General features: G+C 43.0%; 11 protein-coding genes and 3 long non-coding RNA genes across 23 annotated transcripts; 9 read left to right on the top strand and 5 right to left on the bottom strand.

Annotated features, from left to right (window-relative positions):
* Positions 1 to 4,293: 4,293 nt before the first annotated feature.
* On the top strand, positions 4,294 to 5,753 carry LOC139561783 (E3 ubiquitin-protein ligase RNF186-like). The gene has a single exon (XM_071379064.1). The coding sequence runs from the start codon at positions 4,420 to 4,422 to the stop codon at positions 5,059 to 5,061; it is 642 nt and encodes a 213-aa protein (XP_071235165.1). The 5' UTR covers positions 4,294 to 4,419; the 3' UTR covers positions 5,062 to 5,753.
* Positions 5,754 to 6,064: 311 nt separating this feature from the next.
* LOC139561148 (segment polarity protein dishevelled homolog DVL-2-like) lies at positions 6,065 to 32,190 on the top strand. Its single transcript, XM_071378043.1, has 15 exons — positions 6,065 to 6,509; positions 23,079 to 23,148; positions 24,674 to 24,837; positions 26,252 to 26,361; positions 26,639 to 26,859; positions 26,974 to 27,043; positions 27,468 to 27,607; positions 27,728 to 27,804; positions 27,929 to 27,996; positions 28,149 to 28,283; positions 28,784 to 28,915; positions 29,037 to 29,213; positions 29,876 to 30,109; positions 30,360 to 30,934; positions 31,202 to 32,190. The coding sequence occupies exons 1-14, from the start codon at positions 6,349 to 6,351 to the stop codon at positions 30,902 to 30,904; spliced, it is 2,304 nt and encodes a 767-aa protein (XP_071234144.1). The 5' UTR covers positions 6,065 to 6,348; the 3' UTR covers positions 30,905 to 30,934; positions 31,202 to 32,190.
* Positions 32,191 to 44,983: 12,793 nt separating this feature from the next.
* On the top strand, positions 44,984 to 47,813 carry LOC139561319 (uncharacterized). The gene is made up of 4 exons (XR_011672105.1): positions 44,984 to 45,964; positions 46,054 to 46,114; positions 46,219 to 46,289; positions 46,434 to 47,813. It is a non-coding gene; the product is annotated as an uncharacterized lncRNA (long non-coding RNA).
* An 8,652-nt stretch (positions 47,814 to 56,465) lies between these two features.
* On the bottom strand, positions 56,466 to 58,969 carry LOC139561318 (odorant receptor 131-2-like). Its single transcript, XM_071378332.1, has 2 exons — positions 57,621 to 58,969; positions 56,466 to 57,194 (listed from the first exon to the last, which is right to left on the bottom strand). The coding sequence occupies exons 1-2, from the start codon at positions 58,661 to 58,663 to the stop codon at positions 57,134 to 57,136; spliced, it is 1,104 nt and encodes a 367-aa protein (XP_071234433.1). The 5' UTR covers positions 58,664 to 58,969; the 3' UTR covers positions 56,466 to 57,133.
* Positions 58,970 to 68,149: 9,180 nt separating this feature from the next.
* Positions 68,150 to 69,094, bottom strand: LOC139561026 (thioredoxin domain-containing protein 2-like). Its single transcript, XM_071377827.1, has 2 exons — positions 69,070 to 69,094; positions 68,150 to 68,847 (listed from the first exon to the last, which is right to left on the bottom strand). The coding sequence occupies exons 1-2, from the start codon at positions 69,092 to 69,094 to the stop codon at positions 68,150 to 68,152; spliced, it is 723 nt and encodes a 240-aa protein (XP_071233928.1).
* A 329-nt stretch (positions 69,095 to 69,423) lies between these two features.
* On the top strand, positions 69,424 to 70,157 carry LOC139561286 (uncharacterized). The gene is made up of 3 exons (XR_011672099.1): positions 69,424 to 69,562; positions 69,755 to 69,835; positions 70,017 to 70,157. It is a non-coding gene; the product is annotated as an uncharacterized lncRNA (long non-coding RNA).
* Positions 70,158 to 80,637: 10,480 nt separating this feature from the next.
* LOC139561285 (placenta-specific gene 8 protein-like) lies at positions 80,638 to 97,750 on the top strand. 3 transcript variants are annotated; one of them, XM_071378275.1, is made up of 5 exons: positions 80,638 to 80,922; positions 82,100 to 82,220; positions 92,887 to 92,988; positions 95,556 to 95,707; positions 96,323 to 97,750. In XM_071378275.1, exons 3-5 carry the CDS (start codon positions 92,889 to 92,891, stop codon positions 96,461 to 96,463), a joined length of 393 nt encoding a protein of 130 aa, XP_071234376.1. In that variant the 5' UTR covers positions 80,638 to 80,922; positions 82,100 to 82,220; positions 92,887 to 92,888; the 3' UTR covers positions 96,464 to 97,750. The 3 variants fall into 3 exon arrangements, with proteins under 3 accessions (XP_071234376.1, XP_071234375.1, XP_071234377.1); XM_071378274.1 differs by lacking the exons at positions 80,638 to 80,922; positions 82,100 to 82,220 and adding an exon at positions 90,645 to 90,791; XM_071378276.1 differs by lacking the exons at positions 80,638 to 80,922; positions 82,100 to 82,220 and adding an exon at positions 91,256 to 91,320.
* LOC139561287 (uncharacterized) lies at positions 88,249 to 101,204 on the bottom strand. Its single transcript, XR_011672100.1, has 3 exons — positions 100,962 to 101,204; positions 98,025 to 98,228; positions 88,249 to 88,814 (listed from the first exon to the last, which is right to left on the bottom strand). It is a non-coding gene; the product is annotated as an uncharacterized lncRNA (long non-coding RNA).
* Positions 101,205 to 101,948: 744 nt separating this feature from the next.
* On the top strand, positions 101,949 to 110,743 carry LOC139561284 (placenta-specific gene 8 protein-like). Of its 2 annotated transcripts, none has more exons than XM_071378272.1 (4): positions 101,949 to 102,086; positions 104,294 to 104,395; positions 107,010 to 107,161; positions 107,811 to 110,743. In XM_071378272.1, exons 2-4 carry the CDS (start codon positions 104,296 to 104,298, stop codon positions 107,949 to 107,951), a joined length of 393 nt encoding a protein of 130 aa, XP_071234373.1. In that variant the 5' UTR covers positions 101,949 to 102,086; positions 104,294 to 104,295; the 3' UTR covers positions 107,952 to 110,743. The 2 variants fall into 2 exon arrangements, with proteins under 2 accessions (XP_071234373.1, XP_071234374.1); XM_071378273.1 differs by having other exon boundaries at positions 101,963 to 102,086; positions 104,222 to 104,395; positions 107,811 to 109,967.
* Positions 110,744 to 111,100: 357 nt separating this feature from the next.
* Positions 111,101 to 128,940, bottom strand: LOC139561027 (uncharacterized). Its single transcript, XM_071377828.1, has 7 exons — positions 128,716 to 128,940; positions 128,350 to 128,495; positions 114,098 to 114,450; positions 113,650 to 113,715; positions 112,222 to 112,305; positions 111,541 to 111,956; positions 111,101 to 111,308 (listed from the first exon to the last, which is right to left on the bottom strand). The coding sequence occupies exons 1-7, from the start codon at positions 128,841 to 128,843 to the stop codon at positions 111,101 to 111,103; spliced, it is 1,401 nt and encodes a 466-aa protein (XP_071233929.1). The 5' UTR covers positions 128,844 to 128,940.
* Positions 128,941 to 129,902: 962 nt separating this feature from the next.
* On the top strand, positions 129,903 to 155,422 carry LOC139561302 (active breakpoint cluster region-related protein-like). Of its 2 annotated transcripts, XM_071378312.1 has the most exons (22): positions 129,903 to 130,039; positions 130,448 to 130,557; positions 130,686 to 130,790; positions 138,211 to 138,477; positions 138,665 to 138,772; positions 138,908 to 138,962; positions 139,073 to 139,125; positions 139,251 to 139,388; positions 139,483 to 139,604; positions 139,841 to 139,997; positions 140,163 to 140,297; positions 140,556 to 140,631; positions 150,159 to 150,254; positions 150,387 to 150,458; positions 150,623 to 150,720; positions 151,144 to 151,254; positions 151,402 to 151,568; positions 153,149 to 153,288; positions 153,865 to 153,999; positions 154,111 to 154,216; positions 154,504 to 154,645; positions 155,197 to 155,422. In XM_071378312.1, exons 1-22 carry the CDS (start codon positions 129,988 to 129,990, stop codon positions 155,302 to 155,304), a joined length of 2,553 nt encoding a protein of 850 aa, XP_071234413.1. In that variant the 5' UTR covers positions 129,903 to 129,987; the 3' UTR covers positions 155,305 to 155,422. The 2 variants fall into 2 exon arrangements, with proteins under 2 accessions (XP_071234413.1, XP_071234412.1); XM_071378311.1 differs by having other exon boundaries at positions 140,163 to 140,631.
* A 9,041-nt stretch (positions 155,423 to 164,463) lies between these two features.
* Positions 164,464 to 187,059, bottom strand: LOC139561376 (netrin-1-like). The gene is made up of 7 exons (XM_071378415.1): positions 186,592 to 187,059; positions 175,772 to 177,249; positions 175,450 to 175,638; positions 172,641 to 172,790; positions 166,230 to 166,283; positions 165,567 to 165,647; positions 164,464 to 165,435 (listed from the first exon to the last, which is right to left on the bottom strand). Exons 2-7 carry the CDS (start codon positions 177,237 to 177,239, stop codon positions 164,774 to 164,776), a joined length of 2,604 nt encoding a protein of 867 aa, XP_071234516.1. The 5' UTR covers positions 177,240 to 177,249; positions 186,592 to 187,059; the 3' UTR covers positions 164,464 to 164,773.
* A 19,677-nt stretch (positions 187,060 to 206,736) lies between these two features.
* Positions 206,737 to 220,008, top strand: LOC139561377 (calpain-5-like). Of its 6 annotated transcripts, none has more exons than XM_071378418.1 (13): positions 211,524 to 212,737; positions 213,210 to 213,415; positions 213,878 to 214,009; positions 214,258 to 214,469; positions 215,045 to 215,237; positions 215,961 to 216,154; positions 216,344 to 216,421; positions 216,557 to 217,019; positions 217,637 to 217,759; positions 217,910 to 218,106; positions 218,517 to 218,635; positions 219,179 to 219,315; positions 219,599 to 220,008. In XM_071378418.1, exons 2-13 carry the CDS (start codon positions 213,272 to 213,274, stop codon positions 219,773 to 219,775), a joined length of 2,169 nt encoding a protein of 722 aa, XP_071234519.1. In that variant the 5' UTR covers positions 211,524 to 212,737; positions 213,210 to 213,271; the 3' UTR covers positions 219,776 to 220,008. The 6 variants fall into 6 exon arrangements, with proteins under 6 accessions (XP_071234522.1, XP_071234519.1, XP_071234520.1 ...); XM_071378419.1 differs by having other exon boundaries at positions 213,352 to 213,415; XM_071378417.1 differs by having other exon boundaries at positions 211,524 to 211,822; positions 212,231 to 213,415.
* A 13,208-nt stretch (positions 220,009 to 233,216) lies between these two features.
* Positions 233,217 to 235,889, top strand: fis1 (fission, mitochondrial 1). Its single transcript, XM_071378033.1, has 5 exons — positions 233,217 to 233,346; positions 233,971 to 234,103; positions 234,305 to 234,381; positions 234,595 to 234,700; positions 234,869 to 235,889. The coding sequence occupies exons 1-5, from the start codon at positions 233,302 to 233,304 to the stop codon at positions 234,973 to 234,975; spliced, it is 468 nt and encodes a 155-aa protein (XP_071234134.1). The 5' UTR covers positions 233,217 to 233,301; the 3' UTR covers positions 234,976 to 235,889.
* The last annotated feature ends 31,315 nt before the right edge of the window (positions 235,890 to 267,204 follow it).

The following is a 267,204-nucleotide window of genomic DNA, read 5'->3' on the forward strand; positions in this document are numbered from 1 at the left end:
ACTGTAAAGTTTGGAGGAGACAAAGACAATGTACATACAAAACACTGTACTATGAGGACTGTGAGAAGTGTCAGGGTTATAGGAGGTGGCTTCTACCTCTATTCCATGTCCCTGGTTACCAGTTACCACCACAACCTAGAGATGACTTAATATCAGGGCAACCAGGAGATAACCCTGGCTGCAGTAGGAGAGAGGAGAGGATGTCAAGGCATGGGTAAAGCAAGAGAGGAGAGGAGATATGGAGTGAAAGAAAACAGAGAGAGGGAGAGCGAGCCAGTATAAATAAGAGGTAGAGAGGTAGATTAATGAAGTGTGTTGTTAATTTTTACTGTAAATGAGAACCATGATGTGTCCGGTGAGAATTTTGGTAGTGGAGAGGAACGTCAAAGCTCACCGTTATCTGAGGGGTGTGTGACAGCGAGTGTATGAGGCGGTAAGTGTTTGTTATCTTCCCACACACTACATGGTTATGAATTCTCGGTGACTTTAACTCCCATGGTGGTTTCATATCAACTGAACTACATACAGTAGATCAAGTATGGCAATATATTAATATACAGGCTATCATAGCAGTTGTGACATCATGCAGTATGTATTTTTGCCATTCTGTTGTAATGCTGCACTGTATACCATTTCTGACTGTGGATGTCAAGGAGTTGGAGAAAGTCATTCATTATTGTCAAGCAAATTACACAGGGTATATGTTGACCAAATTTGTCTGGAATGTGTATTGAGATTATTGAACCAAATACAAGTGTGACATGTACAGATAGACCAATCCCATGGAAACATGTTTCTTACAATCTCTGCTCCTGGGGCCCAATACAAAATAGACCACTATTGCTAGGCAACTGCCCTGTTGAGTACGGCTTGCCTTGCTCTATCCCATGTGAATGGAGAGGCTGCTGTTTATGAAAGTACAGTTTGATCTTTATGAGGTAAACACATGGACACCTAAGGGAATATCAGATGAGTACAGCACACCCCTTTTCCATCATGTACTGTATATTACAATTGATTTTCATATTGTGGTTCATTGGTCCTATTGTGCAGCAGTGGAACAACACTTTGGGAGGAGATCCTTGGCAGTTTACTTGATTCAAATCTCTATTTCACTAGTCAACTATCAGTGGAATTTTAAACAAACCCAGTAGTGCTGAGGGCATTCTTATTCCTTGTATGATCGTTGCGTTGGTGTTGTTGGTGCATCAGCATTCTAACTAGCCCACAGTGAGAAATACCTGAAACGCAACCAAACACAACAACACACAGAGGGACAGAGAGAGAGTGTCGGGCCCGGTAATCACTTCTATCCACAGCTCCTGTCCTACTTTGTTTTTCCACCTCCACTTCTCTACCTTTTACTTATTATACTGCTTTCATATAGAGAAGAAAAGGGACATGTTTATCTGACCCCTCTTACAAACAGACCCATTTCTACCACCTTTTTGCCTGCATAACCCTTTTATAATTACCATGTGCAGGCTGAAATGCCAGGGACAAGTGGCAGTAGTGGTGTGCAGATGTTGGGGGGCATCTATTTTAATAAATCTATTGAATATACACCATCAAAAATCAACATTATTAATTTGTTTTGGCAGGTGCTAAGAAACTATAAAATGTATTTTCAAAACCATAGAATGGCATATTTTTTGTTGAATTATGTTACCTTATGTTAGTCTGAAGCCATTCGGCTATGGGTTTCACAGCCCTGTAATAATATATATATTTTTAAACTGACAAATACAGATTTTTACTCTAATCTGGCAACCCTCATAAAATCTGACATATTACCAGTATCCCAAAGTATTAAGCGAAAACAAGCATAGAAAACAGTATTGGCATTAATAAAAATTTAAAAAACGTAAGACTACTATTATATTATAACTATTTCGGTGACAACCTGGTTGATTAACAATATTGGGTTGTTGTTTTCTATATAAAAAAATGTGGGACACAAAAAATAAAAAATAAATTGCAATCCTATCTTCAAAAGCGTGCGAGTATCCTGTTCATATTTCACAACCACGGGCTTTTGTAGCTGCCTTTACTCGATTGAGCAAAAATAATAGCTTACACTTGATTTGGGCTAAATTATTGCATGCTAAATGATCCTGATCAGTGATAGTTGAGCAAACGAATAGATGAGCTATACCACCTCCACTTATTTGCCCATCCAGAAACCAATTAACCAAGTAGCGTATACAGAAGGAGATCAGTGAAACAAAATCACATTGATTGAAGTCACGGGCTTTTGGTTGGGAGTAGTTCTAGGCTACTAAACGACTGTGAGTGAAGAGCAAAATAATCCACTAGCTAAACTAAACTACATAACATGCAGGCAAAATGTTCTAATAAATGAGCCAACTAGACAAGATGATCATGAGCAGCACTCGCCTCAATTTAGCTAACATTTTCCCAGCCTAATTGTAGCCTAACCAATATCCAAACAGAGATTCAGTGAAAACAAATCGGACATTGATTTATCAAGAGCCCCCATGCTTGTCTCAAAACAGAGCGATGGCGCTGTCCCAATCTGAAAACTGCGCACAAACTGAAATTATAATCTAGTTGACCGTAGGCGGGTAGGCTATTGCTTGAAATGTATTACAATGATTGGATGACTTTGGGCGTTTCAGTAAGCAACAATTTGATAGTATGCCTTCAATTGCATTAGCCTACTTTATGCCAATATTTTCATCGTTCAGTGATAGTTATTCCCACAGTAATTCATATTGGATCCATCCAGTTGTGGTTAAGAAAACAGTGCATGCTTAGTGGTGGGTTATGGGAGAAGTGGCAGGACGATGGTTAACTGGCGTTGCCTCGCAACCATCAAGAGTTTAAAGCCTCTTAAATTGTAAAGTCCCCTGTTTAGGGCACCTACATTTTGTTTTATAAATCGATTTGTGCACATGCCTGCAATCGTTACATCATAGCGCAGTAGGAGAGAGTGGTTTCATCACAGTAGCACATTCAGAGATCGATTTATAGCGATTCATCTCAAATAGTTTATAGATAAAAAAAAAAAAAATGTCATAGATAGACAAGATTAATATGAGATGAAAGGGAAGTTCCTAATGGGTTCAGGAAGCTAAGATAGAGCTCAGTGAGACCTTCACAGTGATGGGGGCTGATGTTCTGATCAAATCACATTTTATTTGTCACATGCACCAAATACAACAGGTGTAAGACCTTACAGTGAAATGCTTACTTACAAGCCCTTAAGCAACAATGAAGTTTTAAGAAAAATACAACAAAAAAAGAAATAAAAGTAACAAATAATTAAAGAGCACCATTAAAATAACAATAGCGAGGCTATATACAGGGTGTTCTGGTACAGATCAAGAGAGACCTTTAGAAAATATGCACATTTTCTCTAACACTAAACATACAAATCTGTATTTTATAGTTATAAGGAAGGTGAAATGTTATAATCTGATTATACTATATTTAGGAAGTATATACATAATTTCAAGCGGTATTTATACAGTTCTGTTGAATAGGAAATACGTCATATAAAATATTTCATATTTTTATCATATTTGTACTGTGTATTTGAGCTGTCCTCAAGTGAATACACCTCAGCAATAAAAAAAATTAAATTACAAAAAAAGTGAGACTTTCTTGGAGTATGCAACATTACTAGTTATTGTTTATGGCCCTCTCGTAATAAATAATTACTTTGGGGAATTACATTTAGTTACATTTAACTGGTTTAAATAGCATAGTGCGTGCCAATGCCGCCTCAGCATTACGGCTAAGTTTCATACTAAGCCGTAGGCAGAAGTTTACCGAAATGATTACTAGATCATTAGGCGGCAATAAAAGTTTTGGCTTTGATACCGGCAATAGCTTTCAGATATATGGAAAAGGCGGAAAAAAGTTGGCAGTATGGGAAAGTTGGCGGAAGAACGTCTTAGTATGAAAGGGATATCAGTTTGAGTGTGGATCCTGCAGTCAGGCTTTCCATTTCCTCTGCTCCCCACTGCTAGGGGCTAGGGGGCAGGCTTTACATCTCTTCTTCATTTGGTAATTAACTGAAGCCAGTGATTCAAGGGCTTAGGAATCTCGTCATAAACCAAGCTGAAACAGAACAGAAAACCCCAAGGACCAGGTTTAAGATGAACTATTTGTACCCCATATAGGCCTAGGCCCATTTTATTTTCCCTCTGTTACACACATACTGAAAGGTTAGGTTATGATAGCCAAAAACACTTGAACTGTAATACTGTATCAGAATATAATCAATATGTATTATATCATATCTTCCTCCATGTTCTGCAGACATAGAACATCTGCAGCAAAGAACATCTGCAGCAAAGAACATCTGACCACCCCAAACGCAGTCTGACCCTGAACCCCACCCCCCTCCCCCCCAACTCCCATCCCCACTTCCATCTCTCCCTTTCGCTCACGATGGCTGAGCCTCCAGAACCAGTGCACTTCCAGGGGGACCAAGCATCAGCAGAAGCAGCGGCACTCGGCTCTGAGCCGGGTGAGTCCACAGAGGTGGAGTGTCCCATCTGCTACCACGAGTACAACCAGTGTGGCAAGTGTCCTCGCATGCTGGAATGCCTCCACGTCTTCTGCACCGAGTGCCTCCAGAGAATCCAGCTGTTCCCGTATCCAGCTGAACCCGCGGACCCCCAGAGCCCTCGCAGCACTGCCATTTTCTGCCCCCTCTGCCGCCACCCCACCCTGCTGGAGACCGGCGACCCCCTCACCCTGCCCTGCAACTCCCGCATCCTGGCTCAACTGCCCCCCATGGCTTTCTGCACACCCGTGTCGATGGCTGCCCACTTGGCCACCGTCACCCAGAGGGTGGTCCTCTCCCTGGATACCAGCAGGGACGCCCGCTTCATCATCCTGCCCACAGTGAGCCTAAGGGTGGAGCAGATGCACCCAAGCGATAGGCCCCATGGTGGAGGTGTGGGCCTGGTGGGTGAGGTGGAGGTGCTGCAGCACCACAGGAGGACCCTGGCCGTGGTGTTCTGGGTGTTGTTTGTGATGACCTGCGTGGTGGGACTGGTGTTTGGGCCCAGGTTTTTCCGCAACTGAGGGGAGAAGGAACCGGGGGGCCTGTTCCAATACTTTTACATGCTGCCTTCCTTCCTTTTGTCTTTCCTTGTTAGTTCCCCCTTGCTCAAGGAAGGAAGGAAGGAAGGGTGTATTGTCAAAATATTTGAATATGGCCTAAGATCTAGACTGAACTACGGGCCTACATCAAACGTAGCCTTGAAACGTCCTGTTAACTTCAATTCAACTGTAAATGACATATCTTTAAAATATATAAAAGGTTGATGCATACAGTCTCATAATCACATGTCTAGTTCCGATTGTTGAGAAAATTATATATAGACAGTTCTGAGTTGTTTGGCTATGCACTGATTTAGAGTTCCCTCTAGTGGTCTAATCTAGGAGCGCCTATTACATTGGGGCGCCAGGTAGCCTAGTGGTTAGAGTGTTGGGCCAGTCAACAGCTTGCTTGTTTCGAATCCCTGATCCGAATAGGAGATAAATCTGCCGATCTGCCCTTGAGCAAGGCACTTAACCCTAATTGCTCCAGGGTTGCGCAATAATGCCTGATCCCTGGCCTTGACCCCACTCTCTGAGAGTGTCTCAGGGGGAGTGGAATTTCACACCAAGCACTTGTACAGGTTAACCATTAGTACATGTGTAAGTCGCTCTGGATAAGAGCGTCTGCTAAATGACTTAAATGTAAATGTAAATGTGTGAAACAGGACAAATATAAGCACCCCCTATTTGACCTTTGATTGTATTGGGTATTTATTAAAATCTTTTCATATGTTTCACATTTTGACTCTCTCTCCCTGTGCATGTGTGTGTGTGTAAAATCATTTAGGCTACATAATGAAGATGAATTATGACTAATGTGAATGTGGAAAATGTATTGTGGAATAAAATCTCCGGAATATTTCTACAGGGGGACGAGGGCACGTTTAGCAAAAACGTAAAGGGAGCATACACGACGTCATACGCCGCGTTGGCTTGTAACAGTCGAGAGAAACGGTTTTAGAGTCCCCCTTCCCTCCGTATGTTTTTGGTGGGGGAAAAGTTGTGGGTGGCCGATAGTGTGAAGGTAGGGTGTGCTTGGTTTTTAACCCTTTGGCCGTAGGAGAATGATATATTGTATCTTTGGGAGATAGAAACTAAGGGGATATGCACGTGGTATAAGTATACTTTTTAACTTTTTTGTTAGTTCTGGCCAGTGCAAATGTACTGGCTAGCGTTGTAAGAGCATTTCACCTCACCCCCTTTTCCCGTTAGCCTGTTAGCTTTCTCTTCCATAGTTTTTGTGGGACAGCTGAAAAAGGGTTTAGAGAAATGGCGGAAACCAAAATAATATACCACATCGACGAGGAGGAGACGCCGTATTTGGTGAAGATTCCGATTCCTGCCGAAAATATCACTTTGTTGGATTTTAAACAGGTCTTGAACAAGCCAAACTACAAATTCTTCTTCAAGTCTATGGACCAGGACTTTGGGTGAGTGAGAGCTAACGTTAGTGATTCATGATTGTGCGAGAGTCGGGTTGTGGGTTTCAGGCAAATTATGATAAAGGGGAAAATCAACCAACCCAGAATGAGTTCTATAAGCGCAATAGGAGCCAATGAATGTCTCCAAATGTGCCTTAATGTTACGAACGTTTGTGAGTGACTTTCGCCTATCTAAAGGGATGGGATGTGGGGGATGACTGACTGCGCGCAGAATGCGAACCATTCAATTAGGCCTCTCTCGCCATACATCACACCCTTCCCTTTCTCATAGCTAAGAGCGCCTTCACTCTTAGAGATTGATAGAAATGTACATAATTGATACCTGGAGGAAAATGGAGGAGGGTCATGCTTTTTCAGTCAAGGGGAGGCTTTAGTATTTTTTTAAAATTCTTGTCCAGGGGAGGGTCATGTAATTTGTAATGGCAATATTTCTCAGTGTTTGCGTTGCTTATTAGGCTATACATCGATGTGTGCTATAGGCTACAAAGTGCATACTCAGAAACCCAGAGCAGAGTTACATTTCTAAGATAGCTGCTGGGATGGTGTAAATAAAACGAGGCTACATTACACACTGCAATTCCACCCCTGAGCCCCTGCCAGCTCTGCTCTTGGGCCCCTATTCCAACCCAAGTTAAGCGACTGTAAATGGAACGTAATTCCATTTTAATGTGCTTTTTTCTCTATGTATTGAGACTTTGAACTTAAGTATGAGAATAACATGCTATTCACCTACTTTGTTTGAGGTGTCGCTCGACTAAAGGTGTGTTTACAGATTACATATTCTGACCTTGACTTAATTTCCTTATAATTCCACCAATTTTACGCTTGAGGAAACCATAAGATCAGCAAACCTGTCAGTTCCAAGTGGGAAAAGCGTCTGCTTTTTTCCAATAAAAAAATAGCAGCATTCTCCATGCGCTGTAATTTATAAATTGGTAAGAGCTATTGATAAGAGCAAGTTAAATTAGTATTGTAAATGCACATAGCAATTGTTTTACATGGTTTTTCCTTATGATCCCAGGAGATGAATGTGAAACCAGCCATATGGAAGCAAACTGAAAATCATATCGACATGTATTGCGGCCCCTTTTTCCACAGTGAAATAGGATATTAATTAGGGCCGATTTCAAGTTTTCATAACAATCGGAAATCGGTATTTTTGGGCGCTGATTTGCCGATTTTTTTAATAGATTTTTTTAAATATTCTTAAATTTTTTAAATTATTATATATTTTTTAATATATATATTTTTCAAATTATTTTTACACCTTTATTTAATCTTTATTTAACTAGGCAAGTCAGTTAAGAACACATTCTTATTTTCAATGACGGCCTAGGAACGTTCTGCCTCTGTCATCTGCCTTGTTCAAGGGCAGAACGACAGATTTTTAACCTTGTCAGCTCGGGGGATTCAATCTTGCAACCTTACAGTTAACTAGTCCAATGCTCTAACACTTGATTACATTGCACTCCACGAGGAGCCTGCCTGTTACGCAAATGCAGTAAGCTAAGGTAAGTTGCTAGCTAGCATTAAACTTATCTTATAAAAAACAATCAATCAATGACTGTCATTGCTCCAATGTGTACTTAACCATAAACATCAATGCCTTTCTTAAAATCAATACACAAGTATATATTTTTAAACCTGCATATTTAGCTAAAAGAAATCCAGGTTAGCAGGCAATATTAACCAGGTGAAATTGTGTCATTTCTCTTGCGTTCATTGCACGCAGAGTCAGGGTATATGCAACAGTTTGGGCCGCCTGGCTCTTTGCGAACTAATTTGCCAGAATTTTACGTAATTATGACATAACATTGTAGGTTGTGCAATGTAACAGGAATATTTAGACTCATGGATGCCACCCGTTAGATAAAATACGGAATGGAATAAACGTTTTGTTTTCGAGGTGATAGTTTCCGGATTAGTCAAAGGTATATGGTTTAGAGAGAAATAGTCGACGCGTTATAATTCCTGTAATAACTTGCGGCTGAACTTGAAAGGTGTTCCTTCGTTATTTTACCGTTCATGTCTTCCATAGAGAATGTCTTGATCTACTTCAAATAAGGTCTGTGTTTCGCGGAGGAGCAGACTGACAGGGGACCATGCAGACAAGCTCTGCTTTCTGCACTACAACCTAAAACTTCGTAACTGGGAATATTGAAGACCCATGAAAGCTGGTGGTTCGTTTTAACATATGTTCTCATGTTATTTGAGACTAAATTGATTTTATTTATGTATTATATTAAGTTAAAATAAAAGCGTTCATTGTTCATTCAGTATTATTGCAATAGTCATTATTACAAAAATGTGTGTGTGTATGATATATATATATATCTTTTTTTTTTAATCGGCCGATTAATCGGTATCGGCTTTTTTTGTCCTCCAATAATCGGTATCGTTATCGGCGTTGAAAAATCATAATCGGTCGACCTCTAATAGGAACGGTGGGTTAACTGCCTTGTTCAGGGGCAGAACGACAGTTTTTTACCTTGTCAGCTCGGGGATTCGATCTTGCAACCTTCCGGTTACTAGTCCAACGCTCTAACCACCTGCCTTACATTGCACTCCACGAGGAGCCTGCATGGCAGGCTGACTACCTGTTACGCGAGTGCAGCAAGAAGCCAAGGTAAGTTGCTAGCTAGCATTAAAGTTATCTTGTAAAAAACAATCAACCTTAACATAATCACTAGTTAACTACACATGGTTGATGATATTGTCCTGCGTTGCATATAATCGATACGGTGTCTGTTAATTTCTCATCGAATCACAGCCTACTTCTCCAAACGGGTGATGATTTAACTAGCGCGTTCGCGAAAAAAGCACTGTCGTTGCACCAATGTGTACCTAAACATCAATGCCTTTCTTTAAAATCAATACACAAGTATATTTTTTTAAACCTGCATATTTAGTTAATATTGCCTGCTAACATGACTTTCTTTTAACTAGTGAAATTATGTCACTTCTCTTGCTTTTTGTGCAAGCAGTCAGGGTATATGCAGCAGTTTGGGCCACCTGGCTTGTTGCGAACTGTGTGAAGACCATTTATTCCTAACAAAGACAGTAATTAATTTGCCCGAATTTTACACAATTATGACATAACATTGAAGGTTGTACAATGTAACAGCAATATTTAGACTTAGGGTTGCCACCTGTTTGATAAAATACAGAACAGTTCCATATTTCACTGAAAGAATAAACGTTTTGTTTTCGAAATGATAGTTTCCGGATTTGACCATATTAATGACCTAAGGCTCGTATTTCTGTGTGTTATTATGTTATAATTAAGTCTATGATTTGATATTTGATAGAGCAGTCTGACTGAGCGATGGTAGGCAGCAGCAGGCTCGTAAGCGTTCATTCAAACTTTACTGTGTTTGCCAGCAGCTCTTAGCAGTGCTTGAAGCACAGCGCTGTTTATGACTTCAAGCCTATCAACTCCTGAGATTAGGCTGGCAATACTAAAGTGCCTATTAGAACATCCAATAGTCAAACGTTTATGAAATACAAATGGTAAAGAGAGAGTCGACGCGTCATAATTCCTATAATAACTACAACCTAAAACTTCTTAACTGGGAATATTGAAGAACTGGGAATGAACCACCAGCTTTCATATGTTCTGAGCAAGGAACTTAAACGTTAGCTTTTTACATGGCACATATTGCACTTTTACTTTCTTCTCCAACACTGTTTTTGCATTATTTAAACCAAATTGAACATGTTTCATTATTTATTTGAGACTAAATGGATTTTATTTATGTATTATATTCAGTTAAAATAAAAGTGTTCATTCAGTATTGTTGTAATTGTCATTATTTTATATATATATATTATATATAAATCGTCCGAGTAATCGGTATCGGCTTTTTTGGTCCTCCAATAATCGGTATCGGCGTTGAAAAATCATAATCTGTCGACCTCTACTCTGGAGTGACCTGAAAATAGCTGTGCAACGACGCTCCCGATCCAACCTGACAGAGCTTGAGAGGATTTGCAGAGAAGAATCTGAGAAACTCCCCAAATACAGGTGTGCCAAGCTTGTAGAGTTATACCCAAGAAGACTTTGTTTTTTAAATATTTTTTTTTATACATTTGTCAACATTTCTAAAATGATGTTTTTGCTTTGTCATTATGTGGTATTGTGTGTAGATTGAGGGGGGAAAAAACAATTTAATCGATTTTAGAATAAGGCTGTAACATAACAAAATGTGTGACAAGTCAAGGAGTCTGAATTCTTTCAGAATGCTATGTATGCATAGTCACTTTACCCTACATGTACAAATGACCTCGACTAACCAGTACCCCCGCACATTGACTCGGTACCGGTACCCCCTGTATATAGCTTCATTATTGTTATTTTATTGTTACTTTAAAATATATATATTTTAGTTCATTTACGCAATATTTTCTTAACAGCATTGTTGATTAAGGGCTTGTAGGTAAGCATTTCACGATTAGGTTGTATTCGGCGCATGTGACAAATTAGATTCTTAGGGCTGAAGCTGCCGAGTTGTCGTATGCACTTTAGAATGTTTTGATTATATGCCCAGGCTTTTCTCCATTTTATTTTACAATTTGTATCATTTTAAACATTTGCCACTATCGGGAGCCATCGTCAGTAATACCCACATACATGTATTTTTGCATCATTGCATTTGGTTTACCTTTCTTTCCCCTGTCACATCTTTGTAAGTTGTTCCTGAGGATCGCTAGCATTAGTGGATCATGCATCTGTGAGAATGCTGCTCATCGACTACAGCTCGGCCTTCAATACCATAGTGCCCAATAAGCTCATTACAAAGCTCGTAGCCCTGGGACTGAACTCCTCCCTATACAACTAGGTCCTGGACTTCCTGATAGTCCACCCCAAGTGGTGAAGGTAGGCAACATGACCTCCTTGACACTGATTCTCAACACGGGGGCCCCGCAAGGGTGCGTCCTCATTCCCCTCCTGTATTCCCTGCGTGGCCATATACAGTTCCAACTCCATCAAATTCGCTGACGACATGACCGTAGTAGGCCTAAATAACTATGCAACAGCCTACAGGGAGGAGGTAGGCACTCTGACGGTGTGCTGCCAGGTAAACAACCTCTCCCTCAACGTTAGCAAAACAAAGGAGCTGATTGTGGACTTTAGGAGGAACCAAGCCGGACATGCCCCCATCCTCATCAATGGGAGACGGCCAATAACTTCAAATTCCTCGACGTACACGTCTCTGAGAAGCTGAAATGGTCAAACCATACGGACACCGTAGTGAAGAAGGTGCAACAGCGACTCTTCAACCTCTGGAAATTCGGCCTGTCCCTGAGCACCATCGAGAGCATACTGTCGGGCTGCATCACAGCATGGTACGGCATCTCCATTGCCGCGGACAGCAAAGCTCTTCAGAGGGTGATACGTGCAGTCGAATGCACCATTGAGTGCACACTGCCTGCACTACACTTTTCGTAAAAATACCATCGGCTACACATATTACTCAAAATGTAAACTTGCCTAGCCTACATCTCGACCGCTACCTCCGGAGGTAGTGCACTACACTTGCCCGACAGTTGCCATCCTTGAATCAGGGCAGTGTTGAGCCAACACTCATACAGTATAAATGGTAATAGCGGAACAAAGTTTTTGAAACAGCTGAAATATTTCCTAATATTTGAGACATGTTTTATTGAGTTTTTACTTGAAATTGCACTACCAGCCTGTTGCATCCTGAAACTGCCGGCTGCACTGAGCCACCTAAAACTTTGGAAGGTCATCTCCAAGCAGGCTGTTGTGCCTTTGGCCAGACGGAAGACACTCCTCAGTAAGTCTGCCATAAAGGCCTGATTGGTGGAGTGCTGCAGAGATGGTTGTCCTTGAAGGTTCTCCCATCTCCACAGAGGAACTCTGGAGCTCTCTGAGTGACCATCAGGTTCTTGGTCACCTCCCTGACCAAGGCCCTTCTACCCTGTTTGGTCGAGCAGCCAGCTCCAGCAAGAGTCTTGGTGGTTCCAAACTTAAGCATGATGGAGGCCACTTTGTTCTTGGGGACCTTCAATGCTGCAGATTTTCTTTGGTACCCTTCTCCAGATCTGTGCCTCGACACAATCATGTCTCTGAGCTCTACGGACAAGTCCTTTGACCTCATGGCTTGGTTTTTGCTCTGACATGCACTGTCAACTGTGCAACCTTATATAGACAGGTGTGTGCCTTTTCCAAATCATGTCCAGTCAATTGAATGTACCGCAGGTGGACTCCAATCAAGTTGTAGAAACTTCTCAGGGAGGATCAATGGAAACAGGATGTGCCTGAGCTCAAATTTGAGTGTCATAGCAAAGGGTCTGAATACTTACACTACCGTTCAAAAGTTTGGGTCACTTAGAAATGTCCTTGTTTTTGAAAGAAAATCAATTTTTTTGTACATTTAAAATAAATGTTATGTTATCAGAAATACAGCCTAGACATTGTTAATGTTGTAAATGACTATTGTAGCTGGAAACGGCTGAATTTTAATGGAATATCTACATAGGTGTACAGAGGCCCATTATCAACAACCATCACTCCTGTGTTCCAATGGCACGTTGTGTTAGCTAATCCAAGTTTATCATTTTAAAAGGCTAATTGATCATTAGAAAACCCTTTTGCAATTATGTTAGCACAGCTGAAAACTGTTGTTCTAATTTAAAGAAGCAATACAACTGGCCTTTAGACTAGTTGAGTATCTGGAGCATCAGCATTTGTGGGTTCGTTTACATGCTCAAAATGGCCTGAAACAATTAACTTCCTTCTGAAGCTCGTCAGTCTATTCTTGTTCTGAGAAATGAAGGCTATTCCATGATAAGATATTTCAGATTTTTTACTGAATACATTTAGAAAATTGTCTAAACATGTTTTTACTTTGTCATGCATGGGTTATTGTGTGGAGATTGAGGGTATTTTTTAAAACACATTTAGGAATAAAGTTATAATGTAACAAAATGGAAAAAGTGAAGGGGTCTGAATACTTCCCGAAGGCGCTGTAAATACATAGCTGAGCCTTTAAAAACATGTTTCCCCTGGCCCAGATGGGATCGCTGCAGAAAGACTTCTCTAGGCTACCTGCAGCTGTTATCAGTAGGCTACAGTTGATCAGACTGAGGAGGACTAATTGTGCACTTTGAAAAACCATGATGTATTTCATTTTTGGGTGGCGGCTATGTGCTTCCCATATAAAACAGCTCATCGTGGTAATGAAATTTTACCACATGTAAGGGTTATGCATGAAGCCTGGTTAGTTGTAAGGTAGGCCTACTGTACTTTTTATATATGTATGCGAGGGTTAATCGCTCATTTTGATAGGCTAATATTACTTGATGAAGACATGCTGTTATAGCAACTGTGCTTTTCTCTTGAAGCTAAAATGTAATGATTGTAGACTACAGATGAGAAAATAAACCCTTTAATTTTCTGCAAATACAAGCTTGTGATTCACAAGTTGTGAATTGTTGAAATATTCAAGAGTGTAATATGGTTTGGTTGCATTATTCAGTATTGTAATATGTTTTAGAAGAAAAGTTTGTCATTGTTGAATATTTTGTGCTAGTGTATCTACTGTGATATTTACGATCAATTTGAGCTGTAGACCAAGAATGTTGTTAGCCACAACGAAAGATAAGGTAAGACAAGAATGTAATGTGAATTGAAAAGTAGAATTCCCTTTTCCCTTCCCCGCCCCTCACTCTTCTTCATATCACATAGTGGGAATAGGGCCTTGGAGCATATGGGTCAAAGCATAACTTCCGCCATGAATACTACCTTCTACAATGAATGGACACCAAAAGAAAAAACTCGCCCTGGCTGTTCTCATCACTTATCCCCATCTTGTTAAATCCTAAGCATCTCTTACTTTTGGAATATATATTTGTAATGACAATTACAACAATACTGAATGAACACTTTTTTATTTTAACTTAATATGATACATAAATAAAATCAATTTAGTCTCAAATAAATAATGAAACATGTTCGATTTGGTTTAAATAATTCAAAAACAGTGTTGGAGAAGAAAGTAGAAGTGCAATATGTACCATGTAAAAAAGCTAACGTAAGTTCCTTGCTCAGAACATGAGAACGTATGAAAGCTGGTGGTTCCTTTTTAACATCTGTCTTCAATATTCCCAGTTCTTCAGTATTCCCAGTTAAGAAGTTTTAGGTTGTAGTTATTATAGGATTATTTCTCTATACCATTTGTATTTCATATACCTTTTGACTATTGGATGTTTTTATTGGAACTTTATTGCCAGCCTAATCTCAGGAGTTAATAGACTTGAAGTCAAACAGCGCTGTGCTTCAAGCATTGTGAAGAGCTGCTGGCAAATGCAGGAAAGTGCTGTTTGAATGAATGCTTACGAGCCTGCTGCTGCCTACCACCGCTCAGTCAGACTGCTCTATCAAATCATAGACTTAATTATAACATAATAACACACAGAAATACGAGCCTTAGGTCATTAATATGGTCGAATCCGGAAACTATCATTTCGAAAATGTTTATTCTTTCAGTAAAATATGGAACCGTTCAGTAAAATATGGAACCGTTCCGTATTTTATCGAACAGGTGGCAACCCTAAGTCTAAATATTGCTGTTACATTGTACAACCTTCAATGTTATGTCATAATTATGTAAAATTCTGGCAAATTAATTACGGTCTTTGTTAGGAGAAGTGGTCTTCACACAGTTCGCAACGAGCCAGGTGGCCCAAACTGTTGCATATACCCTGACTCTGCGTGCAATGAACGCAAGAGAAGTGACACAATTTCCCTAGTTATTATTGCCTGCTAACATGAATTTCTTTGAACTAAATATGCAGGTTTAAAAAAAAAATATATATATATATACTTCTGTGTATTGATTTTAAGAAAGGCATTGATGTTTATGGTTAGGTTCATTGGTGCAACGATTGTGCTTTTTTTCGCGAATGCACTTTTGTTAAATCATCACCCGTTTGGCAAAGTAAGCTGTGATTTGAAGATAAATTAACAGGCACCGCATTGATTATATGCAACGCAGGACAAGCTAGTTAAACTAGTAATATCATCAACCATGTGTAGTTAACTAGTGATTTATGTTAAGATTGATTGTTTTTTATAAGTTTTATGCTATGTAGCAACTTACCTTGGCCCCTTGCTGCACTCGTGTAACAGGTGGTCAGCCTGCCACGCAGTCTCCTCGTGGTTTGCAATGTAATCGGCGCCCAAAAAATGCAGATTACCGATTGTTATGAAATCGGCCCTATTTAATCGGTCGACCTCTACTTTAGACATACTTTTTTCCTCCCCTTATTGTCACTGTCAATGAATCTTTCTTTGGTAGCTGTTTGTCAGTTGTGCCCTACCCTAGGGTAGGATGGAATGCATGTTTGTGGTGGAGTTTGCCTGATGAGACCTAGGGCTTCTGTTAAACACATTAATTGCAGTAAAACTGCTTGCGTTTTGTAAGCTACTCTGAAATGTAAACTTACTCAAACAAAGAACACCACAAAATTCCAACTTATATTATAAAAACAGTCGCTAAAACAATCAAGTGCTCCTGCGTCTACTGAGTTGTCTGACCATACTTCTACCGTAACATTTTGAAACGAACCTCAAAGTCAGTTACAAGTAGGTTACATTTAAACTCTGCTCAGAAGTCAGCTACCCAATCAAAACCGAGCTACTTTTCTCAGGGTCTGTTCCTTCAGCCTGTGGCCTCGGCAAAGTAACTAAAGCATCAGGGTATGTTCTGCCTGTTCCTTGTGTGTTTTCATTTCCGGGAGTGCGAGCCAGCTGTCAGACAGGCTGTGTCAGTCAGGGCAGAGCCAGCAGCATGGAGTGGAGCAGACCAGGAGACCCTAGGGTTGGAGAGATGCCATTTGCTGGGGGTCTGGCTGCGGCAGAGTCAACATGAAGAGAGGCGCGTGAGATGGACAGGAGGGGTGGGGGAAGTGGATTGTCGTTTTGGGTGTGTTGTGTGAAAGATTAATAGATGGGAGAAAAAAGTTTGTTTGGGATGTGTGGCCAAGGAGTAATGGTTGAGGGAATATTCGAGATGTTTGTGTTTTGAGGCTTTTTTTGTGCGTTGGTGAAATAGCTTGAGGGGAGGTAATTTGTTTGTTTGTAATGGTGAGGTATGTGGACAATTACTCTGTTGTGTAGAATGTTGCATTTGTCTGTCCCTTTCTGGATGCAATTTGAGTCCGTCCTCACTAGGGTTGGAAACTTTCCAGAAATTTTCCATGGGACGTTAAGCCCGGGAATTTTGTTTAAATTCATCAAAGTTAGCTTATAACAGTGAACCTCTTTTGTGCGAAACACATAAGGCAATTCTAGGTCTTGTGGCATATTTTGGTTAAACTATCCCCAATTCAATGGAATTACAACCCTCTGCATGCACAGTGCATTCTTCCATCACATGTACAGTACAGCTGATTCTCAAGATCTTGCACACTAATGAGATGCTATTGAGCCCACACTACTACACTGTCTGAGCAAAGGACTACATGCTATCTGGTAAGTTTTGAATACAATACTGGGTGGGGTGAATATATTTTATGACATACATTATTTTTTAACTAGTAAATAGTTGGCTACAGCAAAGTGTTTTATATAATTTCTAACAATTTCTGCTAGTTAGTTATTGCTACCATGTGGGTTTTAGTTTGCTTGAGCCTGCTAACAGTGTTAATTCACCTGTTTCCATACATGTTTCATTTTAAAACATTTATCTTACAAATGAGTTGTTTAATCTAACTGTTTAACTATTTATCTGTACATGGAATTGTATTTGGGTTTTTTAAACTTTTTTTTCTAATCTTTACAGGAGAATGCCACGGGCACTATCTGATGTGTGGATACATTTCACTGCAGCTAATGTAGAAGGAAAAGCTGTGTACATTTGCAAATACTGTGCCAAATTAAATGTGAAGAATGTAACAAAGATGCAGAATCATCTGGCCAAGTGCATAAAGTTCCCTCGGTGCTCACAACAAGCAACCTCTGATGAAAGTCCCTCTACTACTATTTGAGGTGAAAATGACGAATCAGACACCTTATCGATAGCAGCAGCTCATGGTCCTCCTGGGATCAGAAGTTGGAGGAACGTAGTCAGAGAAATGCTGATGAATGTCTTGCTCGAGCTGTGTATGCACCTGGTTCACCTCTGATGCTCACAGGCAATGTGTATTGGAAGAGATTTCTGAATGTTCTTCGCCCAGCATACACCCCTCCAACCAGACATGCTTTATCTTCTCATTTGCTGGATGCGGAGTTCAAGTGAAGGTCAAGCAAATCATAGAGAAAGCAGACTGTATTGTGGATTCTTTTTGTTGTTAGTCTGTCTCTCACTGTTCAAATAAACCTACCATTAAAACTATAGACTGATAATTTCTTTGTCAGTGGGCAAACGTACAAATTCAGCAGGGGATCAAATACTTTTTTCCCTCACTGTATGATAAGGTGAAAGGTTTGTTTCTGTCTCCATATGATATTGTAAATACACTGCTCAAAAAAATAAAGGGAACACTTAAACAACACAATGTAACTCCAAGTCAATCACACTTCTGTGAAATCAAACTGTCCACTTAGGAAGCAACATTGATTGACAATACATTTCACATGCTGTTGTGCAAATGGACTAGACAAAAGGTGGAAATTATAGGCAATTAGCAAGACACCCCCAATAAAGGAGTGATTCTGCAGGTGGTGACCACAGACCACTTCTCAGTTCCTATGCTTCCTGGCTGATGTTTTGGTCACTTTGAATGCTGGCGGTGCTTTCACTCTAGTGGTAGCATGAGACGGAGTCTACAACCCACACAAGTGGCTCAGGTAGTGCAGCTCATCCAGGATGGCACATCAATGCGAGCTGTGGCAAGAAGGTTTGCTGTGTCTGTCAGCGTAGTGTCCAGAGCATGGAGGCGCTACCAGGAGACAGGCCAGTACATCAGGAGACGTGGAGGAGGCCGTAGGAGGGCAACAACCCAGCAGCAGGACCGCTACCTCCGCCTTTGTGCAAGGAGGAGCACTGCCAGAGCCCTGCAAAATGACCTCCAGCAGGCCACAAATGTGCATGTGAGTTACCTGCCTCAGAAATTGCAGCCAAATAAGTGCTTCACAGAGTTCAAGTAACAGACACATCTCAACATCAACTGTTCAGAGGAGACTGCGTGAATCAGGCCTTCATGGTCGAATTGCTTCAAAGAAACCACTAGTAAAACAAACCAATAAGAAGAATAGATTTGCTTGGGCCAAGAAACACGAGAAATGGACATTAGACCGGTATAAATCTGTCCTTTGGTCTGATGAGTCCAAATTTGAGATTTTTGGTTCCAATCGCCATGTCTTTGTGAGACGCTGAGTAGGAGAACGAATGATCTCCACGTGTGGTTCCCACCGTGAAGCATGGAGGAGGTGGTGTGATGGTGACACTCAATTTTATTTTGAATTCAAGGCACGCTTAACCTGTTTGGGATAGGGGGCAGCATTTTCACGTTCGGATGAAAAGCCTGCCCAGTTAAAACTTCCTGCTACTCAGGCCCAGAAGCTAATATATGCATATTATTAGTAGATTTGGAAAGAAAACACTCTGAAGTTTCTAAAACTGTTTGAATGATGTCTGTGAGTAGAACAGAACTCATATGGCAGGCGAAAACCTGAGAGAAATCCAACCAGAAAGTTGGAATCTGAGGTTTGTAGTTTTTCAACTCATTGCCTTTCTAATATACAGTGTCTATGGGGTCATATTGCATTTCCTAAGGCTTCCACTAGATGTCAACAGTCTTTAGAACCTTGTTTGAGGCTTCTACTGTGAAGGAGGAGAGGAGAGCTGTTTCAACCAGATGTCTGTCAGAGTGCCATGAGCTGGTCACATGCATGGCTGTGAGAGCGACCTGCGTTCCATTGCATTTCTAAAGACAAAGGAATTCTCCGGTTGAAACATTATTGAAGATTTATGTTAAACATCCTAAAGATTGATTCTATACATTGTTTGACATGTTTCTACGAACTGTTATATAACTTTTGGGACTTTGTCTTAACTTTCGCCTGGACTTGCCCGCGCCTCGTGAGTTTGGATTGTGAACTAAACGCGCTAACAAAAAGGAGTTATTTGGACATAAATTATGGACTTTATCGAACAAAACAAACATTTATTGTGGAACTGAGATTCCTGGGAGTGCATTCTGATGAAGATCATCAAAGGTAAGTGAATATTTATAATGCTATTTCTGACTTCTGTTGACTCCACAACATGGCGGGTACCTGTATGGCTTGTTTTTGTGTCTGAGCTCCGTACTCAGATTATTGCATGGTGTGCTTTTTCTGTAAAGTTTTTTTGAAATCTGACACAGCGGTTGCATTAAGGAGAAGTATATCTTTAATTCTGTGCATAACACTTGTATTTGTTATCAAAGTTTATGATGAGTATTTCTGTAAATTGATGTGGCTCTCTGAAAATTCGCCGGATGTTTGAGGCACAACATTACTGACCATAACGCGCCAATGTAAGCTGAGATTTTTTGATATAAATATGAACTTTATCGAACAAAACAAATGTATTGTGTAACATGAAGTCCTGTGAGTGCCATCTGATGAAGATCATCAAAGGTTAGTGATTTAATTTTTATCTCTTTCTGCTTTTTGTGACACCTCTCTTTGGCTGGAAAATGGCTGTATGTATTTTGGCTAGGCTCTGACCTAACAAAATCATATGGTGTGCTTTCGCTGTAAAGCCTTTTTGAAATCGGACACGATGGGTAGATTAACAAGAAGTTAAGATTTAATTTGGTGTATTGCACTTGTGAATGTATGAAAGTTAAATATTTCTAAAAAATATTTTTGAATTCCGTGTTATGCCTTTCAGCGGAATGTTGTCGAGGGGTTCTGCTAGCCCTAGCCGTAATTAACCAACATGGCTACCACAGCATTCTGCATTGATACACCCTCCCACCTGGTTTGCGCTTAGTGGGACTATCATTTGTTTTTCAACAGCACAATGACACAAAACACACCTCTAGCTGTGTAAAGGCTATTTGACCAAGGAGAGTGATGGAGTGCTGCATTAGATGCTCCTCCATATATTTATATGTACATATTCTTAATCATTCCTTTACACTTGTGTGTGTGTATAAGGTAGTTGTTGTGAAATTGTTAGATATCACTGCACGGTCGGAACTAGAAGCACAAGCATTTCGCTACACTCGCATTAACATCTGCTAACCATGTGTATGTGACCAATAAAGTTTGATTTGATTTGGCCTCCAATCACATGACCTCAACCCAATTGAGATGGTTTGGGATGACTTGGACCACAGAGTGAAGGAAAAGCAGCCAATAAGTGTTCAGCCTACGTAGAAACTCTTTCAAGACTGTTGGAAACGCATTCCAGGTGAAGCTGGTCGAGAGAGTGCAAAGCTGTTGTCTTGGCAAAGTGTCTACTTTGAAGAATCTTAAGTATAAAATTATATTTTGATCTAACACTTTTGATGTCTTTACTATTATTCTACAGTGTAGTAAATACTACAAATAAAGAAAAACCCTGGAATGAGTAGGTGTTTCCAAACTTTTGACTGGTAGTGTCTCATCACACGCGTACAACAAACATACAGAGCCTTTGAGTGGAAAATTTGTCAAAGGCTGTTGCTGCTGCAGCATCTCAAAAGCAACGGACGGCAGGCTTCATCAGCGCATCACACTACTTTGCAATGAGTTGGAGGCAGTATGCATTTTGAAAACATACTTCATTGTTTGAAACCTGAATGCTTGAATACATATTATGAGGCATGTGTTAGCTTCCTTCAAAGTAGCCTATTAGATCTCCTCTCTTTCTAAATATCGAATGTCTATTTTCATCTGTCACATCAAACCGCTAGCATGTGTGGTGGCCTTTTGATAACGTTTTACCGCTAATTGCATTATGGAACGAACATTTGCGCGTAGCCTACTGCCTGGTGCGCATTGCTGCGCTTATACTGTGAAGAAGTAATAGTTTATCAACATTTTTAAGCAAAATGTTCTGATCTGTTGCACGAGACTCATTGCTTTTGAAAGTTTTTATTTTTATGTAGCCTAGGCCTACTGGTTGTATGAATTTGGTCGATTGTCCCAGAGTCTGTTTTGGAATAGCTATTTCTTTCTCGACAAGCTGACCGTAGAAAAGTTCACCTATTCTATTGATGTGGATAGTAGATTTACATGGGCTATTGCAGGGGTCTCCAACCTTTTTGAGCATGAGAGCTGCTTTTTAAAAAAAATGAAACGTCGCGAGCTACAATTTTTATTTATAGCTTTCAAGTACGCACCTTTTCTTCTCTCCTCTGGAACTCTTCCCCGGGTCCTTAGTGCACTGTTTTCTGTCAATATACTGTACCTGGTAAAATAATGGTTAATAAACTCTAGAGGTCCCTATAAAATCAGACCCCCCCCCCCCCCCCCCAATGTTTCATTTTTCCTGTTTTCAGATTTGTTTTGGTTTTCACTCGCAAAATTACAATAGTTCATAGAGAAACAAGGACATTGGATGTTGTGAGTCCATGTCAATGCTTAAATCCTATCTGAAGACACTTTTAAAAATTAAAACGAACAAATGTAGATTGTGTGTAATTCCCCTTTAATTGCACATCTGGCCCTTTTTAATTGCACATCTAGCAGGTGAGGAATGTGCCCTTCTAGCGATGGTTCTGTACTGACTAATGCTCATTTCATGTAAAAGTTAGCAAATAATATACATATGATATACTTCTGCCAGGTAAGCCTGCTTTGCAGTTAACATTTAATTGAGAAGGCTTTGGGGAAAGTATTTCTGTCAACCCACAAGATGGCTAGGCTTATCGCATCAACTGGCTACAGACTGAGTGATAGACAAACCTGTGCACCACACAGACAGGCGGGGGAAATATTGCTGGAAATTAATTGGCAGATATTGTTAGATTTTAGCTTTTTTTTGCCAATAGTGGCTAACCAGGGGTGAGATAATGATATGGTGCGTTGATTAGCTGGGAGCTTGCGTGTGTCTGATACTGCTGAGATTTGTTTGACAGTTTGCGGTGGAAATTGCATGTAGGCTACTTTCAGAATTGTTTAGCGAGCTACTCATAGATGGGGTGCCCAGTAGTTCACGATGGACCTGATCCTAGTCTGGGCAGTCAGTTAAGTGTCTCCTCGACACAGTACTCGTGTCCAGCCCAGGTCCAAAGTACTGCTGTAATAACATGGTAGCCGGACAGACGGAGAGAAATTATACAGCAGATGCTACCTGTCCACTAAGAGTGAAGAGGTAGATGCAGAGGGAAAGAAGGGTCTGAAGTTATAGAAGTCTTGAGAAACAATGGCTGGTTCATGAGTTTGTTTAGTTGTTTGGTGTGTGTGTGTTTATCTATCTCCATTGTGGTTTGGGTAATGATGGTGAGTCATTGGAAAACAAGCAATAACACAGCAGTGTCCTCATGTTGCTCTTTGCGTCTGTCTCCTGTGTATGAGTTTACAGTGTGTATTTGTCTCTGTGTTTGTTACTCTTTGCCTAATCACAGCCGCATCAAACTCCTCTCTGTTCTTTTTCTTCTGTCTGTCTTCAGGGTGGTGAAGGAAGAGATCTCGGATGAAAGTGCTAAGCTCCCCTGCTTCAACGGACGTGTGGTGTCATGGGTAAGAACAGAGTTGGGAGAGGTAGACTGTACACCATTATCTTGGACCCGTAAAAGACCAGCAGGAGAAGGGGAGCCAGAGGGGGGGAATTCCTGAATCGCTTGAAACTATTTTTCCAGGACTGAGTTGTAAAAGTCCCGTTCCCAAGTCGAAGCAATATAGCTGAAATGGTCCTAGCAGCTCAAATATATTATACGTAATTGAGCTTTGAACCTGAAGCGGAGCCAGAGATGTAGCCTACAAACTCTGGCAAACTCATTCTGGGATTGAGAGCTTAAACGGGCACCGTGTTGGCGTCAAAAGTTCCAAACCATTACATTATCTTCGAAGAATGCCAATTAGAATGTTATTGTCATGGAACTCTTGGTGCCAACATAGCCGACTTTTCTTTAACGACCTCTGTAGCCTAGGCCTTGCTTTAACTAGTAGAACCGTTACAAGAACCCACTATCTGTGATCGTAACACTGAAGAAACAAAGGATTTCTTACATCCTCAAATTTCCCCGCTTATGATTACCCTACCCTAAAGAAGGTTATTACTTTGAGTCCTCCAGACAAAACATTGGGACTTGTCCCGGATAAGGGGGGTTGGGAGGAATGCATCTGCTAAGTGCATAAGGAGGAGGAGGACAAGAAGGAAGGGAAAGGGATTGAAAGGGTTGGCCAAATAGAGGAGACCATAAGGATGGATACATGATAGGATGGTAGAGGGATGATCCCAGAGGGATGAGTGCTCTATAGTCAAACAGCCATTAGAGGAGAGGGAGGAAAGTTTTTAAAGAAAGGGGGGCAAATTGTTCTCTGTCACTCGGGGCAGGGATATTAAATCAAAAACCACAAACCAGTTCTCAAGGTTAAGTTCAAGACAGAACATTTGAATGCATGTAGTTTGTTCAAGTCCCTCCTTTTCATACAACAGAAATGTATAGAAAACCAGAGTCTGTGGTGATAGTTAAGGTAGTTGGTATGTTTGTTAGCATTGTTAACCCCCCCCCCCCAGGCATACGTGTGTGTGTATAGGTGTATGCTAGGTCTGTAGAGAGTAGGTAATAGAACACCAGTGCTATTGATAGGGCCAAATTGCATGGGTGTTTCCTTTTTACCTTGCAACCATCCATGGAGGAGTGTGTGTGTGTGTGACTGTGATGTTTGTGTGTGTGTCTGTTTTCGTTCTCTCAAGCACTCTGGGTATATAATGGAGGGAGACAGGCTAAGTGTCGGGTTAGTGTCTGTTAGACCCCTGAGATTTTCCTCTGAATGGAGTAAAGATGTGTTTGTCAAAGCAATTGACATCTCTTACCCCCATATTGTTTTTTTCTCCCTACCTATCCCTTTTAACCCCATATTTATTTTCTCTCCCCCTCAACCTTTTTCCCCCCGTCTCGTATGCTCTCCTCTGCTTCTTACTTAATTCCTCCTCTTTCGCCCTCATCCTCCTTTTTTCCCCTCCTCCATCCTCACTATCATCCACTTTCAACTCCTTGTCCGTCTATCCATCTCTCCACTATTCTCCTTTCCTCCTCAGTTGGTATCATCAGACACCCCAGCAGCAGCAGAGCTGGTATCACCAGTCCTTCCTCCGCCCCCAGCAGAAGTCCGGCCCCTGCCCTCACCCCCTCCTCCTCCCCTCCCACCCCCACCTGTCGAGAGGACCGGGGGCATCGGTGACTCCAGACCCCCATCATTCCAGTACTTACACACAGACACCCTCTTCCACAATCACATGAATCACAGTGTCCTAGTCTCACTGTGCTGCATCTCTTACACTGTATCTAGTGTATTCTACTCCAGCCATCATGTTACCTACTGTTAAATACAACTGCCCATTTCAACATGATCATAGCCTGTGCCGCCCATTGACTCTTAAGCACCTGTCTAGAATATCATAATACACTGCAAACCTGGGTTCAAATAGTGTTTAATATCATTAGCTGCACTAGATTCAGTATGCCTGGCACAATGGGACCAATTGAATGGCCCCAAAAGTACAAACCCGCCCATCTAGCACTGTTATTGAAAATGTAAATTTCAAATACTGTTTGAACCCAGTTGTGATATACAGTACCAGTCTACTAGGCTTGATCCATTGTTTCCTAATCATACACATTGTAGGGTGTCCAATCAGAAATGCATCTTTTAATCAATTGGTAAAATAATATGTTAATTGTGTAGATACTCCTCTAAGGAAACCAATGGTCAAAACTCATGTCTATCATAATCTCTTCAAAATCTATTGGAGTTTTAACCCATGTAGAATGTTTAAGGTGAATAATTCAATGGCCAGAGAAAAAAATGTGGAAAATAGCATAGCGTCAGCTAGGCTGGATGCTGTGCGAGAACTGACAGTCTCACCTTTTGAACTCATTTTTCTTGTCGAATCCGGAGGACATAAAACATTATCGAGGTAAGCTGGATATCGATTTTGAGACATGACATGTAGTATTTTCATATTTCAGTATACGCATTTCAAATGAATGAGGTGCGCTTGTTTATGTGAAAAATCTTGTCAGTGAAATGTCAACGGAGCACTGAGCGTTTTATTTACAAAGCATTTTACATTTAATTCAGCTCGTGTGAATTTAGCTTTTTGCGACCTGCTGAAACAACTTTGCAGACGACCACAACAAAATGTAAAGTCCTCAAAAGTCACTGAGAAAGCAGCGCTTCTGTCAACAGAGCTCGGTGCGTATTATCGGATGTATTAGGTTACGAAATCCGACTTTTTGGATATCATTGTTATATGTTAGGAAGACCCCCACTGAACGATTCAGAACATAAAGAATCATATTTGTCTTGGTCAAATCTGTTTTATAACGCAAGGAAGTGACTTTTCATCACCAAAGCGCATTTTCTCCCACCCTGGGCTGAATGGGTGTACACCCTACACCATTGTATGCTAGCTATCTGTCCTCCGGTCCTAATATGATCTGGCTTGTAGCCTATTTAATTAGAGGTTATGTGTGCTGCTATTTGTGGTTTATTAGGTAATGTATGTAACAGAGCCGACATACAATACCATCTCTCATTCACCCATAGAATTAGAATGAGTAGAATGGACAAAGTATTTCTATGTTTTCCCTACTTTTACCCTCTCCCTATCCAGTCCCAATGCAGCAGACAGTGTGGAGAACCTGGATGACCAGTCGGAAACAGAGTCTGTGGTGTCTTTTAGGAGAGAGCGACCCAGACACAGGGAGGCCATGGAGCAGCGTGGTGAGCACTCTGCACATGATGAAACAGCACTGGGTTGTGTTCAGTAGGGCACGCGTAGGAAAAAATGGACAATGACAATGAGCGTTTCTAATTGGCCAATGTCAGGCTTCCCGTTTTCAAAATGTTTTCTCCCATTTCGGGCCTAATGAACACAACTCTTGTTCTAGAGGTAAAAACAATTGACATTGACAACATTACTAAGCATGAAAGCTATAGTAAAGCCTCTCTTTCTCTCGCCCTCTCTTCACTCTGTCTCTCTCTCTCTGCGGTGCCTCAGGGCCGAGGATGAACGGCCAGAGCGGCATGGAGCGCCACCTAGCGGGCTATGAGAGCGCTACCACTGTGATGAGCAGCGAGCTGGACACCACCAGCTTCTGTGACTCCGAGGAGGATGACACCATCAGCCGATTCAGCGGCTCCACGGAGCAGAGCACGGCATCCAGGCTGCTCAAACGACACCGCAGACGCAGGAAACAGCGCCCCCCGAGGCTAGAAAGGGTAATGCACATATACTTTTTTTTAAAACTTGAAACATTGCAAGTCAGAAATGGCCCATTTTCTGTGTTGGTAAGTATTGTAGTTATACTGTGTTTTTCCCATGTCTTGTCCCAGGCGTCGTCGTTCAGCAGTGTGACAGACTCCACCATGTCTCTGAACATCATTACCGTCACGCTCAACATGGGTCAGTAACATCACTGTTCCCTTCTAATGTCTCTCTCAGGTGTTTTTACCTCTTCCATCTGTTTCTCTGACCTTCTCTTTGACTGTCATGCTTCTTCATGTTATTTTATACCTCGAACCTAACGTCTACCTAACCAGTACTCTGCCCCGTCCGTTTTGTTAAAAAAAATCTTTCTTGAAATGGCCCAGAAATCCAAGCCTGGTGAAACCAGCCTGGCATTGCAATAGCTCACATTCTGTGACGTGAAATGAAACGCGAGTTCAGCGATCAGGCTATAGAAATCCACTCCTCTCACACATTTCTGCCCTATTGACCTCCCTATGGGGCCTGGTCCAAAATAGTGCACCATTTAAGGAATAGGGTGCCTTTTGGGACAAAGCCTAATCTCCCAATCTCTTTGTCTCCTTTGCCTCACCCCCTGTAGAGAAGTACAACTTCCTGGGTATCAGCATCGTGGGGCAGAGCAACGAGAGGGGCGACGGGGGCATCTACATCGGCTCCATCATGAAGGGAGGGGCGGTGGCAGCAGACGGACGCATCGAACCCGGGGACATGCTGCTACAGGTGCGGGGTCGCCCAGGGGACTACAGGACGACACTAGATAGCCATGATACTACTGGTGCCATTTGTTTCTGACTTAAGATTGAACCATTAATGTTTACTGACTCTGGCTTTCTCATCAAGGTGAACGACATCAACTTTGAGAACATGAGCAACGATGACGCCGTGCGTGTGCTGAGGGAGATCGTACACAAACCGGGGTCAGTGGCTGACATAAATACGTTCTCATTGGCATTCCCAACCAGTTGTTCTCAGTGTGAAATGTCTGGTCAGTTGACATGTGATGACGATGATGATGGTGGTGATGACCTGTCTCTCTCTCAGACCCATCATCCTGACAGTGGCTAAGTGCTGGGACCCATCACCTCAGGGCTACTTCACACTCCCTCGCAGTGAGTAGTAAGCTGGACGCCTCGTCTCTACCGTAGAGATAGATGGAAGACACATTTATATAGTGGTGCCATCAATACATTATCCTCTGAAATGTCAAATAAATTATGTTTCAAATGAATAAATTAGACATTCCCCCCCCCCCTCTCTGTAGATGAGCCAATCCGGCCAATAGACCCAGCAGTGTGGGTGAACCACTCGGTGGCCCTGACGGGGGCCTACCCCCCCTACACCGCCAGCTCCGCTCTCAGCACCATCACCTCTTCCTCCTCCGTCACTGAGACAGAACGTCAGTACCCTTTTTCTCTTTTTCAGTCTCTCTATTTTAGCATTCTCTCTTTTCAACTTTACCTACTCTCACGCTCCGTTCAACTCCTCCATTCACTCTTTCCCTCTCTCTCCTTGACCCCCGTCTGCTGTCTCTTACTTCATCTGTTTGTCTTCTGTTTCTTTCGTCTCTGCCCTCCTCCCTCTCTCTGCCATCTTTTTTTTATTGTGGTCTATCCATCCCTTTTTCGTGTGCCAGGCGTTTTAAACTCGGCCATGGCACAGGAAGCACCAGCCACATCTGTCTTTCTCTTCTGGTCTTCATTGTTTTATGTGGTCAATGATGGCTGTCTACCTCCCTCTGTTGTCCCCCCTCCCTTTCTCTCTCCTCCTCTATCCCCCTACCTCTTTCCCTCCCTACAACCCCCCACCCTTTTTTTAAATCTCCATGTCTTTATTTCTCTCTCCTCGTCTCTCTCTCTCCCTCCTTTTCTTTCTCTTACCCCTTCTCTGTCTCTCCAGGTTTTGATGACTTTAACCTGTCCCTCCACTCTGACATGGCGTCGGTGGCTAAGGCCATGGCGTCCCCGGAGTCTGGCCTGGAGGTCAGAGACAGGATGTGGCTCAAGATCACCATCCCCAACGCCTTCCTGGGTGAGAGAGGGTGTGAACACTGAGGGACAATAGTGACGCTGTGGATGGGGGGGGGGGTTCGAACTGATGGAACACATCTCCTGTTTTTCTCCCTTTTTTTCATCCCTGTGTGTGTGTCCAGGTTCTGACGTGGTGGAGTGGCTTTACCACCACATCGAGGGCTTCCAGGACCGCCGCGAGGCCCGGAAGTATGCCAGTAACCTGCTGAAGGCCGGCTTCATCCGCCACACAGTCAACAAGATCACCTTCTCAGAGCAGTGTTACTACATCTTCGGAGACTTCAGCGACTGCGAGAACTGTGAGTACTTATGGGGGGAGGACTTTTGTACAGGGAAAAACCTGAACAGTTTTAATTCCTTCGATTTTATTTAGAAAAAGGTATTTGTGGAAAGGTTGATGCTTATACACTCCCATCTGTATGTATTTGGGCAGTGCAGCTAAAATGTAACATTATGAGAGAGAGTACAGAATGTCACTTTTTATTTGAGGGTGTTTTCATACCAGTTTTACAGTTTTAGAAGTAAAAGCATTTTATATATCTATTCGTCCCGTCCCCCTCAAGTCGAGAATCCATTAATCTACTCACTTCGAAAGAAAATGACTCCAGTTACCATTCAGTAACTATAGGGCAAAACACAACCAAAACCAACTGCAAATGCATCCAACGTTTTTAGTCACAAGCTTGATGTAGTCATTGCGGGCTAAGAATATGGGACCAAATACTGTTTGACTACTTTAATACACTACAAGTGAATTTGTCCAAACACTTCTTAAAACGGGGGGACTAGATACTTAAAGTGCTTTCATTTCTAAACGGTTAAAGATGTGTACGAAAATCCCCTCAAAATAAAAGGTGGCTTCATATGAAACATTTTGATTTCAAATCAAAATATAACCAGTTTAACTTGACCTCTCCTTTTCTCCCCTCCCTCTCTCCCCCACCCCCTCTTTCCCCCCAAGACATGGCCAACCTGTCCCTGAACGACAACGACGGCTCCAGTGGGGCCTCTGACCAAGACACCCTGGCCCCCCTGCCCCTCCCGGGGGTCACGCCCTGGCCCCTGCTACACTCCTTCCCCTCCTTCCAGTACCCCCACCCTCACCCCTACTCCAGTCAACCCCCACCCTACCACGAGCTGTCCAGCTACAGCTTCGCCCCAGGCAGCACGGGCACAGCCAGCCAGCACAGCGAAGGTAAGCCCAAAGGGGAGGGAGGGATCGACAGAGTGAGGGGAGGTAAAGAGAAAGAGAGACAGAGTGAGAGGGGAAGTAGGGAAAGAGGGTCGGGGAGGGTGTCACATTTGGTGGCTAATTTCCAAATTGTGACTGCATTGAGAGCTGGCAGTGACATGTATGAGAGCTGGCAGTTTTTTAAGCTGTTTGAACTTGTTCTATACTCTCCTGACCCGTTCTAACCAGTTCCGACCTGTTTTTGTCCCCCTAGGGAGTCGGAGCAGTGGATCTACAAAGAGTGAGGGTGGCGAGAGGCGGCGGGGAATTAAGGGAGGTCCTGGCAGCACGGTGGTGGTGGGGGGAGGAGGAGGAGAGAAGTCCCCCTCTGGAGGGGAAGGGGAGGGCTCGGGCAGCGGCAGCGAATCGGAATACTCTGTCCGCAGCAGCCTGAGGCGTGGCCACGGCTCGGCCACGCCCAGCGAACACAGCCACACATCACAGCGCTCGCATCATCACCGCATGCCCCCCCACATGTCGCCCTACCCCCCCGGGATGCCCATGCCCTACAACCCTATGATGGTGATGATGGTGCCCCAACATCCACACATGGGACACCCAAACATGGGACACCTCCACCAGCACCATCCCTCGGTCCCCATGCACCCAGGCTTGGGCCCCTCCGCTGTCCCTGGAGGACCACCCGGGGCCCCCCCAACCCGTGACCTGGGCTCTGTGCCCCCTGAGCTGACCGCCTCGCGCCAGTCCTTCCACCTAGCAATGGGCAACCCCAGCGAGTTCTTTGTGGATGTCATGTAGTCTGATGACGTGTGTGTGTGTGCTTGTGAGGTGAGTGACCATTTGTGTGAGGTCTAGGAGTATTCCACTCTCTGGATGACTGACTGTTCTAGTCTGGTGGTAATTAACTTGTGGTCTGATTAGGCCCTAGTAGATTGGTGTCGCTCATTTCTAGTCTGGTAAAAACTGGGTTCAACAGTGAGTCAGAGGAATTTTGGCACAGTATCGTAAAAGACGTGAAATGCATAACGTCTGGTTTCCCTCTTAAATATACTGGCATATTTTCAAGTCTGGTTGTTTTCCCTCCTAACCGTTTAGCTAGACAGACCTACAATCAAGAGGTCAGATCTAGGAGCAGCAACTCCCCCCACAACGTTCCACATATCTTATGACTCCAAAACATGTTGCTGGACTCCATATCAGATAAGCCGCAACTCTTGTTTGATTTCAAGCATGTATATTGGTTTAGTTCTGCCTCTCACACACCGTCTGTGAAGCTGTTGTGTGTTTTCTAACTGATTTACCTTTTAGCATCGTGTTTGTTTTTCCTACCTGGGACTGACTGGCTGGGTATGAGGAACAGTAGTGGTCTTTCATTGAATTGACCGAAGTAACATATTAACGGGCCAAATGAAGAGTCGTCGCCAAGTGTCCTGAGGACTAGAACAGTAGAGGGCGCCACTTGCTCTTATTTTCTATAGGGAAGAAGACATTTGAAAAGGTGAAATGTGTCATGTTTTCATTGATTTATGAACATGGTGGGACGTTAAGTAAAGTATCCTATTTTGTATGAATTTGTGTGCCAACTAGTTTTAAATGCAATCGTACAGAATGGTTCATGTTAAGGTACAGGCCAACTTCTGTCTAGTATTCAGAGGATAGATACCTCAAATGACAAGAATGGGTGCCATGTATTGTAACACTGTCTAGGACTATGTGGTATAGGAAATGGTACTGGGAGGAAGAAGAGGGCACACCAAAAATGGTACTTTTGGGATTGAATCATGAGTTTTCGCTTTAAATAACTGTGATCCCCTCTCCTCATACTTTGTATGTTACTGACGCACGTAAGCGTCCATTTTGTACGAGTGAAAATATATATATATATTGAAGATAATCTTGTTTAACCCAGAACAAAATGCAGATATCTGTCCACAAGAGATGAGGATGTATAACCGAACCATAAAGGTGCTAAATGAAGTCAATAGTTTCAAAGTATAGCAGTGTCACATTGGGGTGTCATTTTTGTTTGATTTCATTGTCACTTTTGTTTCTGTATTTGAGAATAAATGTGTAATAGACTGAAATCCAAAGACAATTGTTTTTTCTCTTGTATATGTAAATGGTTTTTATAGAGAATTATTAACACACTTTCCAGCACAGTAGATGGAAAAATATCATGCATTTTCTTTGAATAAGTTATATTTTGTTGACTTCCATGTTTCTCATGCTGCAGAAGTCTGTTGACAGGTGGAGAATGGCGTGCAATTGCGGCCTGAATTCGGGGCTTTCCTGCATCATCTCTTTATACTTCTATTGGTACACATGCAGGAATGCCCTGAATTGTGGGCAGCGATCTCTGGCCCCTGCCCTACGGAGGGGGCGGCTCAGGGCGAGACGTCTCACTGGTTCATTCTTTTCAGGGCGGGGCGGGTAGGGTGAGCTGAGGGAACAATAAGTAGACCAGAGCTGAGCATAATATTATGGAGGAACCGTGTGCTCGTGGGAAAAGCATGCTTACGCGAGAGGAAACACCCACTTACATAGACAGGAACCTTGATATTTTAGTAAAAATGTCTGTCATTTAGCAGATGCTCTTTTCAAGAGTGATTTACAGGAGCAATTAAGTGCCTTGCTCAAGTGCACATTGACAGATTTTTCACGAAGTCAGCTCAGGGATTCGAATCGGAGACCTTTCGGTTAGTGGCTCAATGCTCTTAACCACTAGGCTACATTTCATGCAATTCTACATAGTTTACATGATAGAAGACATTAGCTGATAGAAGACATTAGCTGATAGAAGACATTAGCTGATAGAAGACATTAGCTGATAGAAGACATTAGCTGATAGAAGACATTAGCTGAATCTTTTTTTAATGCCACACAAATGACCGGAATGAGTGACACTGACAAACTGAGATCAATCTGGTCTTGAGTTCAAACAAACAATAGCCCAGGCCAATGAAGCAACACACAGATAGTACAATATTAGGAGGCTATATACTGTATGTGTATATACAGTGCCTTCGGAAAGTATTCAGACCCCTTCCCTTTTCCCACATTTTGTTACGTTACAGCCTTATTCTAAAATGGATTTTTTTTTTTTATCAATCTACACACAATAACCCATAATGACAAAGTGAAAACAGGTTTTCAGAATTTTGCTAAAAAGCAAAACCCAAGCCATGAGGTTGAAGGAATTGTCCGTAGATCTCCAAGACAGGATTGTGTTGAGGCACAGACCTGGGGAAAGGTACCGAAGAAAATCTGCAGCATTGAAGGTCCCCAAGAACACCGTGGCCTCCATCATTCTTAAATGGAAGAAGTTTAGAGCTGGCCACCTGGCCAAACAGCAATCAGGGGAGAAGGGCTTTGGTCAGTGAGATGAACAAGAACCCAATGGTCACTCTGACAGAGCACCAGAGTTCCTCGGTGGAGATGGGAGAACCTTCCAGAAGGACAACCATATCTGCAGCACTCCACCAATCAGGCCTTAGTGGAAGAGTGGCTAGACGGAAGCCACTCCTCAGTAAAATGCACATGACAGCCCACTTGGAGTTTGCCAAAAGGCACCTAAAGGACTCTCAGACCATGAGAAACAAGATGTTCTGGTCTGATGAAACCAAGATTGAACTCTGGCCTGAATGCCAAGTGTCACGTCTGGAGGAAACCTGGCACCATCCCTACAGTGACGCATGGTAGTGGCAGCATCATGCTGTGGGGATGTTTTTCAGTGGCAGGGACTGGAAGACTAGTCAGGATCGAGGGAAAGATGAACGGAGCAAAGTACAGAGAGATCCTTGATGAAAACCTGCTCCAGAGCGCTCAGGACCTCAGACTGGGGCGAAGGTTCACCTTCCCACAGGACAACGACCCTAAGCACACAGCCAAGACAACGCAGGAGTGGCTTCGGGACAAGTCTGAATATCCTTGAGTGGCCCAGCCAGAGTCCGGACTTGAACATGATCAAACATCTTTGGAGAGACCTGAAAATAGTTGTGCAGAGACGCTCCCCATCCAACCTGACAGAGCTTGCGAGGATCTGCAGAGAAGAATGGGAGAAACTCATGACGCTTGTAGCTTCATAGCCAAGAAGTCTTGAGGCTGTAATCGCTGCCAAAGGTGCTTCAACAAAGTACTGAGTAAATTACCTTTATTTAACTAGGAAAGTCAGATAAGATCAAATTCTTATTAACAATGACGGCCTACACCGGCCGAACCCGGACTAATTGTGCACTGCCCTATGGGACTCCCAATCACGGCCAGTTGTGATACAGCCTGGATTCAAACCAGGGTGTCTGTAGTGACGCCTCTAGCACTGAGATGCAGTGGCTTAGACCACTACACCACCCAGGAGCCCAAAGGGTCAGAATACTTATGTAAATGTGATATTTCAGTATTATTTTGATCAATTAGCAAAAATTTCTACAAACCTGTTTTTGCTTCATAATTATGGGATATTGTGTGTAAATTGATGAAGAAAAAACACTATTTAAATCAATTTTAGAATAAGTGGTCAAGTGGTCTGAATGCACTGTGTGTGTGTGACACACAGTTGAAGTCGGAAGTTTACATACACTTAGGTTGGATTCATTAAAACTTGTTTTTCAACCACTCCACAAATTTCTTGTTGACAAACTGTAGTTTTTGAAGTTGCTTAGGACATCTACTTTGTGCATGACACAAGTAATTTTTTCAACAATTGTTTACAGACAGATTATTTCACTTATAATTCACTGTTTCACAATTCCAGTGGGTCAGAACTTTACATACAGTAAGTTGACTGTGCCTTTAAACAGCTTGGAAAATTCCAGAAAATTATGTAATGGCTTTAGAAGCTTCTATAGGCTAATTGACATAGTTTGAGTCAATTGGAGGTGTACCTGTGGATGTATTTCAAGGCCTACCTTCAAAACTCAGTGCCTCTTTGCTTGACATCATGGGAAAAAAAAGAAATCAGCCAAGACCTCAGAAAATACATTTTGGACCTCCACAAGTCTGGTTCATCCAAGGGAGCAATTTCCAAACGCCTGAAGATACCACGTTCATCTGTACAAACAATAGTACGCAAGTATAAACACCATGGGATCATGCAGCCATCATACTGCTCAGGGAGGAGACACGTTCTGTCTCCTAGAGATGAACGTACTTTGGTGCAAAAAGTGCAATTCAATCCCAGAACAACTGCAAAGGACCTTGTGAAGATGCTGGAGGAAACGGGTACAAAGGTATCTATATCCACAGTAAAACGAGTCCTATATTGACAACCTGAAAGGCCGCTCAGCAAGGAAGAAGCCACTGCTCCAAAACCTCCATAAAAAAGCCAGACTACGGTTTGCAACTGCACATGGGAACAACGATCGCACTTTTTGGAGAAATGTCCTCTAGTCTGATGAAACAAAATGACCATAAAGATCATTTATGTTTGGAGGAAAAAGGGGGACGTTTGCAAGCCGAAGAACACCATCCCAAACATGAAGCACGGGGGTGGCAGCACCGTTGTGGGGGTGCTTTGCTGCAGGAGGGTCTGGTGCACTTCACAAAATAGATGGCGTCATGAGGAAGGAAAATGATGTGGATATATTGAAGCAATATCTGAAGACATCAGTCAGGAAGTTAAAGCTTGTCCTCCATGCAGATGATTCTGCGCTGTTGGTTTCACACTAAGACAAAAATGTGGTTGAGAAAGTCCTCCGTGCTGAACTTCTGATTGTCAGTAAATGGCTATATGACAATAACTGTCACTTTACCTTGGAAAAACAGTCCCATCTTGTATGTGTACAAAGAGAAACTGAGGAAATCCCCTGAATGTAAGTTGTTAGTAGGTGACATAGTGGTCACAGCAAAAGACACATTTAATTATCTTGGATGTGTGCTAGATAACCATCTGACAGGGGAGAACATAGTTCAAAGCGTTCTCTCCAAAGTGAACCATACAACTTGGTTTCTGGCACAAACCTCAACATTTCTGTTTAAGAATGCAATGGTGGCATTGGCAGGGGCTCTTGTTCAGTGCCACTTCGACTATGCGTTCTCTTCCTGGTATAATAGTGCACCTAAGATAATTAAAAACCAACTGCAGACATCTCAGGATTATTTATACAAACTTTTAGCAGGTACTCATCTTGATCGTTCCCACTTTGAAAGCCATAGATGGCTCAAAGTGGAGGAGAGAGTCTCACAGATGAAATTGTGTCTTGTACATCAGATTGTCCACAGTATGGTCCCAGGTACCTATGTAACTACTTTAACTTGGTCCGGGATACCCATAACTATTCCACTAGAAGGAGTGAAAAATCGAATTCCTTTAGATTTAATATTGGTATGAGGGAAAGAAACCTTTTTGTACTCAGCTGGCATTCTTTGGAATAGTCTTCCAAAGATTTTGAAATGTATAACCTCCATAGGCAGTTTCAAGTTCTCATTGAAAAAATGCAAAATGGTGGCATGTCTCAAAAGTCGTAAGACTACAGTACGTGGGTGAGAAGAAAATGCCCGGGATAGATACGGTCTGCCTTTTGTTGTCTATTATGTATCATATTGTGATTGTCTTGTATATATTAGGCATTGCTTGTTCTATATATGTATTAGGGGTATGTAAGACAAGGAAGATGTACCTGTCCAGAGTTGTTTATCCAATTCCGAGGCGCATGTTGAAGATATTGGAAGAACTGTCCACATTTACTTTTCATCAGCCAACAAGATGAGTAGACCTAACGAACAGCAAAAGCACTAGCTTATGTCAATCTACTATCCCCCATAGTACAAAAGTTGACCTATTCTGTGTGAGAAATAAATATTCCAAACATAGTCTGGGACAGTTGTGGGATGCGATACATCTCAAATTAATACAACCACTAGCATAAAAAAAAACGTTTTTATATAACGAAGCTGATGCAACAGATCAGAACGTTTAGCTTAAAATGTTGCAATGCACACACGGCAGTAGGCCATAAGCGCGAATGTTCCATTTGCGGGGAAACACCATTCTCAAAGCAAATTTGATTAATGTGAGTAATGCTTTTATTATAAAGGTACATTTTTATGGTGAAATTGATCTTCCCCAAACTTAAAACTCACTCGCTGCGTTTGTATTCCAGTTAGGCTCTACCTGGATTAATGTGCTTCATTTCAAGAAGTTATTTGGCCACTTTAGTTGTCATACAAACCTTATCAAAACATATAGGCTAGGCTACATGAGGTGTTCGACTATGATTTGAAAAAGTCACAAAAAAGGCACTGTTTCATGCCTTAAATTGGGCATCATTCACAAGTGATAGGCTAATATTGTCACCCATCAGACTATTCTTGATTTAATCTTGTCTTAACATATACTAAATAATATATGTGTGAAATTTGTTTTGATTTAGAATGGACCATTATCATGCACCTGTCTGGAAACAGGGGCAGCGGAAAAAAGACATTTCATCTATGCACTTAAATAGCAAATGGAGGACGCTTTTCCCCGTGGTTCATTGTTGTGAAGAGAAGCAATGTGCTTAATATTAGGAAGTTGAGAAATAAATATAGTAGGCCTAGCCTATAGAAAGCTGATGGGATCTTTGTATTTTTATTAGCTCCATCACTGTTTTCTCCCGAAATTACATATCCTATAGAAATGTTGCGCAACATGAGGTCATGGACTCTCATGAAGTGTTTGATTAGATTTTTGATCACATTTGCATTGATGTCAGAGTGATTAGGGGGACAATAGATTGCTGACTACCAGGCAGTTAGCACGTGTGGTAGACTACTAATGACCATCAGCAGCATCAGAGCTTGGAGAAGCCTAATAACCATGACTAAACCGTCATGTGGAATTTGACTGCTGTCATGACTAGTGACCACTGGTGTGGCGGTAATATGGTCACCTTAACAGCCCTACGACCAACCGGCCTCACAACTCAACCGGCCTCAACTGCAGACCACGTGTAACCACGCCAGCCCACGATCATCACATCCAGCATCTTCACCTGTGGGATTGTCTGAGACCAGCCCCCCAGACAGCTGATGAAACAGTGGGTTTTCATAACTGAAGAATTTCTGCACAAACTATCAGAAACCGTCTCCGCGAAGCTCATCTGCATGCTCATTGTCCTCACCAGGTTCTTGACCTGACCGCAGGTTGGCGTCGTATCCGACTTCAGTGGGCAAATGCTCACCTTCGATGGCCACTGGCATGCTGGAGAAGTGTGCTCTTGACGGATTAATCCCCGTTTCAGTTGTACAAGGCAGAGCGATTTGCTGATGGCTCATCTTAACTCATGAACCTTAACTCACTAAAATCTTTGAAGTTGTTGCATGTTGTGATTTTATATTTTTGTACAGGGTAGTTTGGGATTGGAGCCCACCCATGTTGGCCCCGCCCCCCCCGCTGCTACTCGCCCAAGCCTCCCCAGCTTCTCCTTTACCCAAATCCAGATAGCAGATGTTCTGAAAGAGCTGGAAAACCTGGACCCATACAAATCAGCTGGGCTTGACAATCTGGACCCCCTATTTCTGAAACTGTCCGCCGCCATTGTCGCACCCCCTATTACCAGCCTGTTCAACCTCTCCTTCGTATCATCTGAGATCCCCAAGGATTGGAAAGCTGCCGCGGTCATCCCCCTCTTCAAAGGGGGAGACACCCTGGACCCAAACTGTTACAGACCTATATCCATCCTGCCCTGCCTATCTAAGGTCTTCGAAAGCCAAGTCAACAAACAGATCACTGACCATCTCGAATCCCACCGTACCTTCTCCGCTGTGCAATCCGGTTTCCGAGCCGGTCACGGGTGCACCTCAGCCACGCTCAAGGTACTAAACGATATCATAACCGCCATCGATAAAAGACATTACTGTGCAGCCGTCTTCATCGACCTGGCCAAGGCTTTCGACTCTGTCAATCACCATATTCTTATCGGCAGACTCAGTAGCCTCGGTTTTTCTAATGACTGCCTTGCCTGGTTCACCAACTACTTTGCAGACAGAGTTCAGTGTGTCAAATCGGAGGGCATGTTGTCCGGTCCTCTGGCAGTCTCTATGGGGGTACCACAGGGTTCAATTCTCGGGCCGACTCTTTTCTCTGTATACATCAATGATGTTGCTCTTGCTGCGGGCGATTCCCTGATCCACCTCTACGCAGACGACACCATTCTATATACTTCCGGCCCTTCCTTGGACACTGTGCTATCTAACCTCCAAACGAGCTTCAATGCCATACAACACTCCTTCCGTGGCCTCCAACTGCTCTTAAACGCTAGTAAAACCAAATGCATGCTTTTCAACCGTTCGCTGCCTGCACCCGCACGCCCGACTAGCATCACCACCCTGGACGGTTCCGACCTAGAATATGTGGACATCTATAAGTACCTAGGTGTCTGGCTAGACTGCAAACTCTCCTTCCAGACTCATATCAAACATCTCCAATCCAAAATCAAATCAAGAATCGGCTTTCTATTCCGCAACAAAGCCTCCTTCACTCACGCCGCCAAACTTACCCTAGTAAAACTGACTATCCTACCGATCCTCGACTTCGGCGATGTCATCTACAAAATAGCTTCCAATACTCTACTCAGCAAACTGGATGCAGTTTATCACAGTGCCATTCGTTTTGTTACTAAAGGACCTTATACGACCCACCACTGCGACCTGTATGCCCTAGTCGGCTGGCCCTCGCTACATGTTCGTCGTCAGACCCACTGGCTCCAGGTCATCTACAAGGCTATGCTAGGTAAAGTGCCGCCTTATCTCAGTTCACTGGTCACGATGGCTACACCCACCCGCAGCACGCGCTCCAGCAGGTGTATCTCACTGATCATCCCTAAAGCCAAAACCTCATTTGGACGCCTTTCCTTCCAGTTCTCTGCTGCCTGCGACTGGAACGAATTGCAAAAATCTCTGAAGTTGGAGACTTTTATCTCCCTCAACAACTTTAAAAATCTGCTATCCGAGCAGCTAACCGATCGCTGCAGCTGTACATAGTCCATCTGTAAACTACCCACCCAATTTACCTACCTCACCCCCCATACTGCTTTTATTTATTTACTTTTCTGCTCTTTTGCACACCAGTATCTCTTCTTGCACATGATCATCTGATTTATCACTCCAGTGTTAATCTGCTAAATTGTAATTATTCGATTTATTGCCTACCTCATGCCTTTTGCACACATTGTATATAGATTCTCTTTTTTTTTTCTACCATGTTATTGACTTGTTTATTGTTTACTCCATGTGTAACTCTGTGTTGTCTGTTCACACTGCTATGCTTTATCTTGGCCAGGTCGCAGTTGCAAATGAGAACTTGTTCTCAACTAGCCTACCTGGTTAAATAAAGGTGAAAAAAAAAAAAAAAAAAAAAATGACAATAGGTAACCCACACTGGGCATGACGCCACGCGTGTTGAGTGGTGAGATGGGCTTCTCTCTAGGTGCCTAGTATTTTATATTTGCTTCACTCTACTGCTGCCTTTTATTTTGCCACACGTGTTTCCCCTGGTAGTGGGTGGGGGGAATTTCCCTGTCATGCATTGTACTGGCACCTGTTTTTGCAGTGCCATATCCTGTGAAAGCTTCAGGGTGCAGCACGATCAACTTGTCTTTTTAGATATTGCTCTATACACATTTCTGCCAAATCTTACAGATTCACAATAAAGAATAATAAAGTCATCTGATTTAAAAGGAGGACATGGAATATACAAATAAATATCATAGAATAATTGCTAGATAATGTTGTAGCTAACTAACAATACACAGTATAGCCTAACAGATTATTTAAAAAATGTATGCACATACTATTTCATAGCTATCACCACAGTCACCACAAATGTAGACCTAGTGGAGTCTGTGGTTGGTATTTCTCAGTAGTTTAGTTATTTTGCTCCTTCTAACCCCCGTCTCAGCTCTCCTATTGTGGTTGGTTGTATTTTTGCAAGGCAAGCCTTCAGCTCACAGCTCGTGGGTTGTAGTTGCAGCTCTCCGTGAGACCTAGAATCTTTGGTTAAGGCCTCGCATCTGCCTTTTGCTTCCTCCATTGCTAAATGCCCTGCCCCGAAAACATGTGAACAAGTCCCAGTATTGAGGTAATTTGAAGCTGGTGTCTCAAGATGTGATGTTTCTTATTGTTTATATTCCTCTCTCTCTGACAAAGCTAGACTGAGTATGAGCTTCCTCCATTTATGACAACTAACTATTTGTGCCTTCACTCAAAATCTATCTTTTTAAAATGTGCATTTCCTTATGGGCACCAAAACATGTAAGTCTGAGAAGAATGATGACAAGGAAAAACTACTAGCTTACTGTATGTTGAGGTTATGATACTTTACATTATTATACTTTGAGTATTTATTGAGGTTTTAAAAGCCAGATCCCTCTGCTCATATGGACCTGTATGTCTCCCTCAGGTGGACCACACAGCCAGCAGGAACCAGTTTGGCAACTAAATCCACAACTACGGAACCGTCCAAGAGAAGGTGGTCATAGAGGTCAGAGGAACCACGCACACACACAGACACACACATTATGTGCTTCCTTTAATTTTGTAGGTCTCTTTTTACAGTCCCATGGCCTACACGATTTGTGGGAACATGGTCAGTTGGTTCCTTGGAAGTTGTGGGAACGTACATTTTTGGTTTCCCAATGGTTCTGGGAACAAAGTTTCCTCACCGGTAAAACAGTGTTTTTTAAATGTTCTGAGAATGGCAGTGAAACTTTTGCCTGTTCTCAGAACTTACATTTTTAGGTTGCAGGGAGGTTCTAGGAACGTTTTACTGTGGTTCCCTGAAAGTTTTCCTGGGAGGTTTTATTAATGTTATGAGAACGGAAATTATAGGTTATTTGAAGGTAATTAAATAATGTTCTGAGAACATGTTTCAATAACACTACTAGCTTAGTTTGGGTTAACTGTTGAACTCCAAGCACAGAGAAGACACTTGGAAATTAATTTGCTTAGGCATTAATTATGCAAACATTATTGTGGCACGGCGTCAGTAAGATTTGAACCTCTGATCTTCTGTTCTCTGGAATTAGTCCACTGCACCACCAGGATGGAGCTAGCATGCCAGTTTTTTTTTTTTAAATCATACAAACCTTATGTTCTCCAGCAAGAAAATTAAATAATGTCGCTCAAACAGAAGGGGGAACTAACCACAACCAAAACTAAACAGTTGGAGTTTTAGGAGGGGTTCTGTAAGACACTCATGTGGGTGTCCACTGAAAGTTGACTAGCAACAACAATTTAGCAACAACAACTTGGACCTAAAAGACACCAGCCATAAGCGCCCACTACATTTGCCCAAGAACAGGCTAACTTAATTAAAACCCACACCAAACGTAAAGACAGAAAGCAAATCAAAAAGTGGAGCACAACAAAAACAGGGAAGCTCAGATAAAGGAGGGTTTGTCTAGAAATTAAATGGGGAGCTCCAACTAAAGGTGTTAACTCTCCACCTCGCTCAAGATAACCAGAGCACTGGACCAGCCACTCTTAAATATCACCTGGGCCAGCACAGGTGAAACACCTTCCCACTAACACAATGACAAACCAGCACACGTGTAACATATACTGACTAACGAGGTTTCACCAAATTGGTGCGCCCCACGTGCTAACAGTTCAGCCTCGAAATAGAAATGGAAAAACCAAAGCCTGTAACAATTTTATTCAAACAGACCCCATTTCAAAGGAAACAAGCATTCGTTAAGATTAGTGTGCGCTGCCCCACACACCTCAACACATTTAACAAGTTAGATGATCGATTTTTGTTGATGCTGAGAACGGGGGAATGGATATGTTTTCTGAACGTTACTAAAGTTTTCTTGTGGTTATTATGGAAAGTATTCTTAAAATCCTTGGAACATGAGGAAACCTATATGCTGAAGTCCTGAAATTCCCACAGGAGAACGTTGTTTCTTAACGTTCTCTGAACTATTTGAGAACATTCCCAATGTCCAACCTGTTAGAGAACGTTCCTAGAACATTACCAACATTTAAATTAAATGTAACCATGTTTCAACTTTTAAGAAACGTTCTGTTAATGTAATGAAATATCAAGAAAATTATGTGTTTTTGTCAAGTTTCTTTAATGTGCTGAGAATGTTCCAAAGCCAAGCAACTATCCTTCACCACTCCCAGAAAGTTGTGGGAAGGTTGTATGAAAAATAACCATAGGATAACCACACTCTCCAAGCTCTAAGAAACTATGGTTCTCCGAACAGTATGTGCTAGCTGGGTTGTCTCTAAGTATTCACACCCATCCATTGGACACCATTACAAAGTCTGACATTTTGTTTCACTATGTTTATGTGTGGTCTTCCTTATTCTGTGGAAGCCTTGCTGTCGGGACATGATCGTAAACAAGGGAAGTGGAAATGCTGTGTCAGAGTTGTGCTTTTTGAAATGTAGGGGGGAACCTGCTTAGTTTGCGTGTTTGCTCTGTCTCTGTTGACAGGAAGCAGCGTGGACAGTAACTTCCGAGTGCATTCAGATCATGGGAGGCATGGGCTTCATGAAGGTGAGATGTCTCAGAATGCAGTCTATTTGTTATTCAGTTCTGAGAACACTCATAGGTTCTTGGTGTGGTTGAGCGCTGCATGTCATGTTACAGAACAACCACCAGGCCCCATAGGCTGCATTTAGACAAGCAGCCCAATTCTGATATTATTTTCACTAATTGGTCTTTTTACCAATCAGATTGGCTTTAAAAAAAAGATTGGATGTGAAAAGATCGGATGTGCTTGGCCAATTAGTGGAAAAAATATCAGAATTCGGCTGCCTCTGTGAACGCAGCCTTTGACACACATAGACACACACGCACAGCAACCACACAGCTCAGAAACCTCATTCGTGTTGAAACGGCAGGCTGTTGTAAGGGGGTGGTGGAAACATTGTAGGGGTGTTAAGGAAAAGATAGCTGGAGGTGAGGGTAGAAACAAGACGACTCGCTGTGCTATAAATACACCAGACACAATGTAGGTCACTGTTTGTAAAGGTCCTGACTAAGATGTTTGTGGATCTTAACATTGTCAACAAAGGTGGTAATTTTGAGCATATTCCGTGTGCAGGTGGAATAGCCAATAAAATCTATGCACAAGACGTAAAAGATTACAATTGTACTCACTAACCCTGGTCCAGGAGAGCCCCAGGGTGGGCAGACTTTTGTTCCAGCCCAGCACTAATTCACACGATTCGACCAGGCCTAATCGATCATGTGTGTTAGTGCTGTGATGGAGCAAAAGCCTGCACACCATGTAGTTCCCCTGTACCACCGCAACTGGCAACTGCTGCAATTCGTCATTTATTACTTGTTGAGTTGTACTGTTACCACTAGTCTATGGAATACAGCATGTCAGGTAAGTATTACTGGAAGATATCGCTACCACACCATGGCCACTCTAACTTACATCTGGCCAATGTGTATGTGAGGGCGGTGGACTCTACAGTAGCTAGTCTCAACTGGTGGGTGGTCGCGGGAAGTTTTGAATGGGTTGGTTTGCGACCTAAGACGACCTGCTTTAATTTGGGTCACGATTGAAACCAGTTGAGAACCACTGCTTTACAGTATGTATAACCCAGTCTATTTTTAGAACAGAGATCATAGTTCTTCCACTGTGCACACTGTCTTCTCAGAGCGATACTGTCACATAACCTCCTCAATGCAAGCTGAGGCTCTGTTGCGTCATATAGCTAAGACTGACTACCAATACTATTCATGCGTGAAGCATCCAACTGGCCAAATGGTTCACTGTTCAATGGATAGTTTAGAAAGTAAAATGTCTAAATTGTTCAATTGAGCTTCACGCATGAATAGTATTGGTAGTCAGTCTTAGCTACATTTTCAGAGCCAACCTCCTCCTTAACTTGACATTTTGACATGTTCTGTTTGTGTGTGTGTTTGCTTGGATACAGGATTCCAGAGTCGAGCAAGTTCTAACGTCTAAGAATCTTCCGGATCTTCGAAGGGACCAATGTCATCATCTGGCTATTCGTGGCACGTATCGGTTTCCAAGTAACAGAGGTTCAATGGTTAATATGTAGAATACTAGGAAGCAAAGATTTGATAAGACATACGAGGCTACAATTCTCTGTTACTAATAATAATTCTGTGTAAGTGCTGATAATTACTCAGCAGTCTTTTATCAGAATGTAAAGTCACTAACTGTACTATTGTGAACAGGACGTGTTTTCTGTTTGATAGTGAGTGCACTGTTGTATTAACATTTCCTGTGCTGTGTAATAACATTTCCTGTGCTGTGTAATAGCACTTCCTGTATGGACTCTATTAAGTACAATAACTTCCTGTATGGACTGTATTAGCTGCAATAACTATTATAGCATTACTCCACCATTACAGAATTACACCACTATAGCATTAAGACGTGAATCTAGCTATACAAAAAAACAAAGTGTGTGTGTACAGAATGCTGGTAACCAGCTGAGGAGCCTATAGATGGCTCTGAAGAAACCACTGGGCAACACTGGGGCGCTGGCTGGAGAACTCACCAAGAGCTTGGTGACGCCTTCAGAATACGCAGTACACACACACACTTTATGAACACATCTCTCCTCTCTCTCTGTGTGTAGGAAGGCCGGTTTGGACACAGGGCTGACACTGCATGGAACTGTTCACCCAGAACTGGCCACCAGTGGAGAACTGGTGAATGTAATAGAGAGAGACATACTGGTCTGTCTGTCAGTATGGATGTAATGGATGTTTGTTTATATACCTGTATACTTGGTTGGTCTTTTATATCTGTTATATATCTTGCTCATTCTGCCTCCTTTATGGTTTCTCTCAGTCTGTATTCTGTAACAATTCCATCCATTGAGCAGTTTGGAGCCCTTGTTGAAGAGCTGCTCCTCAAACACAGGAAGAGGATCCTACTTTAGGTGAGTGAATGGTGGTGAATATGGTAGTTGTGTGATTGTATCAATTAAAACGATGTTTGATGGTATGACTAAGTTTGTCGTTGTTACAGATGAGCAGTTTGCGCTGAAGACTGTCGCTGACCTGTACGCCATGGTGGTCTTCCTGTCTAGGTATAAAGTAGTTCACTGATAAACACAATCTCTCTCTCTCACCCACCTACACCTACACGCTCACACAGACACATTCATCTTCACACTGTGTGTTTGGTTCCCAGGGCGTCCCGCTCCCTGAGTCAGGGTCATCTGTCGGCCCAGCATCAGAATTGTGAGACCTGGTGTAATGGAGGTGTGCAGGTGCAAGGTTCTGTCTGATTATAGATGAAGACAAGTATTCCAACTGCCTTTCTCCCCCATTATACTCATTTAACCTTTTCTCCCCCTTCTCTTCTCCTTCCCTATTTCTCTCATTTCTCTCCTCTCCTTCTGTCAGGCCGATGAGAGGATCATGCAAGTGTCTGCGCCCCAGCAACTCCAAGCAGATCTTCAAGAACCTGAGGGCCGTTTCTACAGCTGTGGTGGAGAATGGCAGGGTGGTCTCCCCTCCAGCTCAATGGGCTTCTAAATGCCCTCTCTCCTCCCTCCCTCTTCATTTATTTCTCTCCTCTCCTTCTATTTTTCTCCTTCTTTCCTCTTTATCAACTCTGCTCTTACCCGCTCTCTCCTCCTCCTCCTCTTTCCCTACCATTCTGAACTCTACCTCTCTGACCTATTTCTCCCACCTCTGCTCTTTGTCTTTTTAGTCAGTTATATTATCCTCCATATAGCGCCAACTCCTGAACATAACACCTGACTCCATCCTGAGAAATACACTGCTCAAAAAAATAAAGGGAACACTAAAATAACACATCCTAGATCTGAATGAATGAAATATTCTTATTAAATACTTTTTTCTTTACATAGTTGAATGTGCTGACAACAAAATCACACAAAAATTATCAATGGAAATCAAATTTATCAACCCATGGAGGTCTGGATTTGGAGTCACACTCAAAATTAAAGTGGAAAACCACACTACAGGCTGATCCAACTTTGATGTAATGTCCTTAAAACAAGTCAAAAGGAGGCTCAGTAGTGTGTGTGGCCTCCACGTGCCTGTATGACCTCCCTACAACGCCTGGGCATGCTCCTGATGAGGTGGCGGATGGTCTCCTGAGGGATCTCCTCCCAGACCTGGACTAAAGCATCAGCCAACTCCTGGACAGTGTGGTGCAACGTGGCGTTGGTGGATGGAGCGAGACATGATGTCCCAGATGTGCTCAATTGGATTCAGGTCTGGGGAACGGGCGGGCCAGTCCATAGCATCAATGCCTTCCTCTTGCAGGAACTGCTGACACACTCCAGCCACATGAGGTCTAGCATTGTCTTGCATAAGGAGGAACCCAGGGCCAACTGCACCAGCATTTGGTTTCACAAGGGGTCTGAGGATCTCATCTCGGTACCTAATGGCAGTCAGGCTACCTCTGGCGAGCACATGGAGGGCTGTGCGGCCCCCCAAAGAAATGCCACCCCACACCATGACTGACCCACCGCCAAACCGGTCATGCTGGAGGATGTTGCAGGCAGCAGAACGTTCTCCACGGCGTCTCCAGACTGTCACGTCTGTCACGTGCTCAGTGTGAACCTGCTTTCATCTGTGAAGAGCACAGGGCGCCAGTGGCGAATTTGCCAATCTTGGTGTTCTCTGGCAAATGCCAAACGTCCTGCACGGTGTTGGGCTGTAAGCACAACCCCCACCTGTGGACGTCGGGCCCTCATACCACCCTCATGGAGTCTGTTTCTGACCGTTTGAGCAGACACATGCACATTTGTGGCCTGCTGGAGGTCATTTTGCAGGGCTCTGGCAGTGCTCCTCCTGCTCCTCCTTGCACAAAGGCGGAGGTAGCGGTCCTGCTGCTGGGTTGTTGCCCTCCTACGGCCTCCTCCACGTCTCCTGATGTACTGGCCTGTCTCCTGGTAGCGCCTCCATGCTCTGGACACTACACTGACAGACACAGCAAACCTTCTTGCCACAGCTCGCATTGATGTGCCATCCTGGATGAGCTGCACTACCTGAGCCACTTGTGTGGGTTGTAGACTCCGTCTCATGCTACCACTAGAGTGAAAGCACCGCCAGCATTCAAAGTGACCAAAACATCAGCCAGGAAGCATAGGAACTGAGAAGTGGTCTGTGGTCACCACCTGCAGAACCACTCCTTTATTGGGGGTGTCTTGCTAATTGCCTATAATTTCCACCTGTTGTCTATACCATTTGCACAACAGCATGTGAAATTTATTGTCAATCAGTGTTGCTTCCTAAGTGGACAGTTTGATTTCACAGAAGTGTGATTGACTTGGAGTTACATTGTGTTGTTTAAGTGTTCCCTTTATTTTTTTTGAGCAGTGTATATACTTCTATTATTAACTGGTCGATGCAAAGACGGTACTGAATGTGTGTCTCGAATCGGAAATCCAATGCTGGAACTTGACCGCACTGAATGGTATGGGATTGAGGTTGGAGTTCTCAAATGCACTATGAATGTTAAAGCGCTTATGTACAGCGGCTTTGGAAAGCATTCAGACCCCTTGACTTTTTCCACATTTTGTTACGTTACAGCCTTATTCTAAAATGGATTAAATAAAACATTTGTCAGAGCAAAAGCCAAGCCATGCGGTCGAAGGAATTGTCCGTAGAGCACCGAGACAGGATTGTGTCGAGGCACAGATCTGGGGAAGGGTACCAAAAAAATGTATGCAGCATTGAAGGTCCCCAAATACACAGTGGCCTCCATCATTCTTAAATGGAATAAGTTTGGAACCACCAAGACTCTTCCTAGAGCTGGCCGCCCGGCCAAACTGAGCAATTGGGGGAGAAGGGTCTTGGTCACGGAGGTGAACAAGAACCCGATGGTCACTCTGACAGAGCTCTAGAGTTCCTCTATGGAGATGGGAGAACCTTCCAGAAGGACAACCATATCTGCAGCACCCCACCAATCAGGCCTTTATGGTAGAGTAACCAGACGGAAGCCACTCCACAGTAAAAGACACATGGCAGCCCGCTTGGAGTTTGCCAAAAGAGATCTAACAACTCTCAGACCATGAGAAACAAGATTCTCTGGTCTGATAAAACCAAGATTGAACACTTTGGCCTGAATACCAAGTGTCATGTCTGGAGGAATCATGGTGGTGGCAGCATCATGCTGTCGGGATGTTTTTCAGTGGCAGGGGCTGGGAGACTAGTCAGGATCGAGGCAAAGATGAACGGAGCAAAGTACAGAGAGATCCTTGATGAAAACCTGCTCCAGAGCCCTCAGGACCTCAGACTGGGGCGAAGGTACACCTTCCAACAGGAGAACGACCCTAAGCAAACAGCCAAGACAACGCAGGAGTGGCTTCGGAACAAGTCTCTGAATGTCCTTGAGTGGCCCAGCCAGAGCCCCGATTGAACATCTCTGGAGAGACCTGAAAATAGCTGTACAGCGACGCTCCCCATCCAACCTGACAGAGCTTGAGAGGATCTGCAGAGAAGAATGGGAGAAACTTTCCAAATACAGGTGTGCCAAGCTTGTAGCGTCATTCCCAAGGCTGTAATCGCTACCAAAGGTGCTTCAACAAAGTACTGAGTAAAGGGTCTGAATGTAAATGTAATATTTTTTTTACTTTAAAAAAATTATTATTAGCAAAAAATTCTGAAACCTGTTTTTTATGACAATTTTTTTTTTAAATCTAGAATTGGGCTGTAACCTAACAGAATGTAGAAAAAGTCAAGGGGTCTTAATACTTTCCGAATGCACTTTATGTAATGTCTTCAGGATTGTTCTATAGTATATCTGAATGTTCATTCTAGTATAACACTGCAAGCTAGTATGATCAGTTCTCCTCTTTTAATTTGATTTGTACCATGAATGCAACATAAATGCAATGTTGATAACATTTTGCATTCAGTTAGCTGAATGAGAGAATTTAACTAACTAGGAAGTCTGAGCGTTGGGCTAGTAACCGAAAGGTTGCTGGAACGAATCCCCGAGCTGACAAGGTAAAAATCTGTCGTCCTGCCCCTGACCAAGGCAGTTAACTCACTGTTCCGGGGCGCCGAAGACGTGGATGTCGATTATGGCAGCCCCCCGCAGCTCTCCGATTCAGAGGGGTTGGGTTAAATGCAGGAGACACATCTCAGTTGAATGCATTCAGATGTACAACTGACTAGGTATCCCCTTTTCCCTAACCCTTCAAACATTCATGCCCTTCCATGTCAATCTGTGGATTTTGTTTAGAATATATTAATGCATTGCTGGGCTTCTGGAGTGCCTTAAGAAAGTGGATGTGTTATCCCTCACCCATCTACACACAATAAGCCATAATGACAAAGTGAAAACATGTTTTAAGATATGTTTGCAAATTTATTGAAAATTAAATGCAAAAATATTGAATTTACATTTACATTTAAGTCATTTAGCAGACGCTCTTATCCAGAGCGACTTACAAATTGGTGCATTCACCTTATGATATCCAGTGGAACAACCACTTTACAATAGTGCATCTAACTCTTTTAAGGGGGAGGGGGGGGTTAGGAGGATTACTTTATCCTATCCTAGGTATTCCTTAAAGAGGTGGGGTTTCAGGTGTCTCCGGAAGGTGGTGATTGACTCCGCTGACCTGGCGTCGTGAGGGAGTTTGTTCCACCATTGGGGTGCCAGAGCAGCGAACAGTTTTGACTGGGCTGAGCGGGAACTGTACTTCCTCAGAGGTAGGGAGGCGAGCAGGCCAGAGGTGGATGAACGCAGTGCCCTTGTTTGGGTGTAGGGCCTGATCAGAGCCTGAAGGTACGGAGGTGCCGTTCCCCTCACAGCTCCGTAGGCAAGCACCATGGTCTTGTAGCGGATGCGAGCTTCAACTGGAAGCCAGTGGAGAGAGCGGAGGAGCGGGGTGACGTGAGAGAACTTGGGAAGGTTGAACACCAGACGGGCTGCGGCGTTCTGGATGAGTTGTAGGGGTTTAATGGCACAGGCAGGGAGCCCAGCCAACAGCGAGTTGCAGTAATCCAGACGGGAGATGACAAGTGCCTGGATTAGGACCTGCGCCGCTTCCTGTGTGAGGCAGGGTCGTACTCTGCGAATGTTGTAGAGCATGAACCTACAGGAACGGGTCACCGCCTTGATGTTAGTTGAGAACGACAGGGTGTTGTCCAGGATCATGCCAAGGTTCTTAGCGCTCTGGGAGGAGGACACAATGGAGTTGTCAACCGTGATGGCGAGATCATGGAACGGGCAGTCCTTCCCCGGGAGGAAGAGCAGCTCCGTCTTGCCGAGGTTCAGCTTGAGGTGGTGATCCGTCATCCACACTGATATGTCTGCCAGACATGCAGAGATGCGATTCGCCACCTGGTTATCAGAGGGGGGAAAGGAGAAGATTAATTGTGTGTCGTCTGCATAGCAATGATAGGAGAGGCCATGTGAGGATATGACAGAGCCAAGTGACTTGGTATATAGCGAGAATAGGAGAGGGCCTAGAACAGAGCCCTGGGGGACACCAGTGGTGAGAGCACGTGGTGCGGAGACAGATTCTCGCCACGCCACCTGGTAGGAGCGACCTGTCAGGTAGGACGCAATCCAAGCGTGGGCCGCGCCGGAGATGCCCAGCTCGGAGAGGGTGGAGAGGAGGATCTGATGGTTCACAGTATCAAAGGCAGCCGATAGGTCTAGAAGGATGAGAGCAGAGGAGAGAGAGTTAGCTTTAGCAGTGCGGAGCGCCTCCGTGACACAGAGAAGAGCAGTCTCAGTTGAATGACTAGTCTTGAAACCTGACTGATTTGGATCAAGAAGGTCATTCTGAGAGAGATAGCAGGAGAGCTGGCCAAGGACGGCACGTTCAAGAGTTTTGGAGAGAAAAGAAAGAAGGGATACTGGTCTGTAGTTGTTGACATCGGAGGGATCGAGTGTAGGTTTTTTCAGAAGGGGTGCAACTCTCGCTCTCTTGAAGACGGAAGGGACGTAGCCAGCGGTCAAGGATGAGTTGATGAGCGAGGTGAGGTAAGGGAGAAGGTCTCCGGAAATGGTCTGGAGAAGAGAGGAGGGGATAGGGTCAAGCGGGCAGGTTGTTGGGCGGCCGGCCGTCACAAGACGCGAGATTTCATCTGGAGAGAGAGGGGAGAAAGAGGTCAAAGCACAGGGTAGGGCAGTGTGAGCAGAACCAGCGGTGTCGTTTGACTTAGCAAACGAGGATCGGATGTCGTCGACCTTCTTTTCAAAATGGTTGACGAAGTCATCCGCAGAGAGGGAGGAGGGGGGAGGAGGGGGAGGAGGATTCAGGAGGGAGGAGAAGGTGGCAAAGAGCTTCCTAGGGTTAGAGGCAGATGCTTGGAATTTAGAGTGGTAGAAAGTGGCTTTAGCAGCAGAGACAGAAGAGGAGAATGTAGAGAGGAGGGAGTGAAAGGATGCCAGGTCCGCAGGGAGGCGAGTTTTCCTCCTTTTCCGCTCGGCTGCCCGGAGCCCTGTTCTGTTTACATAAGTATTCACACCCCTGAGACAATACATGTTAGAATAATCTTTGGCAGAGATTACAGCTGTGAGTCTTTCTGGCTAAGTCTCTAAAAGCTTTGCACACCTGGATTGTACAATATTTGCACATTATTAAAATTCTTAAATCTCTGTCATGTTGGTTGTTGATCATTGCTAGACAGCCATTTTCAAGTCTTGCCATAGATTTTAAAGCCGATTTAAGTCATGCTGTAGGCCACAGGAACATTCAATGTCGTCTTGGTAAGAAACTCCAGTGTATATTTGGCCTTGGGTTTTAGGTTATTGTTCTGCTGAAAGGTGAATTTGTCTCCCAGTGTCTGCTGGAAAGCAGACTGAACTAGGTTTTCCTCCAGGATTTTGCATATGATTAGCTCTATTCTGTTTGTTTTTTTCATCCTAAAAACTCCCTAGTCCTTGCAGATGACCCATAACATGACGCAGCCACCACCATGCTTGAAAATATGAAGTGGTGTTCAGTGATGTTGGATTTGCCCCAAACATGACATTTTGTATCAAGGACATAAAGTTCATTTCTTTGCCATATTTCTTGCAGTTTTACTTTAGTGCCTTATTGCAAACATGTCCTGGAATATTTGTTGTTCTTTACAGGCTTCCTTCTTTTCACTCTGTCATTTAGGTTAGTATTATGGAGTAACTACAATGTTGTTGATCCATTCTCAGTTTTCTCCAATCACATCCATTAAAATCTGTAACTGTTTGAAAGTCACCACTGGCCTCATGGTGAAATGCCTAAGCGGTTTCCTTCCTCTCCGGCAGCTAAGTTAGGAAGGACACCTGTATCTTTGTAGCGACTGGGTATATTGATACACCATCCAAAGTGTAATTAATAACTTCACCATGCTCAAAGGGATATTCAATGTCTGCTTTTTTATTTTTACCCATCTACCAATAGGTGCCCTACTTTGCGAGGCATTGGAAACCTCCCTGGTCTTTGAGGTTGAATCTGTGTTTGAAATTCACTGCTCGACTGAGGGACCTTACAGATAATTGTATGTGTGGGGTACAGAGATGAGGTAGTCATTAACAAATCATGTTAAACACCATTATTGCACACAGAGCGCGTCCATGCAACTTAGTATCTGACTTGTTAAGCACATTTTTACTCCTGAACTTATTTAGGCTTGCCATAACAGTGGTTGAATACTTGTTGACTTGAGCCATTTCAGTTTTTAATTATAATATGTGTAAAAATGTCTAAAAACATAATTCCACTCTGACATTATGGGGTATTGTGTGTATGCCAGTGACACAAAGTTTAATTTTAATCAATTTTAAATTCAGGCTGTAAAACAACAAAATGTGGAAAAGTCAAGGAATGTGAATACATTCTGAAGGGACTATGCATGCACCTTCATAATATTTTGTATGATTGGTTAGGCCTGCTTAGTTTCAGTCCATATTAATTCATACAGTACATACAACAAACTTTTAATATTAGGTGTCGAAATATTTGGCTTAGAAACGTATTAACAAAATGCTGTTCAGCAGCACTTCGTGACTTGATTTAGAAAAATGTGGTGTTACTATAATTATTTTACAACTACTGTGACTAACAATTTTCTCAGCTAAAAGTAATAGCAGGTTCATTAACTGTACTAGGGTCAACATAGTTTCTGCTGCCCTAGCAGGATTGTGAACACATGGTTCTTATTTGCTATGTTCTGAATGTCTGCTAGCCTTACAGTGCTCCTTTCAATGTTGTTTTTAAAGATTGCTAGCCATAAGCAATATTTAGTTATGCTACCAGGGGCATTATTAAGTGAAGATAATAGTTTTAATTGACTCTCATTGGAGAATTGTCAGGTAATAGTGAGTGTTCTTTAAACCACACCCACCCCACGCACATATTTGGCCAGTGCCTGTTCTCACAGGACTGTAGATGCCTCTAATGTTCAAGGATTTTTGAAGTAAATGTCTTGTCTTGTCTGTCTGTCTGCACCAGAATGTTGCAGACATTGTCCCGCTGGCTTATTGTCTCGAAGCTTGGCCAGTGCAGCGTACCATAGGGTTTAGAGGAGAATAGTGTGATGTGTTGAGAAAATAAATAAAATGTCTAACTGAAAAACATCAATTTTGTCACTTGAACTTCCCTTATTAAGGTCGATGTCCGCGCCGCTGCATAAATCGAATTACCATAATAAAAAATCCCCATAATCTAAGATAGAGAGATTGGATGCGTCTCAATCCACCACAACCGCCTATGTAACACTTCTGTTTCTGTGGTGGAAGGTGACAGAGCTAGAGCTGTGTTTGTCAGACCATGAGACATCTGAAAATCGGCTGATCTGACAACTTCTTTCTGTAGCGTAGGAACAGTTTGGGCTACACACTAATCTGATTGTGTAAAGGTGAGACTCTCACTAACACGTACATGGTTGTTTTGCTCTAGGATACCCAAAGGCCTCACAAGACTTGTGTGAAAGTCCCCCGGTATGTTGAATTTTTTTTGGGAAGTATATGGAGTGGTGTTTAGTGGCAAACATAAGGGGTTTTAAATACTTGAAAAAAAAAGCTTCCTGGTCTTATATCTCTCAGATATAGGAAAGACACTTCAGAACAAACTTCCTTTAGATTTATTTTTGGGACTATCTGTTGTTCCATGTTGTGAATCTGTTTTTGAATGCATTTGTATGGGCTAATAGCAGTAAGGCCCAAAAATATTTTTTATCAAAAGATTATGTATAGATTTTTTTGATACTTCAAAGTGTCTTAAAATTCAAAATCCAATAGCAAAACAATCCCATATAGCCTAGTAGTACCCCCCCCCATCACTCATAAAAGTCTAATTCTGTTTATTTGAGAGGCAGGCCAGGTACACAAACCTATATTAATCCTTTTAGTTTTACTTTATAACATCCTCCTTTACCGAACATAACCAGGCATTTACAGGAATGAGTTAAGGTGATGTGTGAACACTGATTGTGTGTAGATAACAAACATTAACCCCTTCCTTATTAACGGATGTGCACTGCAAACCACAATGGATTGTATGAGAGAACCGTTAGCGCCAAGTCTGTCAGACACAAACTGAAGTGAAGCGAGTTTGACCACAGAGCTGCTACTCTTGTAATAAATAATGTGGAAATTGAGCAAGTTGAGATGACTAAACTGCTTGGAGTAACCCTAGAGTGAAAACTGTCATGGTCAAAACATATTGATGCAGTAGTAGCTAAGACAGAGAGAAATCTGTCTATAATAAAGCGATGCTCTGCCTTCTTAACATTATCAACAAGGCAGGTCCTACAGGCCCTAGTTTTGTCGCACCTTGACTACTGTTCAGTCGTGTGGTCAGGTGCCACAAAAAAGGACTTAGGAAAATTGCAATTGGCTCAGAACAGGGCAGCACGGCTGGCCCTTGGATGTACACAGAGAGCTAATATTAATAATATGCATGTCAATCTCTCCTGGCTGAAAGTAGAGGAGAGATTGACTTCATCACTACTTTTATTTATGAGAGGTATTGACATGTTGAATACACCAAGCTGTCTGACTAAACTACTCGCACACAGCTCGGACACCCATGCATACCCCACAAGACATGCCACAAGAGGCACACAGTTCTACATAGAGCCATGACTACATGGAACTCTATTCCACATCAAGTAACTGACACAAGCAGTAAAATTTGATTTAAAAAAACACCTTATGGAACAGCGAGGACTGTGAAGCAACACAAACATTGGCACAGACACATGCATACACACACACATGATAACATACGCACTATACATACACATGGATTTAGTACTGTAGATATGTGGTAGTGGTGGAGTAGGGGCCTGAGGGCACACAGTGTGTTGTGAAATCTGTGAATGTATTGTAATGCTTTTAAAATTGTATAAACTTCCTTAATTTTGCTGGACCCCAGGAAGAGTAGCTGCTGCTGCTTTGGCAGCAGCTAATGGGGATTCATAATAAATACAAATACTGCTCCAGATCACATGCTGTTCACAGTTTCAGTTCTTTTATTACAGAGAATCTGCCACTGAGGTTCACATGGCGATGAAGATGGGCAATAATGTTCAATCTGGCTCTTGTTTGAATGAATCGGGATCTTTTCATCTCAAATAAAAGATATTGTCTTGACTTTATCTCACACAAAAAAGAAGACATTGCTGCTTCAGTTATCATTAATGAATCAACTCTTTCATAGTAGGTTATATTGCACAATGCACATGCAGTCAATCCTGATGCTCAGGTGGTCTTGTACTGTAATACAAGGCAAATCCCTGCTGGAATCCTCTCTGACACTGTACAGTCAACACATTACAGGTTGTCTGAGGCTGGTCTGTCCATAGTGATGCCCAAGCCTATAAAGTCACTACACCCTGGGTAGAACAGAAGCACTTTCACAGCTTTGTACAGATGCTGGATAACCAAGTACTGTATGAATGTTCATCAGCAAAAAAATGGATACTCGTCTCAAATGTTTATAGTGAGAGTGACACCTTTCGTCTGGTTGCTATGTCCCCCATCCACCGCTGTCTCCATGACATCTGAAAGGCAGTATCAGTCCGGTACAACATGTCTTCAGCCCAGTCTATGGAGCACAGGAAAAGTACTCGTGGGTAGTGAAGTTACGGGAGCGGTGGCTACTTAGCTCTCATCATTCCCCTCAAACGGGGGTCTGTGGGGGCTCCAGTGAGATGAGTGTCTGGAACGTCAGTCTTCTTTCACTGGGGAAATAAGAAAAATATTCAAAGTCTGAGTAAATAAAAGGTGTCCGAAGCCATGTGATGTTTGTTACAAAACATTGTTTCATTTCCAATGTGGTAAGAATAGCTTGTCTGTAGTCTCACATCCCACATGATCTAAAACTGATGTCCAAAAAAGGAAGAAGGCAAAACAGCGAATGACAACTATCAACTTTCTTAACTTTGTCAGAGAATATACAGTATAAAATAATAGATATGGTTTTGGTAATAATCCCTGCTATTTCTGGCTGGTCTACATCCGTGAGTATTTACTCATCACATATTGTCTTTCAGTATGTATCCATTCATCATTCTCCATGCCACTGGGGTCACCTAATGAGTGTGCATAAAGTATATAACACTTGTTGGCATGTACAGTATCTTAGCCACAAATATTTGATCACATACCTTGGCTGGGAATGCAGACAAGGCGTTATGGCACGCCAGGTCCACTCCAGGGCCCGGTTGCTCAAAAGCATCTTAAGGCTAAATTCATCGTTAGAACCTAGGCTTTTGGGCTCTATTATGAAATTAGCCTTAAGATTCTTTTGGGAAACCGGGCCCAGGACGCTCTTCAGGTGGCGGGAACAACAAGGGAATCGGCGTTGCACCTGCTCCAAGAGTTCCTCTTTGCGCAAACCGTAGACGATTGGTGCGACGCACTGCGCCAAGCTAAAGAAGGCGAAACTAACCACCGCAGACAGTTCTTTGGTCCCCGGCTGAATGTGTCCTTGTTTCTGGAGAACTGTTAGCACAAAGTTCATGAAGTTGGGGAGGATGTATACGGCGAGTTGAGTACCGTGCAGGGCGAGGGTCTTGCATCCGACCATGTTGCGTCGATTCATCACTCCCAACCGTCGCCCCTCAAACAGTATCCTTACATAACTGTACAGAATGAGCGCCGTGCACACAGATATCAACAATATTTTTTCCAGGCCACCTTTCTTCAGCTGTTCCCTTCCACATTCCACATTTGTATCACTGCCGAGCATCTCTGTCTTGGAGAGCAGAGTTAGGGGGATAACCAGTGCGAGTCCCCATGTCAGTAGCCCAACTAGCCAAGGCCATTGCCAGACAGAACTGTACCACAGAGGATGACAGACAGCAAAATAACGGTCCAGCGACATAGCAGTGAGAGTCAGAAGGATATTGGACGCGCTGGTGATTAGGACGGTTATCATGGCCACACATATGGATGCCACTGGCTTGGCGTCGAAGTAGATCTGGAGGTAGAAAACAGAACACATTCCGAAGTACACCAGAGCGGACACCAACAGGTGAAAAACCAACACAAAGCGCGCATGGCCCCGAAGTCGATCCTCGCGCACTATAGTCCAGTTAATGATGATGTTGAAGAATGCCAATGTTATGAAGGCGATGGTCGACGCACAAACCCGTACATAGGTGTAGTCCTTTCCACCCGTTTCTCCAGTCCCGTTATACATCGACATTATTCCTTGATGCTGTATTTAGGGTATTTGAGTTGTTTCTTCATTGCTTCTGCCTTCTTATAGTATCCCCAGACGCTTAACAATTGAGTGGTCATCTAGGCTACTCAATCAGAGTACATCGAAGACATTCACTGCAATGCAATGTCTGTGTATGAGAAACCCCTCTCTTCTTTTCTATCCCTCTCTCTTTCTATCTCTCTCGCTGTCTCTGGCTGCCTGTCTGTCTTCCAACCCCAAAAGCGCACCAGTATGCACAGTGCGCAATCGCCACATTCACAAAGGGAAGTACGTTTCCATTTTCAACTGAATACTATAGGCTGCTTTTGAGATATATACTGTATCTAAAATAATCAAACATCATGCTAAACAATAACATTTTCCATCAACACGCGCTGCTCTGATACAGGACAGGCATATTACTCTGAGAAGTATAGCCTCATTTATGTAACCACATCCAGTAAATCATTTACTTGATTAATAAACGTCAAAATATCCTAATATAATAAAATCGATATAATCACTTTGTAATCTAATTTAGAATTAGAACCACCAGGGGTCACATTTATAAATGTCACGTATGCACAAAATATGCCCCAAAACATGGGTGCGCCAGTTTTCATTCAAAAGTTGGTATTTATAAAAACTTTACTTGAGAATGTGCTTATCCTCCCGTAAACTTTAGACCATCCACGCCTACTGCTCCTCCCCCTCAGGAATCACTTGATTCATTCTCCAGGATCATCTTGTACTGGACAGACGCCTGGCGATACTTCTCTCTCTCTCCCTCTTCCCTCCCTCTCCATCGCTCTCCCCCTCTCACTCTCTCTTTCTCCCACTCCCACACACACAAAATCCTGTTATACTGCACCGCTACTTGAAGCTACTTCCCTTCACACAAAGACACACACACACACCTTGAAGTACTGCGTTCCCTTCTCCGTGATGATGATGCCCTGGTCTAGTTTTTCTGCAGATTTCGTCTCCCATGATTACGGGGCATGGGGAAGAACAAAAAACAGTAAAACAGCAAATCACCTCTCAGAACACCAGACGCATCTAGGGAACGTTCAGTAGGCAAACAGGAAATGTAATGAACAAAAGGCCTAAAGCATGTTTCTGGACATGACACTGGTACATATGGCTAAACGCTGAGGGGTCAGAGGTGGGGGGTTATACCTTCTGGAAGGTATACATTTGTGCTGCAAAGTAGCTCCAGTAGGAATACTGTACTTGAAACTGCCTGTGTTTCCATAGCCATACCTATACACATCACAGTTAGATATCTATACCTATACACATCACAGTTAGATATCTATACCTATTCACACCCCAATTAGATATCTATACCTATTCACACAACAATTAGATATCTATACCTACACACACCACAATTAGATATCTATACCTATTCACACCACAATTAGATATCTATACCTATTCACACACCCCAATTCGATATCTATGCCTATTTACACAACAATTAGATATCCATACCTATTCACACCATAATTAGATATATATACCTATTCACACAACAATTAGATATCTATACCTATACCCATCACAATTAGATATCCATACCTATTCACACCACAATTACATATCCATACTTATTCACACACAAATTAGATATCCATACCTATTCACACATCACAATTATGGATATTTAATTGTGATGTGAATAGGTATGGGTATCTAATTGTGATGTGTGAATATACTGATATAAGTAGAATCCCGGCAGCTTTGAGAGAAAAAAAAAACTTTATATCGGAGCTGTCTCGAGATGGCTATGCATATTCATGTCATGGCGTCTCCCTCCATTGTGTTACAGGCGTTGCTGTCAACAACCCTCATCGAATATTCAAAAAAAGATTACAATAATGAGATGTATCCACCAATCCAAAGAGGGGATAGAGGGGAGCTAGACAACCCACCGTGCCGCTTTGTGGACAACGACTCCCATTGTTAGGGCAGAGAGACATGTATCTTGTCAGTATATTCATAATGTTTGGTGGCATCGATCACCCCTCTTAGAGAGGTATGTGTCATTTTGTGGATGCAAGGAAGTCTCCAGTCAGGGAAAGCCACTGCATAGAGAGAACAAGGAGCAGAAGAATAACCAGCTGGACGGATTCCGTAGTAATTAGCATTTTGCCTGTATATTTCATAATAATAGTTAAAAAAAAAAAATCTAACAGGCTTATATGTTGTTTTGGACTGTTGTTTAAGACATTTGCTACGATTAAACTCAGCTGTTATTGTTGTAAACAATTATTTCTGATGTAGCAGTCGAGCTAGCTAACCATCATAATGGGTTTGGTTAGCTAGCCAATGTAGCTAGCTAGTGTCGTCATCCAGATAAGCATCTGAATTACAACTATTTTGAGTGTAATTCAGTTGATTGGTGACAATGGTATGAACATATATTCAGTATTATACGAGCATTACAGCATGATTGTAATCCAAAATAAATGTGGAATGGCATGTCTATTTAGACTTCGTCTGGGCTTGCTAATTGCTATCGTTAGCCAGTGGATGCTGGGAGTTGCAATGCAGTCTGGGAGTTGTAGTATAACCGGTTACTCTCTCTCTGGCTTTTTCTCCGTCTTTCTCTTTTGCTCTCAATTTCAATTTAAGGGACTTTATTGGCATGGGAAACATGTTTACATTGCCAATGCAAGTGAAATGAACAATACAAATGAACAGTAAATATTACTACAAAAGTTCCAAAGGAATAGAGATATTTCAAATGTCATATTATGTCTATATACAGTGTTGTAACGATGTGCAAATAGTAGAAAAGGGAAAATAAACAAACAAAAATATGGATTGTATTTACAATGGTGTTTGTTCTTCACTGGTTGCCCTTTTTTTGTGGCAACAGGTCACAAGTCTTGCTGCTGTGATATTTACATTGTGGTATTTCACCCAATAGATATGGGAGTTTATTAAAATTGGATTTGTTGGATTTGTTTTTTAATTCTTTGTGGGCCTGTGTAATCTGAGGGAAGTATGTGTCTATAATATGGTCATACAATTGGCAGGAGATTAGGAAGTGCAGCTCAGGTTCCACATTAATTTTGTGGGCAGAGTGCACATAGCCTGTCTTCTCTTGAGAGATGGGTCTGCCTCCTGCGGCCTTTCTCAATAGCAAGGCTATTGGTTGGGTCTAACTGTATTGCTGTCGTGGGGCTCTGTGGGGTCTGTTTGTGTTTGTGAATAGTGTCCCAGGACTAGCTTGCTTAGGGGACTCTTCTCCAGGTTCATCTCTCTGTAGGTGATGGCTTTGTTATGGAAGGTTTGGGAATCACTTCCTTTTAGGTAGTTGTAGAATTTTACGGCTCTTTTCTGGATTTTGATCATTAGTGGATATCGGCCTAATTCTGCTCCGCATGCATTATTTGGTATTTTATGTTGTACACTGAGAATATTTTTGTTGAATTCTGCATGCAGAGTCTCAATTTGGTGTTTGTCCCACTTTGTGAATTCTTGGTTGGTGAGTGGACCCCAGACCTCACAATCGTAAAGGACAATGTGTTCTATAACTGATTCAAGTATTTTTAGCTGGATCCTAATTGGTATGTAGAATTTTATGTTCCTTTTGATGGCATAGAAGGCCCTTCTTGTCTGTCGTTCTGCCCCTGAACAAGGCAGTTAACCCACTGTTCCTAGGCCGTCATTGTAAATAAGGATTTGTTCTTAACTGACTTGCGTAGTCAAATAAAGGTTAAATTAAAAAAAAATTGTGCCTTGTCTCTCAGATTGTTCACAGCTTTGTGGAAGGTACCTGTGGCGCTGATGTTGAGGCCGAGGTGCTCAAGGGCAACGGTGTCTAGATGGAATTGGTATTTGTGGTCCTGGCAATTGGACCATTTTTGGAACACCATTATTTTTGTCTTACTGAGATTTACTGTCAGGGCCCAGGTCTGACAGAATCTGTGCAGAAGATCTCTCTCTCTCTCTCTCTGTTCCGCTCTCTGGCTGTCTGTCTCTCTGGATGTCTGTCTCTCCCTCTCTCTGGCTGTCTGTCTCTCTGGATGTCTGTCTCTCTCTCTCTGGATGTCTGTCTCTCTGGATGTCTCTCTCTCTCTCTCTCTGTCTCTCTCTCGCTCTCAATTCAATTCAATTTTCTTTATTGGCATGACGTAGCAATGTACATATTGCCAAAGCTTACTTTGGAGATTAAGTGATACATTTACAATATGAACATAATTAAAATAATACCAATCAAGATTGTCAACGGGACAGTCAGTAACAACAATAATCAAGGCTAAAAAATAACCATACAATAACAATGGCATAGAGGACACAGGTTGGTTGGTCTGTCAGACACTGTCCCTCATTTTATGGCAGGCAGCAATGTAGTGCGCTGCCAACCCACAGCTCTCTGCGTCCTCCCCAAACAGGACGGGTAGCCTATTCTCATCAGGGAGGCATTTGAAACCCTGAATAACTGTTTCAAATTTGGGGAAATGGTACTCTCTAATTGTTTTATATTTTTTACATTTTGTCAGGAAATGCAGCTCTGTCTCAGATTCTACTGTGGTGCAGTGGTTGCACAGCCTTTCCTCTACAGGGAGCCAGGTTTTCCTGTGTCTACCCTTCTCAATGACAAGGCTGTGCTCACTAAGCCTGTACTTTGACAATATTTTTCTAAAGGTTTGATCAGTAAGCATGGTCAAATAGTTAGCCACGGTGTACTGTCGATTTAGGGCCAGATAGTACTGCATTTTGTTTTGTGCTTGTGTTTCCCAATAGGTAATGTAGTTTTGTTTTGACTGTGTTGTGATTTGGGTTATTCTGATTGATTGGATGTTCTGTTCCTGAGGCTTCAGTGTGTTAGTAGAACAGGTTTGCAAATTCAGCCCCAGGACCAGCTGGATGAGGGGACTCTTATTTTTGCTTAGCTCTTGGCATTGCAGGGCTTGGTAAGGATATGAGGGCTCACTGTATTTTAGATGTTTCCAAAACTTAATTGCTATTTTTTTTAGTTATTATTATGAGTGGATATTGGCTTAATTCTGCCCTGCATGCATTGTTTGTAGTTTTTCTCTGGACATATAGGAGAATCTTACAGAACTCTGCATGCAGGGTTTCAATGGGGGGTTTGTTCCATTGGGTGAAATCTTGTTTTGCAAGTGGACCCCACACCTCACTGCCAGGAAATGCAATTGGTTCAATGACACATTCAATTAGTTTTAGCCACATGTCAATAGGCATTTCATTTTGAATTCATTTTTTTAATGGCGTAGAATGCCCTGCGTGCTTTCCCTCTCAGTTCCTTCACTGCCTCATATACTGTAGGTGTCCAGTTGAGCTTGTTTTTAAACGTAAGTAATTGTAGTGTGTGCAGTACTCTATATATTTTGTACCAACTGAGAACTTTGGTTTAACTCCCTGAGATCTGGATCTTCTCTAGAAAATCATAATTTTTTATATTTTTGGTCTTTACTGCCAGGGACCAGGTCTGGCAGTACTGCTCTAGCAGGTACAGGCTCTGCTGTAGGCCATGTGCTGTGGGTGACAACAGGTACAAGTCATCTGTGAAGAGCAGGCATTAAACCTCTGAATTGTGGAGACTAACACCAGGAGCTGAGGATTTTTCTAGAATAGTGCCCAATTTGTTGATATAAATACACCCCTTCAAATGAGTGGATTTGGATATTTCAGCCACACCCGTTGCTGACCTGTGTATAAAATCCAGCACACAGCCATGCAATCTCCATACACAAACATTAGCTGTAGAATGGCCTTACTGAAAAGCTCAGTGACTTTCAACGTGGCACCGTCATAGGATGCCACCTTTCAAACAAGTCAGTTCGTCAGATTTCTGCCCTGCTAAAGCTACCCAGGTCAACTGTAAGTGCTGTTATTGTGATGTGGAAACGTCTAGGAGTAACAACAGCTCCGCCACCACAAGCTCACAGAATGGGACTGCCGAGTGCTGAAGCGTGTAGCGCATAATAATCGCTTGTCATTGGTTGCAATAATCACTACCGAGTTCCAAACTGCCTCTGGAAGCAACGTCAGCACAAGAACTGTGTCGTGGAAATTCAGTACTAAGAGAGACTTGGTCATTTCTTCAAACAATCATCTTTATTTAATATCAATTAATTATTGCAATAATGAAACCGTCAACCCACCAGTCTTGACTGACTGTTAGGCTGAGAGTCTTCCCTTTACAGACAATGCACAGTTTATATAGCTAATACCCAGAATGCTTGTTTCCACCCCTCCTTAGTTTCCCAGATGCCAGGATAATTAGGAATACCCGAGGCCTTTGTTCTGCTCCTCCAGGCCATCTCTATCCCGGCTAAACATACACCATATCTTGTCTATGGAATGCAGGCTCAATCAGACCTTGAGACATACGTCTCACATGCACCACTAATAGTATGGAATGTGTCTGTTGGTTTTCATCACTAAGATATCCATCTCAAGTGATCTCTAGTAAAACCATGTGTCCTCGACGCCCAGACTAGCTGCAGGAAGCTAAAGTGGACACCATAAAACTCAGCATTAGCAGGACAGAAATATCTTACTGTTTGTTAAGTAAATAATTGTTACATATCCAACAAATAAGGTGAATACATAATTTTTCCCTCACAACTGTTCTTCGTGAGCTTCATGAAATGGGTTCCCATGGCCGAGCAGCCGCACACAAGCCTAAGATCACTATGCGCAATGCCAAGTGTCAGCTGGGGTTGTGTAAAGCTCACCGCTATTGGACTCTGGAGCAGTGGAAACGCGTTCTCTGGAGTGATGAATTACACTTCACCATCTGGCAGTCCGACGAACGTATCTAGGATTGGCGGATGCCAGGAGAACGCTACCTGACTGAATGCATAGTGCCAACTGTAAAGTTTGGTGAAGGAGGAATAATTGTCTGGGCTTTTTTTCATGGTTTGGGCTTGGCCTCTTAGTTCCAGTGAAGGGGAATCTTAAGACTACAGCATGCAATGACATTCTAGTCGATTCTGTGCTTCCAACTTTGTGGCAACAATTTGGGGAAAGTCCTTTCCTGTTTCAGCATGACAATGCCCCGTGCACAAAACAAGGTCCATACAGAAATGGTTTGTCGAGATTGGTGTGGAAGAACTTGACTGGCTTGCACAGTTCCCTGACCTCAACCCCATCGAACACCTTTGGGATGAATTGGAATGCCGACTGCGAGCCAGGCCTAATCGCCCAACATCAGTGCCCAACCTCACTAATGCTCTTGTGGCTGAATGGAAGCAAATCCCTGCTGCAATTTTCCAACTTCTAGTGGAAAGCCTTCCCAGAAGAGTGGAGGCTGTTATAGCAGCAAAGGGGGGACCAACTCCATATTAATGCCCCTTATTTTGGAATGAGATGTTCGACGAGCAGGTGTCCACATATTTTGATCATGTAGTGTATTTCTGTTTCTCTCTGGCTGTCTGTCTTTGTCTGTCTCTCTGGCTGTCTGTCTCTCTGGTTGTCTCTGTCTGCCTCTCTGGCTGTATATCTCTCTGGCTGTCTGTCTGTCTGTCTCTAGCTGTCTTTCTGTCTGGCTGTCTCGGTCTGTCTCTCGGGCTGTCTGTCTTTCTCTGTCTGTCAGTCTCTATGGCTATCACTGTCTGTCTGTCTCTGGCTGTCTCTCTGGCTATCCCTGTCTGTCTCTCTGGCTGTCTCTGTCTCTCTGGATGTCTGTCTCTGGCTGTCTCACTGTATGTCTCTGTCTCTCTGGCTGTGTCTGTCTGTCTGTCTGTCTCTCCATCTCTCTTTGCTCTATTTGTGTCTGTTTCTCTTTGTCTACCCCTCTCTCTCTCTGTCTCTCTGTCTCTCTGTCTCTCTGTCTGTCTGTCTGTCTGTCTGTCTCGTGTGAAACTGAAAGTAAATCAACCATTGTCCTCCTTGGCCTTGGGTCCTAAGTGATTCTTCTTTGTAATTGCTCCTAACTTTTCCTTTTCTTTATTCTTTCTATGGTTGATATCGCCAGCTGCAATGATGACATGACAGTCTTAGAAGAGGTAATTTGCAGACTCCAAATTGTAAGCATTGTTCATCTTTTGTGTCATATCCAGTCATGTGAAAAAGTAAGAACACCCCCTGGAAAGTTGTCTTTTTTTCTACATATTTGGACACATGGATATGTAATCTTCAATTCAACACTATTGACAGATAAAGGTAATCTAATTCAACAAACTACACTACTTTGCAATCATTTATTATTTGAAAAATCAACAGAAATGCAATTCCATAGTGTGGGAAAAAGAAGTAAACCGCTAGCTTCAATAGCTGGTGTTGCCCCCTTTGGCTGAAATAACTTGATTTAGCCGTTTCTTGTAACTGTCTATCAGCCTCTTAGATCGACTGGGAGGAATTTTTGCCCACTCTTTACAGTACTGCTTCGACTTTGTCATGGTCAAGGGTTTTCTTTCATGCACGGCCCTCTCCATTTCATTTTTTTGAGCCATTCTCTTGTAGCTTTGCTTGTGTGTTTTGGATCGTTGTCCTGTTGCAAGATCCATGTTCGGGTTCAGCTTCATCTTCTTGACAGATGGCCTCACATTCTCCTCAAGAATTCTCTGGTACAATATGGAATTCATGGTTGAATCAATGATGTCAAATTGGCACTGAAGCAGCAAAGCAGCCAAAAACCATAATACCACCGCCTCCATGCTTTACGGTTGGTATGAGGTTCTTCTGTTCAAAGGCAGTGTTTCGTTTTTTTCGCCAAACGTGGCGTCTGGCATTGCGGCCAAACAGCTCCACCTTCCTGACCTCCCATGTAGGCCAAGTTTGTGCAGTCTCTTTCTGACAGTTTACTCATTCCTTTTGACATTGATTGTGGCAAGAGGCCTGTAGATCACTTGATGTTACCCTAGGGTTCTTAAAGACATCTATGAGCATCTTTCGGTCAGCTCTTGGACTGAATTTGGTGGGACAACCTGTCCTAGGAAGATTGCCATTGGTCTGGAATTTTCTCCATTTGTAGATAATCCGTCGGACAGTGGAATGATGTACTTCAAATTGCTCAGAAATAGATTTGTAACCCTTCCCAGACTCATGGGCATCAATAATCTTTCTTCTGAGGGCCTCGGGTAGGTCTTTTGATCTTGGCATGATGTGTTACCACACACCCATATGGTCAAGACCAAACCAGACCAAGTTTCTGATCTTTATGGAAGGCTGGACCCTCCCAAGTTACTCTATAATAATTTTCTAATAATTTGCACCTGTTTTGGTGCACCTGATTCTAAGTTGAGACATTTTATGTGATGGTAAATGTAGCAGTGTACACACTTTTTCCACATAAGGAAATTGCATTGTTGTTGATTTTATTTGCATAACATTTTCAAAGTACATTTTTTGTGTGTGATTTGTTAAATTGGGTTACCTTTATCAATTAATGTGGTTGGAATTTAGCTCAAATATCCATGTGTCCAAATTACTTATTTATTTTCATGACTGTAGTTCTAAGGAAATTCTGATCAGTTTACAAATAGTATGTGTAATGGAGAACTAAAGGACTGTTTTACTCTTATGTTTCTGCTTTGGTTTGGGTGTGTTCACCTCTGTTTTACTCTTCTGTTTCTGCTTTGGTTTGGGTGTGTTCACCTCTGTTTTACTCTTCTGTTTCTGCTTTGGTTTGGGTGTGTTCACCTCTGTTTTACTCTTCTGTTTCTGCTTTGGTTTGGGTGTGTTCACCTCTGTTTTACTCTTCTGTTTCTGCTTTGGTTTGGGTGTGTTCACCTCTGTTTTACTCTTATGTTTCTGCTTTGGTTTGGGTGTGTTCACCTCTGTTTTACTCTTCTGTTTCTGCTTTGGTTTGGGTGTGTTCACCTCTGTTTTACTCTTATGTTTCTGCTTTGGTTTGGGTGTGTTCACCTCTGTTTTACTCTTCTGTTTCTGCTTTGGTTTGGGTGTGTTCACCTCTGTTTTACTCTTCTGTTTCTGCTTTGGTTTGGGTGTGTTCACCTCTGTTTTACTCTTCTGTTTCTGCTTTGGTTTGGGTGTGTTCACCTCTGTTTTACTCTTATGTTTCTGCTTTGGTTTGGGTGTGTTCACCTCTGTTTTACTCTTATGTTTCTGCTTTGGTTTGGGTGTGTTCACCTCTGTTTTACTCTTATGTTTCTGCTTTGGTTTGGGTGTGTTCACCTCTGGGCGTCGGTCAGAACGCAAGGATGGCAAGACACGGTGAGCGGTTGGCTTGTAGTTTACTGAAGGAACAGAAGACAGTAAATAACAGCATGATATGTACAGGGCTATGGCTTGATCACTAGGAAGGCTCCTGCTTGTGCCACTGATCCATAACTGTGGATGTGGAAAGGTGATAGTGCTTGTGTGTGGTTGTCCTATAGGAGAAGGCAGAATGCAGAGTGCCATTAATATCAGGAATAATATACAGCAATTATACAACGACATTACATGACACCACTTACAATTTAAACCACAGTTCAAAGGCATCACTTTACTGCACAGTTTACTACAGATACAGGCCCTATTCTAAAGTACCACTAGGTGGCAGTAGTAACACATTAATGACTAGGCCATTACTACATAACTGAACCGTGGAATCGCAAACATCGGAAAAGGGATGGGCATAATACTGACTAACATGCACTGGCACCATTTTAGGCTTTACTAACTATTAATCACTGTCATAAAAGGCTTATACACTAAAAAGGCACACTTTAGTACTATAATAACCTAAATAGTATACATAGGCACACACAAACATAATACACTGGGTATATGTTATTAACTCCTTTATATAACTAAATGACTGCTGTGACCGCAACCTGTCGTCCACTACTAAAGGACTACAGCAGACGTGTCGCGGATGTTTTTTTTCAAAAATCACACGGGTAAGAAAGGAGATCCATGAAGTGAACATGGACAGCAACTCTAAACCCGAGTTCTCGTGGAGTAAAGGTAAGCATGGCTCACCTAGGGAGCTCTACACTCACAATTCCACCTAGTTCAGGAACTGAATGGGCATTCTTTATATTTTATTTTTGGTTTCATATTTTTCTACACCTTTTTTCTCCCCAATTTCGTGATATCCATGGATGGGCATTCTTATGGAGAAATCTGTAATGTAGTGAACATTATGCCATTTTCCAGTCCCTGTATTCGTGCTGTGGGATTCCAGTTCCGTGTTTTACAGTAGCCAGGCGGCGGGAGGAATATGCCATGTGAACTACAGTATGTAATGCCAGGATTTACTTCTGAGTAAAGTTAAACTAAAGTATACGAACGCCCCGACCTCAGTTCTTATAAACATAAGTAATCTAAATAACTGTACGTTACAAAATCAAATGTCTTAGTCAACTGAATTGAGATCAAATTAATCTGTAACTCTTGACATGCTCTGTCCTACTCCCAGGGTTGGATGGGGCAGTGCATTTCCTCAAAATCAAGACGTCCCTGACAGTTGGATCATGGACATGAGCGAGATCTTAGAATCGTCCAGCAGCGACAAGCAGGACACGGAAGGAAAGGAGAGTGTCTAGAAGAAGGTGCTAAGGGTGGTCACGCCATCGTGGTGTCCTAACTCCTCGATGGACTCATAGTGGCCTTCCCTGCACAGACAGCCACAGACACGCTGGATGACATCATGGCAGGTATGTGAGCAGTTACAGTAGAAGCTGGTTCTTCACTTTCCTAAATTCTTCTAATAACTACAAATAGGGACAGTGTTCCCCATCCTTTTCCTTAATGCTGAACATAGTTTCAATACATTTTCAACATAATTCACAAATGGTTTTAAATGAAATCTTAAATTCTAATGTAATATGATGTAGTTATAATTTGAATGTTGACTCTTATTAACACCTCTCTCTCTCCGCCTGTGACAGTAGTGGTGAGCATCAGTGCCTATGTTGAGCATTACAACCTCACCCATACCCACAGCACAAACGCCCATCAACGCAGTGTCCCCACCCTCCCCCTGTGGACAAAGATGTACATATACAGTACCAGTCAAAAGTTTGGACACACACTCATTCAAGGCTTTTTCTTTATTTTAACTTTTTTCTACATTGTAGAATAATAGTAAAGACATCAAAACTATGAAATAACACATATGGAATCATGTAGTAACCCAAAAAGTGTTAAACAAATCCAAATATATTTTAGATTTCAGATTCTGCAAAGTAGCCACCCTTTGCCTTGATGACAGCTTTGCACACTCTTGGCATTCTCTCAACCAGCTTCATGTGGAATGCTTTTCCAACAGTCTTGAAGGAGTTCCCACGTATGTTGAGCACTTGTTGGCGTATTTTCCTTCACTCTGCGTTCCAACTCATTCGAAACCATCTCAATTGGGTTGAGGTCGGGAGATTGTGGAGGCCAGGTCATCTGATGCAGCACTCCATCACTCTACTTCTTGGTTAAATAGCCCTTACACAGCCTGGAGGTGGGTTGGATCCAGGGGCGCCGTATGGGGGGGGAAAGTTAGGACGATTTTAAGGACCTGTGACTGACAGGTGGCCTAAAAAATTATTGGAACATTAGGTACATTTTTTTCAATATTAAATTATTAACCTATCATCATTAATGTAATATTTTTTTTACAATGTACTAATAAAACAAACGGTTTCTTTTTATTTTCTGGTTTTTGGCAAAAAGTAATCATCCAGAGAGACCCTGTATTTCCCAACCCCCCCCCCAATACAACTGATATTTTCAGTGGTATTGTTTTCACAAACATGCCCCCATAAAGAAAATAAGAATTAAATACAGGTTCAGCCCCAGGTTCGACCGTGATTTGGCAGAGTTACTCCACATCAAGAATTGCATTTGGCGAAAGGCTCGGCACACGCATACAGGCTGACTGGCTATCGTTCTGGCAAATGAGAAATAAGTGCACTCAGTTTATCCGGAAGGCCACATTAAGTCAGGATTCCTATTTGACTCAGCCATGCCTCCGTGCACGTCCAACATTTCCTCATCTCCCACCCCTTCTAATGCGACTATCCCTGATGCTTTTACTTCTTTTTCCCCTGCCCTGCTACAAAGTTTCTCCCTGCAGGCAGTCACTGAGTCCGAGGTGCTGAAGGAGCCCCTTAAACTTGACCCCGAAAACACATCTGGGTCAGATGGTTTAGACCCTATCTTCTTTAAGATTGCTGCCCCTATCATCGCCAAGCCTATCATCACCAAGCCTATCATCACCAAGCCTATCATCGCCAAGCCTATCATCGCCAAGCCTATCATCGCCAAGCCTATCATCGCCAAGCCTATCTCCAACATGTTTTACCTGTCTCTCCTCTCTGGGGAGGTTCCCATTGCTTGGAAGGCAGCCACGGTTCATCCTTTATTTAAAGGGGAGATTAAGCTGATCCTAACTGTTATAGGTCAATTTCTATTGTTCCCTGTTTATCAAAAGTGTTAGAAAAACTTGTCAATAATCAACTGACTGGCTTTGTTGATATCTATGGTATTCTATAGTACCGCAGCCAACATGAGTAAAACATTTTAACGTGTTAACCCTCGCAAGGCTGCCGGTCCAGACGGCATCCCTAGCCTCGTCCTCAGAGCATGCGCAGACCAGCTGGCTGGAGTGTTTACGGAGATATTCAAACAATCCCTATCCCAGTCTGCTGTTCCCACATGCTTCAAGAGGGCCACCATTGTTCCTGTTCCCAAGAAAGCTAAGGTAACTGAGCTAAACGACTATCCGTCATCATGAAGTGCTTCTAGAGATTAGTCAAGGATTATATCACCTCCACCCTACCTGACACCCTAGACCCACTCCAATTTGCTTACCGCCCCAATAGGTCCATAGACGACGCAATCACACTGCCCTAACCCATCTGGACAAGAGGAATACCTATGTAAGAATGATGTTCATCAATTACAGCTCAGCATTTAACACCATAGTACCCTCCAAACTCGTCATTAAGCTCGAGACCCTAGGTCTCGACTCTGCCCTGTGCAACTGGGTCCTGGACTTTCTGACGGGCCGCCCCCAGGTGGTGAGGGTAGGAAACAACATCTCCACCCCGCTGATCCTCAACACTGGGGCCCAACAAGGGTGTGTTCTCAGCTATCTCCTCTACTCCCTGTTCACCCATGACTGCGTGGCCATGCACGCCTCCAACTCAATCATCAAGTTTGCAGACGACACTACAGTGGTAGACTTGATTACCAACAATGACGAGATGGCCTACAGGGAGTAGGTGAGGGCCCTCGGAGTGTGGTGTCAGGAAAATAACCTCACACTCAACAAAACAAAGGAGATGATCGTGGACTTCAGGAAACAGCAGAGGGAGCACCCCCCTATCCACGTCGATGGGACAGTAGTGGAGAAAGTGTAAAGTTTTAAGTTCTTCGGCGTACACATCACGGACAAACTGAAATGGTCCACCCACACAGACAGCGTGGTGAAGAAGGCGCAACAGCGCCTCTTCAACCTCAGGAGGCTGAAGAAATTTGGCTTGTCACCAAAAACACTCACAAACTTTTACAGATGCACAATCGAGAGAATCCTGTCGGGCTGTATCACCGCCTGGTACGGCAACTGCTCCGCCCACAACCGTAAGGCTCTCCAGAGGGTAGTGAGGTCTGCAATGCATCACCGGGGGCAAACTACCTGCCCTCCAGGACACCTGCCCTCCAGGACACCTACACCACCCGATGTCACAGGAAGGCCAAAAAGATCATCAAGGACAACAACCACCTGAGCCACTGCCTGTTCACCCCGCTATCATCTAGAAGGCGAGGTCAGTACAGGTGCATCAAAGCTGGGACTGAGAGACTGAAAAACAGCTTCTATCTCAAGGCCATCAGACTGTTAAACAGTCATCACTAACATTGAGTGGCTGCTGCCAACATACTGACTCAATCTCTAGCCACGTTAATAATTAAAAATTGGATGTAATAAATGTATCACTAGCCACTTTAAACAATGCCACTTTATATATTGTTTACATACCCTACATCACTCATCTCATATGTATATACTGTACTCTATACCATCTACTGCATCTTGCCTATGCCGTTCGGCCATCGCTCATCCATATATTTATATGTACATATTCTTATTCATTCCTTTACACTTGTATGTATAAGGTAGTTGTTGTGAAATTGTTAGATTACTTGTTAGATATTACTGCACGGTCGGAACTAGAAGCACAAGCATTTCGCTACACTTGCATTAACATCTGCTAACCATGTGTATGTGACCAATAAAATTTGATTTGATTCTCTCTGGAATGCAATCTGGTTTCCGCTCATGTTATGGATGTGTCACTGTAACCTTAAAGGTCCTCAATTATGTCACCATTGAACTTGATTCTAAGCAATATTGTGCTGCTATTTTTGGCCAAAGCTTTTGATACGGTAGACCATTCCATTCTTGTGGGCCGGCTAAGGAGTATTGGTGTCTCTGAGGGGTCTTTGGGCTGGTTTGCTAACTACCGCTCTCAAAGAGAGTTCGTCCAAGGTGGCTTAGCAGTTCAGACGTCTTTTTCTGTTCCGTATTGTTCGTGTCCTGTATATATATATATTTACACCTTTCTTCGCATATCTTTTATATATTTTATTATCCAAGAACTCAACTACAAAAGCTTTCCTGCAAAAGCTTTCCTGCAACCCGCTTCACCAATTACAAAAAGTATTATTTACCTCAATCTGAAAATCCATCGTGGAAGCTAGCCAGGGGCTAATTCAGAAGCTAGCCTGAAAGCTAATCCAGAAGCTACTCCGATAGCTAGCCAGAAGCTAATCTGTAGCTGCCCCGAAATTAGCCGGTTTGCTGGCTAGCGTTGGTGTTTCAGCTGCCCCCGTTTAGTGGTCATCAGCTATTCCTTTAGCTCGATAATCTACCGGCACTTTTGTGCAACGCGACTCGGACCGGAGCATTCCGGGACTCTTTTTCTCTCAGTTTCCCCGGATTCCAGCCGCAGGCTCTGGACACTTGCACCTTGATTTCGCAGCTAGCTAGCTGCAAACCGTGTGACTATTGGCTTACGTCGACCCCGGAGCAAACTCAAATCATTCTGGAGCTAGCCAGCTGAGGAGTTCCATCACCATCCGGACCCGTTTCTTTTGTTGCTGCTGCAGATACGGAACCCCACCGGGCCTTCACGACTGACTGCCGCGACTGACTGCCGACGTTATCTGCCCGAGGGATTTATCCAACTGGCACCTCCGTCCCGACGTTACCTGAACGCTCATCTGAGGCCCGCTAATCGTTAGCTGTCTTATCGGCTGCTATTTGAACAAGTATATCGGACAACTATTATTATTATTATTATTTATTTATTTTATTTTTTCCTTGGGTCACTATATCTATTTTGCCAATTTGGATTGATCCCCTCTACCACACGGAACCCCACTACACGGAACCCCACTAACCTACCGACGGAAACGCACGAGGTATCTACAAACAGACCTCCATCCTATGCTGCTACCGATAGCCATATACCCGGCCAGCTGTCTGGATCGCCACGACCCCAACCAACCTCTACTCACTGGACCCTTATTGATCACTCGATTAGCATGCCTCTCCTTAATGTAAATATGCCTTGTCCATTGCTGTTCTGGTTAGTGTTTATTGGCTTATTTCACTGTAGAGATTCTAGCCCTGCTCTCTATACCATATCCAACCTCTCAGTTCCACCACCCACATATGCGATGACATCACCTGGTTTCAATGATGTTTCTAGAGACAATATCTCTCTCATCATCACTCAATACCTAGGTTTACCTCCACTGTATTCACATCCTACCATACCTTTGTCTGTACATTATTCCTTTACACTATTTTATCGCCCCCAGAAACCTCCTTTTACTCTCTGCTCTAGTAGCTCTAGGCGACCAATTCTCATAGCTTTTAGCCGTACCCTTATCCTACTCCTCCTCTGTTCCTCTGGTGATGTAGAGGTGAATCCAGGCCCTGCAGTACCTGGCTCCACTCCTATTCCCCAGGCGCTCTCTTTTGATGACTTCTGTAACCGTAATAGCCTTGGCTTCATGCATGTTAACATTAGAAGCCTCCTCCCTAAGTTTGTTTTGTTCACTGCTTTAGCACACTCTGCCAACCCGGATGTTTTAGCCGTGTCTGAATCCTGGCTTAGAAAGACCACCAAAAATTCAGACATTTTCATCCTCAATTACAAGATTTTCAGACAAGATAGAACGGCCAAAGGGGGCGGTGTTGCAATCTACTGCAAAGACTGCCTGCAGAGTTCTGTTATACTATCCAGGTCTGTTCCCAAACAATTTGAACTTCTACTTTTAAAAATCCACCTCTCTAAAAACAAGTCTCTCACCGTTGCCGCCTGCTATAGACCACCCTCTGCCCCCAGCTGTGCTCTGGACACTATATGTGAACTGATTGCCCCCCATCTATCTTCAGAGCTCGTGCTGCTAGGCGACCTAAATTTGAACATGCTCAACACCCCAGCCACCCTACAATCTAAGCTTGATGCCCTCAATCTCACACAAATTATCAATGAACCTACCAGGTACCACCCCAATTCCGTAAACACGGGTACCCTCATAGATATCATCCTAACAAACTTGCCCTCCAAATACACCTCTGCTGTTTTCAACCAAGATCTCAGCGATCACTGCCTCATTGCCTGCATCCGTAATGGGTCAGCGGTCAAACGACCTCCACTCATCACTGTCAAACGCTCCCTGAAACACTTCAGCGAGCAGGCCTTTCTAATCGACCTGGCCGGGGTATCCTGGAAGGATATTGATCTCATCCCATCAGTAGAGGATGCCTGGTCATTCTTTAAAAATGCCTTCCTCACCATCTTGAATAAGCATGCCCCATTCAAGAAATTTAGAACCAGGAACAGATACAGCCCTTGGTTCTCTCCTGACCTGACTGCCCTTAACCAACAGAAAAACATCCTATGGCGTTCTGCATTAGCATCGAACAGCCCCCGTGATATGCAACTTTTCAGGGAAGCCAGAAACCAATATACACAGGCAGTTAGAACAGCCAAGGCTAGCTTTTTCAAGCAGAAATTTGCTTCCTGCAACACAAATTCAAAAAAGTTCTGGGACACCGTAAAGTCCATGGAGAATAAGAACACCTCCTCCCAGCTTCCAACCGCTCTGAAGATAGGAAACACTGTCACCACCGACAAATCCACTATAATTGAGAATTTCAATAAGCATTTTTCTACGGCTGGCCATGCTTTCCACCTGGCTACCCCTACCCCGGACAACAGCACTGCCCTCCCCTCTGCTACTCGCCCAAGCCTTCCCCATTTCTCTTTCTCCCAAATACAGTCAGCTGATGTTCTAAATGAGCTGCAAAATCTGGACCCTTACAAATCAGCCGGGCTAGATAATCTGGACCCTTTCTTTCTAAAACTATCTGCTGAAATTGTTGCCACCCCTATTACTAGCCTCTTCAACCTCTCTTTCGTGTCGTCTGAGATCCCCAAAGATTGGAAAGCAGCTGCGGTTATCCCCCTCTTCAAAGGGGGGGACACCCTTGACCCTAACTGCTACAGACCTATATCTATCCTACCCTGCCTTTCTAAGGTCTTCGAAAGCCAAGTCAACAAACAGATTACCGACCATTTCGAATCCCACCACACCTTCTCCGCAATGCAATCTGGTTTCAGAGCTGGTCATGGGTGCACCTCAGCCACGCTCAAGGTCATAAACGATATCGTAACCGCCATCGATAGGAAACAATACTGTGCAGCTGTATTCATTGACCTGGCCAAGGCCTTTGACTCTGTCAATCACCACATCCTCATTGGCAGACTCGACAGCCTTGGTTTCTCTAATGATTGCCTCGCCTGGTTCACCAACTACTTCTCTGATCGAGTTCAGTGTGTCAAATCGGAGGGTCTGTTGTCCGGGCCTCTGGCAGCCTCTATGGGGGTGCCACAGGGTTCAATTCTTGGACCGACTCTCTTCTCTGTTTACATCAATGATGTCGCTCTTGCTGCTGGTGATTCTCTGATCCACCTCTACGCAGACGACACTATTCTGTATACTTCTGGCCCTTCTTTTGACACTGTGTTAACAACCCTCCAGGCGAGCTTCAATGCCATACAACTCTCCTTCCGTGGCCTCCAACTGCTCTTAAATACAAGTAAAACCAAATGCATGCTCTTCAACCGATCGCTGCCTGCTCCTGCCCGCCTGTCCAACATCACTACTTTGGACGGCTCTGACTTAGAATATGTGGACAACTACAAATACCTAGGTGTCTGGTTAGACTGTAAACTCTCCTTCCAGACTCACATCAAACATCTCCAATCCAAAGTCAAATCTAGAATTGGCTTCCTATTCCGCAACAAAGCATCCTTTACTCATGCTGCCAAACATACCCTTGTAAAACTGACCATCCTACCAATCCTCGACTTCGGTGATGTCATTTACAAAATAGCCTCCAAAACCCTACTCAATAAATTGGATGCAGTCTATCACAGTGCCATCCGTTTTGTCACCAAAGCCCCATATACTACCCACCACTGCGACCTGTACACTCTCGTTGGCTGGCCCTCGCTTCATACTCGTCGCCAAACCCACTGGTTCCAGGTCATCTACAAGACCCTGCTAGGTAAAGTCCCCCCTTATCTCAGCTCGCTGGTCACCATAGCAGCACCTACCTGTAGCACGCGCTCCAGCAGGTATATCTCTCTAGTCACCCCCAAAACCAATTCTTCCTTTGGACGCCTCTCCTTCCAGTTCTCTGCTGCCAATGACTGGAACGAACTACAAAAATCTCTGAAACTGGAAACACCTATCTCCCTCACTAGCTTTAAGCACCAGCTGTCAGAGCAGCTCATAGATTACTGCACCTGTACATAACCCATCTACAATTTAGCCCAAACAACTACCTCTTTACCTACTGTATTTATTTATTCATTTATTTTGCTCCTTTGCACCCCATTATTTCTGTCTCTACTTTGCACTTTCTTCTTCCACTGCAAACCAACCATTCCAGTGTTTTTTTTATTTTTTATTTTACTTGCTGTGTTGTACTCACTTCGCCTCCATGGCCTTTTATATTTTTATTTATTTATACATATATTTGTTTGCCTTCACCTCCCTTATCTCACCTCACTTGCTCACATTGTATATAGACTTATTTTTTTTTTTCACTGTATTATTGACTATATGTTTGTTTTACTCCATGTGTAACTATGTGTTGTTGTATGTGTCGAACTGCTTTGCTTTATCTTGGCCAGGTCGCAATTGTAAATGAGAACGTGTTCTCAATTTGCCTACCTGGTTAAATAAAGGTTAAATAAATAAATAAAAAATAAAAAATAAAATAAAAAGAGTGCAATGTCAGAAAATTTGCTGTCTCAGCAACTGCCTGTCAGCAAGGAAGTACCCCAAGGCTCGATCCTGACCCCACACTCTTCTCAATTTACATCAACATAGCTCAGGCAGTAGGAAGCTCTCTCAACCATTTATATGCAGATGATACAGTCTTATACTCAGCTGTCCCCTTTCCGGATTTTGTGTTAAATGCTCTACATTAAAGCTTTCTTAGTGTCCAACAAGCTTTCTCTACCCTTAACCTTGTTCTGAACACCTCCAAAACAAAGGTCATGTGGTTTGGTAAGAAGAATGCCCCTCTCCCCACAGGTGTGATTACTACCTCTGAGGGTTTAGAGTTTGAGGTAGTCACCTCATACAAGTACTTGGGAGTATGGCTAGACTGTACACTGTCCTTCTCTCAGCACATATCAAAGCTACAGGCTAAAGTTAAATCTAGACTTCGTTTCCTCTATTGTAATCGTTCCTCTCACCCCAGCTGCCAAACTAACCCTGATTCAGATGACCATCCTACCCATGCTAGATTACGGAGACATAATTTATAGATCGGCAGGCAAGGGTGCTCTCGGGCGGCTAGATGTTCTTTACCATTCGGCCATCAGATTTGCCACCAATGCTCCTTATAGGACACATCACTGCACTCTATACTCCTCTGTAAACTGGTCATCTATGTATACCCGTCGCAAGACCCACTGGTTGATGCTTATTTATAAAGCCCTCTTAGGCTTCACTCCCCCCTATCTGAGATATCTACTGCAGCCCTCATCCTCCATATACAACACCCGTTCTGCCAGTCACATTCTGTTAAAGGTCCCCAAAGCACACACATCCCTGGGTTGCTCCTCTTTTCAGTTCGCTGCAGCTAGCGACTGGAACGAGCTGCAACAAACACTCAAACTGGACAGTTTTATCTCAATCTCATCATTCAAATACTCAATCATGGACACTTTTACTGACAGTTGTGGCTGCTTTGTGTGATATATTGTTGTCTCTACCTTCTTGCCCTGTGTGCTGTTGTAAGTTCCCAATAATGAATGTACCATGTTTTGTGCTGCTACCATGTTGTGTTGCTACCATGTTGTTGTTATGTTGTGTTGCTGCTTTGCTATGTTGTTGTCTTAGGTCTCTCTTTATGTAGTGTTGTGTTGTCTCTCTTGTTGTGTGTTTTGTCCTATATTTATATTGTATTTATTTTTAATTCCAGCCCCCGTCCCCACAGGGGGCCTTTTGCCTTTTGGTAGGCCGTCATTGTAAATAAGAATTTGTTCTTAACTGACTTGCCTAGTTAAATAAAGGATAAATTAAAAAAATATTGCCAAGGTATGTCTCCATGGCTTTGATGCAGACTGAAATATGGTCGTTTACTGATATCTAGTGGTGGTCAATATTTTTGCAGGATTCAGTGCTGTTACATTTTTTCTGTGGTGTGAGCAGTTAATTTAAGTCAACAAAATGGTAGTAACTGAAACTTTGGTTATGATGTTACTACAAATGGTATTATATTATAGGATATATTATCATATGCGTCATTTACACTCTTCAAGACAGCCAGGACCCTCTTCAAGTGATACAGTTTTGTCAGGGAGGAGTGTGGAAGTGGAGGAAGAGGTAAAAGACAGTACCAATGCAGATGATGAGGGTGGAGCAAATGAGAGAAGTTGCACAGAAAGAGACAGACAAAGTGAGGATGTTGAAAAACAAGCTGATCAGTGACTTTGCAAGCAAGAATGCTCGGCGCTGGGCTCTTGGTGAGTAAGGCTGAGCAAGGGCCAGTGATAACTGTTAAATGACATGGCTATGGATATTGGATCACTACACACATGATGCCCACAGGCTGAGAACAAGACTGAGAACAAGATATATCTCAAAGTAATGGCTGGATTGCCATACATTTTGTTGTGCCTAATCAAGACCCCAAGTGGAAGAAACCTATTGATTTGGTGACCTCTTGACCTTTCCTCTAGCGCCACCATCAGGCCTTTTCATTTCCACTTTTCCAGCTGCTTATTTTCTAGTTGGTATGTATACTTAGTTCAAAAATCTGCTGCTGATTTTATTATTTTGATTGTTATATCATTCTATAGATAATAATGTTAATTTATTTTAATTGGTGAGGTTAATATATATTTAAGTTATACTTATTTTAAGTTATCCATTAATGTTAAGAGAATTTTCCATTCAAGAATTGTACCATTCAAATTACATTTAGAGTGTAAAAGATGGCCTTTAGCACATTTCTTATAGAGGGTATCAGTCTTGCATCAGCAGTGAATTCCACTGTATGCAGAACGTTGCATGCATGTCTGCACGGTGTTAAATTTTCACAGCTCACTGTCAGTAAATATCATACAGTAAATATTGGACTACAAGAAAGTTGCAAGCCTGCAAAGGTAGTTATTCAAAGTTATGGGTCGATTGGGTTCTGGAGGTGTGTGGTTACAGCAATTGCGCAGGGATGGTGTGGCCTGTGGTGGTGGGGCCCAATGTGATATCGTTTCATGGGGCCCAAAATCACTGGCGCGCCCCTGGTTGGGTCATTGTCCTGTTGACAATGACCCAACGCACCTTGAAAAGTTCTTGAAATGTTCCAGATTGACTGACCTTCATGTCTTAAAGTAATGATGGACTGTCATTTCTCTTTGCTTGTTTGAACTGTTCTTGTCATATAGACTTGGTCTTTTGCCAAATATGGCTATATTCTGTATAACACCCCTACCTTGTGACAACACAACTGATTGGCTCAAACGCATTAAGAAGGAAAGAAATTCCACAAATTAACTTTTAACAAGGCACACCTGTTTATTGAAATTCATTCCAGGTGACTACCTCATGAAGCTGGTTGAGAGAATGCCAAGAGTGTGCAAAGCTGTCATCAAGGCAAAGGGTGGCTACTTTGAAGAATCTCAAATATAAAATATATTTTGATTTGTTTAATACTTTTTTTTTTTTTTACTACATGATTCAATATGTGTTATTTCTTAGCAATGATGTCTTCACTATTATTCTACAATGTAGAAAATAGTAAAACATTTTGAAAAACCCTGGAATGAGTAGGTGTGTCCAAACTTTTGACTGGTACTGTAGCTATATTGATTTGTCCATCTTTTAGGGAACTTGATCATTTGTGTGTAGAAGTGGGGGAGTCTGTATCTGTATATGTTGTTGTTGGAGAGTAATCAAACTGTCTGTCCCCAGGTTTCACTCCTCTAATCCTGGCTGCTACAGAGGATCATGCTGAAGTGGAGATCCTGCTGGATAAAGGAGGGGGCATCGAAGCCCAGTCTGAGAGAACCAAAAACACAATATTGACAACCAGGTTGGTCCTCTCAGTATCACTGAAGGTCTTACATGTCTTGACTTGTTCTGCTTTTTTATAACTTTGCATAGGTGACCTGGAGGGATGTCACACCACTAACAAATGCAAAACTGAAAGCTGTGGCTATGGTCATTGTTGTGTCTATAAACGTCTCCACACTGACAGGCGTGAGGTAAAAATTATGTATTCACCTTATTTGGTGGATATTTAACAATTATTTACTTAACAAACAGTAAGATATTTCTGTCCTGCTAATGCTGAGTTTCATGGTGTCCACTCTAGCTTCCTGCAGCTAGTCTGGGTGTCGAGGACATGGGTTTTACTAGAGATGGCTTGAAGCTGCCAATTGATTGATGTCTCGGTGATTAAAAAAAAAAAAAACATCCACATTCCATTCTATGATTAGTGATGCACGTGAGACATATGTCTCCGGTCTGATTGAGCCTGCATTCCATAGACAATATATGGTGTATGTTTAGCTGGAAGGCCTGAATGGTCCTTAGACATCCTGGCGTCTGGGAAATTAGGCCAGGATTAGGGGTTAAGATAATGCCAGGTGCAGATAAAGACAGGATGAGCCCAAAGTGGCTTTTGGTGACCCCCAATCTATTTGAATTTTACCTTTTTTTATCTAGGCAAGTCAGTTAAGAACAAATTCTTATTTTCAATGACGGCCTAGGAACAGGGGGTTAACTGCCTTGTTCAGGGGCAGAACGACAGATTTGTACCTTATCAGCTCGGGGATTCGATCTTGCAACCTTTCAGTTACTAGTCCAACACTCTAACCACTAGGCTACAAGGCAGTTAACCCCCTGTTCCTAGGCCGTCATTGAAAATAAGAATTTGTTCTTAACCGACTTGCCTGGTAAAATATATATTTTTTGCAATAATTAATTGATATTAAATAAAGATGATTGTTTGAAGAAATGACCAAGTCTCTCTCAGTACTGAATTTCCACGACACAGGAAAATAAATGCACTGCTGTGACGGATACTGGCTGACCCAAATACTTTAAATGACACAATTACATAAGGCTGTCTGTTTGACAGGAAAACCAGAACACTATCCATCACAAGATGAATAAAATGATTGTTTGATTACAACTGATTTATCATAAACTAATAATCATTACTTGTTGACTACACATTGTGTTACTCTTTCCTGATATGATTTTATAGATTAGTCTTGTCGGGTACAAACACTTGTAGCTGAATGCATTACTAACAACGTCTCAAAAACATTCCCATGCGGTTTCATTATGCCCATCTCACAAATCATTTACATAAACGCCTCTGCACGCTACATTTTTGTACTTCTTCCTGTTGACAGTTGCAATGGTCAAAAAAATAACAAGCAGTACAAATGGATTTATACATTTTCTTCCTTTCATTTTGGTCTAGGTGTCAGTTCCCACATCATAAATGGTATACTGTGCAGGGTTTTCTTTCTATACCGTATAATATTACTTGCTGATGAAAAGGAAATCATATGATGTTAAACATATACGTGTAGATGTAGAGGGATAAAGGTGATGACTTATGCCACCCCAGGCTTAAACAAGAGCTTGGGGAGCACAGATGTCATAGAATCAGGTTTCATTTTATGAACAAGATTAAAACTACATTTTACTACAAAGTACTTTGGTTTACAGTGCACACAAATAACTGTGTGCGTCCATCAAGGGGTGTGTGTGTTTACAATCCAAACAAAGGCCTATTCTGCAGTATTTGCTGGCCTTGGGTTGAGTTGTACTCTCCTAACCTTGTCTTCCTGCCATGGCAAGTCCAGGGGGGAGAGGAAGAAGTCCCTGAGCTTGTTTCCTGTTTCACTTGCAAGTCTCCCTGGCTCTTGGAGATTGTTGTCCTCTGCCTCAACCCTCCTCCACTCTCCAGGTTGGTAGTTACCAGAAGGGAGGGACGTGTCAGCAAAAGCGGAAGGCACGTATCTAGCGTTTGGCTCATGAGCTTCATCTGTGGAAGACGGGTAGTTGTGGAGGCCACACATGCCTTCACAATGGTCTTAGCCTTTTCAGGGGTACACTCGATTGGACAACCAAGAATCCTAATCTTTGCAGCCATGATGCCGAATGCATTCTCTATGACTCTCCGACAATGAGAGTGGCGGTAGTTCTAGGTACGCCCAGGTTCATTGATATGGACAACTGAATGAAAGGTAACAAAATAATATATGTCGGATATAAAATGAAGCCGATTTGGTCAAGAACAAAAAACACCATACCATTTACCAGTAACCATATTCCAAAAGCCTTGATAAAAAGCCAAAAGACTCCTGAACGTCTAGTCAAATGGCCACCCAGACTATTTGCATTCCCCCCCCCCCCCCCTTTATGACGGAAACTCCACTGCTACTCTCGGTTGTCATCTATGCATAGTCACTTTAATAACTCTACCTACATGTACATAATACCTCAACTAACCGGTGCCCCGGGGACATTGACTCTGTATTGGTACCCCCCTGTATATAGTCTGGCTATTGTTATTTTACTGCTGCTCTTTATTTACTTGTTACTTTTATCTCTTATTCTTATCTGTATTTTTTGGAAACTGCATTGTTGATTAGGGGCTTGTAAGTAAGCATTTCACTGTAAGGTCTACACCTGTTGCATTCGGCGCATGCGACTAATACAATTTGATTTCATTTGATTTGATATAGAGGTGCGTACATGTTTGCAGTAACAAGGGAAATTAGAAACAGAAAAAGTTAAATTGATTCCAACATTCTATTATCAACATACCTGGATAAGGGCAAATTAGGTTCTCATGTAGGGGAAAGCTGCATCTCCCAGGAAAACGTGAGGATTTGGCGTTGTGGTACCTGGTAGGACAGCTGGCGAGTGTAAATCGAGGATCTTCTACAGCAGTTTGGACCCAAAATAACTCTTCAAACACTCCACCATCGCTCTTCTGCCATATGCCCCTACATCCACCACTGTGAACCTGTAGCGGGGATCACACACTGCCATCAAGATAATACAACAGCCACGTTGTATTCCTTTTTGCATCTAAACGCTCACCTCCTCTCACTTTTTCCCTTCGTTTGTGGACTTCAATGCACAATATATCAGCTGTATGTGACCAGGCGGGAAAAAAAAGGTTCCAAACCATATCATAACCGCCACACACAGCCTACACCATTGTCCCCATATTAGCTAAAGTAACATCATAGTCAACATAGCTAATAGAACTAACGTGTTAGTAAACCTGCTACAATCATGCAGTAACATTACAGTGTATAGTCAGTTAGCAGTTTAGCAGTTAAACGGGCCCAGGTGGCAATAAATTAGTAAAACCAAATGCTTTCCTTGACTTGGAAGAGTTCCAGTGTTATGTTGGATTGTTATAGCCAGCTAGCTAACATAGCATCCCTCTGTTTGAGCCGGGTGTTTCAGTAGGCTAAACTAGCTAGCTGCATTTTCTAGGTTAATTTGTTAGAAACTATTGTCTTTCTCACTCTTTAAGTCAACTACTCAACACATTTTATGCACTGCAGTGCAAGCTAGCTGTACCTTATGCTTTCAGTACTAGATTAATTACCTGATCCTTTGATTGGGTGGACAACATTTCAGTTCATGCTGCAAGAGCTCTGATGGGTTGGACGTCCTCCGGAAGTTGTCATAATTACTTTGCAAGTATGGAAGGGGGTGAGAACCACGAGCCTACTAGGTTTTGTATTGAAGTCAATGTACCCAGAGGAGGATGGAAGCTAGCTGTATAACTCAGGCATAGAAACTCAACAAATATATACCATGTACACTAGAGCCACGTCTTTCTTGTGCCTTTTACAGCTTGTTTCTGGCCTAAAGCGTTGCAGAGTTATACATCCTATACAAATATCAAATCTGGGTTTGGGGAGTGCATTTATTTTAAGAATGTGAAATTTCAGAATAATAGTAGAGAGTGATTTATTTCAGCTTTTATTTCTTTCATCACATTCCCAGTGGGTCAGAAGTTTACATACACTCAATTAGTATTTGGTAGCATTGCCTTTAAATTGCTTAACTTGGGTCAAACGTTTCAGGTAGCCTTCCACAAGCTTCCCACAATAAGTTGGGTGAATTCTGGTCCATTCCTCCTGACAGAGCTGGTGTAACTGGGTCAGGTTTGTAGGCCTCCTTGCTCGTACGCAAGGAGTACCTTTTCAGTTCTGCCCACAAATTTTCTATAGGATTGAGGTCAGGGCATTGTGATGGCCACTCCAATACCTTGTATTTGTTGTACTTAAGCCATTTTGCCACAACATGCTTGGGGTCAATGTCCATTTGGAAGACCCATTTGCAACCAAACTTTATCTTCCTGCCTGATGGCTTGAGATGTTGCTTCAATATATCCACACAATTTTCTTTCCTCATGATGCCATCTATTTTGTGAAGTGCACCAGTCCCTCCTGCAGCAAAGCACCCCCACAACATGATGCTGCCACCCCCATGCTTCACGGTTGGGATGGTGTTCTTTGGCTTGCAAGCCTCCCCCTTTTCCTCCAAACATAACGATGGTCATTATGGCCAAACAGTTCTAATTTCATTTCATCAGACCAGAGGACATTTCTCCAAAAAGTAGGATCTTCGTCCCCATGTGCAGTTGCAAACCGTAGTCTGGCTTTTCTATGGCGGTTTTGGAGCAGTGGCTTCTTCCTTGCTGAGCGGCCTTTCAAGTTATGTTTTGTATCTGTTTCCTCCAGCATCTTCACAAGGTTCTTTGCAGTTGTTTTGGGATTGATTTGCACTTTTTGCACCAAAGTACGTTCATCTCTAGGAGACAGAACGCGTCTCCTTCCTGAGCAGTATGACGGCTGCGTGGTCCCATGGTGTTTATACTTGTGTACTATTGTTTGTACAGATGAGCGTGGTACCTTCAGGCGTTTGGAAATTGATCCCAAGGATGAACCAGACTTGTGGAGGTCCACAATTTTTTTTCTGAGGTCTTGGCTGATTTCTTTAGATTTTCCCATGTCAAGTAAAGAGGCACTGAGTTTGAAGGTATGCCTTGAAATACATCCACAGGTACATCTCCAAATGACTCAAATGATGTCAATTAGCCTATCAGAAGCTTCTAAAGCCATGACATAATTTTCTGGAATTTTCCAAGCTGTTTAAAGGCACAGTATGTAAACTTCTGACCCACTGGAATTGTGATACAATGAATTATAAGTGAAATAATCTGTCTGTAAACAATTGTTGGAAAAATTACTTGTGTCATGCACAAAGTAGACGTCCTAACCGACTTGCTAAAACTATGGTTTGTTAACAAGAAATTTGTGGAGTGGTTGAAAAACGAGTTTTAATGACTCCAACCTAAGTGTATGTAAACTTCCGACTTTAACAGTAGGTATCCCCCAATCCTTTCCCTTTATGTTTTGTGGAAAAATGTAGCACTGGCATTTGGACGTGAGCTAGCTTTTGTGTCGAGGTCAGCTGTTGTTGACTGGCTCTAACTAGCTATTGGCTGAAGTCATTTGTGTAACAAACCTTCTGCCATAAACAAATATAACTAGCTACCTTTCTTTGACTGTTTGTTAGCTAACTAGCTAGCTTTTGGCTGACTGGTGTTAGCTAGCTAGCTACAATATATACCAGCTTTAATACCACCATATAACTAGTTATCTACAGTAGCCTATAGGTTTGTTCTCATATACTTCTTATGACTTACTTGCAGCATGTTGCAGCAGCAGCTGAGTTTCTCAAGCCCATTAGAACCGAGGTAAAGTCTTCTTCAGGTTGGATAGGTTGGATATATTCGACGGATATTCGCGCTTTCAAATCTCAATAGCTTTCAAACCACAGACTCCAAATAAGTGTCATGATGTTGTAAAAATTGCGCACAACATTGCACCGGTCTTATTTTGACAATTTGGACATTAACAAGCTTTCCAAAGCAAAATAAACATGTGGAAATGTGAGCAGCATTTTGTATTCCTAGTTGAATTGAAGCAAAGTACTAACTTTTTTTACATTCAAATTTCAATAGCTCCTTGGTCATGTGACCTACTGACTTCAATCAAGGTTCAGAATGTCCACTGACTACCCTTCTATATTGCACACCCTTTAGTTTGTCCATTTTCATCTCACTTGATTTTACAGTAATTTTTCTAAATTTCTAATTTCAATAACTCCTTGGTCATGTGACCTGCTGGACACAAGGTTCAGAATGTCCACTGACTACCCTTCTATATTGCACACCCTTTAGTTAGTCCATTTTCATCTCATATGCTTTTACATACATTTTTCTACCTTTCAAATTTCAATAGCTCCTTGGTCATGTGACCTACTGACTTCAAACAAGGTTCAGATTGTACACTCAGTGGGCATTTACTTTGCACACCCTTTAGTTTGTCCATTTTCATGGGCTGGGCTCGAGCCGCGGCTGGGGGAGCAGTCGCTCCGTCGCCCTCTTCTCGGAACCGTTGGAAGTTCGTTGTGCGGCCCATCTCGCGGTCTCTCGTGCATGGCCGCGCAAGGGGCTGCGTCCGGGGGGTCTTCGTGGTGGTGTCAGTCGGCGGGCCGAAGGCGGATCAGTAGGGGGTTGGGTCTGGCGGTTATGTATTATTTCATAGTCTTGATGTCTTCACTCTTTGTTCTACAATGTAGAAAATAGAACAAATGAAGAAAAACCCTTGAATGAGTAGGTGTGTTCAAACTTTTGACTCGTACTGTATGTGTTGTGATAATTGTAGGTTTTTTTCTACAACCTTTCATATGCCTTTCGACCGTGAAATATAGGCCTAAGGCCGAGACAATAGGAAGATGGTAGCACAATTAATTCAACAACACCTTTGTTTTATCACTAAACTGGAGAGCAATATCTGTCCGGTGAAGTCCACAAAGCATTTTGCATGTAACAAACAGTTACATGACGTACAGCATGGTCAAGTAAGTTAATGTAGAACCACAGAGTTACCACAAGTCAGAAAGAAAACAGTAGCTGCCTCCACTATTCCAGCACCATTTCAACTACAAAATGTCAACATCATGTAATCACCTCTGCTTAGTCTAATACAGTGACAACTAAAAGATATGGAAAACAATTTAGTCCAATCAACGTAAGCTAAATAATGATGTGGCTGTCCATGGTTTCTGATTTCTGTGTGTGTGTGCAAGTAGAAAAACATGTTTACTCACCCTACTTGTAGAGAATCCTCCTTTCTTTTATGTTGACAAAACAGTCTATAAATCTGTCATACACAGTGCACGCTTTTATTTTTTGTTGTCCTAGGTTACCTGGCTAAAATGCTTGCCCGCTAGCCTAACTTCCCTTCATGGGCAACGTTAGCATATTGAACTTACATGTCACGGCTGTTTAAAGGAGTGGACCAAGGCGCAGCGTTTTGAGCGTACATACTTATTTACCGATGTCGCCAACAAAAACAATAAATATCAAAACGACACGTGCAGCCAACGTAGTGCAACCAGGCAACTAACAAGGACAATCACCCACAACCCACAATGACAAAACAGGCTACCTAAATATGGTTCCCAAACAGAGACAAAGACTAACACCTGCCTCTGATTGAGAACCATATCAGGCCAAACACAGAAACAGACAAACTAGACATACAACATAGAATGCCCACTCAGATCACACCCTGACCAAACAAAACATAGAAACATACAAAGCAAACTATGGTCAGGGCGTGACATTACATCCTATCAGGCCAGGGACACAACAATGTATGAATTGATGGTTGGATCAGAATCACCGTTATAATCGCAGTCACATGACATGCTAGTGCTAGAGATACCCCGTATTAACTCTGAGTTAGGCAAAACAGTACTTGAATATCACGCTCCACCAGTCATGGAATGAATCGCAGAAAGAACTCCATTTAGATGTTTTGGTGCCTGTAAAACAGTTTAAATGCACATTACATGAACTTTTTATTATAAACTGTGATTGCTTTTTGTAATGTGTGTTTTTCTTATAGAAGTTTATTTCTTTTATTAGCTTTAATCTCCATCTTGTACTTTTTATATTATTTTGTTTGGTTTTAAATTCTTATTGATTACTGTGTTGTTTTTATAGTTGTATCACAGGGCACAACTGTAAAAGAGACTGTCTCAGCTTGTTCCCCTGTTTAAATATAGGTTAATGAAATATATATATATATATTTAAAGGATTCTAGCTACCCTTGGCATCAATGAATACATGCCCCGGTTGTCATACTGTCTTAGATATGATGGTAGGGAGATTTGAATTTAAAATTGAACTTCAATCAATCCCATACTCTGTAATGAGTATGTCAGATTATTAATGTAGAGTGTACCTACTTGTAGAAAGCACAGTAATAAAGAAAAATATCATCCTGATATTCATCATAATTTCACTGAACCCACACTAACTGTAGTCCACAGGGTTTCTCGCTAAAGTATGATGGACCCCCGTACAGGCATTACATTGCCAACAATACTATTTCTGTAAAACGAAACTCCACCGAGGTCAACTTCCATTGCAGGTGTTTTAGGCTGCTTGCCGCCACATACCAAAACAGCACAACCCTTGATCTCTGTGTTGCAACTTCTCTCTTCTCAGGCTTTATAGTTAAGACGAATAGAAAGGTAAGATTACAAATTACATGTATCTGTAAAGCTAGTTGCCAATTGCTAAAACATATACCATCTTCAACTAACAGCACATTGCGGTTAAAACAGTCTCTTCGGTTGGTTTCAGTCTAGTCAATATTTTATTGTAGACGTTCATTACGATGATGGATCTTGTACTAACATGACTTATTTGGCTATTTGATTTAATCGAATGAGGTGTGTTTATACTTTCCCCACTAATAAGAAACCAGAACTACTCTGAATTAGAGAAACTTGAATGGTTAATTAGAAAATAAGTCTTCATGGTTGCAAATCGTATTTCAAAAGCATGGCAGATTCGACAGGATACGCGATATAATTGAAATAGCAGGTTTTGTTTTGTTTCCAATAGTCTTTCGTTTTCGTGAAAATGTATGTATACAGTATATGTAAACGTCAAAATATAATTATTTCCCTTTGCTATTGCAAATACAGTGTCTTGTAACCCGATGTGGCCTGGGCATCCTGAAGATTCAAGAAACTTTAATAATTAAATCAATCAAAAGTAAGGTTCAATTAATATGACTGTAAAATGTGGTATAATAAGGAAGGGAAGTATGATTTTATGTCATAGAAAAGTTGGTACTGCAGTCACATCAGGAAATCATCCTACAGCTAGAGCAATCATGATGATTTTCAAAGTGAATCTTTGATATTATTCAATATTAATCTTCAACATTATTTGATACAGACACAGGTCAATGTTTGCAGCAACAACAAAAAAAATTGGGAAATGTTACAACATGTATACTGAATAGAAAAAGTGTTGGTCCCATGTTTCATGAACTGAAATAAAAGATCGCCGAAATGTTTCATATGTACAAAAAGCGTATTTCTCTAAAATGTTGTGCACAAATTTGTTTACATCCCTGTTAGTGAGTATTTCTCCATTGCCAAAATAATCCATCCACCTGACTGGTGTGGCATATCAAGAAGCTGATTAAACATCACGATCATTACACAGGTGCACCTTGTGCTAGGGACAATTAAAGGCCACTAAAAAAGGTGCAGTTTTGTCACACAGCACAATGCCACAGTTGTCTTAAGTTTTGAGGGAGCGTGCAATTGGCATGCTGACTGCAGGAATGTCCACCAGAGCTGTTGCCAGATAATTTCATGTTCATTTCTCTACCATATGCCATCATTATAGAGAATTTGGCAGTACGTCCAACAAGCCTCACAACCGCAGACCACGTGTAACCATGGCAGCCTAGGTCCTCCACATCCGGCTTCTTCACCTGCGGGATTGTCTGAAACCATCCACCCAGACAGCTGATGAAAATGTGGGTTTGCACAACTGAAGAATTTCTGCACAAACGTCTCAGGGAAGCTCATCTGCATGCTCATCGTCCTAACCAGGATCTTGACCTGACTGCAGTTTGGCGTCGTAACCAACTTCAGTATGTAAATGCTCACTGCCATGCTGGTGAAGTCTCCTCTTCACGGATGAACGTCGGTTTCAACTGTATCAGGCAGATGGCAGACCGCCTGCATGGCGACATGTGGGCGAACGGTTTGCTGACGTCAACGTTGTGAACAGAGTACCCCAGGGTGGGGGTGGAGTTATGGTATGGGCAGGCATAAAACAAGTATCGATGTGTACGACAGCGTGTTCCAGTTCCCGCTAACATCCAGTAACTTCGCACAGCCTCTGAAGAGGAGTGGGGCAACATTCCACAGGCCACAATCAACAGCCTGATCAACTCTTTGCGAAGGAGATATGTCTTGTGACACGAGGCAAATAGTGGTCACACCAGATACGGACTGTTTTTTTCCCCCACGCCCTTACCTTTTTCAAATCTGTATTCACAGTCATGTGAAATCCATAGATTAAGGCCTAATTCATTTATTTCAATTAAACTGATTTCCTTATTTGAACTGTAACTCAGTAAAATCTTAGAAATTGTTTCATGTTGCGTTTATATTTTTGTTCCGTGTAACTACTTCCTTTCATGGATTTAAAACCTCTTATCAGACCGATGCATTTCTCTCCCCACTAAATGTAATTCCTTCTCTTCCTCCTTCCCTCCCTCCTTCCCTACCTCCTTCTTTCTCCTTGGGTGTGGTGTAGCCATGGCTGTCCACCAGCAGCAGATCACCACTGTAACAACCACCCAGAGGTCGGGGGAATGGAGCACAGGACTGTGTGACTGCTGCTCTGACATGGGCACCTGTAAGTCATCATAGAGTCACTTACCTAATATGCTCATCTCAAAACCCAGAACCAAATCTAGATTTATGTTTTTATTTTGTAATGTATATATTTTTTTTAGTAATTTTTTTCCTCGGGCTCTTCTTTCCGAGTATATATTCGTTATATATTTAAATTAAAATCAGTCTGTCGTGACTAGAGACTAGTTTGAAGCATCTTGCACTTCATATACTTGAACTTAAAATCTCTGATTTACTGAGAGAATACTGTACCAAGAACCAGACATTTACCTGATACCCCCCGGACCCAGGGAACCGACCTCCCCAGGGAAATCAGCTAACTTCCTGCATTTGAAACACATTTAGCCATGGTGCAGAGAGAAACTGTAGTTTTATAATGCTATTCTACACTTATTGTCCTGAGGCTAAGAGAAAATGTTGCAGTTTTAAAGCTACATTTCCTGCAAATCTATACTTGTTGCCATGTGTGAGGGGGGGGGGGCAGTTTTATAGCTCATCTCATACTTTGCAAATCTTACATTTACCGGAAATATGTCACACTGAATTTTAGGGGATGGGAGGGTCTATGAGAAACAATCTCACTGGATAATGAAAAACAGAAAGCTGGAACCAAATGTGTGACGTCACATTCCAGTAACACAGTGGGGGCTGTGTTACTGGAATGTCAATAAACTGGTGAAATCAGATCCTTAAACGTTACAGGGAGGGATAGAGTTGGTTTTATCAGTACATTTTCTGCTAACATCCACAGTGAACAGGAGAGAAAGCTGAATTATTTTGAGGCCATCCCTGCCCATCCATTATCGTATACTTATTAGTCGGTTACCTTAAAAATAAAGAGTTCATCTTTGGTTGTTGAGAGCTCTCTAGAGACAGAAGGAGAGGGGCAGAGGGAGGAAGTTAGGAGAAATTCTCGACGGAGAGAAGGAAGAAAGATCGGGAGAGGAGAAATATGTGTTGAAAATGAGTTAATTTACATACATTTGTTTATAGTTTTACCCCTACTTTCACTCTATGATCAAACATTGTTTCATGACATTCTAATCTGTTGTATATGAACTATCAAGTGTTACATACTACAGTCGTGGCCAAAAGTTTTGAGAATTACACAAATATTATTTTTCACAAAGTCTGCTGCCTCAGTTTGTATGATGGCATTTTGCATATACTCCAGAATGTTATGGAGAGTGATCAGATGAATTGCAATTGCAAAAAACGTTTCCACTGCATTTTAGCCCTGCCACAAAAGGACCAGCTGACATCATGTCAGTGATTCTCTCATTAACACAGGTGTGAGTGTTGAGGAGGACAAGGCTGGAGACCTCACTCTCATATTGATTGAGTTCGAATAACAGACTGGTAGCTTCAAAAGGAGGGTGGTGCTTGGAATCATTGTTCTTCCTCTGTCAACCATGGTTACCTGCAAGGAAACACGTGCCGTCATCATTGCTTTGCACAAAAAGGGCTTTACAGGCAAGGATATTGTTGCCAGTAAGATTGCACCTAAATCAACCATTTATCGGATCATCAAGAACTTCAAGGAGAGCGGTTTAATTGTTGTGAAGAAGGCTTCAGGGCACCCAAGAAAGTCCAGCAAGCGTCAGGACCGTCTCCTAAGGTTGATTCAGCTGCGGGATCGGGGCACCACCAGTACAGAGCTTGCTCAGGAATAGCAGCAGGCAGGTGTGAGTGCATCTGCACGCACAGTGAGGCGAAGACTTTTGGAGGATGGCCTGGTGTCAAGAAGGGCAGCAAAGAAGATTGGACTGCTGAGGACTGGGGTAAAGTCATTTTCTCTGATGAATCCCCTTTCAGATTTTTTGGCCTCCGGAAAAAAGCTTGTCCGGAGAAGACAAGGTGAGCGCTACCATCAGTCCTGTGTCATGCCAACAGTAAAGCATCCTGAGAACATTCATGTATGGGGTTGCTTCTCAGCCAAGGGAGTGGGCTCACTCACAATTTTGCCTAAGAACACAGCCATGAATAAAGAATGGTACCAACACATCCTCCGAGAGCAACTTCTTCCAACAATCCAGGAACAGTTTGGTGACGAACAATGCATTTTCCAGCATGATGGAGCACCTTGCCATAAGGCAAAAGTGATAACGAAGTGGCTCGGGGAACCAAACATCGATATTTTGGGTCCATGGCCAGGAAACTCCCCAGACCTTAATCCCATTGAGAACTTGTGGTCAATCCTCAAGAGGCTCCACAAACAGAAACCCACAAATTCTGACAAACTCCAAGCATTGATTATGCAGGAATGGGCTGCCATCAGTCAGGATGTGGCCCAGAAGTTAATTGACAGCATGCCAGGGCAGATTGCAGAGGTCTTGAAAAAGAAGGGTCAACACTGCAAATATTGACTCTTTCATGTAATTGTCAATAAAAGCCTTTGACACTTATGAAATGCTTGTAATTATACTTCAGTATTCTATAGTAACATCTGACAAAAATATCTAAAGACACTGAATCAGCAAACTTTGTAGAAATTAATATTTGTGTCATTCTCAAAACGTTTGGCCACGACTACGTTGACCTTCAATTGTGTGTGTATGTGTCTCCCAGGTTGCTGTGCCTTGTGGTGCTTCCCCTGTCTTCAGTGTCAGACCGCCTCCCACTTCGGCTGGTGTCTCTGCATGCCCCTCCTGGACCCATGTGCCTTTATGGCTGTCTCCTGCTGCATGCGCTCCTCCATGAGAGAACGCTACGGCATCCAGGTAGGAGCCCTGCGAGAGGGTGGGGGTGCCGATCGGGGAGAGCAGGGAGGGGGAGGTGAGAGTGGAGACAGGGAGGGGATAGGTGGGTGGTGGTATCCACAGCACCCACATCCGTTGCTATCCACAACGTCTCTTACTTTCCTTTCTGAGGGGAAATGGTTTTGGAAACTACCAGATGTTTGACGTGTGAATAAATATTATTTTTGTTGCATTTACATTCTACACCTATTTAACATACATGGCCTTATTTTTTTTACACACTTACATAGCGAAATACAGTTATTTGATGTACATGACATCTGGATAGATAGCACTTAAACACATCTGGTATACATTATACAGTATAGTGTTTCCAGTCTGTTATAGATCATTGGCTTTTAAACCCACCCCAATGCTGTTGTTCTTAGTGTTGTTATTGCCTTAATTACCCTTTAAAAATAACATTGAATATGGAATTAAACTCAACCTTTTCTCTCTCCTTCCCTGAACTTGTGCTACACCCCTATTCTTCTCTCCACCTCTGTCCTCATCCCCTTTTAACTCTGTCCTGTTGACATGTTCTTGTCCTCTGCTTTCATTTTCTATCCATCTCTCCTTCCTTCTTCCCCCTCTCAGGGTTCGACGTGTGGAGATGTCGCATTGGTGTGTTGCTGCTACGTCTGTACCTGGTGCCAGATGGCCCGTGAGGTTAAGACGCAGACCACATCAGGCCCCCAACAGGTTCACGTGGTCACCCAACAAGTTCACATGGCTTAGGACCCCAAAATGAGGGTAGGGACTAGATGGCCAGTCTAGAAGGGTCTTAACTGCTGAGCAAGAACTACTGAGCAAGTGCTTTACTAACTTTTTGTTCCTTATAATGTTTAAAAGGTTAAAGATAGGGCTTACAGTTTGGGTTTGTGGTTGAAAAATTACACAATTTCATAATTTCTAGCATTGCCAAATAGTGATGGCCAAGAAAGAGGGCCATATCGGGATAGAATACCATTCCAGTCTATAGCAAACATATGTTGAATGTACTGCATACTTCAGATGTGTCTGTAGGAGAGACATTTTATATAATTTACTCATCTCATAGTAACCATTGAATGTTAATCTCAGGCTTTAAAGGTCCAGTGCAGTCAAAAACGTGATTTGTCTGTGTTTTATATATATTTCCACACTATGAGGGTGGAATAATACTGTGAAATTGTGAAAATTATGATAATGCCCTTTTAGTGTAAGAGCTGTGTAAAAAGACCGCCTGAAATGTGCCCCTGTTTTGGTAGGAGGGAGTTTTGGCCTTCCATGGTGACATCACCAGGCTGTAAATGAGTTAATAGACCAATAAGAAAGAGAGTTCCAAACTGCCAAGAACAGCATATTGTCAGTTTTCCTCTCCTCACTTAAACCACACCCAGACAGTCCTAACAAAATCATTGCCTGAGAAATTGCTCTTTGCTAAGAAGATATTTCTGTATATTTTTACAATTTTAATTGAAAACAATCACAGTAAGGTACTTAATTGTTACCCGGAAATTATTTGATGTTGAAATAAAAATGGCTGCATTGGACCTTTAAACATTTCTTTTACAGTTTAACATGTGGACTACTTGCCATTCTTGCACACTTTCACTTGTCTTTTATGACTAGCCCTGACTTTGCTGATAGTTGCTCTACTGAGAAAAAGTTTGGTCTATTATGACTATTTGGTTGTCTTACCTAGCTACCTAAAGATGAGTACTCTAGATAAGTGTTAAGTGACTAAAATGTACTGTAAATGTACATTTTACTGGACTGGAAATGCTTGAACCATGATTCAAATGGCAACAACATTTCAAATTGAATGTTATATATAAATGATAATATATGCCATTTAGCAGACATGCGTGCATAAATATAACGTACCAGTGGTCCCGGGAATCGAACCCATTATCCTGGTAGCGCCATCTTCCAAATGAGCTACAGCGGAACACTGTTTTCTCTGTTGCTTTGTCTTTGATTTCACCTGCTTGTTCAATAAGTGTTTTTAAATAAAGCATTTACACGTCTTACCTTTACAAAGTTATTTTATATATGTTATTTTACTGCTGCTCTTTAATTACTTGTTACTTTCATCTCTTATTCTTATCCATATTTTTTGGAAACTGCATTGTTGATTAGGGGCTTGTAAGTAAGCATTTCATTGTAAGGTCTACACCTGTTGTATTCGGCGCATGCGACTAATACAATTTGATTTCATTTGATTTGATATAGAGGTGCGTACATGTTTGCAGTAACAAGGGAAATTAGAAACAGAAAAAGTTAAATTGATTCCAACATTCTATTATCAACATACCTGGATAAGGGCAAATGAGGTTCTCATGTAGGGGAAAGCTGCATCTCCCAGGAAAACGTGAGGATTTGGCGTTGTGGTACCTGGTAGGACAGCTGGCGAGTGTAAATCGAGGATCTTCTACAGCAGTTTGGACCCAAAATAACTCTCTTCAAACACTCCACCATCGCTCTTCTGCCGTATGCCCCTACATCCACCACTGTGAACCTGTAGCGGGGATCACACACTGCCATCAAGATAATACAACAGCCACGTTGTATTCCTTTTTGCATCTAAACGCTCACCTCCTCTCACTTTTTCCCTTCGTTTGTGGACTTCAATGCACAATATATCAGCTGTATGTGACCAGGCGGGAAAAAAAGGTTCCAAACCATATCATAACCGCCACACACAGCCTACACCATTGTCCCCATATTAGCTAAAGTAACATCATAGTCAACATAGCTAATAGAACTAACGTGTTAGTAAACCTGCTACAATCATGCAGTAACATTACAGTGTATAGTCAGTTAGCAGTTTAGCAGTTAAATGGGCCCTGGTGGCAATAAATTAGTAAAACCAAATGCTTTCCTTGATTTGGAAGAGTTCCAGTGTTATGTTGGATTGTTATAGCCAGCTAGCTAACATAGCATCCCTCTGTTTGAGCCGGGTGTTTCAGTAGGCTAAACTAGCTAGCTGCATTTTCTAGGTTAATTTGTTAGAAACTATTGTCTTTCTCGCTCTTTAAGTCAACTACTCATCACATTTTATGCACTGCAGTGCAAGCTAGCTGTACCTTATGCTTTCAGTACTAGATTAATTACCTGATCCTTTGATTGGGTGGACAACATTTCAGTTCATGCTGCAAGAGCTCTGATGGGTTGGACGTCCTCCGGAAGTTGTCATAATTACTTTGCAAGTATGGAAGGGGGTGAGAACCACGAGCCTACTAGGTTTTGTATTGAAGTCAATGTACCCAGAGGAGGATGGAAGCTAGCTGTATAACTCAGGCATAGAAACTCAACAAATATATACCATGTACACTAGAGCCACGTCTTTCTTGTGCCTTTTACAGCTTGTTTCTGGCCTAAAGCGTTGCAGAGTTATACATCCTATACAAATATCAAATCTGGGTTTGGGGAGTGCATTTATTTTAAGAATGTGACATTTCAGAATAATAGTAGAGAGTGATTTATTTCAGCTTTTATTTCTTTCATCACATTCCCAGTGGGTCAGAAGTTTACATACACTCAATTAGTATTTGGTAGCATTGCCTTTAAATTGCTTAACTTGGGTCAAACGTTTCAAGTAGCCTTCCACAAGCTTCCCACAATAAGTTGGGTGAATTTTGGTCCATTCCTCCTGACAGAGCTGGTGTAACTGGGTCAGGTTTGTAGGCCTCCTTGCTCGTACACACCTTTTTAGTTCTGCCCACAAATTTTCTATAGGATTGAGGTCAGGGCATTGTGATGGCCACTCCAATACCTTGTATTTGTTGTCCTTAAGCCATTTTGCCACAACATGCTTGGGGTCAATGTCCATTTGGAAGACCCATTTGCGACCAAGCTTTTACTTCCTGCCTGATGGCTTGAGATGTTGCTTCAATATATCCACACAATTTTCTTTCCTCATGATGCCATCTATTTTGTGAAGTGCACCAGTCCCTCCTGCAGCAAAGCATCCCCACAACATGATGCTGCCACCCCCATGCTTCACGGTTGCGATGGTGTTCTTCGGCTTGCAAGCCTCCCCCTTTTTCCTCCAAACATAACGATGGTCATTATGGCCAAACAGTTCTATTTTCGTTTCATCAGACCAGAGGACATTTCTCCAAAACGTACAATCTTCGTCCCCATGTGCAAAGCGTAGTCTGGCTTTTTTTAATGGAGGTTTTGGAGCAGTGGCTTCTTCCTTGCTGAGCGGCCTTTCAAGTTGTCAATATAGGACTCGCTTTACTGTGGATATAGATACTTTTGTATCTGTTTCCTCCAGCATCTTCACAAGGTTCTTTGCAGTTGTTCTGGGATTGATTTGCACTTTTTGCACCAAAGTACGTTCATCTCTAAGAGACAGAACGCGTCTCCTTCCTGAGCAGTATGACGGCTGCGTGGTCCCATGGTGTTTATACTTGCGTACTATTGTTTGTACAGATGAGCGTGGTACCTTCAGGCGTTTGGAAATTGGTCCCAAGGATGAACCAGACTTGTGGAGGTCCACAATTTTTTTCCTGAGGTCTTGGCTGATTTCTTTAGATTTTCCCATGATGTCAAGTAAAGAGGCACTGAGTTTGAAGGTATGCCTTGAAATACATCCACAGGTACATCTCCAAATGACTCAAATGATGTCAATTAGCCTATCAGAAGCTTCTAAAGCCATGACATAATTTTCTGGAATTTTCCAAGCTGTTTAAAGGCACAGTATGTAAACTTCTGACCCACTGGAATTGTGATACAATGAATTATAAGTGAAATAATCTGTCTGTAAACAATTGTTGGAAAAATTACTTGTCATGCACAAAGTAGACGTCCTAACCGACTTGCTAAAACTATGGTTTGTTAACAAGAAATTTGTGGAGTGGTTGAAAAACGAGTTTTAATGACTCCAACCTAAGTGTATGTAAACTTCCGACTTTAACAGTAGGTATCCCCCAATCCTTTACCTTTATGTTTTGTGGAAAAATGTAGCACTGGCATTTGGACGTGAGCTAACTTTTGTGTCGAGGTCAGCTGTTGTTGACTGGCTCTAACTAGCTATTGGCTGAAGTCATTTGTGTAACAAACCTTCTGCCATAAACAAATATAACTAGCTACCTTTCTTTGACTGTTTGTTAGCTAACTAGCTAGCTTTTGGCTGACTGGTGTTAGCTAGCTAGCTACAATATATACCAGCTTTAATACCACCATATAACTAGTTATCTACAGTAGCCTATAGGTTTGTTCTCATATACTTCTTATGACTTACTTGCAGCATGTTGCAGCAGCAGCTGAGTTTCTCAAGCCCATTAGAACCGAGGTAAAGTCAGTTTCAGTTTGGATATTCGACGGATATTCGCGCTTTCTAATCTCAATAGCTTTCAAACCACTTGAGCCACAGACTCCAAATAACTGTCATACACAGTGCACGCTTTTATTTTTTGTTGTCCTAGGTTACCTGGCTAAAATGCTTGCCCGCTAGCCTAACTTCCTTTCATGGGCAACGTTAGCTAGTTAACATTAGCCTTCTACATCTAGTTTATAATCCCAGTCACATGACATGCTAGTGCTAGAGATACCCCGTATTAACTCTGAGTTAGGCAAAACAGTACTTGAATATCACGCTCCACCAGTCATGGAATGAATCGCAGAAAGAACTCCATTTAGATGTTTTGGTGCCTGTAAAACAGTTTAAATGCACATTACATGAACTTTTTATTATAAACCGTGATTGCTTTTTGTAATGTGTGTTTTTCTTATAGAAGTTTATTTCTTTTATTAGCTTTAATCTCCATCTTGTACTTTTTATATTATTTTGTTTGGTTTTAAATTCTTATTGATTACTGTGTTGTTTTTATAGTTGTATGACAGGGCACAACTGTAAAAGAGACTGTCTCAGCTTGTTCCCCTGGTTAAATAAAGGTTAATGAAATATATATATATATATTTAAATGATTCTAGCTACCCTTGGCATCAATGAATACACGCCCCGGTTGTCATACTGTCTTAGAGATGATGGTAGGGAGATTTGAATTTAAAATTGAACTTCAATCAATCCCATACTCTGTAATGAGTATGTCAGATTATTAATGTAGAGTGTACCTACTTGTAGAAAGCACAGTAATAAAGAAAAATAGCATCCTGATATTCATCATAATGTCACTGAACCCACACTAACTGTAGTCCACAATGTTTCTCGCTAAAGTATGATGGACCCCCGTACAGGCATTACATTGCCAACATTACTATTTCTGTAAAACGAAACTCCACCGAGGTCAACTTCCATTGTAGGTGTTTTAGGCTGCCTGCCGCCACATACCAAAACAGCACAACCGTTGATCTCTGTGTTGCAACTTCTCTCTTCTCAGGCTTTATAGTTAAGACGAATAGAAAGGTAAGATTACAAATTACATGTATCTGTAAAGCTAGTTGCCAATTGCTAAAAACATATACCATCTTCAACTAACAGCACATTGCGGTTAAAACAGTCTCTTCGGTTGGTTTCAGTCTAGTCAATATTTTATTGTAGACGTTCATTACGATGATGGATCTTGTATGTAGTACTAACATGACTTATTTGGCTATTTGATTTAATCGAATGAGGTGTGTTTATACTTTCCCCACTAATAAGAAACCAGAACTACTCTGAATTAGAGAAACTTGAATGGTTAATTAGAAAATAAGTCTTCATGGTTGCAAATCGTATTTCAAAAGCATGGCCGATTCGACAGGATACGCGATATAATTGAAATAGCAGGTTTTGTTTTGTTTCCAATAGTCTTTCGTTTTCGTGAAAATTGATGTATACCGTATAAGTAAACGTCAAAATATAATTATTTCCCTTTGCTATTGCAAATACAGTGTCTTGTAACCCGATGTGGGCTGGGCATCCTGAAGATTCAAGAAACTATAATAATTAAATCAATCAAAAGTAAGGTTCAATTAATATATCTGTCAGAAAGCAATGAGTATTTTGCATAGCCTATCGTTTCGTATAATTTTTTATGTGCATGTGGTGGGTCAGTTATCGTGTCTAGCAAGGTGACTGAACGGTATTGACTGTAAAATGTGGTATAATAAGGAAGGGAAGTATGATTTTATGTCATAGAAAAGTTGGTACTGCAGTCACATCAGAAAATCATCCTACAGGTAGAGCAATCATGATGATTTTCAAAGTGAATCTTTGATATTATTCAATATTAATCTTCAACATTATTTGATACAGGCACAGGTCAATGTTTGCAGCAACAACAAAACATTTTTGGAAATGTTACAGCATGTATACTGAATAGAAAAAGTGTTGGTCCCATGTTTCATGAACTGAAATAAAAGATCGCCGAAATGTTTCATATGTACAAAAAGCGTATTTCTCTAAAATGTTGTTCACAAATTTGTTTACACCCCTGTTAGTGAGTATTTCTCCATTGCCAAGATAATCCATCCACCTGACTGGTGTGGCATATCAAGAAGCTGATTAAACATCATGATCATTACACAGGTGCACCTTGTGCTGGGGACAATTAAAGGCCACTAAAAAAGGTGCAGTTTTGTCACACAGGCACAGTTGTCTTAAGTTTTGAGGGAGCGTACAATTGGCATGCTGACTGCAGGAATGTCCACCAGAGCTGTTGCCAGATAATTTCATGTTCATTTCTCTAACATATGCCATCATTATAGAGAATTTGGCAGTACGTCCAACAAGCCTCACAACCGCAGACCACGTGTAACCATGGCAGCCTAGGACCTCCACATCCGGCTTCTTCACCTGCGGGATTGTCTGAAACCATCCACCCAGACAGCTGATGAAAATGTGGGTTTGCACAACTGAAGAATTTCTGCACAAACGTCTCAGGGAAGCTCATCTGCATGCTCTTCGTCCTGACCAGGATCTTGACCTGACTGCAGTTTGGCGTCGTAACCAACTTCAGTATGTAAATGCTCACTGCCATGCTGGTGAAGTCTGCTCTTCACGGATGAACGTCGGTTTCAACTGTATCAGGCAGATGGCAGACCGCCTGCATGGCGACATGTGGGCGAACGGTTTGCTGACGTCAACGTTGTGAACAGAGTACCCCAGGGTGGGGGTGGAGTTATGGTATGGGCAGGCATAAAACAAGTATCGATGTGTACGACAGCGTGTTCCAGTTCCTGCTAACATCCAGTAACTTCGCACAGCCTCTGAAGAGGAGTGGGGCAACATTCCACAGGCCACAATCAACAGCCTGATCAACTCTATGCGAAGGAGATATGTCTTGTGACACGAGGCAAATAGTGGTCACACCAGATACGGACTGTTTTTTTCCCCCACGCCCTTACCTTTTTCAAATCTGTATTCACAGTCATGTGAAATCCATAGATTAAGGCCTAATTCATTTATTTCAATTAAACTGATTTCCTTATTTGAACTGTAACTCAGTAAAATCTTAGAAATTGTTTCATGTTGCGTTTATATTTTTGTTCCGTGTAACTACTTCCTTTCATGGATTTAAAACCTCTTATCAGACCGATGTATTTCTCTCCCCACTAAAGGTAATTCCTTCTCTTCCTCCCCCCTTTCTTCCTTCCCTCCCTCCTTCTTCTTTCTCCTTGGGTGTGGTGTAGCCATGGCTGTCCACCAGCAGCAGATCACCACTGTAACAACCACCCAGAGGTCGGGGGAATGGAGCACAGGACTGTGTGACTGCTGCTCTGACATGGGCACCTGTAAGTCATCATAGAGTCACTTACCTAATATGCTCATCTCAAAACCCAGAACCAAATCTAGATTTATGTTTTTATTTTGTAATGTATATATTTTTTTTAGTAATTTTTTTCCTCGGGCTCTTCTTTCCGAGTATATATTCGTTATATATTTAAATTAAAATCAGTCTGTTGTGACTAGAGACTAGTTCGAAGCATCTTGCACTTCATATACTTGAACTTAAAATCTCTGATTTACTGAGAGAATACTGTACCAAGAACCAGACATTTACCTGATACCCCCCGGACCCAGGGAACCGACCTCCCCAGGGAAATCAGCTAACTTCCTGCATTTGAAACACATTTAGCCATGGTGCAAAGAGAAACATGTGTAGTTTTATAATGCTATAAGGCTAAGAGAAAATGTTGCAGTTTTAAAGCTACATTTCCTGCAAATCTATACTTGTTGCCATGTGTGAGGGGGGGGGGGCAGTTTTATAGCTCATCTCATACTTTGCAAATCTTACATTTACCGGAAATATGTCACACTGAATTTTAGGGGATGGGAGGGTCTATGAGAAACAATCTCACTGGATAATGAAAAACAGAAAGCTGGAACCAAATGTGTGACGTCACATTCCAGTAACACAGTGGGGGCTGTTACTGGAATGTCAATAAACTGGTGAAATCAGATCCTTAAACGTTACAGGGAGGGATAGAGTTGGTTTTATCAGTACATTTTCTGCTAACATCCACAGTGAACAGGAGAGAAAGCTGAATTATTTTGAGGCCATCCCTGCCCATCCATTATCGTATACTTATTAGTCGGTTACCTTAAAAATAAAGAGTTCATCTTTGGTTGTTGAGAGCTCTCTAGAGACAGAAGGAGAGGGGCAGAGGGAGGAAGTTAGGAGAAATTCTCGACGGAGAGAAGGAAGAAAGATCGGGAGAGGAGAAATATGTGTTGAAAATGAGTTAATTTACATACATTTGTTTATAGTTTTACCCCTACTTTCACTCTATGATCAAACATTGTTTCATGACATTCTAATCTGTTGTATATGAACTATCAAGTGTTACATACTACAGTCGTGGCCAAAAGTTTTGAGAATTACACAAATATTATTTTTCACAAAGTCTGCTGCCTCAGTTTGTATGATGGCATTTTGCATATACTCCAGAATGTTATGGAGAGTGATCAGATGAATTGCAATTGCAAAAAACGTTTCCACTGCATTTTAGCCCTGCCACAAAAGGACCAGCTGACATCATGTCAGTGATTCTCTCATTAACACAGGTGTGAGTGTTGAGGAGGACAAGGCTGGAGACCTCACTCTTTCATATTGATTGAGTTCGAATAACAGACTGGAAGCTTCAAAAGGAGGGTGGTGCTTGGAATCATTGTTCTTCCTCTGTCAACCATGGTTACCTGCAAGGAAACACGTGCCGTCATCATTGCTTTGCACAAAAAGGGCTTTACAGGCAAGGATATTGTTGCCAGTAAGATTGCACCTAAATCAACCATTTATCGGATCATCAAGAACTTCAAGGAGAGCGGTTTAATTGTTGTGAAGAAGGCTTCAGGGCACCCAAGAAAGTCCAGCAAGCGTCAGGACCGTCTCCTAAGGTTGATTCAGCTGCGGGATCGGGGCACCACCAGTACAGAGCTTGCTCAGGAATAGCAGCAGGCAGGTGTGAGTGCATCTGCACGCACAGTGAGGCGAAGACTTTTGGAGGATGGCCTGGTGTCAAGAAGGGCAGCAAAGAAGCCACTTCTTTCCAGGAAAAACATCAGGGACAGACTGATATTCTGCAAAAGGTACAGGGATTGGACTGCTGAGGACTGGGGTAAAGTCATTTTCTCTGATGAATCCCCTTTCAGATTTTTGGGGGCCTCCGGAAAAAAGCTTGTCCGGAGAAGACAAGGTGAGCGCTACCATCAGTCCTGTGTCATGCCAACAGTAAAGCATCCTGAGACCATTCATGTATGGGGTTGCTTCTCAGCCAAGGGAGTGGGCTCACTCACAATTTTGCCTAAGAACACAGCCATGAATAAAGAATGGTACCAACACATCCTCCGAGAGCAACTTCTCCCAACCATCCAGGAACAGTTTGGTGACGAACAATGCATTTTCCAGCATGATGGAGCACCTTGCCATAAGGCAAAAGTGATAACTAAGTGGCTCGGGGAACAAAACATCGATATTTTGGGTCCATGGCCAGGAAACTCCCCAGACCTTAATCCCATTGAGAATTTGTTGTCAATCCTCAAATTGGGTGGACAAACAAAAACCCACAAATTCTGACAAACTCCAAGCATTGATTATGCAAGAATGGGCTACCATCAGTCAGGATGTGGCCCAGAAGTTAATTGACAGCATGCCAAGGCGGATTGCAGAGGTCTTAAAAGAAGAGTCAACACTGCAAATATTGACTCTTTCATGTAATTGTCAATAAAAGCCTTTTACACTTGTAAAATGCTTGTAATTATACTTCAGTATTCCATAGTAACATCTGACAAAAATATCTAAAGACACTGAATCAGCAAACTTTTTGGAAATTAATATTTGTGTCATTCTCAAAACGTTTGGCCACGACTACGTTGACCTTCAATTGTGTGTGTGTATGTGTCTCCCAGGTTGCTGTGCCTTGTGGTGCTTCCCCTGTCTTCAGTGTCAGACCGCCTCCCACTTCGGCTGGTGTCTCTGCATGCCCCTCCTGGACCCATGTGCCTTTATGGCTGTCTCCTGCTGCATGCGCTCCTCCATGAGAGAACGCTACGGCATCCAGGTAGGAGCCCTGCGAGAGGGTGGGGGTGCCGATCGGGGAGAGCAGGGAGGGGGAGGTGAGAGTGGAGACAGGGAGGGGATAGGTGGGTGGTGGTATCCACAGCACCCACATCCGTTGCTATCCACAACGTCTCTTACTTTCCTTTCTGAGGGGAAATGTTTTTGGAAACTACCAGATGTTTGAGGTGTGAATAAATATTATTGGTGCACTTTTTTTTTTTTACAGCTTTTTCTTTTTTGTTGCATTTACATTCTACACCTATTTAACATACATGGCCTTATTTTTTTACACACTTACATAGCGAAATACAGTTATTTGATGTACATGACATCTGGATAGATAGCACTTAAAACACATCCGGTATACATTATACAGTATAGTGTTTTCAGTCTGTTATAGATCATGGGCTTTTAAACCCACCCCAATGCTGTTGTTCTTAGTGTTGTTATTGCCTTGATTACCCTTTAAAAATAACACTGAATATGGAATTAAACTCAACCTTTTCTCTCTCCTTCCCTGAACTTGTGCTACACCCCCTATTCTTCTCTCCACCTCTGTCCTCATCCCCTTTTAACTCTGTCCTGTTGACATGTTCTTGTCCTCTGCTTTCATTTTCTATCCATCTCTCCTTCCTTCTTCCCCCTCTCAGGGTTCGACGTGTGGAGATGTCGCATTGGTGTGTTGCTGCTACGTCTGTACCTGGTGCCAGATGGCCCGTGAGGTTAAGACGCAGACCACATCAGGCCCCCAACAGGTTCACGTGGTCACCCAACAAGTTCGCATGGCTTAGGACCCCAAAATGAGGGTAGGGACTAGATGGCCAGTCTAGAAGGGTCTTAACTGCTGAGCAAGAACTACTGAGCAAGTGCTTTACTAACTTTTTGTTCCTTATAATGTTTAAAGGTTAAGGATAGGGCTTACAGTTTGGGTTTGTGGTAAAAAATTACACAATTTCATAATTTCTAGCATTGCCAAATAGTGATGGCCAAGAAAGAGGGCCATATCGGGATAGAATACCATTCCAGTCTATAGCAAACATATGTTGAATGTACTGCATACTTCAGATGTGTCTGTAGGAGAGACATTTTATATAATTTACTCATCTCATAGTAACCATTGAATGTTAATCTCAGGCTTTAAACATTTGTTTTACAGTTTAACATGTAGACTACTTGTCTTTCTTGCATACTTTCACTTGTCTTTTATGACTAGCCCTGACTTTGCTGATAGTTGCTCTACTGAGAAAAAGTTTGGTCTATTATGACTATTTGGTTGTCTTACCTAGCTACCTAAAGATGAGTACTCTAGATAAGTGTTAACCTTTCTGAACCACCCATTCCGGATCCGGGATAATTGTCATCAGCAACGCTGAATAGCATAGCGCCACAGTCAAATAATATTACTAGAAAATATTCATATTCATGAAATCACAAGTGCAATCTTGCAAAACACAGCTTAGCCTTTTGTTAATCCACCTGTCGTCTCAGATTTTGAAATTATGCTTTACAGCGAAAGCAATACAAGCGCTTGTGTAAGTTTATCGATCGCTCGACAAAACATTAAGTACACTTAGCATCAGGTAACTTGGTCACGAAAATCAGAAAAGCAATCAAATTAATAGTTTACCTTTGATGATCTTCGGATGTTTTCACTCACGAGACTCCCAGTTAGACAACAAATGTTCCTTTAGTTCCATAAAGATATTTTTATATCCAAATACCTCCATTCGTTTCGCGCGTTATGCTGAGAAATCTACAGGAAAAAGCGTTCACGACAACGCAGACAAAAATTCCAGATAATGTCCATAATGTCCACAGAAACATGTCAAACGTTTTTTATAATCAATCCTCAGGTTGTTTTTCAAATATCTATTCGATAATATATCAACCGGGAGTGTTGGTTTTTCACTAGGACCGGGAGTAACAATGGCCGCCTTTCTCTGTTGCGCACAACTCACTCTGAGAGCCCCCACCTATCCACTTACGCAATGTGATCGTTCTCGCTCATTTTTCAAAATAAAAGCCTGAAACTATGTCTAAAGGCTGTTGACACCTTAGGGAAGCCATAGAAAAAGGAATCTGGTTGATATCCCTTTAAATGGGTAATAGGGATGCATAAGAACAGAGAGGTTTCAAAAACAGAGGCACTTCCTGATTGGATTTTCCTCAGGTTTTAGCCTGCAATATCAGTTCTGTTAAACTCACAGACAAAATTTTGACAGTTTTGGAAACTTTAGTGTTTTCTATCCTAATCTGACAATTATATGCATATTCTAGTTTCGGGGGCTGAGAAATAGGCAGTTTCAAATGGGTACGTTTTTTAGCCAAAAACGAAAATACTGCCCCCTACACTTAATTAAGTGACTAAAATGTACTGTAAATGTAAAATGCTTGAACCATGATTCAAATGGCAACAACATTTCAAATTGAATGTTATATATAAATGATAATATATGCCATTTAGCAGACATGCGTGCATAAATATAACGTATCAGTGGTCCCGGGAATCGAACCCATTATCCTGGTAGCGCCATCCTCTTCCAAATGAGCTACAGCGGAACACTGTTTTCTCTGTTGCTTTGTCTTTGATTTCACCTGCTTGTTCAATAAGTGTTTTTAAATAAAGCATTTATACGTCTTACCTTTACAAAGTTGTTAAAATTAGTATTGGTGATCCTTTTGTGTGCATGTGTGTTACCGTCAACAGTGTCCCACAAGATGTTCAGTACATTTATGACATTTATCTGTGACTGGACTCCAAAGAGGTCTATGTGTACTGTATCATAAAGCAGCATATAGTGAATGACTTACCTGTTTCCCTTTTTGAAAAAGTTAAAGATTAACATAAGTTAATGTGCAGTTAAGTTGAACTCTGAGAATGTAAAAAGAAAAAAAGAAGATTTCCAGATAAACGTTTTATTTCAACGGTTTCAATCAAGACAATACTATATGTTTGCTCTCATTCTTCTTTGCTCTCTCCATCCATTGTCTTGGAAGTGCAGCACTGGCACAGTAGAGAGCTACACACACACACACACACACACACACACAAGCATTTAGTATCAGATCACAGAAAATGGTGCATGCAACAGTCGTACCAATAGGTAACACACACAGACACACTCACTCCTACCTACCTGTTGGGTGTCAGCTTGGTAGAGGCAGAGCGGACCAGAGTTCCTACTGCTCCCAGCCCCTCCAATTGAAGCCCCACTTTACCGAACACAGCAACTGCCTGTCGAGTCCTGACATACAAACACACACACGTGCTCTTACTAACACACCTCACCCCAGAGCCCACTTCTGCTACTTGCTATTACTTCTACTATTACTTGTTATTGTTGACTTGACTCTCCATTGTTATTATTGATAATTGATTAATGTACTTCTTTGTTGAGGGCGCTAACACGTAAGCATTTCACTGCACCTTTTATCCATGCTATAAACTGTGATTGTGACGAATAAATGTGATTTGATTTTAGCCAAATGTTTCACCAAACAAGCCTTTTGTTTTCAGCATCATATTCAGCGACCACCATTTCATTTGGTTGCATAAAGAAACACTAATAAAATAGTGATAAGACTTGAGGAAATGTGGTTGTTTTCTTTTAGCTACCAGTCCTCTGCGATGGTTCAGAGATGATGATAATAATCGAAAAGGGCAAATAAGAACAGACTCGTCTCAAAATGTCTGCTGACTTCTCTTTCTTCCTCCGAAGCCTCTCCCTGGAGGCCTCAGGTGACCCCTTTTTACCATACCGTTCCCTCGCTTTCCTTCCCTTTGCTCTCATTTGTTGTCTCACTCCTCTTTTTACACCCCCCCCCTTCAATCCCCATCTCTAACACATTTCCAACTGTCCAGATCTTCTCTTGCTCCTCCACTCTTTTTCTCACAAGGTATGCCTCCCTTTCTTTCTCTCTGCCCCCCCCCCCCCCCCACTCACATCTCAGTGACATTGTTGGATTGCTGTCTGATAGCTTCCAGCTGTGTGCCGACGTCACTCTGCTTCTGTCTGTCGTGTCTGTCTCTCCGCCAGTGGGACACCAGGGTACCCATGTCCTTCTGGAAGGCCCTCAGCAACCCCAGGGTCTCCCGGTGCTCCTGGCGCCCCTCCTCATAGGCCACGCGCAGGTGCTCGACGTCCATCCTATAGGGGGTTAGAGTTTAGGGGGGAGAAGGCCACATACTGTAAATCAATCTTTTTCATGAAACTGGTGTTTTTTTGGTTTGCTGAATATGGTGAAAGGAAATGTAAATGTGCGTCTGTGTCTGTTTGTCTTTGTGACTTTGAGATTCTGTATGTAATGAAAAGCGCTGTATAAAATACATCTATTATTATTATTATTCTGACTGGCTGCCTGCATCTATACTGCCAATACCTCAGGTCAGTGATGGCATGGAGGGCTGCTGCCCTCTCCTTCCCCCGCTGGGCACAGCTGGTCAGGGTGGCGGTTCCAGGGCTGGTGGTCCTGGGGCAGCAGTGGCCCTGGGTCAGGGTGGCGTTGGCCTCGGTCAGGCAAGTCTCGGATGGGCGGCGCGCCACGGCACAGTGAGCCAGGCAGTGGTGGTGTGTACACTGGGACAGGTTGGAGGGCACCTGGTTCACCTGGGAGGTGGAATGGATCTTGGTGGGGGCGTCTGCCGGCAGGAGAGGGTTGGCGGAGTGGAAGAGGGAGTGAGAGGGGCGGTGGTGGGTAGTGGAGAGGAGGTGGTGAGTGGTCGGTATTGGGGTTGGGTCCAGGGCTTCGTTGCTCTGAGCCTCCACCAGGCGTTTCAGAAGAGTCCGCAGTGTTTCCTGAAAATAACGTACAAACCTGAAAATCTAGTATAGAATGAATTCATTTAGCTACAGCAGAAAAACTTATTTTAAAGGAGCATTCCATGTACAGTATACTGTATCTATTTGGAATTTGTCTCCAGCATGGCATATTTAGCAACATATTTATTCCTCAGTCATGAGAAAGCTATCAACGCTAAAAACACTTCATCCCTCTTCACATTTGCCATGGTCTCCCTCTCTCTCTCTTTCACTCCTCCCTTTTTCCACCTCCTTCTTTCACCTGGACTGTGACCACACTGCAATGAATTAGCTCCATCTTCCATTTGACACTGTCGCTCTCTCTCTCCACTCCTCTGCACTCCTCCTATGAGAAAGGGAGGGAAGGATGTTAACTATTATTTGCATCCGGGAAAGACCTGGCAAGATGCCAGCACTACGAGCTGACAGAGGAGTTAGTAGCGAACCCACATCTCCACACACATCTGTTGAGGTTAAAGGTTCACTGCAGCCATATTCATGTCAATATCAAAGATTTTCTGGGTAAGAATTAAGTACCTTACTTTGATTGTTTAATTAAAATGGTCAAAAGGAAACAAAAATAGATTCTTATCAAAAAGCTATCTCTCAAGATAGCACTGTCTGGGAGTGGCCTGAGTGAGGGACCTAATTGGAGGAGCCTAATGGGTGGGATATGTAACCTGAAAACGAACTATTATTGTCAGAGACGAGGGCAAACTCTTTATTGGTCTATTAACTTATATCGTCTGGCGATGTCGTCAGCCGGTCCAAAAACCCCACCTGTGCAAACAAGCTGAAATTTCAGTCTTTTCAAACAGCTCTAAGACCAAAATGACATTATCATAATTTTCACATTTTACAATATTATTCCAACTTCATAGTGTGGAAATATACACTGAATGTACAAAACATCAGGACCACATTGTTAATATTGAGTTGCACCCCCTTTTGCCCTCAGAACAGCCTCAATTCTTCGGGGCATGGACTCTACAAGGTGTCGAAAGCGTTCCACAGGGAGGCTGGCCCATGTTGACTCCAATGCTTCCCACAGTTGTGCCAAGTTGGCTGGATGTCCTTTGGGTGGTGGACCATTCTTGATATACATGGGAAACAGAGTTGCAGTTCTTGACATACTTAAACTGGTGTGCCTGGCACCTACTACCATACCCTGTTCAAAAGCACAGAAACACACACCCAATCCATGTCTTAATTGTCTCAAGGCTTAAAAATCCTTCTTTAACCTGTCTCCTTCCCTTCATTGACACTGATTGAAGTGGATAAGGGATCATAGCTTTCACCTGGATTCACCTGGTCAGTATATGTCATGGAAAGAGCAAGTGTTCTTAATGTTTTGTACACTCAGTGTACAGTATATAAAACACAGGAAAAACATATTTTTGACTGCAATGACCCTTAAAAAATCTGAACATTTTCTGAGAAGGAACTTGACAGATTTTATTGTTCACACCAGACCTGAGTTCAAATAGTATCTGCTATCGTAAAGAAACGTTAACTGCAATTGATTGAGCTTGCCCGGCACAATAGAACCAACGGAATAGTCCAAAATGTGCAGAACCCGCCCATCTGACACTCCGGACAGGCTCTATCAGATGCTCAAAGTATTTTAAAGAAAACCCAATACTACTTGAACCCAGCCCACAGTTTTAGTTGCTTTCTGTCTGTTACTCACCTCTAGTTCATACAGACAGTGGGTGATCTCAGAGGGCACTAGCCTCTTGGGTAAACTATGGAATTCCTGCAGGGACAAAAGCCATAGAAAATACAGAAACAAACAAGACAAAGGTTTCTTATAATGCTGCAGAATCTAAAGCCAGGGGAACCACAATAGTATTCAAAGCCTTGCCACATATTTTTCACTTCCTGGGTGGTGGATGTAACCATTGCAAATGTAAAAACACAATAGCTTCAGCATCGAAATTGCGCATTCAAACAACCTTAATGATAACAGTGGATTTTCTTTTAAGTTTTTTAGTACTTTTACAAGGGCCTCATTGAATAACATTGAATGGGAATAACTTGTGTAACTCTCACCCCATCCTCCATCAATATGTACCATCCACATGTCTCCCAATATGTTAAAGCAAACAACCCCAAACATCAGTTCTACATTGCCTGACCTGTAGGTACTTTGATGGGCTCTCAGTTGAAGTCCCCTCCACATCATGTCTCTTTTTCCTTTTCTCTTGACTTGCTTTGAGGTTTACCACCATTAACCCTTCCTCCTCCTCTTCCTCATCGATGGACTCAAGGGACCCCGAATCCTCATCATCCTCAGGGTGCAACTCGTTGGTGCTGTCCCTGGCGTCCTGCCAGTTCTCCTCGTGCTCCGTGCCCAAACTCTTTTTTCCGTCACTGCACTTCCCCTCCCCACCTGCAGGCAGCGCTATGTCCTCCAGGGAGAGCCGGCTGCTGTGGGAGCTCCTGGGGTTCAGGGTGGTGTCACTGGTAGGCTGGAGCTCCACTCTAGAGTCTGATAGAGAAGGGGAAAGGTAGTCTATTATGTTTCATGGGCCAAATCTGGTTTTGAACAAAAGCCTCCACACTGCGGCTCTTCAGGACTGGAGTTGTCCACCTTGATTTAAACTTTCAATAATGTCCAAATCTCAAATGACACCCTATTACTTTAGTAGTGCACTACTTTGAAGACAAGAGGCTCTGGTCAGTAGTGCACTATATAGGGAAAAGGATGTCATGGTTTTAGATGACATGGGTTAAAGTGTAAACCAGGGTGGACAACTTTGATCCTGATGAGTTGTGGTACACAGCATGTGGGGAACTGGAAAATACTAGCAGAAACATGACAAGGCTATAGGCAATTGCATGCATGCACACACGCACTTAGGCCTGCACACACACACACAAATAGACATGCCACCCTGGGTCCTCTCCAAATACTACCACTTCACCATCGAGAGCATCCTGACTGGTTGCATTACGGCCCGGTACCATGATTTAAACCACATGGAACCTTGCACATGACTGACTGACATGAAAAGATGTTTGCTGGCACCTCATTTTTAATTAGATTTTTTTATCACGGATAATTACAAAAAAATACTCTGATCATAAACGTATCCAGAAAATTGCACATATCCGTTATGATACTCGTTTTGTCCGACTACTCGGCACACCCCTAATAAGGTCTGATACCAACAGGCTCGTCTCTGCTTCAAGCCATCTGCTGAACACTTGAACTGGACTGACCACCTGCTCTGATTCTCTACACCTTAGCGCAGATGCATTCGCTCACACACACTCCCACACAGACATCAGGGTTCTCCCCAAAGAATATAAGAGATAGTGGTGAGCGGGTCAACGGTTTGTTCACCCGCTCCCGCACACACAATTGCTAATAACCCATCTTCAACCGCCTGACTATATGTGATAAAGTGAAAATCTGAAGCCCGCACCCGACTCTAACCCACAAAATATAGAAAATGAGCTGTAGGCTACAGCCAGAGATGATTTTTTGACCGGGGTTGCAGGATTATTTTGTTGTTGCCTAATTTAGATATGTTTCTGCTTATAATTTCCAATATTTTGGCCAGCAACTTGTTAGTCAAGTTGTCTGTAATTAGATACATGCAGCTTCTCCTCTGTCATTATACAGTATGTTGCACTAGAAGACTAAATAAACCATTGCTCACCAGAAGAATGTCATAAATGGTCAAACGAATGCTTCAATCTAGTTGACATCAGTAAAGTTCTCTATCATCTCTGCTTTTTTGTGTGAAGCAAATACATTTAGGGACCAGGAAGAAAATGCAATAACAGAAAAACAAAGAAATAAGAAAGATTTTCTGTGCAAAATGTCCAAATGAAATCAGTGAGACTGGTTGTAAGGAAATAGAAAGCTGTGAAAACAGCCCAACATGTTTGTGATAAGATTTCAGCTTGGATTCATATTTTATGTGGTTGATATAGGTCTACTATCAGATTGTATAATGCTGATAAAGATATCACCTCTACAGATGGTCCCTAACTGCCATTCACATTCTTTCAAGATGCTGAATGAAAGAAATAATGTACATTTGGTGTATAATTTTACTGCAAGAAATTCTGCAGGAGTTAATATTAAGACTATGTGAGAGGTTATAGACCTACAGTCAGTGTCCAGATTTCAGTTTCCAGTTAACCAATCTGAACAGTAGGCTACAGTTCCCTTGACATAGGCCTATTTGAAGTCCTAATCTTGTGACTGTCAAATGTGTATAGTGCCTCACAATCATCACACACAACATCGCACTGCTATCATCCCCTTTAACCACTTCACCAAATCTTTCCCAAACATGACTTTTCTGGCCCTCTCTTCTCTTTATTTTCAACTCTTCATTACACAGCTTTTCTCTTATTGTATTAAACTCCGACATTGGCCTTTTTTCCTCTGTGGATCTACGTTAACTTTTTCTGGATGTTCCCAAAAGCATTTTCGCGATTGGCATGTAGGCTAACACAAATAGCCTATTACGTAGCCTATATATATATATTTTTAAGTGTTTTTAAAACTGCCACCCAAACTGGCCTAAAATATAGCCCTTTATAATGTCCACTTACAGTGCATTTGGAAAGATTTCAGACCCCTTGACTTTTTCCACATTTTGTGACATTACAGCCTTATTCTAAAATGGATTAAATAAAACAATTTCCTCAGCAATCTACACACAATAACCCATAACGATAAAGTGAAAACAGTTTAGACATTTTTGTTAATGTATTAAAAACAGAAATGCCGAGGGATCACGTGACCCCTGAACGAGATGGCCGCATGAACTAGGAGCTCCGCACAAGTAGTTTCCAATTCCTAATCTTACCTCCACTTCAAGTTTAAACTCATTTAGCTTTAGTCAAAAAGTCATGGCGGCTACAAAAGGCGACACTACAGGTGACATTTTTACCCGGACTCGAGCACTAGCGACGGAAAAAGCCTCCAAGAAGCAGCTAGCTTCAGAAAAAGCTAGCGCCATTAGCCAGGAGCAAGAGGACCCGTTCCCCCCCGAGGCCCAACGAAGGCCAACCTCGCACTCTGTCGAAGACATCTTTTCTGAGCTGAGATCCCAACGTACAGAACTCAACACTAAACTAGATGCCATTAACGCTCAGCTCAGTGCGATAGGGGGCAAGGTGACAATCCTGGAAAATGCTTTGCCTGACATAAACAACAAGATAACCATAAACGCGGGGCGCCTGGACGAGGCAGAGAGGCGAATCCTATCCACGGAAAACTTATTGACAGACGCCATGGAAACAATAGCATATGCTAAAAAAAAAATAGAGCAGCTGGAAGAGAAAACAGAGGACCTGGAAAACAGGGGGCGAAGGAATAATTGTGTTCTATTAAATCTGGGCGAAAAAGAAGAGGGAAACATGCCACTGATCCGCTACCTGCAAGACAAACTTCCCGAGTGGCTCCACCTGTCCACCGACAGACCCATAGAACTCGAGAGAGCTCACCGAGCACTGAGGCCCCCACCAGCAGCCAGACAACCACCGCGCCCAATCACCATACGTTTCTTGAGATTCACCGACAAGGAACGAGTCCTACAGGCGGCGAAAACCAACACCATTACAGTGGGAAACGCCAAACTCATCTTGCTCCAGGACCTGTCAGCTGGAATACGCCGAAAGCGCCGAGAGTTTGACGAGGTGAAGAAATGCTCCATTGACCGAGGCATCTTTAGGGGATTCAAATACCCAAACGAGCTCAGGATTCTTTACCAAGGAGCCCTGCGACACTTCAAAACTCCCGAAGAGGCAAAACGTTTTTTGAAAGACAACCCCGGTCAATGAGAAATGGACCAATGACTAAATGCGATTACTATTATTACTAAAGGAGGTAAGACAACATATAGCCGATATCCAAAGACCCACCCGCCCTGCTAAATGTCATTATAGCCGTCTAATCTATATTTATGTTCCTTTAGCTGAGAGGGATAGGCTCCATATTATAACCTAGGCCTACTATATGTAGGCTGGGCTATTGATTTTATTTTCTCCCATTTTTAATGTGGTCTGGACGGGGGCTACGTTGTCATTTACCCAATGCGGGGCGGAGAGGATGAGGCATTTCTTTGGTGGGGAGGGGGAGACGTTGTGCGTTGCTAACTGTTCCCGTTTTTTTTGTTGTTGTTGTGGGAACACAGAATTGTGACTGAGCGGGGAGGTAATAGATCCAACGGGATATGTCGAGTTGTTTGGGAACTCGGCTGGGGTGTTCAGAGACTGTTATTTTATGTAAACCATTTATTTTCCTTTTATGTGAACGCAGCTGTAACTACTATCCACCTTTACCCAGAGATGACTTGCACTAAAGTTCGATTACTGTTCGATGACGATGACTAGTACCTTAAATCTATTGACATGGAACTGCCATGGTCTAGGTCATGCAATAAAACGGAAAAAGATACTATGTGCTCTAAAAAAGGAAAAAGCAGACATCGCGCTATTGCAAGAGACACACCTCTGTGATGCTGAACATGCCAAACTCCGCAGAGCTTGGGTGGGACAGGTGTATTTCTCATCTTTCAAATCCAACAGTAGAGGCACAGCCATACTTATCCATAAGAATGTTCCATTCATAATTGACAAAAACATATCTGATCCGGAGGGGAGATTTATTTTGATAACTGGGTCACTGTATGGGCAACCAATTACTCTCTTAAACATATACGCCCCTAACACAGATACTCCTGCTTTTATGTCGAAAATGATAACCCTGTTCAATGAGCATTGTGTTTCCTTTGGAGTGTTGGCCGGAGATTTTAATTGTACCCTGAACCCAACCCTAGACAAATCATCTCAAGTCCCCACCACAAATCCTAGATCTGCAAAGATGTTGAACTCTCTTACTAAAGAGATGGGACTGATAGATATCTGGAGAGAGACTAATAGCTCATCTATGGACTATACATACTACTCTAATGTCCATAACACCTACTCCCGTATAGATTACATTTTTATCCCAAAGAGTTTCATAAATTCAGCCACGGGTAGAATCGGACCCATAGCGCTTTCGGATCACGCCTTTGTCCACCTCCGCTTTGACCTCTGCAAAAACATCCCGAGGTCAAAGAGCTGGAAATTCAACACCTCCATGCTATCAAACGAAGCATTCCATACATTGGTAACTACATGGATAGACAACTACACACAAGACAACAAAGATTCTCCTGTTTCTCCGGCCACAATGTGGGACGCTGCTAAAGCCACACTAAGAGGTCATCTAATTGCATATGCTTCCTCTAAGAAAAAAGCAATGGAAGCACACAGGCTAGATCTGGAGAGGGAGCTGGAACGCTGTGAAAAAGTACATAAACAATCCACAGACAGCACCTCCTGGAGTCAACTTAAAGCAGCCAAAGCCAAACTGAATTTGGACTATACTCGGGAGATTAAAAAAAAAGTTCTTTACTAAACAGAAATACCATGAGTATAGCAATAGGCCTAGTAGATTGCTTGCTTATCAATTAAAAAAAGAGCAGTCAGAGCGTACAATTATGGCTATCCGAACAGCAGAGGACGAGGTCACATATGACCCAAAAAAAGATCAATTTAACTTTTCATGATTTTTACTGCAAACTATATACCTCTGAGAGAAAACACACGGAAGCAGAACTCCACTCCTTCCTAGAGGGAATCTCGCTACCTAAACTATCAGAGACTGACCAAGAAGATCTCAACTCCCCCTTCACTCCTGAGGAGATCCTGGAGGCAATTACCTCCATGCCACCTAACAAGTCCCCAGGCCCAGATGGATTCCCCAGAGAGTTCTACAAAGCTTTTTGGCCCCAGCTTAGCCCTATTTTCATGCCAATGCTGGAGGATTTTTGCAAAAACGGAGTTCTCCCAGACTCAATGCGCACAGCTCGCATTACAGTGTTGCTCAAAAAAGACAAGGACCCCCTATCCTGCTCCTCCTTCCGGCCCATAAGCTTGTTGGATTTCGACTACAAAATAATTACCAAATTGCTGGCCAAAAGACTAAACACTCTTCTTCCCAAAATAATAAAAGCGGACCAAACTGGATTTATTAGAGACAGATACTCTTCTGATAACATTCGCCGTCTTTTTGATATTATTGATCAAGTAAACGCACAGAAGACCCCTGTCCTGCTGGCTTCACGAGTATCAAGAGTATCTGGATGCTGAGAAGGCGTTCGACAGGATGGAGTGGAGCTTTTTGTTCTCAGTCTTAGAAAAGTTCAATATGGGCCCAAACTTTATTAAATGGATCAAATCACTATACTCTCATCCAAATGCCATGGTGACTACTAACGGACTGAACTCTGACAGATTCCCTTTGGGACGGGGCACAAGACAAGGGTGCTCGCTGTCCCCCCTGCTCTACTTGTTGGGGGCGGAGCCTCTGGCAGAGTTGATAAGGAGCAATTCAAGTATTACAGGTGTTCCTGCAGGCGGCCTGCAGCACAAGATTTCGCTTTACGCGGATGATGTCTTGCTCTACATATCCAACCCTGAGAAATCCCTTCCTCCCATTTTAGACACAATTGCTCAGTATGGCACGTTTTCAGGTTATAAGATAAATTTTAACAAATCCACTGTCTGCCCTCTCAATATTACACTCACCAGTTCTATGAAGACACTATGCCCATTCCAATGGAAGACACAGGGGTTTCAATACCTTGGGATATTCATAACACCAGATCTGAATAGGCTTTTCAAGGAGAATTATCTTCCACTCCTGGATCGAATCAAAAACAACCTCCAAACCTGGATCTCCCTCCCAATTAGCTTAGTAGGAAGAATTAATGTAATCCGTATGAACATCCTCCCTAGACTGAACTATTTATTTCAGATGCTCCCATGCTATCTCCCAGCTTCCTTTTTCAAAACAATTAACCAAAGCATCACCAAATTTATATGGGGCAATAAAAAACCTAGGATCAAGCTCTCCACTCTATCGAAACCTGAATCTAAGGGCGGTCTTGCCCTTCCCTCCCTTCAATTGTACTACTGGTCTGCCCAAATCCGCAACATGCTAACATGGATCACAAACAGACAAGAGTCAACGTGGATCCAGATAGAAGCCCAATCCTGTGGTTCATTGCCACTAAGCTCAACTATATTCATTAATAACTTTAGTGAAGTGGGCAACATAGCCAAAACATTTGTGATTTACAGCACCCTACTAGCGTGGAGGGACTGTAAGAAATACCTGGGCATCTCCTCCCAAATATGCTCTCACTCGCCTATAGTAGGCAACCCAGACTTGCCAAAAGCCCTGAGGGATGCCAACTTTAATCTTTGGCATACTCTAGGAATCAGGACCTTCTCAGACCTATTTCATCAGAAGACCACTACACTGAAATCCTTTCAAGAGCTCTGCAGTGAATTCAATGTGCCAAGATCCCATTTTTTAAAATATCTTCAAATTAGACATGTCATCTCCTCATTTACTTCCAAGAGGAGGTTTAGAACTCAGTTGAACGAAGTTGAAACCCTTCTTGTCACAGCACAATCCATTAAAGGCAAAATATCCTATATCTATAGACTCCTTTCTGAGAAAGGAGGCTCCTCCTTTACTCCTTTGAAAATAATCTGGGAAAAGGACCTTGGTCTGACTATCAGTGATGAGTTATGGGCGGAGGTTTGCGATACTGCTCCTCTACTAATGTAAAAATGAAAGAATCGAATTACAAATTTTTGTACAAATTTTATTACACTCCCTTGAGACTCCATAAAATGAAAACAGACATTTCTCCTAACTGTAAAAGATGTACCTCTGAAAGTGGAACCTATATGCATGTATTTTGGAGCTGTAGAGAGATTGCCAGATTTTGGCAATCTATACATACTGCTGCACAGAAAATACTAGATGTACAGTTTGATATGACCCCGTGTCTCTATCTTCTTAATGCCCAGCAGGACTTTGTTCTTGATCCTGACAGAGAAAATTTGCTCATGACCATTACATACTTTGCTAAGAAATGTATCCTTCTATTGTGGGCCTCTAGTACCTCTCCTACATTTAAAATGTGGATTGACCAGATTGTTGACTTTCTCCCTCTTGAAAAGCTCACTTATGACCTCCACAAGAGACAGCCCAAGTTTGATAGACTCTGGTCTCCACTACTCCACTATATCTCAAATTGGACAGAGTGAATGGGGGGATCGGGGAGGTGAGCGGATGCGTGTTGTGTAAGGTGCTGTAAAATCTAAAAACTAATCATTGGCTCGTCATCTCAGCTAAGGCTGGAAATAGCAAATAAGAACCTTGATAGTGCTGCTGCAAGTTCTACATTTTAAATTTTGTTATAATTATTATTTGTGTGTATGTGTGTATGTATGTATATGTAGGTATGTATATATGTATATATATATAACATTTTTTATTATCTTTTATTATTATTATTATTATTATTTAATTTTTTTAAGTCTGTCACATCTGTGAATGTGGAATGTGTTTGGTTGGTTGTTTGAAAACTTAATAAAACTTTAAATTGAAAAAAAAAAAAACAGAAATGCCTTATTTACATAAGAATTCAGACCCTTTGCTATGCGACTCGAAATTGAGCTCAGGTGCATCCTGTTTCCATTGATCATCCTTGAGATGTTTCTACAACTTCATTGGAGTCCACTTGTGGTAAATTCAATTGATTGGACATGATTTGGAAAGGCACACACCTGTCTATATAAGGTCCCATAGTTGACTGTGCATGTCAGAGCAAAAACCAAGCCATGAGGTTGAAGGAATTGTCCGTAGAGCTCCGAGACAGGATTGTGTCAAAGCACAGATCTGGGAATGGGTACCAATACATTTCTGCAACATTGAAGGTCCCTAAGAACACAGTGGCCTCCATCATTCTTAAATAGAAGAAGTTTGGAACCACCAAGACTCTTCCTAGAGCTAGCAGCCCGGCAAAACTGAGCAATCGGGGGAGAAGGGCCTCGGTCAGGGCGGTGACCAAGAACCCGATGGTCACTCTGACAGGGCTCTAGAGTTCCTCTGTGGAGATGGGAGAACCTTCCAGAAGGACAACCATCTCTGCAGCACTCCACCAATTAGGCCTTTATGGTAGAGTGGCCAGACGGAAGCCACTTCTCAGTAAAAGGCACATGACAGCCCTCTTGGAGTTTGCCAAAAGGCACCTAAAGACTCTTAGACCATGAGAAAAAAGATTCTCTGGTCTGATGAAACCAAGATTGAACTCTTTGGCCTGAATACCAAGCGTCACATCTGGAGGAAACCTGGCAACATCCCTACATTGAAGCATGGTGGTGGCAGCATCACGCTGTGGGGATGTTTTTACATGACACATTGGAAAGAATTAACAAAAGAATTGAGCAAACTAGAATGCTATTTGGCCCTAAACAGAGAGTACACAGTGGCCAACAGGACAACGACCTTAAGCACACAGCCAAGACAACGCAGGAGTGTCTTCGGGACAAGTCTCTGAATGTGCTTGAGTGACCCAGCCAGAGCCCGGACTTGAACCTGATCGAACATCTCTGGAGAGACCTGAAAATAGCTGTGCAGCTACGCTCCCCATCCAACCTGAATGGGAGAAACTCCCCAAATACAGGTGTGCCAAGCTTGTAGCATCATACCCAGAAAGACTTGAGGCTGTAGTCGCTGCCAAAGGTGTTTCAACAAACTATTGAGTAAAGGGTCTGAATACTTATGTAAATGTGATATTTCTGTTATTAAATTTTTTATACAGAAATTAGCAAAAAAATCTAAAAAACGGTTTTTGCTTTGTCATTATGGGGTATTGTGTGTAGATTAATGAGGGGGAAATGATTTCATCAATTTTAGAATAAGGCTGTAACCTAACAAAATGTGGGAAAAGTCGAGGGGTCTGAATACTTTCAGAAGGGACTGTATGTACATAGGATGCTGTATATAGCATTTTAACATATTAAAACAAGAGATAAATCCTATTTGTCCAGCCTTTGCTGCTAGCAGATGTGCATAATATCCTGTGACCATAATCAAAAAGTTTTTAATAACTCCATATGATAAAAACGTAGTTAGGTTGTTGTAACATTTAAACTTAAAACATGTATTTTATTTTTTGCACACACACACATTCATGCTGCACACAGATCACAACTGATGCTATCAGACTCCTATTATGATAGCTAAATATTGAACAATGTAAACACTTGCACCCCAATCCTCCCTCCCCCAAACATTTGACTATAAATTGTGCCTTCCTCTATTATACTTATGCTAAAATATAAACTCTATACTACTGAGCCATTTACTTTGTGTTTGTATTCTTATCTTTTATTATTTGTTATTGTTGTTGCATTGTCGAGAAGGAACCTGCAAGTAAGCATTTTGTTGGAAGCCTATTCCGTACATATGACTATTGAAACCTGAAACACATAGATGCTCAAGAGCTTTGAACTTGGGTGCACCCTTTCCACGCCTTTACACAGGTTGTGTAAAATGGGTGTGTTGTGTCTTCCACTTTCCTTTCTCATGAAATTAGTCAATTTGAGGGAGAGGGTGAGACAGAGAGAGGGAGAGAGAAGGGAGTGATTGAGAGAGCGGGAAAGCGGGGGAGGGAGATAGAAGTGTCACGAAAACTCCCTCTCCTGCCTCTAGGTCATCAGGCTGCTGATTATCACGCACAACTGTCACCATCGTCTCACCCCCCCCCCCCTCCCCCCGGCCTCATGACCCTCACCTGGACTCCATCATCTCCTTGATTATCTTCCCTACATTTGTAGTCAGAAGTTTACATACACTTAGGTTGGAGTCATTAAAACTCGTTTTTCAACCACTCCACAAATTTCTTGTTAACAAACTATAGTTTTGACAAGTCGGTTAGGACATCTACTTTGTGCATGACACAAGTTATTTTTCCCGACTCTCAGCGCACTCGTTACAAGAAGGGAGTGATTGATTGAGAGACAGGGAGGGGAAGGGAGAGAGAGAGAGAGAGAGAGAGAGAGAGAGAGAGAGAGAGAGAGTGGGCAAAATTGAAAAACACAACAAATTCGTGTTTTTACATAACAAGCCTGCCAGTGGCGGTCAATGCCTTTCAAGATGAGGGAGGATGATTTTTTTTCCTTCATGAGCTTGGCCTATTACGGAATATTGGATGACTACGATTCATATTCCATTCACCCACTTCAATGTAATATCAATAGATTTAGGCTACTAAATGATACTCACATTTTCTCTATACCCATCATGAGGTTGCTACAACCTAGCATATGAATAAAAAATTACAATGTAAGTACACACAGGTCGAGAGAAAATGTTGGTTACAGACAGTGACACATGGACAGACAGCGACACATTCAATACCACCTTGCACACTCTTGCCTACATCTAGCTGATGTAGGGTGTAATCATTAGTCCAACAGTTGAAAACAAGAGTTTCTATTTGACAAATTCCGGTATGTTTATTCCTGTTTTGTTCCTTTTAAGAAACACATTTTCAACAGAATCGGCGGAATGTATACACCCCCTGGTCACGCGTAAGCACAGTTCACATTCATAGCAGCCATGTTGTATTTCTTCTCGCATCTATGCACTCTCCTCCTCACACCTTTTCCCTTTGTTTGTGGACTTAAATGCACAATACATCAGCTGTATATGATCAGGTGAAAAAAATACTTTCCAACCCTAACCATATCATAACTGCTACAGACAGCCTACATTGTTGTCACCATATTAGCTAAAGTAACGTCATAGTTGACATAGCTAATAGAATTAATTTGTTAGTAAACCCGCTACAATCATGCAGTAACTTTACAGTGTATAGTCAGTTAGCAGTTTAACAGTTAAACGGGCCCTGGTGGCAATAAATTAGTAAAACCAAATGCTTACCTTGACTTGAAAGAGTTCCAGTGTTGTGTTGGATAGTCATAGCTAGCTAGCTAACATAGCATCCCTCTATTTGAGCAGAGTGTTTGAGTAGGCTAAACTAGCTAGCTGCATTTGCTAGCTAAGTGTAACTGAAAGTGAAAAAAAGGATGAAATTTCTATCTCTCTTGCTTCTCCTTCATTTTTCAAGAAATTAATTTGTTAAAAACTGTTCAACTATTGTTTTTCTCTTTAAGTCAACTACTCACCACATTTTATGCACTGCAGTGCAAGCTAGCTGTAGCTTATGGTGCTGCTACCCTACAGAGTGCTGTTGAGGCTACTGTAGACCTTCATTGCAAAACAGTGTGTTTTAATAAATTATTTGTTGACGTGAATATATTTAGTTTAGTTTTATCTAAAAAGGATAACTTTTAAATGTTTTACAATCTTTATTTTTATTAAATTCACAGAGGAGGATGTTCCTCCTCATCCTCCTCTGAGGAGCCTCCACTGAAGCCTGCACATAACTGCGAACCAAACTGGCCATTGTTTTATTAGAAAAAACATGACCCTTTATAATGTCCACTTATGTACATAAGATGCTGTATATAGCATTTTAACATATCAAAACAAGAGATAAATAAAATGTGTTCAGCCTTTGCTGTTAGCAGATGTGCATAATATCCTGAGACCATAATCAAAATAACAAAAACGTAGTTAGGTTGTTGTAACATTTAAACATAAAACATTATTTTTTTTTTGCATTTCATGGATCACCAGTGTGGTTCAATGCAGCATTGCTGTATGGTGCACTCAAAATGTCTTGTAGGCCTAGTTGAGTAGCCAGCCTAGGCCACTGCTCAAATGTTGGTATAGGCCTACACATTTTCCTTTTGCTTTTTGTTTTTGTTGTTATTGCAGGTTTTGTTTTTGGGTTATTCATTGTCAAGCTTTAGAAACCAAAGGTAGACTGCTATTTTAGTAGCCTAGCTAGTAATGTGGCATGTGTCCTTACACTTTCCCTCCGCTGCACATTACGGGACACAGGAAAGTAGCGCGATTGAAGTTGAATTCACCGATACAAGCGCCTCAGGCTGTAATTTCATAAAGTAGATGACATAGCAGTTGACTCATTTATACTCGCTTGTGTGTCCTATTGTTCTAGCAATTTATAACCGAGATTACATTTTTTGTAGGCTACAGCAATGACCCGTTGGACCCGAAACTTGGCATTGACATTTAGCCTACAACACTTTTAAAACGTTCAGTCTGGTAGAAGATTTGGTCAGTGCCATTAGTGATGATATAATACAGTGCACTGCCTGGCTGGTGTGTGTGTGTGTTCCCAGTGGCAGATATAGGTATAGGCGACTTGGGCAGACACCCAGGGAGGCAACATGCCAGGGGCGGCACGAGGCGCCCGCACCAGCATTTTTGGGAATGGTGACATTTGCGCGATCGGTTTGCTATCTCTCATTTACACGTCACGTCAACGATATCATGTGACCGTGTGGGACTGTGGGTCAATTAACCTTGTCGGAGTGGGGTGGGAGGGTTCGCCCAGGGAGCCATACAAGCTAGAACCACTACTGTGTGTGCCAATGCACTGCCGTTTGGCGTGCAGCACATTAGCAGTGCTTGCTGTCACAGCAAGGTTGTGTCATAGTGTCATTATATTTGGGGCGTGGTGCGGTCACGATATAGTGATTGCAAAACAATTGGGTTCCCAAGAAATTCTGGCAGAAAAAATGGGGTCCCCTCTGAAAAAGTTTGAATAGCACTGATATAAGGCAAGTTTTTGCTATAGATTGCAGGTAATGGCAGTTACAGCTGTTAAAAAAGGCTAAAATCCCACCATACTCAGCAGCACCAACTTGTTAAAAAATCTCCAGACTCTTATTAAGATTGATAAACACTGCACAATTTAAACAATTGCCCCCCAATCCCCCCTCCCCCAAAACACGAGTAAATATTGGACTATAAATTGTGCCTTCCTGTATTATACTTATGCTAAAATATAAACTCTATTCTACTGAGCCATTTACTTTATGTTCCTATTCTTATCTTTTATTATTTCTTGTTGTTGATGCATCGAGAAGCATTATCCCGCACATATGACTAATGAAACTTAAAACACACAAATGCTCAAGGGCTTTGAACTTGAGTGCACTTTTAGAAATTCTTAAACCCGTTCCTCACCTATTTCCTGTATAAATTGGGTGTGTTGTATCTTTCACTTTCTTTTGTCATGAAATTAGTAAGTGTTTAGAGAAGGTGGGGGAGGGGAAGTGGGAGTGACAGAGACAGAGACAGAGACAGAGAGAGACATTACTGAGGAATTACTGAGGAATTTTTCTGGAATAAATGCAAGACAGAAAGGGAGTGTCCCATAAAGTTACACATGGGGTTTTAAGGTGAAAGGAGAAGTGTGTGTAAGAAACTGGGCATCCATCCACAGCAAGAAGTAAAGAAGAGAAAGAGACCCCAGGACGAGTAGCATCCTAATAAAATAAAAAATACAAATACAGAGAGAGCGAGACAGAGAGAGAGAGAGAATAGAAATCAATGGCTGTGGTTGGTCCATACCTGAGTGTAGCGATAGCACCCTCTCCAGGCTGTCCAGGGAAAGTGCACTGTGTGCTGAATGCGGATGCGCATTGGTGAGCAGGTCCGTGGAGGCGAAAGAGCGGCGGATTCCTAAACTCAAATGGTGTGACTGAATTTGACCAATTCTGATTTACACACACAACAGACAGCACAGAGAGAGGGAGAGGGATTGAAACATTTTCACATTCAAGGAATCATTTTAAAAAATGCATCTCGGTTTTGCTATCAGTCATCTTCCTATCAATAAACTACAAGTAGCAGGCCTGGATGCCAAGGTATGCACTTGATGGAAATCACAGATTATCCGAATATTATTGGATCTGGCTATAAAATACACATTCTTACCGAAGAGATGGTGGTGATTTATGGTCTGGAAAGCGTATCTCTTGAGCACCTGTCGATAGAGCCTTGTCGCTGGCCTGTCTCAACTCCCGAGACATATAGATGGTGGTGCATTTTGATTGGCCCGACATTCTCTTTTCCTAAATTCTCCGAAGATACTCAGAGGAAAGAGAGGAACAGGAAACCGGATCTACACATCTATATAATCGGCCTTTGAATGTAACTGTAACCAGCCATTCTAGAAATGTTATCACAAGACAGAGAACTTAACTTCACGATGCTATGTGATCTCATAATGTAACTTCGATGCAAATGTGAGCTCACCAAAGAATTGAACTATGCAACAATACATGACGTAGCCTAAATAAATTTTGTCAGATTAAAACAATTACAAAGAAATGACCACTAGATGGCAATGTTGCATTAGTAAAGAACCACAGAAAAATTACAAAAGCTACATTTTGTCCCTCTAATAAACTATTCGTTATAAGTGATTGGTTGACTCTAACACATATAAACCATTTCATTATGTATAATATATTCTCAAACATGCACAAAAAACATTCCAGCATGTCAGTGTTGTCCTCCCAATTTATAATTGCAGCGAGTGACTGCAGACATTATCATTTTGCTTGTCATCAGTAGGCCTATCACAAGTGTTTGTGTGTCGCTCTTATGATATCAGAGCTGCATGTGCCATCCGTTTCCTGTGTGCGCTGTCCAAGGTGCTGCAGTCAGGTTTATGTTTAACCATCAGGGTGAGCCGAGATGTCAAGCGGAGTTGAGCTCACTGCTCTCATCCTGTGTAAAGGTTAAATCATTTACATCTTAGTCATTTAGCAGACCCTCTTATCCAGAGCGACTTGGGTAAAGTGCCTTGCTCAAGGGCACATCAACAGATTTATCACCTAGTCCGCGATTTGAACCAGCAACCCTTTAGGTTACTGACCCAACTTATGTTAACTGCCATGCTACCTGCCATCCTTATTTGAGAACAGCCTATAGAACCAGAACCCAAGGTAATTTAGTTTTTTAACTAGGCAAATTAGGCTATTGGATGTCGAACAATGCAGATTTTATTTTCAAATGAGTCACTCAGAATGTCCTTATGTACCATTTGCCCCCCCCCCCCACCACTTTTTAAAAATCTTCATCACAGAAACAGGAAGTTTAACGACTGCAGAGCGTGTTCTCATTTTCCCCTCTCTTGAGACAGTCTCACAGTCACTTAGCCCAGACACTCACTGAGAGTGTTGCAGATAGGACCTTAGAGCTATGGAGGTCTTCATGGAGGCAGCTGCCTACCTTGAGTCACAGCATATTCCAGGCAAGTACATTTGTGTGTTGTGTGTGTGTGTGTGTGTGTGTGTGTGTGCATGCCTCTGTCTGTCTGTCTGTCTGTCTGTCTGTCTGTCTGTCTGTCTGTCTGTCTGTCTGTCTGTCTGTCTGTCTGTCTGTCTGTCTGTCTGTCTGTCTGTCTGTCTGTCTGTCTGTCTGTCTGTCTGTCTGTCTGTCTGTCTGTCTGTCTGTCTGTCTGTCTGTCTGTCTGTCTGTCTGTCTGTCTGTCTGTCTGTCTGTCTGTCTGTCTGTCTGTCTGTCTGTCTGTCTGTCTGTCTGTCTGTCTGTCTGTCTGTCTGTCTGTCTGTCTGTCTGTCTGTCTGTCTGTCTGTCTGTCTGTCTGTGTATGAATGTTATCTTCTATGTAAATTATGTGTGTGTTTGTACTGTATCTTAGTGGAGGCTGTAGGTGAGCCAAGTCCTGATCCACTGCAGGAGGATGTGTTCCCAGAGGAGGATTTGTTCTCCCCCCACCAGACAGACAGCATGGACCTGCCCGACACCCCCGTGAGTCTGTGCACTATGGCGCCTTCGTCACCTATCTGCCAAACCCAATTCCAAATAGTCTTCTTTTCTTATAAATGCACACACTCACACGCACACACACTCTTACAGCAGAGTGTTTTCTCTCTCAGGTCCTGCGTACCCCTGGAGAGATGCTGGATAGGAGGCTCATGGTGCTGAGAACTATCCTGGACAGTGAGAAGCTCTTCCTCAACGAGCTGGAGACACTGCTGATGGTAACACACACACACACAGACACACACTGACATCTCTAAGTCTCTCTCTAACACACACACTGCTCAGGCCTCAGGGGGCTTTGGTGTGTTTACTAGTTTGTAAGTTTGGTGTGTTTGTAGTCTAAGTGTTTGTACGTTTATTTTAAGTGGAAGTGCATGTGGTTATGAATTGTGCCACAGTTTACATTTTGGCACTCTTTTTTATGTTGTCTAGTTTTAGTAATTTTGACTAAAATATAATTAAGTCTTCATCACATTTTGGTCATTTGAGTAATGATTTAGTCTACTTATTGTCAAAATTACGAAAACAGTGGACCATTTTAGTAAACTAAATGCCCTTTAATTTTAGTCACATTTGTATTGCCTCATTAACCTATCACAGTAGACTGGTGGCACCTTAATTGGGGAGGACGGTCTCATGGTAATGGCTGGAGCGAAATCAGTGGAATGCTATCAAATACATCAAACATATGGCATCTACATTTGTGATGCCATTCCATTAGCTCCGTTCCAGACATTTTATCAGCCGTCCTCCGACCATTTCGAATCCCACCATACCTTCTTCGCTATGCATTCTGGTTTCAGAGCTGGTCATGGGTGCACCTCAGCCACGCTCAAGGTCCTAAACGATATCCTAACCGCCATCGATAAGAAACAATACTGTGCAGCCGTATTTATTGACCTGGCCAAGGCTTTCGACTCTGTTAATCACCACATCCTCATCGGCAGACTTGATAGCCTTGGTTTCTCAAATGATTGCCTCGCCTGGTTCACCAACTACTTCTCTGATAGAGTTCAGTGTGTCAAATGCTCAAATCAGAGGGCCTGTTGTCCGGGCCTCTGGCAGTCTCTATGGGGGTGCCACAGGGTTCAATTCTTGGACCAACTCTCTTCTCTGTATACATCAATGATGTCGCTCTTGCTGCTGGTGAGTCTCATATCCACCTCTACGCAGACGACACCATTCTGTATACTTCTGGCCCTTCTTTGGACACTGTGTTAACAACCCTCCAGACGAGCTTCAATGCCATACAACTCTCCTTCCGTGGCCTCCAATTGCTCTTAAATACAAGTAAAACTAAATGCATGCTCTTCAACCGATCGCTGCCTGCACCTGCCCGCCCGTCCAACATCACTACTCTGGACGGTTCTGACTTAGAATATGTGGACAACTACAAATACCTAGGTGTCTGGTTAGACTGTAAACTCTCCTTCCAGGAGACTCTCCTTCCAAACATCTCCAATCCAAAGTTAAATCTAGAATTTACTTCCTATTTCGCAACAAAGCATCCTTCACTCATGCTGCCAAACATACCCTTGTAAAACTGACCATCCTACCGATCCTCGACTTCGGTGATGTCATTTACAAAATAGCCTCCAATACCCTACTCAATAAATTGGATGCAGTCTATCACAGTGCCATCCGTTTTGTCACCAAAGCCCCATATACTACCCACCACTGCGACCTGTACGCTCTCGTTGGCTGGCCCTCACTTCATACTCATCGCCAAACCCACTAGCTCCAGGTCATCTACAAGACCCTGCTAGGTAAAGTCCCCCTTTATCTCAGCTCGCTGGTCACCATAGCAGCACCCACCTGTAGCACGCGCTCCAGCAGGTATATCTCTCTGGTCACCCCCAAAACCAATTCTTCCTTTGGCCGCCTCTCCTTCCAGTTCTCTGCTGCCGATGACTTGAACGAACTACAAAAATCTCTGAAACTGGAAACACTTATCTCCCTCATTAGCTTTAAGCACCAGCTGTCAGAGCAGCTTACCGATCACTGTACCCGTACATAGCCCATCTATAATTTAGCCCAAATAACTACCTCTCCCCCTACTGTATTTATTTATTTATTTATTTTGCACCATTGCACCCCATTATTTCTATCTCTACTTTGCACATTCTTCCACTGCAAATCTACCATTCCAGTGTTTTACTTGCTATATTGTATTTACTTCGCCACTATGGCCTTTTTTTTGCCTTTACCTCCCTTATCTCACCTCATTTGCTCACATTGTATATAGACTTATTTTTCTACTGTATTATTGACTGTATGTTTGTTTTACTCCATGTGTAACTCTGTGTTGTTGTATGTGTCAAACTGCTTTACTTTACCTTGGCCAGGTCGCAATTGTAAATGAGAACTTGTTTTCAACTTGCCTACCTGGTTAAATAAAGGTGAAATAAAAAATAAATAAAAAATGATCTGCCCAAATTCCTGATTCAGCCTACATACAGTACCAGTCAAAAGTTTGGACTCACCTACTCACCTACCCTGGGTTTTTCTTTATTTTTTACTATTTTCTACATTGTAGAATAACTATGAAATGAAACATATGGAATCATGTAGTAAACAAATAAGTTTTAAATAAATCTAAATATACAGTGGGGCAAAAAAGTATTTAGTCAGCCACCAATTGTGCAAGTTCTCCCACTTAAAAAGATGAGAGAGGCCTGTAATTTTCATCATAGGTACACTTCAACTATGACAGACAAAATTAGAAAAGAAATCCAGAAAATCACATTGTAGGATTTTTAATGAATTTATTTGCAAATTATGGTGGAAAATAAGTATTTGGTCACCTACAAACAAGCAAGATTTCTGGCTCTCACAGACCTTTAAGAGGCTCCTCTGTCCTCCACTCGTTACCTGTATTAATGGCACCTGTTTGAACTTGTTATCAGTATAAAAGACACCTGTCCACAACCTCAAACAGTCACACTCCAAACTCCACTATGGCTAAGACCAAAGAGCTGTCAAAGGACACCAGAAACAACATTTTAGACCTGCACCAGGCTGGGAAGACTGAATCTGCAATAGGTAAGCAGCTTGGTTTGAAGAAATCAACTATGGGAGCAATTATTAGGAAATGGAAGACATGCAAGACCACTGATAATCTCCCTCGATCTGGGGCTCCACGCAAGATCTCACCACGTGGGGTCAAAATGATCACAAGAACGGTGAGCAAAAATCCCAGAACCACACGGGGGGACCTAGTGAATGACCTGCAGAGAGCTGGTACCAAAGTAACAAAGCCTACCATCAGTAACACACTACGCTGCCAGGGACTCAAATCCTGCAGTGCCAGACGTGTCCCCCTGCTTAAGCCAGTACATGTCCAGGCCCGTCTGAAGTTTGCTAGAGAGCATTTGGATGATCCAGAAGAAGATAGGGAGAATGTCATATAGTCAGATGAAACCAAAATAGAACTTTTTGGTAAAAACTCAACTCGTCGTGTTTGGAGGACAAAGAATGCTGAGTTGCATCCAAAGAACACCATACCTACTGTGAAGCATGGGGGTGGAAACATCATGCTTTGGGGCTGTTCTTCTGCAAAGGGACCAGGACGACTGATCCGTGTAAAGGACAGAATGAATGGGGCCATGTATCGTGAGATTTTGAGTGAAAACCACCTTCCATCAGCAAGGGCATTGAAGATGAATAGTGGCTGGGTCTTTCAGCATGACAATGATCCCAAACACACCGCCCGGGCAACGAAGGAGTGGCTTCGTAAGAAGCATTTCAAGGTCCTGGAGTGGCCTAGCCAGTCTCCAGATCTCAACCCCATAGAAAATCTTTGGAGGGAGTTGAAAGTCCGTGTTGCCCAGCAACAGCCCCAAAACATCACTGCTCTAGAGGAGATCTGCATGGAGGAATGGGCCAAAATACCAGCAACAGTGTGTGAAAACCTTGTGAAGACTTGCAGAAAACGTTTGACCTCTGTCATTGCCAACAAAGGGTATATAACAAAGTATTGAGATAAACTTTTGTTATTGACCAAATACTTATTTTCCACCATAATTTGCAAATAAATTCATAAAAAATCCTACAATGTGATTTTCTGGATTTTTTTTCTCATTTTGTCTGTCATAGTTGAAGTGTACCTATGATGAAAATTACAGGCCTCTCTCATCTTTTTAAGTGGGAGAACTTGCACAATTGGTGGCTGACTAAATACTTTTTTGCCCCACTGTATTTGAGATTTGAGATTCTTCAAAGTAGCAACCCTTTGCCTTGATGACAGCTTTGCACACTCTTGGCATTCTCTCAACCAGCTTCACCTGGAATGCTTTTCCAACGGTCTTGAAGGAGTTCCCACATATGCTGGCTGCTTTTCCTTCACTCTGCGGTCCAACTCATCCCAAACCATCTCATTTGGGTTGAGGTCGGGTGATTGTGGAGGCCATGTCATCTGATGCAGCACTCCATCACTCTCATTCTTGGTCAAATAGCCCTTATACAGCCTGGAGGTGTGTTGGGTCATTTTCCTGTTGAAAAACAAATGATAGTCACACTAAGATGGGATGGCGAATGCTGTGGTAGCCATGCTGGTTAAATGTGCCTTAAATTCTACATTTGGACTCTACATCAGACCAAAGGACAGATTTCCACCGGTCTAATGTCCATTGTTCATGTTTCTTGGCCCAAGCAAGTTTCTTCTCCTTATTGGTGTCCTTTAGTAGTGGTTTCTTTGCTGCAATTCGACCATGAAGGCCTGATTCATGCAGTCTACTCCGATGTTGAGATGTGTCTGTTACTTTAACTCTGTGAAGCATTTATTTCTGCTGCAATTTCTGAGGCTGATAACTCTAATGAACTTATCCTCTGCAGCAGAGGTAACTCTGGGTCTTCCTTTCCTGTGGCGGTCCTCATGAGAGCCAGTTTCATCATAGCTCTTGATGGTTTTTGCGACTGCACTTGAAGAAACTTTAAAAGTTCTTGTAATTTTCCAGATTGACTGACCTTCATGTATAACGTGAACATCTAGCAACCCAAAGGTTGTGAGTTCAAATCTCATTATGGACAACTTTAGCATTTTAGCTAATTAGCAACATTTCAACTACTTACACATTTTTAGCTACTTTTCAACTCCTTAGCATGTTAGCTAATACTTCCTCTAACCCTAACCATAACCATTTTAGCTAACCCTTCACCTAACACTAACATAAACCCTAACCTTAACTATAACTCCTAACCATGACCCCTATCCTAGCTAACGTTAGCGAGATAGCTAACATTAGCCACCTTGCTATTCGTAAGATATCATACATTTTGCAAATTCATAACATATAACATGTTTTGCAATATCGTAACAAATTGTAAATTTTTTCAAATTCGTAATATATAATACGAATTGTATTTCATGACATATTATACGAAATGGGTGACTGACATCCACAAATTACATACCATATGAAACGTAACATATCATATTAAATTGAGTGTCTCGGATTTACATACAGAATAACACAAAATGCTCTGAGACCAGGTTGGTATAATCAGAGCAGGAACAGAGCCTGTCTGCTCACTCTCATAGCTTGCTCCCCCACAGCTCACCAGCTGATGTAGGCTGTGTGTGCCGGGTGTGGTGCGTCCTTCCCACGGCTGAACAGAATTGCGCAAATATTAATTGTGCTTATCACTGAACAGCTCTCAATCTCTCCAAAACTCTTGTCCAGTCCATTTAGTAGTCCGATTTTTGTCACAGAAAATGTTTTGTCTCACCTCGTTTTAATCAACTAAAATTAACTGAAAAAAATATAAAAATTTCTGCAGTCTACTGAAAAATAGGTGTTTGATGAATACTTTTGTCACAATTTTTGTTGACGAAATTGACACTGTTGTGCCATACAGTATTATTTAAAATAACAATTACAACACACTTTTTATATCACCTGGTGTCTGGTGGCATACTGCTTCCTCCTGGAGCCACAACACTTCTGTAATTCTTTGTTGAGAGAAGAATGGCTTCCCTCTTTTGTCCAGGGCTCGATTTCATTATGAAAACTATGCTCCCTTCCCTCTCCACCTGTTCACATCCCTTGCAAACCTGAAAGGGATTAGGTGTACTATATATGGGTGTACTATATATGGGTGTACTATATATGGGTGTACTATATATGGTAGCGTATGTGGAGTAATGTGGTAATAGCTACACCGAAGCTTCTGGAAGGATATTTTGCTCCATCTATTGCTTCGTATATAGTCAACAAGGGCTGAGGGAAGTGGGTGAGTTTTTTGTTGCGGAATTAGACCAAAGAGTCCACTATACAAATAGGCAGCATTATGTGTGAGTGCCAGAAAGTGATGTTGCAATAACAAGTGACCAAGTCATTTTCAATCTCTTAATTTCTCTTCTCCTTCATCTCCATCTATTATAAACGGTATGCTTCTGCTTTTGTGTCAACAAGCAACACAAATAGATGTGAGAAATAACCCCTGTTTGGATTTGTGTTGTAAGGTTGGACATTTTAACACATCTAATTAGTATACACGCGAACTCAGCATTTTTTACGCCCATTCTCGCAGCACACACACACACACACACACACACAAACACACACACACACACACACATACACACACACACACACACACACACACACACACACACACACACACACACACACACACACACACACACACACACACATACACACACACACACATACACACACACACACACACACTACATATTCTCTCTCACACACAGCACCCACACTAACACACAAAGCAAAACTAGGCCAACTACAATATGGGTAATGTGTGTGAGAGAGAATATGTAGTTTGTGCTTTGAGAGTGAGTGTCAAAAATGCTTTTGACAAATGTGTGAAAATGTGTGAAAACAGGCTTGATTAAACGTCTCTACTACTATTCTCACCTCCCTCTTTCTCACCTTGTTTTCTCTCCCCCACACTCCATCTGTCTGTCTGTCTGTCTGTCTGTCTGTCTGTCTGTCTGTCTGTCTGTCTGTCTGTCTGTCTGTCTGTCTGTCTGTCTGTCTGTCTGTCTGCCTGCCTGTCTGCCTGCCTGTCTGTCTGGGTCTCTCTCTCTCTCACTCTTCCTTCCCCCTCTCTATCTCTCTCTATGTCTCTCTCTATGTCTCTCTCTCTCTCTATGTCTATGTCTCTCTCTCTCTATGTCTATGTCTCTCTCTCTCTCTATGTCTATGTCTCTCTCTCTCTATGTCTATGTCTCTCTCTCTCTCTCTATGTCTATGTCTCTCTCTCTCTCTATGTCTATGTCTCTCTCTCTATGTCTATGTCTCTCTCTCTCTCTATGTCTATGTCTATGTCTCTCTCTCTCTATGTCTATGTCTCTCTCTCTCTATGTCTATGTCTCTCTCTCTCTATGTCTATGTCTCTCTCTCTCTCTATGTATATGTCTCTCTCTCTCTATGTCTATGTCTCTCTCTCTATGTCTATGTCTCTATCTCTCTATGTCTCTATCTCTCTATGTCTCTCTCTCTCTATGTCTATGTCTATGGCTCTCTCTATGTCTATGTCTATGTCTCTCTCTCTATGTCTATGTCTATGTCTATGTCTATGTCTATGTCTCTCTCTCTCTCTCTCTCTCGCTCTCTCTCTCTCTCTCTTCCCCACCCTTCTCCCTACCCCACCTCCTTTCTCCCACAGCCTATGAAGGCTCTAAAGGCCACAGCAGGGACGTCTCAGCCGGTTCTGTCCAGCCAGCAGGTCCAGATTGTGTTCTACCAGGTTCCTGAGCTCAGAGACCTGCACAGAGACTTCTACACTGGCATGAGGGACCGCCTGGGGCACCTGGAGCCACAAGCACACCCAGAGACAGACCAGGGGCCCGGGCCAGGGTCGGAGCAGGGGGAGGCGAAAGAGCAAGGCCAAAGCGGCTACCAGCTAATGGTTGGAGACCTCTTCCTAAAGATTGTGAGTTACTGCTCCTGCTCTGTCTGTCTGTCTGTCTGTCTGTCTGTCTGTCTGTCTGTCTGTCTGTCTGTCTGTCTGTCTGTCTGTCCGTCCGTCCGTCCGTCCGTCCGTCCGTCCGTCCATCCATCCATCCATCCAGTCATTGTCCCACTGTCTTAGCTAAGATAAGTTACATTCTCACATACAGTTGAGCCAGCTAGGTGTGTATCGTGGATTCATTGATAACTATGAGAGTGCTGTTGAGATCGTGAGGAGGTGTACTCAGACTGACCAGCGCTTCAGGATACTGGCCGAGGTAAGACAGATTGATTTGTGTATTTCAACATCTCTCTATTTTCTATCTTGAATAACACATGCATTATTAGTGACCTCCTAGTCGAAGTATTGCGACATTGCAACCTCCTCACACACTCTCTCCTTCTGTTTCCAGAGTATGATGTCTCATAATGGATCAGACAGATCTAAAACGAAATACACCTTTGAGGGTAAGATGAAGGTTTCACCTCTTTTTAAAAAGTCACTGTATGTCACTCCAACCTCCACAGATGAATCATGTGTGTGTTTATGTGTTGGATGTCTGTCTATATCCCTCCAGCTCTCCTGTACAAGCCTCTGGAGAGAATCACCAAGACAACCCTAGTGCTGCATGTAAGAGTGCAACCCCATTCATCCTGCTTTGCATTCATCCATTGAATTCTCCACCTACCCACCTATCCACTGACTCCCAAGTAACCATGCACTCTTGTCGCCCCCCCCCGCCCCCCCCTGTATAGGACCTGTTGAAACACACTCCCCAGCAGCATAGTGACCACCCCGTGCTGCACGAGGTTCTGAGACTGTCCCGGAGCTTCCTGTCTGGGGTCAACGAGGGATCACAGTGCAAACGAGAGGTCACCCTCAGCAGAGGCATGGTGAGAGGGACATATGCACACACACACACGGACACACACACACACGGACACACATACACCATATCATAACCATTGCTATATGTGTGTGTTGCAGCGGCGCCAGCTGATTCGTGACGGCTTCGTGGTGGAAGTGTGTGAGGGGGGGCGTAACCTTCGCCATCTCTTCCTGTACACTGACCTGCTGCTGTGCACCAAACTCAAGGGCGGGGCCCAAGGGTGAGTGACAAGTCCAGAATGGTAGTTCAGTAATTTAAGTTGATGAAGAGTCACCACCTAGATTGTGTTTGCAACTGAGCATGCATGTATCTGTTCATTTGTGTGTGTGTGTGTGTGTGTGTGTGTGTGTGTGTGTGTGTGTGTGTGTGTGTGTGTGTGTGTGTGTGTGTGTGTGTGTGTGTGTGTGTGTGTGTGTGTGTGTGTGTGTGTGTGTGTGTGTGTGTCCTCTCTCCCAGTAAGCAGGCCCAGTACAGGTTCTGCTGGTACCTGCCTCTGGCTGGACTGAAACTCCACTGGGGACCAGAGATGGAGCGCACTACAGACACACATCACCGCATACACGCCACAAGAGTCAAGATGTACCTGCTTAGACACGAGCTGCGACAGACAATGGTGAGTGTTCGCGTGTGTGTGTGTGTGTGCGTGTGCGTGTGCGTGTGCGTGCGCGTGCGTGTGTGTGTGTGCATGCGACGAGTGAGTGTATTATTCAATAGAACCAACCCTCTTTAAAGTAACCAGATATGAAAAATAATCTTTGCGTGTGTATGTGTCCTACAGAAGCCTGTCCGACAGAAGTGCTTGGCAGCTCGTACTATAGAGCGAAGCAGATGGAAGAAGATGGAGCAGCTTGAACTGATGATTCTGACACACTCTCCTCTCCTCCCGCTGGAACTACACAGCCCCAGCGGAAAGGCACACACACACACACACATCCACACACACACACACACACACACACACACACACACACACACACACACACACACACACACACACACACACACACACACACACACACACACACACACACACACACACACACACACACACACACACACACACACACACACACACACACACACACACACACACACACACACACACACACACACACACACACACACACACACAGACACACACTCTCACAAGCATGTGGGTGTTCTTTTTCAGAGCCACACTTTGGTGATGTCATCTCTGTATGAACTAGAGGAGTGGAGAGAGGCCATCCACAAACTCACCGGAGATAGTGAGTGAAAGGGGGGGTGTATATACGTGTGAGAGAAAGAGAATGAGTGAGTGAGTGTGCCATTCATAGGGTTAATGGGCAAGACGAAAGATTTAAGTGCCTTTGAACGGGGTATGGTAGTAGGTGCCAGGCACACTGGTTTGTGTCAAGAACTGCAACGCTGCAGAGTTTTTCACACTCAACAGTTTCCCATGTGTATCAAGAAAGATCCACTACCCAAAGGACATCCAGCCAACTTGACACAACTGTGGGAAGCATTGGAGTCAACATGGGCCAGCATCCTTGTGGAACTCTTTCGACACCTGGTAGAGTGGTAGAGTCCATGCCAGACCAATTGAGGCTATTCTGAGGACAAAAGAGGGGGGTGCAACTAGGGCTGTGGAGGTCATGAGAATTTGTCAGCTGGTGATTGTCAAGCAAATAACTGACGGTCTCACGGTAATTGACCATTAATTAACATAAACACATTTAACATCTGGCTTCCATGCATAGCCAACAAGCCACTGATGCAGACCTTTAGAACATTTACATTTTAAAAAGTCCATTTATACATTTAATATAGCCTACAACATCATAATAGGTCCATTATCTATTTTAGACAGGTCTAAAGAAAAATGATATGAGGAAAATGTAGTCTATTTCAGAAGAACAGAATAGTATACTCTGAGTTGTCCTTATGTTAGGCCCTGATATGGCTATGCCAAAGGCTGTGGGCTACACTAGTTCATTTAGCAGACAAGTTTTGCTTAAAGTTCCGTAGCATTATTTTTTAAAATATTTTATAGTATGAAGAATACAATTGAACATAGCTGAATAAAATAGAAAGGATATCTTCTCCAAACTATTTCCAAGGAAGTGGGCACATTCGGCTATTAATGTGATGAGCGGTTAACAGAGAAACAGGTCCTCCAATAATTCAGAGTTATTTATGCAACTTTAGTTGAGAGACAAACGTTGCGCTATATGTTTAGATTTTTAATACCTTCTAAGGCTGCATGATGCGACTCTAATGATGATTTGAAAAAAAGTTGCATGAACGGCACGAGCTCTGATTTGTTTGTTGTGCAGGCTGTACACACTTCATCAGTCTCTCATTCACAATTTGACAAGCACTTGATAATATTCTCACCAGACCTCAAATTTCCCAGCGGCATTCCCTTTGTGTGGTCGTAATGCCCCCTAAAAGATCCATGCCTTTTGCGGCCAAAGTGGTCGTTGTACCCTTGAGCTGAATATAATAATTATAATTATTTTCTTCCATCTGCCGTGCTCTGAAACACCTCTCAATCACATGGCTCTCTCAGATATCTCAATTCTTATTAGTCAATGCCCGTCACGTGATCGGTTCCTTCTTACAGGCGTCTCAGCCAAGAAGTAGGCTACAATTGAAGACAAACACATGAGGCAAACTGTTCGCCTCCGTCTAATCGAATTCCGAGGTGGATATTGAAGATTTTAGAAGAACTGTTCACATTTAGCCTACTTTTTGTCAGCTAACAAGATGAGTAGGCCTAACGAAGAGCAAAGCAGAAGTTGACTTATTCTATTGGTCAACTTGTCCTTCTGTGCAATAAATAAATGTTCAAAACATACACTGGGACTGTTGTGGGATGTGATAGATCCCAAATTAATACAACCATTCGCATAATTTTTTTTTTACAAGAAATGAGTCTGATGCAACAGATCAGAACGTTTAGCTTAAAATGTTGATAAACTATTAGGCTATTTCTTCTAATCAAATCAAATGTATTTATATAGCCCTTCTTACATCAGCTGATATATCAAAGTGCTGTACAGAAACCCAGCCTAAAACCCAAAACAGCAAGCAATGCAGGTATAGAAGCACAGTGGCTAGGAAAAACTCCCTAGAAAGGCCAAAACCTAGGAAGAAACCTAGAGAGGAACCAGGCTATGAGGGGTGGCCAGTCCTCTTCTGGCTGTGCTGGGTGGAGATTATAACAGAACATGGCCAAGATGTTCAAATGTTCATAAATGACCAGCATGGTCAAATAATAGTAATCACAGTGAACAGGTCAGGGTTCCATAGCCGCAGGCAGAACAGTTGAAACTGGAGCAGCAGCATGGCCAGGTGGACTGGGGACAACAAGGAGTCATCATGCCAGGTAGTCCTGAGGCATTGTCCTAGGGCTCAGGTCATCCGAGAGAGAGAAAGAAAGAGAGAGTTAGAGAGAGCATACTTAAATTCACACAGGACATCGGATAAGACAGGAGAAATACTCCAGATATAACAGACTGACCCTAGCCCCCCGACACATAAACTACTGCAGCATAAATACTGGAGGCTGAGACAGGAGGGGTCAGGAGACACTGTGGCCCCATCCGATGATACCCCCGGACAGGGTCAAACAGGCAAGATATAACCCCACCCACTTTGCCAAAGCACAGCCCCCACACCACCAGAGGGATATCTTCAACCACCAACTTACCATCCTGAGACAAGGCCGAGTATAGCCCACAAAGATCTCCGCCACGGCACAACCCAAGGGGGGGCGCCAGCCCAGACAGGAAGACCACGTCAGTGACTCAACCCACTCAAGTGACGCACCCCTCCTAGGGACGGCATGGAAGAGCACCAGTAAGACAGTGACTCAGCCCCTGTAATAGGGTTAGAGGCAGAGAATCCCAGTGGAGAGAGGGGAACCGGCCAGGCAGAGACAGCAAGGGCGGTTCGTTGCTCCAGTGCCTTTCCGTTCACCTTCACACTCCTGGGCCAGACTACACTCAATCATAGGACCTACTGAAGAGATGAGTCTTCAATAAAGACTTAAAGGTCTGCGTCTCTCACATGGGTAGGCAGACCATTCCATAGAAATTGAGCTCTATAGGAGAAAGCCCTGCCTCCAGCTGTTTGCTTAGACATTCTAGGGACAATTAGGAGGCCTGCGTCTTGTGACCGTAGCGTACGTGTAGGTATGTACGGCAGGACCAAATCGGAAAGATAGGTAGGAGCAAGCCCATTTAATGCTTTGTAGGTTAGCAGTAAAAACCTTGAAATCAGCCCTTGCCTTAACAGGAAGCCAGTGTAGGGAGGCTAGCACTGGAGTAATATGATCACATTTTTTGGTTCTAGTCAGGATTCTAGCAGCGGTATTTAGCACTAACTGAAGTTTATTTAGTGCTTTATCCGGGTAGCCGGGAAGTAGAGCATTGCAGTAGTCTAACCTAGAAGTAACAAAAGCATGGATTCATTTTTCTGCATCATTTTTGGACAGAAAGTTTCTGATTTTTGCAATGTTATGTAAATGGTAAAAAACTGTCCTTGAAACAGTCTTGATATGTTCGTCAAAGGAGAGATCAGGGTCTAGAGTAACGCTGAGGTCCTTCACAGTTTTATTTGACACGATTGTACAACCATCAAGATTATTTGTCAGATTCAACAGAAGATCTCTTTGTTTCTTGGGACCTAGAACAAGCATCTCTGTTTTGTCCGAGTTTAAAAGTAAAACGTTTGCAGCAATCCACTTCCTTATGTCTGAAACACAGGCTTCCAGCGAGGGCAATTTTGGGGCTAAACCATGTTTCATTGAAATGTACAGCTGTGTGTCATCCACATAGCAGTGAAAGTTAACATTATGTTTTCGAATGACATCCCCAAGAGGTAAAAGATATAGTGAAAACAATAGTGGTCCTAAAACGGAACCTTGAGGAACACCGAAATTTACAGTTGATTTGTCAGAGGACAAACCATTCACAGAGACAAACTGATATCTTTCCGACAGATAAGATCTAAACCAGGCCAGAACTTGTCTGTGTAGACCAATTTGGGTTTCCAATCTCTCCAAAAGAATGTACTGATCCATGGTATCAAAAGCAGCACTAAGGTCTAGGAGCAAGAGGACAGATGCAGAGCCTCGATCTGACGCCATTAAAAGGTAATTTACCACCTTCACAAGTGCAGTCTAATTGCTATGATGTGTTCTAAAACCAGACTGAAGCATTTCGTATACATTGTTTGTCTTCAGGAAGGCAGTGAGTTGCTGCGCAACAGCTTTAAAAAAATTTGGGAGAGGAATGGGAGATTCGATATCGGCCGATAGTTTTTTATATTTTCTGGGTCAAGGTTTGGCTTTTTCAAGAGAGGCTTTATTACTGCCACTTTTAGGGAGTTTGGTACACATCTGCTGGATAGAGAGCTGTTTATTATGTTCAACATAGGAGGGCCAAGCACAGGAAGCAGCTCTTTCAGTAATTTAGTTGGAATAGGGTCCAGTATGCAGCTTGAAGGTTTAGAGGCCATGATTATTTTCATCATTGTGTCAAGAGATATAATACTCAAACACTTGAGTGTCTCCCTTGATCCTAGGTCCTGGCAGAGTTGTGGAGACTCAGGACAACTGAGCTTTGGAGGAATACACGGATTTAAAGAGGAGTCCGTAATTTGCTTTCTAATGATCATGATCTTTTCCTCAAAGACGTTTATGAATTTATTACTGCTGAAGTGAAAGCCATCCTCTCCTGGGGAATGCTGCTTTTTAGTTAGCTTTGCGATAGTATCAAAAAGAAATTTCGGATTGTTCTTATTTTCCTCAATTAAGTTGGAAAAATAGGATGATCGAGCAGGAGTCAGGGCTCTTCAATACTGCACGGTACTGTCTTTCCAAGCTAGTCGGAAGACTTCCAGTTTGGTGGAGCGCCATTTCCATTCCAATTTTCTGGAAGCTTGCTTCAGAGCTCGGGTATTTTCTGTATACCAGGGAGCTAGTTTCTTATGACAAATGTTTTTAGTTTTTAGGGGTGCAACTGCATCTAGGGTTAAATTGAGTTCCTCAGTTAGGTGGTTAACTGATTTTTGTCCTCTGACGTCCTTGGGTAGGCAGAGGGAGTCTGGAAGGGCATCAAGGAATCTTTGGGTTGTCTGAGAATTTATAGCAAGACTTTTGATGCTCCTTGGTTGGCGTCTGAGCAGATTATTTGTTGCGATTGCAAACGTAATAAAAGGGTGAGCCGATAGTCCAGGATTATGAGGAAAAACATTAAGATCCACAACATTTATTCCATGGGACAAAACTAGGTACAGAGTATGACTGTGGCAGTGAGTAGGCCCGGAGACATGTTGGACAAAACCCGATGATGTCAATGATGGCTCCGAAAGCCTTTTGGAGTGGGTCTGTGGACTTCTCCATGTGAATTTTAAAGTCACCAAAAATGTGAATATTATCTGCTATGACTACAAGGTCCTATAGGAATTCAGGGAAGTCAGTGAGGAACGCTGTATATGGCCCAGGAGGCCTGTAAACAGTAGCTATAAAAAGTGATTTAGTAGGCTGCATAGATTTCATGACTAGAAGCTCAAAAGACGAAAACGTCGTTTTTTTTTGTAAATTGAAATTTGCTATCGTAAATTTTAGCAACACCTCCGCCTTTGCGGGATGCGCGGGGGATATGGTCACTAGTGTAACCAGGAGGTGAGGCCTCATTTAACACAGTAAATTCATCAGGCCTAAGCCATGTTTCAGTCAGGCCAATCACATCAAGATTATGATCAGTGATTAGTTCATTGACTATAACTGCCTTGGAAGTGAGGGATCTAACATTAAGTAGCCCTATTTTGAGATGTGAGGTATCACGATCTCTTTCAATAGTGGCAGGAATGGAGGAGGTCTTTATTCTAGTGAGATTGCTAAGGCGAACACCGCCATGTTTAGTTTTGCCCAACCTAGGTTGAGACACAGACACGGTCTCAATGGGGATAGCTGAGCTGACTACACTGACTGTGCTAGTGGCAGACTCCACTAAGCTGCCTGGCCTGCACCCTATTTCATTGTGGAGCTAGAAGAGTTAGAGCCCTGTCTATGTTCGTGGATAAGATGAGAGTACCCCTCCAGCTGGGATGGAGTCCGTCACTCCTCAACAGGCCAGGCTTGGTCCTGTTTGTGGGTGAGTCTCAGAAAGAGGGCCAATTATCTACAAATTCTATCTTTTGGGAGGGGCAGAAAACAGTTTTCAACCAGCGATTGAGTTGTGAAACTCTGCTGTAGAGCTCATCACTCCCCCTAACTGGGAGGTGGCCAGAGACAATTACTCAATGCCGACACATCTTTCTAGCTGATTTACACGCTGAAGCTATGTTGCACTTGGTGACCTCTGACTGTTTCACCCTAACATTGTTGGTGCCGACGTGGATAACAATATCGCTATACTCTCTACACTCGCCAGTTTTAGCTTTAGCCAGCCCCATCTTCTGATTAGCCTTAACGCTGGTAGCCCTGCCCCCTGGTAAACAGTGTATGATCGCTGGGTGATTCGTTTTAAGTCTAATACTGTGGGTAATGGAGTCGCCAATGACTAGGATTTTCAATTTGTCAGAGCAAATGGTGGGAGGCTTCGGTGTCTCAGATCCCGTAACGGGAGGAGTAGAGACCAGAGAAGGCTCGGTCACCGGTTGAAAGTTTCTGTCGGCTGAATGAGCGACACCGGTTGAGCATTCCTACAGCATTTCCCCCCAGAAGCCATGAGAAAGTTGTCCGGCTGCGGGGACTGTGCGAGGGGATTTATACTAACGTTACTATCTGTACTTACTGGTGGCACAGACGCTGTTTCATCCTTTCCTACACTGAAATTACCCTTGCCTAACGATTGCGTCTGAAGCTGGGCTTGCAGCACAGCTATCCTCGCCGTAAGGCGATCGTTCTCCTGTATATTATGAGTACAGCGACTGCAATTAGAAGGCATCATGTTAATGTCACGACTTAGCTTCGGCTGTTGGAGGTCCTGATGAACCATGTCCTGATAAAGCGTCCGGAGTGAAAAAGTTGAATGAAAAAAATTTGAGTGAGGGAAAAACTAAAAATATAAACGGTAATTAAAAAGTAAAAACCGTAAAGTTGTCAGGTGGGCAAGTAAGGTTAGCAACAAAACGCACAGCAGCACGTAAAGAAGTCTGCAAGTTCATCACATTAGAAGCGCAACAATGTGCACATGGCAGTAGGCTATAAGCGCGAATGTTCCAAAATGCAATCAATAAGCGGAAAACATTCTTCTCAAAAGTGACTGCAAATGCGATTATACATGTAATGCTTTATTACAGAGGTGCATTTTTCGCAAACTCATGCTCCTCCTATGTATGCCAGTTACAACCGGCTCTACACCGGTTGTAAATCGGATTAATGTGCTTCATTTTAAGAAGTTATTTGGCCACTTTAGTTGTGATATAAACATATAGGCCTATGGGCTAGGCTACATGAAGTGTGTGACTCCGATTTGAAAAAAAGGCATGCTCTGTTTCTTGCCTTACTTCACACGCTGGGCATCATTCACAAGTGATAATACATCATTCAGAAGTGATAGATAATATTGCCATCCATCAGACTACTCTTAATTTAATGTTGTCTTTACATATACTAAATACTATATGTGCGAAATCAGTTTTTATATAGCATGGACCATTATCATGCAACTGTCTTGGAACATGGGCATGGGAAAAAAATACATGTAATCTATGCACATAAATAGCGACGCTTTTCCCCAAGGTTCATTTTCATGCCAGCCAGGTGGGCTATACTCCCGTTGTAAAGCGAAGCAATGTGCTTAATATTAGGCAAGTTGATAAATAAATAAATAAATATAGTAGGCATAGCCTATAGAAAGCTAATGGGATCCTCCTCTTTTTAATAGAGGCCATCACTCTGTTTTCTCGCGCAGTTGCATATCCTATTGAAATGTTGCGCAACATGAGCTCATGGGCTCTCATGAAGTGTATGATTTGATTTTCAAAAACATTTGCATTGATGTCAGAGTGATTAGAGGGACAATAGAGTGCTGAGTACCAGGCAGTTAGCACGTGTGGTAGACTACTAATCAGCAGCATCAGAGCTTGGAGAAGCCTAGTTACCATGACTAAACTGTCACGTGGAATTTGACTGCGGTTATGACTCGTGACCGCTGGTTTGGCGGTCATTTTATTATTATTATTATATATTTTTTTTCACCTTTATTTAACCATGTAAGCTAGTTGAGAACAAGTTGTCATTTACAACTGGGACCTGGCCAAGATAAAGCAAAGCAGTGCGACACAAACAACAACACAGAGTTAATAATAATACGGTCACCATAACAGCCCTATGTGCAACTCAATATTAGGAAGGTGTTCTTAATGTTTTGTACACTCAGTGTATATTAATTAGATAAGGATTCACCCCCCTGAGAGAATACATGTCAGCAACACTTTTGGCAGTGATTACGGCTGTGAGTCTTCAAGCCATTTTCAAGTCTTGCCATAGATTTTCAAGCCGATTTAAGTCAAAACTGCAACTCCAGTGTATGTTTGGCCTTGTATTTTAGGTTATCATCCTGAAAGATGAATTCATCTCCCAGTGTCTATTGGAAAGAAGACTGGACCAAGTTTTCCTCTAGGAATTTGCCTATACTAAGCTGTATTCCGTTTTTTTTATCCTAAAAAACTCCATAGTCCTTGCTGATGACAAGCATACCCATAACATGATGCAGCCACCACCATGCTTGAAAATATGAAGAGTGGTACTCAGTGATGTGTTGTGTTGGATTTGCCCCAAAGATAATGCTTTGTATTCAAGACAAAAAGTGAATTTCTTTGCCACATTTTTTGTAGTATTACTTAAGTGCCTTTGGGATGCATGTTTTGGCATATTTGTATTCTGTATTTGTATTATTTTCACTCTGTCATTTAGGTTAGTATTCTGGAGTAACTACAGCGTTGTTGATCCATCCTCCATTTTCTCATATCACAACCATTAAACTCTGTAACTGGCCTCATGGTGAAATCCCTGAGCAGTTTCCTTCCTCACTGGCAACTGAGTTAGGAAGGACGCCTGTACCTTTGTGGGGACTGGGTGTAGATACACCATCCAAAGCCTAATTAATAACTTCACCATGCTCAAAGGGATATTCAGCATCTGCTTTAGATTTTTTTACACTATTATTGAACCCAGAATGAGTCCTTGCAACTTATTACGTGATTTATTAAGCACATTTTGACTCCTGAACTTAATTTAGCTTTCCATAACAAATGGGTTGAATACTTATTGACTCAAGACATTTCAGCTTTACATTTTTTATTAATTTTGAAAATGTTTTTAAAACAAAATTCCACTTTGACATGATGGGGTATTGTGTGTAAATGTAATCCATTTTAAATTCAGGCTGTAACACAAAAACATTTGGAATCATTTCTGAAGGAACTATATGCCTTCCTCGGCTCTCACCCAAAAAATCAAAACCACTGCTCAGACCACTGCACCACCGCACTTCACAATGCTCTAGCAAGTTGCGAGAATACTTGAAGATACTTGATGGTGATCAGTGTCGTTTTTTATTATTTTGTTTTAAGCCTTCCGAAAGCCATAACCCTAACCTTAACCACTCAGAATGAATGCCTAAACTGTTAACCTTTGAGTCCCTTCTGTTTTAATCTGGTAACCATGTGGAATTCATCCACAATACATTGAATTTTGAAGGGAAACTATGAGATGTTGTTGTGCTGAACAGTATGTCCTTCAAGTGGTGTATGATGTGGGTGTGTTATCTCTCAGACATAGAAATGGTTCCTCCAGACCTGCTCACCCTAACCAGCTCCTGTGTCAAACTGAGAATGACCCAACAGCCTCCCCTTCACAGCATACTGCCTGGTGAGACCTCCTTTCACACACAGTTTCCTCTCACTCACTTCTGTTTACTTTATCTCGCTTTATCATACTTTATTTTACTTTCTTACACTTTTTCTAATGCTCACACCCCCCACACCTCTCTCTCTCTTTCAGGTGAGGAACAGTCTCTATGTGGGACTCTTAGTGTAGCCGTTCACTCTGCCTGTGGACTACAACAGCCAGCCAGTGAGTGTCTGCACAGTATCTTCAGTATCTATACCGCAGTGTCTATATCTTAACCAGATGCAGTACATACAGAATACTCTACCCTCAGACTCCACTGTAACACAAACCATTGAGCTCTTTAAACAGACGCACACTGTTTTCATTCTCACTTTACTCCCTCCTAGGTGTGTATGTGTGTGTGGAGGTGGATGGCTTTGAGTTCTATGAGAGCCAGGCCCAGACCCACTCCTCTGACAGCAGCCTCAGCCCTCACTGGGACCAGGTAAGATGCCGTATCCAGGCTAGCTCTACCGGCAGCCATTTTGAGTGGGGAAATCATCATACATCATTGTTGTTACAGATGTAGGATCTTAATTTGAGCCAGTTTGACACAGCAGTATCAGGATATGTGAATTATTATGTGGATTATAATTAATGGACATTTTTGTAGGGGTTGATACAAAACAAGGGAAAATCAAGTCTGACATTTAAAAATGGAAATGACAAACTTCAGTAGCCTTTTTAAACCTTAAATAAACTACACGTTGTAATTGTCCTGACTTGCATGATGATGATGCTTTTCAGTGGTATTTCAGTGCGGATGCTTTTTACTAGATTTGGTCTTTTAAAATAACTTTTGAACATAGCCATGCTGCCCGTACGTCATCAATACTACTCTTCAACGGTGTCTTGTGTTGGTCCTCAGGAGTTCTCCTTCCAGGTGGATGGGGCTCAGAACCTCAAGGTGCTGTGTGTGTTGCAGCCAGAGGAAGGAGAGAGCTGTGAGGACCGAGTCATTTGCAAGACCTCTATACAGGTGTGTGTCTGCATCTGTGCATCTGTGTTTAAATGTGTGTGTTCTTCAATGTTCAGAAGGTGTGTGTGCCTGTATCTGTTTAAAAGTGTATACTGTGTGCACGTGCGTGCACCTGTGTGGTCACCTGTTCATCTGAATGTGTTCTAGCTGGACCCAGGCCTCCTACAGAAGCGATGGAGGAGACAGACCCTCTCTCTAGGCCATGTGGAGGTGACTATGTCTCTAAAGTACTGCCCTCACCCTCTAGACCCGCCCTGTCTGGTCCCTGCCCAGCAACAGTCCATCTTCTGCAAGCCCATTGGAGCTGTGGCACAGTGAGTCCTGTCGATCAATACTAGTCCAATGAGGTTTAAGGACCTGGGATTTTTGCGCATTTCAGTACTCTAAAGTGACTTCCTCTCCTTTTCCCATCTCTTAACTAAGTTATTTGTAGCATAATCGTAAATTACACCGTGGGATCTCTCTTGTTTGGTTAATAGTTTTAGGAAATTAAAAGAAACCACTCTGACAGACCAGAACACGGGGTGTTTCTCAAAATGCATCCTACCGTGCTCCGAGCACACAAATTGGACCACGGGAGGGTCGGAGTATGAGTCCAGATAAAAGTATGCAAAACAGAGCACGGAGGGCACTTCTCGAATGCGTACTACGGTTGTACATATTTTGAAGCATGCATCGATGCAAGCTTCAACGGAAAGTAGGACCAGAAATATGACGCAACTATGGGAAAAATGAAGCAACATATATTGAAATCAATGGCGGCCATTTTTTGAGCTGAAGCGAGAAAAAATACACTCCGACTTCAGAATGTAATGTTACCTATTCACATCTCATATGTTGCCTGACTACAATATTTAATATTGATACGTAAATACATGCTGTGTTAATTTTGGCACGTTTACCTTTCTACAATACCCACTGTAGGGTGCATAGATCGCAAGCCCATATTAAGTCAATAGGGCTAACTACCCACGAAGAATTGACATCTACCTTGCATAACATTAGTTTTACGTCATTTTTTGCCTTTTAAATTATCTTATTAGGTATGTAAATGTTTACGATTCACATATAGCTAGTTGCTAACGTTAGTTATGAAGTAAAACGTTTCCTTTGTGTATATCGTGTTTCCTCTCTATTGCCATTATCCTGGCTGAAATAAGGTTCAGTGAATGGGTAAATTGATATGGCTAACTAGCTAGAAAATGTTTTGCTTACTCCCAGCGAACAAATGTAAATCTATCTTGCATAACATTAATTCTAGGTTATTTATGCCTGTTTAACTTCCTGGCTAGCTAGATTTTTACGATTTGCATATAGCTAGCTGATAATTATGAAGTAAAACATTTGCTTTGTGTTTATCTTGTTTCGTCTCTATTGGCATTGTCCTGGCTGGAATAAAGTTCAGTGAATGGGGAGGTGCAGCGTGAGGTCATACAGTAGGGTTTTATGCGTTCTCCACACTCTCGTCCTCACAAGAACGTACTCAAGAGAACGTCCTAGGAGAATGCACTCAGAGCATGAGAGTGTGGAGCACGGTAGTACGCCTATTGAGAAATACCCAGGATTAGGCAATATAGGATCAGCAGATCTGTGGCAAGACTAGAAATACTTGTGAAAGGGAACCACGTACCATATACAGTCTGAGGGTGTGGGGGGGGGGGGGGGGGGGGGAATGCAGTTTTGATCTCTTTACATAAATTTAAAGTAGTCATTGCCCTCTGTGTGCTGTGAGTGTTTCATGTCTCGAGGATAAATGAAAGTCATTTGAAAACACCATGTGAACATCCAAGACATTTTTTTCTCGGTTGCCAACGACATATAATGTGTGTATATACTACTGTATGTACATACACAAACCGGAGTGTGTGTCTTGTGTGTGTGTGTCCTCTACCAGACAAGAGGGTGTCCTGGTGCCACATGTGGTGCGTTGCTGTGTGGAGGAGGTGGAGCGGAGAGGACTGGAGGAAGTGGGCATCTATAGGCTATCAGCAGCAACCAGTGACATCACCAACCTCAAGACTGCTTTCAACACCAGTGAGTGTTGAAATGATGAGACCTTCAAGACAGCGTGTACTAAACCAGAGCATGCAGTAATTTCCATAGGGACCGGATGCGCTAAACAGTTTGCAGTGGTCTGAAGTGCAGTTATCAGAGTTGAATCATTATGAAATGCATGCTGATCTTGCTCTCTCTCTTACTTTCTCTCCCTTTCATCCTCTTTCTATATCATTTCTCCCTCCCCCTCTCTCTCTCTCTTTCTTTCTCTGTCTATATATATATATATATATATATATATATATCTCCACCTCTCTCTATTTCACTATTTCTCTCTCTCTCTCTCTCTCTCTCTCTCTCTCTCTCTCTCTCTCTCTCTTTCTCTGTCTATATCATATCTCTCTCTCTCTCTTTCTCTGTCTATATCATTTCTCTCTCTCTCTCTCTCTCTCTCTCTCTCTCTCTCTCTCTCTCTCTCTCTCTCTCTCTCTCTCTCTCTCTCTCTCTCTCTCTCTCTCTCTCTCTCTCTCTCCCCCTCTCTCTTTCTCTGTCTATATCATCTCCCTCTCTCTCTCTCTCTCTCTCTCTCTCTCTCTCTCTCTCTCTCTCTCTCAGGTCTGCGTGAGGCAGTGACCAGGTTGAGGTGTGTAGATGTGAATGCTGTCTCAGGTATACTGAAGCTCTACTTCAGAGAACTCCCTGAACCTCTCATACCAACAGAACTGTTCCAGAGCTTCACCAAGGCGTTGGGTAGGTCACATACACACACAAACGCATGTACGCACGCACACATACACACACATGCAGACACACACACACTCCCTCTTCTCCGTCCATGTCTGTGTTGTGTCTCTCTAACAGACATTCCAGACCTGAGCTCCAGGAGTGTGACCATGTTGTCTCTGCTCCAGTCCTGTCCCTCCGTCAACCAAAACACCTTCCTGTTCCTCCTCCACCACCTCAAACGGTCTCTCAACACCTCTAATACACTACTTATATGTTACTAATAACATGCTACTATATTAACTTATTTCTATTACTATTTACATTGAGTCATTTAGCAGACACTTTTATAACAAAGTACTTTTCACCCATATACATTTTGTATTTTTATTTAACCTTTATTTAACTAGGCATATATATAAGGCTCATTTCCCATTGCTTCCCATTATATTTTTCATGTGTATTTTTTCCAATGACGTCATTCTCTCATGTGTTTTTGCTAATGACATCATACTCTCCTTTGTTCTCCAGAGTGTCAGACAGACAGCATGTGAACAAGATGCCTCTGATGAACCTGGCCACTGTGTTTGGTCCCAGTCTACTGCGTCCCCCTGTGGCTATTCTGGGACAGTGCAGCCCGACAGTGGACATCTCTCAGGAGGTGGAAGTGCAGGTTGGTCATGGTTACTTCATCAGGCTTATGCTATTATTATAGTCGATTGCTTTTACAGTAGCATACAGGAAAGATACAGGCCTTCACATGTTGGTGCAGGACATTTAAATCGTATCGTGTATTTAAGGTTTGAAAAGGGTTCTGAAGTTTGTAATTTCAGACTTGATTTTCTCTTATGAAAAATGTATCAACCGCTACAAAAATGTACACCATTTGTACTTTAAAAAGTCACTGATGTCAAATCAGTGATTACTTCAAGGTAGTAAGGAAGGAGGCTTTTTCCAAGTATTTGACGGACCATGAGTAGTTGTTTTAAACATGTTTCTCTGGCGTAGTAGTGTGGTAATGTGTGTATCAGTCTTTCTCTCGCTCTCTCTCTCTCGCTCTCTCTGTGTGTGTGTGTGTGTGTGTGTGTGTGTGTGTGTGTGTGTGTGTGTGTGTGTGTGTGTGTGTGTGTGTGTGTGTGTGTGTGTGTGTGTGTGTGTGTGTGTGTGTGTGTGTGTGTGTGTGTGTGTGTGTGTGTGTGTGTGTGTGTGTGTGTGTGTGTACAGGTCCAGGTTGTGTATTTCTATCTGCAGTGTGACAACCTGCCCGAAGCCCAGACATGCATATCACATGACACAGAGACCACTGAGGAAGATGAGACCACCAACATATGAACCTTAAACTCCTGGAAACATCACTGTTGGCCAACAGAGACTCAGGAAAAAGAGAGAGAGGGGACATGTAATCTACAGACATTGTAAAGATAAATAAATATATTTATTTGTAAAGCTTTGGGCTGATCAACTTGTCCTTTACTTTCGATGAGGTACTAAGTCCTAGGAGGTAGAGAAACGAACAGTGGGTGCACATGGGAGGGTGTAAGGAGACAGTAGATTTGGGGCAGGGGGGGATTGGTGTGTGTGTGTCACACAGAGCAGATGTTGTAAAAAGGTTGAGGGTCACCTCCCTGGCTTGAAATCCCATCAGTTACGGTTCAAACCCAACTAGACGGAGTTCACACACACACACACTCATACACACACCACCACCACAACCGCAACCACCCCAGCTGGGGGTCTCCTTTCAGACCCCAGTGCCGCACCACCTGGGCAGGGTAGGCTAATGTTACCTCCCCCCCCTCCCGCTGCCTTTTGATCCCTAATCCCACCTACCCCGGCCTACCGATCCCTTCTCACTCTCTCACATTCCCACCACGCATTCCGACAGTCTCGGAACGTTCCGGGAAGCCCACTACATGGCGTGTGTGTGTGCCTGCCATAACAACATCCAGACCGCGCTTAGAAACAAAGAAACGCGGAACCCTTGCCCTCCCCTGAGGCCCCCGGTGTCGTAAATCACCTGTCCCCACTAACCCTGCGACTGCCAAAATAAGGTTCCCATTGCAGACTACAAATACATCAGAGTGGAGCTGTGTGTCTGAATAATAGAGGGGAAACAGACATCCATGACCAAAGGTTTCAGAGAATAAACAGGACTATAGTATCTCTAGGGTGGAGGGGAGGTGAAATGTACCACGACCAGGGCTAAGGATAGGTAGGGGTGGGTTGGACAGGGTGAAGGATAGGTAGGGGTGGGTTGGACAGGGTGAAGGATAGGTAGGGGTGGGTTGGACAAGGCTAAGGATAGGTAGGGGTGGGTTGGACAGGGTGAAGGATAGGTAGGGGTGGGTTGGACAAGGCTAAGGATAGGTAGGGGTGGGTTGGACAAGGCTAAGGATAGGTAGGGGTGGGTTGGACAGGGTGAAGGATAGGTAGGGGTGGGTTGGACAAGGCTAAGGATAGGTAGGGGTGGGTTGGACAAGGCTATGGATAGGTAGGGGTGGGTTGGACAGGGCGAATGATAGGTAGGGGTGGGTTGGACAAGGCTAAGGATAGGTAGGGGTGGGTTGGACAAGACTAGGGATAGGTAGGGGTGGGTTGGACAGGGCGAATGATAGGTAGGGGTGGGTTGGACAAGGCTAAGGATAGGTAGGGGTGGTTTGGACAGGGTGAAGGATAGGTAGGGGTGGGTTGGACAAGGCTAAGGATAGGTAGGGGTGGGTTGGACAAGGCTAAGGATAGGTAGGGGTGGGTTGGACAGGGTGAAGGATAGGTAGGGGTGGGTTGGACAAGGCTAAGGATAGGTAGGGGTGGGTTGGACAAGGCTATGGATAGGTAGGGGTGGGTTGGACAGGGCGAATGATAGGTAGGGGTGGGTTGGACAAGGCTAAGGATAGGTAGGGGTGGGTTGGACAAGACTAGGGATAGGTAGGGGTGGGTTGGACAGGGCGAATGATAGGTAGGGGTGGGTTGGACAAGGCTAAGGATAGGTAGGGGTGGGTTGGACAGGGTGAAGGATAGGTAGGGGTGGGTTGGACAAGGCTAAGGATAGGTAGGGGTGGGTTGGACAGAGCGAAGGATAGGTAGAGGTGGGTTGGACAGGGTGAAGGATAGGTAGGGGTGGGTTGGACAGGGTGAAGGATAGGTAGGGGTGGGTTGGACAGGGCTAAGGATAGGTAGGGGTGGGTTGGACAAGGCTAAGGATAGGCAGGGGTGGGTTGGACAAGGCTATGGATAGGTAGGGGTGGGTTGGACAGGGCGAAGGATAGGTAGGGGTGGGTTGGACAAGGCTAAGGATAGGTAGGGGTGGGTTGGACAGGGCGAAGGATAGGTAGGGGTGGGTTGGACAAGGCTAAGGATAGGCAGGGGTGGGTTGGACAGGGCGAAGGATAGGTAGGGGTGGGTTGGACAGGGCGAAGGATAGGTAAGGGTGGGTTGGACAAGGCTAAGGATAGGCAGGGGTGGGTTGGACAGGGTGAAGGATAGGTAGGGGTGGGTTGGACAAGGCTATGGATAGGTAGGGGTGGGTTGGACAGGGTGAAGGATAGGTAGGGGTGGGTTGGACAAGGCTAAGGATAGGTAGGGGTGGGTTGGACAAGGCTAAGGATAGGTAGGGGTGGGTAGGACAAGGCTAAGGATAGGTAGGGGTGGGTTGGACAAGGCTAAGGATAGGTAGGGGTGGGTTGTACAGAGTGAAGGATTGGTAAGGGTGGGTTGGACAGGGTGAAGGATAGGTAGGGGTGGGTTGGACTGGGCGAATGATAGGTAGGGGTGGGTTTGACAGGGCGAAGGACAGGTAGGAGTGGGTTGGACAGGACAAAGGGGGGGGGGGCAGAGAGAGAGGCGCCTGGTGACCAAAAAAGGTGGGGTAGAGAGGGGGGATGGGTGAGTGAGGGGGCATTGGAGTTGGCCAAAGTCGAAGCACACTTGATTAGTCCTAATCTTAGGGGGGGGGGGGTTGCCGTGGCCACAGCGTGTCCGTCTAGAAGGCATGTGGGCAGCGAGTCAAAGGGATTGACCTCGCCCTCTCAGGTTAACAGAAGCTGTGTGTGTGTGTGTGTATGTGTGTGAGAGAGAGGGAGGGAGAGCGAAAGCCACACCTCGTTGAACTTGGACATGGGTGTTGGAGTTCTGAGAATGTACGTATTTGTGTGTGAAAAGAGAAAGAGGGGGTGAGAAAAGACAGGTGGAGAGAGGAGGGAATAAGGAGAAAGAAGAAGAGAGGGAGAGAGGGAGAGAGAGAGCGAGAGAGGGAGAGAGAGAGAGAGAGAGAGAGAGAGTTTCCAGGAGGTCTAGTTAAACTTTGGCTCTGGCTGCGGTGCAGACCTCATGTCTCGTAAAAGTATTTCTCCCAGGCAGGCAGTAAACGTGGCACCACTCGACAACACACAAAGGCAGTTACACACCATGCAGTAGATAATCTCACACACACAGCCTACTAGTGTGTGTGAGTGTGTGTATACTTGTGTAGGGGCTAAACTTACAGTACACCAGCTACCATCCCTCATGTAAAGAGCTTGTATGTTTGTTTTGCGTTTATAGTTTAGTCAGGATGGGCGGAATTCCGACCTGAGTTAAGCGCGTGTAACTAGAATGCAATTCCCTTTTCTATGCACTTTTCTCTCGAAGCGTATTCATGACAATAGCATGATATTCACCTGCTATTGGTTTGGGGTGGAGATCAAGGAAATGAAGGTGTGGCGGAGGTATGTTTACAGGTATGCTTGTAGTATTCTGGCCTTGACTTCATTCCACCACCTTTACATGCGAGGAAACCATGAATAAGGTCGAGCGAACCTTCCAGTTCCAGTATATGTGAATCACTAAAAAACAGGACTGGAGAGCCTTTACGTACTAAATATATCGCTGAATCAAAAATACAGTGGTTTGCTTCATCCTGAAAGTTGCCATATTCAAGTTCAAATCCAAGTGTACAATAGGGGTTAAACAGTAGTCCTGGAAATCTACTCTAATCCTCACTAATTATGGAACTGTATAACAACGGTCCAGTAATCTTGAACAGTGCGCCAGGCTCCAGCTTTAAGCTGCCATGTGTGGTTCCTGAGTTCCTATAGCTTGGTTCTCCACATTTCATCCAAATTATGAGGGAACACAATAAAAATTCGGAGTAATGGCACTTTAAAGCCTACTTCACTGTGGAAAAGGGCCGCAATACATTTGCATCTGATTTTCAGTTTGCTTCCATATGACGGGTTTAACGTCTCTACGGATCATAAGGAAAAATCATGTGCAGAAAATAAGTATAAAAATCATGTGCAGAAAATAAGTATAAAAATCATGTGCAGGAAAGTCTGAATCGGGCCCAATTTGCATTGTATACAACGTTTACAAACTGTACTGAAAAGCTTGTCAGAATAAACCGTAAAACAAGATGCTGTAAGCTTACAGTAGCTTGTGTTCTCAGTGCTATTCACTTGTAAATGTATGTGTATTTTGTGTGTGTGTAAGTGTGTGTGTGTAAGCGTTCAAGCACTGTATATGTGTGTGTGTGTGTGTGTGTGTGTGTGTGTGTGTGTGTGTGTGTGTGTGTGTGTGTGTGTGTGTGTGTGTGTGTGTGTGTGTGTGTGTGTGTGTGTGTGTGTGTGTGTGTGTGTGTGTGTGTGTGTGTGTGTGTGTGTGTGTTTGTGTGTGTGCGTGTGTGTGTGAGAGAGAGAGAGAGCTTCAACTGTGAAGACGGCTGCTGACAGGTGTTTCCTGGAAAAAGAGAGCATGTGTATCACTATCTCGCCCAAACATCTCTCTCTCTCTCTCTCTCTCTCTCGCTCTCTCTCTCTCTCTCTCTCTCTATCTCTCTCTCTCGCTCTTTCTTTCTCTCTCTCTCTCTCTCTCTCTCTCTCTCTCTCTCTCTCTCTCTCTCTCTCTCTCTCTCTCTTTCTCTCTATCTCTCTCTCTCTCTCTCTCTCTCTCTCTCTCTCTCTCTCTCTCTCTCTCTCTCTCTCAATTCAATCCAATTCAAGGGGCTTTATTGGCCTTGGGAAACATACAGTGGGGAGAACAAGTATTTGATACACTGCCGATTTTGCAGGTTTTCCTACTTACAAAGCATGTAGAGGTCTGTAATTTTTATCATAGGTACACTTCAACTGTGAGAGACGGAATTTAAAACAAAAATCCAGAAAATCACATTGTATGATTTTTAAGTAATTAATTCGCATTTTATTGCATGACATAAGTATTTGATCACCTACCAACCAGTAAGAATTCCGGCTCTCACAGACCTGTTAGTTTTTCTTTAAGAAGCCCTCCTGTTCTCCACTCATTACCTGTATTAACTGCACCTGTTTGAACTCGTTACCTGTATAAAAGACACCTGTCCACCCACTCAATCAAACAGACTCCAACCTCTCCACAATGGCCAAGACCAGAGAGCTGTGTAAGGACATCAGGGATAAAATTGTAGACCTGCACAAGGCTGGGATGGGCTACAGGACAATAGGTAAGCAGCTTGGTGAGAAGGCAACAACTGTTGGCGCAATTATTAGAAAATGGAAGAAGTTCAAGATGACGGTCAATCACCCTCGGTCTGGGGCTCCATGCAAGATCTCACCTCGTGGGGCATCAATGATCATGAGGAAGGTGAGGGATCAGCCCAGAACTACACGGCAGGACCTGGTTAATGACCTGAAGAGAGCTGGGACCACAGTCTCAAAGAAAACCATTAGTAACACACTACGCCGTCATGGATTAAAATCCTGCAGCGCACGCAAGGTCCCCCTGCTCAAGCCAGCGCATGTCCAGGCCCGTCTGAAGTTTGCCAATGACCATCTGGATGATCCAGAGGAGGAATTGGAGAAGGTCATGTGGTCTGATGAGACAAAAATAGAGCTTTTTGGTCTAAACTCCACTCGCCGTGTTTGGAGGAAGAAGAAGGATTAGTACAACCCCAAGAACACCATCCTAACCGTGAAGCTTGGAGGTGGAAACATCATTCTTTGGGGATGCTTTTCTGCAAAGGGGACAGGATGACTGCACCGTATTGAGGGGAGGATGGATGGGGCCATGCATCGCGAGATCTTGGCCAACAACCTCCTTCCCTCAGTAAGAGCATTGAAGATAGGTCGTGGCTGGGTCTTCCAGCATGACAACGACCCGAAACACACAGCCAGGGCAACTAAGGAGTGGCTCCGTAAGAAGCATCTCAAGGTCCTGGAGTGGCCTAGCCAGTCTCCAGACCTGAACCCAATAGAAAATCTTTGGAGGGAGCTGAAAGTCCGTATTGCCCAGCGACAGCCCCGAAACCTGAAGGATCTGGAGAAGGTCTGTATGGAGGAGTGGGCCAAAATCCCTGCTGCAGTGTGTGCAAACCTGGTCAAGAACTACAGGAAACGTATGATCTCTGTAATTGCAAACAAAGGTTTCTGTACCAAATATTACGTTCTGCTTTTCTGATGTATCAAATACTTATGTCATGCAATAAAATGCGAATTAATTACTTAAAAATCATACAATGTGATTTTCTGGATTTTTGTTTTAAATTCCGTCTCTCACAGTTGAAGTGTACCTATGATAAAAATTACAGACCTCTACATGCATTGTAAGTAGGAAAACCTGCAAAATCGGCAGTGTATCAAATACTTGTTCTCCCCACTGTATATTTACATTGCCAAAGCAAGTGAAATTGATAAACAAACGTGAAATAAAAAGTGAACAGTAAATACTACACCCACACAAGTTCCAGAAGAATAAAGCCATTTCAAATGTCCTATTATGTCTATACACAGTGTTGTAGCGATGTGCAAATAGTTAAAGGGAAACAAATGTTTACATTGCCCCTATTTCTCTCTCTCTCTTTCTCTCTCTTTCTCTCTCTCTCTATATATATATTTTTCTCTCTTTTTCTATCTCTCTGTATACATATATATCTTTCTCTCTCTCTCTCTCTCACACACTCTCTCTTTCTCCCGTCCCCCTCTCTCTCCTCTCTCGCCCAACGCCCTCCCTCCCTCAGTGTGTGTGGGGTCCCCTACAGAGGTCATCAGTCAGCAAGGCTATTTTTTCTCCTTTTATTTTCAATCACAGCTAGCACAACAACATGACACTTGACAAATCCCCTCACACCCCTCCCCCTCCTCACCCCTCCCCCTCCTCACCCCTCCCCCTCCTCACCCCTCAACCTTACCCCTTCCCCTCCTCACCCCTCACCCTCACACCCCTCAACCTTACCCATTCCCCTCCTCACCCCTCAACCTTACCCCTTCCCCTCACACCCCTCAACCTTACCCCTTCCCCTCACACCCCTCAACCTTACCCCTTCCCCTCCCCTCCTCACCCCTCAACCTTACCCCTTCCCCTCCTCACCCCTCAACCTTACCCCTTCCCCTCACACCCCTCCACCTTACCCCTTCCCCTCCTCACCCCTCAACCTTACCCCTTCCCCTAACACCCCTCAATCTTACCCCTTCCCCTCCTCACCCCTCAACCTTACCCCTTCCCCTCCTCACAGCTCAACCTCACCCCTTCCCCTCCTCACCCCTCAACCTTACCCCTTCCCCTCACACCCCTCAACCTTACCCCTTCCCCTCACACCCCTCAACCTTACCCCTTCCCCTCACACCCCTCAACCTTACCCCTTCCCCTCACACCCCTCAACCTTACCCCTTCCCCTCACACCCCTCAACCTTACCCCTTCCCCTCACACCCCTCAACCTTACCCCTTCCCCTCACACCCCTCAACCTTACCCCTTCCCCTCCTCACCCCTCAACCTTACCCCTTCCCCTCCTCACCCCTCAACCTTACCCCTTCCCCTCCTCACCCCTCAACCTTACCCCTTCCCCTCCTCACCCCTCAACCTTACCCCTTCCCCTCACACCCCTCAACCTTACCCCTTCCCCTCCTCACCCCTCAACCTTACCCCTTCCCCTCACACCCCTCAACCTTACCCCTTCCCCTCCTCACCCCTCAACCTTACCCCTTCCCCTCCTCACCCCTCACCCTCCTCACCCCTCTCCCTTACCCCTTCCCCTCCTCACCCCTCAACCTTACCCCTTCCCCTCCTCACCCCTCAACCTTACCCCTTCCCCTCCTCACCCTCCTCACCCCTCTCCCTCACACCCCTCAACCTTACCCCTTCCCCTCACACCCCTCAACCTTACCCCTTCCCCTCCTCACCCCTCAACCTTACCCCTTCCCCTCCTCACCCCTCTCCCTCACACCCCTCAACCTTACCCCTTCCCCTCACACCCCTCAACCTTACCCCTTCCCCTCACACCCCTCAACCTTACCCCTTCCCCTCCTCACCCCTCTCCCCTCTCCCGCCTCCCCTAACCCTCTCTCTCTCTTTCTTTCTCTATCTCTCTCTTGCTTCCTCTCTTTTTAAAAATGTTCTTACTTTCTGTCTTGCATTCACTTTCTCTCACCTCCTACACAAAAACACACACACACACACACGCATGCACACAAACTCCCCCTCTCTTCCTCCCTCCCTCAGCGTGTGTGGGGTCCCCTCACACCCCTCACCCCTTCCCCTCCTCACCCTCCCCCTCATCACCCCTCCCACTCATTACCCTTACCCCTCACCCTCCTTCCCCTCCTCACCCCCTCTCCCCTGGGCCATGGTGCTATATTCATGTTCTGGACCAAAACAGAACGCTCCAGACATTACATATGACAAATGTTTTTTAGTTCTATGTTTCTAGTTATAAATATCTGTGGTAGGTTCATCATGCTCTATCTGAGGGTCATATTCTATTTTATAACAACTCAGCTTTTCACTAAATGGCAGTTAGTTGATGCCATTGTCTTTGAATATGGTTGCATGGCTCAACCCATAGAATATGTGGCTCAGTGAACATGAACAAGTGTGCGTCAGTCAACTCAGTGTTTGTGTGCCACTGAAAGGAACTCTGAACTTAAGTGGTATTACAAGCATAAAGGAATAATCAGTTGTATACAGTATTTGTACAGTACTGTATTACATGAAGATGAAAAAAACATGACCTTTAATTTCAACTCTATGTAGTAATTGTGAGGTAGAGTATATATTTTTGGACACATTTTGTGCATACCGTATTGACATAAATACATACATTTAGATTTATGCCAGTTTACTATACATTTCTTGTGATTATGATCCATCACAAAAAAAATCAAATTAAGCACCCTTGATATATTTTGCATAATATATATTTAAAAAAAGATTTGAAGCAGAAATGTAATTAATATTCTTTTTTAGAAAACCTTTTACTTTATATATTGCAATAAGACTTAAAAACCAGCATCCTTTTTTTCTAATATTCCGTTTCTAGTTCAACCACCTGGACCACACAACAAGGTGTACATGTTTGATTTCTGAACTGATTTCCAAACTGCTCCCCCTCTCGTCGTCTCCTCGCTGGCAGACGGAGAGAAAGATGGAGGGAACAACTGACCATCCCACCATTTTTCTGGACAAGGGACACCTAGTGCTTACAACCTGAAAGATAGGGATCATTCCCTCTCTTCTTCTCGGAGAAACTGCAGAGGGGAACAGCCCGTCTTTTTGACACTTTTTATTAAATCCACATGTGGATTTATTTATTTTATAAATGTACTTTATAAAGCCCTTTTTACATCAGCAGTTGTCACAAAGTGCTTATACAGAAACCCAGCCTAAAACACCAAAGAGCAAGCAATGCAGATGTAGAAGCACAGTGGCTAGGAAAAACTCCCTAGAAAGGCAGGAACCAGGCTCTGAGAGGTGGCCAGTCCTCTTCTGGCTGTGCCAGGTGAAGATTAAGGCCATTTTGGCCAGATTTATTCTTCTCTTCACCCCTTGTTCTTTCGCTCTCTTCTTCCTCCTGTGTTTCAGACAGGGGTGGAACACATGAGAATGGGCGTGGAGGGAGACGGAGTCTGTTCCTGTTGCTGTTCCTGTGGGGTCTCAGGTCTGTGGTGTGAGGAGGACTGTGTGTGAGTGTGTGTGTCCAGCGCCACAGAGTGCTCTGCCTCCTCTTCCATGTCTTTCATGGATTCTGAGGGTGTGTGTGGATGTGAATGTGTGTGTGGGTTTGTATGTGTGTGTGGGTTTGTATGTTCAGGGTGCACCTCAACCACTGTCTCTTTCTCAACCACTAGGTGAGGTGGTGTATACTCTGAGTGATGGTGCTTCAAGTGGCCCCTGTGGGGGTCCCCACCCGTGGGGCAGCGGCCCCTCTTGTCCTGCCCCCTGAACCCTCTCAGTTTGGGGTTCCAGTGCTCCCTCCACTGGAGGGCCAGTGTGGATCTATCGGCCACCAGTCGTCTCTCCTCGGGGCCCCGGCCCCCCTCCTCGGCCCCAATCAGCAGGAAGGTGCGGCCCACCTGGAGGGTGGGGCAGCCACAGCCCAGGTCGCGATCGGGAACCCACAGGGCCTGCGGGCCCCTACGCACACTGGAGGAAGACCCTGTACGGAACACAGTCTGAATCCAGATAGAAAACTGCCACCAGGGGCCTGAACGCTCCATCCCTCTGACCTGCAGCTTCAGCACTGAGGGAGTGGGAGAGGGAAGAAGAGAGAGAGGGAGAGAAAGAGAGAGAATATTTTTTTTTTATCCGTCTTACTTTGGTAGCATTGTATTCTGCAGTCCCACCAAAGTCATCGTGCTTTACAGTTCTTACCATAGTCCTTTAGACAGTACGTCTCCAGGTTCATCCTCACTTTAACCTGCGATGGCAGGCAGTACGATAAACACTCTTCAGCTGAGAGGTTGAGAGGGTAACAGAGAGAGAGAGAGAGAGAGAGAGAGAGAGAGAGAGAGAGAGGGAAAATGTATTGAAAGAGAGAGAGAGAAAGAGAGAGAGAGAGAGAGAGAGAGAGGGAGAGAGAGAGAGAGAGAGAAAATGTATTGAATGAGAGAGGGAGCATCTCACCGCGACACATGTCTCTTCCTGCTTCTATTTGTCGTCACTGTATCTCATGTCTAACAGATGCCTCTCTGGAGTCCAGCAACATGTGAAATATCCCCCTATCACCACTGGAGGGAGCTAGACAGCCACCAGTCCAGTAGGCTACTATAGCTGAGACTCAAACAAGGTATGTATGTATGTATGTATGTATGTAGTGAAGTGATCAGTCACCAACCGTAGTCCAGAAGAGTTACAGGGTGCAGATAGGCTTCTGTTTTGTTCCAGCCCAGCACTTAAAACCTGATCTAATTGCTCATTAGGACTTAAATGAGTTCATTCAGGTGTGTCAGTGCTTGATGCGCACCAGGACCTCATTTTGGGGTCCGATGTTGCAGTTCAATATATTGTGCCACATCAGTTTGTGAATCCACTCACCTATACTGTACTGGGGCTGGTATACAGGTGTTGTGGGGGCTACCTCCTGGATTCCTATGGATAAAAACAAACACGTTGACATGTTATAGATCATAGGGGTCAAAGTAGAGAGTGGACAGGGTGACCTTGCTTACTGAACACCTACAACATGGGGTGCCTTTGTATACTAAGTGACAGATCAGTGGTACATGTGTGCTGTGTGTGTGTGTGTGTGTGTGTGTGTGTGCTGTGTGTGTGTGTGTGTGTGTGTGTGTGTGTGTGTGTGTGTGTGTGTGTGTGTGTGTGTGTGTGTGTGTGTGTGTGTGTGTGTGTGTGTGTGTGTGTGTGTGTGTGTGTGTGTGTGTGTGTGCGCGTGCGTGCGTGCGTGCGTGCGGGTGTCGGTGTGTGTGGAATGGGAGAGAATGTGAATATGTATGATAGGCGGGTTAAATGCCCGTGTGGAAGATGAGTGTCAGGATGAGTTGGTGTGTGCGGTCCTCAAGGGGTCAGAAACACATCACCTGATAAAGACTAGCCCCCCCCCCCCCCCCCCCCCACACACACACACACACACACAATCCAGTGTCCTTTCCAGCGCCTTTGTCTCTGGCCAAATCCTACAGGATAGTTGTTATTATGCCCAGGTCCGTCAGTCTGTCTATTTGTCTGTCCGTCTAACTTCACCCTCCAAGCACCTATGACCCCCATTAAAGTCACTCAATTCTTATTTACAATGACGGCCTACCCCGGCCCAGCATCGTCCGGGTTTGGCCTGGGTAGGCCGTCATTGTAATAAGAATTTGTTCTTAACTGACTTGCCTTGTTAAATAAAGGTGTGTGACTGAGTGTGTGTCCTCGCGTATGGGTGTGTGTGTGTGTGTGTGTGTGTGTGTGTGTGTGTGTGTGTGTGTGTGTGTGTGTGTGTGTGTGTGTGTGTGTGTGTGTGTGTGTGTGTGTGTGTGTGTGTGTGTGTGTGTGTGTGTGTGTGTGTGTGTGTGTGTGCGTGCATGTGTATGTGTATGTGTGGGGCTGTGGGAGCCAACCATATATTACCCCTGCCCTTACTGAGTCCTGTGCCTCTCTCGTCCCCCCTGACACAATTGGGCCAGTCAATGACACCCTACACCCCATCCCAGATGACTGGGGGTAGGAGGGCCCCCCCAAAGCCATGCAGGAGGGTGTGTGTGTGTGTGTGTGTGTGTGTGTGTGTGTGTGTGTGTGTGTGTGTGTGTGTGTGTGTGTGTGTGTGTGTGTGTGTGTGTGTGTGTGTGTGTGTGTGTGTGTGTGTGTGTGTGTGTGTGTGTGTGTGCAGGGATTCAGAGTTATTTCTGAGAATGCTAATGGGAGTGTGCATATGCATGTGTGATGAATCTCCCTCCAGTGTGTCCATGAGTGCATGTGCATGAGTGCATTTGTGTGTGTGTGTGCATACATCTGTGTGTGCACGTGTGTGTGTGTGACCTCAATACATGTCCTAGCCTATCTATCCAGACACCTGGTGTGGCCACCTCAAAGCCCACATCAGCAGCCTGCTAATTATACAGCCCTGGCTCTAGGCTTGAGCTTTAAAAGCTAGTTAGCTTCCTGTAGGGGGCGAGAGAGAGAGAGAGAGAGAGAGAGAGAGAGAGAGAGAGAGAGAGAGAGAGAGAGAGAGAGAGAGAGAGAGAGAGAGAGAGAGAGAGAGAGAGAGAGAGAGAGAGAGAGAGAGAGAGAGAGAGAGAGAGAGAGAGAGAGAGAGAGAGAGAGAGAGAGAGAGAGAGAGAGTGTGCGAGAGAGAGAGAGAGAGAGAGAGTGAGTGTGCGAGAGAGAGACAGAGAGACAGAGAGAGTGAGTGTGCGAGAGTGCGAGAGAGACAGAGACAGAGAGAGAGAGAGAGAGAGGCTATAGATAGCTCTAGAATGGGTTCAGTAGTAAAAACAAACAAGGTTTCCTTTCACCGAAAGAGTTATGAGTCCGGAGCTCTTGACGGGGAGAGAGGGGGGAGGGCTTTGAGGGGCTTGCAACAGGTGTGTAGCCCGGACTCGTGTCACCTGATTAGGGCTTAGAAAGTGTCGCCGCCCGGGCCAATCCGTATGTGGTTGTCGGCACTCCCGCAATTAGATGCAGAAACACACGTGGATTAGCGCTCTCGATTTGAAAAAGCAAAGCCACGGCTGCAGGAGTGTAGAGGATAAAGCGTTGAAAATCCCAGTAGAGCTGATCTTGGATCAGTGAGAGATAGGGCCTGCTCATAGAGGCTTTAAGGGCTCCCTGTGTTAGCACTGTTGTGGAAACGGTAAAACTAACATTGTTGGAAATTAGAGGAGAGAGTACAGATATTTGATAGCCGAGGGCGGCCCCTTTTGTGCTGAGCTACGATTTGATAAAGGCTTAGATTAATTCAATTAGGTCAAGAACAAACGAGGTTGAGAGAGAGAGAGGGGGGGGAGGGAGGAGAAGGGGAGATAAAGGGTCATTGAGTTAGTCACATCACAAGTTACAATGAGATTAGTTAGCTATTGGAAACCAAAACCCCACAGGAGTAAGGGTGTGGGACAGGGGGGACATGTCCTCTCAATGTTAGAAGCAGGTAAAATTGCCCCCCACCCCCCCCCAAAAAAATGTAATACATTTTGCAAGACTTTTATTTTGAAAAACGAGTCGTCATATTAGTTTAGGGACTTTTATTCTGAGGTACTTTTATTTCAATTCTGGAATGTGAGTTACTTCCACCTCACTATCAGTTGTTAATAGCAGTGTGGCAGTGTGTGGTGAGAGAATAAAAACTGTGCAGCACTACCATCCCTACTCACCGCACCGGGTAAAGCAATTGTTGTTGGCAACAACAAAGTAAGTTTAAAGTAAAAATTGTATGAAAGTGAATAAACGTTGACATGTTAGAACGAACATGAGCAACTAGAAGCTTTCTCCTGGTTGTACCTAGTTAGCTTTACATTTACAGTTTAGGAATTTTTAGCTTTGTCAGGTTTTATCTAACAAGCTAATGCTGGGTAGTTCTGGCTGTGTGAAAAACTGATAGTGTATGTTCTGAAGCCAAGAATACTTGCTAGCTACAGAATTACTTGCACAATCACTGTCTTAATCTTCATCACAGGGTCAGCAAGTTAGCAATGGATGCACCACCAGTCAAGAAGATAAAAAAGGTTCTTGGCAACTGCCCGTACACCACCCCTGGCAAACTAGCTGGTGAATTTGAGTGATTTCAGATTAGATGTCAGTAGCCCTTTCCTGCAGTCAAATGACCAAATCGCCCTCTAGTGGCCTCATGGGTGGAATGTTATTAATGTTTTTCATAATTTCATCGTTAATAAACAACAAGTTCATAGACTTATGATCCATAATAGTGTGAGTCAGAGTACAAAACGGTTGTTTAATTGAATATATCCACTTAACAGTCACATTGCTATTCAGTACAGAATGAATGGCCATGACCCTAATAAAATACAAAAAAATACCTAAGACTGATTAGACTGTACCAGAGTAAATGCCCCTCTGCAAGGTCCCCTTAGCCTTGTAAATTTGCCCAATTGTAAGCTAAGATTTGTCTGTATCCTTTTCTCAGAAGTCACTAGAAATGAGCATTTAAAACCTGTTTTTAAAAATCGAGGGGACCTAGAGCTGTTGCGGTGACCATATTACCACTACACCAGCGGTCATGAGTCATCAAGGCATTATCGTTTAGTCACGGTAATTAGGCTTCTCCAAGCTCTGATGCTGCTGATGGTCATTAGTAGCCTACCAAACTACTTGTTACTCAGCACTCTATTATCCCTCTAATCACTCTGACATCAATGCAAATGAATCTAATAAAACACTTCATGAGAGCCCATGAGCTCATGTTGCGCAACATTTCTATAGGATATGCAATTGCGAGAGAAAACAGAGTTTTGATGGCCTCTATTAAAAAGAGGAGGATCCTATCAGTTTTCCATAGGCTGGGCCTACTATATTTATTTCTCAACTTTCCTAATATTAAGCACATTGCTCATATTTACAACAGGAGTATAGCCTACCTGGCTGGCATGAAAACAAACCCCAGGGAGAAGCGTCCTCCATGCGCTATTTAAGTGCATAGACGACATGTATTTTTTTTTAGCCAGATCATGATAATGGTCCATTTAAAAATCAAAATAAATTTCACACATATATTATTCAGTATATGTAAAGACAAGATTAAATCAAGAATAGTCTGACGGGTGACAATATTAGCCTATCACTTGTGAATGATGCCCAGCATAAGGCAAGGAACAATGCCTTGTTTTTGCTACTTTTTCTCATCAGTCACACACCTCATGTAGCCTAGCCCATAGGCCTATATGTTTTGATAAGGTTTGTATCACAACTAAAGTGGCCAAATAACTTCTTAAAATGAAGCACATTAATTGGCTTTACAACGGGTGTAGAGCCTAACTGGAATACATACACAGCGTGTGAGTTTCAAGTTTGGGGAAGATCATTTTCACCATAAAAATGCACCTTCACATTCACACTTATAGCCTACTGCCGTGTACCATTGCCACGCTTTTAATGTGAAGAAATAGCCTAATAGTTTATTACATTTTAAGGTAAATGTTCTGATCTGTTGTGTCAGCCTCATTGCGTAAAAACTTTTTTTGATGCTAGTTTTGTATTAATTTGGGATCTATTGCATCCCACAACTGTCCCAGAATATGTTTGGAATATTTATTTCTCGCACAGTATAGAATAGCTCAGCTTTTTTAATATGGGGAATAATAGGTTGACATTGGTAATTGCTTTCACTGTTTGTTAGGCCTACTCCTCTTGTTGTCTGACGAAAAGTAAATGTGGACAGTTCTTCCAATACCTTCAATATGCGCCTCGGAATTGGATAAGTACGCCCGCATTTGCATCCCAGAAGTGCCTGTCTTCACTAGTAGCCTGTGAGAAAGACCTAATCACGTGATGGAGAGCCATGTGAGTGAGAGGTACTTCGGAGCAAGCAGCACTCAGGGAGAAGGGAACAACAGCCACTGGCTGCAAAAGGAATGTATTTATGGTATTTTTTAATACCTATTTATCGTGATTACGATCTTGTCTCATCGCTGCAACTCTCCAATGGGCTCGGGAGAGGCAAAGGTCGAGTCATGCGTCCACCGAAACATGACCCGCCAAACCGCACTTCTTAACACCCGCTTACTTAACCCGTAAGCCAGCCGCACCAATGTGTCGGAGGAAACACTGTTCAACTGACAACCGAAATCAGCTTGCAGGCGCCCGGCCCACCACAAGGAGTCGCTAAAGCTCCCCCGGCCAAACCCACCCCTAACCTGGACGACGCTAGGCCAATTGTGTGCCGCTCTATGGAACTTCCGGTCACGGCCGGTAATGACACAGCCTGGGATCGAACCCAAGGCTGTAGTGACTCCGCAACACTGTGATGTAGTGCCTTAGACCGCTGTGCCACTCGGGAAGCCTGGCATGGATTTTTTTAAGGTGCATTACTGCCACACAAAGGGAATCCCGCTGGGAAATTCATTCAAATTGTGAATGAGAGACTGATGAAGTGTGTACAGCCTGCACAATAAACAAAGCAGAGCTCATGCCTTTCAAGCAACTTTTTTCAAATCATCATTAGAGTCACATCATGCAGCCTCACAATGTATTAAAAATAAAAACATATAGCCCAACATTTGTAGAGTTATTTAAGTTACATTAATAACTCTAAATTAAGCACAACGGAGTACCTATTTCTTTGTTAACCGCTCAACACAGAATAGCCGCATGTGCGCACTCCCTCAAATCGTTTGGAGAAAATATCCTTTGTATTTTATTCAACTTTGTTCAATTGTATTTTTCATACTATAAAATAATATTAAATAATGGCACGGAATTTCTAACCAAATCTTGTTTTCTAAATGAACTAATGTAGCCCAGATCAGGACCTAACATAAGGACAACTCAGAGTATGCTATTCTGTTCTTCTGAAATAGACTGCATTTTCTTCCTATCATGTTTCTTTCGAACTGTCTAAAATAAATCATTGATTTATTGTGAAGGTGGATTATGGATTTATTAGACTAAAATGTACATGTCCCAAAGGTATGCATCAGTGGCTTGTAGGTTATGTGCGGAAGCCAGGAGATGCTAAATGTGTTTATGTCAATTAACGGTCAATTACCGTGAGACCGACAGTTATTTGCTTGACAATCACCGGCTGACGAAATTGTGTGACTGCCACAGCCCCTGCACAGGAGTATGACTCAAGTGACAATGAAACTCTGTAGTTGGGCTTAGTTGGCCAGTCCACATAAACTGAGAACTATGTAATAACACGGGTACCATTTTGGTTCCAAAGCTCCAGGACAATCACATTCTTTCAAAATTCCCCATGAGAATGTTATTGTCATTAGAAGTTTGGCTCCAACATGGAGGACAGTTTCCAGACAGAGTAGTTAGGTAAAGTAGACTTACGGATGCAGGGGCGGAGTGGGGAGTGCCCCTGTTTGTAACCAGGGGCGCAGCGGTTGCATCTCAGTCCCATCACGCCATCCCGACACAGACACTGTCCCGATGTCTGGTTACACCAGAGACCCACAGCACCCATAGGGTGACACTGACATGCTGAGAGAGCAGGAGAAGATGGAGGGATGGGAGGAGAGAGAAGGTTAATGTCACATAGTAAAGAGCATTGTATTAATAACATTTGATTGCTCCTAATAAAGCTTCTATGAATGTACAAGAGGGAAAGAGAGAGAGAGAGAGGAAAATGAGCAAGGGAGAGAGAGATGACAAACACAGAGAGAGGGAACGACGGAGGGAAGACAGATTAGAGACGACAGAGAAAGGAATGGTAGATAGGAGTGAAAATAATGATACATGGACAAAGCAAACATGGAAATGGGATGTAAAAGGATGAATGACAAAGCAGTTTAGAAGGAAGGAGGGAGAAAGGGAGAGTTGGGGTCATCGAAAGGGCACAGATAGAAAGAGGAAGCCATTCTCTAGTAGGTCTGTTTTTCCTCCAGTAATGTAGTTTAAACAAACCCATACAGATACTTCAAACACCTTTAAGTAATTAGCTCTAAGGGCAGGCCACTAAGGCTCGGAAAAAGGTTGACTTGGCCGGAACATTGATCAAATAAACATGGTTCATTTATCTATCATTGATTAAATCATATAATATTATGACACATAAATATCACTAATGTAACTTCCATAAGTTACAAATCTATTTGCCTACAAATACACTGAGTGTACAAAACATTCAGAACACCTTCCCTCAGAACAGCCTCAATTTGTCTGGGCCTATTGGCCCATGTTGACTCCAATGTTTCCCACAGTTGTGTCAAGTTGGCTTGATGTTCTTTGGCTGGTGAACCATTCTTGATGCATATGGGAAACTGCTGAGCGGGAAAAACCCAGCAGCGTTGCAGTTCTTGATACAAACCGGTGCGCCTGGCACCTACTACCATACCCTGTTCAAAGGCAGTCTTTTATCTTGCCCATTCACCCTCTGAATGGCAAACATATACAATCCATGTCTCAATTGTCTCAAGGCTTAAAAATCCTTCTTTAACCTTTCTCCTCCCCTTCATCTACACTGATTGAAGTGGATTTAACAAGTGACATCAATAATGAATCACAGCTTTCACCTGTACATATGCTTTACCGTTTAGAAATTAAAGCACTTTATGTATCTAGTACCTCCATTTGAAGATGTCATAAGTATTTAGACAAAATTCCCTTAGAGTGTATTAAAGTATGTTTTGCCAAAAAGTAACTGAATGGTGAATAATGATTGGAATAAGATATGATTTTTGTAACACTTCTAAATGAATCCTGATGATGCCATGGTTAAGGAAAATCGTGAATGAATCATGAATAATGATGAGTGAGAAAGTTACAGAGGCTACAACCAAACACGCTGACTTCTCACCATTACCGGTGGAGATTAGCATTTGATCTTTGTCCCTCTGTAACTTTCAAATGTTTTATCATTCACAATTCATCAATTCAATCATGATTATCTGTCATGATTATGCATGATCATCTGTGGATGCTACCTACATTAATGTAGACCAGTTCAGAAGTGTCTTCTTTTCTTATTTACAATAAAAGGGACCCCAAAAGGACACAGTACCTTATTCACCATTCACTTTCTATTGGGCAAAAGACAATCCGAAACAACCAAAACAAGCAGTGAATGAATCTAACACGTTTGTAAAGTCACAAGCTTGATGTAGTCACTGTGTGTAAAGAATATGGGACTAAATATTACACTTTTGATACATTATAAGGGAAATTTGTCCAAATAGTTTTGACATCTTCAAATGGGGGAACCAGATACATAAAGTTCTTTCATTTCTAAATGGTAAAACTGATATGTATGAAAATACCCTCAAATAAAATGTTGCCAATATAAAACATTTGATCTCAAATCCAAAATGCTGGAGTATAGAGACACATTTGAAATGCTAGCTGCACTGTCCACATACACACGGAGGGGAGTGTATTTATGGCCTGGATGCTAGTCTGTTGCTGCTCTCTTGCCAACTCCTTGTTACTCAAGTCAAATGTGACATGACAATTCCATAAGGAGTTGGCAAGAGCTGAAAGAGACTATATATTTACATAAAGAAATTATACTAAAACAACAAAACAAAATATTTAAAAAATAAAAGCTGAAAGAGACTGGCACCAAGGCTAAAATATCTCATTCTAATCTACCTAGTTACATTTGTCCAATATTGCTATAAGTGCAACCCCCTTGCACTTGCACGACACACACACTCAATCACACACACACGCACCTGCATGTGTCATGTGCATGACCTCACTCCATTAAAAGTGGTTATATTAGGACTTCGGTCAACCGCCCCAAAAGCATGCCAGAGTGTCACAGTCACTTAGAACATGTGACCAGTCAAAGGTCAAATGTCAGGGTGGATTCCAGCCAGTGGTAACAACATGAACACTAAATCCAGTCGACTAGCATACAGAAATAACTGTCCTCTGTCACAATGTAACTACCTCATAAACACTGTGGAGGAGGCTGGAACACAGACACATGTAGGCATACCTTGTAGACTAGCAGATGCAGAAAGAGAAACAGATATCCTAACAGATGCAGATGCACACACACTTGGACACACACTGATCTCTGCATGGATAAGATACACAGCTGGTCGGTGAGACTTAATACAGGCACAACCGCTTTAATGTGCACGCACACACACACACATAAACACACACACTCTCTCCCTCCCTCTCTCTGACTGACGTTGGCAGGTCTTGCGATGGGTGGGGGGCTTGCTGTGGTCTCGGGTGTATCCGTTCTGGCAGTACTGGCAGTGGCGCCCCGCTGTGTGATGCCGACACTTCAGACATAACCCCCCGCTGCGCCGGCCCGACTGCTGGAACACCTCCATGCTGAACCGACACTTAGAGGAGTGGCCGTTACACTCACACACTGGAGGGAGGGAGCGAAGGAGGGAATGAATGAATTTCAGTAAAGGCAGTAAAGTTTACATCCATGATCCAATTTGCACACACATACATACACACACGCACACACAGACACAGTAGTGGGGGGTGTGACTCACAGACGCACGGTTGTGGCTGACTAGGCGTGGCTCGTTGCCAGGGCCTGTCGTAGTAGTAGTCCTCACAAACATCGCAGTCCGCCCCTGCTGTGTGGTGCTCACACACACACACCGCCCGGCCCACATCATCACGACGACACCGAGAGGCATGTCCGTTGCACTTACACCTGCCCCCCACCTGCAGGTCGGAAAGGGCCAGAGCGGGCCGGACAGGGGGGGCGGAGATCAATGGAGAGGGAGGAGCCAGCTCAAGATTCCGATTCGCTCTCACTTTAGAGTTCTGTTGGTTATTCCTCCTCCTCCGAAGTTCCCGCCCCTCGTTGATTCTCCCCTGCTTGCTGTCGATTGTCCAATCACAGATGCTGCCTTCCTGACACGGACTCCAATGGTGGCCCCCCTCCCTCTCGCGGCCACGCCCTTTTCCTTTTCCGTTTCTTCTTTTGTCTATTTCCATAGTGTCTCCTTCTGCCTCCTTCCGGGTCACGTTGTGTCCGTCCTCTCCCCGATCCCCCGACCCTTTGTTGTATCCTCCTCCGTTCCTCCTTCGTTTTTCTGTCTTTCTTCTCTCCTTCTCCACAGACCCCCATTTATTGTTGTCCCCATTCACCTTATCCACCTGTCCCACCACAGCCTCGTTCTTCGACCCTGCCCTCCACCTCAGAACCCCCCCACCCGCTCCCTCCCCCCAACCGACCTCGCCACTTTTCCCCTCCGAACTCCCCACCTTGGTCTGCTGGGACTGGGTCACCTCGTGGAACACTAACCGTATGTCCGTGGCCGTCACCCAGTCCTGCAGGGTGGGGCTGTAGTCAAAGTCTGGAGAGGAGGGTCTTCCATCTAGGGTGGAGAAGGCCAGCAACATGCCTCCCCGGTGCCTCTGCAGGGGCCGGGGGTCTGAGCACAGAGGCTCCGTCTCCTGGTGCCTGGTCTGGGCTACCGTCTGGGCCTGGAGCCCAAACTTCCCGGGGCAGTCGCTGGAGTAGTGCTGCATGGGCCTCCAGGTGCGCCCGTGGTCCATGGACTTGAGCACGGATAAGGAGACGGGGTCTGACGGCTCCCCCTGCTGGCAGAACTGCAGGCTGATGTAGGTGACCTCGAAGCGTCGGCCCAGGGGAAGGGTGAGGACCCAGTCCCCGCCGTCGAGGCCTCCCGCCTGGGCCGTCCAGCAGGTCAAGTTGTGGGGGTTGTGGAGGTCTGTGAGGGAGCTGACGTTAACAGCTTTCTGGCCGGGGGGTCCTCGGAGGGAGTGGGCGGTACTGACAGGGACACCGTGGGCGGCATTGATGAATTCCGACAGGCAGTGTCGCGGACGCCCATCCAAGTGGTAGCAGGGGTCATGGGGGGAGGTCCAGCTCAGAGGGGAATGAGAGAGGGAAGGGGAAAGGAGGGAAGGAGGGAGGAAAGTGAGGAGAAGTAGGAGAAAAGGGAGAGCCAAGGAGGGGAGAGGGGAGAAGGGCAGGAACATCATGTCATCGAGCCTGTGGGAGAAAATACTAAAATTAATGATTTTAGGGGATAAAGTGACGGGGTGAAATCATAAAAGGAAAATATATTGATGGATTTATATGACTTGCGGTTAGAGCCAAAGGGAGGGGCCGTCTGAGGTAAAGAGACCACCTGTGCCTTAATTGAAAACACACCAGCTCGCAGCACCACCATGAACATTTTAACATCCCTCGTATCCCTCATACAATCCAACCAAATCTACCTCCACCCTTAAACAGGCCTATTTCCCTACCCACGACAGTCTTTAAAAACCTATTATCTTGGCCCATAAAGAGCGGATGAGTGTACGGGTGAAAGCATATACCGAGTGGATGAGTGTATGGATGAGAGTGTATAGAAACCCAGCCCATAAGTCGTGCTTGAGTGTATGGATAAAAGCGTGTACAAAGTAAAGAGCGTATGCAGATTGGACGAGTGTATGGATGAGAGCGTATAAAGAGTGGATGAATGTGTGGATGAGATGGATGAAAGCATATAGAAAACCAGCGGGTCTGTAAGGGATGACAAAAAACAGCTGGGTCTGAAAACACAAGCTGGGCAGCATCCATCATCTTTATGGTCCTCCTTTTAAATCCTTCTCCCGCCGCTCTGCTCCACTCCACTCTACTCAACGCACATGGGCAGGAACCCGAGTTTTGGAGAGCCCAAAGTGTGGAGAGAAATGGAAGGAGAGAGAGAGAAAGGGTGTGAGAAAGAAAGACAAAGAGAGGGGAAGGAAGGAGAGATGGAGCTTAGTGTGGAAGATGGAGGGAAAGATTTATAGAAGAGAACGCGAGAAATGTGTGTTCAGCTTAAACCCCTGTACAGTCACTTCCTGTGAGAAGACAAACACAGACTTGTGTATGTCCTTAGTGTGAACAGATTCCCTTCCCTCCTAAAACGGCTGGTGATGTGTTAAATGTATTTGTCTGCCAAGAATTGATAGTGATACCAGAGAAGGTTACTTCATTTGCGCCTGCAGACATGGGCGAACAATGCGTCTACTTTTCCTGCCAACATGATCTACAACAAACTTTGCGGTTTTATAGACAGACGGATAGGCTGGAGGCAAGCAAACAAGACTCCTACCCAACACTTCACACCAAGCAATTTACAAAGACACAGATTGTTAGGATCCATCTCTTTTCCAGGCCCTCCTCTATTTCTCTGTAAACGTATCTCTGCTATGCAGTGTGTCCGTCTCGCTCTTTCCCTCCTCCCCTTTTACTCATTCCCTCTCTACTGTCATTGCATTCTCTCTCTCTCTCTCTCTCTCTCTCTCTCTCTCTCTCTCTCTCTCTCTCTCTCTCTCTCTCTCTCTCTCTCTCTCTCTCTCTCTCTCTCTCTCTCTCTCTCTCTCTCTCTCCTCTCTCTCTCTCTCTCTCTCTCTCTCTCTCTCTATATATATATATATATATATATATATATATATATATATATATGCACCATATTCTGGGAATATCTCTAACAGCGTCTTGATTGACGATGTCCTAACAAGCGTTTGACACTAACAGTGCAGTCAGTGGGGCTGTATAAACCAACCCCATAGGAGAGGATAGAGGATAGAAAAAATGGTTGGGAGCCACCCAGGGCTAGTCATCCCACTCAATTAAACCACAGCCCGAAACTTGAGGCTTCTCTTAGGACTACAGCACTATAAGTGGCTCCGGGGGGGTTACAACGGAAGTTATTATTTAAGTCACCCCCCAAAACGTGTTATGATTCCCTGCGAGCCCCACAAAAAGCAGACTGTCCCAACCTGGCTCTGTGGGATCGGGTGGATGATGAGGCTTGTCAGGTATATCGGGCGGCTATGTTTTGGGGTGTCGTTATTGGAAACGCCACGACCGGCGGCTGAGGTGACGAGTGGTCCGACTGCAGCCCCTGTCCTGCTCTGACGCATTCCTGGGGTCCGGTGTGCACCCCTTGAGCATTCCACACGTGTTGCAACATGCCCCGTTGGGAACCCGAACAGCCCGCTAAAAACTGAGCCTCATTAATTGATCGACTGATTAATTAGGTCTCGTGTTTCATATTGGCGTCAGGGTGGAGGGTTTCGCTCGAGGGGAGAAGGGGAAGGCGAGATGGGGAGAGGGGATGTCTGGTACAGTATAATCAGGTATAAAGGAGGTAAAGATGGTGGTGGGGTGGTGGGTTAGGGGAATTCATGGAATGATTCTTAAAAAGGGTTTTGGTGATTGGGGAATGTCTGAGAAATTCAGACAAGATGCTGTTGGTGGGTAGGGGCGTAAGGGGTTAGGGGGGGTTAGGATACAGAGGCGAGGGGGTTGTTTGCTATTCCCCATGACGTTATTTGCACTCGTCTTTCTCGGTAACATTGCCACTAATTAAGCATAGCCCCCATAACAAACTACATGATGGAGGGAAGCTTTTCAGAGAGGAGCACTCAGTACAGGGCTCTTTAAAGTGCGCCTCACCATTCTCTGTGCCCCGAGGCCAAATCCAGACCCTTACCCCCCTCATCCCCCTCCGCTCCGATACCAGATCGCCAGTCTGGCACCTGGAATGTAACCCAGCCACCAGATATTGTTTCAATGTTTTTTCTCAGTCACTTTCCATAAATTCACACACCCAGCATGTCGGAAGAACACGGTGGATGAGTGGCATTCCTCTTTAATAGAGCTTTAAAGACGAGAAGAAGACAGGAAAAACATTCATATCCCAAATATTGTACATAGAAGTAACTGACAAAATAAAGGAAACACCATCATAAAGTCTTAATGGGGCGTTGGGGCACCACGGGCCAGAACAGCTTCAATGTACTTTGGCAGAGATTCTACAAGTGTCTGGAAGTGGAACTCTATTGGAAGGATGAGACACCATTCTTCCACAAAAAAATCCATGATTTGTTGTTTTGTTGATGGAAAACGCTGTCTTAGGCGCAGCTCCAGAATCTCCAATAAGTGTTCAACTGAGTTGAGATTTGGTGACTAAGGCGACCATTGCATATGGTTTATACAGTTGAAGTCGGAAGTTTACATACACCTTAGCCAAATACATTTAACCTCAGTTTTTCACAATTTCTGACATTTAATCCTAGTAAAAATTCCCTGTTTTAGGTTAGTTAGGATCACCACTTTATTTTAAGAATGTGAAATATCAGAATAATAATAGAGAGAATTATTTATTTATTTCATCACATTTCCAGTGGGTCAGAAGTTACATACTCTCAATTAGTATTTGGTAGCATTGCCTTTAAATTGTTTAACTTGGGTAAAACGTTTTGGGTAGCCTCCCACAAGCTTCCCACAATAAGTTGGGTGAATTTTGTTCCATTCCTCCTGACAGAGCTGGTGCAACTGAGTCAGGTTTGTAGGCCTCCTTGCTCACACACACTTTTTCAGTTCTTCACAAAAATGTTCTATAGGATTGAGGTGAGGGCTTTGTGATGGCCACTCCAATACCTTGACTTTGTTGTCCTTAAGCCATTTTGCCACAATTGTGGAAGTTTGCTTGGGGTCATTGTCCATTTGGAAGACCCATTTGCGACCAAGCTTTAACATCTTGACTGATGTCTTGAGATGTTGCTTCAATATATCCACATAATTTTCCTCCCTCGTGATGCCATCTATTTTGTGAAGTGCACCAGTCCCTCCTGCAGCAAAGCACCCCCACAACATGATGCTGCCACCCCCTGTGCTTCACGGTTGGGATGGTGTTCTTCGGCTTGCAAGCCTCCCCTTTTTTCCTCCAAACATAACAATGGTCATTATGGCCAAACAGTTCTATTTTTGTTTCATCAGACCAGAAGACATTTCACCAAAAAGTACGATCTTTGTCCCCATGTGCAGTTGCAAACGGTAGTCTGGCTTTTTTATGGCGGTTTTGGAGCAGTGGCTTCTTCCTTGCTGAGCGGCCTTTCAGGTTATGTCGATATAGGACTCGTTTTACTGTGGATATAGATACTTTTGTACCTGTTTCCTCCAGCATCTTCACAAGGTCCTTTGCTGTTGTTCTGGGATTGATTTGCACTTTTCACACCAAAGTACGTTTATCTCTAGGAGACAGAATGCGTCTCCTTCCTGAGCGGTATGACGGCTGCGTGGTCCCATGGTGCTTATACTTGCGTACTATTGTTTGTACAGATGAACGTGGTATCTTCAGGCATTTGGAAATTGCTCCCAAGGATGAACCAGACTTGTGGAGGTCTACAATTTTTTTCTGAGGTCTTGGCTGATTTCTTTTGATTTTCCCATGATGTCAAGCAAAGAGCACTGAGTGTGAAGGTAGGCCTTGAAATACATCCACAGGTACACCTCCAATTGACTCAAATCATCATTTTCTGGAATTTCCCAAGCTGTTTAAAGGCACAGTAAACATAGTGTATGTAAACTTCTGACCCACTGGAATTGTGATTCAGTGAATTATAAGTGAAATAATCTGGCTGTAAACAATTGTTGGAAAAATTACTCATGTCGTGCACAAAGTAGACGTCCTAACCGACATGCCAAAACTATAGTTTGTTAACAAGAAATTTATGGAGTGGTTGAAAAATGAGTTTTAATGACTCCAACCTAAGTGTATGTAAACTTCCGACTTCAACTGTATTGTTTTCATGGTCATGAGACCATTCAGTGATCACTAGTGCCCTGTGGATGGGGGCATTTTCATTCTATGGCGGCATAGCCATGGTAGTCAAAATAATGGCGTGCCCGGCACTTTTATACATGATCCTAAGCATGATGGGATGTTAATTGCTTAATTAACTCAGGAACCACACCTGTGTTGAAGCCCCTCCTTTCAATATAGTTCGTGTCCCTCATTTACTCAAGTGTTGCCATTCTTTGGGCAATTAATAGGCATATCCATTACAATAACTTATCATGGAGAATCACATAAATAACGTTTTTCCAGAGTAAATAGGAACCGATCACGGACATTGAATACTATTTCACGCTTACATCATATACTGTATATACTAAAGTATCAAAACGATTTGTCAGCAAGGCTTTCGATGATGTCACTTTTCAAAAACCTTACATAAGCGAATAGCGTTTAAGTAAGGTCAATTATGTCTCTGGAGGGAGGCAGTATGCATGGTCTTTTAAAGCAGCAGCGGTCAGTGTGCTCAGCTGTGCTCGGCTGGCGAAGGCCTGGAAAAATACTTCATGACAACCTGGGCCATGTTTACAGCATAGTCTAACATGGTGGGGGTTAGCTAACAGGAGAGCCTTCTGCTCATGTTCTCACAGTAAGCCTTCAGTAGAAATCTGCTCGAAGACACTTTGTATAATCGTTCGTTCCTTTATACTTATGAGTTGTCAAAGGTGTGAGGAGTTTCAAAGTAGCGCTTTGGGTTCAAACAGTCTGCTCTGTAAAATCCTGCCACTTCCACCAGTTGTTTTAAATGCTTTGCTACTGTATGTTCCGTCAACGTGTGGGGAGGTTGTGCTTTGGGGTTCGGATAATAAGAAGATATACTAGGGGTACTAAGGGAGAGATGAGATTGGATACCAGGCTGTAAGAGAGGCGTATGAGCGTGACAATAGAGGTTAAAGAAGTGGGGTAAGACACAGAGAGCATAAGGGCACTGAGAGAGGGATATGATTATAGAGGGTGGTAATATGGGTGTAAGAGGGTGGTTAGAAACGTGTAAGGTGATAAAAGTAGGGAATAAGTGGAGGATACGAGAGTAAGACGTTGACATATTAAAGAGAATACGAGGCCAGAGGGATAGGAGGGGGATTTGGAGAGGGCTAAGTGGTATACTGTGGGTGAAGGAATAAAGGCTAATAAATTGAGAATATGATGTCATTAAGAGGTGACATGGGCAGAAGTGGGCAAGGAAGATGATGCCTTCTGCTATCTGTCAGCTCCCCTTGCCTCCGTTCCACTCTGTGGTCTAAATCTGTGTCTTTTGGGGCTGTGTATCTGGAGCAAATGAGCTGGATTTGGCCTGTCTCACACACTTTAACATTCCTTGTCATGGGCAGCAGTGTAGAGCACTACCCAGCTATTCCGCAGCCCAGCCACAGCCTCAGCACGACCATAGAATACAACATGCAAGATGGAGGCAGAGGAGACAGTGTGCTTTGTAAACAGTAGGCTTTGTTAATTCGTTATTGTGCAATATTTGATATGGTTGTCTAATGCACTTATATTAAACTGGCTAAATAGCTAATTCAAACGGGTAAAGGATGTGGCTTATTAAAATACCACGAGGAGTAAGAAGTGTAGGCCTGATAGAAATCATGTTCAAACAACTCTGGTCCACAGTGGATGACTTCTTTCAAGAACAGATAACAATATGCACCCTGGGCTAAGGCCTGTACGATACATTAATGAGCTCTAAATACACACTGATCAATTACACGAACCTACCACTCTTTCACTGTGAAACTGAACCGGACACCTGCTTGGGCATGTTATCGCGATCACATCTGACAAGTTACACCTTTGTTAATTTCCAATTGTCCTTAGCACGTCTGAAACATAACGCAGCATAGAGACAAGGAGAAGAGAAATGCGATGTATTCTCCCTGTATTCCCAAACAGCATTCCTGTCCGCTCCAACACAGGGTGTTATTCCACAGCAGATTCCAGCAGCACTGTTTTAGGTGTAATAATCTAATTTTAGTGGGGCGGTGAGGAGGTGCAACTGACAGCACGCACAAAATGGATTATCGCCGCTCCTGCACGTATCTTTAGCAGGCCCTGTCCCTCAGGTTCGCACCTCCAACGCGCAGCCAAACGGCCGCCTGCTATGGGCGCCCCTCGGCCTGAAGTCAAGAAGGGAAATGGAACGACACGAAGATGATTTATAAAGGGAAAAGCTTTTTAAAACAGGCCAGACGACTCAGCTTGGACATATTTCAGGGATCGAATAAGAGAAGGTATGCCCTAAAGCACATGTCAAACTCATTCCACGGAGGGCCGAGTGTCTGTGGGTTTTCTCTCATCCCGTGTACTTGATTGATTAAGTAAGGTCACTAATTAGGAACTCCCCTCATCTGGTTTTCAAGGTCTTAATTAGAACTAAAAAAAACAAAACAGCAGACACTAAGTCCTCCATGGAATGAGCTTGACATCCCTGCCCTAAATCAGAGGTGTCAAACTCATTCCACAGAGGGTCGAGGGTCTGCGGGTTTTTTGTTTTTTAATTTAAATTAAGACCTAGACAACCAGGTGAGGGGAGTTCCTTACTAGTTAGTGACCTTAATTCATCAATCAAGTACACGGGTGGAGCGAAAACCCACAGACACTCGGCCCTCTGTGGAATGAGTTTGACATATGTGCCCTAAAGGAAGCGAGGCTATTTCGCTGAATTTCGCTCTGGTTCTCGTCCCACGCTAGTTTATAACCTATCACACAAGTCGACAATGCGCTAAGCAAACCCATGGAGGTTTCGCCTCAATGTCGATATTGAAAAACAGATGGACATGAAATCATGGTCCGTGATTTCATCTTCAAGTAATGCCAAAAACAACCTCGGGCGAAATGAAAATGAAAGTGAAGCCCGTTTTACTAAGTGGAAGACATGTCATTGTGGAATTCACAATTAATTGCAGGCCACAGTAAGAATCGTAGAAAAGTATATTTTGACCACCCATTGACTTAGATTTAGAACATGCCTATTAAATCCTATTTAAAGCATGCAGAAGAAGAATTAGGCCTACAAAATCCCGTTTGATATAAATTCAATTGACCGAAGATTGTGACAAGTAAATAGATGAACATATTGTAGACTATTTGTGTTATGTTAATTAAATCCCCCTCGAAACATTTTTCATGGCGACAGAGGCGAAGGTGAAATCTCTACAGATACATGCAGCGTATGGGCCTGTGTTGACCTTGGAACTCGTTAAACGTAACATGTTGGAGACAATTCGATAGAAAATAATATGCGTTTGGAATTTGAATTACCAGGCAAAAAGCTACATTACCGTTTTTCTCATTAGAAAATAGAACTTAATAGCCTTTTTTGACCAATAAATCACGAATCGTTAAGCCTATTATTATTAGTATAATTATTGTTATTATTAAATCAATAAATTGAATGATAATTGAATAACCAACCTAGGCAATAGAGATTATTTAAATAAGATTATTTAATGAAAAAGAGCAATAGCCTACTGTTGGCTAAATAAATGTTCCCCAATATTAATTCAATAAATTGAAACCCAAGTTATACTCTGGGGTGCATCCGGTTTAGACAAATGGGTGTAATAAATGAAACACCCTTCGAAGAAAAATAGTTGGATTGGTTCATTTAACACAAATGTCTATCAAATTTAGTACGATTGTTCTTGTCCAGGGTCACTTTCTGCGCGCCGCCAAATTGTCTATAATTGCACATTCCAGTAATTATGCTCAATTTGCTTCATCTTGCAGAGACAGAACATGATGTAAGCCTATATTGTATTCTACGCATTTAAGTGTTATTATCTTTCTGATCACACACTTAATCGCAATTTTCGTTATTTTCTCGAAATAAGTATAAGCTATTTATCATGGCTGTTGTCCCTGTAGAAACACACATGCCCAATGGCATATCGCTGTTTTCAAGAGGGAAATGCGATAGGCCCTAGTCATATAATAATAATAATGATTAGTCTATTATTATTATTGTTATTATTATTATTATATTTCAATTAAATTTATTTTAAACCTAAATAAAGGGGAGCCGAAACAGAATAACAGTTCTGACAATAACCTTACTTTTTTGTGATGATGAACGTATTAATACAATTGTAAACATCCACTTCATGACTTATACTGTATATCAGCTGGTCCTAAAAATATTGAGGCACCTCTTGAAATGACTCAATCCAATACTTCCAAAATCTTAGTTTTGACAATGAAACTCTCCCAACTAACTCAACAGGCTTTTTAGATTTCAAATATTTAATTAATATAATCACGCAAGAATAATTATTACCTTACGTTAGGATATTAAGTTATTAAATAAACCATAGGCTACCATCATAAAACAATATTCCAATGAAAATGGTCTCAGGCTGAATTATTCCATTTATTTATCAATAATACTATATTATGCTCAGATATGCCTATATTCCCATGAAGACGACAGGTTTATATCAAATCAATCTTCAATAAAATAAAGTGTAAATCATCATTTGGATACATAAAGCCTGCAATGGGTTATAGCCTACCCATGGAGAGTAAGTGCCTGAGTATACAGTACTTATAGCGCGAACTTTGGCCCTCTCACCGGGTCCAAATGATCAACTTGTCAATGCCTAGTCCTTCCATTCTAAATTTAAAACAGGTTTACGAACCTCCGTGAGAAAGAAGCCACAGCGAATAAAGAAATATAGGCTACACATAAAAATGTAAAATATGAGAACGCTTACCATGTGCGTCTCAATGTTTGATCTCCCTTCGCTCGTGGCGGCTCATGCGGTCTTAATCAATATAGGGGCGCAACAAGTGGACAGTTATCCGGTCGCCCTGTGCTGTGCGCATGGAGTGGGGATCCAACTCACTGCAGCCCGCCTCAGCAAGGGGGCGTCCCGTCCTGACGTCAAGACGCCGCTGCTTCTCTCAACTCCAACTCACATCTGCACAGTGCCCTACTACAGTGCAGGGCGAGTCAGTCTGGCGGACAATTTGCAGATAAATAATTAAGACAAAGTGGGCCCAATTACCTAGAAGTTCATCATTGCTTTTGTAGACTTCAATCTCTTGTCGCAATATTTGTTCTCGTTTTCCAAACGTCAAATGGAAAAAAAATCGTTGAACCACGTAGGCTAGAAGGGGATAGCTCTTACATGCGGTATAGTGAGTAAGCACTAACGTAGCAGATGAACTAAAGCAGACACAGATGGAAAGCAGGAAATAAAAGAAAGAGAATGGATGGATGATGGGGGATGGAGGGAGAAGCGAGTGACTGAGGGAGGAGGAGGAAACTTTCCCAGAGAAACCCCATAAAACTGATTGATGACTTCTTTTGAGGAATGTTTCCCCAGGTGTGTGTGTGTGTATGTATGTGTGTGTTCAAGTAGTTACTCAGAGTAATTTAGAAATGCTATCCTTGGAAGGGTGACAAGAGCAATCAAATACATTGAGTGGAGAAATGCTACAATTGTGCATCACCATTAATTTTGGCAGAGTTTTGTAACCTACTAAAGACACACTATACAGTTTTGAGCTCCCAGTTAGGTTGAGGAGGAACATTGCTTCTATTTGACGGCTGGGTTAATAAAGCAACGCAAGTCCATGGGACATAAGCTGTGAAGACAAAGAAGCTATAAAGCAATAAATCATTTTTTAAAAGTAAATCTGTATTAGGTGTGTGTGTCATACTGTCAGAGGGTAGAATAGCAGGTGTCCTGCCAAAATCTGCACCCTGCAGCAAGACGTAGATTGATGTAACTAATAAAAAGGGAGCCTAAACAAGACGAGGCAGTGATATTTGCCAGACTTTCCCCTCATCATAAGAGTAAACATGATGATCGTTCTTGACAGAATCAGAACAGATTTCACAATAAATTCAATTTCCAGGGGTTTGCTGCCTGTGAAAACGTCACATTTAAAGTGTTTTGACATCATACAACAAACACCGATAATAATCATACACAAGCTTCAAGAGCCCAACTGTGGACAGTCATTTTTATTCAAGGTCTTTGTCTGCAGGTGATTCTCCTTTATTGGTTTCCTGAACCTTCATGTTGTGGCCAGCTTGCCAGTAGATGACACCAGTATACCTGCAGATGCTGCCAGTCCCATGATGCCACAGCAGAGAGAACCAGGAACTGGGGAGGAAGAACACAACCCTGGCAGCCTCCTCATGTCACCTTCCTCCCCGGGTTGCTCCCATATGGACACAGGACCCAATGACCCTACTGGCCAGGCCACCAGAGCTCGTACTGTCTGGGGGCAGCGAGGATCACCTACCCACTGGAGACTACAGTAGTATCCCCAGAGGAGAACTCTGGTGCTGCATAGACATTACATCCTGGAATAGACAAAAACACATGAGGGACAGTAATAAAACTCAGGTGATTTGGTGACATTTTCTTGCAAGCAGCTTCACCACAGTACAAAAAAGCAATGTGCACCAACCCTAGTATTGGAGAGTTACAGTACAGTGTACGCAGGCTTTTGTTACAGCCCAGCAGTATTTGAATCATGTATTTAAATTCTAGAACAAAAACGTGCATGAACTGTAGCTCTCTAAGACCAGGGATAAGAGACTGCCCCTTATGTTATTTTCTATTGAAGAACTAGAGAGCAATGTAATGCTAGAAGCCACCCACTCGGTCTGTGACAGTTCCGTTCACGTGTTGGAAGCAGACGGGGGAGTAGATTGATGTGCCGCAATGGATAAAGACCTGCAGAAAAAAAAGTAAAACTTTACCAAAGACTTATTCAGCAGAGTGAAACGTTAAAACAAAGTGTAGATATAGATGGAGGCCGTACTGTCTGTAAAACATGGAAACGTGTCAGCTCTGTACGTTCAATTTTCATCTTCAGCATTCTAAATATTGTTAGGCACCGAACTGAAGCTTGGGGACACTCAGGACCAAAGGTCAAGGTGGAGATCAAAGCTTTAAAAGGTCAAAGGTCATAGTAAATATTATGTGTTACCTTGTCTTTCATATGGAGCAGGGAGGCTTTGTCCACAAAGGTGAAAATATACACTGACCAAAAATATAAACGCAATGTGCAACAATTTCAAAAATGTTACTGAGTTACAGTTCATATTAGGAATTCAGTCAATTGAAATAAATTCACAAGGCCCTAATCTATCGATTGCACATTACTGGGAATACAGATATGCCTCTGTTGGTCACCGATACCTTAAATAAAGGTAGGGGCGTCGATCAGAAATCCAGTCAGTATCTGGTGTGACCACCATTTACCTCATGCAGCACGACACACTGTATCTCCTTCATATAGTGTTGATTGTGGCCTGTGGAATGTTGTACCACTCCTCTTCAATGGCTGTGTGAAGTTATTGGATATTGTTGGGAACTGAAACACACTTTTGTACACGTCAATCCAGAGCATCCCAAACATGCTCAATAGATGACATGTCTGGTGAGTATATGGGCCATGGAAGAACTGGGACATTTTCAGCTTCCAGGAACTGTGTACAGATCCTTGTGACATGGAGCCGTGCATATCATGCTGAAACATGAGGTGATGGCGGCGGATGAATGGCACAATGGGCCTCAGGATCTCGTCATGGTATCTCTGTGCATTCAAATTGCCATTGATAAAATGCAATTTTGTTCGTTGCCCGTAGCTTATGGCTGCCCATACCATGATCCCACCACCACCATGGGGCACTCTGTTCACAACGTTGACATCAGTAAATTGCTCACCAACACGACTCCATACACGCTGTCTGCCATCTGCCCGGTACAGTTGAAACTGGGATTCATCCGTGCCAGTGGCCATTGAATGTGAGCATTTGCCCATTGAAGTCGTTTACGACGCCAAACTGCAGTCAGGCCAAGACCCTGGTGAGGACTACGAGCATGCAGATGAGCTTTCCTGAGATGGTTTTTGACAGTTTGTGTAGAAATTCTTCAGTTGTGCAAACGCACAGTTTCATCAGCTGTCCAGGTGGCTTGTCTCAGTTGATCCCACAGATGAAGCCGGATGTGGAGGTCCTGGGCTGGCGTAGTTAAACGTGGTCTGCGGGAGGCCGGTTGGATGTACTGCCAAATTCTCTAAAACAACGTTGGAGGCAGCTTATGGTAGAGAAATTAACTTCCCTCAAAACTGGAGACATCAGTGGCCTTTTATTGTCCCCAGCACAAGGTGCACCTGTGTAATGATCATGCTATTTAATTAGCTTCTTGATATGCCACACCTGTCAGATGGATGGATTATCTTGGCAAAGGAGAAATGCTCACTAACATGGATGCCCTCCCAGAGTGCAAAGAACCTTGGGGTGACCCTGGACAACACCCTGTCGTTCTCTGCAAACATCAAAGCAGTGACCCGCTCCTGCAGGTTCTACAACATCCGTAGAGTATGACCTTTCCTCACACAGGAAGTGGCGCAGGTCCTAATCCAGGCACTTGTCCTCTCCAATCTGGACTACTGCAACTCGCTGTTGGCTGGGCTCCCCGCTTGTGGCATTAAACTCCTGAAACTTATCCAGGACGCAGCAGCCCGCCTGGTTTTCAACCTTCCCAAATTCTCTTATGTCACCCCACTCCCCCGCACACTCCAATAGCTTTGAATTCACTAAAATACCATGGTGCTTACCTATGGAACAGCAAGAGGAACTGCCCCTCCCTACCTTCAGGCAATTCTCAAACCCTACACCCCAACCCGAGCACTCTGTTCTGCCACCTCAGGTCTCTTGGCCCTGCCACCCCTATGGGAGGCCAGCTCCCGCTCAGCCCAGTCCAAGCTCTTCTCTGTCCTGGCACCCCAATGGTGGAACCAGCTTCCCCCTGAAGCTAGGGCAGCAGAGTCCCTGCCCATCTTCCGAAAACATCTGAAACCCTACCTCTTCAAACAGTATCTTAAATAATCCTCCTCCTCATCTCGACCCCCCCCCACCCCCCTTCTAGCTCTGACTCTACTGACAGCTACGTTATTGACGAAAAATGTACTTTATGTGCCTGTGATATGTGGTTGTCTTACCTAGCTATCTTAAGATGAATGCACTAACTGTAAGGCGCTCTGGATAAGAGCATCTGCTTAAATGACTAAAATGTAAATGTAAAATGTAGTTGATTATTTGAATCAGCTGTGTAGTGCTAGGGCAAAAACCAAAACATGCATCCCTTGGTGTCCCGAGGACCGAGTTTGGGAAACCCTGAACTAAAGACATGTAATCAACAATGTCAGGAGGCACAATTGTATTCATCTAAAAGTACTGAATTAATGAATTAATGAAAATGATTGATCCCCAGAGAGGAAATTTGGTTTGTCTGCAGGCTGCAGGTGGATTCATCATCACCTCCCTCTCCACCCTTTCCTCCCTGTAGACTGACAGTGTACAAGTCCAGATGAGGTTCGATTATGTTTCTAGCCACCACACCACAAACGGACCATCCTTGTTGCAGTGGAGAGTCACTGAGAGAACATGGCAATTGTATGTGATGTGTAGGTCTAGTCCAGATCTCTCGGACAAATATAATGAAATTCAATTGGATATACAAACAGCCAACACAAATCCATATAGCCCTACACATGCACATAAACAAGATGTCAAGTCCTACCATCAGATCACAATTCAATGTAAAAAAGAATCACAATCAGCCTGATTTATATTTGAACAAATACACCACAATGGTTCACTCTGGTTTACCAAACAACAATTTGGCTATAAAGTCAGAGACCATCAGAACTAAGAGACAAAAGCTGCACCAACAGGGTGCACAATGCTTCCCTTCACACAGTTTTTATGCGAGTAAAGTCATACTGTACAAAACAATTCTGACAGCTGTGATGGAAACAGGAAGTTTAGGTACATTTTTATAAATGCAGACAGATAATTCATTTGTTCAACATCGTGGGATTTTTTTGTGCCAGTAAAATTTCATATGCGAGAAATGGTGGTGGAAAAGCCTTTATGCGCATATATTGCTATAATAACCAACATTTTTAAAGTAAACTTGGAGTAACAGCAATATGTTGTATGGTCCTCCCACTACAACTAGGGAAACCATGCAGTTTTTTAGGATACAGACATAGTCACATGAAGTAGTTTGGGGGTGGGGGTGCTGCAATTCTTTTGCCGATGTTTGCAGAAACCCCCCCCCCATCTATAATGGTCTGCTAATACAGGACTAGTAAAGGCCCAGTGCACTACTTTTGTGATAAAAAATTAAATGTATTTGAGTGTTTACCAGCATTTGCGACTTGAGTCTGATAGCCTAATTATCTGTACAAAATAGTTAATCTGATAATAGTTTCTTGATATACAGTACCAGTCAAAAGTTTGGATATTCAAGGGTTTTTCTTTACTTTGACTATTTTCTACATTGTAGGATAATAGTGAAGACATCAAAACTATGAAACAACACATATGGAATCATGTAGTAACCAAAATAGTGTTAAACAAGTTAAAATATATTTTATATTTATATTCTTCAAAGTAGCCACCCTTTGCCTTGATGACAGCTTTGCACACTCTTGGCATTCTCTCAAATAGCTTTACCTGGAAGGCTTTTCCAACAGACTTGAAAGTGTTCCCACATATGCTGAGCACCTGCGGTCCAACTTATCAAATTCATCCCATGGGGTTGAGGTCAGGTGATTGTGGAGGCTAGATCATCCGATGCAGCACTCCATCACTCTCCTTGCTCAAATAGCCCTTACACAGCCTGGACGTGTGTTGGGTAACTGTCCTGTTGAAAAACAAATTATAGTCCCACTAAGTGCAAACCAGATGGGATGGCATATAGCTGCAGAATGCTGTGGTAGCCATGCTGGTTAAGTGTGCTTTGAATTCTAAATAAATCACTGACAGTGTCACCAGCAAAGCAAAGCACCCCCAAACCATCACACCTCCTCCTCCATGGATTCACGGTGGGAACCACACATGCGGAGATAATCCGTTCACCTACTCTGCATCTCACAAAGACACAGTGGTTGGAACCAAACATCTCAAATTTGGACTCATCAGACACCGGTCTGAAGTCCATTGCTCGTCCAAGCAAGTCTCTTCTTCTTATTGGTGTCTTTTAGTAGTGGTTTCTTTGCAGCAATTCACACAGTCTCCTCAGAACAGTTGATGTTGAGATGTGTCTGTTACTTGAACTCTGTGAAGCATTTATTTGGGCTGCAATCTGAGGTGCAGTTAATGAATTTATCCTCTGCAGCAGAGGTAACTCTGGGTCTTCCTTTCCTATGTCAGTCCTCATGAGAGCCAGTTTCATCATAACGCTTGATGGTTTTTGCGACAGTACTTGAAGAAACGTTCAAAGTTCTTGACATTTTCTGGATTGACTTACCTTCATGTCTTAAAGTAATGATGGACTGTCAATTCTCTTTCCTTATTTGAGCTGTTCTTGCAATAATATGGACTTGGTCTTTTACCAAATATGGCTATTTTCTGTATAACACCCCCACCTTGTCACAACACAACTGATTGGCTCAAACGCATTAAGAAGGAAAGAAATTCCACAAATTAACTTTTAACAAGGCACACCTGTTAATTGAACTGTATTCCAGGTGACTACCTCATGAAGCTGGTTGAGAGAATGCCAAGAGTGTGCAAAGCTGTCATCAAGGCAAAGGGTGGCTACTTTGAAGAATCTCAAAGATAAAATACATTTTGATTGGTTTAACACTTTTTTGGTTACTACATGATTCCATATGTGATATGTAGAAAATAGTCAAAATATAGAAAATCCCTGGAATGAGTAGGTGTGTCCAAACTTTTGACTGGTACTGTATGCTTTCCAGCTTTTAAAAAAATACTTAGCAAATGGTCTATTCATCCTCCATTTTAGGAGACACTCCTATCCAACTGAGCCATATCATCACATCATCAGAAACCACTTGATTTCTCGATGTGCTTAATTACTATATTGTGCATTGTTTTTCTTCATGGTGATGGAAAGTCTACAGGTACAAACCTAGATGACCAGCCTCTGTACAATACAGTGGTTTGTAGGGATGGTAAATGAATTAATACTGCACAAAATGTGGTTGTTTCCATGTTATTTGATCAATAACAACATTATATTTGATGTGGATGTTTTGTGTCTTTGCCCATAACTTTGCACCTTTTGATGTTAATGTTTGAGGACAGGGTTTTGTTCTTTCTGGATTCCATTAGAATTACAACTTCAGGAAAGGGGACAGGGCAAGAACTCTTACAATTCCAACAATTGAATCCTGCAAGATACTGTTCTTAATTATACAACTACCTTTTTTGTTGTTGCCCACCCTACAGACGTCCGGTCCGCTAACACTAGTAAACTTCCCGTGGCTATCACTACAGATGAAATAACATATGATGAACTTTACAGGGTGGTGAAAGTGCATGTGATCTTGATGCTCCTTTCCAATAAACATTGAGGGTCTGATTCTGGTGTGAGGATGATCGATTCTTGACTGCCATTTGACAAATGAAAATGTTCTTTCTCTCATCCATAATAATCTCATGCTGTAGACTACCTGTATCCGTAGAGTTGAAAATGCAATGGAAATACATTGAACGCCACCGCGCACTTTTTAAAAATCTGCAACAAGTCCGTTTGGTGGAAACGCACCACTGGTGGGAAAATGCGGATTTCTTTATGCATATTTTAGAATATTAAAATAAAAATCTGTAGCCAACTGGATGGAAACCTAGCTATAGAATGTTGTGCTGATTGTTAGTTCGCCAATCAGAGTTTTTGGAGATAATGAGGTGACCAATCAAGTGTAGTCTACTGGCAGGTGCACATGGACCCCATTACGGGGGATTTCACTTTCACAATATAAAACGTTTTACCACCTTATCAATGCAATTCTATACCACAAGATGTCAGCACAGTACAGTACAAATTTCCAGGGCTGTCAAAGCAGCAACATGCAACTTTTTGGGTGATGACCCAATTCACATTGAAATGTGAGTTACACAGCTGTCATTCTCATTGATTGCAAGTCTAAAAAGTAGTGCGTTATTTCTATACTTCCCGTTCTTAAGTTTCATTTTTTTTGTCTTTTACTTGCGGTTTCGTACACCAAATCAAATCAAAAATCGAATCACATTTTATTTGTCACATGCGCCAAATACAACAGGTGTAGGTAGACCTTACTGTGAAATTCTTACTTACAAGCCCTTAACCAGCAATGCAGTTCAAGAAATAGAGTTAATGACATATTTTTTATTCAATGTAAATAGTCCAGGTGGTCATTTGATTAGTTGAGTTGTTCATGTTCAGCAGTCTCATGGCTTACATTTACATTTTAAGTCATTTAGCAGACGCTCTTATCCAGAGCGACTTACAAATTGGAAAGTTCATACATATTCATCCTGGTCCCCCCGTGGGGAATGAACCCACAACCCTGGCGTTGCAAGCGCCATGCTCTACCAACTGAGCCACACGGGACCAATGGAGGTTTGGAGGTAGAAGCTTGGAGGTAGAAGCTGTTAAGGAGCCTTTTGGTCCTAGACTTGGCGCTCCGGGTACCGCTTGCAGTGCTGTAGCAGAGAGAAACCAGCTTCAAACAGCTGAAAATACAATATTTTTGGTTATGGGAAAATATATTTCACAGCGGTTTAGATAGCTGAAAATACAATATTTTTGGTTATGGGAAAATATATTTCACAGCGGTTTAGATAGTAGTTCTACGCTATACTTACTTTGTCACAGAAACTGAAATTAGGCTAACTATTACAATTTTAGCATCCAGGAAATGGCGGAGCGATTTAAGTGCATCTTTAACCTTTCTAGGACACACGTTCCGCTAGCGGAACTCCTGACAACATTCCGCTGAAAAGGCAGCGCGGGAAATGCAAAAATATTTTTTTGAAATATGTAACTTTCACACATTAACAAGTTCAATACAGCAAATTAAAGATAAACCTCTTTGTAATCTACCCATCGTGTCCGATTTAAAAAAATGTCGTACAGCGAAAACACAACATATGATTATGTTAGATCACCGCCAAGTCCAAAAAACACACAGTCATTTTCCCAGCCAAAGATAGGAGTCACAAAAAGCAGAAATAGAGATCAAATTAATCACTAACCTTTGATGATCTTCATCAGATGACACTCATAGGACATCATGTTACACAATACATGTATGTTTTGTTCGATAATGTGCATATTTATATAAAAAAATCATTGGCGCCGTGTTCAGAAATGCCTCCAAAATATCCGGAGAAATTGCAGAGAGCCACATCAAATAACAGAAATACTCATCATAAACATTGATGAAAGATACATGTTTTACATAGAATTAAAGATACACTTGATGCAACCGCTGTGTCAGATTTTTTTTAAACTTTACGGAAAAAGCACACCATGCAATAATCTGAGACGGCGCTCAGATAGAAATAACATTTCTCCGCCATGTTGGAGTCAACAGAAATACGAAATTACATCATAAATATTCCCTTACCTTTGATGATCTTCATCAGAATGCACTCCCAGGAATCCTAGTTCCACAATAAATTGTTGTTTTGTTCGATAATGTCCATTATTTATGTCCAAGTAGCTACTTACGTTAGCACGTTTAGTACACATATCCAAATGCTCACGCAGATCCAGGCGAACGTTGGACGAAAACTTCAAAAAATTATATTACAGGTCGAATAAACTTGTCAAACTAAGTAGAGAATCAATCTTTAGGATGTTGTTATCATAAATATTCAATAACGTTCTAACCGGAGAATTCCTTTGTGTCATGTGGAATGCACGTGACCAGGACCTGGCACTCTGCCAGACCACTGACTCAAACAGCTCCCATCCGGCTCAACATCACAGTAGAAGCTTCATTCAACATTCTACAGACTGTTGACATCTAGTGGAAGGCGTAGGAAGTGCAAACAGATCCATATCCCACTGGGGTTTCAATAGGCGATGAGTTGAAAATCGACCAGGCTCAGAATTCTCACTTCCTGTTTGGATTTCTTCTCAGGTTTTTGCCTGCCATATGAGTTCTGTTATACTCACAGACATCATTTACATTTAAGTCATTTAGCAGATGCTCTTATCCAGAGCGACTTACAAATTGGAAAGTTCATACATATTCATCCTGGTCCCCCCGTGGGGAATGAACCCACAACCCTGGCGTTGCAAGCGCCATGCTCTACCAACTGAGCCACACGGGACCACATCATTCAAACAGTTTTAGAAACTTCAGAGTGTTTTATATCCAATAGTAATAATAATATGCATATATTAGCATCTGGGACAGAGTAGGAGGCAGTTCACTCTGGGCACGCTATTCATCCAAAGTGAAAATGCTGCCCCCTATTCCTAAAAAGTTTTAATGGACGTTCAATTAAACAGAAAATATGCTGTTCTGAGCAACCAGTATTCATTACGGAAACCGTTTACCATTTAAGAACCAAATGGAAGCAAACAGAACGAAAAGGGGCGGGACCTACCTGAATTTGTCCAATAGAAACTCTAGTTTGAATGAATACACCCCAGTTGAAAAACGGGGAGGGGTTGGGTTGTGGCTTGGGGAACCCAGTCAGCATGGCTCCTACACTTTATTATGTCACTAATTGAGGGAGTAAAATTAAGATAATCCGAAGTACACTGGTCTATGGTCTGTGACATGAATGGGCGAAAGAAGTGAGGGAGAAGCGCCCTTCTCAAATAGAACAGTAATCTGTGCCGCTCTGTCATGTTGTCAACAAGCCAGCATGGTGCATCGTTCAGAAACATACATCTCTTTTCCATAAATATTTGTCAAATTAGTGTTCATTGGGAAGGCAGATAAAGTGTTTTTACTCTACGTGCTTAACCTACGTCACTTTTGTTTTGAGCCGACTTCGCCGGAGGCCAAAACGGTGCACCTGGCTCACGCCCAGGAGGCAGCCCAGTTCCAAAACGAATGCAATCACTTTTCACCTGGTGTTAACTCCTCTCACCCGGGAAACCCGGGAGAGGTAATCAAATCTCCTCATTGTTTCAAGTACACCCAGCCACACACCAAATGCAGCAAACATACCTCAAAGTCTGTTCAAGAAAATGTTTGGGAAACGTGTCTTTCAGTGCAAACCGTTACACAATGTAGCAAATGTTCAGTCGAACTGAACGTACCCAAGCCCTGTAGCTGCTACGTTCTTTTTAAATGGATAATAAGCATTTGTACCACAACTTTTTTATCCAGTATTAACTTTTTATTCCCCCCTTTACAGTAGAAGGCCCGTGAGAAGCTCAACTAGATTCAGATACATTTCAAGATTCACACGTACACAATGTGATAAAAACATAGTTTATTAAAATTTAAAAACTATACATGGATAAGGAAACATGAACATTTTACATATAGTTATACAAGGATACAAAACATGGGCACACAATAACAAGGTAAAAAGGTTTTCCAATTTCCTATACTTCCCCAACTTAGATCAATCAAATCAAATCAAATTTTATTTGTCACATGCGCCGAATACAACAGGTCCTTACAGTGAAATGCGTACTTACGAGCCCCTAACCGACAGTGCAGTTTCAAAAAATACAGATAAGAATAAGAGATAAAAGCAACAAGTAATTCAAGAGGAGCAGTAAAAAAATAACAATATATACAGGGGGGTGCGGGACAGAGTCAATGTGCGGGGGCACCGGTTAGATGAGGTAGTATGTACATGTAGGTAAAGTTAATTAAAGTGACTATGTATAGATGACAACAGAGAGTGGCAGTGGTGTGGAGAGGGGAGGCGGGGCGGGGCAATGTGAATAGTCTGGGTAGCCATTTGACTAGATGTTCAGGAGTCTTATAGCTTGGGGGTAGAAGCTGTTTAGAAGACTCTTAGACCTAGACTTGGCGCTCCGGTACCACTTGCCGTGTGGTAGCAGAGAGAACAGTTTATGACTAGGGTGGCTGGAGTCTTTGACAATTTTCAGGGCCTTCCTCTGACATCGCCTGGTATAGAGGTCCTGGATGGCAGGAAGCTTGGGCCCACTGATTAACTGGGCCGTTCGCACTACCCTCTGTAGTGCCTTGCGGTCGGAGGCCGAGCAGTTGCTATACCAGGCAGTAGGATGCAACCAGTCAGGATGCTCTCGATGGTGCAGCTGTAGAACCTTTTGAGGATCTGAGGACCCATGCCAAATCTTTTCAGTCTCCTGAGGGGGAGTAGGTTTTGTCGTGCCTGCTTCACGACTGTCATGGTGTGCTTGGACCATGTTAGTTTGTTGGTGATGTGGGGACCAAGGAACAAATGCTGTTGGTGTTATAAATGGATTTCATTATAGTGTAGCATTCTGAGTGTCAACTCACCTATTGAAAAGGCACATTCATGGTATAAATTGATGATATTGATTCGATGCAAATTGTAAGCCATGATGACACATCTGTGAAAGCATTTGGAACGACACCACTAGATGGCCTCTAGCTCCACAGATGATTTTAGAGTGGTGAAGTACTGAAAGTTCTGGGAGACTTGACTTGGTTCACTCTATCAGAAGGTTGATAGTCTATGCAGAGCTAAGAAATGTAATATTCAGTTGATTGGTCTGCTACATACATTATTACTTCTGTTGAATGTAACATTGCATCTATGCGCCATGCTTTTAAACTATGCCCCACTCCATAGATTTCATGACCATATGGGACGGAGGGAGGGGTTAATCCTGATAGTGAGACTTTCACTCCATCATTTTGGGTGATTTCACAGTTCTCCTGCATCGTCTGTCTTTCCTCCTCTCTCTCCTTTGCTTGCTATCTCCTCATTCAATCCCTTCGTTCCCATGTCACCCTTCCAAACCTCCCGTAGACATTCTGAAAGAGATAGAGGGCTCAGTGTTGAACTCTCAGTGAACTCATGTGAAGCTATGTTGTGTTTGCCTCTATTCAAGTGTCTGCTTGAGTGAGTGTGGGCATTAGGCATGAGTTTGCTTTGCAAGTGTGTGCATGTTATAGTGTGTATCTGACCCTGCTCGTAGGTCTTGAGGACATGCGTCTCACACAGGAAGTGTTCAGCCTCTCCTCCAGATGGTGGAGGTACCAGTCCTCAACAACCTCCTCATGCTGCTCCTGTAGGGCTGTATGTCAATGTGGACACACCAGTGGAGGCTGGTGGGAGGAGCTATAGGAGGACGGGCTCATTGTAATGGCTGGAATGGAATTAATGTAACGGAGTCAAACACATCAAACATATGGAAACCACGTTTGACTCTGTTCCTTTTATTCCATTCCAGCCCCTACAATGAGCCCGCCCTCCTATAGCTTCTCCCACCAGCCTCCACTGGTACACACACACGGGTATGTACCTGTTTCTTCATGTTGGACACCTCCACCTAGGGTTCGTCCCAGACTTCATAGGGCAGGCCCAGCTCCACCTTCACCCCCTTATGCACCAGGTTCTTCAGAGGAAACCCTGAAACATACACAGACGATTAGTTAACTCAGGTGTGTTACATAATGAGTGGTCAAATCACATCAAAATGTCCTCCAGCGATTTCGATTTTTACTGAAGGAGGACTTCAGTAAAAATTGTTGTCTTAGGCTACCTGGCTAAAAAGCTTGCTCGCTAGCCTAACTTTCTTTCATGGCTAACGTTAGCTAGTTAACATTAGCCTTCTACATCTAGCTACATATTGAACTTCCATCCTCTCAGGCCAGGGGCACAATGTATACATTATTGTTGGATCAGAATTGTCATTATAATCATTGGCCAGTACAGAGAATTAAGTAAACCACAAGTCCTAATCCCTATCTCCATCCATGGCTAATTTAGGAAAGGCCTAATTTTAACTAGCTAGCTAGCCACTGGAGGACAACAACACAATGAGATGCACAGCGAATTTATGTCAGTGATATATGCTCTCCATGCCAAATCCAAACTGGCTTCCCTCTACACTTTTTTTTGGTGCCCCAGGACCATTCACAGTTAAACTCACAAAATTTAGCTCAACTCTAATTGGCTATTATTCTATCCCAAATATTATCAAGGGAGGCCAAATGCTCGCTGGCTTCACTTGCATTCAATGCTACGGGTGGCAACAATTTCATACTCTTTTGGACCAGACAGCATCAGATAGATGGCCTCCACAAACAGAGACAAAGGGGCACTGTTTCGCTCGCTCAGATAATTTGATATCTTTTTTATTTTTTTCGTGGCCAATTTTAGGAAGTCTGGCTTCCCTTGGTAATCATGAATACATGCCACTGCAGAGGAGTAGCAGATATTTTGCTATAATGCATGTTAATATAGGTTTATTCACACATCCCATATAAGACAATACACTCACAGACAGACTTAGCGAAGTAACGTTAAATAGCTAACTAAGCTGCACAAGGCATCATCGTCACATTGAGTTTGTACCTTCGCATCTATTGAACAGTCTTTTGTCCTTGGCTGCTATAGCGAAGATGCACACCCAAAGGAAGCACAAGAGAAAAAGTTCAATTGCAACTTTATTCTCACTTTTCGCCAGCTTGTTTCCCTAACTCTGTTTACAGAATCCACATTGGTCATTTTTGGGAGACTCAGGGTGTTTTCACATATTTTCCTCTTTAAAATAACTGATCTCAGTCCTCTTTAAAGTGAACTCTTGGGGGGTAAAAAAGCTAAATAACTCAGTTGTCTTTGTATTCACACTGCCCTTCCCCTTTAATGAGGACTCAACTCTTCTGCCAGTCCACTTCACCTATTTTGTGGTCTGAGTCCTCTTTGCATTCACATTGCTATGTTTAGAAAGGATCCACAATATTTTTCCAAAATTCACTCAATGCACACTCAGAATGTGTTGTCGGACAGCTATATATACCTACTTACATTTTGGAAGCTAATAGATTGCATTTAGTTAAAATATGTGAAATGATAATTGTAATCAGAAGATACTATTAACATGTACGTAAATATTATTGGTAACAGAATAAATAGCAGAAGAATAACTGCAAATGAATAATGCTGTAATTGAAAATTGTACACCCAATGTAGGCTACTGCCCCTTTAAGGGGGCTAGAATAGATTCTGCAGCCAATGTTTTTAATATATTTTTTTATTTTTTATTTAACGAGGCAAGTCAGTTAAGAACAAATTCTTATTTACAATGACGGCCTACCCCGGCCAACGCTGGGCCAATTGTGCGCCGCCCTATGGGACTCCCAATCACGGCCGGATGTGATACAGCCTGGATACGGACTGTAGTGCTGACTCTTGCAATGAGATGCAGGGCCTTAGACCACTGCGCCACTGTGATTCTCATCAAATATGTTGTTGTCTTACACTATTCAAATCCCTCAATCAAATAAACAGCTTATGAAGCTCTCTTAACCTATTGATCACATATTATATATTTTTACCTTTATTTAACACATATTGTAAACAAAGAATCTGAACTAAAAACTCATCCTTGGCTATCACTAAACAATATCAAAAATAGGACACGTTTTTTCCGCAAACCTGCACATCATCATCTTCTCTATTTTGTGGCATCAATGTGAGGGTTTATGGCAGGGGCAACGGTATTGCAGTAGTCTAGTGTTTGGTGCGTGTAATAATGACAAGCACAACTTGGGAGCTTTGTGTTCATATTGCCCTAAACAAAGGGAACCGGACCGAGGAATTCAAGCAAACCGGACTCAGACGACCTGGGTTCGTATCGGGGGCTCTTTTGAAGTGTCTGAGTTCCTTTTGAGTGTTCAAACTTCTCACAAAAATGTCTGAAAGGGACAAAGCATGAAAACACTCTCAGACTCACAGTCTGGTAGTTGACACTACCCAAAATAGGAAAAGGGGGATCGTGCCCATTCGAATTTAGGAAATCTAGTCGAGGTAGGGAACGGTATTCAGAACACACTTGTAAAATGTAAACACAACAATACAAAAGAAATATGCTAAGATACCAATGCATTTATTTGATCTCATGAGGATTTGATCAAGTTCATTTGGTTGGTGAGTTTGGGGCTTTGGAGTCCCAAGACCCCCACTGCTTGTCAGTGCTAGAATTCAGAACTAGGGCCTACTATTTATTTATAAACAGTATTTATAAATAGGCAGTGTATATATGATTAATTATGACACAGCAGGGCTTGTAGGGTTCATGTCATTGTGGTCGTATTCTTGTTGACAGTTGGGTGAGGAAGATACTTCAGATAGGAAGAAGTTCAGGTATGAAGGAGTGAGTAGATTGATAAGCTAAGGTGGGGTTTATAAATAGATGACTTATTTAATGTGATTGTGACTAGCAGATACGGTAATATTTCATCCAATGCTTCATTGCAATCCAACTCGGAATATCTCCTAAAAGGCCTTTGTCAGAAAATGGCCTGGACGTTTGAGAAACATCATCAGTCCTGCATCTAAAATATTTGATAGACAAATGGTAGACATAATCTATGTTTAATAGCATCACATCTATAATCCTACCTGCGCATGTGCTCTTATGAGCATAAGTTTCCAGTCTGCAGTGGTATCTAGTCGATAATATTGTCCTGTCCCACTGTTTCCTGTGTGCACACCGCAATCCAGCTGTTAGCTGCAAATGTGAACAACATGACATAGATACATAGCTATTTAAATTTAAATGAGATCATCAGATTTGAGACTGGCAATGAAGGGGTTAAATGAGGGGGATGGGGAAGAGGAGAGGAGGAGGTGGGTGCCCCCTGCGGATGGGACATGCGCTTAATGACAACATGAGAGAGAGAGAGAGAGAGAGAGAGAGAGAGAGAGAGAGAGAGAGAGAGAGAGAGAGAGAGAGAGAGAGAGAGAGAGAGAGAGAGAGAGAGAGAGAGAGAGAGAGAGAGAGAGAGAGGGAGGAAGGACCAAAAATAGAGAGAACGAGGGGTAAATTGTGAATGAACAAAGATTTATGTGAATGTGTAAATGACAAGTATAAAGTGAGGGAGAGAGAGAGAGACAGAGAGAGAAAAAGAGAGGGGGAGGAGAAAGAGAGGAGGGAGAGTGAGAGGGACGAGAGGGGTCTTGCACATATAAAGTTGCTGGGGGAGTATGGGGTTCAGGGAGAGGACAGAACACTATACAGAGGATCTGAAGAGAGGAGCAGACCCAGCAGTAAGAGATACTTCCACTGATACCTTTACATACACACACACACACACACACACACACACACACACACACACACACACACACACACACACACACACACACACACACACACACACACACACACACACACACACACACACACACACACACACACACACACACACACACACACACACACACACACACACACACACACACAGGAGAAAGCGAGAGCAAGATCAATAAGTGTCTCAATGAAGAAACAACCAACCTGCACCTTAACGTGTATGTGCTGTGTGGCTTTGCATGGAATAGCCTACACACTAACAAGTATAGCCTTGCATGGTCTCAAGTTCTCTTGATTGGATAGGTTGTCTGCTCTCTCTGTCCTATGCTCCTGGGACAGTCCCATATGTGCACTCTTAGAAAAAAGGGGCCCAAAAAGGTTCTGTGGCTGTCCACATAGGGGAACCCTTTTTGGTTCCAGGTAGAACTCTTTTGGGTTCAATGTAGAACCCTCTGTGGATAGGGTTCTACATGGAACCCAAAAGGGTTCTACCTGGAACGAAAATGGGTTCTTCAAAGTGTTTTCCTATGGGGACAGCCAAAGAACCCTTTTTGGTTCTAGATAGCACCTCTTTTTTCCTAAGAGTATGGGTTAGAGGATGAAGAGTGTTTTTACTGTAATGGGTAAAACATTAGCATGTCTGAACGTAACCATGTGGTGTTTCCCCAGTGTGAGAGGCTACAGTGGCTAGCTTTTGCTAATTGTGTGTTACAGTATATCACAGAGCAATGGAAGGAGTGAATATCCATTGTCTTTCTGGAGGGTAGGGTTACAGCAGCACAGAGCTACACAGGTCTACTGATGTTACTGATGCCCTGTCACGGTTAAAGCCACACACACTTCCACCAGACCTGGGTTCAATACTATTTAAAATAGTTGCAAATACTTTAGCTGGTCTCGATTGAGCATCCAGGTACAATGGACTATTGAATAGTAGCAATCCCCGCCTATCTGGCAATCCAAGCAGGCTAAAGACAAAGGTAAAAGGATTTGAAAGATTTACAATTGTATTTGAACCCAGGTCTGACCGACACACACACCTACACATCATATGAAGTCACATAGGAATGGCACATGGCTGCACAGGTTGTGACAGATTGAACATGGACATCACACATACAGCGTGTCACTCAACTGTTACGTATTCACAAACACACTTAGACGCTTTAAAAAGTCACAAGCAACGTCGCTCATGTCAGAACTACACACACAGAGAAGTCAGACAGAGAGGCACACACACACACACACACACAGACTGAAGATAAAATAAATGACGATAGCCTCAAACATTAAGAATTGCTATTCATGCTGTAATAACAGTCATGTCATATTTTTTTATTCAACTTTTATTTGAACCAGGAAATCCATTGAACATAAAGAACATGTTTTCCAAGGGAGAGCTGGTCAAGATGCCACTATAAACACTGGAAAACTACCACAAGACCTACAGCTGGTCTGCGAGCCTGTATGGGTTGCCTTAGAGACGGAGAAGACAGACAGGAACAACAGAAGCTGACCCTATAGCTCCATACAACCTCTCTCTCTCTCTCTCTAACATCCTCTATTGGATATATGGGTGTCCAGAAGAGGCTTTCCTGACATTTAGCTTCCCTAGATAACATTATACTGTATTGGACCAATCAGATGGAACTGCATTTATGACTAAGAGGGAGTGTTTCACGGGACGTACCTGAGCTCCAGGAATTTGCTCATACCGGGAACCAAAGTGGATACAGTGACAATCCATCTAGAACAGGTATTCACTGTACTTAGTTAGAATGTTTGATTTGATGTATTTACTTGTTTGAATATGTACAGGTTAACAACTGGGCATCAAGACATATTAACAGATTGAGACGTTATATTGCAGAGAAACACTGTAGCAAGGCTTCTGTCATTCTTACCTTTGTCATGCACAGAGGATAAGTTCTTTTCAGTTCTGCCATACTCTCATAGACAGAACCAATATCAGTTCATTTTAGAATTGCTAATGTGAAGAAGTGCTTCTCGTCTTTAACTTCCCTTAACATGGCGCCCGGGGAGGAAAAGTCAGAGTGTAATTTACTAATGTTGGCCTGTGTGTGTGTGTGTGTGTGTGTGTGTGTCGGTACTTAGCACCACTAGATCCCCAGCCACCTACACCACACACACACACACACCGTCTCCTGGCATAAACACTGACACAGAATCGCACCTGGCTCACACACACTAATGCACACACACACACTCTGATGCACACACTCAATCACACAGATACACACACACTGACGCACACACACACACACAGTGATGCACACTCATACACACTTTGCTGGCTGGTGTCTGCCCTCTTGGCAGTAGCTAGGTCTAATGACTGTGTCCTCACCTCATGTCCCTTCCCCCTGACCCCGATGACCTTAAAGTTAACCATTCTAGCTCTACACTTTTCATTAATGTGATGTACTATCTGTGAATAGCTTAGTTACTTTCTATTTCTCGTTTGTTTTTGTTCTACTTGACTTTCTAATAAATGTTTTATAGTAAGGGAAATGAAAGGAACAGGGGGATACTGGTCATTTGTACAACTGAATGCCTTCAACTGAAATGTGTCTTCCTACTACTGATATTGATTACTGCATTGTTGTGAAAGAGCAAGCAAGAAAGTTATTTCACTGTACTAGTGCATGTGACAATAACAATAACAACATGAAACTATCTTACCCTAGACACCAATAGAATGAGAGGATATGTAATATCATGTTCTAAATAATGAAATGAGCAGACATGTTCCTTGCTGTTCCCCCATATCCTCTCTCATGCCCCATCTCTTTCTCTCTCAATCCCTGTCTCCACTTTTTCTCTCTCATCCTCAGTATGCCAGAGAGGGTGTATGGGTTCCAGGGGCAGAGTTTCCACAAGCTGAAGAGGGCGTGTCTGCGGCGGGGCAAGCTCTTCCAGGACCCCCTCTTCCCCCCCTCTGCACTGTCACTCTTCTACAAACGAGACCCACCCCCTGGACTCACATGGAAGAGACCACGGGTGAGAGATTGGGAGATGGAGGGGAGAGAGAATTGGAAAGAGTGAGTGGATGAGTGCTAAGGAAGTGCAAGTGTCAAATGCAATTTCATCAATTTCTGGAATTTTCCAGCCCTAAAGTCAGGTTTGGCAATTTACCTGTCTAACATCAGCCCTTGTGCTGAGGTCGGAGAGGAGGCAATATTTGAGGTGTGTCCCCAGCTAGCACATAACGTTCTAAGAACCATGTTTGTTAGAGCTTGGTGAGAGCGTGGTTGTCCTATGGTTATTTTGCATACAACCTTCCCACAATGTTCTGAGAATGGTGCAGGATACCCAGCTAGCACATAAGGTTCTGAGAACCATGTTTCTTAGGTGGTAATTTCAGTACTCCAGCATAACGTATTCTACAGGTTTACTCATGGTTCTGTTTAAAGTCATGTTCTCGGAATGTTCAGAGAACGTTACAACGTTCTTCTGTGGGAATTTCAGTACTTCAGCATGACCTTTGCTGTAGGTTTCCTCATGGATTGTGGATGTGAGCCATTAAGAGGGCGAATGGTCAAGACAAAATATTTCATGTGGTACAGTAGTAGTTGCCAGGCGCCCCAGTTTGAGTCTGTTAAGAACTGCAGCATTGATGAGTTTTTCACACTCAACAGTTTCCCGTGTGCATCAACAATGGTCCACCACCCAACGGACATTCAGCCAACATGACAACTGTGGAAACCATTGGAGTCAACATCCCTGGTCCATGCCCCGACAAATTGAGGCTTTTCTGAGAGCAAAAGAGGGTGAATCTCAATATTAGGAAGGTGTTCCTAATGTTTTGTAAACTCAGTGTATATAAAACAAAGGGAAATAACATTGTTGACTGCACTGGGCCTGTGAAGATTTCATGCAGCGCTAATGAGAAGTTTTAAGACCCACAAAAAGCAGGTTTTACTAACGCAGGTGATAATGAATTTAGCCATTATGCACAGTGCCCATGGAAGGAGAGATGTGCCTTTTGTGCCGGTGAATCTCATATTTAGAATTATTTTTTTTAAATAGTTTCGCTGCATTTCGTTGAATTTAATAAAAAAATCAAGCATTGCCTTTCCTTCCACTTAATCATGTCTGGTTTAGCAGCATCGCACAGATGCATCTTTTTATCCTGGCCATTAGCCAACAGACTATGAATAAAGTTTTTTTAATGGTCTACTGAGAGTGCTGTGACATATTTCGGAGGTTTTTGCCCTCAAGCTTTTTCAATATTCACAATTCACATACCTGCATACCTCATTTTGCTTGTTCAAATAGGCTACCCATCCCAATTTTCAAAGAGCACTCCTTGCCCAATTATCAAAGACACGCACTTCCAAACTATTCAGTCCTCCTATATTAACTATGGATTTTTTGGAGAATCTGCCTAGCACATAGACAACGATACAATAGCGTAGTCAATTTTTGCTTATTGACTAGGTTTGGCATGTCCATGTCCAGACTGCAATTTACAGGAGGCCCAGCCCCTATATAGGTGTGAACGCTAGAGCCTATGTTTAACAATGCATTTCCATATTGAAGCAAAGCAAGTTGAACAATGTGCACCACAAACATGTTCAACATATTTAGCAAATATGGGGCAGGATATTTAACGACCTAGGCTAACATTCAAATTGGAGTTGATGACAACGCAATACAGAAAAGACCGTAAATCCTGATAACACATTATTCCATCGAAATCAATCAGTCAATGTATTTTTCTGTCTAAAACCACACACTCGTGCTGGACCCCCCTACATGCCCTCTCCCTGTGGCAGGGGGCACCAGTCTAATTCTAGTCATCCACTCAGCAGGTTTTATTCCAGATCTAGTTAATTAAAGCCTTTCTAAAGGACCAGAGACGTCAGGACAGAGTAACCCGACCCGGTCCAGAGTGTGTGTGGCGCGTGTTGCGGATTAGGATCTGAAAATGACCAGGGTATCAGTGTGTGTTTATAAAAGAAACACTTGATTTAAATAGCATATGTCTGTGATGATGAGTGGGGAAGTGTAGCGGTGTGTCTTCAAGGTTGGCTATTTATTGGATATGAGGTTGTGGTTGTATGTAGTCTTAACATGTAAGACATACAATGCATTCAGAAAGCATCCAGACCCCTTGACTTTTTTCACATTGTCACGCCCTGACCATAGAGAGCCTTTTTATTCTCTATTTTGGTTAGGTCGGGGTGTGACTAGGGTGGGTAATCTAGGTTGTTTTTTTCTATGTTGGCCTGGTATGGTTCCCAATCAGAAGCAGCTGTTTATCGTTGTCTCTGATTGGGGATCATATTTAGGCAGCCATTTTCCCACTGTGTTTTGTGGGATCTTGTTTATGTGTAGTTGCCTGTGAGCACTCCATAGCTTCACGTATTGTTTGCTTTTTTCTTGTTTTGTGCATTTCACGAATAAAACGATGTGGAACCCATATCACGCTGCGCCTTGGTCCGAATGTTATTTCGAACGATCGTGACACACATTTTGTTACGTTACAGCCTCAGTCTAAAATTGATTAAATTACAATTTTGCCTCATCAACACATTACCCCATAATGACAAAGCAAAAACAGGTTTTTAGAATTTTTAGCAAATGTATAACAAATTAAAAACAGTAATACCTTATTTACATAAGTATTCAGACCCTTTGCTATGAGACTCGGAATTGAGCTCAGGTGCATCCTGTTTCCATTGATCATCCTTGAGATGTTTCTACAACTTGATTGGAGTCTACCTGTGGTAAATTCAATTGATTGGAAATGTTTTGGAAAGAAACACACCTGTCTATATAAGGTCCCACAGTTGATAGTGCATGTCAGTTCAAAAACCAAGCCATGAGGTCGAAGGAATTGTCCATAGAGCTTCGAGACAGGATTGTGTCGAGGCACAGATCTGGGGAAGGGTACCAAAAAATGTCTGCAGCATTGAAGATCCCCAAGAACACAGTGGACTCCATCATTATTTAATGGAAGAAATTTTCCATCCACCAAGACTATTCCTTGAGCTGTCTGCCCGGCCAAACTGAGCAATCAAGGGAGAAGGGCCTTGGCCAGGGAGGTGACCAAGAATCCGATGGGCACTCTGACAGAGCTCCAGAGTTCCTTTCAGAGAACCTTCCAGAAGGACAACCATCTCTGCAGCACTCCACCAATCAGGTCTTTTTATGGTAGAGTGGCCAGACGGAACCCACTCCTCAGTAAAAGGCACATCACAGCCCGCTTGGAGTTTGCCAAAAGGCACCTAAATGACTCTCAGACCATGAGAAACAAGATTCTCTAGTCTGATGAAACCAAGATTGAACTCTTTGGCCTGAATGACAAGCGTCACGTCTGGAGGAAACCTGGCACCATCCCTATGGTGAAGCATGGTGGTGGTAGCATCAGCATGTTTTTCAGTGGCAGGGAGACGAGTCAGGATCGAGGGAAAGATTAACAAAGCAAAGTACAGAGAGATCCTTGATGAACACCTGCTCCAGAGCCCTCAGGACCTCAGACTGGGGCGAAGGTTCACCTTCCAACAGGACAACGACCCTAAGCACACAGCCAAGACAATGCAGGAGTGGCTTCAGGACAAGTCCTTGAATGTCCATGAGCCCGGACTTGAACCCGATCGAACATCTCTGGAGAGACCTGAAAATAGCTGTGCAGCGACGTTCCCCATCCAACCTGACAGCGCTTGAGAGGATCTGCAGAAAAGAATGGGAGAAACTCCCCAAATACACGTGTGCCAAGCTTGTAGGATCATACCTAAGAAGACTCGATGCTGTAATCACTGCCAATGGTGCTTCAACAAAGTATTGAGAAAAGTTTTTTTTAAATATTTTTTTTGCTAGCATTTCTGAAACCCTGTTTTCGCTTTGTCATTATGGGGTATTGTGTGTAGATTGATGAGGGGGAAAAATCTATTTCATCCATTTTAGAATAAGGTTGTAACGTAACAAAATTTGGAAAAAGTCAAGGGGTCTGAGTACTTTCCGAATGCACTGTACATACAAGATACACAAATTATAGAAGGTCTGATGTTGATTGTAATGCTAAATATATAATACTGTACTTACAGGTAGTGTCTTAACAACTGCCTCTGTAGCCAACATTTCAGCATTTAACGTAAACTCGTACATCGCCTTGGTCCGTACAATTGCCCTTATTTTAGCGCCCCAAAAACGTAATACTTCCAGATCAACTGTAATGTCAATACCATTGTAAAGCACAATTTCTCCCCTTTCCAACATGATCAATTACATGACCTAAACGCTGCCCGTTTCTGCATAATTCAAGCAGGCAATGAGCCCTGTCGGGTCTTTTTAAAAATGGCGGGTGGGGAAGCGAAACTAATGCGTGATAGTGAGAAGGAGAGGTTGTGTGGGAAAATTGCTTTTTTTCACTCGATCTGTCCAACTTATCACCTTATCGCCTCTAAAATGTATATAAAACACTATAAAGAGTTTATATAATGTGTCATTACATACCTATTTGAAGGTTTATGTCGAATTTGAATCGGGTTTTTAGGGTGGTGCTAAAGTGATCTTAGAAGTAAACAGCAGCTTTGAGAATGATGATCGAATGCAATGATGATGCAAAAAATGACTAGGTATCCCACCTTTACCCCCGTCACTGTCCATTTCTTGTTTTTAAACGATGAGAGAAGTGCTACACCTGGTGGAGAGATTGTAAGACAGAAATAGTTGCTTTATGCGTGCTGTACGTTACGACATGACACGTCACGATGTAACGGATGGTCAGTTTTTTCAACTTTTCTCCAATACTATAGAGCTATTACCATGTCGATCAACGCTTGAATAGAAACCTAGTTCACACCCCCGATTTTGAAGTCAACACAGTCGCTACAGTCCCATTAGTTTTCTCTGTAGCCTCGTTTGAATGTTGTGGTTGCGCACATTTGTACGGAATGGGGTGAGTTTAGTTATATGCCTATTTATTTTCTGCAACAACACAGTCACTCATCATCACAGATTGTAAGCCAGCTAGTGCCATTGACTACTAGGCCTAGAGATGGTGACAGATGATTGACATTGGGAAAATAATGACTATCAGCTATCAGCTAATGATGGTGAGAATGTAAATATGTTGTTAATATGTTATTATGTTAATATTAGATGTTAATATGCTAGCTGGCTAGCTGTGATGTCGAAACAAACAAATTTGTACTTGATTTGAATTTGTTCTGCTGCTTACATCTGCCTCTTACTAACATGCAGTTGAATTGTCCCCTTCTCTGTCCCTAAAGCCTGTTGCACAATTCCCAGTCGTAACAGTTTGCACATATTTTCGGACAACATTTTGTGGTGTTTTGGTGTTCAGCAGGTCGAAGTTCGGTAGCCGAAGTCTATGCCCCTTTGTCGGTGATTGGTCAACAGTACGGACAGGATGGATGGGATTCCTCAAAGAAGTGTCATTCAACTAGTTTTCGTGTACATTTTTTCACTTGATAAATAATGCACCAAAAATCTTAGTTAGATGTAAAATTGCGCAACTAATACTTCCTCTGCAAAAACATCCAAATGAATGACATATTTCTTGCTTTATCTTAGATTACTTCTGACTATTTTGCTACAGCGCCTCAAGAGGGACAAACATTAATATTGATGCTTTTTCTAGTTTTTCAAGCAAAGGTCTTATGCGAGGGAGTATGCGTGGCACAGACGTCCAATTTGCCAAGCCGAGTTCGGCAAACCGAACATAGTATGGGGGCGCCTTAACAGTGAGAGACACACATGACACATCCAACTAAAAAGTAGCCTCCTATACATAGACAAAACTGCCACGGGGGATGCGGGGACTTGTTTTGGATGTAAGCTGTAGAGATCGGTAAGAACTGTCACTTCTATAGCCAAATCTCTCATTCATATTTTTTTTTAATGTATTAAATAAGTAATGTCAAACTGTGTAGAATTGCAAGGAAATGCCTTTTAAAATGTCCAAAAAACTTCTGTCTACTGTTTCGCGCTTGCTCCTACCAGTATGCAAGTCTCCCCGTCCGGCGCCCGCAGTCAGTGTAAACTGCATGCAGATGAGTGCGCTCTTGTGGCAGAAGGGGAATTTTCTGATATTCAGAGCTTATGAAATTAGCTAGTTTGATGTGCAATTCATTTCACTTCAAATGAAAAGCAAAATGAAAAGAGACTCAAAATAAAATGTAAAAAGTAATTCATAAAATCCAGAGCTGACAGAGCACTTTTCTGTAGGAGGGCAAAAGGGTCGGTGCTGGAGGACTGGTTGAGCCCTATCTGTGCATGTGCCTGATATTATAGGTGGTAGCTAACCTCACTCTTTTCTGTAGTGTGTTCCTCATGCTCTGTGCAGGTATTTTAAGCGTGCATCCACCGGGGGTCAAATGATAGGATGACATCTGTCACCTCACTCTGCAGTGAGACACACACTCACTCATATAATCGCGCACGTGCACACACACACACACACAGGATGCTTGGACACTGTGAACTTCCCTTCCTCAGCTATCATCCAGTCAGCTTCATACTTCATCCGGTAGGTTGAACATGATATCATCTAAGGGAAAATGAAGTTCATAACTTTTCTAAAGTTACATTTGGACAAGTTATGTCCTGTGTGGAAGTGTGTGTGGGCGTGTGTGTGTGTTAGTGTATGAGTGTGTGTATCCTTATAACTCTGCTGTGACCTGATACTGTCAAAACATAAGATCAACAGCTCCAATTGGACAGGATCTCTCTCTTCTACACTGCTCTGACATCAAAGTAAAATAAGCGTAAACTGGATCAACACACTAGTCCTAACAAATACAATGGCACCATGACAAGATAAACTAGATCCAATAGGCTTACACCCAGTTTACTTTTGGGCCTATAATACATTAGAATTCTCTCTCTCTCTCTCTCTCTCTCTCTCTCTCTCTCTCTCTCTCTCTCTCTCTCTCTCTCTCTCTCTCTCTCTCTCTCTCTCTCTCTCTCTCTCTCTCGCTCTCTCTCTCAGGAGCTGTGTAAGGACCCTCGTCTCTTTGTGGATGGCATCAGCACGCGAGATCTGCACCAAGGCAGTCTGGGTAACTGCTGGATGGTGGCGGCCACTTCCTGTCTGGCCTCAGAACCTTCACTTTGGAAGAAGGTGAGGGGTCAAAGGGCAGAAGCCAAATCTCTGTAGGTCACCTCACTGGTTTACTTCCTGGTCACTGATTTAATTTAAATTTCACTGAGAGGTCTTGATGATCAGTTGCTTATAGCTTAATCTGACATGTTAGCGCTGGGCTGGACCAAAAACCTGCACACCCTGTGACCACTGTAATAACACATTCAGTAACCACCCCTGAAAACTTAAAAAAAAAAAACATTTATTTGATTGGTTTAAACTACCAGGTGATTCCTGACCACACGGAGCAGGAGTGGAACCCCAAGCGTCCCGACCTGTACGCCGGAATCTTCCACTTCCGCTTCTGGCGGCTGGGGCGCTGGACAGACGTGGTGGTGGACGACCGCCTGCCAGTCAGTGAGGACGGAACGCTGCTCTTCTGCCGCTCAGCCACGCCACGGGAGTTCTGGAGCGCCCTGCTGGAGAAGGCCTACGCCAAGTGAGACTTTAAACTATGCTAAAGCCAAGAACCAGCTGAGAAATTAGATTTCAGGTTGGCTAAGAGAAAGGTTGTTAATCAGTCAATTAATATCTTATTGTCCCAGTTGCACCTAGTAAATTGTTATCTAATGAATACATTATAAACTGGGTGGTTCGAGCCTTAAATGCTGATTGGCTGACAGCCGTGGTATATCAGACCGTATACCACGGGTATGACAAAACATGTATTTTTACTGCTCTAATTACATTGGTAATCAGTTCAAAATAGCAATAAGGCACCTCGGGGGTTTGTGATATATGGCCAATATACCACGGCTAAGGGCTGTGTCCAGTCACTCCGCGTTGCGCCGTGCATAAGAACAGCCCTTATTGGCCATATACCACACCTCCTTGGGCCTTATTGCTTAAGTATACACCACACAGCAAATACACACTTGACAAAATAAACCCCATTCCACCCCTTCAATGTCTCTCCTCATCCTCAACGATTCCCCTCTTTCCCTGTCTTCCAACCTTCGTATTCTCCCCTCTTGTTCCCCACCCACTAATCTCCCCCTCTCTTCTCTCACCAAGGTTGAACGGCTGCTATGAGGCGTTGGAAGGCGGTAACACGGCAGAGGCCCTGATCGACTTCACAGGGGGTGTGTCAGAGCCCCTAAGCCTGGACAGGGAGGCCCTCACCCTGCACCTCAATCAGAGGAGGGCACTGTTCCAGACCCTGGCCAAGGCTCATGGACGCAGAGCCCTCATCACCTGCTCTATACGGGTCAGTGAACAATAGACGTTTCTCTGTTTAACGGCAGATCTAGGATCAGCTTACCCTCCCCAAAACGTAACAGCAACCATGTGTGGGGAAAATGTTTAATTGACCTTAGATCAGTGAATTAGTACTAAAAGATCAGCTTGACTGTGGAACTTTAATCCATCACAATACCAGAGACCAATACTGGAGGCCTCAATCTAAACTGGTGCCCACGTGCCCTAGATATTACATGTGCATGAAGGGTGGTAATGAATGGTTTGGGATTGGGCCAGAGAGATTCTATGAATGTCATTCTAGCAGAGAGGTCACCTCTGAATACTGTACTGTACTGGGTCATAGAGAGACAGTTGGCTATATAGTGGCTATGTTAAGCATAGTCCAGCATTAACACCAACCTTTACTGTACTATGACAGGAGTGACACTGCATGCTCTCTATCCTGGCACGTTCTCTTGTCTTTGACTTGTTCGCTCTCTGCCCTTCCTCTTTCCTGTCCTCATAAACACTCCAGATACATGCCTTAATTGATTAATGATCTGTATTGTTTATTGTGTAGTTATAGTATCGTGCATGATTCTTACTAAACAAATCAGGGGACCTTCATAGAGTGCCTGTATTGTGTATTGATATTAGTGTATTTCTATTGTGTATTGTATTGCATATCTGTATTCTCTCTCTCGCTCTGTCTCTGTCTCTCTCTTTGTCTGTGTCTCTCTGTCTGTCCCAGCCAGCGGAGGGGGAGACAGTAGAGTCAGTACTAGACTGTGGTCTGGTGCGGGGCCATGCCTACGGTATCACCGCGGTGAGGAAAGTGCGTCTGGGGGAGTGGTCGCTGCTGGGTGGCTGTGGTGGCCGCCTCTGCATGGTGCGCATGAGGAACCCATGGGGTACAGCCGACTGGACCGGGCCCTGGAGTCAGGGGTGAGGGGGCTACTACTGTACTGTTCATAGGTCAAGGTCAAGGTAGCCTCACTTGGGTCATAACAAATGTCAGGATCTGGCTAGAAACATGTTTTTGTCTATTTTGGTTGGCCACAAAATTGGAGGGTCTCATAGCAAAGCACACATGAAGGGAACCACTGACACAGAGCCCTTTTGCGCCACCTTCAGGTCTCAACATTGGCAGCAGGTTGGTCGTGGTGAAAGGGAGAAGATGGGCCTCATAGTCAGAGATGTGGGGGAGTTCTGGTAAAAACAAACAGTCAAATAAATGTTACTCTTTTAACAGAAAACAACTTAAATGCTCAGTGCATAGCATACGTTAACAAATACACTTCAATTCATCCTGAAAAGCTAAATAAATAGGGGTGTCTCTCCTCTCAGGATGGAGTTTGAGGACTTCTGCCGCTACTTCACAGACGTGGTGGTGTGTCGTCTGGTAGAACGATCCCTGCTGTGGCCCAAAACTCACTGGAGAGAAGTACGCTGCCCTGGGGAGTGGGCTCCAGCCCCCAACACCCCCGGCACCCTCCTCTCCAGGCGCCAGGCACCCAACCTGGGGAAGAATGCTGCCAAGCCTGGGGGGTTGAACCAGACTCAGAGAGGGGACCGGAAAGAGGCAAGACTGGGGGAGAGACAGAGGGGTGGAGGGGGAGGTCGAGCTGTTCGTGGTGGAGGGAGGGAAAAAATGGTTGTTGCGAAAGAAGGGGAGAAGAAGACGAAGAGGAAGGAGGAGGGGGTGAAGAAGGAGGGAGAGGTGGATGGAGGATGGGATGAACAGACTGATAAGAAGAGTAGGTGTGGAGGATGCATCAACCACAAAGACACTTTTCTACACAACCCCCAGGTGAGCCTACACTTCAGCTAGGTTTTTGCTCATAACAGCTGGTTAAATGGTTCCATGTAGAGGTCCAGTTTATCCTACACTCAGAATATGTTTGGTTATGACTGGGTGGGGGAGAACTGTTTCGTCCTAATTTAGTTGTTACATTCGGACTGTAGTGAAAAACACATTCTTGATATTCTGAGAAGGACACTCAGGATGCTAGAATAGTATCTCAAATATAGTATGCATATACCACAAGCATGCAAATAGCTTGTGTTGCTGAAATTGTAAGGAATTAATATGAACTATTTGGGCAACTGCTACAATCTTAATGGCATGGAAATAGACCTGTGAAAGCCTATTCAGAGTGGCGCTGTTGGAAACAACATTGCTAAGCTAAAAACAACATGGCTGACACTAAGCTATATTAGTGGTACTCTAAAACTGCTACTGTAGGACTCTCTCTCCCCCTTTAATTTTTTTTATTTATCCCAGCCCCCATCCCCGCAGGAGGCCTTTTGCCTTTTGGTAGGCCGTCATTGTAAATAAGAATTTGTTCTTAACTGACTTGCCTAGTTAAAAAAAAGGTTGCATAAAAATATAAATAAATTCTCTCTCTCTCTTTCTCCCCTTCTCAGTTCATGTTTGAGGTGCAGGGAAAGGAGGATGAGGTGTTGATCTGTCTGCAGCAGGAGGACAGGAGGATAAAGAGGAAGGATGGAGGAGGAGAGAATCTGCCCATCGGCTTCGAGGTGCTGAGGGTGAGTCACAGGGCTTCAAAAGGGCCACTGTAGAACGCTATAGTACACCCAAGGTGTGTGTGTGTGCATATGACCGTGAGTGTGTGAATACTCCATATTTCCTGTGTGTGTTTAACCCTCTATTCATTCACCCTCCACCCCTGTCATCAGGTGGAGGTGAACCGGCTAAGCCGTGTGCAGTGTGTGGTGGAGCAGGCAGCGAGCTCTGTGTACATGGACTCCCGTAGCGTGGCCCTGCGAGTGTCCCTGGGCCCCGGCCGCTACGCCCTCCTGCCCACCACCTTCCAGCCCGGGGCCACAGGACGCTTCCTGATACGCCTCTTCTCACATTCCCACCTCAGACTCAGGTTAGGGGTGGGAAGGGGGAATGGTGTGAATGTTAGGAATAAAGGAATGGTGTGAATGTTAGGAATGAAGGAATGGTGTGAATGTTAGGAATGAAGGAATGGTGTGAATGTTAGGAATGAAGGAATGGTGTGAATGTTAGGAATGAAGGAATGGTGTGATTGTTAGGAATGAAGGAATGGTGTGAATGTTAGGAATGAAGGAATAGAATGTACTGTATCTTAGGACTGAAGGAATGAAATGTGTTAGGAATGAAGGCGTTAAGAATGTCAAGGGTTTGTCTGAGTTTCCCTCTGCATTTAGCATGTCAGCACCAGATAATGATTGATTGTATCGATTCTCCCCCTTTTCCACTTCACTACTATTATTTATCTCCCTCCCTCTCTCTCTCTCTCGCTCTACCTTCTGTTAGTGAGTTGAGAGAGGAGTTGCCTGCTCCCTCACTGTGGCAGTGTTGTCTTCCCCAGCCCAGTATAGTAACCACCGTCCACCTACGTCGAGCATCTGGACTCAGCCAGCCTAAACAGACAGGTATATATTACATCACTGTGACATTACGCCATAACATTATCATAACATACATTATCAATATCAGAACATACATTTTACACATACAGGATCAATATCAGAACATACATTATCAATATCAGAACATACATTATCAATATCATAAAATCCATTTTACATATACAAGATCAATATCATAACATTCATTATCAATATCATATCATACGTGATAAACATACATGATCAATAGCATGCATTATAAACATACATTATCAATATCATAGCATACATTATAAACATACATGATCAATATCATAACATGCATTATCAATATCATAGCATACATTATAAACATACATGATCAATATCATAACATGCATTATCAATATCATAACTTACCTTATCAGAAAATACATTACCATCATACGGAACGGTGGCTTTTACCAACAACTGGCCACATGTAATCTCATTGTATACAAACCTTGATGTCCATCTTTTACAAGATTACAAAGACTACAAACATGAGACTAATTGTCTATGTATTGTGTCTGTATCTGTGTTGTGTAGCACCAGATGTGTATGCGGTGATCTGGTGTGAGGACGACACCATAAGAACACGTGTGTTCAAGGAGGATGGAAACCCAGAGTTCAACATCAGGGCCATTTTCTACAGGAGAAACCCAGACGCACATATTAGCATTGAGGTTAGAAATATACACATCTTAGTGAGACAAACACAGACACATCAGTTAGACACACACACACACACACACACACACACACACACACACACACACACACACACACACACACACACACACACACACACACACACACACACACACACACACACACACACACACACACACTGGGGTAGATACAGTAATTGAAGTATTATGATTCTAGTTATATTCAGGCATGTAATATTTGCTTTTCTTTGTGTGTATGTATGTGTGTATGCTTGCACGTGTGTGTGTGTGTGTTTAGTTGTGGCGCTATGGTCTACTGTGGGACACACTACTGGGCGGGGCTCAGCTCCAGACTAGCGACAGTGAGAAGGGGCGGAGCCGAGTGATTGACCTGCAGGGTGGCCAATCACGGTCAGGATCCAGGGGCTGTATCTATGTGGAAACCTCATCCAGCGAATGCCTAACAGACTTATAACTGACAGCTGTGGCTTGTACCACCCATGATACAACCATGCAATCACTGATTTTCTGGAAGAGGCCGCAGATTTGGACGAAAATGTATCGGGTTCAGTAGCTTTATCCATTGGAACTACCATAAATAACAAAGACAAATACCTCTTTGAATTAACTTAATAATGCATATACACTGAACAAAAATATAATTGCAACATGTTTCATGAGCTGAAATAAAAGATTCTAGAAATGTTCCATCTGCACAAAAAGCTAATTTCTCTAAAATGTTGTGCACAAATTTCTTTACATTGATATTAGTGAGCATTTCTCCTTTGCCAAGATAATCCATCCACCTGACAGGTGTGGCATATCAAGGTGCACCTTGTGCTGGGGACAATAAATGGCCACTCTAAAATGTGCAATTCTGTCACACAACACAATGCCACAGATGTCTCAAGTTGAGGGAGCGTGCAATTGGCATGTTGACTGGAGGAACATCCACCAGAGCTGTTGCCAAAGAATTGAAAGTTAATTTCTTTACCTCCAACATCGTTTTAGAGAATTTGGCGGTACATCCAACCGGTCTCACAACTTGTGTGGGCGAGTGGTTTGCTGATGTCAACATTGTGGTACAGAGCGCCCCATGGTGGTGGTGGGGTTATGATACAGGCAGGCATAAGCTACGGACAATGAACACAATTGCAATTTATCGATGGCAATTTGAATGCACAGAGATACCGTGACGAGATCCTGAGGCCCATTGTCATGCCATTCATCTGCCGCCATCACCTCATGTTTCAGCATGACAATGCACGGCCCCATGGCGCAAGGATCTGTACACAATTCCTGGAAGCTGAAAATGTCCCAGTTCTTTGATGGCCTGCATACTCACCATGTCATTCAGTGAGCATATTTGGGATGCTCTGGATCGAAGTATTCCAGTTCCCGCCAATATCCAGCAACTTCGCACAGGCTTTGAAGAGGAGTGGTACAACATTCCACAGGCCACAATCAACAACCTGATCAACTTTATGCGAAGAAGATGTGTCGCACTGCATGAGGCAAATGGTGGTCACACCAGATACTGACTGGTTTTCAGATCCACGCCCATACCTTTTTTTAAACCTCTTAAGGATTGGACCCTTTTTTCAAATTTAGCCTAAAATGACATACCCAAATCTAACTGCCTGTAGCTCTGAACCTGAAGCAAGGATATGCATATTCTTGATACCACCTTTTTAGATACCTTTAAGGTATCTGTGACCAACAGATGCATATCTCCATTCCCAGGCATGTGAAATCCATAGATTAGGGCCTAATGAATTGATTTCAATTGACTGATTTCCTTCTATGAACTGTAACTCAGTCAAATCTTTGAAACTGTTGCATTTCTATATTTGTTCAGTATAGTTATGAGAACTCAGCACTACTGAGTGAAGGGGAATAATTTGGAACACACAAGCACAGTGATCAGTTTGTTGTTCACCACTAGTGCAGTAGAGATAAGTTAATGTGTAAAATACATGCCCTGGTTTTACATCTCTGCTGGTCAGACCTTGTAGGGCACAGCATTATCCTAAACAAAATAATCAAACTGTGAAACATTATTGGTTCTGGACAGTTACCAGTTGCCAAGGTTATCTGAAGTTGTGTCCATAATACGTAGGCAAATCCCTTTTGCAGACTTTAGGGGACAAATGTGTGCTATCATTAAAATGTGTTTCACAATACAATGTCTTCTTTCTTTTTTCACATGCAGGTACGCACGATAGGTATGTGTGCAGGTCTATGCTCAAAAATATGTAAATACATTATTTGGGCTTTGGCACTGGCTCTTCTTACTGGCAGCTGTATCAGCACGTACTTCAATAACCAACAGGACATAGTTTGTCACAAGACGAAGCACGAAAGTAAGTCGTACAAAATCAAATGACCCTTGATTTGTGTTTCTGTTAACGAATCTGCTTGTGAAATACAGACTGTTTTGTGTGTATTATTGTAATTGATTGATTGAGAACATCAGAAATGTCTTTGCATTAGGGGAGACTGGTGCTAGTTGTCACAATGCTCATCATAAAAAACCTACAGACCGCTGTGAATTAATTTGAAATATGTACCATCTTAAAAAATATGTTTTTAATTTAGATTAAAAAAGATACCCATTGCGCAAAAACTGGTGGAATCAACGTAATTTGTCAACATATTGTGACATGGAATCTACATGGAAAATACATTGGATTAAAAAAAATCTAAACACGTTATTTAAAGTTCGATTTGATTTGTTTACATTCTTGGATTGTGTATGGGGTTGAGATGGAGATCTGAACCCAACATATCAATTTGTACATAAACTGGACCTAAAGCCAGACTAAGTCAGTGGCACAGATGTAACTATCCATGCAGAAGATACACAGAGTATACCAAACATTAGGAACACCTTTTTGCCCACAGAACAGTCTCAATATGTCAGGGCAGGGAGTCTACAAGGTGTCAAAAGCGTTCCACAGGGATGCTGCCCATGTTGACTCCAATGCTTCCCACAGTTGTGTCAAGTTGGCTGGATGTCTTTTGGGTGGTGGCCCATTGACACACACGGGAAACGGTTGAGTGTGAAATACCCAGCAGCGTTGCCGTTCTTGACACACTCAAACCGTTGAGCCTGGCACCCACTACCAAAGGCACTAAAATCTTTTGTCTTGCCCATTCACCTTCTGAATGGCACACCGTTTAAGTGGCAGAACGACGACAAGAATAACATACAGCTGGCGGGTTATACACTGTATTGGCAGGATAGAACAGCAGCCTCGGGTAAGACAAGGGTTGGCAGTCTATGTATATTTTTAAACAACAGTTGGTGCACTATATCTAAGGAAGTCTATGTTTTGCTCGCCTGAGGTAGAGTATCTAATGATAAGCTGCAGACCTCACTATCTACCTAGAGAGTTTTCATCTGTATTTTTCGTAGCTGTCTACATACCACCACAGACTGATGCTGGCACTAAGGATTCCCTCAATGAGCTGCATACTGCCATAAGCAAACAGGAAACCACTCATCCAGAGCGCTCCTAGTGGCCGGGGACTTTAATGCAGGCAAACTTAAATAAGTTTTACCTCATTTCTATCAGCATGTTAAATGTGCAACCAGAGAGGAAAAAACTCTAGACCACCTTTACTCCACAAACAGAGACGGGTACAAAGATCTCCCTCGCCCTCCATTTGGCAATCTGACCATAATTCTATCCTCCTAATTCCTGCTTACAAGCAAAAATGAAAGCAGGACGCACTAGTGACTCGGTCAATAAAAAAGTGGTCAGATGAAGCAGATGCTAAACTACAGGACTGTTTTGCTAGCACAGACTGGAATATGTTCCGGGATTCTTCCGATGGCATTGAGGAGTACACCACATCAGTCACTGGCTTCATCAATAAGTGCATCAATAACATCATCCCCACAGTGACTGTACGTGCATACAGTGCCTTGCAAAAGTATTCACCTCCTTGGCATTTTTCCTCTTGTTGCATTACAACCTGTAATTTAAATTGATTTTTATTTGGATTTCATGTGATGGACAGACACAAAATAGTCCAAATTGGTGAAGTGAAATGAAAAAATAACTTGTTTAAAAAATAAAAATAAATTAAAAAAAACGGAAAAGTGGTGCGTGCATATGTATTTTGCATATGTGTTTTCCCCCTTTGCTATGAAGCCCCTAAATATGATGTGGTGCAACCAATTACCTTCAGAAGTCACTAATTAAATAGATTGCACACAGGTGGACTTTAAGTGTCACATGATCTGTCACATGATCTCAGTGTATATATACATCTGTTCTGAAAGGCCCCAGAGTCTGTAACACCACCAAGCAAGCGGCACCATGGAGACTAAGGAGGTCTCCAAACAGGTCAGGGACAAAGTTGTGGAGAAGTACATATCAGAATTGGGTTATAAAAAAATATCCGAAACTTTTGAACAACCCACGGAGCACCATTAAATCGTATCTGTCCATAGGACCACTTTAAGCAGTACACTCCACAGAGCTGGGCTTTACGGAAGAGTGGCCAGAAAAAAAGCCATTGCTTAAAGAAAAAAATAAGCAAACACGTTTGGTGTTCACCAAAAGGCGACTCACCAAACATATGGAAGAAGGTACTCTGGTCAGATGAGACTAAAATGTAGCTTTTTGGCCATCAAGGAAAACACTATGTCTGGCACAAACCCAACACCTCTCATCACCCCGAGAACACCATCCCCACAGTGAAGCATGGTGGTGGCAGCATCATGCTGTGGGGATGTTTTTCATCGGCAGGGACTGGGAAATTGGTCAGAATTGAAGGAATGATGGATGGAGCTAAATACAGGGAAATTCTTGGGGGAAACCAGTTTCAGTCTTCTAGAAATTTGAGACTGGGACAGAGGTTCACCTTCCAGCAGGACAATGACCCTAAGCATACTGCTAAAGCAACACTCAAGTGCTTTAAGGGGAAACATGTCTTATGTCTTAAATGTCTTGGAATGGCCTAGTCAAAGCCCAGACCTCAATCTAATTGAGAATCTGTGGTATGACTTAAAGATTGCTGTACACCAGCAGGACCCCATCCAACTTGAAGGAGCTGCTCCAGAGTGCTCAGGACCTCAGACTGGGTCGAAGGATCACCTTCCAACAGGACAACAACCCTAAGCACACAGCCAAGACAACGCAGGAGTGGCTTCTCTGAATGTCCTTGAGTGGCCCAGCCATAGCCCGGTCTTGAACCCGATCAAACATCTCTGGAGAGAGCTGAAAATAGTTGTGCAGCATAGCTCCCCATCCAACCTGACAGAGCTTGAGAGGATCTGCAGAGAAGATGGGAGAAACTCCTAATATACAGGTGTGCCAAACTTGTATCTTCATACCCAAGAAGACTTCATGCAGTAATCGCTGCCAAAGGTGCTTCAACAAAGTACTAAGTAAAGGGTCTGAATACTTATGTAAATGTGATATTTCCGTTTTCTTTTTATATAAATTTGCAAAAATTTTGGAAAACAACTTTTTGCTTTGTCATTATGGGGTATTGTGTGTAGATTGATGAGGGAAAAACATATTTAATTCATTTTAGAATAAGGTTGTAACATAACAAAATGTGGATAAAGTCAAGGGGTCTGAATACTTTCTGAAGGCACTGTATATACATTACCAGTCAAAAGTTTGGACACCTACTCATTCAAGGGTTTTTCTTTATTTTGTATATTTTCTACATTGTAGAATAGTGAAGACATCAAAACTATGAAATAATACATATGGAATCATGTAGTAACCAAAAAAGTGTTAAACAAATCAAAATCAATTTTATATTTGACATTCGTCAAAGTAGCCACCCTTTGCCTTTTATGTTTGAATCTCCTGCTCGACTTAGGGACCTTACAGGTAATTGTATATGTGGGGTACAGAGATGAGGTAGTCATTCAAAAATTATGGTAAACACTATTGTTGCACACAGAGTGAGTCCATGCAACTCATTATGTGATACTGTATGGCACCTTTTTACTCTTGAACTTATTTAGGCTTGCCATGACAAAGAGGTTCAATACTTATTGACTGAAGACATTTCAGCTTTTCATTTTGTATTCATTTGTAAAACATTCGAAAAACATAATTCCACTTTGACATTATGGGGTATTGTGTGTCGGCCAGTGACAAAAAATGTATGCTGTAACACAACACAATGTGGAACAAGTCAAGGGGTGTGAATACTTTCTGAAGGGACTGTAGGTCTGTAAGATGTACATTATTATGGATTCTTTACATTTATACCTTCTGGATAACAGTTGCATTTTTCTGTCTGAGGCATTTTACTATCAATGGATATTCCTGGTTTATCGACTCATTAAATTGGTAGCATATCTAACTTCAGTACCCTAATATAATTTGAATGAGCCATAAAATCCATGAATCCATGTCAATGATTGATGAGAGTCAAAATGAAACTAATCCCCACAGAATAATCTTGCACTTTAATGACCTGGCCTCTATTTATCTTACATTTGCTTGTTTGATATGTAGGTCTAGAATATGCACTTTCTGACTAACAGGCTTTTGTTCTTCCTTCTATATCACAGTCGTATTTTCTATGCCAGGGGAATAGCATTTTCATCAAATTTACTGTATTATTGTAACTCATCACGCTGCATCTTATCAGAGTACTTTTTTTACTAACACATTGTGTATTATCAGGCAGCAGGTTTATTTACACTATCATTGTGTTTAATAGCTTGTCTACTATCATTGACTAATTATCATATCTATCTTTAACTATCGGCTACCTCGCTAGTCATGTGTCATTACTGAAAGTAATAGATTCCTTACATGAACCGTGTTCAGTTTTAATAGCCCTACGTAGGTATTTGACTACTAAATAGAGCCATAGGATTACAGCAGGTAGGATCCTCTTTATTTAACTTTCAACTCTTTGTACAGCTATTATCTCATTTAATACTTTTAAAATAAACGATTCACATCACAGGGTAGGCGTACCTTTGATATCTATGATTGGACAATATAGTGATTCAATTAGTATAGGCTGCACTAGACGTAGAGTATACAGTATGCGTCTTATTTGAGACACTGTTTCGGTATGCAGACCTGGGTCAGAATTTGTCAAATTATTTTGAATACTTGAGTTGTGCTTTATTGAGTTGCCTTGTATAATGTAATCAATGGAATAGTCCCAAAGGTGCAAAGTCCAAGCTTAATCAAGCATAACTCAAATATTTTCAAATACTTGTCAAATGACCAAGTCTGTTGGAGTCTTTTAAATCACAGAGTTTTTAAACACAACCATTACAATCACATTTTGAGTAATACAACTAACCAGAAACATTCAGCTTTTTAGGCCTACAAGAGTTTTTATTTTAAAATATCAGTTTAATGTTGAGCTTTGATAACAGTTTATAATTACGTCCTTACTTCTGCCAGGACTCTCTGTCTCATCATTCAGGTGTATCTGCATTATTCACAATGGACCCCCCCCCCCTGTTTTGATTTCAAGGGCCTTGATTGGTCAAAAGTATGACTAATTATGGGATAAAAAATACATATATATATATTTTTTTAAACAGAGCTATGACCTTATTATTAGAGACAGTAGCTCTATACATGGCTCTGCTTATCACCAGCCAGACATTCTGGCATGGCACTTCTTGAGTCATCAATACATTATTTATGCCACTTTGTTACAGGTAGTGTGATCAGGAGCGGACTGGGACCAGAAATCGGCCCTGGCATTTTCAACACCCATCTTTTCCCTTGAGGTCCCTACACTGGCCCATTTCTTAAAAATAAAAAGGACATCCCTGATGTCCCTGATGTCCTTACACAGCTCTCTGGTCTTGGCCATTGTGGAGAGGTTGGAGTCTGTTTGATTGAGTGTGTGGACAGGTGTCTTTTATACAGGTAACGAGTTCAAACAGGTGCAGTTAATACAGGTAATGAGTGGAGAACAGGAGGGCTTCTTAAAGAAAAACTAACAGGTCTGTGAGAGCCGGAATTCTTACTGGTTGGTAGGTGATCAAATACTTATGTCATGCAATAAAATGCTAATTAATTACTTAAAAATCATACAATGTGATTTTTGGGATTCCGTCTCTCACAGTTGAAGTGTACCTATGATAAAAATTACAGACCTCTACATGCTTTGTAAGTAGGAAAATCGGCAAAATCGGCAGTGTATCAAATACTTGTTCTCCCCACTGTATGTATATATCAAACCCACCATGATCAGACTGTCATTGTTTACATTATTTTCCTCTGTCATATTGAACATTAGTGCAGTGATAGTGATGGCTATCAAACTCTATCAGCAATTCAGTGAGTGCTGCAAGAGTCAGCCTTTGAATTATCAGAGGCAATCCTATTAGAGCCTTATTTCAGGTTTTAGGGAGCCATCAATCAATGAGCAGGCTGCAGTACCTTCAAACAATATGATGGTTATGATGGATTGGCTCAGAGTCCTTTTCGTCAGGACATGTTTTTTAATATTCAAATGCAAATCTGTCTCCAATTGGATGGAAACCTAGCTACTGAGGGTGCTGACATGTACCCGTAATATCAGTCATAATGAACACTCATTTGGAATATAACGCTCCATACAAATGCTTGTAGTTATACACATGCTGCATTCAACCAGTTAGCATGTTGGACATTTCAGAGTATCCTAGTTCCGACTAGCACCTGAACGCAGCAAAACACCTCAATTGGACAAGAGTAATCCAAATGAAGCAATTATGAGTTGGTTTTTGTTCCAATGGGATGAAAGGAGAATATTAGGCAATATTAGGCATTTAAACACTTTATTTGGAACAAAACTATTTTAGAATATGCTGAACACTCTTGCACATACAGTATATCACAAAAGTGAGTACACCCCTCACATTTTTGTAAATAGACCATATAGCGGTTTAACTGGACAGGTTCCACTCAGAACAGGCCTCGCCATGGTCGACCAAAGAAGTTGAGTGCACGTGCTCAGCGTCATATCCAGAGGTTGTCTTTGGGAAATAGACGTATGAGTGCTGCCAGCATTGCTGCAGAGGTTGAAGGGGTGGGGGGTCAGCCTGTCAGTGCTCAGACCATACGCCGTACACTGCATCAAATTGGTCTGCATGGCTGTCGTCCCAGACAGGAAGCCTCTTCATGAAGATGATGCCACAATGAACTGTAGCTCCGCAAACAGTTTGCTGACAGCATCAAGCAGACTAAGGACCACGGCATTACTGGAACCATGTCCTGTGGTCTGATGAGACCAAGATAAACTTATTTGGTCTCAGATGGTGTCAAGCGTATGTGGCGGCAACCAGGTGAGGAGTACAAAGACAAGTGTGTCTTGGCCTACAGTCAGAGCATGGTGGTGGGAGTGTCCATGGTCTGCTGGGCTGCAGTGAGCTGTCTGCCGGCTTACTGGGGCAGCTCAGCAGAGGCTTCCATCTGAGGCGACACCATGAATGCCAACATGTACTGTGACGATACTGAAGCACTGAGCAGGCTGATCCCCATCCCTTCGGAGACTGGGCCACAGGGCAGTATTACAACATGATAACGACCCCAAACACACCTCCAAGACGTGACCACTGCCTTGCTAAAGAAGCTGAGGGTAAAGGTGATGGAACCTGGCCTAAACCGCTGATGGTCTTGGCCAATGACCTACAACCCTAGTTGCAGCATCTGTGGGGCATCTTCTCATAACCCAGGCAAGGTGGATGGAGTAGCAACGGTCTCTAACATCCACCAGCCTCCGTGATGTCTTTGTCATGGAGGAGTGGAATGATGGACTTCCAGTGGCCAACCAGTGTGAGAGCTCTGGAGCAATGACACTCCATTTGACACACCTACGCAGGGTTCACACCGGCAGTGCTGGTAAAATTAATGAGTGGCACACACGGGGAGGGAAATATTGACTACTTTGGGCCCAATTTGGACATTTTCACTTAGGGGTGTACTCACTTTTGTTGCCAGCGGTTTAGACATTAATGGCTGTGTGTTGAGTTATTTTGAGGGGACAGCAGATTTACACTGTTATAGAAGCTGTACACTCACTACTTTACATTGTAGCAAAGTGTCATTTCTTCAGTGTTGTCACATGAAAAGATATACTCAAATATTTACAAAAATGTGAGCGGTGTACTCACTTTTGTGATATACTGTATGTGTGTCAGCTGTCAATGGAATATCAATTTAGCTAAACCCTATTATCACCAACATAATCCAATAGAATCATGGACGTAAATGTAGTCACTGTGGGCTACTATACATGAGCATCAGATTAATCTTCAATATGTTGACTACTATTGATTATTCATGAAATTATTAGAATTAATCTCAAAGATTTTGCATATTCATTCTCATGTGACTTTTCCATGTGATTCTGAGACTTTTTTTGTTGACTGAAGGGTTTTTGACAATCTGGTCTATTTGCTGTAACTAAACACACTAATATGGCTAATAACATCAAATAAAAAATCGAACATCTTCCCCATTGAATTCAATGAGATATAAACAGTATGTACTACATGCATTATCATTGGGAAAGACTCATGTGAAGTGTTAGTGGTGGCTTTGGCGACTGTTTCCTCACATCCTGCCTCAATAAAGACATTTCAAACTAGCCTACTGTTCAGCAAAACGTGGGGTCAATAGTGTTTTTCTAGTAAATCAAATAGGATTCTGGCTTTAAAGGTGCACTGTGCAGAAATCACTCCGCTATTTCCTAGTCTATGTATTGAATACTGTATAGTTTTATCAATAACTGACTTGAGGTCTGTGCTCATTTCCATGCCATTGGACATCCATTCACTATGATTTCAGCATTTGAAATAAAGTTTCAAAAATAAAGTTAGTAAAGTTAATAAAATAAAGTTAGTCGAGTTAATCAAATGTAATAAGTGCTAACTATAGTGTGTGTGTATCTTAAGCATTATCTTTCTTGGAAGTGTCCCATTGTCTAGTGAATATAACCTGCAACTGGAATCCTTAGATGTCAGAGTTTATGCTGTCGCAATTAAGTAAATAAAAACTTTGAACCTTGAACCACCTATCAAATATTTTAAGTAAGATTGTAAGTCCATTGAAATGACTGTTTAGATACCAATCCTGTGTCTATTTCCCTTTAGCTTTAAAGGAATCACAAAAAATGGAGACAGGTCTCCAGGTCTGTCTTCTGTTCTGATCTCAATAACAGGTAAAGTACCTCTCATACAGTATTACAACGTAATATGAGTGTTCATTGTTTTCAGCATGGTGTTGAGTTTGTGATCTCTCTCTCTCTTAAAAAAATAGCAAATTATTCTTCTGAGTCTCAAGATGACATACATGCATCAGTACAGATGTTGGTTAATATGAAACTGATACAACTTTCAGTTTGATCAATGACAACATTCAAACATCTGCTACGTTGTCATGTAGTCCGGTATAGAGTGACATTCAGTAGCTTGAGCCAGTTAAAGGTTTGGTTTATGATGAGTTGAGGCCTCTGAGAATACTGTGTCCTTTGTGATCTGGGTAACAGGGTTATGGAAAACACTTTTATATTTCAAACCGTTTTAACTACTGTGTAAGCTATTAAGCAGGCTAATCATGTTATGATTATAAGCAAAAATATGTGAAGATACTGTAGTTTGCACAGTGTGGACGCTTGAGAACTCTGTGGCACCAACACCAAACTGGCGTGCGAGCGGCGCGTGCAAGCCTTTTTGTCACTGCAAAGAAAAATAAAGCAAATAAGAACAACTGCTCTCCTTACAAAATATTTCATTTTCTTTGAATGTATTCATTGAATGTGTGTTTACTGTAGTAAGTACTACCAGGTATTTCATTATTCTAATGTTGAGAGACTGTGGCTGTGCTGGCACATTTCAGATCTCCCCCAAAATGACACACACCTTCATCGAACCGATGGCGTAGAGGTTAACATGAACCAATAACATAGAGCTCAACATTGCACAAGTGTAGGTTCGTCCCTTCCGATGTAAGATGATATATTTGCAAAACAAAACCAACTTCTACCACGGTATCGTAACTGAAATAAAGTTGTCATACTATGATCTCCGTTTTCAGTTTCAAAACAAGCCAAAGTAGAGTACCACTTTCAAAACAAGCCAAAGTAGAGTACACTATTTGTGGAGGACCCTTTTCAATTCCAATGGCAGGCAAGTGCACTACAATAGAGACCATTGTATTTTATTATCAGCGGTATTTTAAACACAGGGTAGGCCAATCCTAAATATGACTCTGCAGATAGAGCTAAAAGCATTACGTTTGTTGATTTTATTCTCTTCTGTGTCATCCTACTCATATCTCGTGCACAGACAACGCTAAAATGAGGGAACTCGTTTCAAAGTGCATCAGGGCACTGGAAATGGCATATTGCCCTGACAGACGGTTCCTGGTCGATGCCGCAATATCGACAGCAGGGAGAGCTATAATCAAAGGTTATATCTTCGATATTACTGACTAACGTCACCTTTCCACTATTATCAGCTGCACATTTGACATTTTACGCTAATTCAAGTCAAATTAATTTCCACATGGAATGTGTGTGTTTGTGTGTGTAATAGGTTGCAATGTGGGAAATGCCTCTTTTGGGCTCACAGTGTGTGCTGAGTGAACAGAACAGCAACACAGAGAGCCATAGCTCAAGTTCTCTGCTGCCAATGACTGGAATGATCTGCAAAAATTTCTGAAGCTGGAGACTCATATCTCCCTCACTAACTTTAAGCACCAGCTGTCAGAGCAGCTCACAGATCACTGCACCTGTACATAGCCCATCTGTAAATAGCCCATCCAACTACCTCATCCCCATACTGTTATTTATTTCTTTTATTTTTGCTCCTTTGCACCCCGGTATCTCTACTTGCACACTCATCTTCTGCACATCTATCACTCCAGTGTTTAATTGCTATATTGTAATTATTTTGGCACCATGGCTTATTTATTGCCTGTCCTCCCTTATCCTACCTCATTTGCACACACTGTATATAGACTTTTTATATTGTATTATTGACTGTATGTTTGTTTATTCCATGTGTAACTCTGTGTTGTTGTTTATGTCACACTGCTTTGCTTTATCTTGGCCAGGTCGCAGTTGTAAATGAGAACTTGTTCTCAACTAGCCTACCTGGTTAAATAAAGGTGAAATAAATAAAATAAAAAATAAAAATTGCTGAGGGACACAGGAATTTGACTGCCATTGCTGTTATATGGTGAGATACTAGCCCTGTAGCCCTCTAAATTATACCTTCTAAATGTCTTGTAAGACCGGTGAAACTGAACATATTGACCTGTCTATAACCATGATCTATAATAACCAGTCTAACCATGTCTGTCTCTGTCTCGCTCTCTCAATTCAAAGGGCTTTATTGGCATGGGAAACACATGTTTACATTTCCAAAGTAAGTGAAATCGATAATAAACAATAACATTTTTTTTACAGTAAACAGTACACTCACAAAAGTTCCAAAGGAATAGAGACATTTAAAATGTCATATTATGTCTATATACAGTGTTGTAACGATAATAGTTAAAGTACAAAAGGGAACATGTGTTCTGCAGTGGCATTGTGGAGCTTCAAAACGTAGAATGAAAAACGTTTTTTTCAGAAGAAAGAAAATATTTGACTGGCTACACACTCCTTCCTCTGGCCAAACGTTACACCACGCCCACGGACATTACGTTTAGTTTGACTCTAATCAATTGCTCAATACACTCCATTGTTTGTTTGCATTAAATAAAACCATATGATTTTAACGTTTTTGTAAGTTACAATAAAACCTTTGTTTTTTTATTTGTATCATTATTATTATTGTATTCGCATTGACGTAGCAAAAACGTGTTTAATTGGAAACATGGAAATTATATAACTTTAACTTTACCACAGCCACAAGTTCATATGTTTTTGTTTTAATGAATTTAATCGATATAGTCAATTTTGACTTTGTGGCTGTGGTATCCAGTGGATATCGGAATGCTCGAGCTTGTCACGTGATAAAAGTGGGCGTTTCCATCAGTTTCTTCTGAAAACATGGAGGCTGTTGTGGGCGATTTGGTAGCTCCAGAAGACCTTTTGGTAAGTTTAAGTTTTATTATTGTCATGATTTAGAACATAGCTATATTATATTTAGACAATATGGTGTCTAAATACCCAGCTACATTCGTTAATAGTTGATCAAACGTTTACAACAGTGTAGCTGTAGAAGTGAAACATATGCTAGCTAACGTTAGCCATATTGCTAGTAGCTATCTGTGTCATTCCTTACACCAGCTGCGTTCTGGTATGTTATTTTGCCCAACTACACAGTATACAGATATGTATTATGCCTTTTGATGGATTTTTCAATCGAGTGAAAAGTTTTTAAAGCCAATTGTTGAGTACATTAGGTGTATCATATTGTATTGATGTTGTTACACCAGCTTGTCTGCTACTGTCCCATGTGAGTTGGCTATTACACAACATGCATTACCATGACGCATTATGAGACTGCATTACTGTAGCTACTGCACTGTCAACATCATAAAAAATTTTAAAAAATGCAGCATGTCTTGAAATGTAACACAGCAATTGAGTGTTTACTGTCACTGCCTTCTGTAAATTCAACATAAAGATTATCAACACCCTGGCCTAACATCACCCTTGCCAGTCAGTGTCTGAAACCACTGAAGGGAGCCATATTTGTTCTGTTTTGACCATCAGAAATTTGAGAAGAAGTACAATGCTGAGTTGGTGAAGGGGGGCGTGTCAAAGGAGACCAAGTTTGAATATGCATGGTGTCTGATCCGGAGCAAGTATTCTGACGACATTAAGAAAGGAATTGTTTTGTTGGAAGGTGAGTAGCCAACAGTATTTGTGTACTCAGAAGACTGTCAGTAAGATATCCTTACAAATGTCTCTCTAAATAGCTATGAATGAGTGATTGGATTTCCAACTTATTGGAATGGAATGCTGACATAGTGAATGCGATATGCATTGGCCTACTTAACCCACCTATAATAATGTTACCAGTACTGTTGCTCAATTTGTTTTATAGAGCTGGTTAACAAGGGATCAAAGGACGATGCCAGAGACTTCCTGTTCTACCTAGCTGTGGCCAACTACAGACTGAAGGTGATGATTCATTGTACTACTATATTACCCATAGGTTATAAGACACATCTCACTAGATAACTTATTGTAATGAAATAGATTACTCCGTCTCCCATCTCTCTGCGTTAATTGCGTAAGCTATCATAGCACCTCTTACTCAATTGTATCTCTATCTCTCTTTATTGCTCCATATCTCTTTATCGCTCCATATATGTATATATTTTTTTATCACAGGATTATGAGAAAGCTCTGAAGTATATCCGCACTCTCCTGAAGAATGAACCGGGCAACAACCAGGCCTTGGAGCTGGAGAAGCTAATAGACAAGGCTCTAAAGAAAGGTGAGTGGGGAGGCCAAGGAACACCTATCAATGCTGGGTCTAATTTGTGTAATGTTCTCATTCTTTCCTCTCTGATCACTGATCAGGCAGGACAGGATGGGTAGAAGCTGAATGGGTATAAGTAATAAGGGCAATGTTCATGTTTTGATGTCACTTTTTTCTACACAGATGGTTTGGTTGGCATGGCAATCGTCGGAGGAATCGGCCTGGGCGTGGCTGGATTAGCAGGCCTCATCGGATTGGCTGTGTCCAAGGGTCATGGTCCAAGGTCCTAATATGGAGTGGGGAGGGCCTTAGCTTTGCTAACACACTTCAAAGAAAGACTGACATGCCCTCCTCAAACTTCTCCCCCATAACAAATTCAAACTAATTTGGAATTGGCTGCCGTTCCCAAGATGAGAAGACCACCCGTGGATCTCCCAAAACGTTTCACTCATATTGTCCATGGAACAATGTTTGGGGATTGATTTCTGAAAATAGCCTTAGATTCACTTAAATTGTCTTCATATTTAAACAGGTTTTGATTCCAGTGAATTTGACATGTGTATATTCATACAGAGGTTTAATGTGGCTCTTTGTCTTCCATATTATACATTATAAATAAGTGTGATGGAACACGTTACTGAATGGCATCTCTTGACTTACTGACCTCAGTATGTTAGCATGCACCCTGAGCAGCCACTGAGTTAGCATCTAAGCATGTGGTGGACTTTAATTAATTTCTTTATGTAAGTGCAATTTTACTTTAATTATTGTTGTTGTCTTCATTAATTTAGACCGAGAAAGCATTGGTATTTAGGGAAGTGTCTTATGTTTAGAGGTAAGTGTTGTGGTGTAGTGTCCAAGCTGGTAAGTGTGTATGTATTGTGTGGTGTAGTTGGTAAGAATTAGGCAGCTGTGATATGAATCACTCATGTTGTCCACAGGGCGCATCTTTTCTTAGGGATTGGGTAAAGATGAATACCACGACAGTAAAACAGCCCTCGGGAAAAGGCTTTCATTTGTCTTTAATTGACAGTGTAGATGCAAGAAAACAACATTATTTATCCATAATATAACCCCATTTACTTAAGTTATCATAATGGCATGATACTAACAGATTTTGTTTTATGTATCAAAATACAAAGACGTTTCAGCTATTTATTTATTTTTCTCCAGTTTTGATTGTAAATAAAAACATTTTAATTAATTGTGTATGTTTCTTAAAGTATGTGTCTGGAAGGCACTATTAGAGCTATTAAGATCATCATTGTCCTCAAGCCTCGCAGAATTTCAGCGTTAGCAAACCACACGTTTGAGTATCACTGTAGAACCGATGCTTTGTGGTTTTTAATTGTGAAATGAATAAAGGGCATGGTATGTCATGAGTGAACAATGTTGGCAGAGCTGCTCTTTCCATGACAGACTGACCAGGTGAATCCAGCTGAAAGCTATGATCCCTTATTGATGTCACCTGTTAAATCCACTTCAATCCGTGTAGATGAGGGGAAGGAGACAGGTTAAAGAAGGATTTATAAACCTTGAGACATCGATTGTGTATGTATCAGGGTGTGAGTGGGCAAGACAAAATATGTAAGTGCCTTTGAATGGGCTATGGTAGGTGCCAGACGCAAACGTTTGAGTGTGTCAAGAACTGCAATGCTGCTGGGTTCTTCACGCGTGTATCAAGAATGGTCCACCACCCAAAGGACATCCAGCCAACTTGACACAACTGTGGGAAGATTTAACATTGGCCAGCATCCCTTTGCAATGCTTTTGACACCTCATAGAGTCCATGCACTGACAAATTGAGGTTGTTCTGAGGGCAAAAGGGGGTGCAACTCAATATTAGGAATGTGTTCTTAATGTTTTGTACACTGTATATTTAGTACCTGTATTGATCAGCATGTTTTTCTCTTATCAGTACAGTATAACGATGCAGTCACATACTGTAGTTTCACTGGCCTAATTCAGTTTGGTGTCAAATGTGCACAGTGTGACCCCAGCATGTCTTCAGTTCACTCACTGGGGCCATATTTTTTACAACAGGAAGGAATAAGGATTCTAGGTTTTTATGTATTCCTTATCTTTAGAAGCTGCCAGTGATGTTAGCTAGCTACTAATTAACTCTTTGGACATGACTGAAACTCACCAAGACAAAGCATCGGGCACAATAATTATCATTTGAGTTGGTGTGATGAGGCCAGGGACAAAAGGACAAGCACTTCTCAGAGAAAGACATTGCATTAAAGGGATAGTGCAGCCAAATTACAAATGTGTATATTTGGCTGTGTTTACACAGGCATCCCAATTCTTATCTTTTCCCCAATTATTGGTCTGATTGGTTAAAAAAAAAAAAATTAGTGGAAATCTATGGACAAGGAGAGACTGTAATCCACAATTGGTTTTGTTAAATTAACCACTGCCACCGGGCGCTAATATAAGCATTTTCTAACCAAATTACTCAGAAGGGCATTTAGCTGTCCATTTCAGACTGGAAACCCAGCTTAGTTTATGCATTGTTCATTATATCAGATTCATTTATCAGATCACTGGCACCTGCCCGTGAAGAGCAGAATTGGGCTCAATTTGAATTGAAGGCAGTCAGTTCAGGAAGTGATATGAATAAAAAATATCTATATTTTTAGAACTTTTTAAATAAATAGCTTCTACTTTTCAATTTATTGAGAAGTAATTGAAAATGCCAATTTTTCTATTGAATTGTAAGCAGCAGCATGTGTGTGTTTGTCCACGTGTGTGGCGTCGGTATGGGTGCGTGTGTGTTATATGTGTGTGCTTATGTAATGTATGTGTGTGTGGGTTTGTGTCAGTGTACTGTGTGTGTATATACACTGAGTGTACAAAACATTAGGAACACCTTCCAATCATGAGTTGCAACCCTCGCTTTTGCCCTCAGAACAGCTTCAATTTGTAAGGGCATGGACTCTACAAGGTGTCGAAAGCATTCCACAGGAATGCTGGACCATGTTGACTCCAATGCTTCCCACAGTTGTGTCAAGTTGGTTGGATGTCCTTTGGGTGGTGGACCATTCTTGATACACACGGTAAACTGTTGAGTGTGAAAAACCCAGCAGCATTGGCACCTACTACCATACCCCGTTCAAAGGCACTTACATTTTTTTGTTCTTGCCCATTTACCCTCTGAATGGCGCACACACATAATTCATGTCTCAAGGCTTAAAAATCCTTCTTCAACCTGTCTCCTCCCCCTCATCTACATGGATTGAAGTGGATTTAACAAGTGACAGCAATAAGGGATCATAGCTTTCAACTGGATTCATGAAATGAGCAGGTGTTCTTAAGGTTTGGTATACTCAGTGTATATTTATCATGTCCTTGTTCAGCTACGACTCAGATAAACATGAGCTATTACAGTTCTTCAGATCATGTTGATAGGATAGTCGCGAACGGAGCTGATCCAGTTTATTCTCCAGTGATTCCACTTTCGCCAATAGAACAGTGGGTAGAGGCGATTTATCCCCTCCGATGTCGTCTCGTCAGGTATCCCGCACTCGCCGGCCTCTATAGCGACGTCTCCTCCTCCTTCAAGTGTCATGGATTTGGGCCTGATCCACGATAAACAATATGCATTTCGCTTCCGACTCATTGAAGTAGAAGTCCTCATCCAAATTGTGGTTAGTGATAGCTGTTCTGATGTCCAGAAGCTCTTTTCGGTCATAGGAAACGATGGCAGAAACACTATGTTAAAAAGAAGTTCAGATCAGCACAAAAACATACACAAAAAAAGCACAATTGGTAAAGGGCCCGTAAAACGTCTGCCATTGCCTTTGGCGCCATTATCTCCACAGGAGGGTAGCTCTCCAGGAACAGGGTTGGAGTGAAAACCTACAGGAGGGTAGCTCTCCAGGAACAGGGTTGGAATTAAAACCTACAGGAGGGTAGGCCTCCAGGAACAGGGTTGGAGTGAAAACCTACAGGAGGGTAGCTCTCCAGGAACAGGGTTGGAATTAAAACCTACAGGAGGGTAGCTCTCCAGAAACAGGGTTGGAGAGCCCTGCTGTACAGTAACAATGTATTTGTGTATTAATATTCCTCCTCCCTTCCTGTGCAGTGCCTCAGATGGTGGCAGACACTTCGTTAATATTATAGCAAGCCGAGCTGCTGGAGGGCCACCACAAGCTTACGAACCTGGAGTGATCATGGAATGACCTCATGTACGATGAGTACCGCATGGAGAGCAAGAACAGACACAAAATGAACCTCAGTCAAACTACTTTGGCGAGGTGCAGGGCCTGTCAGACGACCTGGCCAAGCAGCTGTGGATAGTGCTGCAGCGGACATGGGCAAAGCTGGACGCCACAATGAGCACGCGCTTCGAGGGCACCTAGTCGGTGACACACAAGTTGGACAGGATGTGGCTGAAGGTGGAATCACAAACCTCAGTTTTGAGTTACAGCAGCACACTGACTATCTGCCGCAGATGTTGTTTATAATTAGGGCCCTGTGTTTTTCGCAGTCATGTAGCAATATTACTTAGCAATATTTTACCCTGCATTTCAAGCCTTATCCAGAAATGAGAATTCCATCAAAAATGAAAGCAATTGTCTCAGGATGGTGCTGGACCATCTGACATGAAAAGAGGACAGTAATCAAACTGACCATGCATTCCTCTCCTCCAGACATGACTATTGCAACTCATTACTCTCCGGCATCAACTCAAGCTCTCTCCATAAGGTTCAAATGGTTCAAAACTCTGCAGTCCGACTCCTCACCCACACTGGCAGCACATCACCCTTGTCCTCTATCAACTCCACTACCTTCCTGTCTCCCAACACATTAACTAAAATATCCTCCATTTGACCTACAAAGCTCTTCAGGGGTGTTAGAGCAGTCTATGACATACAACCTATGTGTTGTGATAATTGCGTTGTTTGCTCTAGTTTGCTCAGAATAAATTCAACCAAACCATTGTTTCATCACTAAACTGGAGAGCAACATCTTTCCAGTGAAGTCCACAAAGCATTTTGCATGTAAGAAACAGTTATTTGACCTATAGCTTGGTCAAACAAGTTAATGTTTCTGACAAGTTAACAATCATTGATTTGGAACCATAGAGGGTTACCGCAGGTTGAAAATAAATTTGTAGTTTTTTCTGTAAATTATGTTCTGCTTTTGATGTGATGTGATTGGTGTGAAGCAAAATTCAAACTGGCTTCCATTGACACTTTTTTTTGGTGCAGCAGGAATATTCACAGTTGAGCTCATTGGCTATTTATTTATTATTTTAATCAAGGGAGGCCAAATGCTCGCTGGCTTCCATTGCATTCAATGCTAAAGGCGGCAGCAACGTCGTATTCTTCTTGACCAGACACAATCAGATAGATGGAGCATAACAGTGTCCCTCTTTCTCAGTATGTGTAGCTCCTCTGAGGCTTTCTCCAATGAGATACATCCAGCCTCTTGCGAATTGAAAGAAAATGATGGGGTAAGCTTTGCTTCCCTTGGCATCGATGAGTACATGCCACTTGTATTAATTGAGGACCCAGATGAGGGGGCCAGCATCTGGACCCTCATAGATACAGGTTCTTCAAGCTCTACCATTTTATTACATTTACATATTAGTCATTTAGTAGACGCTCTTATCTAAAGTGACTTACAGTTAGTGCATTCATCTTAAGATAGCTAGGTGGGACAACCACATATCACAGTCATAGTAAGTACATTTTTCCTCAAAAAAGTAGCTATGATGGAAATACAGTATATACAATGTTTATTATAAATACAGTATATTATCTATGTCATATATATATATATATATATATTTTTTTTTACTACAACCGCCAACCACAGGACAATTCAGGAGCCTGCTCTCAATGAGTGGACAGCCTGCTGCCGCTCTGCTAAGGGGGGCCCTGCCTTGATTGGGGAACTGCTTAATAGATATATATATATTTTTTACATTTAAAAAAAAAATTTTTTTTACAAACTGCATCATAAACAAATGTGACTGTTCAATTGTGTGAGTCAGGGGCTGGGCCCAAGCCCAAAGGGGGCCCAAGGGTTGACATTATTATTATTGAAAAAAAAAAAATATATATATATATCCAACCACAGGAGCCCGCTCTCAATGTTAAAAATACACCAGAGACCATAACTTAACCAGAGAGTATCAGTAGTTTCAACAACAACAAAAATGTGGATTATCACAAGCACATACATATAACTGCCAAAATAAAGGAAACACCAACATACTGTCTTAAGGGTGATTGGCCACCACGAGCTGCAAGAACAGCTTCAATGTGCCTTGGCATAGATTCTACAAGTGGACCTAAACCATGAAAATGCACCCCACACCATAACATTATTTGTGTCCCTCATTTACTCAAGTGTTTCCATTATTTTGGCAGTTGCCTACAGTCGGGAAGGCCTCAATTTGGCTAGCATGCACACCACATATACAGCTTGTTGCATTGTGGCCATAGACATATAATCCATATAAATGTTTTGGAACCTCTTACTCTGGCAATTTGACTATTAAACTCATGGGTACGCTAACAATGGCTGCCAGTCCTGACTTGAATGGAAACTGCTATCTATGGATTATATTTCTATGGTTGGTTGTGGCTGTCTGTTTTCATTTTGCAAATATCAAAATAAAATCGTGGGAAAAACATACAGTTTGGAAAGCAAATGCCTACTGCTGAAAAAGACGACTAATCTGTCTGTAAGAAATTCTCCCAACTCCCAATTTTTGTGGGAACATGTTTTTCAAAGTAGCTCAACTTGAGATAGGCTACTACTCCCAGTGATGGGCGATGCGCTTGTCTTGGCAATAGCCTGTGGCTTCATCATTAGGTGAGTCAGTGTGCCACTAGAAATTGTATTTACTAGACTACAGTAGCCTATTATATACTGTGCCTACGGAAAGTATTCAGACCCCTTGACTTTTTCTACATTTTGTTAGGTTACAGCCTTATTCTAAAATTTATTAATTATGGGGCACTCAATGCCCCATAATGACAAAGCAAAAACAGGGTTTTAGAAATATCGCGTTTACATAAGTATTCAGACCCTTTACTAAATACTTTGTTGAAGAACTTGTTCTTGTTCTAGCCTACCTGCTTAAATAAAGGTGAAATAAAAAAGAGAACATACACAAACATATATAATACTTAACTAAAACAATCATTTCAAACCTTGCTTATGCAAATAAAAATCACTTGGAACTGAGTTCTGATGTTTTTACATTCTTTTATGTCCAACAATTAAAATTCAACAACAAAACACTTGGGGGTGCCAAATAAAACCACATGTGGCCCGGGGTAGGCTAGGCTTTTATGATAATTTAATGACGATCTGAGTGCCCAGAATTTGGCATACCAACATTTATGCTGGCCCTGCCATCAATGGATTTCTGCTCTACGCCACTGCTACGTCCATCATGGCCATAGGCATGGGCCTATAGTCTATACTGGTAGGTTTAGGACAAACTGCGAGGGGTCGGCAGGGCAGGCTGTTTCCTATGCTTGTTCAATGAACCATAAACAATTAATGAACATGCACCTGTGGAACGGTTGTTAAGGTCAGGGCCCTCCGTAAGGCTCACAAAATCATTTTAGACCCAAGCCACCCCCTGTACCTGGACTTTGAACTACTCCCCTCTGGGCGCAGGTATAGGGCACCCCTCAGCAGGAAAAACAAAACGAGACAATCATTTGTGCCAGGTGTGATATCCCTCCTAAATAGCTCGGGCTAATGTTCCCATCGACTCCGTAAGGCCAGCAGGCTAGTATTTTCTTTTTTTAATGTTTTATTTCTTATTTCTTCTTCTTATTATTTTTATTGGTACGTAACTGTTATGAAAGTTGTATTGTCAATTTTATTTTGTATTTAAACGCCACTTTAAATGTGTACATGACACTGCAACAAAATTTCCCCATGGGGACAATAAAGTCAGTAAGTAAGTAAGTAAGTAAGTAAGTTAAGACACTAACAGCTTACAGACGGTAGGCAATTAAGGTCACAGTTATGAAAACTTAGGACACTAAAGAGGGCTTTCTACTGACTCTGAAAAACACCAAAAGAAAGATTCCCAGGGTCCCTGCTCATCTGCTTGAACGTGCCTTTAGGCATGCTGCAAGGAGGCATGAGGACAGCAGACGTGGTCAGGGCAATAAATTGCAATGTCTGTGAGACTGTGTCTGTGAGACGCCTAAGACAGCGCTACAGGGAGACAGGACGGACATCTGACTGTCCTCGCAGTGGCAGACCACGTGTCACAACACCTGCACAGGATCGGTACATCCGAACATCACACCTGCGGGACAGGTACAGGATTGCAACAACAACTGTCCGAGTTACACCAGGAATGCACAATCCCTCCAACAGTGCTCAGATTGTCCCCAATAGGCTGAGAGAGGCTGGACTGAGGGCTTGTAGGCCTGTTGTAAGGCAGGTCCTCACCAGACATCACCGGCAACAACGGTGCCTATGGACTCAAACCCACCGTCGCTGGACCAGACAGGACTGGCAAAAGCGCTCTTCACTGACGAGTCGCGGTTTTGTCTCACTAGGGGTCATGGTCGGATTCGCGTTTATCATCGAAGGAATGAGCGGTACACCAAGGCCTGTCCTCTGGAGCGGGATCAATTTGGAGGTGGAGGGTCCATTATGGTCTGGGGCGGTGTGTCACAGCATCATGGGACTGAGCTTGTTGTCATTGCAGGCAATCTCAACGCTGTGCGTTACAGGGAAGACATCCTCCTCCCTCATGTGGTACCCTTCCTGCAGACTCATCCTGACATGACCCTCCAGCATGACAATGCCACCAGCCATACTGCTCATTCTGTGCATGATTTCCTGCAAGCCATGAATGTCAGTGTTCTGCCATGGCCAGCGAAGAGCCCGGATCTCAATCCAATTGAGCACGTCTTGGACCTGTTGGATCGGAGGTTGAGGGCTAGGGCCATTCCCCCCAGAAATGTCTGGGAACTTGCAGGTGCCTTGGTGGAAGAGTGGGGTAACATCTCACAGCAAGAACGGGCAAATCTGGTGCAGTCCATGAGGAGGAAATGCACTGCAGTACTGAATGCAGCTGGTGGCCACACCAGATACTGACTGTTACTTTTGATTTTGACCCCCACTTTGTTCAGGTGCACATTATTACATTTCTGTTAGTCACATGTCTGTGGAACTTGTTCAGTTTATGTCTCAGTTGTTGAATCTTATGTTCATACAAATATTTTACACATGTTAAGTTTGCTTAAAATAAACGCAGTTGACAGTGAGAGGACGTTTCTTTTTTTGCTGAGTTTATCTTATGTGTAAGATGCCATGTCCTTCGGTGCTGTCGATGTAGCCTTTAAAGAGAGAAAAATGGATGTTAGAGTTTATAGTAAGACATCGACATTCATTTGGTTTTGGGCGTGCCAACCATTTGTTTGTCCCGTTGTACTCAGTCTTATCATTACTCTCTTATCATGCCTTTTCTTATTAATGTTACCATTTAAGTGCAGATGTTGGAGTAATGTTATCACTGTGTTAAAGTTAGGAAACGTTTGCAAAGGTACCTGTAATCCTCGTTGTTGAAGAGGTGAATTGTTTGTTCCTCGCTGTCATGCTCGGGCAGGGAGGGGTGTCAAACAGAGCTTCTTCTTCGATGGAGTTTATCGGCGGTTAGCATCCAATGTTAATGGTGCATTACCGCCACTAACTGGATGGTGTATTGAACAAGAAAATAAAAAAATCTACTGCGCGTTAGGGGGGAAAAAATCATACAAAATACAATAACAGACACATCAACAAACAAAACCGATTCCACTCCAATCACAATCCATTCAAAAATAGATCCCTACACAGGCTCAGTGGCCTGTGAGGGCAGAACATTCACAGACACTCACAGACATCTTCCGGCGCCGAAAAGAGATGGCCGCCTCGCTTCGTGTTCCTTGGAAAATATGCAGTATTTTGTTTTTTTACGTGTTATTTCTTACATCGGTACCCCGGGTAATCTTAGGTTTCATTACATACAGTCGGGAGGAACTACTGAATATACGATTAACGTCAACTCATCATCGTTCCTACCAGGAATATGACTTTCCCGAAACGGATCCAGTGTTTTGCCTTCCACCCAATACAATGGATCTGATCCCAGCCGGCGACCCTGTGCGACGCCGAAAAAGGGGAAAACGAGGCGGTCTCGTGGTCAGGCTTCGGAGACGGGCACATCGCGCTCCACTCCCTAGCATACTACTCGCCAATGTCCAGTCTCTTGACAATAAGGTTGATGAAATCCGAGCACGGGTAGCATTCCAGAGAGACATCAGGGATTGCAACGTGCTCTGCTTCACGGAAACATGGCTAACTCAAGGGACGCTAACGGAGTCGGTGCAGCCAGCTGGTTTCTTCATGCATCGCGCCGACAGAAACAAACATCTTTCCGGTAAGAAGAGGGGCGGGGGGGTATGCCTTATGATTAACGAGAAGTGGTGTGATCATCATAACAACACACAAGAACTCAAGTCGTTCTGTTCACCTGATCTAGAACTCCTCACAATCAAATGTCGACCGCATTATCTACCAAGGGAATTCTCGTCAATCATAATCACAGCCGTATACATTCCCCCCCAAGCAGACACATCGATGGCCCTGAACGAACTTTATCTGACTCTTTGTAAACTGGAAACCACACACCCTGAGGCTGCATTCATCGTAGCTGGGGATTTTAACAAGGCTAATCTAAAAACAAAACTCCCTAAATTCTATCAGCATATCGATTGTGCTACCAGGGCTGGAAAAACACTAGACCATTGTTATACTAATTTCCGCGACGCTTATAAGGCCCTCCCCCGCCCCCCTTTCGGAAAAGCTGACCACGACTCCATTTTGTTGATCCCAGCCTACAAACAGAAACTCAAACAACAAGCTCCCGCGCTCAGGTCTGTTCAACGCTGGTCCGACCAATCTGAATCCACGCTTCAAGACTGCTTCGATCACGCGGATTGGAATATGTTCCGCATCGCGTCCAACAACAATATTGACGAATATGCTGATTCGGTGAGCGAGTTCATTAGGAAGTGCATTGACGATGTCGTACCCACAGCAACGATAAAAACATTCCCAAACCAGAAACCGTGGATTGACGGCAGCATTCGCGTGAAACTGAAAGCGCGAACCACTGCTTTTAACCAGGGCAAGGTGACCGGAAGCATGACCGAATACAAACAGTGTAGCTATTCTCTCCGCAAGGCAATCAAACAGGCTAAGTCTCAGTACAGAGACAAAATCGAGTCGCAATTCAACAGCTCAGACACAAGAGGTATGTGGCAGGGTCTACAGTCAATCACGGATTACAAAAAGAAAACCAGCCCCGTCGAGGACCAGGATGTCTTGCTCCCAGACAGGCTAAACAACTTTTTTGCCCGCTTTGAGGACAATACAGTGCCACTGACACGGCCCCCTACCAAAACCTGCGGGCTCTCCTTCACTGCAGCCGAGGTGAGTAAAACATTTAAACGTGTTAACCCTCGCAAGGCTGCAGGCCCAGACGGCATTCCCAGCCGCGTCCTCAGAGCATGCGCAGACCAGCTGGCTGGTGTGTTTACGGACATATTCAATCAATCCTTATCCCAGTCTGCTGTTCCCACATGCTTCAAGAGGGCCACCATTGTTCCTGTTCCTGTTCCCAAGAAAGCTAAGGTAACCGCCCCGTAGCACTCACTTCCGTCATCATGAAGTGCTTTGAGAGACTAGTCAAGGACCATATCACCTCCACCCTACCGGACACCCTAGACCCACTCCAATTTGCTTACCGACCCAATAGGTCCACAGACGACGCAATCGCAACCACACTGCACACTGCCCTAACCCATCTGGACAAGAGGAATACCCATGTGAGAATGCTGTTCATCGATTACAGCTCAGCATTTAACACCATAGTACCCTCCAAACTCGTCATCAAGCTCGAGACCCTGGGTCTCGACCCCGCCCTGTGCAACTGGGTCCTGGACTTCCTGACGGGCCGCCCCCAGGTGGTGAGGGTAGGTAACAACATCTCCACCCCGCTGATCCTCAACACTGGGGCCCCACAAGGGTGCGTTCTGAGCCCTCTCCTGTACTCCCTGTTCACCCACGACTGCGTGGCCATGCACGCCTCCAACTCAATCATCAAGTTTGCGGATGACACTACAGTGGTAGGCTTGATTACCAACAACGACGAGACGGCCTACAGGGAGGAGGTGAGGGCCCTCGGAGTGTGGTGTCAGGAAAATAACCTCACACTCAACGTCAACAAAACAAAGGAGATGATTGTGGACTTCAGGAAACAGCAGAGGGAGCACCCCCCTATCCACATCGACGGGTCAGTAGTGGAGAAGGTGGAAAGTTTTAAGTTCCTCGGTGTACACATCACGGACAAACTGAATTGGTCCACCCACACAGACAGCGTTGTGAAGAAGGCGCAGCAGCGCCTCTTCAACCTCAGGAGGCTGAAGAAATTCGGCTTGTCACCAAAAGCACTCACAAACTTCTACAGATGCACAATCGAGAGCATCCTGTCGGGCTGTATCACCGCCTGGTACGGCAACTGCTCCGCCCACAACCGTAAGGCTCTCCAGAGGGTAGTGAGGTCTGCAGAACGCATCACCAGGGGCAAACTACCTGCCCTCCAGGACACCTACACCACCCGATGTCACAGGAAGGCCATAAAGATCATCAAGGACAACAACCACCCAAGCCACTGCCTGTTCACCCCGCTATCATCCAGAAGGCGAGGTCAGTACAGGTGCATCAAAGCAGGGACCGAGAGACTGAAAAACAGCTTCTATCTCAAGGCCATCAGACTGTTAAACAGCCACCACTAACATTTAGCGGCCGCTGCCAACATACTGACTCAACTCCAGCCACTTTAAAAATGGGAATTGATGGAAATTATGTAAAAATGTACCACTAGCCACTTTAAGCAATGCCACTTAATACAATGTTTACATACCCTACATTACCCATCTCATATGTATATACTGTACTCTATATCATCTACTGCATCTTGCCATCTTTATGCAATACATGTACCACTAGCCACTTTAAACTATGCCACTTTATGTTTACATACCCTACAGTACTCATCTCATACGTATATACCGTACTCTATACCATCTACTGCATCTGCCATGCCGTTCTGTACCACCACTCATTCATATATCTTTATGTACATATTCTTTATCCCTTTACACTTGTGTGTGTGTGTAAGGTAGTAGTGTGGAATTGTTAGGTTAGATTACTGTTGGTTATTACTGCATTGTCGGAACTAGAAGCACAAGCATTTCGCTACACTCGCATTAACATCTGCTAACCATGTGTATGTGACTAATACAATTTGATTTGATTTGATTTGACAGGCCTCGGCTGTGAAATCACGAAGACTAAAAGAAAACATTCAGCTGCATTCACGATTCCAATGTTCTAAGAATAGTTCTCCGCTTGTGCTGTACAGTTTAAGACCATTGCAATAAATAATATTAAGTTCCTTTTTAACATGATGAGAAACTTCACTGGTTGTGGCGGCTCTACTACCATTGTTTCTTCCCTTACTCTTGCAAACTTTGTCTCATTCACCCGAACAGGTCACTCCAGGAATTCGGGCTCATGTTCGCCACCACAATTGCAGCAATTCACTTCATTTTTTTTATTTCACCTTTATTTAACCAGGTAGGCAAATTGAGAACACGTTCTCATTTACAATTGCGACCTGGCCAAGATAAAGCAAAGCAGTTCGACACATACAACAACACATAGTTACACATGGAGTAAAACAAACATACAGTCAATAATACAGTGAAAAATAAGTCTATATACAATGTGAGCAAGTGAGGTGAGATAAGGGAGGTGAAGGCAAACAAAATATATATATAAATAAATAAAAATATAAAAAGGCCATGGTGGCGAAGTAAATACAATATAGCAAGTAAAAAAAACAAAAAAACACTGGAATGGTTGGTTTGCAGTGGAAGAAAGTGTAAAGTAGAGATAGAAATAATGGGGTGCAAAGGAGCAAAATAAATAAATAAATACAGTAGGTAAAGAGGTAGTTGTTTGGGCTAAATTATAGATGGGCTATGTACAGGTGCAGTAATCTATGAGCTGCTCTGACAGCTGGTGCTTATTAAAGCTAGTGAGGGAGATAAGTGTTTCCAGTTTCAGAGATTTTTGTAGTTCGTTCCAGTCATTGGCAGCAAAGAACTGGAAGGAGAGGCGGCCAAAGGAAGAATTGGTTTTGGGGGTGACCAGAGAGATATACCTGCTGGAGCGCGTGCTACAGGTAGGTGCTGCTATGGTGACCAGCGAGCTGAGATAAGGGGGGACTTTACCTAGCAGGGTCTTGTAGATGACCTGGAGCCAGTGGGTTTGGCGACGAGTATGAAGCGAGGGCCAGCCAACGAGAGTGTACAGGTAGCAGTGGTGGGTAGTATATGGGGCTTTGGTAAACAAAACGGATGGCACTGTGATAGACTGCATCCAATTTATTGAGTAGGGTTTTGGAGGCTATTTTGTAAATGACATCACCGAAGTCGAGGATTAGTAGGATGGTCAGTTTTACAAGGGTATGTTTGGCAGCATGAGTGAAGGATTTTTTTTATTTTATTTTATTTAACGTTTATTTAACCAGGTAGGCAAATTGAGAACACGTTCTCATTTACAATTGCGACCTGGCCAAGATAAAGCAAAGCAGTTCGACACATACAACAACACATAGTTACACATGGAGTAAAACAAACATATAGTCAATGATACAGTGAAAAAAAATAAGTCTATATACAATGTGAGCAAGTGAGGTGAGATAAGGGAGGTGAAGGCAAACAAATATATGTATAAATAAATAAAAATATAAAAAGGCCATGGTGGCGAAGTAAATACAACACAGCAAGTAAAATAAAACTTAAAACACTGGAATGGTTGGTTTGCAGTGGAAGAAAGCGCAAAGTAGAGACAGAAATAATGGGGTGCAAAGGAGCAAAATAAATAAATAAATACAGTAGGTAAAGAGGTAGTTATTTGGGCTAAAATTATAGATGGGCTATGTACAGGTGCAGTAATCTATGAGCTGCTCTGACAGCTGGTGCTTAAAGCTAGTGAGGGAGATAAGTGTTTCCAGTTTCAGAGATTTTTGTAGTTCGTTCCAGTCATTGGCAGCAGAGAACTGGAAGGAGAGGCGGCCAAAGGAAGAATTGGTTTTGGGGGTGACCAGAGAGATAAACCTGCTGGAGCGCGTGCTACAGGTAGGTGTTGCTATGGTGACCAGCGAGCTGAGATAAGGGGGGACTTTACCTAGCAGGGTCTTGTAGATGACCTGGAACCAGTGGGTTTGGCGACGAGTATGAAGCGAGGGCCAGCCAACGAGAGTGTACAGGTCGCAGTGGTGGGTAGTATATGGGGCTTTGGTGACAAAACGGATGGCACTGTGATAGACTGCATCCAATTTATTGAGTAGGGTTTTGGAGGCTATTTTGTAAATGACATCACCGAAGTCGAGGATTGGTAGGATGGTCAGTTTTACAAGGGTATGTTTGGCAGCATGAGTGAAGGATGCTTTGTTGCGGAATAGGAAGCCAATTCTAGATTTAACTTTGGATTGGAGATGTTTGATGTGAGTCTGGAAGGAGAGTTTACAGTCTAACCAGACACCTAGGTATTTGTAGTTGTCCACATATTCTAGGTCAGAGCCGTCCAGAGTAGTGATGTTGGACAGGCGGGCAGGTGCAGGCAGCGATCGGTTGAAGAGCATGCATTTAGTTTTACTTGTATTTAAGAGCAATTGGAGGCCACGGAAGGAGAGTTGTATGGCATTGAAGCTCGCCTGGAGGGTTGTTAACACAGTGTCAAAAGAAGGGCCAGAAGTATACAGAATAGTGTCGTCTGCGTAGAGGTGGATCAGAGAATCACCAGCAGCAAGAGCGACATCATTGATGTATACAGAGAAGAGAGTCGGTCCAAGAATTGAACCCTGTGGCACCCCCATGGAGACTGCCAGAGGCCCGGACAACAGACCCTCCGATTTGACACACTGAACTCGATCAGAGAAGTAGTTGGTGAACCAGGCGAGGCAATCATTAGAGAAACCAAGGCTGTCGAGTCTGCCGATGAGGATGTGGTGATTGACAGAGTCAAAAGCCTTGGCCAGGTCAATGAATACGGCTGCACAGTATTGTTTCCTATCGATGGCGGTTAAGATATCGTTTATGACCTTGAGCGTGGCTGAGGTGCACCCATGACCAGCTCTGAAACCAGATTGCATAGCGGAGAAGGTATGGTGGGATTCGAAATGGTCGGTAATCTGTTTGTTGACTTGGCTTTCGAAGACCTTAGAAAGGCAGGGTAGGATAGATATAGGTCTGTAGCTGTTAGGGTCAAGAGTGTCCCCCCCTTTGAAGAGGGGGATAACCGCAGCTGCTTTCCAATCTTTGGGAATCTCAGACGACACGAAAGAGAGGTTGAAAAGGCTAGTAATAGGGGTGGCAACAATTTCAGCAGATAGTTTTAGAAAGAAAGGGTCCAGATTATCTAGCCCGGCTGATTTGTAAGGGTCCAGATTTTGCAGCTCTTTTAGAACATCAGCTGACTGTATTTGGGAGAAAGAGAAATGGGGAAGGCTTGGGCGAGTAGCAGAGGGGAGGGCAGTGCTGTTGACCGGGGTAGGGGTAGCCAGGTGGAAAGCATGGCCAGCCGTAGAAAAATGCTTATTGAAATTCTCAATTATAGTGGATTTGTCGGTGGTGACAGTGTTTCCTATCTTCAGTGCAGTTGGAAGCTGGGAGGAGGTGTTCTTATTCTCCTTCATCTGGCATACGATACTCTTACCGTCTGCACACACTTGACACATGACCAAATCTTTTGCATGTATGACACTGAAGGAAAACAGTAGCATGGAGGAAGTCAATTTCTTCATATGGGTCAGTCAATGTAAAGCAACCACTCCTATACACTCACCAGCCAGTTTATTTAGGTACACCACCCCATTCACAAAAGGGTTATCCCCTACAGACAGTGAGTCATGTGGCCGTGGCTTGCTATATAAAGCAAGCAGACAGGCATCGAGGCATTCAGTTACTGTTCAATGGAATGGGCTAAACGAGTGACCTAAGCGACTTTGAGCGTGGTATGATTGCCGGTGCCAGGAGCGCCGGATCCAGTATCTCAGAAATGGCCGCCCTCTTGGGCTTTTCACACACAACAGTGTCTAGGGTTTACCGAGAATGGTGCGACAAACAAAAAACATCCAGTCAGCGGGCAGTCCTGTGGGTGAAAACAGCTCGTTTACGAGAGAGGTTGAAGGAGAATGGCAAGAATCGTGCAAGCTAACAGGCGGGCCACAAACAGACAAATAACGGCGCAGTACAACAGTGGTGTGCAGAACGACATCTCGGTACGCACAACTCGTCGATCGTTGTCACGGATGTGCTATTGCAGCAGACAACCACACTCCTATCAGTTAAAAACAAGAAGAAGCAAGAAGAAGAAGCGGCTCCAGTGGGCACACGATCACCAACACTGGACAGTTGAGGAGTGGAAAACATCGCCTGGAACATGACAGTGAGTTCAGTTTACTTGAGTGGCCTGCGCATTCCCCAGACCTCAACCCAATAAAGCATCTTTGGGGTGAGATGGAACGGGCTGTTCGCAGCATGAATGTACCGCTGTCCAATCTGCAGCAACTGTGTTTCACATCAACATGGACCAACATCCCTGTGACACCTTGTAGAACGCCCTTAAGAATTCAGGCTGTTCTGGAGGCAACCGTCCGGTGAGTGTATGTCTTCAGTTATATCATCTACCTTTTCTTCTTGCGCCACCCCAGAAATAACCCCCTTGATACTGTAGGAACCCTGCTTCAAAAATCCATACAGAAAGCATTCCACTCCGGTATCTTTTTGAGGCTTAAAACACACTTTCCTGCTCTGCAGACACACATAAAATCAAAATAAGACCACTTTGTGTGACTCTCACCTACTATAATCATGGTGATGTATTATTTATTACCTACATACAGTATGTTATGGTGCATTCAATGCCTGTATTTAAATTTGTTGATTGGTTGTGAATGGTATGGTCAATGTGGAAGTATCCCAGGTAGGGTACTTATGGTGCGTTCAAAACAACTGGGAACTCAGAAAAACACAAGGTCAAATCATGACGTCAGTGATCCCATGTTCCCGAGTTGGAATTCCTAGTTGGATGACCTTTCAAATAGATTTCTTCCCCAGTCGGAACTTGTTATTTTCCGAGTTCCCAGTTGTTTTGAATGTACTGAATTTGGAAGTCGGAGATTTTCAGAATTCCCAGTTCCCGGTTGTTTTGAACACGGCATTAAGCCTGGTCGTTCCTGTCTTGGCCAGGCATGGGACAGGTTGCTACATGGTTGCCTCATCGTTGTTACAGGGTATTATTGAGGCCGGGTTTATTTTAGCTTCATTATGATTTGATTTATCAGTTATGTTTCCTTGTTATGTGCACAGTTGACCAGATATTTGCCTGCACTGTAAATAAACGTTCGCCCCCTGGACATTGCATTACTACTTGTTGTCTACTACTTATTGTCTTCCTCCTCAACGAAACCTCCACTGCGAGGGCAGTCTCCGTTACAGGACATTAACTTGCAGCATAGGTGGTCAAAATAATAATAGCCTAACCATCCTGGTAGTCCTACGTGCTACGAGATGGCTATGGCTTCTCTTTCATCGTCTTGCTCATTATTCGATTCTGAACTTACTGTATAAAATGTGCAAGTGTGTGTCCCACTGGTCAAGGATGGTATTACAGCGTGTGAACATTTTGTGACCAATTGGCCATTTTTGTGTAGTTATCCCTGTTGTACTGTTTTTCTTATACTGTATAAATGTAAGAAAGTAGTAAAACATTTTAAAAGATTGAGAGGCACAATGTGTACAGACATAATCATTGCCTGCTGCCTGTGGATGTTGTATTTTATTTTAAGATTGTGAAGTATCCACTGCTGGAAGTCTCTCGCTCTCTCTTATCAGGTGGCGGAGAGCCACAAAAGTACAATGGTCGCCCTATGTCTTTGATCTAGTGTGTTTATGTCTGAATACATAAACGTTGAACAGATATCACTCGTTATGACAGCCGACAAAAATAAATAGTTTAACATATTTAAATGGTTGCACAAGCAGGTTGCTCACAGCCTCCTAGCATCGTGGGTCAAGAGTCAATGTTGTAAATTAAGGGTTTACAGTGATGACTAGAACAAGGGCCAAAAAGCACAAGGTCTATTGACACAACTACCCAGTTCCCAGTAACACACCCAACTTACATAAGCTACCATCTGTTGCAGGAAATGTGATAACAAGCAAACGTATGTCTTAACTAAGGTCAAGAGGGAAGCCTTTAAAATCAATCCAGAACAACACACTGTTGGCCAATAAACCTGACTGACGCAAGGCAGTGGTGTCAGACCGCACCCTTCCTATCAGGATTGGTGGTGAGGAAAAATGGCTTACATTTTTACAGAGTCTCAGGAGATCATTACGAAGAGATAAAGGTCTGGTTAACAAATAGCATTTTTTATGTGTTCCATCGTAAACTGTCATAAACATAAAGCTCCAGGCTAGGGGAGAACCGGGATGACGGTAAAGACACCATATTTTATGACAAACAACGTATACATGTCCTCTACCATTAGCAACTGTAATTTAATTTCTAGGGAAAATTTGTTGAAGTTAACTAGACAGAGAACATAACTAACGCAATGTTACTTTTGTACCTGCCAGTGGGGCGGGAGTAACACAGCCTTGGGCCGGAAGTAACATTTGGCGAGAGGTGCATATAATCTATCTTATCTCAATTTTTGTTGGTTTATAATGCTCATTACTTTCAACAGATGTACTATCAGACATAATTTCATGTTTATCTCGATTTGAATAATTCATGCTATAGGTTCGAAATTTCAGAAAATGCGTCAACATCGCAATGTTGTGCAACCGCAATATTTTGCCTTACAATATTAATCAGACTAAAATGTAAAAGGTAATTGACTCCCAGAATCATAAACATACAGTACCAGTCAAAAGTTTGGACACACAGAAATGGTTTGTCAAGATCGGTGTGGAAGAACTTGACTGACCTGCACAGTGCCCTGACCTCAACCCCAATGAACACCTTTCGGATGAATTGGAACGCCGACTGCAAGCCAGGCCTAATCATCCAACATCAGTGCCCGACCTCACTAATGCTCTTGTGGCTGAATGGAAGCAAGTCTCTGCAGCAATGTTCCAACATCTATCTGAGCTCTGTTTCCCATCTGCGCTCCTCTACATCAATGTCTTGGACCTCAGCCTCAGCCCTCATCAGCCTTACATCTATAGGGAAAAGGAGACATTAGATATTAGAGTTGTTAGTACACTACACACACTCACTCTCTCTCTCTCTCTCTCCCTGAATGTCAGCACAAAGAGGCTTGATGATTCATCCGCTCCTGATGTCCACCAGAGTGGCATGGGAGTTCTCTGTTCCGTCTTAACTCGTACACAGAGGGAGGACTGTACACTAGAGAGAGAACGAGAGAGAGATACTTCCAGCAGCGGAGAATTACCTTAACATTTCTATTCCTCCTCCCTATCCTGTGCAGAGATACTTTTGAGGAGACTGGAAACTCCATTGGAATCGTATTACCGCCCATTGTCTAGATTGACCATGCATTGTCAATGGGCGTGGGTTGCATTCTGGGAGATTCTGGGACAAAGAGAGCTGTCCTTCAAGGCGCGATTGGGAGTCAATTGGGCGCAAGCTCCCCAAAAAAATATTTGCATGAATTTCATAAACAAGAAGTACAACATTACAAATCTTTTCCGAGATGTGAGATAATTAACTAGTTCTCTGTCATATCATATAGCTTTGGAATCTTGACATTACGCACTTTTTAGGAAAACAAGCAGGTTTCGCGACTCATACCCTGACTTTGAGATTGTGTGATAATTAGATAAGCAAACGTGTGACGCAGTATGACAACCTGAACACGATTGGTCGACAGTCTGCTGGGTGGGGCGTTATACGTTCCTCCATTCATTTCCCATTGTGATTCCTATCTCCTCCTTTCTGTAATATCTCTGTCCTGTGTAACTCTCCTGTCCATCTCGCCGATGTGTTACTTGACCAGGCCGGTGATCAGATTCATGAGCGCCTGAAGGGCACTTTTCCCTGTCTGCACTCCTCTACTTGGACACTCTGGAACCTCAACCAGCCTCACATCTAAAAGGGAGAAGGAGCAGGCTACTGAATAAGCAATTCAAAATCAACAGGCTTTTTGATATACAGTGGCTTGCGAAAGTATTCACCCCCCTTGGCATTTTTCCTATTTTGTTGCCTTACGACCTAGAATTAAAATGTATTTTGGGGGGGTTTGTATCATTTGATTTACACAACACGCCTACCGCTTTGTAGATGCAAAATATTTTTTATTGTAAGACAAAAAAACTGAAAACTTGAGTTTTGGGGGAGTGAATAGCTATGCTAAAGCAATACTTTGTAGAGCCACTTTTTGCAGCATTTACAGCTGCAAGTCTCTTGGGGTATGTCTCTATAAGCTTGGCACATCTAGCACCTGGGAATCTTGCCCATTCTTCAAGGCAAAACTGCTCCAGCTCTTTCAAGTTGGATGGGTTCCACTGGTGTACAGCAATCTTTAAATCATACCACAGATTCTCAATTGGATTGAGGTCTGGGCTTTGACTAGGCCATTACAAGACAATTAAATGTTTCCCCTTAAACCACCCGAGTGTTGCTTTAGCAGTATGCTTAGGGTCATTGTCCTGCTGGAAGGTGAACCTCCGTCCCAGTCTCAAATCTCTGGAAGAGTGAAACAGGTTTCCCTCAAGAATTTCCTTGTATTTAGCGCCATCCATCATTCCTTCAATTCTGAACAGTTTTCCAGTCCCTGCCGATTAAAAAAATCCCCACAGCATGATGCTGCCACCATGGTGTTCTCGGGGTGATGAGAGGTGTTGGGTTTGCGCCTGACATAGCGTTTTCCTTGATGGTCAAAAAGCAAAATTTTAGTCTCATCTGACCAGAGTACCTTCTTCCATATGTTTGGGGAGTCTCCCACATGCCTTTTGGCAAACACCAAACGTGTTTGCTTATTTCTTTCTTTAAGTAATGGCTTTTTTCTGTCCGCTCTTCCCTAAAGCCCAGCTCTGTGGAATGTACTGCTTAAAGTGGTCCTATGGACAGATACTCCAATCTCCCCTGTGGAGCTTTGCAGCTCCTTCAGGGTTATCTTTGGTCTCTTTGTTGCCTCTCTGATTAATGCCCTCCTTGCCTGGTCCATGAGTTTTGGTGGGTGGCCCTCTCTTGGCAGGTTTGTTGTGGTGCCATATTATTTCAATTTTTAATAATGGATTTAATGGTGCTCCGTGGGATGTTCAAAGTTTCAGATTTTTTTTATAACCCAACCCTGACCTGTTTGGAGAGCTCCTTGGTCTTCATGGTGCCCCTTGCTTAGTGGTGTTGCAGACTCTGGGGCCTTTCTGAACAGGTGTATCTATACTGAGATCATGTGATATACCATGTGACACTTAAATAAAGTCCACCTGTGTGCAATCTAACTAATTATGTGACTTCTGAAGGTAATTGGTTGCACCAGATCTTATTTAGGGGCTTCATAGCGAAGGGGGTGAATACATATGCACGCACCACTTTTCTGTATTTTTTTATACTTTTTTGAAACAAGTTTTATTTTTTCACCAATTTGGACTATTTTGTGTATGTCCATTACATGAAATCCAAATAAAACTCTATTTAAATTACAGGTTGTAACCCAACAAAATAGGAAAAACCTACAGTAACTGGGACTGGATGGCAGTCTGGGGAGTGTGGACCGACCATTGTAAATGGTTTAGATAGGGCTTTACACGAATGCTACCAATGTAAAAAGAGAAAGATTATTTATTTTTCTACTTTCTGTCGTGCTTCTACTAAAACTCCAGATCTAACTGGGTGATCAATAAATCATTGGATTTATGTCAGTTGCGAAGTCTTAGCAGGTTAATGATTCCTTTTCTAATGATTATGCTAGCTATGGCTCCATACATAAGAATCAAATAGATTGCCAAATAACTTACCTAAAGAAAATTGGTAGCAGACAGTGTTACACTTCTAGTAAACTCTTGATAATAATGTCTTGAACAATAGGTTCCCAAAAATTATTTTATAGAAGAAAAAAGCTTGCTACCTAGCCAGAGCAGAAAGGAAATTAACCTTACCCACCATGACTGCTGTGACAGATTCACTTGTTTGATGGACATGCATACTCCGTGTCAATTAAAATCGCCCAAAAATGTCCATCGTCTGGTTCTGAATCACCATTTAAGGGTATCAATGTTATTGTAGGTGTAGCTAGATGCTTATGTTCCAACAGTGCAGTAATATCTCACAATACAAACAATACACGCAAATCCCCAAAATAAAAAGACAGGATTTAAGAAATATTACAATGAGTAATGTCAGAGTCCAGAATATAAATATATACAGTGCATTTGGAAAGTATTCAGACCAATTGACTTTTTCCACATTTTGCAATGTTACATACTTATTCTAAAATTGATTATATTGTTTTTTTCCCTCATCAATCTACACACAATACCCAATAATGGAAAAGCAAAAATAAAGTTTTTTAGAAAATTTTGCAAATGTATTCAAAATATGAAACTGAAATATCACATTTACATAAGTATTCAGACCCTTTACTCAGTACTTTGTTGAAGCAACTTTGGCAGCGATTACAGCCTTGAGTCTTCTTGGTATGAAGCTACAAGCTTGGCACACCTGTATTTGGGGAGTTTCTCCCATTCTTCGCTGCAGATCCTCTCAAGCTCTGTCAGGTTGGATGGGGAGCATTGCAACAGAGCTATTTTCAGGTCTCTCCAGAGATGTTCGGTCGGGTTCAAGTCCGGGCTCTAGCTGGGCCACTCAAGTACATTCAAAGACTTGTCTCTCTAGAGACCGCAGGAGCGGTAGAGATACTCTTAATGATCGGCTATGAAAAGCCAACTGACATTTACTCCTGAGGTGCTGGACCCTCGACAACTACTGTGATTATTATTATTTGACCCTGCTGGTCATTTATGAACACTTGGCCATGTTGTGTTATAATCTCTACCCGGCACAGCCAGAAGAGGACTGGCCACCCCTCATAGCCTGGTTCCTCTCTAGGTTTCTTCCTAGGTTTTGGCCTTTCTAGGGAGTTTTTCCTAGCCACCGTGCTTCTACACCTGCATTGCTTGCTGTTTGGGGTTTTAGGCTGGGTTTCTGTACAGCACTTTGAGATATCAGCTGATGTACGAAGGGCTATATAAATAAATTTGATTTGATTTTGATTTGATCTGTTCTGAAGCCACTCCTCCGTTGTCTTGGCTGTGTGCTTAGGGCTGTTGTCCTGTTAGAACATTGTGTGGCCCGCAGTGATTTTACTATTTTCCATTCATAATACATAACAATGATACAATTTCAATTCAATGTGTTTAATGCAGGCCAGAATCACTTCATTGAATATATCTATTGTTCCCTGGACAGCCGATAGATGACAGTATAGTGCAGCTGTTGAACAGAAAGGCCGAAATAGAACATCTGCCGAAATAGAACACAACTGCTCAGCTACAGCGACCGACACATATCAGTTTGCTACTAGCTAATTTTGCAGTCGATTAGACATGGATCGATTTCTTTGTAAAAAAAGAAACGGAAATCTATTGACAATGAAAATGAGGGGGAATAGCTGGAGAACAACGTGACAGCTATGTACGTAGCTAACGTGGCTCCGGTGGCTAAGACAAGGATACGGTTGATTCAAGAAGAACACAGAAAGTTCCAAAAGAAATGGACAGACAACTATTTTTTTGTACCTTTATTTAACTAGGTAAGTCAGTTAAGAACAAATTCTTACTTACAATGACGGCCTACCGGTTGATAGTGGGTTAACTGCTTTGTTCAGGGGCAGAACGACAGATTTTTACCTTGTCAGCTCTGGGATTCAATCCAGCAACCTTTCAGTTACTGGCCCAACGCTCTAACCACTAGGCTACCTAGCTCACTTTGTCTTTTTTTGCCAGAAGGCAGTCAATTGTTTTCAAAGAGCAAATTTAAAGCAACATTTCTAGTCACACCATGCCACTTTCACAAAACATATCCGCCACAAAGCTACCTCAGAAACAACAAAATAGTGCAACTCAAAGGACAGCTCAAAGGACAAAACAAATGATGGACAGATCTAGCATTGTTGCAGATAAAACGAGAGGCAACATATGAGATTGCTTAGATACTCACAAGAAACAAGAAGGCCTTCACAGACGTGGAGATTGTCAAAGAATGTTTTTTGGCCTCAGCCTAAATATTGTTTGCTGATTTCACAAAACAAGGAAGCTATTTTAAAGCAAATTAAGGGACTGCAACTCTCAGACTCGACCATAACAAGACGCATAGAAGACATCGGCGAGGACATCGGTAAGCAACTGGCGAGGACAACGGTAAGCAACTGGCGAGGACAACGGTAAGCAACTGGCGAGGACATCGGTAAGCAACTGGCGAGGACATCGGTAGGCAACTGATTACTGACATATCCGTGGTGCCGTGTTTTAGTATTGCACTTGACGAAAGCACTGATGTAAGTGACATGGCCCAATTATGTGTGTGGGTCCGCTTCCCTCAAAATGAGTCGTTCAGAGAGGAACTTATGTTCACTGCCCATTCAGGGACAAACACGAGGAGAGGATATTCTGAAAGCACTTGTTACATTTTTTGCTGACAATAATATTGACTGGTCAAATTAAAGATCTGTGCGGCCCTCTGAGTAATTGTCTCAACCCAAAGTGGCCCCCTTACAGAAATAGTGACTAAAACTGTGTTAGAAGGTAAACCTTCGCCCCAGTCTGAGGTTCTGAGCGCTCTGCAGCAGGTTTTCATTAAGGAACTCTGTACTTTGCTCCGTTCATATTTCCCTCGATCCTGACTAGTCTTCCAGTCCCTGCCTCTAAAAAAACATCCCCAAAGCATGATGCTTCCACCACCATGCTTCACAGTAGGGATTGTGCCAGGTTTCCTCCAGACGTGCCGCTTGGCATTCAGGCCAAAGAGTTCAATCTTGAATTCATCAGACCAGAGAATCTTGTTTCTCATGGTCTGAGAGTCCTTTAGGTGTCTTTTGGCATCTCCAAGCGGGCTGTGATGTGCCTTTTACTGAGGATTGGTTTCCATCTGCCCACTACCATAAAGGCCTGATTGGTGGAGTGCTGCAGAGATGGTTGTCCTTCTGGAAGGTTCTCCCATCGCCACAGAGGAGCTCTGTCAGAGTGACCATCGGGTTCGTGGTCACCTCACTGACCAAGGCTCTTCTCCCCCGATTGCTCAGTTTGGCTGGGCGGACAGTTCAAGGAAGAGTCTAGGTGGTCCCAAACTTCTTCCATTTAGGAATGATGGAGGCCACTGTGTTCTTGGGGACCTTCAATGCTGCAGAATTTTTTTTGGTACCCTTCCCCCATATCTGTTCCTCGACACAATCCTGTCTCGGAGCTCTACAGACAATTCCTTCAACCTCATGGCTTGATTTTTGCTCCGATATGCACTGTCCACTGTGGGACCTTATATAGAACGCTGTGTGCCTTTCCAAATCATGTCAAATCAATTACATTTACCACAGGTGGACTCCAATCAAGTTGTTGAAACATCTCAAGGATGATCAATGGAAACAGGATGCACCTGAGCTCAATTTTGAGTCTCATAGCCAAGGGTCTGAATACTTATGTAAATAAGGTATTTCTGTTTTTTGTTATTTTATACCAATTATCACTCAGTGCCAATTATCACTCAGCACAGCTTGACAATACTCACATTTGTTTCAGTCTCTTAAGCTGAGACTCCCAAACCAGCACTTCATGGAAAAGGTCATAGGTCTCTGAACAATAGTTCAATATTGTTTAGCACTCTTACGCATGTGTTTCCTTCAGCATTTGCCTGAACAATACATTTACATTTACATTTAAGTCATTTAGCAGACGCTACAATAAATGCACTGTTAGGAAGTGGATACTAATTCTTTAGCCCATTAATTGATGGTTGTGCCTTTGGAAGGTGAAGAAAAGGAATAAGGCTAGGACAGACTGTAAACTAGGTTCAGGACTGTTACTGCCACCATGGATTGTAAGCTAGGTTCAAGACTGTTGCTGCCACCATGGATTGTAAGCTAGGTTCAGGACTGTTGCTGCCACCATGGACTTTAAGCTAGGTTCAGGACTGTTGCTGCCACCATGGACTTTAAGCTAGGTTCAGGACTGTTGCTGCCACCATGGACTTTAAGCCAGGTTCAGGACTGTTGCTGCCACCATGGATTTTAAACTAGGTTCAGGACTGTTGCTGCCACCATGGCCTTTAAGCCAGGTTCAGGACTGTTGCTGCCACCATGGACTTTAAGCCAGGTTCAGGACTGTTGCTGCCACCGTGGATTGTAAACTAGGTTCAGGACTGTTGCTGCCACCATGGATTGTAAGCCAGGTTCAGGACTGTTGCTGACACCATGGACTTTAAGCCAGGTTCAGGACTGTTACTGCCACCATGGATTGTAAGCCAGGTTCAGGACTGTTGCTGCCACCATGGACTTTAAGCCAGGTTCAGGACTGTTACTGCCACCATGGACTTTAAACTAGGTTCAGGACTGTTGCTGCCACCATGGATTGTAAGCCAGGTTCAGGACTGTTGCTGCCACCATGGCCTTTAAGCCAGGTTCAGGACTGTTGCTGCCACCATGGATTGTAAACTAGGTTTAGGACTGTTGCTGCCACCATGGATTGTAAGCCAGGTTCAGGACTGTTGCTGCCACCATGGCCTTTAAGCCAGGTTCAGGACTTTTGCTGCCACCATGGATTGTAAGCTAGGTTCAGGACTGTTGCTGCCACCATGGATTGTAAACTAGGTTTCCGGACTGCTGCTGCCACCATGGATTGTAAACTAGGTTCAGGACTGTTGATGCCACCATGGATTGTAAACTAGGTTCAGGACTGTTACTGCCACCATGGACTGTAAGCCAGGTTCAGCACTGTTGCTGCCACCATGGACTTTAAGCCAGGTTCAGGACTGTTGCTGCCACCATGGACTTTAATCTAGGTTCAGGACTGTTGCTGCCACCATGGATTGTAAGCTAGGTTCAGGACTGTTGCTGCCACCATGGATTGTAAGCCAGGTTCAGGACTGTTGCTGCCACCATGGACTTTAAGCCAGGTTCAGGACTGTTGCTGCCACCATGGACTTTAAGCTAGGTTCAGGACTGTTGCTGCCACCATGGATTGTAAGCTAGGTTCAGGACTGTTGCTGCCACCATGGATTGTAAGCCAGGTTCAGGACTGTTGCTGCCACCATGGCCTTTAAGCCAGGTTCAGGACTGTTGCTGCCACCATGGATTGTAAACTAGGTTCAGGACTGTTGCTGCCACCATGGATTGTAAGCTAGGTTCAGGACTGTTGCTGCCACCATGGATTGTAAACTAGGTTCAGGACTGTTGCTGCCACCATGGATTGTAAACTAGGTTCAGGACTGTTGCTGCCACCATGGATTGTAAGCTAGGTTCAGGACTGTTGCTGCCACCATGGATTGTAAGCCAGGTTCAGGACTGTTGCTGCCACCATGGATTGTAAGCTAGGTTCAGGACTGTTACTGCCACCATGGCTTTAAGCCGAAGTACCTAGGAGTAATCCTTCTAACCCCCCATGCCCCCTTAGAGTTAGATGCAGGACTATTGCTGCTACCGTGGATTGTAATCCACTGGTACAGCACTAAGGTGACTGCCACCATGGACTTGTAAGTCGCTCTGGATCAAGAGCTGTTACTGCCACCATGGACTGTAAATGTAGGTGTCAGGACTGTTGCTGCCACCATGGATTGTAAACTAGGTTCAGGATGTTGCTGCCACCATGGATTGTAAGCCAGGTTCAGGACTGTTGCTGCCACCATGGATTGTAAGCTAGGTTCAGGACTGTTCAGGCCACCATGGCTTTAAGGAATACGCTCAGGAGTAATCCTTCTAACCCCCACCCGCCCCCCACCTTAGAGTTAGATGCACTATTGTATCAGTGGTTGTTCCACTGGACATCATAAGGTGAATGCACCAACTTGTAAGTCGCTCTGGATAAGAGCGTCTGCTAAATGACTTAAATGTAAATGTAAATGTTACTGCCACCATGGACTGTAAGCCAGGTTCAGCACTGTTGCTGCCACCATGGACTTTAAGCCAGGTTCAGGACTGTTACTGCCACCATGGACTGTAAGCTAGGTTCAGGACTGTTGCTGCCACCATGGATTGTAAGCTAGGTTCAGGACTGTTGCTGCCACCATGGATTGTAAGCTAGGTTCAGGACTGTTGCTGCCACCATGGATTGTAAACTAGGTTCAGGACTGTTGCTGCCACCATGGATTGTAAGCTAGGTTCAGGACTGTTGCTGCCACCATGGATTGTAAGCTAGGTTCAGGACTGTTACTGCCACCATGGCACATCGGATATAATGCAAATGAAGAGATGGAGCAGGAATAGGGGTATCTATTACACCCACTTGAACACAGGAATGAGCAGCACATGGGGGGAGGGTTTGGATGGAGTTTAGGAGTTGGGGCTTGTAGGTAGGTAAGATGTGTTAGGAGTTGTGGCATGTAAGGCCTTGAGATACAATATGGATATCAAGGATGTGCTGGTCTGGAAGGGAGATACAAAAGGGAAACATTAGAAGCACATTGAAAAGGTGTAGACATGACAAAGTAGTGCCAGGTGACTATGTGGAACAGGCTTAACATATAACTGAGGAGACTGCCAGGATAAACAAAGGAGCAATTAGAATTACCAAACTGAGGACATGAACATCAGAAAGATAACGTAGGGCAACGAAATATATATTAGTGATGTTACATTTGATACAGGAGCTGCGAGGCATGCTTCAAAATCGCTAAGCAGCTCAATTTGAACCTGTTTCACTTGATCAGAAGTATCAATGATCCAAAGCTTCGTTTGATTATGTGATTTTTTTCAAACCGTGTGTTGCAAAACACGAAATCCCACTGATTTCAACATGATTCCAGTGCTCTCTTCGATTCCAAGCTGCTTTCAAACACCGACCTCTACAGTAGTTACAAATATAGGTAGGATTTTGTACAAAAACGTTTACCTTACCGGTAACTTAGCGGGTAGAGTAGGGAACATTCAGGGATGTGAGGGTGTCGAATCGCATTGAAGGCACACTTTAAAAAACTATTTGAAACCACACTTTCTGCATTTGTTTTATTGAATATAGTATATTCATCTGTCTTATGCCATAAATTCAGATTGAAAAATAGTACTTTTGCCACCCGGGTGGCGCAGTGGTCTAGAGCACTGCATCGCAGTGCTAGCTGTGCCACCAGAGTCTCTGGGTTCGCGCCCAGGCTCTGTCGCAGCTGGCCGCGACCGGGAGGTCCGTGGGGCGACGCACAATTGGCTTAGCGTCCGGGTTAGGGAGGGTTTGGCCGGTAGGGATATCCTTGTCTCATCGCGCTCCAGCGACTCCTGTGGCGGGCCGGGCGCAGTGCGCGCTAACCGAGGGGGCCGGGTGCACGGTGTTTCCTCTGACACATTGGTGCGGCTGGCTTCCGGGTTGGAGGCGCGCTGTGTTAAGAAGCAGTGCGGCTTGGTTGGGTTGTGCTTCGGAGGACGCATGGCTTTCGACCTTCGTCTCTCCCGAGCCCGTACGGGAGTTGTAGCGATGAGACAAGATAGTAATTACTAGCGATTGGATACCACGAGAAAAGGGGATAAAATTTAAAAATAGTACTTTTGAAGGCAAAAAAAGGCAAGTAAGATGGAAACTTGGCATTACAACTGATAGTAAGGCTAGTAAAGCCAACAACTTACCCCTGCGCCACAGAGTTAAAAACAGTGGAGAAAGAGAACATCTCTGATAATCAGTGCTATTTATTGTTGACCAACAGATGTCCCTCATTTGCATTGTCAACAGATAATGAAGCTCTGAGCAATGAACTGTTTTTTTGGCACAATATTGTGAAAGCGCTATCCCATCACTAATATATATATTATTTAGGACTTACATTTCTTCAAACATTATAACAACAAAGGACACTTAGTTCATCATATCACGTACAGCGGCAGGATCAGGCCACCATGGCGTCACCCAGCAAGACCTGAACCGAACTGAAATGGTTGGTAGGAATGAACATGAAGCTTATATGGGGAAACAGAAGTGTGGAAAAAAGGTAGTGGACAGGTGATTAGGGAGTGGGAACAAAGTGTGGAGCGAAGGGGCGTGACCTGGGGTAAAAAGTAGAGGAGAGGTGATTAGGGAGTGGAGGGAAGTGGCGTGACCTGGGGTAAAAAGTAGAGGAGAGGTGATTAGGGAGTGGAGTGAAGGGGCGTGACCTGGGGTAAAAAGTAGAGGAGAGGTGATTAGGGAGTGGAGTGAAGGGGCGTGACCTGGGGTAAAAGGTAGAGGAGAGGTGATTAGGGAGTGGAGTGAAGGGGCGTGACCTGGGGTAAAAAGTAGAGGAGAGGTGATTAGGGAGTGGAGTGAAGGGGCGTGACCTGGGGTAAAAGGTAGAGGAGAGGTGATTAGGGAGTGGAGTGAAGGGGCGTGACCTGGGGTAAAAGGTAGAGGAGAGGTGATTAGGGAGTGGAGTGAAGGGGCGTGACCTGGGGTAAAAGGTAGAGGAGAGGTGATTAGTGAGTGGGAATAGGTGTGGAGCGAAGGGGCGTGACCTGGGGTAAAAAGTAGAGGAGAGGTGATTAGGGAGTGGAGGGAAGGGGCGTGACCTGGGGTAAAAAGTAGAGGAGAGGTGATTAGGGAGTGGAGGGAAGTGGTGTGACCTGGGGTAAAAAGTAGAGGAGAGGTGATTAGGGAGTGGAGTGAAGGGGCGTGACCTGGGGTAAAAGGTAGAGGAGAGGTGATTAGGGAGTGGAGTGAAGGGGCGTGACCTGGGGTAAAAGGTAGAGGAGAGGTGATTAGGGAGTGGAGTGAAGGGGCGTGACCTGGGGTAAAAAGTAGAGGAGAGGTGATTAGAGGGAAGTGGCTTTTATTTAACCAGGTAAACTGACTAAGAACACAAATCTCATTTACAGCAACAACCTGGGGAATAGTTACAGGGGAGAGGAGGGGGATGAATGAACCAATTGTAAGCTAGGGATGATTAGGTGACCATGATGGTATGAAGGACAGATTGGGAATTTAGCCAGGACACCAGGGTTAACACCCCTACTCTTACAATAAGTGACTTGGGATCTTTAGTGACCACAGAGAGTCAGGACACCCATGTAACATCCCATCTGAAAGACAGCATCCCCAATCACTGCCCTGGGGCATTGGGATATTTTTTAGACCAATGGAAAGAGTGCCTCCTACTGGCCCTCCAACACCACTTCCAGCAGCATCTGGTCTCCCATCCAGGGACTGACCAGGACCAACCCTGCTTAGCTTCAGAAGCAAGCCAGCAGTGGGATGCAGGGTGGTATGCTGCTGGAAATC

The sequence above is a fragment of the Salvelinus alpinus genome, chromosome 31, assembly GCF_045679555.1.
Source record: "Salvelinus alpinus chromosome 31, SLU_Salpinus.1, whole genome shotgun sequence".
In the NCBI taxonomy this organism is placed as follows: Eukaryota; Metazoa; Chordata; class Actinopteri; order Salmoniformes; family Salmonidae; genus Salvelinus; species Salvelinus alpinus.

Coding starts and splice junctions, on each gene's coding strand:
- LOC139561783 (XM_071379064.1), top strand. CDS start 4,420: ATGGCTGAGCCTCCAGAACCAGTGCACTTCCAGGGGGACCAAGCATCA.
- LOC139561148 (XM_071378043.1), top strand. CDS start 6,349: ATGGCGGAAACCAAAATAATATACCACATCGACGAGGAGGAGACGCCG. Junction 6,510..23,078: donor TCTATGGACCAGGACTTTGG/GTGAGTGAGAGC, acceptor GTCTGTCTTCAG/GGTGGTGAAGGAAGAGATCT. Junction 30,110..30,359: donor AGCCAGCCAGCACAGCGAAG/GTAAGCCCAAAG, acceptor TTGTCCCCCTAG/GGAGTCGGAGCAGTGGATCT.
- LOC139561318 (XM_071378332.1), bottom strand. CDS start 58,663: ATGTCGATGTATAACGGGACTGGAGAAACGGGTGGAAAGGACTACACC. Junction 57,195..57,620: donor TGTCTGCATTCCCAGCCAAG/GTATGTGATCAA, acceptor TTATTTCCCCAG/TGAAAGAAGACTGACGTTCC.
- LOC139561026 (XM_071377827.1), bottom strand. CDS start 69,094: ATGCCTTTGAACTGTGGTTTAAATT. Junction 68,848..69,069: donor TTTGAACTGTGGTTTAAATT/GTAAGTGGTGTC, acceptor CTGTTCCTTCAG/TAAACTACAAGCCAACCGCT.
- LOC139561285 (XM_071378275.1), top strand. CDS start 92,889: ATGGCTGTCCACCAGCAGCAGATCACCACTGTAACAACCACCCAGAGG. Junction 92,989..95,555: donor CTGCTCTGACATGGGCACCT/GTAAGTCATCAT, acceptor TGTGTCTCCCAG/GTTGCTGTGCCTTGTGGTGC. Junction 95,708..96,322: donor GAGAACGCTACGGCATCCAG/GTAGGAGCCCTG, acceptor TCCCCCTCTCAG/GGTTCGACGTGTGGAGATGT.
- LOC139561284 (XM_071378272.1), top strand. CDS start 104,296: ATGGCTGTCCACCAGCAGCAGATCACCACTGTAACAACCACCCAGAGG. Junction 104,396..107,009: donor CTGCTCTGACATGGGCACCT/GTAAGTCATCAT, acceptor TGTGTCTCCCAG/GTTGCTGTGCCTTGTGGTGC. Junction 107,162..107,810: donor GAGAACGCTACGGCATCCAG/GTAGGAGCCCTG, acceptor TCCCCCTCTCAG/GGTTCGACGTGTGGAGATGT.
- LOC139561027 (XM_071377828.1), bottom strand. CDS start 128,843: ATGTCGGGCCAATCAAAATGCACCACCATCTATATGTCTCGGGAGTTG. Junction 114,451..128,349: donor GGTGCTATCGCTACACTCAG/GTATGGACCAAC, acceptor CTTCTCTATCAG/ACTCTAGAGTGGAGCTCCAG. Junction 112,306..113,649: donor ACTGTCTGTATGAACTAGAG/GTGAGTAACAGA, acceptor CCTTTCTCATAG/GAGGAGTGCAGAGGAGTGGA.
- LOC139561302 (XM_071378311.1), top strand. CDS start 129,988: ATGGAGGTCTTCATGGAGGCAGCTGCCTACCTTGAGTCACAGCATATT. Junction 130,558..130,685: donor TGGACCTGCCCGACACCCCC/GTGAGTCTGTGC, acceptor TTTCTCTCTCAG/GTCCTGCGTACCCCTGGAGA. Junction 139,126..139,250: donor AGACAACCCTAGTGCTGCAT/GTAAGAGTGCAA, acceptor CCCCCTGTATAG/GACCTGTTGAAACACACTCC.
- LOC139561376 (XM_071378415.1), bottom strand. CDS start 177,239: ATGATGTTCCTGCCCTTCTCCCCTCTCCCCTCCTTGGCTCTCCCTTTT. Junction 175,639..175,771: donor TCAGCCACAACCGTGCGTCT/GTGAGTCACACC, acceptor CCCTCCCTCCAG/TGTGTGAGTGTAACGGCCAC. Junction 165,648..166,229: donor CCAGCCCCAGTACAGTATAG/GTGAGTGGATTC, acceptor TCAACCTCTCAG/CTGAAGAGTGTTTATCGTAC.
- LOC139561377 (XM_071378421.1), top strand. CDS start 206,752: ATGCCAGAGAGGGTGTATGGGTTCCAGGGGCAGAGTTTCCACAAGCTG. Junction 214,010..214,257: donor AACCTTCACTTTGGAAGAAG/GTGAGGGGTCAA, acceptor TTAAACTACCAG/GTGATTCCTGACCACACGGA. Junction 214,470..215,044: donor CTGGAGAAGGCCTACGCCAA/GTGAGACTTTAA, acceptor TCTCTCACCAAG/GTTGAACGGCTGCTATGAGG.
- fis1 (XM_071378033.1), top strand. CDS start 233,302: ATGGAGGCTGTTGTGGGCGATTTGGTAGCTCCAGAAGACCTTTTG. Junction 233,347..233,970: donor TAGCTCCAGAAGACCTTTTG/GTAAGTTTAAGT, acceptor TTTGACCATCAG/AAATTTGAGAAGAAGTACAA. Junction 234,701..234,868: donor AGACAAGGCTCTAAAGAAAG/GTGAGTGGGGAG, acceptor TTTTCTACACAG/ATGGTTTGGTTGGCATGGCA.